Source organism: Chlorocebus sabaeus, chromosome 27 (assembly GCF_047675955.1).
Source record: "Chlorocebus sabaeus isolate Y175 chromosome 27, mChlSab1.0.hap1, whole genome shotgun sequence".
In the NCBI taxonomy this organism is placed as follows: domain Eukaryota; kingdom Metazoa; phylum Chordata; class Mammalia; order Primates; family Cercopithecidae; genus Chlorocebus; species Chlorocebus sabaeus.
Window position 1 is genome coordinate 46,670,113 of NC_132930.1, and position 238,136 is coordinate 46,908,248.

A 238,136-nucleotide genomic window follows, 5' to 3' on the forward strand; every position below is an offset into this window, starting at 1 on the left:
TTACATAGGGCCCAAAGATTGGTTGGACCAGGCATGATGTTTACATAGCATGCAAAGAAGCTGGTCACCCTACCCTCCTCTTTTATTATGCAAATTGGTCTGTACTTGGCAGACACTATGTTGCCTGCTCCTTACTGTGCACATGGTTGGCAAGGAAAGGGAAGATGGAGCCACCGTGCTGGACCTGCCTGGCCCCAGGTAGCCTTTTCTTATTGACACAGCTGCCAGCATTCACCTGTGCAAGCTTCCAGTTTGCTTGTCTATGTCTGCAGCTTGATTTTACAGGCTGCTCTTTGTTAGGAAAAAAAAAAAAATGCGGCCGGGCGCGGTGGCTCAAGCCTGTAATCCCAGCACTTTGGGAGGCCGAGACGGGCGGATCACGAGGTCAGGAGATCGAGACCATCCTGGCTAACACGGTGAAACCCCGTCTCTACTAAAAAATACAAAAAAAACTAGCCGGGCGAGATGGCGGGCGCCTGTAGTCCCAGCTACTCGGGAGGCTGAGGCAGGAGAATGGCGTAAACCCGGGAGGCGGAGCTTGCAGTGAGCTGAGATCCGGCCACTGCACTCCAGCCTGGGCGACAGAGCAAGACTCCGTCTCAAAAAAAAAAAAAAAAAAAAAAAAAAATGCTTGGGGGCTGCTTTTCATTGAAAAGAAAACCTTACCGAGGACTTTCTTACCCTCAGTATCTGCCTAAATAATTTCTTTGTAACTCGTATATCATCATGGGCATGCACCCTCGACCTTGGCAAAATAAACTTCTAAATTAACTGAGACCTTTCTCAAATTTTGGGGGTTCACAGGTGGGAGGATCACTTGAGCCCAGGAGTATGAGGAGCTATAATCATGCCACCACACTCCAGGCCGGGCAACCCTGTTTCTAAAGATTCTTTAAAGTTTTTAAATGTAGTACACTCATGATTCAGTAAAAACCTAAGAAAAGTGTGAGGAAAGACTGAAGAGACACCAACTGAGATTAGTAAGGAAATGCAGAAATGAGGACTTCTTAAAATTGCTATGACCTCATATCCCTTTTCTGAAGAGTAACTTGGCAATGTCTTTCAAAAGATTTAACTGTGCCAATCATTTCATCATACTTAGCATGTAACGCACAGGGCATTACTCTAAAGAAGTATTAAACAACCTTCGAAAGACACAGGAACACAGCTACTCAGGAGGCTGACGCAGGAGAATCACTTGAATCCAGGAGGCAGAGGTTGCAGTGACCCAAGATCGTGCCACTGAACTCCAGCCTGGGTGACAGAATGAATGAGACTCTGTCTCAAAAAAAAAAAAAAAGACACAGGGACAAAGATGTTAAAGCAACATTAATATCAAGAAGATGAGGCCGGGCACAGTGGCTCAGGCCTGTAATCCCAGCATTTTGGGAGGCCAAGTCGGGTGGACCACCTGAGGTCAGGAGTTTGAGACCAGCCTGACCAACATCTCTACTAAAAATAAAAAACTAGCCCGGTGTGGTGGCGCATGCACCTGTAATACCAGCTACTCAGGAGGCTAAGGCAGGAGAATCGCTTGAACCCAGGAGGTAAAGGCTGCAGTGAGCTGAGATCAGGCCACTGCACTCCAACCTGGGCGATGGAGCAAGACTCTGTCTCAAAAAAAAAAAAAAAAAACCCTCAATGTCCAACAATAGAAAGCCGGTAGAAACATTAATACTTCCAAATATTTTAATACTGAAAAGTCATTAAAGTGACTTATTTATGAGGAAGTGGAGAAATTGGAACCTTGGTGCACTGTTGGTATGTTAAAAACTTCAGACAAATTGAATTGAATAGAGTTTAGCTGATCAAGGAAAAAAAAAAAAAACAATTCGCAAATTGTGCAGGTCCCAGAATCACAGCAGATTCAGGGAGACTCCAGAGATGCTGTGTGGTCAGAGCAAATTTATGGACAGAAAAGGGAAAGTGACCACAGAAAGCAGAAGTGAGGTACGGAAACAGCCAGATGAATTCGCCTTCTCTGAACACAGTTTGAGCAGTTTGCTGCCTGTGAGTGGTTGAAGTCTGGCTGCAGGGACTGGCTGAGACACAGCTGTTGTTACAGAAGCCTGCTGCTAAGTTAGGTTTTCAGTCTGCCTACCTACTATGCTAGGTTACGATTTATCTGCAAGGACACAAGTATGGCAGTACAGAAGCCTTCTCAGGCCAGATTTCAGCTGGATTTAACAAGTGGAAATGTAAAATAAGCTGGGTGTGGTGGCTCATGCTTGTAATCCCAACACTGGGAGGCCAATGCGGGTGTATTGCTTAAGCCCAGGAGTTCGAGACCAGCCTGCACAACATGGGGCAACCCCATCTCTACTGAAAATACAAAAATCAGCCCAGTGTGGGTGGGCGCCTGTAGTCCCAGCTACTCCGGAGGCTGAGGCAAGAGAATCGCTGGAACCTGGGAGGTGGAGCTTGCAGTGAGCCAAGATCATACCACTGCACTCCAGCCTGGGTGACAGAGCAAGACCCCATCTCAGAAAGAAAAAAAAAAAATGTAAAATGATGCAGCTAATATGTCAGAGGCATTGGAACCAGAGCAACTCCATCTTGAATGGGGGCAGGGAAAATGAGGCTGAGACCTGCTGGGCCGCATTCCCGGGAGGTTAGGCATTCTTAGTCACAGGATGAGATAGGAGATTGGCACAAGATACAGGTCACAAAGACCTTACTGATAAAACAGGTTGCAGTAAAGAAGCCAGCCAAAGCCCACCAAAACTGAGATGGCAATGAAAGGGAACTCTGGTCGTTCTCACAGCTCATTATAAGCTAATTATAATGCATTCACATGCTAAAAGGCACTCCCACGAGCCCCATGACAGTTTACTGATGCCATGGCAAAGTATAGAAGTTACCCTATATGTTCTTTTTTTTTGAGATGGAGTTTCACTCTTGTCGCCCAGGCTGGAGTGCAGTGGTGCGATCTCAGCTCAAAGCAACCTCTGCCTCCCGGGTTCAAGCAGTTCTCCTGCCTCAGCCTCCCAAGTAGCTGGGATTACAGGTATGCACCACCACGCCCAGCTAATTTTTTATTTGTAGTAGAAATGGGGTTTCTTCATGTTGGTCAGGCTGGTCTCAAACTCCTGACCTCAGGTCATCCACTCACCTCAGCCTCCCAAAGTGCTGGGATTACAGGCGTGAGCCACTGTGCCTGGCCTAGAAGTTACCCTATATGTTCTAAAAAGGGGAGAAACCCTCAGTTCTAGGAATTGCCCACCCTGTTCCCGGAAAACTCATGAATAATCCACTCCTTTGTTTAGCGAATGATTAAGAAATAACCATGAAAATAGCCAACCAGCAGACATCAGGGCTGCAGACATCAGGGCTGCTCTGCCCATGGAGTAGTCAGTCATTCTCTATTCCTTGGCTTTTTTTTTTTTTTTTTTTTTTTTTTTTGAGATGGCATCTCGTTCTGTTGCCCAGGTTTGAGTGCGGTGGCGTGATCTTGGCTCACTGCAAGCTTCACCTTCCGGGTTCACACCATTCTCCTGCCTCAGCCTCCCAAATAGCTGGGACTACAGGCGCCTGCCACTATGCCTGGCTAATTTTGTGTGTGTGTGTGTGTGTGTGTGTGTGTGTGTGTATTTTTAGAGACAGGGTTTCACCGTGTTAGCCAGGATGGTCTCGATCTCCTAACCTCGTGATCTGCCCACCTCGGCCTCCCAAAGTGCTGGGATTACGGGCGTGAGCCACCGCACCCGGTCTATTCCTTGGCTTTCTTAGTAAACTTACTTTCATTTTATTCTGTGGACTCATCCAAATTCTTTCTTGAGCAAGATCCAAGAACCCTCTCTTGGGGTCTGGATCGGGACCCCTTTCCAGTAACATATGTACAATAGAATAGTTTTGGCCTTAAATAGGAAGGAAGTTCTGACACATACTACAACATGGATGAACCTTAGGTCATTATGCTAAGTGAAAAAGCCAGTCAGACGGCCAGGCGCGGTGGCTCACACTTGTAATCCCAGCACTTTGGGAGGCCAATGCAGGCAGATCACGAGGTCAGGAGATGGAGACCATCCTGGTTAACATGGTGAAAAAATACAAAAATTGAGCTGGGCGTGGTGGCAGGCGCCTGTAGTCCCAGCCACTTGGGAGACTGAGGCAGGAGAATGGCGTGAACCTGGGAGGCGGAGCTTGCAGTGAGCCAATATTATGCCACTGCACTCCAGCCTGGGCGACAGAGCGAGACTGCCTCAAAAAAAAAAAAAAAAAAAAAAAGAAAAAGAAAAAGCCAGTCACAAGAGGCAAATACTATCTGATTCCACTGAGACAGGAGACTTAGAGTAGTCAAATTCATAAAATCAGAGGGCAGAATGGGAATTGCCAGGGGCTTGCCAGGGGCTGGGGGAGTTAGTGTTCCACAGAGATACAGCTTCAGCTTTACAAGATGCAAAGAGTTAACTGTGCAAACTGGTTGAATGAATGATAGATGGTGGGGGTGACTGTATGACATTGTTTCTGAACCCTACGCTTAAAAATCATTAAGATGGTACATTTTATGTGTATTTTACTACAGATTTTAAAAGAAAGAAAAGAAAAGGAAATACCTAGTTTCTGGCGAAATTTTTTGCCAAAAGAAAAACCTGATTTTTGGTGAAAACTGCAACAGGGCATTGTAATACGTTTTTGGTGAAAGCAGAAATTGTTCTAAATTTTCAGAAGGGCGGTTTGATCATAGAGGTGTTAAAGCAAACTAAATATGGCCTGAGAAGGACTCTATACTTCCGTATTTGAGTCCTTGTGGATGAACTACAACCTAACTTATAGGTAGACAAGATTGAAACTCTAACTTATGCACCTGTAACAGTAGCTGAGTCTTTGCCACTCCCAGCAGCCATATTTCACTCATACACTGCTGAGAGTTCAAACCAGCTGTTTCTGTACCTCACCTCCAATTTCTGTATGTCACTTCCCTTTTTCTGTCTATAAATTTGTTCTGACCATGAAGCATCCCTGGAGTCTCTCTGAATCTGCTGTGATTCTGGGGACTGCCCAATTCACGAATCATTCGTTGCTTAATTAAACTCCTTTAAATTTAATTCAGCTGAAGTTTTTCTTTTACCATGGTGTCAGAAGTGGGATCCAAAGTAGAGCTTCTAGTGACCCCCGGGGCACTGAGTGAACAAGTAAGATACCTGCTGGACACACTTGTGTCCATTGATCTCTCAGAGCAGCTGGGGATTGTGGGTAAGTTCTCTCTTGGATTTTGGAGATCCACAGATTTGTGTTTTGAGCTTTCTGAGTTTCTTTGAGCAAATTTCTGATCCAACCTGGGTTTGGAAGTTGCCAAAGAAACTGGATGGGTCCAGGAACAGATTTGATCTGGTAATTAACTGGCCTGGATCCAGTTAGAGGCCTCTTACATCTGACTGGGTCAGAAAGAAACTGGTAGAAAATGGTAACATTGCAGGGGGTGTAAAATTTGGTTTTTGAAAATTCGTGGGGATTTTTTTTTTTTTTTTTTTTTTTTGAGACGGAGTCTAGCTCTGTCGCCCAGGCTGGAGTGCAGTGGCGCAATCTCAGCTCACTGCAAGCTCCGCCTCCCAGGTTCACGCCATTCTCCTGCCTCAGCCTCCCAAGTAGCTGGGACTACAGGCGCCCGCCACCGCGCCCGGCTAATTTTTTCTATTTTTTGTAGAGACAGGGTTTCACCATGGTCTCGATCTCCTGACCTTGTGATCCGCCCGCCTCGGCCTCCCAAAGTGCTGGGATTACAGGCGTGAGCCACCGCGCCCGGCCCAAATTCGTGGGGATTTTTGTGTTCTACCCCTTTGTTTCATTTTTCTTGCACACTTAGGTAGGAAAAAAATCATTGGCTAAGTTAATCAAGGGAACCTGAGAGTAAAGCCAATATTTAGTTAAAATGGGTTCCTTAATTTCTGGAAAACTGGGTTCCTTCTGGCTTATACATTAGGCATGCAAAGCAGTGAAAACTTACTAAAGATAACTACAGTGGAACATTCTGAATGAACAACAGTGCACTGACATGCATTTAAGAATGAAGACTCCCAAAAATCAAATCTGCTAACCTTTTAGTTTAGTTACTATCCCAATCCAAAAGAGATAGGCTGCAGCACAAGTCGGCTACTTTGAATAACTAATTGGTTACATTTTGCCTGAGTAAAGCATGGGATTGGGTTAGAGGCCCTCCCCTCAGTAAAGTCCCTCTGGGTTAAAAATGGGTTAAAGATGACAGGGCCCAACCCAGGGCAAGTTTGAGCCTTGCCAGTTTGATATTTGGTGCCCCCATGCAGCCAGTCGGGTGGCAACTTGCTGCTCAAATTTAAAAGTTGAGAGGCTTTTGCCTGTGGTTCAATGAAACAGAAAAAGATCATTTTCCTTTATGATGTGGCTTGGCCTGCAGGGCTATGATATAGAGAGCTGGGTCACTGGGGCTACTCAGAGAAAGGGAACCCTGAAGCCTCGTACACAGCAAAAGGGTAAGAATTTCTTATGAGTCAGATTTCTGACCTCTCTCTCTCTGTGCAAACTGGTTGAATGAATGATTTTTTTTAAAAAAATCACTGTTTATCTCCTCTGTAAAGTTTTCATTATTGGAAAAAAGGATTTTTGAGGCTAATCTCAGGCTGTAGTGAATCTCGTACGCTTTATGTGTCTTCCTGTGTCGTTCTGTCATAAAAAGGGGTACCTTAGGATAGAACATGGGCTTAAAACCCCATAAGCTTGCTCACTGCTCAAGATGGCCTAGCAAGCTGGTCAGTAACGAACTTTGCTGCAGATCCCTGAAACAAACAAAAAAACTAGATGAGGTCTCCATCTTGTTTTAAGCCCTTGGGAGTTTGACCTCGTAACCATGTGGCTGAACTTTCTTTTGGTCTCCACCTTCCAAGTGGAACAGGAATTTTGGGTTCATGTCATAGCTCTACAATCTATCATCAGTAGTTAAAAGCCTTTGCAAGCTGAAAATTAACTACTCTAGACTCTTTCTGGGAAGGGCAATGGAGACTGCCCAGTGCTGTAGCTCAGTGGCGACCTGGGTTTCATTCCTGGCTTAGGGAATCAGTACTTTCTAATTGACATTTTGGGTAACCTTTGCCATTTTTTAATTTTCTCCTGCTCCACAAACTGTCTTGAATGTGCTTTTCTCAGAGAGCCTGGGAGGTTACTTTCAATAAAGTTTAAAAGCCAGGAATATCAGCTGTTTGGCCTGGTGAAAGTTGGGTAATAAACAATTTAAAAGAACTTTTATTAAAGAGCGCTATGGTCAAAAGTCAGCTTAATTAAAAGTAGATATTCTGGCTCTAACAGCCTGGGACTCCTTGGGAAAAACAGGAGGTGCCAGAGACCCCGTTTTGGGAAAAACCTCTGTTTTACTTATGAAACCCTAGAAATTGGAAGTAGATAGATTCCTTTCAAAATCTAAGGCTCTGTTCTGTTTTGCATTGGATTATCTACTGTTTTTACTTTGGGGGTATCAGAAATTACTTCACATAGAGCTTTGGTGTGTAATAACTAGGTAGGAAATATACTTTAGGGATGTCTAATGGCAGTTATGGGGCTGACTCTCTCTTTTTTGGGGGGGATCCAGGATCTGGTATAAAAATGAGACTCTTGGCCAGGCATGGTGGCTCACGCCTGTAATCCCAGCACTTTGGGAGGCCAAGGCGGGCAGATCATGAGGTCAAGAGATCGAGACTATCCTGGCTAACACAGTGAAACACCGTCTCTACTAAAAAATACAAAAAATTAGCCGGGCGTGGTGACGGGTGCCTGTAGTCCCAGCTACTTGGGAGGCTGAGGCAGGAGAATGACCTGAACTCAGGAGGCAGAGGTTGCAGTGAGCCGAGATCGCACCATTGCACTCCAACCTGGGCGACAGAGCCAGACTCTGTCTCAAAAAAAAAAAAAAAAAAAAAAAAATGAGACCCTTAATTTTTGGAGATTTGTTTTGCCTTCCAGCTGTGCCTGGTTATTACATTAGGCCCTAGAAACTGCATGCTTTCCTGGTCCTGTTCTTCCAAGGACTCCATCCTAAAGCCAGCAATCCAATTTAGAAACTTAGAAAGTGGTAAATGAAAAATCTTACAACTACTGGATCTTCTTCTGTCTGTCTGTCTGTCTGTGTAGTTATATATGGGTTGTGTGTTTAATGTTGATATAAAAGAGCTTTAATTGCCAGGCACATTGGCTCATGCCTTTAATCCCAACACTTTGGGAGGCTGAGGTGGTGGATCACCTGAGGTCAGGAGTTCGAGACCAGCCTCGCCAACCGGGTGAAACCCTGTCTCTACAAAAAATACAAAAATTAGCTGGGTGTGGTGGCACATGCCGGTAATCCTGGCTACTTGGGAGGCTAAGGCAGGAGAATCACTTGAACCCGAGAGGTGGAGGTTGCTGTGAGCCAAGATTGTGCCTCTGCACTCAAGCCTGAACGACAGAGTGAGAATCTGTCTCAAAAAAATAAAAATAGCCGAGCACAGTGGCTCAAGCCTGTAATCCCAGCACTTTGGGAGGCCGAGACGGGCGGATCACGAGGTCAGGAGATCGAGACCATCCTGGCTAACACGGTGAAACCCCGTCTCTACTAAAAAGTACAAAAAACTAGCCGGGAGAGGTGGCAGGCGCCTGTAGTCCCAGCTACTCGGGAGGCTGAGGCAGGAGAATGGTGTGAACCTGGGAGGCGGAGCTTGCAGTGAGCTGAGATCCGGCCACTGCACTCCAGCCTGGGCGACAGAGCAAGACTCCGTCTCAAAAAAAAAGTAATAAAATTAAAAAAAATAAAAAATAAAAATAAATTAAAATAAAAATAAAAATAAACAAAAGAGCTCTAATGAATCAGCTTTAAGAAAAATGAGTGCTTAAATCAAATATTTTGAAAGAAAAATAAAAACTGTAATGCCTTTTGGTTCATGTAACTTTAGTAATCTTTGAGAAATAAAAAGTTTTAAAGGTTACTGGTGAAAATAAAGACATTTGGTCTAAATTAGGCAGGTCAGATATTAGGTTTGCTAAATTCTTTTTTTTTTTTTTTTTTTTTGAGATGGTGTTTCACTCTGTTTCCCAGGCTGGAGTGCAATGGCGTGATCTAGGCTCACTGCAACCTCTGCCTCTCGGGGTTCAAGCAATTCTCCTGCCTCAGCCTCCTGAGTAGTTGGTATTATAGGAATGTGCCACCATGCCCAGCTAATTTTTGTATTTTTAGTAGAGATGAGGTTTCACCATGTTGGCCAGGCTGGTCTTGAACTCCTGACCTCGTGATCCCCCCGCCTCAGCCTCTCAAAGTGCTAGGATTACAGGTGTGAGCCACTGCACCCAGCCAGGTTTGCTAAATTGTTTAAGGTCATAAACTGCTTTGACTTTTCTACATTGTTCAAATTATTTTGGAGCATTAGATTATAGATAAGGCCTGGGGAAATATGGAATTAGTCATGTCCCCTAGCTATGCAAAGAAGGTTACAAAGAAAATAAAATGTACATAAGAAAGGATCTTGTATGGTAAATTCTTGCCCTAAAGTAAAATAACTGGTTGTTTAAAAAGGGATATTTAGGACAAGTGAGAAAGTCCAAGCATGCCATAGATGGCCTGTGTAAGCTGTTAAAGGATTTGTGAAATTAATGCACCAAAAGTAAAAGATGCTAAGAGTTATGATTATAACATGTAATTGAAACTACCAAAAAAAATAGTTTTACATACAAGGTGTGTGAGGAGAGTGAAATGTGTTTTTGGTAAAAGATTATAAGAAGGCATGGGAATGTAAATTTTTGCCTATTTTAGAGGGTTAAAGGATTTTTTTAAGTTAGATAAGATAAAGCTAAAAGTTTGAGCAAGTTGTAGAAGGTTTGTAAAAATTAATCTTGTAAAAGAAATTCTGTGTGTGAACATATTGACTAAATTTAAAGGAGTATTATTCATTTTTTCCAGAAATTAAACATTGAAGTAGAAACACAACAGGGTTTTCATTTCTTCTTTTTTTTTTTTTTGAGACAGAGTCTTGCTCTGTCGCCCAGGTTGGAGTGCAGTGGTGCGATCTTGGCTCACTGCAACTTCAGTCTCCTGGGTTTAAGCGATTCTCCTGCCTCAGCCTCTGGAGTAGCTGTGATTATAGGCACTCACCACCACACCCAGCTAATTTTTGTATTTTTAGTACAGACGGGGTTTCATGTTGGCCAGGCTGGTCTTAAACTCCTGACCTCGTGATCTGCCCACCTCCACCTCCCAAAGTGCTGGGATTACAGGCGTGAGTCACCGCACCGGGCCAACAGGGTTTTCTTAAAGCACTGATCTGCTCTTTCACAAAAATTGTAAGGGATTGGCCAGGTGCGGTGGCTCACGCCTATTACCCCAGCACTTTGGGAGGCCAAGGCAAGTGGATCACAAGAGATCAGGAGATCGAGACCATCCTGGCTAAAGCAGTGAAACCCCGGCTCTACGAAAAATACAAAAAAATTAGCCAGGCACGGTGGCAGGAGCCTGTAGTCCCAGCTTCTCAGGAGGCTGAGGCAGGAGAATGGCATGAACCCAGGAGGCGGAGCTTGCAGTGAGCCAAGATGGCACGCTGCATTCCAGCCTGGGCAACAGAGCGAGACTCCGTCAAAACACACACACACACACACACACACACACACACACACACAAATTGTAAGGGATTATAAAAGGTTTATAAGAATCTCACTTCATGGTCAAACTGGTTAAGCATAACATCAAATGTTTTAAACCTTTAATATATCTGAAAGGCTTCCCAAAATCAAATTTCACCTTCAAAATGGTCTTTTCTGACCTCTAACTTTGGGATGCTACAGAGGTCCCCTAAAGCATCCAAAGAAAAGTAAACAGGATAATCTGATATGTTAAGTTACATGGGAAACATTGTCAAAAAATAATGTTTAATTCTCTTCAGGTTACATTTCAGTAAATGATATTAATATATGTTCCAAAATTAAATGGGATTTCTAAAATTCTAATATGCCTGAGTCTATGCTATCAATCATAATTATGGTTATTATGTTAAGTTACTGTAAATCATAGAAATAACCAAATTTCCTTGTCAATTGTGTTTTTAACTATGACGGTTTAAAGTCATTTCCACAGTTAATTGCTTAATGCTGGTGCAGTTTCTGAAAATATCAAAAGTATGGTGTCTTTTAGGAGATTCATAAAAGGATGAAAAGGACCCTAAAAATCACTTTTGGAATACAGGTTTCTAATAACTTTAGAATCATATCATTTGAACTGGGTAAGAATTCCTGGAACTTTAATGAAAAGACTGACTGGTTTATAAAACTGCTAACCAAAGTAGAACAAAAATTAATTGAATACCAAGAAAATAGTTTGCCAGATTTTCATCTTAAATCAGCTGATACTGAAATAGTTCAGATATACAATTTGAATGAAATCCATGGTCTAAGTCAAATTATCTGTGATAACCCAACAGTTATCCATGCAATGCACCTTATTTGGAGAAGCAACTGGTATTCAAGACGACTGAAGTCTAATGTTAATTAAATATGGACTCATGGAGAACCAAGAAGGCCACCTTGTCCTTCCTGAGTCTTAAATATTTTGTTATTAAAAGTTCTGCACTTCATGACTCACCATGGAAAAGATAAAATAATCCAAATTAAATACACTGGTGTGTGGGAGGCAGAAGTTGCAGTGAGCTGAGATTACACCACTGCACTCCAGCCTGGGTGACAGAGAGAGATTCCATCTCAAAAAATAAATAAATAAATAAATAAATAAATAAAGTGTATATGTGTGTGTGTATACTTATATGTATATGTGTATATATGTGTGTGTGTAAGAGATAACTTATCAATTGCTAAAATAGTTTATAACACTGGGCTTTTTTAAACATTTTATGAAGAGATTTCATTCAATCATCATTTTCAACGCATGTTTTCCAGTTGTATAAAAGCTTTCTCATGTTAAGAGGGCTGATGTTTTAATAAAGTAGATTTGTATGCTATAGTATTTTTTTTTTTATGGTTCACTGAGGACAGTCAAACCCTGTGCAATCTAGAACTTGAAGACTAGATCTTCCGAGAACATCAGAGAAAGACTGTCTTTCCCACCCACACTGCAGCAAAACTTCGGGATCTTGAAATTTGGGTTCATAATCTCACAACTGAGAAGGGTCCACTCATACTCCTGGAACTGTACACCCATTGGAATCTTTAAGGTAAAGTTAACCAAGGAAGTCTTTCTCCAGAACATGGCATCCTTGACTGTGAACAGCTTTTGCTAAGATCATGGATCAAGACTTCCACTGTCATGAGACTCTTTTTTTTTTCTTTTTCTTTTTTTGAGATGGGGTCTTGCTCTGTCACCCAGGCTGGAGTGCAGTGGTGTAATCTCAGCTCACTGCAACCTCTGCCTCTTGGGTTCAAGCGATTCTCATGCCTCAGCCTTCTGAGTCGCTGGTATTACAGGTGCCTGCCACCACACCAAGCTAATTTTTGTATTTTTAGTAGAGACAAGTTTTCACCATGTTGACCAGGCTGGTTTTGAACTCCTGACCTCAGGTGATCCGCCCACCTCGGCCTCCCAAAGTGTTGAGATGACAGGCATGAGCCAGCATGCCTGGCCATGAGACTCTGATCTTTGAATATTTGTTGCTTGCTTATGCCTCTGTGAATAATAGAAATGAAAAGAGGATCATTTGTGTGTGCACTTATGGGGTATACCTTCATTTGCGAAGGATTTTGCAGCCAGCCTTATACACGGATAACCTTATACTTTGATATATCAAAGATGAAGGCTCAGTGTAAGTGAGAAACTTTAATGGGACATATGTTGCCTGTAAAATCAGGCAGAAACGGAACACTGGTTCACTCCTGTTAACCCACATCATGGGTTAAAGAGGGCATTGCCAGGAGGGCTTCACTCTTCTAGAAGGGCATCCTTTTTCCATGCTTTTGAGTAAAGAGGCCATAACCAGAAATGTATCTCTCATGATAGGCTGTATAGCAGATTCTACTGTAAAGTCTATAGTTGCACAACAGACTTTCAATTCTCTTGTGAAAGTTATGCTAAATAATAGAATTGACTACACAGAAAAGTTCCTGTGCAGCTGCTGGCACCTGTGGCCTAGGGAGAAATACATCAAGTATTATAGAGATTCAGTTGTAGGAGATTAATGAAAAGACCACTTAGTTAAGCGAGTAGCCTCTTTATCTAGCTCATTGTTTGATTTATTTGATTGTGGGTGGTTTGGTTTATGAGGACCCTGGGTAAGGAGCATACTGCAAACTCTTGGTATTATCCTCCCAGTAGTCATAATAATAGTCTCCCTGGCGCCCTGCATTCTCTCAGAGGTTTTAAATGTCTGCATGCAGCCATCTCTAGAACATCGAATGGTCTCTCTTCAACTGGAATGGCACAAGCTGAAAGAACTGTGTAACCATGAGGACACCATAACCTATGAATGCGTGTTGAGACCACAAACACAAAATCATGGTAACTGAGAGTAGTGCTAAGGCCATAAGTTTTGGTCACACTCTCACCTGTAGGGTCCAGCCCTACTGGTCCTGTGGGTTTTTCTCCTCGTGTGTGGAGACGAGAGATTGTAGAAATAAAGACACGAGACAAAGAGATAGAAGAAAAGACAGCCAGGCCCGGGGGACCACCACCACCTAGACACGGAGACTGGTAATGGCCCCAAATGCCTGGCCACACTGTTATTTACTGGATACAAGGCAAGGGGGCAGGGTAAGGAGTGTGAGCCATCTCCAGTGATAGGTAAGGTCACGCGAGTCACGTGTCCACCGGACAGGGGGCCCTTCCCTGTTTGGTAGCCGAGGCAGAGAGAGAGGGGGGACAGCTTACATCATTATTTCTTCTATGCATTTCAAAGACTTTAGTACTTTCACTAATTCTGCTTCGGCTCTCTAGAAGGTGGAGCCGGGTGTACAGAGCGGAACATGAAAGTGAAACAGGAGCATGACCGCTGAAGCACGGCATCACAGGGAGACGTTCAGGCCTCCAGATGGCTGTGGACGGGCTTGACTGATGTCAGGCCCTACACAAGAGGTGGTGGAGCAGAGTCTTCTGTAACCCCCTGGGGAAAGGGAGACTCCCTTTCCTGGTCTGCTAAGTAACTGTTGCCTTCCCAGGCACCGGCGTTACCGCTAGACCAGAGCTCCCTCTAGTGGCCCTGTCCAGGCGTGACAGAGGGCTCACCCTTGTGTTCTGATCCCTTCTCACTGTGTCCCTTCAGCTCCTACCTCTGTATGGCCTGGTTTGTCCTAGGTTATAATTGTAGAAAAAAGATTATTATAATATTGGAATAAAGAGTAATGCTACAAAGTAATGATTAATAATATCCATATATAATCATATCTATAATGTATTTCTAGTATAACTATTCTTATTCTCTCTATATTTTTTAATTTTACTGGAACAGATTGTGTCCTTGGTCTCGTGCCTTGGCACCTGGGTGGCTTGCTGCCCACACTCACCTAAGTGAGAACCTGGACAAAAAGAGTGAATTTATTAAAATAAAATTATGGGAGGCCATTGTTTAGGACTGAGCTCATGCACTAGGTCCCAACAGACTAAGCCAAACAAAAATGGAGTCACTCATGCTAAATGTGACATAATCAAACTAAGACTTTAAGGAGACACATAGATCCTAACACATTCTCCTATAAACAGGACGTTCCAGCATAAGGAGGTACCCTCAGTCCTTGTTCCTACCTTTGCAAAACTCACTGTTCTACTGTTTCTCAGAGGGTTTCAAAACCAAATAAGTACCTTTACGATGGTGACAGTGATATCAATGACTAAAGTCTTGGTCAATCTCTCAAAATTGAGAAAATGACTAAAAGGGTGGAATTGTTAAAGCAAATTAAATATGGCCTGAGAAGGACTCCATACTTCTCTATTTGAGTCCATGTGGACGAACTGCAACCTAACTTAATAGGTAGACAACATTGAAACCCTAACTTAGGAGTCTGCACCTGTAACAGTACTTGAGTCTTGGCCAATCGCAGCAGCCGTACTTCACTCATTCACTGCTGAGAGTTCAAACAAGGCAAATGCCAAGCTGTAACCAACCAGCTGTTTCTGTACCTCACCTCCGATTTCTGCACATCACTTCCCTTTTTTTGTCTATAAATTTGTTCTGACCACGAGGCATCCCTGGAGTCTCTGAATCTGCCGTGATTCTGGGGGCTTCCCAATTCGTGACTCGTTCATTGCTCAGTTATACTCATTTAAATTTAATCTGGCTGAAGTTTTTCATTTAACAGAGGTATAAAATATGTATTCTTTAAAATGTTCAAACACTGTTTTGAGTGCATATTGTGCTTTATTTGATTAAAAAAAAATTATAACGTGATGTTTACTTTTACCGTGAGATACATAATAAAATCCTAAAACCCCTGCCAATTGAACCGACCCCTTCTTGGTCTAGCAGACCCCACAGAAACCTTAAAAACTGAGTTCCTGGCCAGGCGTGGTGGCTCAAGCCTGTAATCCCAGCACTTTGGGAGGCCGAGACGGGCGGATCACGAGGTCAGAAGATCGAGACCATCCTGGCTAACATGGTGAAACCCCGTCTCTACTAAAAAGTACAAAAAACTAGCCGGGCGAGGTGGCGGGCGCCTGTAGTCCCAGCTACTCGGGAGGCTGAGGCAGGAGAATGGCGTAAACCCGGGAGGCGGGGCTTGCAGTGAGCTGAGATCCGGCCACTGCACTCCAGCCTGGGCTACAGAGCAAGACTCCGTCTCAAAAAAAAAAAAAAAAAAAAAAACTGAGTTCCTGGCCGTGACAGGACAGGAGGTCAGACTCGCCTCAGTATGCCCCTTTCTTAATAACCTTTAACCGGAATGCCTTCCTAAAGAATAAACAGAAACCAGCTCTGGAAAACAAGAAACAGACAACTCATTCTTCCATCGCCTTTAGCCAGTCATCTGAGGCCATGGCTGGACAATGCTTCCCTTCCTGTTAAGATACCACAGACCCTGGAGCGACTGTGGCCGTCTCCAGAGGAGGTGCAGTGAGGGTTCCTGTGTCCTCTGCTTAACCTTTTGACGTCAGAGGGAGGGAAACTCCACCCTCCCATCACGCTAACCCCAACATTTTTTGAACACGTGACCCATGAAGAGGCATGCAGCTAATTGCACACCTGTGTGTTGCTCCTCTCAAAATATTCATAACTCCTCCTACAGCTTATTCAATATGTATATTTAGCCACCCTGAGGATCTACGGGAAAAGCACAGTGTCCTTTTCCTGTAATCTCATTCAAGAATCAACACAGAATACTTCTCTCCACCAACAAGCAAGCAATCAGTTCTGCAGCAGACACCAGCTGGGTGTCCTCCCATTCAAGTCGGACAGCATCTACCTGTAGACAGTGTCTGATCACACAGATCGAGGACTCAGTTCCCACAAGACTGAACCCCACTTCCAATGCCGACTGCAAGCCCCTGGTTATTGTGCCTGTGATTCTGACTGACCGGCTAAACACTGGGGGCTCCCACAGCCCCCTCCTTGGGTTCAATTAATTTGCTAGATCAGCATACAGAACTCAGAGAAACACATTTACTGGTTTATTACAAGGCATATTTTACAGGATACAGATGAACAGCCAGATGAGAAGATGCATAGGGAGCGTTCTGGAAGGGTCCCAAGCACAGGAGCTTTTACCCCCATAGAATGGAGGTGCGCTACCCTCTAGGAACCTCCACGTTACTCAGAAGCTCTCTGAACCCTGTCCTTTTGTGTTTTTACGGAGGCTTCATCACATAGGCATGATTTAATCATTAGCCATTGGTGATCAGCTTAACCATCAGCCCCTCTCCCTTCCCAGAGGTCAAGGGTAGGGCTGAGTCCCAACCTTCTAACCCTGCCTCCTTCTTTCTGGTGACTCCTCCTATCCTGAAACTGTCTAGGAGCCACCAGCCACCAACCACCTCATTAACATACAGAAAAGACATTCATCACTTCGAAGATTCCAAGGATTTAAGGAAATATATGCCAGAAGACTGAATGAAAACCCCATATAATTTCACAATATCATGGATGACTGAAATAAGTAATGAAAGATTAAGCAGGCCAGGCACAGTGGCACACACCTGTAATCCTTTGGGAGGCTGAGATGGGCAGATTACTTAAGGCCAGGAGTTCGAGACCAACCTGGTCAACATGGTGAAACCCCATCTCTACTAAAAAAAAAAAAAAAAAATTAGCCGGTGTGGTGGTGGTGCCTGCAATCCCAGCTACTCGGGAGGCTGAGGCACGAGGATCACTTGAATGCAGGTTGTAGTGAGCTGAGATCATGCCACTGCACTCCAGCCTGGGCAACAGAGCAAGACTCTCAAAAAAAATTTCAAAATTAAGCAGCCAAATGACATGGAAAGAAACAAATTACTGTATTAGTTATATAAATATCAAACGAAATGTCGACAGGGATTGCCTTTGCACGGCAGTTAATATTAAAGATGAAATTTTGTAGTTTTTTTTTTAAACATATTTTTGTATGGAACACTTCACAAATTTGTGTGTCATCCTTGTGCAGGGGCCATACTAATCTTCTCTGTATCATTCCAGTTTTAGTATATTTGCTGCCAAAGCGAGCACTATTCTTCTTAATTTCAAAATTCTCTTCAATACATATATGCTTGTTTATAAACAGAAAAAGAAAAATGAGATGCTTAACATGTTAATCGAACAAGTTACCAACCCGTCCGTGTACAAATCCTGGCCTAGGTTTGCTATTTCTCTCAGTCAAAGCTTTCACTTGGGCATGGGGAAATTTAACTCAGACTAACATAAGCCAAAAAAAGTAAAAAAGAAACAAAAAGGACTTTATTACTTCCATAGCCACCAGCCCAGGATATGATCGATGCCCTCGGCCCTGGCCCCTGCAGTGCTGGTCCTTCCCCATCTGGCTTCCTCCTCAGCCATGTGCTCTGTGCAGGCAAGATGGAGGGAATGCTACTGGACAAGCACCCAAAAGAGGGTACTTGGATCTCGCTCAAGAAAGAATTCGAGGCAAATCCATAAAGGGAAAGCAAGTTTACTAGGAAAGTAAAGGAATAAAGAATGGCTACTCCATGGGCAGAGCAGCCCCGAGGGTTGCTGGCTGCCCATTTTTACGGTTATTTCTTGATTATATGCTAAACAAGCGGTGGATTATTCATGAGATTTCTGGGAAAAGGGTGGGCGATTCCCAGAACTGAGGGTTCCACCCCTTTTTAGAACATATAGGGTAACTTTCAGACCGCAACATCTGAAAGTTGCATCTGTAAACTGTCATGGTGCTGGTGGGAGTGTCTTTTAGCATGTTAATGCATTATAATTAGCATATAATGAGCTGTGAGGATGACCAGAGGTCACTCTCATGCCATCTTGGTTTTGGTGGGTTTCCCGGCTTCTTTACTTACTTCTTTATTTTATTATTTTTTTTGAGACGATGTCTTGCTCTGTTGCCCAGGTCTCGGCTCACTGCAGCCTCCGCCTCCCGGGTTCTCCTGCCTCAGCCTCCCGAGTAGCTGGGACCACAGGCGTCTGTCACCACACCTGGCTAATATTTGTATTTAGAGACGGGGTTCACTATTTTGGCTAGGGTGGTCTCGAACTCCTGGCCTCAAGTGATCCACCCACCTCAGCCTCCCAAAGTGCTGGGATTACAGGCATGAGCCACCGCGCCTGGCCCCGGCTTCTTTCAAACAGTCTGTTTTATCAGCAAGCTCTTTGGGACCTGTATCTTGTGCCCACCTGCTAGCTCATCCTGTGACTCTGAACGCCTAACCTCCTGGGAATGCGGCCCAGCAGGCCTCAGCCTCATTTTACCTAGCCCCCATTCAAGATGGACTCGCTCTGGTTCCAATGCCTCTGACAGGCAGGTGTCCCTAAACTTCGACAACCCCGCGAGGCAGGCCTTTACAGAGGCCCTGTGGCTGGCAAGGAAGCCAGGTCCCCAGCCCCAGCAGAGTCGTCTACACTATCAATCTGCTGTGGACTTTGTCTACACTGATGGAAGAACTCTCCAAAGGACTCAGAGTGGAAATGGGGGCGGGAGTGGAATAACGGTGATTTTTTTTCCTGCAGGTTTTCCTGTATTTCCTACAATGAGCGTGTATTATTTTTCCATGATTACTAGCATAGTTACTGAATGGTGACCATGCATTTGACACTATGCTACATGCTTTACAGACTCGAAACCTGCTCTCAGCATCCCGGGGGCATCGACTCCTACCATCTTCATTCTGCAGCTGAGGACAGTGAGGCACAGAGGAGAGGGGTCCAGAGTCCAGCCGCGGTGACCCGCTTCCAAAAAGCCTTACTCTTTAATGAGTTTTGCCTCAATCAGAAGAAAAGCAAAGCTGTTTCCATTCCCCCAAAGAATAAAGACCCCAAGTCCCCAAGATAACTTCCCCTTCCCTTCCCCTGGTACAAAGAAGGCTCCCAACCTCATGGTGACATCCTCGCTGGTGTTTTCCTCCCAGGACTGGCCTCAGTGCACCTGCTGGAGCCGGCGGTGGGCACGTGCGGAAGCTGATTTTCCTGACACCACGATGCAGGTGAAACCCCTGGAAGCGTGGCCGCCGCTGCTGCTCGCGTGAAAGCGGCCCAGGGCGCGCTCTGTCCCTCAGGCACCCTGGTTCCTCTCCTCCACACAGCTAGCTGTCCGAGGTGTCGCTGTTTGGCTTCAAGTCACCGAGGCCTATCCCCTGACTTCTCACGCAGCAGGCAGCACAAAGATCCCGGCTGCAGGCTCCAGGCAGCCATGACGGCGGTGGAGAAAGGACAGGGGCGAAGGTGAAGGCTCCCGGCTGGGGTCCCCGTCAGCTCCCCCGAACCAGCCCTCACCGTGTCAAACGCTGCGCTGCTCTGCGGAAGCCCCAGCCAGAGCCGAGCCGGGTCGGCCCAACCCCCTACGCACGGTTCAGGAGAAAGGCCGAGTTCCGGGCGGACGTAGCTTCCAGGCCGTCACCATCACCCGCTCAGCGAGGGCCCTCAGCAGAGCCAGCTCTGGGGCCTCAGCCTTCCCTGTCCCTCCTGCTCGCTGCCCGCCCAGCTCCAAAGTCACCCCTGGAAAATCTTTATGCCCGTCCCACGCACACGCACGGGTGCCTCCACGGGGCTTCAGTGCTGGTCCACACGCTTCCGCTACGCCCCGGCGTGGGGGTTCGCCAAGCACACAAAGCCACGTCTCCCCCTCCCAGGTTAGCACTCCGGCTGCCACGTCTCCCCCCGCCCAGGTTAGCACTCCGGCTGCCACGTCTCCCCCCACCCCCCCCGCCGAGGTTAGCGCTCCGGCTGCCACGGCTCTCCCCCCACCCCGGGTTAGCGCTCCGGCTGCCACGGCTCTCCCCCCACCCCGGGTTAGCGCTCCGGCTGCCACGGCTCTCCCCCCACCCCGGGTTAGCGCTCCGGCTGCCACGGCTCTCCCCCCCACCCCGGGTTAGCGCTCCGGCGCCACGGCTCTCCCCCCACCCCGGGTTAGCGCTCCGGCTGCCACGTCTCCCGCCAATTAGCGCTCCGGCTGCCACGGCTCCCGCCAATTAGCGCTCCGGCTGCCACGTCTCCCGCCAATTAGCGCTCCGGCTGCCACGTCTCCAGCCAATTAGCGCTCCGGCTGCCACGTCTCCCGCCAATTAGCGCTCCGGCTGCCACGGCTCCCGCCAATTAGCGCTCCGGCTGCCACGTCTCCCGCCAATTAGCGCTCCGGCTGCCACGTCTCCAGCCAATTAGCGCTCCAGCTGCCACGGCTCCCGCCAATTAGCGCTCCGGCTGCCACGTCTCCCGCCCCTCCCGGATTAGCACTCTGGCTGCCACATCTCCCCCCAGTTAGCACTCGGCTGCCACGTCTCCCCCGCGGGTTAGCACTCCAGCCGAAGAGGAGAGTCACCAGGCACTGCTGTGAGTTATCAACTTGTGCAGTTTCAGCACCCTTAACCTCCACAGGAAGCTCCCAGATTCCTAAGCGCCACTAAAGCCCAGGAGGGCTCATGCCTGACACAGCATCAGCCTCTCGGGAGCCCTGACGTGGACTCCCACGGTGGAGGCTGTCACCGCATGCCAGGCGCACGCTGGGGCCCTGGCCGCCAGGCCCTGACTGCAGGCTCATGGGAGCCGCCCCTTTCAAGGGCAGATAGATACGCTTGGAGAAAATAAACACTGGCCACACACACACAAACCTCAGGAATCTCAATGAGGGGCACAAGGCAACGGGATAGCCATCGGAAGATGCAGGAAATGCCAACGGGCTCCGGCTGTCTGACACCCAGGCCCTGGGGAAAGGGAGGCCCGGCCGCCCCGTCTCTTCCTGGGCCACCACATCCCTGGCTGAGTATTGAGACCGAGTCTGGGGGTGGCACAGGGCAGTGCAGGGCTGGTGGACTCGTCATCCATTCCCAAGCCCCGGCTGGCGTCTCCCTGGGTGCAGGGAAAGCTCGCACCCCAGCACGCAAGGCGCCCACCCCTGGGTGTGTCTGAGGCCTCAGGGGGTACACTTGCGGCTTTTTCTTCAATCCAGCTTTAGTGAAAACACAACTCAGGTATTAGTGTGGAAAGATCTGCACACTCCCAAGGCACGTTTTATTTAGATGTATTTATTACAATTCCAGTTGGGAGGAGACGCCCACACCTGCTCCTTCCTGGCGCCAGGGTCTGCTCTGCGGTCTGCAGGGGGATGCTCAGCATCGCTTGGGTTCCACTTCCTTCTCACTGGGGACCATGGTCAGGCAGCCCTACGACACACAGCGCTGGCCTCAGTCACACGGCTGATGCGAAGGTTTCACTTTCCTTAAGTGTAGACAACCATTTACAAACTTTTTGGGGGGGTGCTAATTTTTTTAATTTTTTTATTTTTTGAGACACAGTCTCGCTCTGTCGCCCAGGCTGGAGTGCAATGGCACAATTTCAGATCACTACAACCTCCACCTCCCGGGTTCAAGCAATTCTCCTGCCTCAGACTCCCAAGTAGCTGGGATTACAGGAACCTGCCACCATGCCTGGCTAATTTTTGTATTTTTAGTAGAGATGGGGTTTCATCATGTGGGCGAAGTTGGTCTTGAACTCCTGACCTCAGGTGATCCACCCTCCTCTGCCTCCCAAAGTGCTGGGATTACAGGTGTGAGCCACCGCGCCCAGCCTATTTTTCATACTGAAAGAAAGATGGATTAGAATGTTAGTGGCCGAGCTCTGAATAAACCCCCTGGGAACACACAGGGTACAAAGTAGGATGGTCCACAAATCCAAGGAGACACACTGCATGGAAAAAAGGCTTGTCTACATTTAATGCTACTACAAAAGGTCTCTCCAAAGGATTCCATTTTTCTTTCGTTTTTTTTTTTTTTTCTTTTTTTGAGATGGACTCTTGCACTGTTCTCCAGGATGGAGAACAGTGGCACGACCTCGGCTCACTGCACCCTCCACCTCCTAGGTTCATGCGATTCTCTTGCCTCAGCCTCCCAAGTAGCTGGGACCACAGGCATGCACCACCACGCCTGGCTAATTTTTGTATTTTTAGTAGAAATGGGGTTTCGCCATGTTGGCCAGGCTGGTCTCAAACTCCTGACCTCAGCCTCGGCCTCCCAAAGTGCTGGGATTACAGGTGTGAGTCACTGCGCCCGGCCAGGATGCCATTTTCAAAAAGGAATCCGCTTTCCCCATGCAGGGGGTAAAGGAGGTGAGAGTCTAAGAGCCAGAGCAGGGAGAGATGCACACGTGGGTGCCACCTGAAGAAGGTTCCACAGGATGCCGATTTCTGAGCCCAGTGTAAAATATTTTGTTATCGACATGGGAGCCTGTTTGTGAACGTTGGAAGGTAATCCTGTTTTGGATCAGAACAATGCAATCTCGGCTCACTGCAACCTCCGCCTCCCAGGTTCAAGCGATTCTCTGCCTCAGCATCCTGACTAGCTGGGACTACAGGTGCCTGCCACCATGCCTGGCTAATTTTTGTATTTTTAGTAGAGTTGGGGTTTCACTTTGTTGGCCAGGCTGGTCTTGAACTCCCGACCTCATGATCCACCCACTTCAGCCTCCCAAAGTGCTGGGATTACAGGCATGAGTCACTGCGCCCAGCCGTCTTATATAATTTTATCTCCCAAATACACAACAGCAACAAACCTCATTGCGAGGATGTTCTCATTGTTCTGGCTGGCCTCTACCTAGCCCCACATGGCTCTCAAACTGTATAAAACTGCTTGTAGGAGCCATTGCAAACAGAAAAAGTGTGATGTTTTCACCTTGGTAGTCAGTATGTTTTTCTTTTCACATACACATACATATATTAGTTTTTAAGTGTTTTTACCCCTCTTCTGAAGAGTCTATAGAAGAAGCCTCTGTTTGGTCTGGAAACAGGGGTATGTATGCTCTTGTCTAGATTCAACGGCAAAGCTTTCTCCCTTTCACTTTTGTTGATGTCTTTGAAACACCCAGATTCGATCATCTGCATGCACAGAAGAGCAGGACAGAGAAGTCTCAGAGAAGCTTCCAGGTCAGTGGGTCTCCCAGCGCCAGCAACTTCTGCCCAGCCACGTGCGGAGCAGCTCCTACCCAGTCCCGTGTGGGGCCCCTTTCCTGGGTTCCTCCTTCCCTGCTTCCTGACTTCTTCTTGGATAAGTAACGTGGTCTCCTCTCCCCTTGTCTCTCAGTGTACCCCCCAAAGTGGGGAACTACCATGGGAACCCTGGCTGCCAGTCAGCCCTGCTTAGGGAGCGGGGCTCAGGGGTGGCAGGCAAGCGCCCATCAGACCCAAAATAGCTACCTCCTGTCCACTTCCTGTCACTGGGACCAGGGACATACCGTGCTTCTGGACAGCTGCTGATATGGTCCTTGGCTTGCCCATGGTCTAGTCCTGTGGTCAAAAGTCTTATACAATCTTTTTTTTTTTTTTTTTTTTTTTGAGACGAAGTCTCATTCTGTCACCCAAGGTGGAGTGCAGTGGCGCAATCTCGGCTCACTGCAACCTCTGCCTCCCAGATTCAAGCGATTCTCCTGCCTCAGCATCCCAACCAGCTGGGACTACGGGTGCCTGCCACTGTGCCCGGCTAATTTTTATGGTTTTAGTAGTCAGGGTTTCACTTTGTTGGACAGGCTGGTTTTGATCTCCTGACCTTGTGATCCGCCCACTTCAGCCTCCCAAAGTGCTGGGATTACAGGCGTGAGCCACCGTGCCCAGCCGTCTTGTATAATTTTATCTCCCAAATACACACACACACACACACACACACACACACCCTTTTCCTGGGTCATTGCTGGAACTAACGTAAAGCTGCTGTGCTACAAGGGCAGTACCTCATTCTGCCAGGGGATGGAGACACACCCTGTAGCAAACTGAGCGTAGAAGTCTTCATCTGCGGTGTCCAGGTAGATCCCTTTCACTGCCGAGAACTGCTCGATATCCAGGACATCCTTACAGTAAACGGCATGAGGCTGTACAGCAAGAACAGAGGCAGCCTCTGAGGTCACTACAGCAATTCTCAGCTCCCTGAGTTCCCAGGAACGAAACGCCCAGCAAACTGACGCATAAACACCGCCATTCTTCCTCTCTCCATTTCTTTGCCAGGCCCCTCCCTCACTTGAGGCATTTTCTAAATCAGAGAATGTGTCCTCTGGAGAGGTGGTTCGCCAGCTTTTAGTGTCACCAATCTTGTGGGTACTGTATCAGGTGTTCTGGCTCTCTCCCTCTCTCTCTCTCTCTCTCTCACACACACACACACACACACACACACACACACACGCCTTCTGAGGGCCATGCCGTTCTCTTTTCCGTAGTGGAAAATGGATTGCAAACAAAGGCCAAGGATGCAGGGCAAATATTAGAAGATGCATACCAGAACCAGAGAAGTGTGAGCAGGGATACAGGCCACCAGCAGTGGGATCCCTTAGTGACAATTCTTGCACCTGCCTCCAACTCTAGGTGCGCTCCCTGCAAAGCGCCTGGAGAAAACCTGAGGAACAGCAGCAGCTCCCACTTCCCGCCCTCCTCCGGGTCCATCGAGTGGTCTCCAAGGCTGCAAGAGGCTCAGCTCCCTGGGTCAGCAGGTCCCTCCTCTGGGACAGGAGCCCAGGCCTGCAGCTCCTATCCTGGCACTGCTATCCTCAGAGACAAAGGGTCAGGCAGGCAGGAGGGAGTGCCAAGGCCCAGGTCTCCACCTGCCGCCAGTACCGTTGTTTGCACTTTCAGGGCAAAGGAACAAAAAGCACGGAAGTCGGCAGCTGTGGGGCCCTCATCTGCTCATGCTGGAGGCACCTGCAGTTCTGAGAACACTCTTCACCCAGGACTTGTGCACTACAGTAAAGCAGTGACGCTCCAAAGGCCACGGTCAGCACTGCTGTTAGAGCAGCTGCTCTTCACTCATTCATCCCCTCAGGGTGGGGAGGTGGAAGGACACTGGCAGGCCCTGCCCCTAGGGGACAGTCCAGAGGAAGGTGTCCCAACAGCACGCTCACAAGGAGGTACAGTGACCACTTCAGGGTCCTCAGTATGGGGCCAGGCCACAGTCCCAGGACCTCATGAGAAGCAGAGTGGGGATACGCGTTCCAGACAAAGGAAGCAGGGGCGGCTCACGGCCGTGGGAAACACAGGAACGAGAGAGAAAGCCAGCCCTGAGACCAGAAAGGGGACACGGGTGGCCAGGCATGGTGGCTCATGCCTGTAATCCCAGCATTTTGGGAGGTCAAGGCAGGGGGACCGGTTGGGGCCAGCAGTTCAAAAGTAGCCTGGGCAACATAGGGAGACCCCCGTCTCTAGGAAAAAATTAAAAATGAGCTGGGTGTCGTGTGCCTGTGATCTCAGCTACTTAGGGGGCTCCACCAGCACTGAGGCTGAAAGTGACACCAGGCAGGGAGCCAGAGCACCGCTGAGGCCTGTGAGGGGCCCAGTGAGTGGCCAAAGGACACTGGGGTGACAGAAGAACCACCAGGTAGGATAGGCACCATGAGCAAAAGCCACACGCTGGCTGTGCCTGGTGATTCTGTATCTGTTGTAACACAAAACAAAAACAAAAAAACAAAAAACGGTTGCAGCTGGACACAGTGGCTCACACCTATCATCTCAGCACTCTGGGAGGCCAAGGTGGAGGACCACTTGAGGCCAGGGTGCAAGACCAGCCTGGGCAACACAGTGAGCTCCCCCATTGCTGTTTTTAAAAAAAGAAAGAGAAAACCCGTGCAGTGTGGATCACTGTTCCCAGGGCCCTGCTTGTCCTGGCAATGCACTTACATCAGGACAGAAAGGGGGCTCCAACATGTTTGCCTCCAGCCTCCTGAAGTTGATGTTCTTGAACACGGGGTGCTGCTTCACCCCAGCCGCTCCCTCGCCCCTGCAGCCCAGCCGCTTGCTTGGATTCTTGGTGAGTAACTGCAAGAGGCAGAAATAGAATCCACTTAAGCCTCTCAATAAAAATGAAAACTCAGAACTCCCCTCCATAATAATAACCAAAGGACTCGGGAGGGCAGAAAGCAGGTGCAGCTAACAAATAATTTCAAAGCATCAACCAAACCTCAGGAACTCAGACTTTACTCATTAAATTATGTGATGCTTCACAGAGGAAGGGGGCTAAGGTTTTGCCTTTGAGCTATCAATAAATAAGGGGTTGGCTATGTTATTCTTTAAGCTTAAAAAATTAATCATAAAAATTTGGGGGCCAGGCACGGTGGCTCAAGCCTGTAATCCCAGCACTTTGGGAGGCCGAGACAGGCGGATCACGAGGTCAGGAGATCGAGACCATCCTGGCTAACACGGTGAAACCCCGTCTCTACTAAAAAATACAAAAAACTAGCCGGGCGAGGTGGCGGGCGCCTGTAGTCCCAGCTACTCGGGAGGCTGAGGCAGGAGAATGGCGTAAACCCAGGAGGCGGAGCTTGCAGTGAGCTGAGATCTGGCCACTGCACTCCAGCCTGGGCGACAGAGCGAGACTCCATCTCAAAAAAAAAAAAAAAAAAAAAAAAAAAAAAAAAAAAAAAAAAAAAAAATTGGGGGATTTTTAGAGGAAACAGAAACTGTTGTGAATTTCAGAAATACCACTAGGGACCTCAGATGAGGCAAACATTGAGCAAACCGAGTTCTAAAAATATATGCTTAATACTTTGGTATTCTAGTGTATTCTTAAAATGACCAGAAAGTATCTCTTTAGAAAGTATTCCTTACATACATGTTTACAATCATCGCAAAGTCAAATAAGCCTTCCTCCACAATTCTTATCAATCAGAAAAAGCAGGGCTGTGCTCAGAAGCAACATATGAAAGACCTGAACCCCTGAAATGTGACCTAGACCCAGGCTTGGGAAACCACAGTCCAGCCACCACAGGCACCAGCTGCCTGGTTTTGTAAACAAGGCTTTATCGGCACCAGCCTTTGGCACTGTATTGGCAGAGCTGAATGGCTGTAATAGAGACCTGCAAAGTCTAAACGCTATTTACCATCTGGCCTTACAGAAAAGTATGCCGATCCCTGGCCAACTCAAAGTCCCAAAGACCAGAAAGCATTCTGGTCTGTGCTTCTGTCTCCCACCTCTCAGCTCCTTGCTGGGCTGTGCCTGCTCCAGGGCTGTGTCTACAAAGCTCTTTGGCTCTCTGACTCCTGCTCAATTCTTCAGGTTTTAGCTTTCTAGCCCTCTTCCCTGCACTAAATTAGGCTCCCCAACTTTTTTTGCTACAGCCTGAGGGCATCCTCCACCTCTCCTTGATGACAAATATTTCATGCTGAGAATGAGTCATTTGAATATACCATTATTACCAGGCTGTCCTGCTAGACTCAAAGCTTCCTGAAGCTGGGGCTGTGTGACTCTTGCCCACTGTGATTCCCCAGCATCTAGCCAGAGCAGGCGCTCAGTAACAGTTGCTCAGTGCGTTTGTTCTTTGCATGCTTTGTTGACTTAAGAGAGATCTGAAGGCTGGGTGCGGTGGCTCACGCCTGTAATCCCAGCACTTTGGGAGGCCGACGCAGGTGGATCATGAGGTCAGGAGATCAAGACCATCCTGGCCAACATGGTGAAACCCCAAGTCTACTAAAAATACAAAAATTAGCCAGGCGTGGTGGCACGTGCCTGTAGTCCCAGCAACTCGAGAGGCTGAGGCAGGAGAATGGTGGGAACCCGGGAGGCGGATGTTGCAGTGAGCTGAGGTCACACCACTGCACTCCAACCTGGGCCAGATCTGTTTCTTGAGAATTCGTCTCAAAGAAACAACAATAAATACATAAATAAAACAGATCTGAAAATTAACTGTAATGCAAACACCATTTCTGCATCTCAGGGACTCCACAGCCCCATGATTTGAGCTTGCTGCCAGCATACTCCACTCCCATTGAGGGCCACGATGGTCTGAATGTGTGTGTCCCCCACAAATCTGTAAGCTGAAACTTAATCCCCAATGCAACAGTATTGACAGGTGGGACCTTTTGGTGGTGGTGAGGTCATAAAGGCTCTGCCCTCTTGAATGGGATTCCTGCCATTAGAAAAGGGGCCCCAGGGAGCTGGTTTGTCCTCTGCCCTGTGAGGGTGCAGTCAGAAGACTCCATCTTTCTTTTTCTTTCTTTCTTTTTTTTTTTTTTTTAAATATAGACGGTGTCTCACTGTGTTACCAGGCTGGTCTCGAGCTCCTTGGCTCAAGTGATCCTCCCACCTCAGCCTCCCAAAGTGCTAAGATTACAGGTATGAGCCAGCATGTCCAGCCAAGGCTCCATCTTTGAAGCAAAGAGCAGTCCTCACCAAGACCCAATCTGCAGGCATCTTGGTCTAGGACTTCCAGCCTCCTGACTGAGAAAATAAACTCCTGCTGTTGATAAATTATTCAGTCTAAGGGATTCTGTCATAGCAGCCCGAAGGGACTAAGACAGATGGCCTGATCAGGCAGCACAGAGCAGAGGAGAGGGGCTTGGTCCAAAAGCTGGGCTCAGGTCCAGCTGCCAGCAATTGCTGTGTGACGTCATTAACCCACAGAACCCATTTTTTTTTTTTTTTGGACAGAGTCTCACTCTGTCTTCCAGGCTGGAGTGCAGTGGCACGATCTCAGCTCACTGCAAGCTCCGCCTCCCGGGTTCATGCCATTCTCCTGCCTCAGCCTCCCGTGTAGCTGGGACTACGGGCGCCCACCACTGTGCCCGGCTAATTTTTTATTTTTGTATTTTTGTATTTTTAGTAGAGACAGGGTTTCACCATGTTAGCCAGGATGGTCTCTATCTCCTGACCTCGTGATCCACCCGCCTCGGCCTCCCAAAGTGCTGGGATTACAGGCGTGAGCCACCGCGCCCGGCCCATTCTGCTTTTTCACAGCAGTCATTTCTGTTTGTTTTAGGCCTAACATTAAACTGTGAGCTCTTAAGGGCAGATTCCATTTCTAGTACATATTTATCCATTCTTGCAGCCCTGTCAGTGTCGTGAGAAGACTCCATTATTTAATAGTCAGCTCTAAGCAGAGTGAGCTAGCCGGGAGAACTCCAGGGTGACCCCTGGCTCCGGGACGAGCCTGTAGCGCCCATGGCTTCATATATGGAAACACAGGAAAAGGACATCAGAATAATTCCTCTCCAGCCACTGCCAGCCCACGTCAGTTACCAGGCACGGCTGCTAGGAATGCCCACACCCAGGCAGGGGCCTATGCCTGGCTGCTTGGTCCTGTGGCCTTCTCTTCTCCAGTGACCTTATCCTCCATCCCCGCAGTGACCCCCAGCCACTCTCTGCCAGTCACACTCCAGACTCTTGGCCAGCAAGAGCTCCCTCCGTGAGCTCCCTGCGTCAGCTCCACTCCAAGCAGCTTCCTCTCTAAGCATCCCTCTAATCTTTCTAACTCTGGCCTGGTGGGGCCTGGACTCCCAGCTTGGACTGCGCTTGGCCCATCCTCTGTTGAACCTGCTGTTCCCTGTGCCCCTTTCCTCGTCCACTGGAGCCAGCGTCAAGCCCGTGGTCTGTCTCTAGTCACTCCTCCGCATGCAGCCCAGCTCCCGGGCCTCTCTCTAGCTGCTGGACCAAACCAGAGCTGGGTGAGTGCAGCTCCCTGCTGGCTCTGAGCCTGCGCCATCCAGGTGTGGCAGGAGCCCAGCACACAACCACAGCCGCTCCCCTCCCTTCAGGTCCACATGGCTCTTGATGCTGTTGAGGAAAACCCTGCTTTCCAGGGCTTCAAGCCTCTCCTCTCCTCACACCCGCCTCCCACCTTTGCTCCCCACTGGGCTGACCATCTGAGAAAAAGCAGCTCTGTTAAGAGACTATTCACAGCCCCACTCACGTCTCCCCAGCTGTGCTGCGCTGGCCACAGACTCTGCCTCCTCTCCGGTCGCTGGAGGAACTGTCCACACGCTCCCTGTGCGCGGGCTGCTGTCCTCCCCATCGCAAGGACTTGGCTCTAGTGAGTACCCCCTTCCCTCCAGCCCACCTTGGGGTCAGCCCAAAGTCTTCTCCACCACCTGCCTTCAGGATCCATCCTGAATCTGACAGTGGTCATCTGCCATCACTTCTCACACCTGCTCTGCCACCACCGAGGTCTGTGTCACCTTTATTCTCACCTGAATAGCTGCAAAGCCCCCAATGGCCTTCCTCCTTCCTGTCCATTCATTTTCTCCCAGCGGCCAGCAAGCCTGGTCCCATCACATTACTCTTCACAGAGCCCTGTGATGGCTTCATGGCCATCAGAGGAAGCAACACTTAAGGCTTGACAATGATGACAATGACAGGTGACAGGTGGTTCTGCATGGCCTGGGCTTGCCGCTCTCTGTCCTGACCCCTCTAACCCCCCTCCTGTTCTTGCCAGCGGCCTGCTCTGTCCAGCAGGCCGACTCCCTTTCTCCCCCAGAGCCTGCCGCCCCTCCAGGCAGTTCCCTGTCCTCCAGAGTGCGGTCCTCCCCACAGCCCACATGTCTATGCATTTGTTCTGTTTCCTGTCAGTTCTCGCTGGGAGGGCGGGGACTTCTGTTTCCTGTCAGTTCTCACTGGGAGGGCGGGGCCTTCTGTTTTACTTGCTGCTGTTTTCCCCAATGCCTAGGATAGTGTCTGGAGAGTACAAGATGCTCAATAAATCCTCGTTGAATGAAAATAAATGAAAAAAAAAATGTGCTAAAAAAATACTGGTTTGAAATAAGTAACAGAGTTTCCCTCACTGATTGAGAGTCTGGGCAGTGAGGGTTGGTAACACAGTCTGGTCCCAGAGGCAGATGGACCCTGACAGCCCCTTGCTCATTCTGGGACCAGGGGCCGGGTCTCCACTGCTTAGGGCTCATCTCCTTCCTGTGACTCGCAGGTGCCACTGTCAGCCTCAGAGGCCCTTAGCACAATTAAGGGAATTGTCCGTCTAGCACCAGGCCCAGAGCCAGGTACACAGCAGGCCCTCAGGTCAGGGTGTCTCCGGGACTACAATCACTGGCCCTCAGGTCAGGGTGTCTCTGGGACTACAATCACTGGCCCTCAGGTCAGGGTGTCTCCGGGACTACAATCACTGGCAGGTGGCTAAACCCTTACCATCTCAAATTACATGAAAGATTGGTTTTAGGCCGGGCACGGTGGCTCAAGCCTGTAATCCCAGCACTTTGGGAGGCCGAGACGGGCGGATCATGAGGTCAGGAGATCGAGACCATCCTGGCTAACACAGTGAAACCCCGTCTCTACTAAAAAATACAAAAAACTAGCCGGGCGAGGTGGCGGGCGCCTGTAGTCCCAGCTACTCGGGAGGCTGAGGCAGGAGAATGGCGCAAACCCGGGAGGCGGAGCTTGCAGTGAACCGAGATCCGGCCACTGCACTCCAGCCTGGGCGACACAGCGAGACTCCGTCTCAAAAAAAAAAAAAAAAAAAAGAAAGATTGGTTTTATGTCTAACTTCATATAAAATTGGTCAATGAAACAAGGCTCGGCTGTTTTCTGAAAGCTGAATTAATAGCCTTGGTACCACTCTTCTCTTTCAATAGCATCGTTTGAGAAATCAAACCACGAATTTTACTCTGTTTTGCTCTAATTGAAACCCAATTAAGTCATTTCCAGATCATGTCTGGAAACTTTTTTCGCTGGCCCTTTTTGTCTGATGAAATCCCAGTGGCAGGAGCATGGGGAAGGAGGCAGGCACACGTGAGCCTCCTGAGCACACATGTCCTGCCTGCTGGGCCAGGAGACAGTAGACGTGAGCCTCCTGAACACATGTGTCCTGCCTGCTGGGCCAGGAGACAGTTGATGTGAGCCTCCTGAGCACGCGTGTCCTGCCTGCTGGGCCAGGAGACAGTTGATGTGAGCCTCCTGAGCACGCATGTCCTCCCTGCTGGGCCGTGGGGGCGGGGGCAGGGGCAGGGCCTGGGAGGTGGGTGGCCAGGGTTTGCTGAAGATGACAGACCAACACTTGTTGTTATAGCTGCCAGTGAAAACAACTAGAATGAGAAGTGCCATTTCCCAGCCTCTACAGAGCCTGACCTACCATCCTGCAGATAGATTTGGCATCCTCTGAAAACTTCTCGGAATACTCCTCAGTATCATTCTTGATTCTTTGATCGATCTCCTCCCGTTTGACTTTTTCTTTGTATTTTTTGAATGGAGAATGTCCCTGAATCATTTCATAGATCAGACAGCCAAGTCCCCACCAATCGGGACTAAACGTATACTTTTCATTATTGACAACTTCAGGTGCTACATAACAAATACAGGAAATGGAAATTAAGTTAAATTTTGATTTTAAATTTTCTTATATTTTCCAATAATACAGTATACATTCAACGTGTGTGACAACATGGACAAACCTTAAAAACATTATGTTAAGGCTGTGCCCGGTGGCTCATACCTATAATCCTAGCATTTTGGGAGGTCGAGGCAGGCAGGTCACCTGAGGTCAGGAGTTCGAGACCAGCCTGGACAACATGGTAAAACCCGTCTCTACTAAAAATACAAAAATTAGCTGGGTGTGGCGGCAGGCACCTGTAGTCCCAGATACTCAGGAAGCTGAGGCAGGAGAATCGCTTGTGCCTGGGAGGTGGACATTGCAGTGAGCCAAGATCGTGCCACTGCACTCTAGCCTAGGCGACAGAGTGAGACTCCGTCTCAAAATAAAAAAAAAAAGTTCTGAAATTAGATAGTGGTCATGGTTGCATGGCTCTGTGAAAATACTAAAATCTGTTGTATTACACACTTCAAACTGATGGACTTTATGACATATGAATTATATCCCAATAAAACTAATATTTTTAAACATTTGTATGATTCATCCAGGATGAGCTGAATTGCCACGGAGTCACATTCACAAGGGAAATGGTGGTCCAGGGAAGGCTCCACCTCCTGAAGGGGCTCCCTCCAGACACACAGAGCCATGCCCAGAGCGCCCCAAGTGTCCTGTTTTGCCATCTATCCCAAGTCAGTGAAAAATCCCAGAAGACGCAGGAGCAGAAAGCCACAAGACCTTGGGGTCTTCCTGCAGGACTCTGCGAGACCCTCGGAGGCCACCCCTGGGGGTTGGCTGGCACTGCCCCTGGATCTTTGGAATAACCAGAGTGGGGTGATTTCCTGAGGCTCTGAGAGGCCGTCATGCACAGAGGAGGACATTGGCAGAGTGAGGAGACCTGCGGTGTCATCTCGATTCTGCCCTCACTTTGTTTGCTGAGTGACCTCAGGACTCACAACCTCTCGGGCCTCACCCCTCATCTGTAAGAAGGTGAGGGCAGCCTACAGGATCCCCAGCAGCCTCAACACTCTGACAGGTTAGATTCAAAACACCACTGTGGCATCTACTAGTGCCCAAACCGAGGCCCTGGTCCCCTCAGGGTGGCTTTCTCTGTGTTCTGAGGCACTCGGGCACCCGGAGAGAAAGGACAAGGATGCTGAAAGCCTCTCACGAACCCATGTAGCCGACTGTTCCAACTCTTCCTCGAGCCATCTGCCCTTCTGGGATCTCCATGGCCAAACCGAGGTCTGAAATCCGGATGTGTCCTGTGTGTTCAAATATGTTATTACACAGGTCACGGGGGCAGTGGTGATACTTTAACAACAATTAAAACGGGAAAAAAGGCCCCTCAGAAACCATGGATGGAAATAATAGTATTTCATACTCTGGAACAGTAAATATAAAATGTTATTTAACTTTTTTCATGTTTAGTAAAATTCCATACAGTGCATTCAGTTTCACTAGTAGCAGGAAAATTTGATTTTTGCCTGGCTATTGATTAGGAAGCTCTTTAATCACAGACAAACCCTTGACAAGACAGAAACACTGGATTTATTATTTTATGTCATACAACTTTCAGATATATCAATAAAAATATAATTAATATTATATAAACACTTTGTCAGAGTACCAGTACTATATACAGGGACAGCTATGCATGAATGATACGGAGTTTTTCTCTTGAGAACAAATGGTAATAGAGTCGGGGAAATAACAAACAAAATTAAGGTACTTAGGGAACTATATTATGTGTTAATGCCTTGTATATAGGAGGATTTAAATATTTGTTGAATTCCTATGGAACTAACAAATTAGGCCAGACATGGTGGCTCACATCTGTAATTCCAGCACTTTGGGAGGCCAAGGTGGGAGGATTACTTGGGTCCCAGATTTTGAGACCAGCCTGGGAAACATGACAAGATCCTGTCTCTACAAAAAAAAGATGTTTTTAAAAATTCGCTGGGTGTGATGGCACATGGCTATGGTCCCATCTACTCTGGAGGCTGAGGCAGGAGGATTGCTTGAGTCCGGAAGGGCGAGGTTGCAGTGAGTCATGATCACACTACTGCAGGGCAAGAGAGAGAACCTGTCTCAAAAAAACTGTAAAGAAAGTAAGAAATTATCGAAAACATTCTGCTGAGTGTGTAGAAAAATAAGCCAGCCCTGGAAGCGGACACTATCTTCAACTTATCTACCACTTATCCTCAGCTTCTAATATAGTACCCAGGCCTAGAGTAGGTGCTCAATAAATATTTACTGGCAAAATGAATGAACAACCAATAAATGTTTGCTAAAAACTAAAAATATGCAACATGCCCTCCAAGGCACTGTAGTCATTTTAAAACAGTCTACATGATGCTTTAGAGAGGAAAGCCGGCCTCTGACTCGGCTGCACGCACATAATACACCACCCCCTGCCCTTGCTGCGTGCCCACCCTGGGAGGTGGGAGAGTACAGGGGTGAGGAGCACAGATCCTGTAGCCAGATGGAGTGGGTCTGAGTCCTGGCTCTGCCATTTACTATCACGTCTCAGTTTCCTCCCCTCGTACAGATGCATTCTTTCAATAATCCAGACTTCATTTTCTTTTCTTTTTTTTTTTTTTTTTTTTTTTTTTTGTAGAGACAGGGTTTGGTCATGTTGCCCAGGCTGGTCTTGAACTCCTGGGCTCAAGTGATCCTCCCACCCTGGCCTCCCAAAGTGCTGGGATTACAGGCATGTGACACTGTGCCTGGCCAGCTTTCATGTATTTTTCATTTAAGTAGAGTGCTAGCATGTTGTGACTTTTTTTTTATTTTTTGGCATCATTGACTTATTTTTCTTATAAAAATGGATTTTTAAACTGAGAAATGCAACTTAAAACTACATTGAAATACCAATTCCCGGCTAACAGACAAAAGCTCCAAAGTTCGAGAACTCGGTCTGCTGGCGAGGCTGTGCGGAAACAGGTGCTCTTGGGCACTGCTGGTGGGAATGCAGACGGGACAACACCCTGGAGGGGAATCTGGCAATATCTGGCAAATTGCATATGAATTCACCCACATCTAGGCCGCTATCAAGGATACATTCAACAAACTAGGAAATAACATGTGCACAAGGCTCTCCATCGCGGCACTAATGGAAACAGCACGAGTGGAGATGACACGCCCACCAGCAAGGGCCGTGCAAACAGGACAGGTGCGCCTGCAGGAGGCCCAGCAGATGGCGGAAGCGCTTCACGAGTGTTGCAGAGCCATCTTTGCCACATATTCAGTGAAATAGCCAAGTGGAGGACAATACGTGTGGTCTACCACTTTATTTAAGAAACAAGTGGGGAACTTGTTTATATAGAATATGTGTATGTCTATACATATACCATATGTAAATGAAGGAATAAAATATGAGTTAAAATAATTACTTGGGGGTGGTCAGGGATGGAGCGATGGAATCTAGACATCTCTCAATACATTCTATTTTGTGGTTTTATCTTTGGAACCACATAAATGTTTTACATAATTATAACATTAAAAAATTAAATTGCTAAAAATTGAAAGCAAAATTAAGAAAACGAACCTAATGGTGTATCCAGCTGGTGGTTTAACCACATAGAAGGGAATGATACTGAGTGACTTTTTTTTTTTTTTTTTTTTGAGACAGAGTCTCACTCTGTCACCCAGGCTGGAGTGCAATGGCATGATTTCAGCTCACTGCAACCTCCACCTCCCAGGTTCAAGCGTTTCTCCTGCCTCAGCCCCTCAAGTAGCTGGGACTACAGGCATGCACTACCACGCCTGCCTAATTTTTGTATTTTTAATAGAGACAGGGTTTCACCATGTTGGCCAGGCTGGTCTTGACCTCCTGACCTCAGGTGATCCACCCTCCTTTGCCTCCCAAAATACTGGGATTACAGGCATGAGCCACTGTGCCCAGCCTCTGAGTGACTTTAAATTAATTTGAGTGAACAACCCGAGAACCAAATAACTTTTGCTAATGACTAAAATAATTGCAAAGAAATCTTTTACTTTTTGTTTGTTTTTGTTGTTGTTTATTTGTTTTTTGAGATGGAGTCTCATTCTATCACCCAGGCTGGAGTGTAGTGGCGCAATCTTGGCTCACTGAAACCTCTGCCTCCCGGGTTCAAGCAATTCTCCTGCCTCAGCCTCCTGAGTAGCTGGGATTAGAGGTGCACTGCCATGCCCGGCTAATTTTTGTATTTTTAGTAGAGATGGGGTTTCACCATGTTGGCCAGGCTGGTCTTGAAATCTTGACCTCAAGTGATCCACCTGACTTGGCCTCCCAAAGTGCTAGGATTACAGGTATGAGCCATCAATTTTTTTTAATTAGCCAGATATGGTGGCCCATGCCTGTATTCCCAGCTACTCACGAGGCTGAGGCAAGGTGGATCACTAGAGCCCTGGAGGTCAAAACTGCAGTGAGGCATGATCACACCATAACAATTAACATATCCTTAATCGCTGCTGGATGTGGTGGTGCATGCCTGAAACTCCAGCTACTCGGGAGGCTGAGGCAGGAGGGTCGCTTAGGCCCAGGAGTTTGAGGTTGTAATTGTGCCACAGTCACACCCGTGAGTAGCTACCGCACCCAGCCTGGGTAGCATAGAGAGACTCTGACCCTAAAAAGAATTTAAAAAAAAGAAAACTATGGTCATCGACATCAGAGGACTGTGGTTCCCGAGAGAAGAGACAGTGAACTGGCCCAGCAACCATCCTGGCGTCTCACCCGGGAGTGCCTTTCTGATAGTGGCACAGGAGGGGAACCTGGGCAGAGCAGGGGTCTTGCTAAGTTAGCTAGGCAGGGGTTAGCACTGGGGAAGGACAGCTCACCTCAAATGTGTGGGGTAAAGTTCTAAAGAAGAGGGAGCTACACAGAAAAATCTCCTAAAAACACAGAAAAAGGTTATCATTGTGCTCCCCTGCCTTGTTTTCACTTCTGACCGTTTCTTATGATTCTCCCTTTATATTTGTTTATGTTTCTGAGCAATCACACATACACACAATTCCGTGCTTTGTTTACACAAAAGGGAGCACACTACACACACGCTCTGCGCCGCACCCTGTTCCAATCAACCACATAGCTTGGAGATCGCTCCATTTTACATTCAAAGCATGTTCTACCTACCCTTGTTAAGTCACTTAACAACTTAATAAGTGAGCAGCTTTGCTTAGCGCTCGCCCCACTCAAGTCACCTCTGGTTAGCAGCACCCCACCAGGAATGAACCACAGGCTAAGCCAGGAGCTACAGACACAATCTTGGACAAGTTTGATTCCTAAATCTTGGTATTGCCTTCAGTAAAATGAGAATTCCAGTACCCTCCTTCCTCACAGGGCGGGGTGTCATACATGAATTAGATAAGCATGAAAGCATCTGGCAGAGGTGTAAAAGGAGACTAGCATTCCAAGTCCCCTGCAACTGCCCTCAGTCTCCGCATGAGACGCCTGTCCTCTTCTTGGCAGGAGCCACTATGACCCTGCCATATGCGCTCTACTAGACTGTAAGACCCTTCTTTGCCAAGAAAACTTACTTGAAAGAAGCTCTCTCCCAGCACTGCTTGCGAGCTATGTGTGAGCACAAGCACGCACCCCAGCAGTCCAACCATCCTTGCATTCTGGGTATGACTGTCCCTTAGAGGAACCAAGGTGGAGTGCGCACCCATGCTGCTGACAAGGAGCCTGCTGAAAAGGGCCACTCCCTCTCCACTATTGCAGGGTCTCCAAGCAGCCATCTGCACCCTGCTCTGTGACACATGCTATGGGACACGAGGACAGCACCAGGGGCAGCATGACAAAGTTTAGAGGGGAATGGAAATAAAAAAGGAATAAAGCAAGAGGTGGGTCAACAGCAAGAAACAAGAGAGAGAAAATGTTCTGACTTTGTGTTTACTTTAGTATGCTTCTAGGCAGGGCACAGTGGCTCATGCCTATAATCCTAGTGCTTTGGGAGGCAAGGCAGGAGGATTGCTTGAGGACAGTAGTTTGAGAACAGCCTGGACAACATAGCATGACCCCTATCTCTACAAAACATGGTGGTGCACACCTGTAGTCCCAGCTCTGCAGAAAGCTGAGGTGGCAGGATTGCTTGTTCCCAGCAGTTCAAGGCTGCAGTGAGCTATGATTACACCACTGCACTCCAGCCTGGGCAACATAGCAAGACTCTGTCTCAAAAAAAAAAAAAAAAAAAAAAAGGCTTCTGAACTCAATCATTACTTGAAAATTATGACCAGCTTTGCTTCTTGCCTAAACACAGGGAAGTGACCAAATTGTCAGTATTTTATCTTTTTAAAATGAACACATACCACAGAGTTTTTCTTTGTTGTTGTTTCCATTCTCTATTAATTATTAAGTCCACTTTATGCATCCAACTTTCTGTATCCAAGTCTCTTAACAAAGTCTACCCGTTAGATGGGAAAGGCTTGCCCACTTACCATGATCATCAAGGAGAATATTCTCAGGCTTTAAGTCTCTACAAGGAAAGAAACAATAACAGAAGGCTCAATGATTCAGAATCTGGCACTGTGATTCCGGAGTACCCAGTGGGAACAACCAGCATGAGCAAGGGCCAGGATGGCAGAAAGCAAAACCACCCTTCATGAGCCATGGAAACTGTCTTTAGCTGTCACATGGCAGGACAAGAATGTTACAAAATTCATCTCAGCAAACAGCTCACATATGACGACAGTATAAAATGAACTGTTTTACATAATTATACAGATCTGAAGACATTTCAGTGATTAAATATGCAGCCCAGTAGTAAGGAAAGCAACTAGTCCTTAATGAACGTGGCTCAATTTCTCTTAACCATTAACATATTTTTAAGAGTTTCAAAAACTGAAAATTCCCCATATTAGAATGCCTCAAGCTGGGTGTGGTGGCATGTACCTGTAGTCCCAGCTACTCAGGGGGCTGAGGTGGGAATGTCACTTGGGCCATCGGTCATTCATTCAACAAATGCCTGGTAATAGCTACTGATGGTGAGTCCTGTGGACACAGCGGTGGATGGGGCAGCCATGGGCAGCCCCCACTGAGTGCAGGTGGGTGAGGCAAGTGGGTACCAGAGGTTAGAGGAGCCAAAGCTTATATGAGAAAATCCAGCTCATCTTAAGACTGAAGCCAAACACGGCAGCTCAGCCGTAGTCACCTGTGAAGTGTGATTTACTCCAGGAGTAACAAAAGAATCCAATCTCCTACGGGTGTGTTCCATGCTCCAATACCACCAGACTCTTACCTCTAAGCAATGGCAACAAGGCTTCCTCAACTCAGGCGACCACCTCTGTGTCTAGAGGACTCACAGCCAGGGCAGCAATCCACCCCTTGCTCAATGCTCAAGGTACAGAGGTGTCAGCCCCACTGCCAAGCCTGGTCTCTGATCCTTGAGAGATATTTATCCCATATTGGCTGTGGGATATAGAAGATAAGGAGAAGCCAAAGGTCCATCAGAACAGGGAGAAGTGAGATCAAGGACTCCCAAGAAGCTCATTGTCTGGCGTGACCATCTGAGCAGACAACATGGGCAGCACCTGGAGGATGTGGGAGAGGGGGCACACCCTCATACCCTCGTGCTATGTGGGCTAACTCTGGACGGATGAGCAGGAGTCTCTCAGAATGACAGGAAGAGGGACTGGGTGGAGAGTGGCACCCACACAGGAACACCTTGTACAAAGGTGCAGTGAGGTGAGGACACCTGAGCAGCTGAAACTCTTGCATGACAAGGGCAGGAGGTGCCCGTGTGGGAGGAACAGGACCCAAGGCTGGAGGGCTCCGTGGGGAGCTGCATCACAAAGGCCATGAAGGCCAGGCTTGCAAGGTGACAAGGGAGACACCATCAGGTCCCACATCAGGCCCCCTTCCCTTGGATATCAAAATCCAAGGGTCCTCAAGTCCCTGATATAAAATGGTGTAGAATTTCCATATAACCTACACACATCCTCCCAATTACTTTAAATCACCTCTAGATTACACATACTACCAGACACAATGTAAATAATATGTAAATTGTTATTACACTATATCGTTTAGGGAATAGGGACAAGAAAAAAGTCTACATGTTCAATACAGATGCAACCATCCTTTTTTTCTGAATATTTTCTCTTTTTTTTCCCCTTTTCACCCTGCTGAGCAGGATGTTCTGACTATTTTCGATTCACAGCTGGTTGAATCTACAACATGGAACCCAGTGGAAGACCGACTATAACTGGTAGATGAACCCACAGAAGGGAGGAAATGAAATTGCCCAGGGAGAGTGACTGAGAAGAGACTCAGAGCCCAGGAACTCCAGCATTTAAGGGATAGGAAGGGATTTTGTGTTTTCCTAAAACTAAATGCATTGATTACACTAAACTATTAAGTTTAATTTTCTTTACTAAATTCTAAGATGCAAAAAAGAAACTACTACTTCAAGACATTAAATCGTTATGTTATATGGCAGGACATAATACATCCTTATCAGAACTATCAAAATACCTAAGAACCTTGGAAACGGGCTCTTCTTATGGTTACATGAGTAGCACTACCTTTGTTTGATCAACCTAACAAGTAAAAAACAAACTTCTACTTCAAAAGGACAATTTATTAGAAACATAAGCTGGGCACGGTGGCTCACGCCTGTAATCCCAGCACTTTGGGAGGCTGAGGCCCGCGGATCACCTGAGGTCAGGAGATCAAGACCAGCCTGGCCAACAGGGTGAGACCCCATCTCTAGTAAAAATACAAAAGATTATCTGGGCAGGCTGGTGGGTGCCGTACTCCCAGCTACTCAGGAGTCTGAGGCAGGAGAATCACTTGAACTGCAGTGAGCCGAGATTGCGCCATTGCACTCCAGCCTAGGTGACAGAGTGAGACTCTGTCTCAAAAGACAAAACAAAAGAACACCCAGGGTCTTCTGACTGGCCATATTCCCAATAGTGTAAGTGATCACCCCTATAAATCACCATCGAGGGGCTCCCTGCTACTCTCCTGCTCAGCCTGGAAGCGGCCAGTGTGAGCCAGGGAAGCCTACGGCTGGGAGAAACTGGCTCCAAGACTTGCAGGCTCCATTAGGTAGCACCGTTCTTACCTGTATACAATTCTTTCCCTCTGTAAATCTTCCAAGCCGCAACACAGCTCTGCAGCATAGAAAACAGCTCTCTGCTCATCAAAGCCGGGATTACCCAGGTTGTAAATGTGAAACTTCAAATCCCCTCCATTCATAATGGTGAGCACCAAGCACAAGGCATCTTTGGTTTCGTAAGCGTAGGCTAAACTAACCTAAAGATAGCAACATCATAAAGACAGAACACGAACTTGCTCTTTCATTGGTGATTTCCTCTATTTGCTAATATGCAAACAATCCATGTTAGGTTTATAATCAGAACATGCGAATACTATTATGTTTCAGAGAAATGTACAGGACACATCACGTGCCTCTTGGACCTTGGCATACTGTAGATTTTACCGCAGCTGTGTAGCCAAAAGAGAGAACTTCCTAAAGCTAAGCGAAAAAGTGGCAAAACTTCACCAAGACACTTGGGCCCATGACTCCTCTGTGTCGTGCTCTCATCACTTGAGCGCTGACAGTCTGTGCTTCCCGGGCAACCACGTTCAGCACATAGGCTATGCCCCACCAGCAGCGCAAGGAAGGTCTCACTGCGCCACCTCCTTCCCACATTTTGTGTAGTCAACCTTTTTAGTTTGAATCCTGCTGGTGGAGTAGTCTCCTACTGTGGTCTTAAGTTGCATTTCTGTATATATGCAAATACAGGGGACATTTTCATGTAATTAATAGCCATTTGGATCCTCTTTTGTGAAATGCCTAGTCTATTTTTTCCCCCATTTTTCTATTGGTTTGTATGTCAATTCACACACACACACACACTCACACACACACACACACACACCCACCCTGCTGGGATTTTGATTGGGGCTGCATTCATTTAATCTATAGATCAATTAGGGGAAACCAGCGCCTTTACAGCATTGGGTCTTCCAATCTGGGAACGTGGTCTCCCCCCATTTATTTAGACCTTCTTTATATTTTTGAGACAGAGTCTTGCTCTGTCGCTCAGGCTGGAGTGCAGTGGTGCCATCTCGGCTCACTGCAACCTCTGTCTCCCAGGTTTCAAGCAATTCTCCTGCCTCAGCCTCCTGAGTAGCTGGGATTACAGGCACCCACCACCACGCCTGGCTAATTTTTGCATTTATAGTAGAGATGCGGTTTCACCATGTTGGCCAGGCTGATCTCAAATTCCTGACCTCAAGTGATCCACCTGCCTCGGCCTCCCAAAGTGCTGGGATCAGGGGCGTGAACCACAGCACCCAGCCTCCTTCTTTAATTTCTTATAATAACATTTTACAGTTCTCAGTGTAGAAGTCTTGAACATTTTTGTCAGTTCTTTGCCTAGAATTGTTTTTTAAGATCAAGGTCTTGCTATGTTGCCCAGGCTAGACTCAAACTCCTGAGCTCAAGTGATCCTCCCATCTCAGTCACCCAAGAAGCTGGGACTACAGGTGCACACCGCTCGCCAGGCCTTTTCTTAGATTTTGATGTTTCTTGAGGCCATTGTAAATGGTATCAGTAACATTTCCATTTTCTAATTGTTAGTGGCTGATTCATATTTAATCACTTGGTTAAATCCTTAATAGGTTATCTAAAAATCCAGGAAGGTCTCCACATACAACGATGTTGTTTGAAAATAATGAGTTTTGGCCGGGCACAGTGGTTCACACCTATAATCCCAGCACTTTGGGAGGCCTAGGTGGGAGGATCACTTGATCCTAGGAGTTCCAGACCAGCCTGGGCAATATAGTGAGACCCCCCATCTCTATCTAAAAATAAATAAATAAATAAAAATTTAAAAAAAGAAAAAGAAAATGATGAGGGTTTTTTTTTCAACCTTTTTTCTTCTTTTCTCTAAACTTAATCCCTTTCACTTTTTCCTTTACCTTATTGCACTGGCCAGAATTTCCAATATCATGTTGAATTGAAATGGTCAGCAGGTATCTAGCCTTATTCCAGATCTCATGGGGAAAAGCTTTTAATATTTTCATATTAAGTATGATTGTGCCAGAGATTTTCTGAAGGAAATTCCTTTCTGTACCTGGTTTGCTTCGGGTTTTTAAGCATGCCTGGGCATTAGCTCCTATCCAAAGCTCTTCCTGCAACCACTGAGATGACCATACGGTTCTTCCCTTGATTCTGGTAATATGATAAATTACATTATTCGATTTTCATTCCTGGAATAAATCCAACTTGGTCACAATGTGTTAAAACAGTAAGAGAGGTAGAGGAGAGGAGGCCCCAGCTGACATGCAATAGACCACAGATTAAACCACAAGGAATTATCACTGGTCCTTGAATTAGTAAGGATCCCTTACTTCCTCTCCTCTTGTGAATATTCATTCAACATCTGCTCAATATATATTAAAATAATATTGAGAATCTTTTACCACGCCAGCCTTGTTGTAGGCAGCGGGAACGCAGTGGTGAGCATGGCCCTGAGGAGCTCTGTCCTAATATCGTGGTGGAGGAGGCCTGGGCAGTCATAGATGACAGATGAACCAATGCAAAGAAACCATCCGACAGAGTGACGGATGACTCGCAGACTGCCTATGGGGAGTGAGACCAAGGGCGACAGGGAAAGGCAGCGATGCTCCAGGCAGAGCGCGGTCAGGCGCCTGGCCTCATGTGGCAGAGGCGGCAGGAGCTAGGTCCCTCAGTGCCTGAAAGGCCAGAGCTGAGTCTCATTTTATTCTCAGAGTGACAGGTGGCCACTGGAGTTTTTAATCTGGAAAGTGGATGACTAATTTAACTTTTCCACAGACTGCCTTGCACTGGTCCGTGGAGAACTGACTGTGGGGGGCGAGGGTGCAGGCAGGGGCAGGGGGCTCCAGGGAGAGGTGTACTGCCATGGGTCAGGGCGCAGCAGGGATGAACGTGCCGCTGTAAGCAGGGAGAAAACACCAATATGGAAGCAGAAAAATGCCTCTAGGTTCCTTGGGAGAGGCCGACAATACAGAAATCAAAGCACTTAAGCAAAAGAAACTGTAACAACTGCATCTGTTCTTTTCATAAAGCTAGACTGTGGATTTCTATGTTCCAAGGTAGTTACACAGGGATTTTTTTTTTTTTTTTTTTTTTGCTTTGTTTTGTTTTTGAGATGGGATCTCACTCTGTCACCAGGATGGAGTGCAGTGGGCAATAATGGCTCACTGCAGCCCGGACCGCCTGGGTTCAAGCGATCCTCCCACCACAGCCTTCTGAGTAGCTGGGACTACAGTCACACACCACCATGGCTAATTTTTTTTTTTTTTTTTTTTTTTTTTGGAGATGGAGTCTCACTCTGTCACCCAGGCTGGAGTACAATGGCGCGATCTGGGCTCACTGCAACCTCTGCCTTCTGAGTTCAAGCAATTCTCCTGTCTCAGCCTCCTAAGTAGCTGGGATTACACGCACCCACCACCACACCCAGCTAATTTTTGTATTTTATTAGAGACAGGGTTTCACCATGTTGGCCAGGCTGGTCTCAAACTCCTCACCTCAGGTGATCTGCAGACCTCGGCCTCCCAAAGTGCTGGGATTACAGGACGTGAGCCACAGTGCCTGGCCTTTTTGAAAAAAATTTTTTGTAGAGGCCAGGCTCGGTGGCTCACGCCTGTAATCCCTAGGATTTTGGGAGGCCAAGGCAGGCGGATCACAAGGTCAGCAGTTTGAGACCAACCTGGCTAACAAAGTGAAACCCAGTCTCTACTAATAATACAAAAAATTAGCTGGGTGTAGTGGTGGGCGCCTGTAATCCCAGCTACTTAGGAGGCTGAGGCAGGAGAATCACTTGAATCTGGGAGCCGGATGTTGCAGTGAGCCAAGATCGCGCCACTGCACTCCAGCCCGGGAGACAGTGCGAGACTCTGTCTCAAAAAAAAAAAAAAAATTTGTAGAGATGGGGTCTCCCTATGTTGCCCAGGCTGGTTTCAAACTCCTGGGTTCAAGTGATCCTCCTACCTTGGCCTCCCAAAGTGCTGAAATGACAGGCATGAGCCACCAAGCCCAGCCAAAAAATATGTTTAAAGCAACTCCCAGATAAGCCCACTGTATTAAAGATTTTCATGTAATTGCAGATGACAGTGACATATCATATACACACTGTGCTATTAAATTCAGGTGCTGGCTGTGAAGGTACACTGTTTGGGAACATCTGTTCCCTGCACAAAGCAGCTGACCTCAGGGCTAAGAAATAAATGGCTTGGAGGAAATAGCTCTAACATGACAAATCATTTTATAAATTCTCGTTCGCACTCTCCCTTCAACCAGTCTTCATACTTCAGTAGCTGCTACAGGACATACATAACTAGGTAGAGAGAAACTGGGTTTGGAGATGAGAACCACACTATACCATGCACACTGTAAAGCCTGGAACTGCTTCCCTGAACTCATAGCAGTCCACCCAATGTTCTGTCCTTCCCAGAAAGGTGGGAAGGTGGGATTTGGGCTTCATACAATTGGGATACACTAGTTGAGGGCCTAGCGGTAAACTTCCCAGAAAAAGGAAAAGACGCAAAACAGATTGAGGCCAGAGGGAGGAGGCCCACATGAGAAGAGGGACTAGAGATCGTGTATCCTCAGCCAGACATGGTGGCTCATGCCTGTAATCCCAACACTTTGGGAAGCTGAGGCAGGTGGATCACTTGAGTCCAGGAGTTCAAGACCAGCCTGAGCAACACAAGGAGATCTCATCTCTCCCTCTCTTTTTTTTTTTTTTTGAGACAGAGTCTCGCTCTGTTGCCCAGGCTGGAGTGCAGTGGTGCAGTCTCAGCTCACTGCAACCTCCGCCTCCCAGGTTCAAGCAATTCTCCTGCCTCAGCATCCCGACAAGCACATGCCACCAGGCCCAGCTAATTCTTTTTGTGTTTTTAGTAGAGACGGGATTTTACCACGTTGGTCAGGCTGGTCTCAAACTCCTGACCTCAGGTGATCCACCCTCCTCGGCCTCCCTAAGTAGTGGGATTACAGGTGTGAGCCACCATGCCTGGCCAGAGATCTCATCTCTAAAAATAAGAATAAAAATAAAAAAATGAAAACCTAGCTGGGCATGGTGGAGTGTGCCTGTGCTCCCAGCTGCTTGGGAAGCTGAGGTGGGAGGATCACTTGGGCCTGGGAGGTCAAGGCTGCAGTGACCCAAGATCGTGCCATTGCACTCCAGCCTGGACCACAGAGCGAGGCCTTGTGTCAGAGAAAAAAGAGACAGAGAAGGTCTCCTCAGGCACAGCCAGGCCAGTGTCCCGGGGGCCAGAGAAACTTGACTGGAGACTGACAGCAAACAGAGATAAGCTCTGGCTGGCTGTGATAAGGGAAATTCACCAAGAAACACAAGGTAACTAATGGACCTGGACGAGCTCCGCAAGCTGGCAGGTGTCAAGAGGGACAGAATGGGAGGCGGGGGACTACAGATTTATAACAAACCAGAAGTTAGAAGCAGTATCACTACTTTCATGTTTTCTACGGTGTGAGTAAGAAAGAAGAGAGCTGTTACTAAAAACAAAACTGTTAGTAAAAAGAGCAAAACCCCACATAAACTCAGAAAACAAGAAATGACTTCCACAGCTTCAATGAGAGTGAGCTGAGCGGCATGTCGGCTGACATAAGTGCTACGAATCACCCAAGGCACAGTGAAGACTAAGAGGAGACACTTACTACGAATCTACTTTGCACTTTCTCCAGAATTCTTTTTTCATTTAGAGCCATAGCTTCACCTTTCCTCTTCTTTATTCTTTTTTTTTGTAGCTTTTTACAGGCATACATTTTTCCTGTGGCTCGCACTTGACAGGCACAAACCTAGTTTAAACAGCAAAGTAAAGGAGGTTTATGTCCACCTGACATTTCTTAGGCCACACAAAGGAAACCTTTGGCTTGACGAGACCCTCACTGGCAGAGACCAGCAGCAGCGCATGAGGAGACCGTTTCAAAGGTGGGCGTTGTCAGTGTGAGTCGGCTCCTCCTCTCAGGGACACGCTGCGTTCTATCAACTCTAAGACAGTGTACAAACGGCACTAGTTGGCGTAGGTGATCATGGTACATCTGTTTAATTTTTAAATGTTCCCATGTCTATTTTACTTTTTGTAAAACTGCAAAAATTTTAAAAGGTAAAACTAAAAAGATTCTTTTTTCAGCTGGGCATGGTGGTTTATGCCTATAATCCCAGCACTTTGGGAGGCCAAGGTAGGCAGATCACCTGAGGTCAGGAGTTCGAAACCAACCTGGCCAACATGGCGAAACCTCGTCTCTACTAAAAATACAAAAAAAAAAAAAAAAAAAATTCACCAGCCATGGTGGTGGGTGCCTGTAATCCCAGCTACTCCGGAGGCTGAGGCAGAAGAATCGCTAGAACCTGGGAGGCAGAGGATGCAGTGAGCCGAGATTGCGCCACTGCACTCCAGCCTGGGTGACAGAGTGAGACTCCGTCTCAGGATTCTCCTGCCTCAGCCTCTGGAGTAGCGGGGATTACAGGTGCCCGCCACCATGCCTGGCTAATTTTTCTTGTATTTTTAGTAGAGACGCCATGTTGGCCAGGCTGGTCTTGAACTCCTGACCTCAGGTGATCCGCTCACTTTGGCCTCCCAAAGTGCTGGGATTAACAGGTGTGAACCACTGTGCCTGGCCTAAAAAGATTCTTGAATTTTTAATTTAAAAAGTCAAGAGTATAAGGAAATATATTTCATATAATTCATAATTTTCATACCTTTATTCTATTACTTCTTAAAGTAGTATTTATGTATTATTTTAACTTTATGTCATGAAAAATTTCCAACATACAAAAGTGGAAAAAATAGTATCATGAGCCTCAGGTTCTGGTCCCCGTGCTGCTGTGTCATCAACATTAGGCTACTGTTTCTTCCAACTCCCATCCATTGCACACCCCACAGGGGACTGCTTTAAAAGCAAACATAAGATATGATATAATTTTATCTACCAATAAAACAATTTTGGTGGTAAAAGAAATATAAAGTTAATTGTGGAAAATATTGGAAGAAGAACAGTGATTAAAAACTCACCTGCAATTCCAAGATAATCACTGTTAATATTTTGTTCTATTTGATTCTAGGTCCACCTTCTTACATGGGTATGCAACCCGTTCCCCACCACCCCAGCCTTTGATGGCAAAACTGGTCTCATATTGTAAAATAGGTAATATTTCTTAACCTCCTTTTAAAAAATCTTATTGTGTGACTATTTTCCTATCATGAAATGTTTTCCTAAAATGTGACTATCGCAAAATGTATTTAATCATTTTCTTACTATTAAGACTTGGCATAAAAATCTCTTCTCTCTTTATCGTTAATTTTTTAAAAATTATTCTAAGTGGAATTGGCAAATCAGAGACAGGGAATGGAAAGCAGACAAGAGTGTCAGGCACTGTGCTAACAGCTGGGGGTGAACACTCACTGGCTTACAGCAGCCTGGCGGGCAGGGCCGATTATTTCCCTGCTAGAGATGAGATCGCCATGGCGGGCCCAAGATCACACTGCTGGAAGTGACACGACAGGACCCTGACCTCGGGTCTGTCCACGTCTGAGTACGTGCTCCTTCCACTACAGTCTGCGGCCTAAAACCATGACAGCAGAGATGTCTACTCAATTCCCTTACCATTGTGCTCACTCAGGACCCTACAAATTAATTTCGGAGGACTTCAAGCATAAGCAAAAGAATTACTGTTGACAAAATAAAACCAACTACGTTTGCTCTCTCAAGACCACTAGAGGAAGTGCTAGCACTTGGAAAAAGCAAATGCACGATTAGAATCTGGATTAAAGGGCACCGAGTCTGTCCCCGCATTAGGGCGAGCAGGGCTCCTTCCGACAGGCATTCAGAGTAGGGGCGGGCTGACTGCTCACTGCCTCTGGGCCTAGACGGAGAGCACACCACCTCCAGAGCAAGTCTGCTGAAAACTGCCACGCTTGATTCGTGCAGCCGGTCATTTGTTTGGGAACCCAAGTAAATCTGTTAAAAAGTAATCTATACAATCATAATTATACTAAGTCTTTCTTGTCTTCTTTTTTATGTATTTATTTATATTAAATATTTAAATAGAGAGGGGGTCTTGCCATGTTGCCTAGGCTGATCTGGAACTTCTGGGCTCAAGCGACCCGCCCACCTTGGCCTCCCAAAGTGCTAGGATTACAGGCGTGAGCCACCGCACTCAGCGCCAGGTCTTTCACAATAGCTAAAATTTGCTAACATGTCCCTGTTGAATCCTATCAGGACTGACATGTTTTATAAACTGACATGTGGCTATAATTAGACTTTCATTCCTTTGTAAACACATGACCTACGTTCCAGAAATGTTTCCTCTGCTCTTTCACAAAATCTGAGCCTTTACTTTTGCAGATCATTAGAGGCAGATTAGCAAGACTCGAAGTGAGAAAATGACTCTCCTGTTCCAGGACATACTCAAACAGAGGGCGGATTTCTTACAGAAATACCTGTCATGGAGGGACTAGAGCAAACATTTGACTGGATTAGGCAAAATATTCTTCATGGTCTCTGGAACTGTAGCAGAGGGACAGTACTGTTACTGAAGTCATGACTATGTTGGCCAATTTCTTGTCATGTCAAGCTGCAGGTGCATAACAGATCTCGGTCGCAGTGTGCTGCCTCCTAGTAGGTCAGCTTTCTAATCAACTTCAAGCCAATACTAGTGGCTTTTGCTTTGAATGTAATATACGAGCAATAATATGAGAGTCACACCCAGGCAGTGTAACCTGCTTCTGAGTTAAACATACAGTGTTAGTTTGGCAATGGCTTGCCTGGCTCTTAGGGGCTTGTAAGTTCTTGAACTCCATATGATCACTCCAGGTAACTAATAAGGTAATTAACATTCTTTTAAATTCCCCAGACCAGAACTGCTGCTGCTCTCCATCCGCCAACTACAGTGGTGTCCATCTAGGAGACCCATCATATTTAAACAACACCCCAGGCCGGGCGCAGTGGCTCACGCCTGTAATCCCAGCACTTTGGGAGGCTGAGGAGGGCGGATCACCTGAGGTCGGGAGTTCAAGACCAGCCTGACCAACATGGAGAAACCCTCCTCTACTAAAAATACAAAAATTAGCCAGGTGTGGTGGCGCATGCCTGCAATCCCAGCGACTCGGGAGGCTGAGGCAGGAGAATCGGTTGAACCCAGGAGGCGGAGGTTGTGGTGAGCTGAGATCACGCCATTGCACTCCAGCCTGGGTAAGAAGAGCAAAACTCCATCTCAAAACAAACAAACAGACAGACAAACAAACAAAAAATCCCTCGTGAGTCTGTGAGTCATTTCCTTAGGATTTTCCCAAATTGACACATTTCCAAACACCTTTTGATGTAGGTATGAGGTACATACATGTCCAAACAGAGCAGGGTTACGTAAGTATATTTAATAATTCACTCTGTACTATGTGAATTTGGGGTCAGTCTTAAATTTACGGAAATTGCCGGGCGCGGTGGCTCAAGCCTGTAATCCCAGCACTTTGGGAGGCCGACACGGGCGGATCACGAGGTCAGGAGATCGAGACCATCCTGGCTAACACGGTGAAACCCCGTCTCTACTAAAAAATACAAAAAAACTAGCCGGGTGAGATGGCGGGCGCCTGTAGTCCCAGCTACTCGGGAGGCTGAGGCAGGAGAATGGCGTAAACCCGGGAGGCGGAGCTTGCAGTGAGCTGAGATCCGGCCACTGCACTCCAGCCTGGGCGACAGAGCAAGACTCCGTCTCAAAAAAAAAAAAAAAAAAAAAAAAAAAATTTACGGAAATAGAATCATGGAAATTCCACAATACAGGAGCAGAATCATCTTTCCATCTGGGCAAAGTGACTGAGCTGGGGCATGAAGCATGGAAACCAGCTTCTTCAGAACTATGAGGTAAAATGTGAAGTCACCAAGAGAAGGGATTCTTCAAAACCTTTTGCTCAAAATTCCATGTGGATTCTCACAGTCGGCTAAGATGATTCCCAAAACGCCCACTAAGGCAACAGTGTACTGGGAGAGTTGATGTGTTACCTGAAGCCGTGTTCTCAGGACCTTGCTGCCCACCCAGCTAGCGGCGCTGCTCTGAACTGGCTCCCATTACTCACCTCTCCAAATCCGCCTTTTCCTAGAACTCTGTAATGTCTAAATGTGTTCTTGGTTACGGGTTGCCTAATCAATGAGAAAAATAAGTTTCAGGTCCACATTGCATTGTTCTTTTAAAACAGAAAAGACAAATCAGCGCTTGTCTTCGCCTCATTTATTGAACCATTCTGCTCAAAGGGGATGCCCAGGACAAAGGGTGTCTGTGCTCAGGGACTGTGGCTCCCTCTAGCAGGACAGCTCTTGACTTGCTCTAAGAGCAATTAATTCATCCTTTTTTTTTTTTTTTTTCTTTTTGAGATGGAGTCTCACTCTGTCGCCAGGGCTGGAGTACAGTGGCACGATCTCAGCTCACTGCAACCTCCCCGCCTCCTGGGTTGAAGCAATTTTCCTACCTCATCCTCCCGAGTAGCTGGGATTACAGGCACCTGCCACCACATCCAGCTAATTTTTTGTATTTTTAGTAGAGACGGGGTTTCACCATGTTTGCCAGGTGAAACTGGCAAACTCCTGACCTTGTGATTCGCCTGCCTCAGCCTCCCAAAGTGCTGGGATTATAGGTGTGAGCCACCACCCAGCCAATTAATCTTAATTAACATTTAAGACACTGAAGCAAAAGGCAGAACAGTCCAATTATCCTTACTAACTGAAGACAGGTCTGAAACCAGCTGACACTAGGAAATGTGTATGTTCATAACTGCCGGTGTAGACTTGGGTAGACCCCTCTCAACCTGTCAGAAAGCAGGTGAGGAAGATGACATATATACATTGTGCCATCCTTTGAAAAAAGAACCTCAAAGATGTTTATACCCAATGCCTCAAAAACAGCATATATAAACAAGAACTGGAAATTCAATTGATCAATAATAATAGTACTAATAATAACACTAGTAGCAGCTAACCCTTTTTTTTTTTTTTTTTTTTTTTTTTGAGACAGAGTCTCACTCTGTCACCCAGGCTGGAGTGCAGTGGAGCCACCTCAGCTCACCACAAGCCTCCACCTCCCGAGTTCAAGCAATTTCTCCTGCCTCAGCCTCCCAAGTAGCTGGGAGTACAGGTGCACGCCACCACGCCTGGCTAATTTTTGTAGTTCTAGTAGAGACGGGTTTCACTATTTTGGCCAGGCTGGTCTCGAACTCCTGACCTCAGGTGATCCACCCGCCTTGGCCTCTCAAAGTGCTAGGATTACAGGCGTGAGCCACTGCACCCGGCCCGCAGCTAACACTTTTTAAGTACTTATTTTGTGCACCAAACATTGTGCTATAAGCGTTGTACACACATTTCCCAGGTGATCCTAGCAATGGTGCAAGGAGGCAGATTCTATAATTACCTCTAATTTACAGAACAAGGACCTGCCACTCATACAGGCTAAGCCACTTACCTGAGGCCACATAAACAGTAAGAGGCTGAGCAGGTTTTAACTGCCAGGTGCCACACACTGCATCCTATTCTATCACCAAAAATCTAAGCTAAGTTTTATTTTCTAGTCACTGAAACAACAGGGATACCTGCCATTTTAAAAAGAGAGAACAGAGTCTATTAAATTAGAAGAAATTGTACAATACTAATACTTATGAAAATTTCTGTATAAAAATATCATATACAACTCAAAATTTCTAATTGTATTTTGACAGATGGAAAAGTCTATGTCAATCAGTATGTATCGTGAGAAATTAACACTTGTTTTATTGAGGTCTCTTTTCTTTTTTTCTTTTTTAGAGATGGGGTCTTGCTACATTGCCCAGATTGGAGTGCAGTGGTTATTCACAGGAATGATCATCTCATACTATAGCCTTCAAGTCTCGGGCTTAAGCAATCCTCCAGCCTCAGCCTCCTGAGTAGCTGGGGCTACAGGCGTGTGCCACTTCAACTGGCTTTTATTGAGTTTAAAATTAGAACATACCTTTCCAGCCATTTCCATTGTAAAAACTGAGAAAAATATGAGCTTTCTTGGTATTCTTCAAATGGTTCCCCTCTTAAGTAGTTATGGGTAACTCTAGAAAAAGATTTTACAAAATTATATACATTTGCTGTATTAAGAAGTAAAAACAAGTATGTTTTAGTGCATTAATAGGCACTGACTATGGGAAAGGCAATCATTACACACAATTCAATAGTTTGAATTTGCAATTATAAAAGTCCACATTAGGTTCTAACGCTGTAAGTGAAAATAGAAGTGAAAAGAATGAATGAAAAGAGCAGTGAAATAGAAGGATGCATTCCCTTCTTGGGAGTGAGGGCGTCAGTTGTTCTGTTGTCAAGCAGCACGCTTCCCATGTGCAAGGCACAGTGGAAGGGTCCCCTGGAGGACAGCACAGAAGTCAAAGCCATGGGCTGCTGCACGTCCTGCTTCAGCCACTCACTGGCTGAGGGACCTGAGCCAACTTACCCAACCTCTATGGCCTCAGTTTCTCCTTCTGTAAAACAGAAATAATAATCATGCCTACTTCATAGGGTTACTGTGAGCAGGTAAATGCATTAATACTTTCAAACATTTATTATTGTTTTGTTATTTTTTGTTGTTGGTGGTGTTTAGAGACAGGGTCTCACTCTGTTGCCCAGGCCAGAGTGCAATGGCACAATCATGGCTCACTGCGGCCTTGAACTCCTGGCCTCAAGCAATCCTCCCTCCTCAGCCCCCCCAAAGCACTGGCACTACAGGTGTGAGCCATGAAGCCTAGCTTTATTATTGTTGTGTTATTACTATTACATGTCTCTTAGTGTACATGTACAAGAAAGAGTTTAGGGTGTGTACATGCCCAGAAGAGGGATGTGAAGAATAAAAGTGTGAAATGAAAGATTGGCCCTTCCTGGCTTCTGTGACATCCCAGATGAAGACAGGAAGAAATCTGATTCTTACCACAATGTCCCAGGATCAGTATCAGAGAGCACAGACCAAGCCTGTCCTGTCTGCTATACCAGAGAAGCAATCAAATGGAGCCATGAAGCCATCTTTTCTTTTTTTTGGTCTGGCTCTGTCACCCAGGCTGGAAGGTAGTGGTGAGGTCACAGTCACTGCAGCCTTGACCTCCCAGGCTCAATTGATCTTCTCACCTCAAGCCTTCTGAATAGCTGGGACTATAGGCATGCACCACTATGCCTGGCTAATTTTTGTATTAGAGACAGGGTTTCACCATGTTGCCTAGGCTGGTCTCGAACTCCTGAGGTCACACAATCTTTCTGCCTTGGCCTCCCAAAGTGCTGGGATTATAGGCATGAGCCATGGTGCCCAGCCAGAGACAACATCTTCTTGCAAAACAGTTCAAATCACAAACACTAGAATACCATTAATGTGAATATCCAACAAGAATAAGTAAAAGATGACTTGAAATTGAAAATATTTACATTTACTCTAATCCATTTACTCTCATCCATTTTCAGAGGAGGGGGCTGAGGGACAGAGGGAAGGGTTCTAGTCCAGTGCCATACACCTGGCTAGGAGAAAGATGGGATGCATGCCATTTATCTGTGGGATGTACAATTGGCCACTGAATTCTCACTAAAGGGATAAGTATCTAACCCAGCTCCTCAGTGTGCAGAGTACCGACACCTCAAGAGAAAGACAGATAGACAGAGAAAGCCTTGTTTTTTATTTTATTTATTTATTTATTTATTTATTTATTTATTTTTGAGACAGAGTCTCACTGTGTTGCCCAGGCTGGAGTGCATTTATTTATTTATTTATTTATTTATTTATTTATTTATTTATTTTTGAGACAGAGTCCCACTGTGTTGCCCAGGGTGTGATCTCAGCTCACTGCTGCCTCTGCTTCCCAGGTTCAGGTGATTCTCGTGCCTCAGCCTCCTGAGTAGCTGGGATTACAGGCACACACCACCATGCCCGGCTAAATTTTGTATTTTTTTGTAGAGATGGGGCTTCTCTATGTTGACCAGGCTGGTCTTGAACTCCTGGCCTCAAGCGATCTGCCTGCCTCAGCCTCCCAACATGCTGGGATTACAGGCATGAGCCACCGAGCCTGGCCTGTTTGTTATTTTCAAGGCAGTCTCATCATTAAAGCATCACGGGTTCCAGCCCCAGCCCCACCATGCTCTGGCTGCACAGGCTTAGGGGTACCACTCCCCTAGGATGCTAGGATACTGGCGCTAAACGATGGGACCCCTTTCAGTGTGCCTCATGTGTACACGGAATTATTACTCTTCATTCACCTCTTTCTAGAGAAAGTAATCATTTTAATGGGTAAAGTACAGTTGACCCTTGGACAATTCGAGTCGAGATGCCAGGAGCCACTTATGCATGTATTTTCTTCCATTCCTGCCACCCCTGAGACAGCAGGACCAGCCCCTCCTCTTCCTCCTTCTCCTCAGCCTCCTCAATGTGAAGATGACGAGGATGAAGACCTTTATGAAGATCTATTTCTACTTTGTGAATAGGAATTATATTTTCTCTTCCTTATGATTATCTTAATAACACTTTCTTTTTTCTAGCATACTTTATTGTAAAAGTATAGCACATAATACACATACCATATAAAATATGTGTTCATCGCTGTTTATGTTATCAGTAAGGCCTCTGGTCAACAGTAGGCTAATAATAGTTAAGCTTTGGGGACAGTCAAAAGTTATACACATATTTTCAACTGCGCAGAGGGTTGGGTGGTATTAGCGTCCCTAATGCCCATGTTGCTCAAGGGTCAACTACACTCCAAGAACTTGTTTTATGCAGAGAAACCTCTTGTAAGCTGTCTGTCTCGGGGTTAGTCACAGACAATATATGCAGGGCTCGGCATGAACCACTTACCTAGCACATTCCTCAAAGACTTTTTTGGAAGGGTTCTCCTCCTTCAGTCCCAATCTACATTCTCTCACAACATCTGGAGGTATTTCTGGTAAAGGGGCTGCCAACTTAATATAGTACAAACCAAATACATAACCATTAGTGATTTCATAACTTACTAGTAAACAGAACCTAATGCCTATTGTAAAAAAATGAAACACAAAGTGTATAAAATGTAAGTCAAAGTGCCACCTGCCCCTCCACGCTAGTCCCACTCTCCAGTGTTCTGCTATTGTCTGCCTCTTTAGATCTTCTCTGATGCACATCAAAACACACACAGGACAGAGGGCCTGACACAATGGCTCACACCTGTAATCCCAGCACTTGGGGAGGCCAAGGTGGGTGGATGGATCACCCGAAGTCAGGAGTTTGAGACCAGCCTGGCCAACATGGTGAAACTCCATCTCTAGTAAAAGTACAAAGTATTAGCCAGGCGTGGGGGCAGATGCCTGTAATCCCAGCTACTCAGGAGGCTAAGGCAGGAGAATGCTTGAACCTGGGAGGCGGAGGTTGCAGTGAGCTGAGATCGTGCCACTGCACTCCAGCCTGGGCAACAAGAGCAAAACTCCATCTCCAAATAAAACAAAACAAAACACACACACACACAGAATGGAAAGCAGGGTCTCAAAGAGGTATCTGCACACCCATGTTCATTGCAGCATAATTCATCGTAGCCCAAAGTGGAAACAACGCAGGTGTCTGTGGATGAATGGATAAATAAAATGTAGTATATACGTAGAGCAGAATATTATTCAGCCTTTTAAAAAAAGGACTTCCTGGGCTCATGCAATCCTCCCACCTCCACCTTCCAAGTAGCTGGGACTACTGGCGCATGCCACCACATCTGGCTAATTTTTTTTTTTTTTTTTTTTTTTTGGAGACAGAGTCTTGCTCTGTCGCCCAGGCTGGAGTGCAGTGGCCGGATCTCAGCTCACTGCAAGCTCCGCCTCCCCGATTTACGCCATTCTCCTGCCTCAGCCTCCAGAGTAGCTGGGACTACAGGCGCCCGCCACCTCGCCCGGCTAGTTTTTTTTTTTTTTTTTGTATTTTTTAGTAGAGACGGGGTTTCAACGTGTTAGCCAGGATGGTCTCGATCTCCTGACCTTGTGATCCGCCCGTCTCGGCCTCCCAAAGTGCTGGGATTACAGGCTTGAGCCACCGCGCCCGGCATGGCTAATTTTTTTGAGATGGAGTCTTGTTCTGTGGCCCAGGCTGGAGTGCAGTGGCACAATCTTGGCTCACTGCAAGCTCCGCCTCCCGGGTTCAAGCGATTCTCCTGCCTCAGCCTCCTGAGCAGCTGGGATTACAGGTGCCCGCCACAACGCCTGGTTAATTTTGAACTGCTGATCTCAAGTGATCCTTTGGAAGGCCTTAGCCTTCCAAAGTGCTGGGATTATAGGTGTGAGCCACTGTGCCCAGCTGTACCTGGCTAATGTTTGTATTTTTTGGACAGCCATGTTGCCTAGGCTGGTCTCGAACTCCTGAGCTTAATCGATCTGCCCACCTCGGCCTACAAAAGTGCCAGGATTACAGGCATGTGCCACTGTGCCCAACCTGGGTCCAGGGTTTAAAGTATGTGCTGACGTTTACAGGAGCTACCCCATTTTCTTGAGTGACTGCACAGTCTTCCGGTGTATGAGTTTATCTGTCCCCAGTTACATCCTAGTTGCCAATTTTCCCACACAAACAGCACCACCATGAATGTGTCTATACACGTGTATTTTTCTATAGGATAGATTCCTAAAAACAGAATCACCAGCTCAAAAAGATGCAAGCATTTTAAACATTCATATTTATTGTGAAACTGCCTTCCAAAACGGCTCCACCGCTCTACATTCCCACTCACAGTGTTCCACGTGCCCAGGCCCCACTCTCTTTAACCCTCATCCAGAGAATTCTGGAAAAAGGAAACACATGACAAAACCACGGTCCAGATTCAGTGAAAAACTACCCACGTCATGCTCAATTGTGCGCCTAATTTGTAACCGAAACAAGAAATGCATTCTAGACTGACTTCTGTGATAGGGCCAAGCGACCAGAGGAAATATGTGTTTATAAATCAGTTATTTCCTAACGTAAGTTGAAAGATAGTAAACAATGAGAAAACTCACGTTTAAAAAAATCAACAGTTATCACAATTAATCATGATTAGTAGCTGCCATTTAAACTATCTGATACATTTGAGGCATTTAAATATCTATGGTCTCGGGCGGGCGTGGTGGCTCATACCTGTAATCCCACTACTTTGGGAGGCCGAGGAGGGTGGATCACCTGAGGTCAGGAGTTCGAGACCAGCCTGACCGACATGATGAACGCTGTCTCTACTAAAAATACAAAAATTAGCTGGGCGTGGTGGCAGGCGCCTGTAATCTCAGCTACTCAGGAGGCTGAGGCAGGGGAATCACTTGAACCCAGGAGGCAGAGGTTGCAGTGAGCCAAGATCACGCCACTGCACTCCAGCCTGGGTAACAAGAATGAAACTCCACCTCAAAAAAAATACACACACACACACACACACATATATCGTCTCATTTAGCCCCACAACAACCACCCTGATAGATGAGGAGAGACTTGGAAAGTCCCTCTCCGGTGCGCCCACATCACCAAGCGGAGAGCTGAGACTGAACCACACACACCCTGCTGGACTCTCCAGTCCTTTCTTTCTATGCAGCAAGGCTGTCATAAGAATAAGATGGGTCTGTTCATTTTCCTATTTAAGAAAAGAAGTTTGGGCCAGGCACTGTGGCTCACGCCTGTAATGCCAGTACTTTGGGAGACTGAGGCTGGCAGATCACGAGGTTAAGAGATCGAGACCATCCTGGCCAACGTGGGGAAACCCTATCTCTACTAAGAATACAAAAAAAAAAAAAAATTAGCTGGGCATGATGGCACGTGCCTGTAAGTCCCAGCTACTCAGGAGGCTGAGGCAGGAGAATCACTTGAACCCAAGAGGCAAAGGTTTGCAGTGAGCCAAGATCGTGCCACTGCACTCCAGCCTCATGACAGAGCAAGACTCTGTCTCCAAAAAAAAAAAAAAAAAAAAAAAAAAAAACAAAGAAAAAAGAAAGAAAAGAAGTTTGTTCATTCACTCATTTGCCCCACAAATCTGCATTGTTCCAGGCACTGGACACAACAGAAATCAAGACAAAATGTTCTCTGAAGACAAAGACAATATTTTAACAGTCTTATTTCCCCTCCAAAGGTCTCAATTTTTCTGAAACTAAATAGCAGGTTGATTCCATTAAGACCATTTAATGATTAACACCAAATAGTGTTCCCATTTTCAGTATCATAGAAAATTTTTATATTAATAGTTATTTATTCCCACACAAAGGAAAAGCAGTGCTTCTAATATCCACGAGAGAGAGGGAGGTAAGCTAAGGTGACCTGAAGTATGGCAAGGCGAGGTATAGAACTACCAGCCTGATGCAGAACTGAGACTTCTGGGGCTTACATTAAGGAACATTCATTGTTTTTCAGAATAAGTAGTTACCAGGGCAAATATACCAAATGACTCAGTGCCTTGCTTTTTCAAATTTTAGGCAGAGGAAATTCTGATGGGAAAGACCACTGGTGGAGAGGGATGGAGGGTGGATTGGGCAGAAATATGCTTGTTTTTCTGTGTTGAAAATTACATTTACTTTCTGATTTTAATAAATTGGGCCAGGCACGGTGGCTCACACCTGTAATCCCAGCACTTTGGGAGGCTGAGGCGGGCGGATCACGAGGTCAGGAGATGGAGACCATCTTGGCTAACACGGTGAGACCCTGCCTCTACTAAAAATACAAAAAAAATTAGCTGGGCATGGTGGCAGGCGCCTGTAGTCCCAGCTACTTAGGAGGCTGAGGCAGGAGAATGGCGTGAACCCAGGAGGCGGGGCTTGCAGTGAGCCGAGATCACGCCACTGCACTCCAGCCTGGGCAACAGAGTCAGACAAGTCTCCAAAAAAAAAAGAAAAAAAAAAATGGGTCATCTTTTTATGGTTGCGTTGTAAGAGTTATTTATATATTCTGGATCCTAGACCCTTACCAGTATTTGATTTACAAATACTTTTCCCCATTCTGTGGGTTATGTTTTCACTTCTTGATAGTGTTCTTTGAAGCATAAAGTTTTAAATTTTGATGAAGTTCAGTTTATTTTTTCTTTTGATGCTTGTGCTTTAGGCGTCATCTCTAAGAAGTCTCTGCCTAATTTCAAGGTATTAAAGACTTACACCTACACTTTCCTCTAAGAGTTGTATAGTTTTAGCTCCTGTATTTAGGTCTTTGATGGATTTGGCATTAATGTTTTGCTTATGGAATGAAGTAGGGGTTCAGTGTCATTCTCTGCATGTGGCTATCCAGTTGTTCCAGTACCATCTGTTGAAAAGACTCTTCTTTCTCCCAGCTGAACTGTCTTGGCATCCTTGTGATAAGGCAATTAATGATTGTTAATGTGTTATGGTTTGAATGTGTGCCCCCAAGTTCGTGTGTTGGTAACTTAGTTCCCGATGCAACAGTGTTGAGAGGTAGGACCTTTACAAAGGTGGTAAGATCATGAGGACTCTGCCCCTCATAAATGGAGTCACGCTGCTGTCTCAGGATTGGTTTTACTATTGCAGCATTGCAGCAGGTTCCTGATAAAAAGCTAAGCTCAACCCCTTTCCCCACCCCTGCCCCGTCTCTCTCAGGCGTGAGCGCACCCTCCTATTCTTCTGCATGGATGATGCAGCGAGAGGGCTCTCGCGAGATTGGACTCCTTGACCTTGGACTTCCGGCTTTCAGAACTGTGAGCAATAAATCTCTGTTCTTTATAAATTACCCAATCTCAGGTATTCTGTTAGAGCAGCACAAACTGGACTAAGACAAAATGCAGGAATTTATGCCTGCACTCTCGATTCCATACCATTGACCGCTATGTCTATCATCATGCCAGGACCATACTGTCTTGATTACTGTAGCTTTGTAGTAAGTTTTGAAATTGAGGAGTGTGAGTCCTCCAACTACACTCCTTTTAAAGAATGCTATAACTATTCCAGGTCCCTTGACTATGTATATGAATTCTAAGATTAGCTTACTTGTCAATTTCTGCAAAAAAAAAAAGGTAGTTAGAATTGTGATAGGGATTATATTGAATCTATAGATCAATTTGGGGAGTACTGCCATCTTAACAATATTGTCTTCTTTTTTTTTTTTTTTTTTTTTTGAGACGGAGTCTCGCTCTGTCGCCCAGGCTGGAGTGCAGTGGCGCAATCTCGGCTCACTGCAAGCTCCGCCTCCCGGGTTCACGCCATTCTCCTGCCTCAGCCTCCCGAGTAGCTGGGACTACAGGCGCCCGCCACTGCGCCCGGTTAATTTTTTTCTATTTTTTAGTAGAGACAGTGTTTCACCATGGTCTCGATCTCCTGACCTTGTGATCCGCCCGCCTCGGCCTCCCAAAGTGCTGGGATTACAGGCGTGAGCCACCGCGCCCGGCCACAATATTGTCTTCTGATCCATGAACACGAGATGTCTTTCCATTTCTTGAAGTCTTCTTTAACTTTTTTCAGTGCTTTCTAGCTTTCAGAGTATAAGTGTTACATTTATGTTGTTACATTCATTCTTAAGTATTTTATTCTTTTTTGATGCTATACAAAGGGAACTGCTTTCTTAATTTCCTTTTTTTTTTTTTTTTTTTGGATTTTAATTGCTAGTATATAGGCATACAATTGAATTTTGTATAGTGATTTAGTATCTCGCAGCCTTACTAGACTCACTTATTAGCTCCAGCAGTCTTTTTCTTTATGTGTGTGTGAATTCCTTATAATTTTCTATATTCAAGATTATGTCATCTGCAAATAGAGTTTTACTTCTTCCTTTACAACTAAATACTTTTTCTTTTCTTTTTTCTTTTTCTTTTCTTTTCTTTCTTTCTTTTTTTTTTTTTTTTTTTTTTTTTGAGACAGAGTCTTGCTCTGTCACCCAGGCAAGAGTGCTATGGCGTGACCTCGGCTCACTACAACCTCCTCCTCTGGGGTTCAAGCAATTTTCCTGCCTCAGCCTCCCAGGCAGCTGGGATTACAGGCACCCACCACCATGACCAGCTAATTTTTGTATTTTTAGTAAAGACAAGGATTCACCATGTTGGCCAGGCTGGTCTCAAACTCCTGACCTCAGGTGATCCACCCGCCTTGGCCTCCCAAAGTGCTGGGATCACAGGCATGAGCCACTGTGCCCGGCCAATACCTTTTATTTCTTTTTCTTGCCTAATTGCCCTGTCTAGAACCTCCAGTACAGTGGAACTTACAGTTGACCCTCCAATTGAACAGAAGTGATGAGGGTGGACAATCTTGTCTTGTTCCTAATCTTGAAGGAAAGCATCTAGTTTTTTCACTTTTTTTTTTTTGAGATGTAGTCTTACTCTGTTACCCAGACTAAAGTGCAGTGGTGCAATCTCAGTTCACTGCAATGTCTGCCTCCTGGGTTAAAGCGATTCTCCTGCCTTAGCTTCCTGAGTAGCTGGGACTACAGGCACACACCACCATGGCTGGCTAATTTTTGTATTTTTAGTAGAGTTGGGGTTTCGCCATGCTGGCCAGGCTGGTCTCAAACTCCTGACCTCGTGATCTGCCCACCTTGGCCTCCCAAAGTGCTGGGATTACAGGCGTGAGCCACCGCGCCCGGCCTAGTCTTTCACATTTAACTATAATGTTGGCTGTGGGTATTTCATAGATATCATTTATCAGGCTGAGCAGCCCATAAACATCTCTCTATTATCAAGTGCTATCATCTGAACATTTGTCCCTCCCCCTCAAAGCTCATGTTGACGTTTAATTGTTATTGTGACCATTAAAAGGCATTTAAGAGGTTCCACTTTCATGGACTAATTTCATTCCTAGTTTGCTCAGTGCTTTTATTATGAAGGAGTGTGGATTTTATCAAATGCTTTTTCTTTTTCTAGTAAGATGATCATGTGGTTTTGAAATCTTTTATTCTATTAATATGGTGTATTAGATTAATTGATTTTCAGATATTAAACCAAATATGTATCCCTAGGGAAAAGCCCACTTGGTTTTGGTTATGATTCTTTTAAACCATAAATTCAAATTTGGCTGAATTTTAATATTTGAGAATCCTGAGAGGAAAACTAAGAAAAAATAACAATGTCTGAGTGACTGGATAAAGAAATGCAAGAATGCACACATGGTCTTGCTTTACTTTCAGGTACTTTGAATATTACGGGTTGTTGAAATTTGAGTAAGTGACCTCAAAGAGTTCCCTTTCTTGAACTCCTGGCATCAAGAGATCCTCCTGTCTTGGCCTCCCAAAGTACTGGGATTACAGGCATGAGCCACCACACCTAGCCTAAGGGTTTCCTTTCTAGTATGTAAAAGAAAAAGAAGTTTATTGTTGTTTTTTGGTTTTTGTTTTTGTTTTGTTTTGTTTTTTTTGAGACAGAGTCTCACTTTGTCACCCAGGCTGGAGTGCAGTGGCATGATCTCGGCTCACTGCAAGCTCCGCCTCCCGAGTTCACGCCATTCTCCTGCCTCAGCCTCCCGAGTAGCTGGGACTACAGGTGCCCGCCACCATGCCCGGCTAATTTTTTGCATTTTTTTTAGTAGAAACAGGGTTTCACCATGTTAGCCAGGATGGTCTCGATCTGACCTCGTGATCTGCCCACCTCGGCCTCCCAAAGTGCTGGGATTACAGGTGTGAGCCACTGCGCCTGGCCTATTGTTGCTGTTTTTAAATAAAAGACAAGAAAAGGAAAAACTACAATAATGATGTGAATCATTGCTTTTCATTTGTTTGTTTTTTGTTTCAGTAAAGCACAAGAGCACGGCCATCAGGTGGGAAGAGGAAGAATGTGGCAGTTTCCCCAGTTGATGGTAAGAAAAGGAAAAAGAAAAAGCTTTCCAGCTATACCATCTTCAGGCAGCCCACAAACATCTCTCTATTACCAAGTGCTATTGTCTGAAGTTTGTCCATCCACCCTAAAGCTCATGATGACATTTAATTGCCATTGTGACAGTACTGGGAGGTGGGACCATTAAGAGGCAATTAAGAGGTTCCACCTTCACAAAGGGACTAATGCCCTTATCTCGTTATCTCTGGAATAGGTTCGCCCTCTCTTGTGTGCACACGCTCAGACATTTGTGCAAGCAATCTCTCTCTCTGCCCTTCCACCATGTGATGATGCAGCACGAAGGCCCTTGCCAGATGCCGGTACTAAGGAGGAAAAAAAAAAAAAAAAAAAAAGCTTTTTATCTGAGGAATATGAGCCCCTTCACATTATAGGAATGTGAGCCCCTTCAAATTATCAGGCCCAGAGCAGTCATGACTCACTCCTCCTTGAGCTAAACAATTACTTCTTGAAGGTACTTACTAGTGGTCTCTAGACTGATGCCATAAATGCCATATACTGGACACCTTAACTCATACTCTCACTCTATAGTTCAACAATGTATAGCCAATCACTGATCATTGCTTTCTCTTAAACCAGTGAGAATTAGGATCCAACAACTTCCTATCAGCTCACTCCTTGTTCCCTTTGCCTTTCAAAACCTGCCAGTAACCAAGGCCAATGGAGCATTCCCAAGGCAACTTGGAAGTGTGTCCCACACAACTGTCTTTAGTTTGGCTCAAGTAAATGCTTTATTTTTTATTTTTATTTTTTGAGAAGTTGTTTCACTTTATTGCCCAGTTTGGAGTGCAGTGGCGTAATTTTGGCTCACTGCAACCTCCACCTCCCAGGTTCAAGCTATTGTCCCACCTCAGCCTCCCGAGTAGCTGGGATTATAAGCATGCACCATCACACTCAGCTAATTTTTGTATTTTTTTTTTTTTTTTTTTTAGTAGAAACGAGGTTTCACCATGTTGGCCAGGCTGGTCTCCAACTCCTAACCTCAGGCCATCGGCCCACCTTGGCCTCCCGAAGTGTTGGGATTATAGGCGTGAGCCACAGCACCTGGCCCAAGTAAACTCTTTAAATTACATTTTGTGTCTCAGCTTCTTCCTTTTAGGCCAACAGCACCTTGAAATGGGCATCCTAGCCTCTAAAACCGTGAGCCAAGAAATTCCTTTTTATTATAAATTGCCCAGTCTCCATGCATGCATATGTTCATTGCAACACTATTCATAATGGCAAAGACATGGAATCAACATAAATGCCCATCAGTGATAAACCGGATAAAGAAAAAATGGGGTACATATACACCATGGAATACTATGCAGCCATAGAAAAGGAGAATGATCATGTTCTTTGCAAGAACATGGATGGAGCTGGAGGCCATTATCCTTAGCAAACTAACACAGGAACAGAAAACCAAATACTACATGTTCTCACTTATAAGTGGGAGCTAAATGATGAGGACACATGGACACATAGAGGGGAATAACACATGATGGGGCCTATTGGAGGATGGAGGATGGGGGGAAGGAGTAGATCAAGAAAAATAACTAATGGGTACTAGGCTTAACACTTAGGTGATGAAATAACCTGTACAACAAACCCCATGATGCAAGTTTACCTATATAACAAACCGACACATGTACCCCTGAACTTAAAAGTTAAAATAAACAAATTAATTAATTAATTACCCAGTCTCTGGCATTCTGTTACAGCAGCACAAAACAGACTAAGGCACCAAGCCACACATGTATAACTTCCCCTTCCTTCCTTTTCCACATTTGCTATATCTACCATGATTCATTTCAAAGTTCTTTCTTTTTTCTTTATTTCTTTCTTCTTGATGCCCTCCCTTGCTATATGGGTATATCTTCAGGAGAGGTGAAGAAAGAAAAGGGAGTTAATAATTAAAAAAAAAAAAAAGACAAAATAACTAGATAAATGGAACCGGGGGTGGTGGCTCACACCTGTAATCCCCAAAGTTTGGGAGGCCGAGGTAGGCAGATCACTTGAGGCCAGGAATTCAAGACCATCCTGGCCGACCTGGTGAAACCCTGTCTGTACTAAAAATACAAAACTTAGCCAAGTGTGGTGATGCACACCTGTAATCCAAGCTACCCAGGTGGCTGAGGCATGTGAATCACTTGAACCTGGGAGGCAGATGTTGCAGTGAGCCAAGATCACGCCACTGCACTCCAGCCTACGTAACAGAGAGGTTCTGTCTCAAAAAAAGAAAAAATAAAAATAAAAATTAGAACTAGATAAATGAAACTTCTACTCATTCTAACTAGTATCCTGGGGGTACCTACAAAATATGCTCATGTTGTAACAGCTGTGTTTGAGAAGAGTCATCTGTAAGGCTGGAGGCTGGGGTAGAAAACTCATTAGGGTCTGAATCATACCTCTGACACCTACTGCCATGTATCTCTGTGCTGCTAGACAGTCCTGCCGGCATCCCTCTGGCACGCTATCTTTGTACAACAAAGCTCCCCGAATTTGATAGCCCTATATCCAGTTGGCTACGCTTCAAATCCAAATATTTTGAACTCATTCTCACCACACTATTCTCTAATTCCATTCTCTACGTGTTCGATTCCTGGTTTGACACTTACTAGGCGTGTAACCTTGGGTAAGTCACTTAGTCACTGATTTTCAGTCTTATCATGTGAAAATAGACTTGAGAATAGTATCTACTCATAGGTTTGTTGTGATAATTACATAATGTATTACATATTAGAGCAGTGACTTTTTTTAACTTTTTTTTTTCTTTTGAGACAGAGTCTCACTTGTTGACCAGGCTGGAGTGCTGTGGCGCGATCTCAGCTCACTGCTACCTTCACCTCCCGGGTTCAAGTGATTCTCGTGCTTCAGCCTCCCTAGTAGCTAGGATTACAGGCGTGTACCACCACACCCGGCTTTTTTATTTTTAGTAGAGAACAGGGTTTCACCATATTGGCCAGGCTTGTGTCTGATTCTTGACCTCAAGTGATCTGCCTGCCTCAGCCTCCCAAAGTGCTGGGGCTACAGGTGTGAGCCACTGCACCCAGCCTAGAGCAGTGTTAATTACATGTTTGCTATCACTGTTGTTCCAGTTCTCCTTCCATCCCTACAATATAGGGCCCTGTCCATAACTGAGAACTTCTAACAGAAGTCACATGAAAGGAAGCAGGTTACAGCTCTAATTTCAGTGACATACTAAACTACAAGAACCAAGTAAGTCAAAAGCATAAAAGCTATGACCCATTAAAGCTTTTAGGGAAAAAAAATGTTATTTTTAGTCCAAGAGAGACTAATAAAATTCTCCAACTCTATATTCTGAAACCTTTAAATACTTTGAATCGATTTTCTTTCTTTTTTCTTTTTTTTTTTTGAGACGTAAGTCTCGCTCTGTCACCCAGGCTGGAGTGCAGTGGCATGATCTCGGATCACTGCAAGCTGTGCCTCCCGGGTTCACGCCATTCTCCTGCCTCAGCCTCCTGAGTAGCTGGGACTACAGGCACCCGCCACTACGCCCAGCTAATTCTTTTTGTATTTTTAGTAGAGACGGGGTTTCACCAGTTAGCCAGGATGGTCTCGATCTCTTGACCTCGTGATCTGCCCACCTCGGCCTCCCAAAGTACTGGGATTACAGGTGTGAGCTACTGTGCCTGGCCACTTCGAATCAATTTTCTAAGAGATCTAATTTTTTTTTCCTAAGGGATCTAATTCCTCATGACATCAAACAAAAATGCAAAAGAGGAACATGTATAATAAATTAAAGTTTTAAGATTAATTAATTAATGTTGGGGGGTGGTTTTGAGACAGGGTCTTACTCTCTTGTCCAGGCTAGAGCGTAGTAGTATGATCCCAGCTCACTGCAGCCTTGACCTTCTGGGCTCAAGCAGTCCTCCCACCTGAGCCTCCCAAGTAGCTGGGAACACAGGTGCACGCCACCATGCTTAGCTTTTTTTTTTTTTTTGTAGAAATGGGGTTTTGCCATGTTGCTCAGGTTGGTCTCGAACTTCTGAGCTCAAGAAATCTGCCTGCCTTGGCCTCCCAAAGTGCTGAGATTACAGGCATGAGCCACTGTGCCAGGCTTTATTTTTTATTTTTTTAAGACAGGGTCTTGCTCTGTCACCCAGGCTAAAATGCAGTGGCGCGACCTTGGCTCACAGTCGCCTCAATCTCCTGGGCTCAAGCAATCCTCCCACCTCAGCCCCCCAAGTAGCTGGGACTACAGATGCACGCCACCATGCCAAGCTAGTTTTTTTTATTTATTTTTTGTAGAGATGGTCTCACTACGTTGGCCAGGTTGGTCTCGAACTCCTGGGCTAAAGAGATCCTCCTTCCTCAGCCTCCCAAAGTGCTGGGATTACAGGCGTCAGCCACCACACCCAGCCAAATTGCAGCTTTTGACAAATGTTACATGTTATCCACCAGAGTAAAAGTGGCTATGCACTCTAATTATTGATTTACAAATCTTCATTCTAAAGAAGAAAACACACCTTATCATTGAAGAATATATCTAAGATTGACAGTCCATAATCACTTCGGTCCTCATCATCAGCAACTTCATAGTCTGCCTGATTGGAGAGATGGAAGAAAAGAAAAAGAGAAGTTAAGCTGGCGCCACACATGTGGTGGTGCATACCTGTAGCTCCAGCCACTCAGGACACTGAGGTTGGGAGGATCACTTGAGTTCAGGAGTTCGAGGCCAACCTGGGCAACATAGCGAGATCCCATCTCTTAAAAAAAGAGAAAGTTAGTTAAGCGTCTTCACTAATAATGTTTCATTACGTTTCAAATTCTTTGGTTTGATATCCTCAGAGCCACAGACCAACTCTACTGATCAAGCGGCTACAGCTCTTCTTTGGGAAAGTCAGGTGTATGAGGGGGAAGAAGTCAGTTTTTTAAAAGAGGTTAATGAAGTTTTAGAGCAATGCTTCCCATAATACTCTGTATATTACACTGCATCCATTAAAGATATCTAAGGGCCGGGCACAGTGGCTCACACCTGTAATCCCAGCACTTTCGGAAGCCGAGGCAGGCAGATCATCTGAGGCTGGGAGGTGGGGACCAGCCTGGCAAACATAGTGAAACCCTGTCTCTACTAAAAATACAAAAATTAGCTGGGTGTGGTGGTGGGCACCTGTAATCCCAGATACTCACGAGGCCGAAGCAGGAAGAATCGCCTGAACCCAGGAGGTGGAGGTTGCAGTGAGCCGCGATCATGCTACTACACTCCAACCTGGGCGACAGAGCGAGACTCAGTCTCAAAAACAAACAAACAAACAAACAAACTTCAGCGCTGGGAGTTCTGGATACTGTGTGGTATGCAATTAACGGAAGAGAAAGCAAGTCTGATCCTGCGACGGTCCTTCACTATGCCAACCGGGCAGGCTATGAGCCCCAATTAGTCAATCAAACACAAATCCAGGTGCTGCTGGGAAGATACTTGCACATGCGATTAAAATCTATAATCAGTTGGCTTCAAGGGAAAGAGAGTATGCCAGATAATCCAGGTGGCTCTCACCTAATCAGTTGAAAGGTGCTAAGAACAGAGACGAATCTTCCTGGAGGAAGAAATTCTGCCTGAGTACAGCAGCTTCAGCCCATTTCTGGAGAGTCCTGCCATGCCCCTCCTGATGCCCTGTCCTACAGATTTCAGACTTTCCTAACCAGACCCCACAATTATGTAAGCCAATTCCTTGCAATAAATCTCTTAATATCTCCTCCTGTGGGTTCTGGTTTTCTGGTTGAATCCTGACTGATACAGATGGCATTCATTCATTTAATGAGCAAGAAATAGGGCAAAGAACCACGCCAGGTGCCATGAGGGCGAAATGAATAAGACACAGTCCCTTCACCTGAGAAGCTCACAGAGCCTGTCATCACCTATCACCAGTATAGTCAAAGCAGTAAGCATGACAAAATGGCACAGACATTTCTGAACCTACATGACTGCCATCGAAAAAACAAAAACATAACCTGTAACCTCAGTCACATAACTGTCACCGCATAACTACAGGTATCACGACAATATCAGAAGACTGCAACCTAAAATAGAGTTTCAACAATGAAGTTTAGCTATTTTAACATAAGGAAGAATAGTAGGTCCCTAAATTCTTTTTTTTTTTTTTTTTTTTTTTTTTGAGACGGAGTCTTGCTCTGTCGCCCAGGCTGGAGTGCAGTGGCCGGATCTCAGCTCACTGCAAGCTCCGCCTCCCGGGTTTATGCCATTCTCCTGCCTCAGCCTCCCGAGTAGCTGGGACTACAGGCGCCCGCCATCTCACCCGGCTAGTTTTTTTTTGTATTTTTTAGTAGAGACGGGGTTTCACCGTGTTAGCCAGGATGGTCTCGATCTCCTGACCTCGTGATCCGCCCGTGTTGGCCTCCCAAAGTGCTGGGATTACAGGCTTGAGCCACCGCGCCCGGCCTAGGTCCCTAAATTCTTAAAATACAGTGGTTTGGCAAACATTACCCACTACATGAAAACCTATACCCTGGGTTCCATCCCCCGAACTGAGTAGGCATGGCCCAGCACGTTGGAACTCTGTCTTCAAAAAGAACTGGCCAGGTGCAGTGGCTCATGCCTATAATCCCAGCATTTTGGGAAGCTGAGGTGGGCAGATCACCTGAGGTCAGGAGTTGGAGACTAGCCTGGCCAACATGCGGAAACCCCGTCTCTGCTAAAAATACAAAAATGAGTTGGGTGTGGTGGCACATGCCTATAGTCCTAGCTACTTCGGAGGCTGAGGCAAGAGAATTGCTTGAATCTGGGAGGCAGAGGTTGCAGTGAGCTGCAATCACGCCACTGCACTCCAGCCTGGAGGACAAGAGCAAACCTCTGTCTCAAAAAAAAAAAAAAAAAAAGGAAGAAGAAGAATCACCTTATTCTAGCAACAGTGCTAGAAAGGAAAGGACTGGGAGAGATCTGGGGGAAGGAAGCAAACAACAAAACAGCCGCAAATGTTTTCCTGAAAAGAATACATTATAAGTAAACATATATACATTTTAAAGTTTTTAAAAAGCTGTGTTAGAGGAAAATCAAATCCAAACTCAATGATGTAAGACATATAATATATGTCTGCATATAATAAGCACTCAATACATATTTGCAGATAACAATTAGGACAGGCCAAAGCAGAGAGAGGAAGGGTCATAACCCTGGTACAAAAGTAAGAGAGCTTTTCTGCTAAATTCCACCAATTTTCGATTGGTCACTTGCTTCTGAATTTCATAGTTTTGAAATTGTAGGCTTGCCAATGGTACCCATAAAGATTTAGAAACATAAAGTTTCTTTACCTATAAGGAAATCACAGTAAATCTCAAACAGGATACATGAGAATGTTGAAAACTTTGTTGAGCACAGTAAATTCCATCCAAAGTGATCATTCTTCTTACACAAACTTTATCCCTTCCATATGCTTCTGGGTTAAAACGTTTTTAAGTTAAGAGCATTGGCCAGTTGAGCGCAGAAAGGACACTTTTCAGGTGGCCAAACGAGCATTATCATCTTACAGCTAGGCGCAGTGGCTCATGCCTGTAATCCCAGGACTTTGGGAGGCCAAGGCAGGCAGATCACAAAGCTGAGGCAGGGGAATTGCTTGGGAGGCAGAGGTTGCAGTGAGCCAAGATCACGCCACTGCACTCCAGCTTGGGCGACAGAGAGCGACTCCATCGCAAAAAAAAATAAAAATAAAAAAAGCATTATCATCTTAATTAGTCTGTCATCTTCACACAATTAAAGCCTCAAGTTTCAAAGTCATTCAATGACTACATGTGATTCTCCAAAACTTGAGATGTAATTCTACATGAAATACCACTTTAGACTAAAGGGATTTCTGTCTTAAGAAGACAGTATGACACCAAGACAACTAGTCCCTCCACTCCTACATCATTGCCCAGGTCTAGTTTTTCCATTTTCCATTTTCTTTTTTTTTTTTTTGAGACAGAGTCTCGCTCTGTCATCCAGGCTGGAGTACAGTGGCACGATCTCGGCTCACTGCAACCTCTGCCTCCTGGTTCAAGTGATTCCCCTGCCTCAGCCTCCCAAGTAGCTGGGACTATAGGCACCTGCCACCACGCCTGGCTAATTTTTTTTATTTTAGTAGAGAAGGGGTTTCACTATGTTGGTCAGATGGTCTTGATCTCCTGACCTCGTGATCCACCCACCTCAGCCTCCCAAAGTGCTGGGATTACAGGTGTGAGCTACCGTGCCCGGCCAGGTTTTACATTTTCAAAAGCACAAGATTGGGGGGTTGCTCAGTATGGAGATAAACTGCTTACCACTGCATCCAAGAATTCAATGTGCCTCTTTAGGGTGGGTTTGGTATCACAGAACTGCCTGAAGAGAAGTCTTCCTATCGGTTGCTTGTCACAAAGACTGTTATATTCCCTTTCTGGGTGAAGAAAAGGGATGAGAAGCAAACAAATATAATCATTACAATCCACCACATGCTGTTCTAAGCCTGTTTTCACTTGATAAAATAAAAGTCAAAAACAGTATTTGCAGTATTATTTTCTTCGTTTTTGTTGTTGTTGTTTTGTTTTGTTTTGTTTTTGTTTTTGAAACAGAGTCTCCTTCCTCTGTTGCCCAGGCTGGAACGCAGTGGTACAATCTCGACTCACTGCAACCTCTACCTCCTGGGTTCAGGTGATTCTCCTGCTTATCTGTTAAGCATCTAATATCTAGAATATATAAAGAAATCTTATAAGAAAGCTTATACCTCAACAACAAAAAGACAATTCAATTTTTAAAACGGATAAAAGATGTGAACAGACATTTCTCTAAAGGTTTACAAATGACCCATAAGCACATGAAAATATGCTCAACATCATTAATCATTAGAGAAATGCAAATCAAAACACAATAAGATACTTCACACCCACTAGGATTAGAGAAAATGAAAAATAAAGAGGAAAATAAAAAGCACTGGGAAGGATGTGAACTGACCACATGGTGGTGGGAATGTAACATGGGGCAGCAGTTTGGAAGAAGAGTCTGGTATTCCTCAAAAAGTTAAACACAGAACTACCATATGATTCTACTTCTTTTTTTTTTTTTTTTTTTTTTTTTTGGTCATCCAGGCTGGAGTGCAGTGGCACAATCGCAGCTTGCTGCAACCTCCCCCTCCCGGGTTCAAGCAATTATCATGCCTCAGCCTCCCAAGTACCTTGGATTACAGGCGCATGCCTCCACGCCCAGGTAATTTTTGTATTTTTAGTAAAGATGTGGTTTCTCTATGTTGGCCAGGCTGGTTTTGAACTCCTGATCCACCTGCTTTGGCTTTGCAAAATGCTGGGATTACAGGCATGAGGCATCGCGCCCGGCCCAATTTTTGTAATTTTAGTAGAAACAGGGTTTCACCATGTTGGCCAGGCTAGTCTCAAACTCCTGACCTCAAGTGATCCGCCTGCCTCGGCCTCCCAAATTGCTGGGATTATAGGTGTGAGCCACTGTGCCCGGCCAACAATTCTGCTTCTGAATACATACACAAAACAAGTAAAAGCAGGGACTCAAACAGATATTTGCACACCAATGTTCCTGGCAACACTATTCACACAGCCAAAAACTTGGAACACCCAGTGTCCATCAACAAATGAACAGATAAGCAAAATGTGGTATATCCATGCAATATCCAACTCAATGCCACTGAACTGTACACTTAAAACAGTAATTTTTGTTATGTATATTTTATCATGATTTTTAAAAGCCTAGTACATGAATTTTCATAGCAGCATTATTCATAATAGGCAAGAGTAGAAAACAACTCAAATGTCTATTAACTGATGAATGGCTAAATAAAATGTGATATATCCATAAAATGGAATATTATCCACCAACAGAAAAAGAATGAAGTACTTTAACAACATTATGCTACGTAAAAGACCACGTAGTATATGATTCCCCTTTATATGAAATGTCCAGAACAGGCAAAGACATAGACAGAAAGTGGATCTGTGGTTGTCTAGCTCTGGAGGGAGCAGGACGGAGTGAGGAGTGGCTACCAATGGGTGTGGCGTTTCTTTTTGGGGTGCTGGAAATGCTGTCAAATTGATTGTGGTGGTTTCACAACTCAATATATTAAAAACAACTGAACTATATACTTTAAATGGATAAGTTGTATGGCATATGAATTATATCTTCAAGACGCAGTTATTTCAAAAACTCGGTGGAGTTAAAACAATGGTGGAGTTAAAACAATGAGGGAAATACTAGCTCCTTTATACCACCAGAAACTAATCTTGATAAATAAAATACTTCATCTTTCTTTAAGAGGAACTACAAGAGTACTAAAGGAAAGATGGATTGGTTTGTAAAAATCATCTTGGAATAAACGTGTCCTTCCTACAGATAACACAAAGTTCAGAATCTAAGAAGGAAAATACTGATACATTTGTCTCTATGAAATATTAAAACCTCTGTATGAAAAAAAGACACTGTACGCCAAAGGGAAAAAAGCAAAATTATAAATATATTCACATTGGATATAAAAGGATAACTCCTTTTATATATAAACAGCTTTTATAAATGAATTAGAAAAGAAAAAGGAGGCTGGGCGCAGTGGCTCATGCCTATAATCTCAGCACTTTGGGAAGAAGAGGCAGGCAGATTACCTGAGGTCAGGGGTTCGAGACCAGCCTGGCCAACATGGGGAAACCCCGTCTCTACTAAAAATACAAAAATTAGCCAGGTGTGGTGGTATGTGCCTGTAGTTCCAGCTACTCCGGAGGCTGAGGCAGGAGAACTGCTTGAACTGGGAGGCGGAAGCTGCAGTGAACTGAGACCTCGCCACTGCACTCTAGCCTGGAGTGCTGAGACTCTGTCTCCAAAAAGAAAAAAAAAAAAAAAAAAGAAAAGAAAGAAAGAAAAGAGAAAGGAAAAATTGAAAAAATCCAGTGGAAATGTTCTACCCCATCCATAAGAAACCATTTTTCAAATAACAGTTTAGTAAATATTAAAAATACTGATAACAACCAGTATTAGCAAAAGCATGGCAAAGAAAGCTTGCTACATACTGTTGGCAGAACGGTAAACTGATACAATCTTTTGGTGGGGGTGATTTAGCAACATCAAAAGTTTAAATGCATGTAGCCTTTGAACTGAAAATTCTATCTTTAAAAAATACGGTTATGACTGCTCTATAGAGATGATTCTACATCTGACTTCTTAGGCTCATGTTAGGACCTGTAGCTAACTCTCATTCTTTATAGTTGCAGAATATTCTGTTATACTGATATACTGTATTTTTATTTGACTAATCCTTTCCTGAAGATCAATAGAAACTTCTTGTCTTTTTTCTTTCTTTCCCTCTTTTTTTCCCCTCCTCGAGACAGGTCTCATTATGTTGCCCAGGTTGGACTCAACCTCTTGGGCTCAAGGGATCCTCCTGCCTCAGTCTCCCAAGTGCTGGGACTACAGGTATTTGCCACCATGCCTGGCCCAATATTTTTTAAAAACATGCATAGAAAACTGTCTGGAAGGCTACTAAACAATACTTAACAGTGTTTCTTCTGGAGACAATAATCGACTGGGTCGTGGGAAGAGGAATTTTTACTTTTTCTTCAGTTATGTATAGAAAAATGAGTATACGTATTACTTTTAAAAAATGTTTTTAATGTGGGTCAGGCACAGTGGCTCAGGCCTGTAATTCCAGTACTTTGGGAGGCCGGTGGGGGCAGATTGCTTGAGCTCAGGAGTTTAAGACCAGTCTGGGCAACATGGTGAGACCCTACCTCTCCAAAAAAAAAAAAAAATAGTTCTCAATGAAAAAAACCAACAGCCAACTTTATAACTGCAGATCAGAAAATCTAAAGGTTTGTTTTTCTTTCCTGAGAGGAGTAATGAAGATATAAGGAGAATTTATCATAAAACGTTTGAAACAAATATGGAATAACGTATTCCGTATTTGTTTTCAATATTCTCAAGAAAGAATAACATCTAACGAATGGTATAATGCCAGATGTACCATTCAGGCATAAGTAGGCACGATTTACTCACCAATGGAATGTCTGAGCTCACTGCACTGGCTGACAGGAGGCAGCGTCAGTATCTCCCTCCATTTTTTACTACGACCACTTTTTTTACCATATCCTCCTGAATTTGGGAGAAAAAGGCAATTTTTTTTAAGTCAGAAATATCTAAGTATAACAACTACTTCCACTAATACATCTTATCATTTCTGTTTGAGCGGTTTGGGTACCTATGATGAGTAAAAATACATGCTTTTAATGATTTGTCTTATCTGGAAAGCTGCTTGATGAAGTATAAAATTCCCAGGTGATGCAATCTGTCACTGGGTCTGCCATTTAGAAGCCACGGTGAGCCTCAGTTTCCAAGTATGTAAACTAGATCTAACATGACATACTGCTCAGGGTTGCTTACAAATATTTATCAAAGAAATATTTACTGAGCATCTACTATGTACCAAACACCTTCAAAGCACTGGGAATACGACAGTAAAAAAAACCAAGTCCCTCCCTCGCATTCTTAGGGAGGGAGTGATATGGTTTGGCTCTGTGTCCCCACCCAAATCTCATCTCAAATTATAATACCCACATGTCGAGGGAGGGACCTGGTGGGAGTCCTGTGACTGGATTGTGGGGACAGATTCCCCATGCTGTTCCCGTGATAATGAGGGAGATATCACCAGATCTGATGGTTTTAAAAGTGGCAGTTTCCCCTGTGCTCTCTCTCTCCTGCCACCATGTAAGACATGCTTTGCTTCCCCTTTGCTTTCTACCATGACTGTAAGTTTCCTGGGGCCTCTCCAGCCATGCAGAACTGTGAGTCAATTAAACCTCTCTGGTTTATAAATTACCCAGTCTCAGGTAGTATCTTCAGAGCAGTGTGAAAATGGACTAATGCGGGGAGAGAGATGCACACATCAGATAATAAGAGATCAGAAAAAAATAGCTAATCGTATAGTGATAAATACGAAATGAAATCACGCAGGGTAAAGGTGGAAGGTGCTGTTTTAACTAAGGTAGGATCAGAGAAGACCTCTCTACCAGGGTCACATTTAGGCAGAGGCTTGAAGGATGTGAGGGACAGAGTCTTGGCAAGTGCTGGGAGAAGAGCATCCCATGGTGAAACAAGAATGGTGGAAAAAGCTACACTAAAATACTCCAGAAAGATTTTTTAAACAAGCACCATTTTTTTCTTTAATGTAACTCAGAGAAATGAGTATCTTCAATCTCAAGCCTTCCGGGCAGCTAAAATTTTACTAAATTTTATCCAGGAGAACATAATGGCTTAGGCTGGGTGACTAAGACTCCATGACCATTTGGAATAATTGGGAAACCAGGGAGAAAGTCACGTTTCCTTGGGAGACGATAAGCTCTGTCTTAAATGCGGTAAGTGTGGAAAATTGTAAGAGAGACATTTGGAAGATGGGTAGACTGGGACGAGCTCAGAAGAGGCTCAGCTAGAGATACAGACTTGATATCTGCAAAAAAGATAAGCATCAAAGATGCAAAAGCTTCTTCCTCAGCCTTAGTTTTGCTCTTCTACTCCCTCGACTCAATATCTCAACTGAGATCATGAGCTCTGGACTCATGTCCCACACCACAAGATGTCCAGAGCACCTGGCGTTCAACATGTTCACCTTAGACTCATTATCTTCCCCCTCAGATCGAGTCCACATTTTTTCTTTTTGTTAATATGTGTTTATTTAATAAACATGTAACAAGCACCTGCCAATGCCAGAGAATATGCTAAGTGCTGCATCAGTGACAGCCATGTCCCATGTCACTGAAGGGTGGGGAAAGGGGAACCTGTTCCTCCTGTCCCTTCACAGAGAACACAGAAACTCATTCCAGAGAAGCAGCAGGCACTGAAAAAAGGCTATCATCTTTGGTTATGGGTTATTTTTTTCAGGGCTATTGCTGGTTCTCCCTTCAGTTGAAGTAAGAACTGTTCTTTGGGATACGCCATTTTTATCTGACCTCTTAAAGGAGTACAGAGCTGAGCTGTCACTTGCCTGATGCAGTATTTTGCCCTCTAGATTCCACAAGTGTACAACAAGCATGATCTACAAGTGCTCCGAGACATGGCTTACGTCTTCAGTGGTGCTTCTGTGCCCAAGCTGCTGAATCATTGAGCAGAGAATAAGTCCCTCTTGGTCATATTCATATTTCACTATCTCCGCTTTCTCTGGGTCCCTGGACTCTCCCAACTTTATACTACTCAAGTAACTAGCAAGAAACATGGCAGCCTGGCTGCTATGTCCTTCCTTTCCTAAGCCTGATACTGTCTGTAGGCTTAGAACCAGTGCTTCCACCTTCTCAGGAGCCAAGCAGCAAGGCAGGCAGGGCCTGGATGAGGTGGTGCTGGCAGCAGTAGCCAGTGCCAGTGTGAGCCAGGAACAGGTGGGAGCCCCACCCCCTTTCAGGTTGGTGGGGCGGGAACCCCACACTACCGGAAGCAGCTGCAGCTGCCCAGCCACAGCTGCTGACCTAGGTATCCCTGTGCTCTCAGGGGCCCAGGAAGCTCCCCTGCTCCTACAGGCCCGGAAGTGCCTGTTCCCACTGACTGGCCTCTCACTGCTCCTGGCACCTACTCTGATTTTGGATCAAAGCTGTGGCTGAGCCCAGGCACCGTCACGACCCAGCCAGGTGTGTGCACGCTAGGGGTGGTGCTGACACACCAGCCACCTGCCGCCTCAGCCCCCTCCAGACTTTGGACACCAATGAGCATGGCAGAGAGGCCAAGGCGTTGCTTAGTTCAGCTCAAGGCAGGTCTGCAGGCACCCCTTGGCACAAACAGCCTGGGCACCGTGAACAAGGGCAGGAAGCAGACAGACTCCTGGGTGGAAAGGGGCAGGGTCCCCAGTGAAACCTCACTTTCAAGCCAGGGATAGACTGAAGCCTGGGGGCTGGGCTGCCAGTTCTGCAGACTGGAGTGAGAACTTACGCTGGTTTTTCTGGGCCCGCCCATGGACCAATCAGCATGCACTTCCTCCCCTCTGAAGCTCATAAAAACTCCCGACTCAGCCAGACTCAGGCAGAAAACAGGACAACCTGCCTGCAGAAAGGTGCTACACACTGTGGGTCTCCTCTCCACTGAGGGCTGTACACTCATCAGGATGACCGGCCTGCAGATAGGAGCTACCTACTCCAGGTCTCCTCTCCTCTGAGGGCTGCACAGATGATGGGATGATCTGCCTGCAGAAAGGAGCTACCCATTTTGGGTCTCCTGAGAGCTGTACTGTCATCTGTCACTCAGCAAAGCACCTCTTCTCCTTGCTTGCCCTCCAGTTGTCTGTGTACCTCATTCTTCCTGGACATGGGACAAGAACTTGGGACCCACTGAATGGCGGGACTGAAAGAGCTGTAACACAAACAGGCTGAAGCACACCTGCCAACTCACCACGTTGTGGGTGATGAAGAGAGAAGAGAGAAGAGTTGTGGCCCCTTGGGGAGCCCAGATTTAGGAGCTCCCCAAGCCAAAGCTGTGACACCCTCTTTGAAGCTCTGTGGTTCCTGGAGCCTCCAAGCTTCTGGGCATCACCATGTTCCCTGGTGCCCACAGTGGAAGCTGCTTGCAGTATGCTTGGTCTAGCCACAGCCACAGCAGGTAGGCAGGGCCCACGCTGGTGCCTGGAGCTGCCCACCCTGCCATAGCTGGCATGCCTGGCCGTGCCCAGTGGCTGGACCCCGCACTCATTTGCTCATGCAACCCTTGCTGCTCTGCACCTGGCTTGCCCTTGGCAGGCATGGGATCTGGACCAGTAGTGAAAGACAAGCACAGCCTGCCAGGCCAAGTGGGCGGAAGGAGCCCAGTGGGCCCAAGCAAAACTCAGGCAAAGCCACCACTGGCCACCGAAGTTTCCAGCTGGTGAAGTGACACCCTGAGGATCCTGTGACAGTGGCACAGCCGCTCAGCCCCAGTGGGTTTGTGTTCATGGGTGTGTGGCACTGATGGTGGGGTAGGGTGGCAACAAGAGGTAGGCTGGATGCATCACCCAGGACTAGCATGTCAGGCAAGAGGTGAGCTGTTCTGCTCCTCACAGATGGGCCCAAGGAAGACAAGGCTTCCAATGAGTCGCCATGCCTTATCTTGGTGGTGTTCTGGGGTATTTGCACATAGAGATCTCAGCATCTAGTAGGCTTGCTGTGGGGTAACTTATATAGAAAGCTACCAGGCCATGAGGAGGATTCAGTATTCCTTCCCTTCCCCTTTAGGGTACGGTTTTCTTTTTTTTTTTAGGGTACGGTTTTCTACATCCACAGAAGATTCCCACTGAAGACTGGTTCCCAGGTTCCCTTCTTGGATGAAGAGGAAAACAAGTCAAGGTGTTAGGCTTTCCTCTTCATCCTGGCTGCTGCCGCCCTCAGCCAGCTCCAGGCAGTGAAGGCCCCAGGGAGGCTGGGTGGCCTTGGCAGCCCCAGTCATCTTTCCATACTGTGAATCCTGGCTAACAAACTAGTTATTCAGAAGACATCTGCTGTCCCTGTCCTGTGTGCCAGGCACTGGAGGGTCAGGCAGCTGGTCATAACAGGATGAAAGCACTCTTGTCAGACCCAAACAAACTTGGAGCAGGGAAGGCACAAAAAAGGGCTCTTGCTTGCATGTCTGAGATAAGAACCATCAGGAGGAGTTTCTAAAATAACCCCACAAGAAATTCTTTCACATCCTTCATGCATCTCATGCTTTTCACGACCTACATTTGGCACATATGCAGATATTTCTGAGACCAGGTTTACCACTAGACTGTTTTTTTTTTTCTTTCTTGAGATAGAGTCTTGCTCTGTCACCCAGGCTAGAATGCAAAATGCAAGGCTCACTGCAGCCTTGACTTCCTGGACTCAAGAGATCCAGCTATCTCAGCCTCCTCAGCAGCTGGGACCACAAGCACGCACTACCACACATGGCTATATATATTTTTTTTTTGGCTGGGTGGAGGACAGAGTTTCACTGTTGTTGCCCAGGCTGGAGTGCAATGGTGTGATCTTGGCTCACCACAACCTCCGCCTACTGGGTTCAAGCGATTCTCCTGGCTCAGCCTCCCGAGTAGCTGGGATTACAGGCATGTGCCACCATGCCCGGCTAATTTTGTATTTTTAGTAGAGACACGGTTTCTCCATGTTGGTCAGGCTGGTCTCGAACTCCAGACCTCAGGTGATTTACCTGCCTTGGCCTCCCAAAGTGCTAGGATTACAGGCATGAACCACTGTGCCTGGCCTAATTTATGTATTTTTAGTAGAGACGGGGTTTCACCATGTTGGCCAGACTGGTCTCGAACTCCTGACCTCAGGTGATCTGCCCGCCTCGGTCTCCCAAAGTACTGGGATTACAGGCATGAGCCACTGTGCCTGGCCACACATGGCTATTTTTTTAAAAAGCTTTTGTAGAGAAGAGATCTTGCCATGTTGTCCAAGCTGGTCTCAGACCCCTGGGCCCAAGTGACCCTCCTGCCTCAGCCTCCCAAACTGCTGGGATTACAAGCATGAGCCACCTTGCCTGGCCTGGTCTGGACATTTTTAGGACTGCAGCAATTGAGATAAGATACTCTTGAAAGAACACCTGCCCCATAGCGGCATCTCCACCACAGAACTGATGCCAAATGCGATTTTGAGCCCCTGGAACCAGTCCTGCCCCACAGCGGCATCTCCACCACAGAACTGATGCTAACTGCAATCTTGAGCCCATGGAACCAGTGAACTCTGTTTTCAAGCAGCTTCTGTGAACCTCTCCCTGTTTGCCAAATAAAAGCTTCCTCTTCCTTTCCCCTTTTCAGGTGCACCTGTGGCTTGCCATGGCTGTGCATCCCAAATTACAATCCTCTTTGTTACTCCCTAATACATTCATTAAATTTGGAGATATTTTTCTCTGGTATCTTTTTTAAGATTGACAATAGAATCGATTAGCTCAATTATAGAATCCTATCAGACCAAGTTTTTAAAAGATTCTTTAAAACTTAGCATATTATCAATTTGCTTAATGTGTGAAGCCACAGTCTATGAGATAACCAAGAACCAAAGAGCTTTTCTACATAAAGGTAATTTTAAAGATGAAAGTTTTTTCCCCCTTTTTCTTCCCACTCAATGTGGATCTTTAGGATAGATTAATACAGCAACTGACTTTTAGGAATTTCTATAAAACCTAGTTTATTCTCAATTTCAGCTGTAAAAAAGAAGGAAAATATTTTATTGTCAAAAGAGATATAGTCAGGACACCAAAGGCTCATGTTACAAAAGAAAAAATAGGCAAAGTGAATTTCATAGCTCATGGAATGGGGGAAAATATCTGCACATTATATATCTGATAAGGGATTAGTAATCAGAATACATAGTGAACTCCTAACACTGCTGCTGGGAAGTGGCGGCCCAACGAGAGACTACATTTCCCAGTCCCCTGCGGGGAGGGGGGCATGTGACTGCGATCTGGACAACAGAATTGGACAGAAGTGTTTATGCCACTTCCACAACTGGCCTGGAAGAATCTGCCACACGGTTCTCCGTGCTCTCATTTCTTTGTTCGGTAGATGGACCGAGATCCGCAGGAGGATCTTGGGAGCCATGCGTTGATGACTCAGAACTTCCGCCAGCCTGGAACCCTGAATGACTGCACGAAGCATAGTCCACTCACCCACTCCCTCCCTGACCACCCTCAACATGGCTTTTACAGACATGAAAAATAAATTATATTCTTACTTTTTCACAAACGAGAGAGATTTTAAGGTTTATCTGTTACAGCAGCAAGTATTAGTTTCACTGATACAGATGTCAGTATCTTGAAGGGAAATGTTAACCTAAAACAAACCTCAGGTAAACAGATGGTCTAGCAGTAGGCCTAGCAGCCGGAGCTCTGTGTCATTCAGTAGCAGCAACACATTTAGTACAGTGTTGTCTGTGATGATAACTCAAGAGGCAGAACACACAGACCAAGTGCTTAGAGAGCCCTACGCTCCAGCAAACAGGTCAAACAGCAGTAGTACGTGCTGTTACTCGTCATACCGAGGAAGGTATTTTGCTGGGGAACGGAGCTCAAGCAAGAATTGCTGGCTTTGTAAGCAGCAATAAAAAAAAAAAAAGTGCAAACAGACCAGAAATTTGGGCCTTTAGAGAGTATGAAAGGCCACCTATTCCTGGACTCCCAGACGTGGAAAACAAGACTGGAAAAGGCTTTGAAAGACGAAAGCACATAGAAACTCAGCTCTGTGCAACAAGCAGATCGGGGTGTGGTTTTCCCACCCAAACTGCTGCCTCAAGACAGCCCCCAATCAATCTGGGGAGAGTAGAGACTTGAAAGAAAGAAAATTCGGTCGGGTGTGGCGGCTCACGCCTGTCATCTCAGCACTCTGGGAGGCCGGGGCGGACCGATCACCTGAGGTCAGCAGTTCAAGACCAGCCTGACTAACACGCAGGAACCCTGTCTCTAGTAAAAATACAAAATTAGCTGGACGTGGTGGCGTGCACCTGTAATCCTAGCTACTCGGGAGGCTGAGGTGGGAGAATCGCTGGAACCTGAGAGGTAGAGGTTGTGGTGAGCTGAGATCATGCCATTGTATTCCAGCCTGGGCATCAAGAGCAAAACTCAAAGGAAGGGAAGGGAAAGGAAGGGAACGGAAGGGAGGGGAGGGGAGGGGAGGGGAGGGATGGGAAAAAAGAAAGTTCAAGTTTGAGAACGTGTCTAGGAAAGAAGGGTGGGTGCAACTATTGGCACATGGAACTGGCTAGAAGCAAACAAATCGTCAAAGGATAAAATTACATCAAATTTCAAGTTGGAATCTAGTTGGCTTTTCTTCGCGATGCTAGAATTGGGCAACACCTCATTCTAAAAAACAGAATGCAGCCTGGGCAACACAGTGAGACCCCCATCTGTACAAAAACAAATTAGACATGGTGGTGTGCACCTGTAGTCCCAGCTACTCAGGAGGCTGAGGTAGGAGGATCACTGGAGCCCAGGAGGTCAAGGCTGCAATGAGCCGTGACTGCGCCACTGCATTTCAGCCTGAGCAACAGACAAGAGCCTGTGAAAGAGAAAGAGAAAAAAAAAAAGGAAGAAGGGAAGGAGGGAGGCATGGAAAGAGAGAGAGAGAAAGAAAGAGAGAGAGAAAGAGAAAGAAAACAGAATGACTGTTTCAATGAGCTGAACAGAGAAGTTTGGTTTTATAGGCAGAAAAGGGCTGAAGCAAGCAGACACAGAGAACAAAAAGCAGACTAGTCCTTTCAAAGTTACTTCCCTTGCTCCTTGCCTCTTGCAAAGGTTAAAGCAGAGGGGACCTCCTTATCATGCTGGCTAAAATTGGCCTGTTTGGGGATTTGGCTACTACATCTCTCTCCTGATCTCTCAGAAGGTCAAACAACTTTCAGCATGGTGACACGGAACTTCAGCATGAGTGACTCCATTGTGGTTTGATTTGTTGGGCCTAGTATAGGAGCTTAGTACAAACCAATGGCTACCTATAAATTTAGCTTAACAAGATCAAAAGCTGACTATGTTTCTTTCTTCTTTTTTTTTTTGAGACAGAGTCTTGCTCTGTCACCCAGCTGGAGTGCAGTGGCGCAATCTTGGCTCACTGCAAGCTCCGCCTCCCAGATTCACACCATTCTCCTGCCTCAGCCTCCCGAGTAGCTGGGACTACAGGTGCCCGCCACCACGCCCGGCTAATTTTTTGTAGTTTTAGTAGAGACGGGGTTTCACCGTGTTAGCCAGGATGGTCTTGATCTCCTGACCTCATGACCTGCCTGCCTCGGCCTCCCGAAGTGCTGGTATTGCAGGTATGAGCCACAGCGCCAGGCCAAAGCCGACTATGTTTCTGAGAGAAGTATGGTGCTGAAGAACTTGGATCCAGGATGAAGACAGCCTTGAACTGCTTGAGCCTTAAAACAACCTTCAAACCCACAAACTCCAATCAGTAGCAGTGGGTCTGCAAAGCTCTGCACTGCTTAAGAAACCTGTGGAGGTGGCCGGGCGCGGTGGCTCAAACCTGTAATCCCAGCACTTTGGGAGGCTGAGACGGGTGGATCACGAGGTCAGGAGATCGAGACCATCCTGGCTAACATGGTGAAACCCCGTCTCTACTAAAAAATACAAAAAAAAACTAGCCGGGCGCAGTGGCTCAAGCCTGTAATCCCAGCACTTTGGGAGGCTGAGACGGGTGGATCACGAGGTCAGGAGATCGAGACCATCCTGGCTAACATGGTGAAACCCCGTCTCTACTAAAAAATACAAAAAAAAACTAGCCGGGCGCAGTGGCTCAAGCCTGTAATCCCAGCACTTTGGGAGGCTGAGACGGGTGGATCACGAGGTCAGGAGATCGAGACCATCCTGGCTAACATGCTGAAACCCCGTCTCTACTAAAAAATACAAAAAAATACTAGCCGGGAGGCTGAGGCAGGAGAATGGCGTGAACCTGGGAGGCGGAGCTTGCAGTGAGCTGAGATCCGGCCACTGCACTCCAGCCTGGGCGACAGAGCGAGACTCCGTCTCAAAAAAAAAAAAAAAAGAAACCTGTGGAGGTTTCATCTGTCTGTCCATCTTAGCTGGCTCAAGAAGGAAAATGTCCTGGGGGTGCAGCCATGGGACACAGTGAACACAGGTGAGGGCATAACTGGGCACTATTCAAGGAATGTTCCCCACCCCCACAGGGCCCTTTCGCTGATGGGCCAGTGTCTACTGAGGGCACCCCGCTCTTCCTTTCCTAAAAGGGAATTTCTGCAATAGTCACCCTGCCTCTGCTTCCCCACGGTATATTAGGTATGAGGAGGGAAGATGATTTGGTTCTTTATGTAGGCTGCTGAATCCTGAGGAGCCACGTCTAGCACTCATGGAGGAAACAGAGCAGAGGTCTTTCTGGTCTTTTTTTTTTTTCCTGAGACAGAGTCTTGCTCTCTCGCCAGGCTGGAGTGCAGTGGTGCGATCTCGGCTCACTGCAACCTCTGCCTCCCAGGTTCAAGTGATTCTCCTGCCTCAGCCTCCCAAGTAGCTGGGACTACAGGTGCGTGCAACCACACCCAGCTAATTTTTGTATTTTTAATAGAGACGGGGTTTCACCATGTTGGCCAGGATGGTCTCCATCTCCTGATCTTGTGGTCTGTCTGCCTCAGCCTTCCAAAGTGCTGGGATTACAGGCATGAGCCACCGCACCTGGCCTCATTCTGGTCTTTGAAGGGAGATTAGGATGCCTGTAAGGGAAGAAGGCTGTGCCTGGATATTTGGTGGCTAGAGGACAGACATGGCCCAGAGAGCCAACTGTCCTATGCTGACTCAAGATGCACTCTCATTACGCAGAGTCGTTGCCAGGAAGTGGCTGCCCAGCTAGTACTTCTGTGGCTCTGCCCCCTTTGCAGTTAAAAGTGGCCATGTGACAGAGCAATGTACAAAACGGGTGTACCGCTTGGGTGACAGGTGCACCAAAATCTCAGAAACCACCACTAAAGAACTTTTCCATGCAAACAAAACACCACCTGTTTCTCCAAAACTATTGGAATAAAAAACAGCCAAAAATGGGTATACCCACTTCCAGGGCTGGACCATAAAGCCCTCCTGTCTGATCCCCCACGTTACCTGAGCTAAGTACTTTCCTCCATGACTGTCAGCTTCTCAGGAGAGATTTATCTGTTTTTATTCATCCCTGTATATCCCTAGAGCCAAGCTTAGTGCCTGGCACACAATAAACCATTTTTGAATGAAAGTGAAGTAACTGGCGCCGTCATCAAGACAGTATAAAGAGGGCACCGAGATATAAAGCCAGGTCTGGCTGGCTCCAAAGCCCATGATCTTAATTGCTATTCATACATTCATTCATTCAACTAGTATTTACTGAATGTCTAATGTGTGCCAGGCACTGTTCTAGGCATGAAAAATACAGCAGTGAACAAAGCAAATAAATCTTCCTCCTCTTACGAAGCTTACATTTTAGGGAGAAAGCCCAGCGAACAAAGTACAAGTAAAATATATAGTATATGAGATAAGAAGAAGTGCTGTGGAGAAAAATAAAGGAAGAAAAAGAAAGAGTAAATGAGGGCCGGGTGTGGTGGTGTGCGTCTACAATCCCAGCTACAGGGGAGGCTTATGAGAGCCGGGTGTGGTGGTGTGCGTCTACAATCCCAGCTACAGGGGAGGCTTCGGTGGGCTCGCTGGAGCCCAGGAGTTCGAGCTGAGCAACATAGCGAGACCCTGTCTCCAAGAAAAAAAGAGGGAATGAGGGAAGGGGTAGTGGTCAGGAAATTCCTCAGGTGAGAGAATAAGCCCTGTAAGACAAATTCTCAAAAGACAGAGGAAACTGTGTGGTGGCAGTGAGAGAGGGTGGATGAGGTTGGGGCGGTGGTCTTTTTTTTTTTTTTTTTTTTTTTTTTTTTTTTTTTTGAGACGGAGTCTTGCTCTGTCGCCCGGGCTGGAGTGCAGTGGACCCATCGCAGCTCACTGCAAGCTCCGCCTCCCGGGTTTACGCCATTCTCCTGCCTCAGCCTCCCGAGTAGCTGGGACTACAGGCGCCCGCCACTTCGCCCGGCTAGTTTTTTGTGTTTTTAGTAGAGACGGGGTTTCACCGTGTTAGCCAGGATGGTCTCGATCTCCTGACCTCATGATCCGCCCATCTCGGCCTCCCAAAGTGCTGGGATTACAGACTTGAGCCACCGCGCCCGGCCGGGGCGGTGGTCTTAAGGCCACTGCAGGGACTACGGCTTTCACTCTGAGTTGTCTGGGAAGCCATGAAGAGAGTTCAGAGGAGGGGCCGACACAATCTGGCTTAAATTTTAATAAGGCTACTCTGGCTGCTGTGCTGAGAACAGGGAAAAGGCAGAAGCTGGCCACAGTGTTCCAGGTGAGATGCTGACGGCTTGAGCCAAGTGATAGCAGTGAAGGTCAGAAAAGGTCGGATTCTGCTGCATTTTGAGGTGAGGGCTGAACACTCTGCCCAAGGATTGAGTGTGGGGGTGTGAGGAAGTGCAGCTACATGAGCATTAACTGAGGTGCAGATGGAAACATCGGGGTGCTGGGGTTGAGTATTCAGGGTCTGGTGCAGGCTCTTTCTGGCACCAGTGACGCTTCCATACAGCGACGTCAGGTAGGCAGGAGCACAGTGAGCTGCAAGTTGAGTGGAGAGGCCCAGCCCGCAGGCATGAACTAGAGAGACGGGAGCCTGTTTCAAGCCATAGTACTGCAAGATCACAAGGGAGCAAGTGTGGATAGAGAAAGCGAGAGGCTCCTGAACAAAGACGGGGGGCATTTGGTACTAAAAGGCCTAGAAGATAAGGGGGGACCAGCCAAGCCATCTGAGGCAAGCAGTGGAACAGGAAAGGTGATGATGCAGAAGAACAGGCTCACGGAAGAAAGCATGACGCACCACACCAGTGCAGCCCACGGGGGCAGCAAGACACGGACCAAGAACTGATCCCTGGGATGTGGCAAGCGTGGCTTTGGTGAGGTGGTGGAGGTGAGAACTCAGCACCCAGCACCTAACTGACCCCACACTTGTTTGAAGAGTCAATAACAAGGCCAGGTGCGGTGGCTCATGCCTGTAATTCCAGCACTTTGTGAGGTCGAGGTGGGCAGATCACTTGGTTTCAGGAGTTTAAGACCAGCCTGGGCAACATGGTGAAACTCTATCCCTACAAAAAATACAAATATTAGCTGGGGATGGCGATAGGCACCTGTAGTCTTAGCTACTTGGGAGGCTGAGGCAGAAGAATTGCTTGAGCCTGGGAGGTGGAGATTGCAGAGAGCCAAGATTGCACCGCTGCACTCCAGCCTGGGTGACAGAGTGAGGCCCTGTCTCAAAATAAATGTTTTTTTAAAGAGTAAATAGCAAACACACACAGCAGTGCACACACTGTGCACCTCTAAACACCTGCCCCTCCCCCCCCGCCACATATGACTAGACCTGGTGGGGCATGGAGCACACACTGCAGCTACAAGAGGTCCCCTGGCTTGGTCTAAGAGACAGACTGTCACAGGTTAAACAGAGAGAGAGGAGAAGGGGGCCCTCCCCGCAGGTTTGGGGCACACATGCTGGTGAATGCTAGCAGCCAGTCTACCTCTCATTCAGCTGTCCTCGGTTCCAAAAGTCTCCACTGCACAGCACAGCGGTCTGGTTCCATGCCCCCGCTGCTTGGCCCGGGCCCGGTCACACTCCCAGGTGGGCCAGCTATGCTGTCAATACTACGTAAAGACAAGCAGGCCAGAAGGTGAAGAACCAGGCAAGAAAAGGCAGAGCACAATGAGTCGTGGGGCCATGGCGAGGTCAACGGTGGTCAGCATGGCCACAGGCATTTCAAAGGAGGACCATCCACAGACACTAAAGTCTGGGCAGCATACTGGGTTGAAAATTGGCAGAGGATTCCTCTAAGTTTTTGAGGTCCCCAAAAGCAGGCAGTAAAGTGGGGCCACAGTGTTTGAAGGCCCAAGGATCCCCTCTACAGGCTGCCTTCATCTGTTTCAAAGGTACTTGTTACAGGCTGAATTCATCCCACCTTAAAAAACATATGTTAGAGTTCTATTCCCCAGTTAGCCCCTAACCCTCAGAAAGTGATCTTATTTGGAGATAGGGTCTTATAAAGAGATAATTAAGCTAAAATTAGGTCATCAGGGTGGGCCCTAATCCAACATGATTGGTATCCTTATAAAAATGGAAAACTGGACACAGAGACGCCCACAGAGAGCACGCCACGTGAAGATGAAGACAGATCAGAATGATGTACCTCCAAGCCAGGGGACACCAGAGACTGCCAGCGAGCCAGCAGAGGCTAGGAGAGAGGCCTGCGACAGATTCTTCCTCACAGCCCACAGAAGGAACCAGCTCCGCTCACAACTTGATCTTGCACTCTGGCCTCCAAGACTGTGAGACAACAAACGTCTGTTGCTGGAGACATCAGGTTTGTATCACTTTGTCACACAGCCCTAGCAAACTCACACAATACCATCCTCCACCTTTCTTCTTCCTGCTATTCCTGCCAAGTTTCTTTTCCTTGCATTTTTGGGCCACTTCTGCTTCAGATGCAGGCATGCCTAGCTTGCTCATTTCCTCATCCTTATTCATTCATTCATTCATCCATCCATCAGCTATTTTATTAAGTACCTACTATAGGCCACAACATTATGCAAATGACCTCAGAGAAGCATTTAAAGGGCTTCATGAGGTGCTGACAGTCCTCTGGCCGATGACGCAAGCAAAGCTGGGCAAAAGGTGCGGAAACAAGCATGAAGAACCACACAGATTATTTTGTTTGAGGTAAAGGTAGCAAAGCACAAAAATGTAATATGAGACTATTAATTTGTATTTTGGAAGTAATTTACATATCAATTAACCACATATTTACTGGAGACTGAATATTGTTACCAAATTAGTCTTTATAACCATGACATAAATGTCAATAAGGGACTTTGCACACATATGTACAAAATGCCGTAAATGTTTCTGTTAAAAAGTACCTCAAGAAGCCCTAATTCTAGAGTTTTTTTTAGGAGCTTTAATAAAGCCAAAATGATTTTCACTGTATCATTTTTCTTTAAGGTAACTATTGCCTAATTTTGGTCAAAATATAAAGCTCAAGAACATTCTTTTTTTTTTTTTTTGAGACAGAGTCTTACTCTGTCACCAGGCTGGAGTGCAGTGGCACGATCTCAGCACACTGCAACCTCCACCTCCCGGGTTCAAGTGATTCTCCCGCCTCAGCCTCCCAAGTAGCTGGGACTACAGGTGCACACCACCACACCTGGCTAATTTTTGTATTTTTAGCAGAGACGGAGTTTCACCATGTTGGCCAGGATGGTCTCGATATCTGGACCTCGTGATCCACCGCCTTGGCCTCCCAAAGTGCTGGGATTACAGGCACGAGCCACCGTGCCTGGCCAAGAATATTCTTTTATGTATCAGTGTATAGATATTTTTGGTCCTAAAGTGGCATAAAGCCACTAAACCCAACATTTGGTTCACTGACCAAGAAATAAAAATCCTGATTTAAACCCATTATAGAAAAGTAGAAAAAAATAAGAAAACCAAACTGACCTGGTTGCTAATAACCTGTCTGATTGATAGCATCCCAAATTAGCTGTACTACAATGATGGTAACAGATGGTAGACATTATTATTTTGGGAGAATGGGGTAACCCTTTGTTGGCAGAGAAATAATTTGGCTGACTACTACATAGATTACTTCAAATATCTGACAGATAAGAAGAAATATTAAGTTTATAACTCTTTCTAGAAAACTTAATCTTACATGTTTTTGAAAATTCTAAGAGGCCGAATATAGTGGTTCACCCTGTAATCCCAGTACTTTGGGAGGCTGAAGTGGGAGGGTAGGATCACTTGAGTCCAGGGGTTCCAGACTAGCCTGGGCAACACCGTGAGACCCCAGCTCTACAAAAAACACAAAATTAGCTGGGCATGGCAGCGCATACCTGTGGTCCCAGCCACTTGGGAGTCTGAGACAAGAGCATTGCTTGGCCCCTGAGTTCAAGGCTTTGAGGCTTCAGTAGCTATGACTGCCCCACCTGCACTCCAGTCTGGGCAACAGAGTGAGACCTTTTTTTTCTTTAAAAAAGAAAATTGGCTGGGCACCGTGGCTCATGCGTGTAAATCCCAGCACTTCGGGAGGCCGAAGCCGGTGGATCACCTGAGGCTAGGAGTTCGAGACCAGCCTGACCAACAGGGAGATACAAAAAAATACAAAATTAGCTAGGCATAGTGGTACATGCCTGTAATCCCAGCTACTTGGGAGGCTGAGGCAGGAGAATCACTTGAACCCAGGAGGCAGAGGTTGCGGTGAGCCGAGATTGTGTCATTGCACTCCAGCCTTGGCAACAAGAGCGAAACTCTGTCTAAAAAAAGAAAGAAAGAAAAGAAAAGAAAATTTGGCCAGGCGCAGTGGCTCACACCTGGAATCCCAACACTTTGGGAGGCCAAGGCGGGTGGATCATCTGAGGTCAAGAGTTTGAGACTAGAAAAAGAGCATTCTTTTAATTTCCTCAGCTGGGGAACTTCAAAGGCAACTTGGAGGATTCTCTGCAATCGCTCCTCTATCCTGTCTTCTACCTTTGGCATCTCTCTGATCTCCTTTCCTCTTTGTTCTCCTAGCTACCCCAGTGGCCCTAGCGCACACGGCCGATGCCTGCTTACTATGCCACGTAAACAGGCCCTTGCAATGGCCCTTTGTTGGTTTCTTCTGCAGTCCCTCCCTTACTTCTCCCCCACGGTGTATGTCTTGCTGCGACTGTCAGTCCAGTTGCCTTGACTCCCCCAGCCATGGATGCAGGGAGGGAGCCAGAGCCAAGCAAGCCAATCGGTGCTGTCTCCCAGGATATGAATCATGAAATTCTCCCAGGCTAAGAATCATGAAATTCACAGGCAAAATCAGATAAATAAAATAAAAAGATATCCGCTGTGTCACAGGAGTGACAGCTGAGACCTGATTATCAGTCAGTAGCTCCCTGTCTAAAACTATCTGAAACTGCAACTACCCATGCCACCTGGGTGCTTCCTACCCCCATCCCTGCTGTAGTTTCCCTTGGCACTCACCACCTGCTAATATGCCACTTATTTATGTGTCTCAAGACTGCCTCCCCTGTAAGAATGTGGTCTCCAGAATGGCAGGAATTTCTGAATATGTTGTTTATTGCTATAGGCACAGCACCTGGAACATTCTGAGCACACATCTGCCAAATGAATGAATGAATGAATGAATGAATGAATGAGTGGGTCTCGGCTCCTGTTCTTTCCACCCTGATTATTAGGTTCTTACTTTGATTCTTTGAGTTACCCGATATCTTCTCCATAAATTTCCTATTTGCTTAAGTTAGCAAAAGTTCTAGGGAGGAAGCCTCAGCAAGAGGCAGCATTAACAGTAACAGGTATATTAACCATGCTGCAGGTGTTAAAGAAACTGCTAAATAACACCGCAGCCTGAAATCAGAACAGAATTGGAATACATAAGACCAAAACCCACATTAAATGCACGTATCACATATTCCCGTCTGCATTTGTGTTTTCAATTTCTCCAAGAGATAAGATGGTGTTTAGTCTCATCAGAAGTATGATGTGAAATAATTTAAGCTTATTTAAAACATACAAGTTATAAGTTGCTTAACAAATAATATTATACAGGGAAAAAATTCCTAAATTAAAAAACAAAAACAAAAACCAAAAAAAACCAGACCAGGCACAGTGGCTCACGCCTGTAATCCCAGTACTTTAGGAGGTCGAGGCGGGCGGATCACCTGTGATCTGGAGTTTGAGACCAGCCTGACCAACATGGAGAAACCCATCTCTACTAAAAATACAAAATTAGCCAGGCGTAATGGTACATGCCTGTAATCCCAGCTACTTGGGAGACTGAGGCAGGAGAATTGCTTGAACCCAGGAGGCGGAGGTTGTGGTGAGCCAAGATTGCGAGATTGCGATTGCACCATTGCACTCCAGCCTGGGCAACAAGAGTGAAACAATGTCAAAAAAAAAAAAATTGTTTTAATATGTATTAACAATATGATCTGTGAACCTATGAATTACATCAAGGAAAAAAACAAAACACCAACAAAAACCCAATATGGGCCGGGTGCAGTGGCTCACGCCTGTAATCCCAGAACTTTGGGAGGCCGAGGTGGAAACACTTGAGGTCAGGAGTTCAAGACCAGCCTGACCAACATGGCAAAAACTTGTCTCTACTAAAAATACAAAAATTAGCCGGGCGTGGTGGCGCTTGCCTATAGTCCCAGCTACTTGGGAGGCTGAGGCAGGAGAATCACTTGAACCCAGGAGACAGAGGTTGCAGTGAGCTGAGATCGCACCACTGCGCTCCAGCCTGGGCAATAGAGTGAGACTCTGTTTCAAAACAGAACGAAACAAAAAAGACCAACCCAATATGATCATTTCACACTTTCGTCATGTCCCTGGCAGAGTGACACACAAACGCTTTCAGTGTAGCATCATCTGCCAACATTCCTGAAAGGAGAAAGGTTCTAACAATCTCGTTTAGACTGTTTTAGTCTGTTCAAGCTGCTCTAACAAAATACTATAAACTGAGTAGCTTATAAATTGCAGAAATTTATTTCTCACAGTTCTGGAAGCTAAGAAGTTCAAGATCAAAACAGATTTGGTGTCTGGTGAGGGCCCAGTTTCTGATTCATAGCCAGCACCTTCTTTCGTGTCCTTCACATGGTGGAAGGAGTGAGGGATGTCTCTCCAGTTTCTTTTATAAAGGCACTAATACCATTCACGAGGGCTCCACTCTCATGACCCAATCACCTTCCAAAGGCCCCACCTCCTAATTCCATCACCTTTGTAGTGAAGATTTCAACATAAGAATTTTGGGGGAACACAAACATTCAGACCATAGCAAGCAAGGACCAGAGAGGGAGGGGGTATGGAGACTGACTGATTCTATTTGAAATAAATCCAGGAAATGACTGGACTCACTAAAAATATTAAATCAACATTGTACTTCTCAGGACCAGAATATAACTCTTGTGCTATGTTCATTCATTTCAAAGGTTAATCTTCTAGTACATGAGCCAGAGAAGTTAAACAAGGAGCTGTCCATGAAGTTATATGTCCAAGAAGACACCTCCTGGTACATCCTGGGAGACACTTGAAAGTAACAAATCCAGTCATCAACTTGGGAAAAAGCCCTAAATTATAACCAACACTCAGCATGTATCCATGTATTTCTAATATTATATATTCAACTTCTCTAACCATTAATCAAGCTGTACATAATGACTCTTTCTGACCACAGGAGCAAATACTCTCACTCAATTGGACAGACCTCATAATCACACTACCACGGAGTTAATATGAGATATTTCAGGGAAAAAATTAAAACTTCCTTTTTTTTCTTCCCCAAGACAGAGTCTCACTCTGTCACCCAGGCTGGAGTGCAGTGACACAATCTCGGCTCACTGCAAGCTCCACCTCCCAGGTTCACGCCATTCTCCTGCCTCAGCCTCCCGTGTAGCTGGGACTACAGGTGCCCGCCACCTCACCCGGCTAATTTTTGTATATTTAGTAGAGACGGGGTTTCACCTTGTTAGCCAGAATGGTCTTGATCTCCTGACCCGGTGATCCGCCTGTCTCGGCCTCCCAGAGTGCTGGGATTACAGTCGTGAGCCACTGCGCCCAGCCAAAACTTTCATTTTTCAAACTATCACTGTGGTCCCAGGCTTTGTGGCAGAATCTGGTTTTATATTATTTAGTATTTATAGAGCACTTACATTTACCTCATTATCTAATCTCTGCTGCATTATAAGGAAGGCGGCTTGGTACATTCCTTTTTGTAAGTTACATGCAGATAGGCAGTGTAAAAAGAAAACTGGTTTAGCGTCAATCTGACTTCCACGAAGGATGATTCTCTTCCATGACCAATTTGGAGTTCAGAGTGAGGGACAAGAGGCACAGTCAAATGCTCCACTGAAAATGGCTGCTGAGAACGCATACTGCTCTTGGACTCCCTGACTGTCTTAAGGGAAAAAGATCCCATTCTCTTCCCACCTACTCTCAGTTCTTCTATTCAAAATAGTGTGAGTTAGTGCACAAAAATACTGAGAAGATGAAGTCTTGGTTTCAGACTTTTTTAAAGAGATGGTCTTGCTGTTTTGCCCAGGCTGGACTCTCCTGGGCCCAAGCAAGCCTTCCACCTTCCAGAGTAGCTGGGACTACAAGCGTAGCCACCACCTTTGGCTCCAGATTGTCCTTTAAGTATGCAGCGCTGGCTGGTGTCACATCTTCAGTCGGCATTTACCCTGTCCTGGAGCACAAAATCCAAGCAGAGTTGCTCCATCACACAAGAAAATAGAGGAAATCGGCCGGGCGCGGTGGCTCAAGCCTGTAATCCCAGCACTTTGGGAGGCCGAGACCGGGGGATCACGTGGTCAGAAGATCGAGACCATCCTGGCTAACAAAGTGAAACCCCGTCTCTACTAAAAAATACAAAAAACTAGCCGGGCGAGGTGGCGGACGCCTGTAGTCCCAGCTACTCAGGAGGCTGAGGCAGGAGAATGGTGTGAACCCGGGAGGCGGAGCTTGCAGTGAGCTGAGATCCGGCCACTGCACTCCAGCCTGGGCGACAGAGCAAGACTCCATCTCAAAAAAAAAAAGAAAAAAGAAAATAGAGGAAATCAGCAATTCCGTAAGAGTGACGGGGTGTGAAGAACTACTGTGGCTGGCACAGGGGGACTTGAGGTCTGAGGCTCTGTCACTAGCTCTCTTGAGAGGCAAGCAAGGGAGACATGAGGTCCGAGAGAGAGGATTGCGGGAGTCTCCCACTGAAGGGTTGGACCAACTGATGCTTTTGCGGTGGGAGGCAGAGGACTAGAGAGACCAGGATGGGTGAAAACAGGAGGATATTTATTTTAAGGTGCGCACCGCCTCAGTGGATTCGCATCCAAAAAGTTGAGCCTTGAACAAAGACTGAGCAGGATTTGTATAAGCAAACTTACAGAAGCAAAACAAAGGCAGTTAATCATATAATTACAGCTCACATAATCTATAGCATAACTGATGACTTGGCATAACTTGTGGCCTTGCATAGCTGGTGGCCTTGTAGCTGCGATGAAAGAAAAAAACAAAAACTGGCTAAATACAGACATTCGTCCTTTTTTTTTTTTTTTTTTTTTTTTTTTTTTAACTTCACCCCTGCTCCGAAAGGGGGGTGTCTGGACCCTATTCCTTTGGTTTTGACTTCTGGAACAGCGTTATCTTATAACTGTCCTTGAAGTGAGCTTGCTAAGCAAAAGAAAACTTGTTGTGTTTTTCTTTTTAACCCCTGCCTTGCCACATTCTGGACCTTGGCTTTTACTTTTCTTGGAGTGAATGAATGCAGTACTTACTATTTTTAAATTTCTGCCTCACTTTAATAATGATAAAAGGCTGAATTTTTGCCAACTTGTTCATTTGTCACCATGTCGTGCCAACACTTGACACACCACAAAGCCTCAGATCAAACCTCAAAACCAAGCAGTTATGTTAAAAATAACATTGCCTTACAATCACTATCTGAAGGTTCTCACCCAGAGTAGTTCCCAGGCTGCTCTTCTTTGTCCCCCTTAAGACCATAAAGACGCCGTTCTTTTTTGGTGGGACAGGTTGTCCAACACGAGCAGGACACTGCCTGCCCCATCCTGAAGCAACACTGTCACCGAGGTCACACCGAGAGGACAGCACAAGGACACAGGGCAACACTAAGAAGAGCAAAGCGCAGACTTCTCTCATTTGGGCCAGGAGATGCGAGATCGGGACCTGGCCACGGCAGCCTGACCACACTGCACAGACCCCGGCTCTGGCTCCGTGCAGATCTGGGTTCCCCCAATGGGAGGTGTTGGGGCTCTCCAGGGAAATCGCGGTTCTCCGGGGATGTCAGGTTCCTTCAGGGGGGCCAGGGTTCTCCGGGAGGGGTCGGGGGCGCCTGCCGCACACCCACCTTGACGCGCTTTCAGCAGCAGCGAGTTGGCCATGATGTTCTCGAGCTCCATGTTCTGGCGCCGCCGCCGCCGCCGCCGCCGTCGCCGGCGGCGGATTCTGCGAGACCGATGAGACTGAGGAGGAAGAGACTGAGAAGGCGGAACAGGTCCGCGCATAGCTCTCCGGGCGCCACCCACTCCTCCCTCGAGCCCCGGACACGATCCCGGGGGGCTGCCCCGCCGCCGCCGCCACCACTGCCACCAGGGGCGCCGCCGCCACCACCACTGCCACCAGGGGCGCCGCCGCCGCCGCCTTCGCCGGCCCTCACCAGCAGGGGAGCGGTCGGGGCGACGGGAGGGGGCAGCCCGACCGCGGCGGGTCCCAGCTGTCACCGCTGCCGCGCTATCGCCCCGGTTCTTCTCGGCCCCATCACCCTCGCCTCGCGCGCGCAGCTCCCTCCTCAGTGCCTGGTCCCCGGGCAGCCCCGAGTCAATGCCGTGGCCCACTTCGGACAGGGGCTCACTGGCAGGGGTGCCACTGCCGCCGCCACCCGCGACCGGCACCCGGGCGGGCTGGGCGCTAACGGCTTAGCTGAAGAGGCAGCGCCCCTCGCCGCCGCGCCCGGGGCACTACAGCTCCCAGAAGGCCCTGCGCCAAGAGTACACGGCGAGCCGCGGCGCGTGGCCTGCTGGGAGTTGTAGTCGCTGAGCCTGTCGGCGAGTGAGCCCAGCGGAAGCCTGCGGCCGCCGTGTTTACCTCTCGCGAGCTCGGAGGTGATGCGCTGTTCTCGCGAGATGAGGCCAGGAGGCGGTTCCGCTGCCCGGCACGTGTCTCGGGGTAGTGCGCGCGGCGTCTTTCTTCGGGTCTCGGCGCCTTGGGCGCAGCGGGGCGGGCGCCATGGGGAAGGCCAAGAAGGTCGGGGCGCGAAGGAAGACCTCCGGGGCGCCGGCGGGAGCGCGAGGGGGCCCGGCGAAGGCCAACTCCAATCCATTCGAGGTGAAAGTCAACAGGCAGAAGTTCCAGATCCTGGGCCGGAAGACGCGCCACGACGTAGGGCTGCCCGGGGTGTCTCGCGCGCGGGCCCTCAGGAAGGTAAGCGGGGGGCGCAGGGGGAGCCGGACGGCAGGATCTGGGCCCCATGCTGCTCTCGGACCGGCTGCGTCCTCCGTGCGTCGGTTTCCTCGTTAAGCGGCGGAGGCCGTGAGTTTATAGTCCGAAAGCCTCTGCTGTTCTCTGAGCTGGAGTGACCTAGAAACTCGCCCTCCTGAAGACCCTGCACTCGTGTTATTTCGGTGACTCTTCCAACCGGGTCAGGAGGAGTCGGTCACTTCGGGCGGCGCCCTGGACAGCTGCTTGTTAACCCTTCTGCGTTTACTTTGAGCTCCTGCGGTTTAGGGACAGTGGGTAGGGGCTGTGTGGGATGCTCCGTTTGATGTTTGATCGGCTCTCCCTTGAAGCGCGTGACCTTGTTCCTTGGGAAGTAACTCTGTGGAAACTCATTGCTTCCTAGTTTTTTTAATATAATTTTTTTTTTTTTAATTTTCACTAAGGAACATGCATTAGTGGGTTGGTGAAAAAATTAAGGCACAGATAGGACAAGTGAATTTCCTAAGGTCACACAACTGGTAAGGGCTGGGCATGCATTCACATTTCAATGTCTATAGAGCCTTCCTGCTACCCCGAGCGCTTCTGTTTGACCTCCCTTCTAGGTTCTGGGAGGTAAAGGTAAATAAAACTTGCCCCTGCCTTCATGAGCTCCTGCTCTCTATTCCATCACAGTGTGCAAGCTGGATGGTATTTAAATCAAATCAAATATCCTTACTGCACGAAGACGACAGCGTGTATAATAGGCAGGATAGGCTTACAGCTGACTTGTAAGAAAGAGTCCCTCATTACACACCCCAGGGCAGGGGTGGGAGAATAAGGTAGTGTGGTCCCTAGAATAGACACATTTGTCTTCACCACTGAAGCCTCAGTTTTCTCATTTCTAAAGTAGAGATAATATACATCCTACCCCTTGTGATGGTTTATGAGAATTAAGTAAGATAGCACATAGAGCACATAGCAAGTGTTCTCTAAATACTGTTATTCTTAGCCTTCTTGGCTTGTTGTTCGAGCCCCGCACAGTCCAACTGTTTTCCTTGCTTCACCTCTTGCAACTCAGTTTGTCCAAAAGGTCTGCCTTACCTCCCAAAGTCTCTAAAGGGCGGGCTCAGGTTCACCACCCAAGCTACGTAGCCCAAATAGGACAGGTTGCTCAAACTTCTGGTATTGAGCAGATCCACCTCCCTGCTCTGTGCTGAAGGCCTGGGACGGCGACGAGAATTGCTGCTCCTTTTTGGACCTCCAATGCTTGGCCCATGGTAGAAACAAATATTTGAAGAAATCAAAAGTGGAACCTGAGTGCCTTAGGAGATCACAGTCAGGAGAAAGTGTAGCAGGAAAGTCCGAAAATTCTTCCTACAGGGAGTTACAGTCAAGTTTCGCAAAGGGAGTGAGCTGTTCATGGTCCCAGGGTGGGCAGAGGACACAGATGCAAAGGCACATTGTCCCGGTGTGGTGAGGCACTTGCAGCTGTCTGAGGGACAGCAGGTCGTCCAGTTGACTCTGAGCTTGATAACACCTGTGGGGGCATGTGAGGCCGGCGTAGGAGGCCTGGCTCTTTTGGTGTGGGCTGGTCCCTTAGAAGTAAGTGGGCTGTCTCAGTTGGCTTCTCCCCTCTGGTGGGTTGTAGCACTCTGAGGCACTCAAGTCTGGCAGGAAGAGGGCAGCCCCCAGGTGCCAGTCTCAGGACATTGCTTTATAGCTGTGCCTCAGTTTCCTTATTTCTGAAATAATTTATAAAATAAGTTATATGAATGTAGTTGTTAATCAGTAACTATGTTATTAATGTAGTTACTGGTCCCTTACAGTTGGTCAGGCCTTGTGCCAAGCGGTTTACATTTAATCCTCACCCTTATGAGGGGGAAATACTGTTATTATCCCTATTTTATGCCATAAATTCTGTATGATGTCACAACATCTATATAGTTTAAGAAAGAAAGAGAATCAGAATAATGTAGAATAACTCATATTACCTATTTATAGCCTAAGGGCTCTTCTTCACTAAGATTTACCCATAGAATCATATTCCAGATAATGAGAACTAATGTTTTTAGAGGCCAGATGGCTGATGCCTGCCCCATCTACCTCTTTCCTGCTAGAAGCCAGTGACACTCCCTCCTTCTGCAGGAACAGGCCTCAGAAGTCTTCTTAGTGTAGGCTGGGTTCAGTGGCTCGCGCCTGTAATCCTAGCACTTTGGGAGGCCAAGGCAGGTGGATTGTCTAAGCTCAGGAGTTTGAAACCAGCCTGGTCAACACCGTGAAACCCTGTCTCTACTAAAAATACAAAAAAATTAGCCGGGAGTGGCGGCATGCCCCTGTAATCACAGCTACTTGGGAGGCTGAGGCAGGAGAATTGCTTCAACCCAGGAGGCAGAGGTTGCAGTGAGCCGAGATTGCGCCACTGCACTCAAGCCTGGATGACAGAGCGAGACTCCATCTACAAAAAATATGTATATATCAGTGTAGCATGTAAGCAGCCTCTGTCCATACAGACTTCATCAAGCAGTACAGGCCAGCACATGTAATGTGCTCCCATATGATTGCCAGCTAGACCTTGTGATTTAAATAGTGAGATATTTTACTTTTTTTTTTTTTTTTTTGAGACAGAGTCTCGCTCTGTCACCCAGGCTGGAGTGCAGTGGCGCAGTCTCAGCTCACTGCAAGCTCTGCTTCCCGGGTTCACACCATTCTCCTGCCTCAGCCTCCCGAGTAGCTGCGACTACAGGCACCCGCCACCACGCCCAGCTAATTTTTTTGTATTTTTAGTAGAGACGGGGTTTCACCGTGTTAGCCAGGATGGTCTCGATCTCCTGACCTCGTGATCCACCTGCCTCAGCCTCCCAAAGTGCTGGGATTCCAGGTGTGAGCCACCACGCCCAACCTGTTTTAAATTTTTACTCTGCAGATAAAGAATGGTGAAGGTGACCAGGTGTGGTGGCTCATGTCTGTAATCCCAGCACTTTGGAAGGCCGAGGCGGGTGGATCATCTGAGGTCAGGAGTTCAAGACCAGCCTGGCCAACATGGTGAAACCCCGTCTCTACTAAAAAGTACAAAAATTACCCTGGTGTGGTGGCAGGCGCCTTAGTCCCAGCTACTTGGGAGGCAGAGGCAGGAGAATCGTTTGAACCCGGGAGGTGGAGGTTGCAGTGAGCCGAGATAAAGCCATTGCGCTCGAACCTGGGGAACAAGAGTGAGACTTCTCTTAAAAAAAAAAAAAAAAAAAAAAAGAATGGTGAAGGTTCAGAGAGCTTAACCTGATCAGTACTGTGTATGGTTCACTATCAGCACCCAGCAGGATCTCGCTCTGGAATGACTCCTAACAGAAGTGGAGAAAATGGAGCGACGGCGATGGAGCCCTCTGGTCGGTCTGAAGACACTCACTGTCTTTAGACTCTGGTTCGGGAAATTGTACCCAAGGGGTTTTTTTGTTTGTTTTTTTTTTTTTTGAGACGAAGTCTCACTGTGTCGCCCAGGCTGGAGTGCAGTGGCGCAGTCTCAGTTCACTGCAAGCTCCGCTTCACGGGTTCACGCCATTCTCCTGCCTCAGCCTCCCGAGTAGCTGGGACTACAGGCGCCCGCCACCACGCCCAGCTAATTTTTTTGTATTTTTAGTAGAGACGGGGTTTCACCGTGTTAGCCAGGATGGTCTCGATCTCCTGACCTCGTGATGCGCCTGCCTCAGCCTCCCAGAGTGCTGGGATTACGGATGTGAGCCACCACGCCTGGCCCCAAAGGTGTTTCTAACAAACATTGTTTAGCACTGCCACGGTAGGAAGTTACTAGGGATTAATCATTCAGCATGTCTCAGTTGAAAGAAACATTCTTGAAGAAAATGACGAAAATTGCCTTTGGAAGTATTTATTGAACTAATGGATGGTTTCCTACTCTTCAGGCAGCAGAGGGGTTTTTCATGCATTTTAAATGTAATAATAGCACTTTCACATTTCAAAGTGGGATAAGAGAAATGGTTTTTTTTACATCCTTTTCTCCTGTCCACATGATGAATACTGCGGTTGACCTCTCCAGATGGAATGTGCTGTAAATGGGAAGGAGGGCCACGGTGTGCTTCTGTCCCTGCTGGAGCATCTTCTGCTCTTGCCCAGCTGCTTCTTAACCCCTTCCACTCTCCTTTCCTCCTCTTCCAGCTCCTGGTTTTGACCTTAAATGTGGGTTTCTTAGCCTTTAAGTTCATTTCCGACCCTGGGGAAGTGACCTATGTCTGGAGCAAAATCTGGCCTGTCCCCTCCTGAAACAGAACTTGGAACCAGAGTCCAGTGACCAGGTCACCACATGCTCCCTCCCTCCTGCCCCACGCTCACATTCTTTCAAAGTGACTTCACAAATTAGAGGAATCCCTGAAGAAGAAAAGGAACACTTAAGTCTGGGGTTAGATCAGAGGTTTCGAGTGTCTGCCGAGGCACCAATTTGTGGTGGGTTTGTAAAACCACTGAATTGGATCATTCCAAGGGCCTTCCATTGCGTCAAGATTTTGCCTTCGTGCCATTTCCTTTCGGAATTGCTGTGCAAACACCACTGTAATGGCAGTTCCTTAGCAAACAGAAGTTCTGCAGCAGAAAAGAGTTTGCAGTGTGGCCATCTCGGGTTGCAGAGGCCACTCATTCCTCACTCACCTCTGTCCTCTCTCTGCTTTAGGGAATTCAACCTCCAGACAGCCAACTTTGAATACTATTAAACTTGGTCTTTTTTTGTTGCTGCTGGGAAAATAACCGAATTATTTGATACTTGCTCTCTGTATTTAAAATATTGCTCCTCTTGGTTTTCCAAAGGTGAAGCCCCTAAACTATGACCTCGCTAACTTGTTTATGGCCTTGTGTCTAGTGTGAACCCACAACTGTACATTTCTTAGGAGTACCTCTGATGGGAAATAGTACCCTCCTCCATGATGGAAAGAGTCTAAACCCATTTCCACTTTTCCAGATGATTCTGGCGTAAAATGCACACATCCTTAAACCTTAAGGCGGCTGTTATGGCTGAGGGAGCTGTTCATGCCTTGAGCTTGGCTAGTGTGCTTTTGTTTACCCTTCCTTTTGGCACCGATAGACTCTAAAGAGGAAAAGAAAGTGATCACCCCGTTATCACTGAGAGTTGTTTGCTCTTCTCAGAATTCTGTCACTAGTAGAGAAAGCCTATCATGGATGAAAGCAGCTTGTGTGTGAACTTTGACATCACTGCATAGCCCTGAACTTTAAATTATGCACTGTTCTGATGTCCCCTGTAGTGGAAATCACAAGAGTTTTTTGTGAGATTGTTTTCTGACCTGTTTTCCAGCGTACACAGACTCTACTAAAGGAGTACAAAGAAAGGGATAAGTCCAATGTATTCAGAGATAAACGCTTCGGAGAATACAACAGCAGCATGAGCCCCGAGGAGAAGATGATGAAGAGGTTTGCTCTGGAACAGCAGGTATGGAAAGAAACTGGAGGAGGGTTTTTGCTGTACATTGCACAGGGAAGTCAAGCCCAAGGAGAAGGCTGATTCTACACGTTCTGCCTGTTCCTGGGCACTTGGAAGGTCCAGGGGATAGCCCTTGATTCCTGTGCCTTATCTGGCAAGGCCAAAGGAGAAGCAGCTTCTTCTGCACATGTTAGCTGAATGGATAAATCCCTTAACTCCACTACATGGCAGCAGTGTGCACAGGAGTTCTCAGCTGAGCTGCTGCCTTCAGCTCCATTGGGTGGAGAGCAAGTGGCCTGAGCAGCATTGTTAGAGTGGAAACTGGGCCCTGGGCTTATTTAAGAATTGCCCTCCATGAGGCCGGGCATGGTGGTTCGCGCCTGTAATCCCAGCACTTTGGGAGGCTGAGGCAGGTGGATCACGAGGTCAGGAGATCAAGACCATCCTGGCCAACATGATGAAACCCCGTCTCTACTAAAAATACAAAAATTAGCCAGGCATGGTGGCACATGCCTATAATCGCAGCTACTCAGGAGGCTGAGGCAGGAGAATTGCTTGAACCAGGGAGTCAGAGGTTGCAGTGAGCCCAATTCACACCACTGCACTCCAGCCTAGGTGACAGAGCGAGACTCCGTCTCAAAAAAAAAAAAAAGAATTCCCCTCCATGAGTTCCGTTTCTGTCTAAATCATGAATCATTGCTTAGTTGACCCAGAATACTCTTTAAGCCTGCTTAGGATTCATTGTCATATTTCAAATATAATGGAAATATATCTTTCTCTCTCTCTTTTTTTTTTTTTTTTTTGCTGTGAAATGGAAGTGGTAATTTTAGGAAACCTTTTTTTTCTCTTCTGTCAGCGACATCATGAGAAAAAAAGCATCTACAATCTAAATGAAGATGAAGAATTGACTCATTATGGACAGTCTTTGGCAGACATCGAGAAGCATAATGACATTGTGGACAGTGACAGCGATGCTGAGGATCGAGGAGCGTTGTCTGGTGAGGCTGGGGTGCCTTGCACGGGCCTGTGGGCATGGAGCCAGGGAGAGTCTGTTCCTCGTTGGACCTTCTGCTCTTAGAGACTAGAGAAAGTTATTGCATGAAAGTTTTACTGATCATTAACCTCTCCGCAAGTTTCGCAGGTGACGGTTTTTATGTTTTTTTTTTTTTTAAAGAAAAAAAAAGCTGTGGGGAGAACCCACGTCACTGACTTCAGGTGGCTCACTGAATGCACTACTTTGCTCACCCTACTTTATCAATCCCAGCCTAATATTTGTACAGTGGTGTTGATGGAGTTCCTTTAGCCTGTACCTACTGTGGAATTATGTGGAATTATACAGTTTGAGGAAAATCATATTGAGCCTCGTATCTGAGGATAACAACATGAAACATAAATTTTGGCCTTAAATTTGGCCTTAAATAATGTTAACAGAGTCTAAGATTCAGTTCAGGACTGTCTTGAACCCTGTGTATAAGGTTGCAGTCATGACATCAATTACTTGACATTTCTTGTAAGTTAGAGTAGGTTCCATTTTCGGTGTCTTCAGAACAAAGGTGTACAAATCTAAAACTGACTCTCAAAGCTGTGTCTTGTTAGTGTGTGAAAGTTAAGGCGTTAAAGCCTGGGGCTGCCTTCTGATGTTTGGCTAATCCAAGGGGCAGAAGGCTTAGGAGTTAGGGCGGCAAGCATGTGGTGCAGAACCTGCCATCTGCGGCACACCAGGAGGAGACCCTGCCACTGCTTGGCTTCACAGGCGTGAAGAGAATGGCCAGTTATTTTAACCTCCGTGCCTTTCTCTTTGCTCTTTTCATTGTTCAAGACTTCTTGTGGACCCTTAGCTGTAAAACGCGTTCCCTGGGGAGATCCTAATTCCCTGAGAGTGGAGGTAACTGCCTTGGTGTGAGCTGGGCGAGTGGCATTCCCCTTATTGCCAGGAGGCGCTGTGGTGTGCCCATGACTTGAGGAGGCAACGTGGTGCACCGGGGACTAGAAGAGGCGCCGGGGACTAGAGGAGGCGCCGTGGTGCGCCGTGGGCTAGAGGAGGCGCCCTGGTGCCCCGTGGGCTAGAGGAGGTGCCGTGGTGTGCCTGTGACTAGGGGAGGCGCCGTGGTGTGCCCGTGACTAGGGGAGGCGCCGTGGTGCGCCGTGGGCTAGAGGAGGCGCCGTGGTGCTCCCGTGACTAGGGGAGGCGCTGTGGTGCGCAGCTGACTAGGGGAGGCGCCGTGGTGCTCCCGTGACTAGGGGAGGCGCTGTGGTGCGCAGCTGACTAGGGGAGGCGCTGTGGTGCTCCCGTGACTAGGGGAGGCGCTGTGGTGCGCAGCTGACTAGGGGAGGCGCCGTGGTGCTCCCGTGACTAGGGGAGGCGCTGTGGTGCGCAGCTGACTAGGGGAGGCGCTGTGGTGCGCAGCTGACTAGGGGAGGCGCTGTGGTGCGCAGCTGACTAGGGGAGGCGCTGTGGTGCTCCCGTGACTAGGGGAGGCGCTGTGGTGCGCAGCTGACCAGGGGATGCGCCGGTGACTAGGGTAGGCGCTGTGGTGCGCAGCTGACTAGGGGAGGCGCTGTGGTGCTCCCGTGACTAGGGGAGGCGCTGTGGTGCGCAGCTGACTAGGGGATGCGCCCGTGACTAGGGGAGGCGCTGTGGTGCGCCCCTGACTAGGGGAGGCGCTGTGGTGCGCCCGTGACTAGGGGAGGCGCTGTGGTGCGCCCGTGACTAGGGGAGGCGCTGTGGTGCGCCCCTGGTTGGGGAGGCGCGGCGCTGTGGTGCGCCCGTGACTAGGGGAGGCGCTGTGGTGCGCCCCTGGTTGGGGAGGCGCGGCGCTGTGGTGCGCCCCTGGTTGGGGAGGCGCGGCGCTGTGGTGCGCCCGTGACTAGGGGAGGCGCTGTGGTGCGCCCCTGGTTGGGGAGGCGCGGCGCTGTGGTGCGCCCGTGGTTGGGGAGGCGCTGTGGTGCACCGCTGACTAGAGCAGAAGTGGGACTGAGTTTCTCCGAGTAACAGGTCCTGGGAATTCAGCTATTCATTCCTGATTTCCTATCCTTTGATTTTGATTATGAGCTCACCAAAACCCAGGTAATTTTTGTAAAAGAAAAGCCTCTTACATGTGAAAATAAATACACTGAATTTGTCATGAGGAGACAAATTCTGTTTTGTTCAACTGTCACAGGGTCTGTTCTCTTAGATTAGGAGAATTTCATCTTAAAAACCATCCTGTGAGCACTTTACCGCTGCGGAAGCTGAGACTAAGGACCAGAGTTGGTGGTACTTGCTCAGGCTTCGTAACCAGAGGGGGCGGGGCTTCAATTCCCAGGTAGCCTGACTCCTAAATTGTAGCTGCTGTGTGCTGTTTTACACTGAATACAGACATTTCACCTACTGTAAATATACTGTTTGGACTTCAAAATAAATAGATACATAAAAAATCTTTCTAACCAAATCCTAATACAAACTCATTAAGGGAGGATTTCCTTTTTTTTTTAATAATCCTTTTCTGAATCTTTTATATAATTAATACAAGCTTATTAGTTGGCATTTTGCAAATCTTTTAAGAAACTATTATGATGGTACATGTATGCAGCCATAAAAAAGAATGAGATCATGTCTTTTGTGGGAATGTGGATGTAACTGGAGGCCATCCATCATCCTTAGCAAACTAACTCAGGAACAGAAAACCAAATACCACACTTTCTCACTTGTAAGTGGGGGCTAAATGATGAGAACTCTTGAACACAAAGAAGGAAACAGCAGGCATGGGGATCTAGAGAGGGAGGGAAAGGAGCAGAGAAGATCACCGTTGGACTTAGTACCTGGGTGATGAAATGATCTGTACAACAAACCCCCATGACACGAGTTTACCTGTGTAACAAACCTTCATATGTACCCCCAAACCTAAAATAAAAGTTTAAAAAAAAAAAAAAGAAAATAGCGTGATCGACCTTGGATTACTAGGGTACTAAATAGTGTTTTCTGATATGCTTAGTTTTCCAGGAAGGAAATCATTAGTTTCTGGAAATCAGGAATCATTCATTCATTCACTTACCAATACTGGTTTATGTGCCAGGCACTGTTCTCGGTTCCAGAGAAATGGCAGTGTCAAAACAGAAAGCCATGCCCTCCTTCAGCTCACATTTTATGGGGAGACCCAAACATTAAACAAATATGTCACCAAATTATGCTGTCTGATCAAAGGTGGAAGTGCTGTGGAGGAAAAAGCAGGAAACAGCAGCACATGCCATTGAGGCGTCTTGTTCAGCCTCACTGGAGTGTGGTAGCATGACCACGGCTCACTGCAGCCTTGGCTTCCTGGGCTCAAGCAATCCTACCATCTCAGCCTCCAGAGTAGCTGGGACTACAGGTGTGCGCTACCATGCCTGACCAAGATTTTGGCTTTTACTTGAGAAAAGGAGTCTGGGTGTTGGAGCCAAGGAATCGCATAGTGTGACAAGACAAAGCCAGTGGAATTTCCCAGCAAACTGGATACAGGTGTGGGAGACAGGCATCAAGGACGACTCCAGGGGTGTGTGGCCTAAGCACCTGGGAAGATAGAATTGCCATTTGTTGTGATGAGAAGACTGGGATAGATGGGTTTGGGGGAGTTTGAAATGCCCGCTAGCCATCCACGGTGCAGTGCTGGAGGTGCAGTCGAGTTCAGGGAGAATGCAGGCTGGAGACGGGCACTGGATGCTGTCAGCACAGAGACTGACTGAGGCTGCCAAGGGAATACGAGTAGTTAGAGGACAGACAGCAGGAACTGCGACCTGAAGAGTTGGAGAAGAGGAGACAGTGAGGCCCTGGCGGCAGGGTTGGACTAGAAGCCAAAAAGAGAAAGCTTTTCTAGAATGAGTGGTGAATGTGTTGAGCACTGCTGGTAGAGAGAGGAAGACTGAGAACTGACCCATCACTCAGGCAAGACTGCGTTTCAGAGGAGACGCAGGGGAGAGTCAGAGAGGGATGAAGAGAAAGGAGAGAGGGGGTTGAGAAGGGAGTGGAGGTGGGGAGCCCAGGCAGGCACCAGGCTAGGGCCCTGCTGGTCAGGGAGTTGCTGGCATGCTGGAGGCCCAAGCTGGAGAAACCATCTTAACATTTGTTTCGGTTATGATGTGGGCCTTTGGATATATCATTTCCCATCTGAGCCTCTTTTTCATTTGAGAAATTGGATTTTTAAAGGTTTATTTTATTCCAAATGTGATGTTTCCTACAATGTTTAATTTCTCTTCTGCCCTAGTGAGTAGGGCAGCCTGAAGATTGGTGGCCCTGGTAGATGATTCCTGCTCCTCCCTTAGCTCGGGCTTTGGAGTCTCTAGGCCCTGCCCAGGGAGCTGGGAGGGACACAGACTGTGCCACTGATCCTAGGCGACACCCCCACCAAGACCCTGGAGCCAGCTTGCTCTGGGCTTGCCAGTCTTCACTAGAACCAGCACCATCAAAAATAGGTGCTCGGTGTTTCCAGCCACTTGGGTTATAGCCAGTTGGGAGTGTAATGGGTCTGGGTTTTCTCAGAGTGGCTTACCTTGGGTATGTCTCAAGTGCCATTGTGCCTGTGGTCTCAGGCCAGGCTGTTGCGTGTGAGCATTTTTTTCTCAAATATGGAATTTTCCAGAGCACTGTGGGGGAAGCGCTGGCAGAGTGCTAAGGAAACGCTTCCCACGCCAGGGCTGTGCTTCACTGGGGTTTCTGCCTTTCGCTCCCCCCTGGGGCTGGGCTTCACTGGGGTTTTCTGCCTTTCACTCCACGCCAGGGCTGGGCTTCACTGGGGTTTCTGCCTTTCGCCCCAGCTGAGCTGACTGCTGCCCACTTCGGAGGCGGCGGCGGGCTCCTGCACAAGAAGACTCAGCAGGAAGGCGAGGAGCAGGGGAAAGCCAAGTCCCGGAAGGAGCTGATTGAAGAGCTCATTGCCAAGTCTAAACAAGAGAAGGTGGGTTAGCCAGTGTTCTTGACCATCTTCTCCATGGTAAGACAGGCTCACCAAGATGTGTTTGAGCTTTTTTTCCCTGTACATTTTTAGGCTGTGTTTAATATTTTATATGAGTTTAATAAAAGCATTTATTTTGAATAGGAATTTTAAAAATCACATAAAGCATATACCTCTGACAGGTTTTGGTTCTTTTGCCTTTTTTTGGTTTAAGTTTTGTTTTATTTTGAGATGTGGTCTCTGTTGCCCGGGCTGGAGTACAGTGTCACGATCAAAGCTCACTGTGGCCTCTAACTCCTGGGCTCAAGGATCAAGTGATCCTCCCACCTCAGCTCCCCTAGCAGCTAGGGGGCACCACCATGTCCAGCTAATTATTGTTTTATGTTTTGTGGAGATGGGGATCATGCTGTGTCGACCAGGCTGGTCTCAAACTCCTGGCCTCAAGCAGTTCTCCCACCTTGGCCTAGTTGGAAAGCACAGGGTGAGCCACCGCACCTGGCACGGATGGGTTTTTTGTTGTTGCTGGTTTTAATATCTGGCATGTACCCAAAAAATCACTTTTTTTTTCATTTGCCGTGAACTGCTCAGAGTATCTAAGTTAATGGTTTATGGCGGGAAATGATTGCCGTCTGAGGAGATTTTGTAGCTTGGCATTTAAAACACTAATTTCTCCTGGCCTCTTTTCTCTGTTGAAACGTTTGGTGCCGACTGAGTGGTCACCGTGCGTGTCCTTGGCGCTGACATTGGGCCTCTGGGTTGAAGTCCAATGGTAATGATATGTGGTGTGTGTCTGTTATTTTTTCCCCAGAGGGAGAGACAAGCTCAACGAGAAGATGCCCTCGAGCTCACAGAGAAGCTAGACCAAGACTGGAAAGAAATTCAGACTCTCCTGTCCCACAAAACTCCCAAGTCAGAGAACAGAGATAAAAAGGAGAAACCCAAGGTGGGAGCCAAGTGACTGAAAGAAACTTTTCACTTACTGAACCTGGCTGACTGTCCAGAGAAAGTCTGTTTCCTTCAGGACAAGTCTCTGTTGAACATTGATACTGAATTAGCTGCTGTGTGTAATCTTGGGGTGGAAGTAGATTCAGTTACTTGAGTCTGTATTCCAAGTGAATTCAACTGAAGAAAGGGGTGTTTCTGGATGGAAGAAGTACTTCAGGGTGGACACATCAGAACAGGTGTCTGAACTTCCCTGTGGCGCATTTGTCTGTTGATACATAATACATACACTTAATATACATTTACTTACTTTTTCCTCTATAAACAGTGCTTGTTTCCTACTGCATTCTCTTTAGTCTAAACTGTTGGAAAATGCATTTGTTTAAGAAACTGGGTTCTCAGAGAAATCTAGATTTTGCCAGATTAGTGTCATGTGGTCATCTGTACATCTTTGTGAGTCACCCTTGCTATTACTGTTACTTTACTTAATTTGCCATGTTCAGGGCATAATGCCTGGATAAGTAGTGTTTTTATTGTTGTTTGAGACTGAGTCTCGCTGTGTCACCCAGGCTGGAGTGTAGTGGTGCAATCTTGGCTCACTGCAACCTCCACCTCCCGGGTTCAAGCGATTCTCTTGCCTCAGCCTCCCAAAGTGCTGAGATTACAGGCATGAGCCACTGTGCCCAGCCTGTTTTTGTTAAGAGAAGAATTTTTCTAGGGGTAAACAAATTCTTTGTGACCAAATATCCACTGATTTTGCAATCTTGAAGGCTGATGAGAACAGTTTTCTCTCTCGAAGAAAAGATGTAGATGTGGCTTAACTACTTCAATAACATTATCCAGCCATTACTAGAATGTGCCAGGAAGCTAGATATTTTCTTTTTGTAAAATAAGAAATAAATATATTTTTTAAATGAAAAATTTCTTCTTTCTGCCTTAGCCCGATGCATATGACATGATGGTTCGTGAACTTGGCTTTGAAATGAAGGCGCAGCCCTCTAACCGGATGAAGACGGAGGCAGAATTGGCAAAGGAAGAGCAGGAGCGCCTCAAGAAGCTGGAGGTAGGGTGGCAGCACCTCAGGAGCAGGGCTGTGCTGCTGTCCATCCACAGCCCCTTCTGCTCCATTTTGCACGATGGGCTGAAGAGAATACTCTGTTTGATCAGTGGAATATTTTAGTCCATTTAAAGTTTATATTTATTCATGATTACCTTTTTTTTTCTTTTTTGTTGAGACGGAGTTTCACTCTGTCCCCCAAGCTGGAGTGCAGTGGCGCAATCTCGGCTCACTGCAAGCTCCGCCTCCCGGGTTCACACCATTCTCCTGCCTCAGCCTCCTGAGTAGCTGGGACCACAGGCACGTGCCACCACACCTGGCTAATTTTTTTGTATTTTTAGTAGAGATGGGGTTTCACCATGTTAGCCAGGATAGTCTCAATCTTCTGAACTCGTAATCTGCCCGCCTTGGCCTCCCAAAGTGCTGGGATTACAGGCGTGAGCCACCGCACCCGACATGAATAACTTTTTATTTCTGATTATAAAAGCAAAAACAAAATAAAATGCAAATAATACCCAAATACAGCAAATTAAAAGTGGACTTTTTATTTATTTTTTTTGAGACAGAGTTTCACTCTGTTGCCGAGGCTGGAGTGTCGTAGTGTGATCTTGGCTCACTACAACCTCCGCCTCCCAGGTTCAAGCAATTGACCTACCTCAGCCTCCTGAGTACCTGGCGTTACAGCTGCCCCCACCACGCCCAGCTAATTTTTGTATTTTTAGTAGAGATGGGATTTCACTATGTTGGCCAGGCTGGTCTCAAACTCCTGACCTCAAGCAATCCACCCATCTTGGCCTCCCAAAGTGCTGAGATTACAGGCATGAGCCACTGTGCCCAGCCAAAAATGGACATTCCTTAATAATTACTCTATCCCAAAACATCTACTAACAATGTAATGAGTATATTATCTTGTAAGCTTTTTTTTTTAAATGCAGTTTTAAAAAATTCATTGCGTTAAAACAAAAACGAAGTAAAGACACTTCTACAGCTGGCTGAGTTTTTTCGTTTGTTTTTTGTTGTTGTTTGTTTTGTTTTCCAAGGCAGAGTCTTGCTCTTGTCACCCGGGCTGGAGTACAGTGGCACGATCTCGGCTCGCTGCAACTTCTGCCTCCCAGGTTCAAGCAATTCTCCTGCCTCAGCCTCCCAAGTAGCTGGGATTACAGGCACCTGCCACCACACCCGGCTAATTTTTGTATTTTTAGTAGAGACAGGGTTTCACCATGTTGGCCAGGCTGGTCTTGAACTCCAGACCTCAGGTGATCCACCCACCTTGGCCTCCCAAAGTTCTGGGATTACAGGCGTGAGCCACTGTACCCAACCACATTTGTTTTTTTTTTTTAAACAAGGTCTCTGTTGCCGTGACTGGAGTGTAGTGGCACGATCACAGCTCACTGCAGCCTCAACCTCCCAGGCTCAGGCAGTCCTTCTGCCTCTGCCTTGCAGGTGACCACAGACTCACACCACTATGCCCAGCTAATTTTTTTTTTTTTTTTTTTTTGAGATAGAGTCTCACTCTGTCGCCCAGCTAGAGTACAGTGGCACAATCTTGGCTCACTGCAAACTCCACCTCCTGGGTTCAAGTGATTCTTCTGCCTCAGCCTCCTGAGTACCTGGGATTACAGGCGCCCGACACCATGCCCGGCTAATTTTTGTATCTTTAGTAGAGACAGGATTTTGCCGTGTTGGCCAGGTGGTCTTGAACTCCTGACCTCAGGTGATCCACTTACTTCAGCTTCCCAAAGTGCTAGGATTACAGGTGTGAGCCACTGCGCCTGGCCCCAGCTGATTTTTAAAAATGGTTTGTATAGATGAGCATCTCCTTATGTTGCCTCGGCTGTTCTCAAACTCCTGGGCTCAGCTGATCCTCCCACCGCGGCCTCCCACAGTGCTGGGGTTACAGGCATGAGCTGCCATCACACCTGGCTCAGCTGGCTGTTTTCACGTAACCACATCACTAGCTTCTTCCCATGTCCAGTATGTGGTCAAATAGTGGAGGCCCTGGAGCTGCTTGTTCTTGGCGTCCTGGCTCCTCTTCTCTCGGTGCAGGGGGTGATGAGTTCCAGTCGGGGCTGACCAGCAGAATTTTGCTATGAAGACCTCAGAATAATAGGCTTGCCTGGTGACTGGAGAGTGTTGGCCACAAAGTTTGAACCGCTGATTTTGTTAAATGAGGAAGGTACTGCTTAGCAAGTATTTGCATGCCTGATTGAAAACTGCAGGCAGAAAGCAAGCTGGATGCACCAGCCTCACAGCTGGGAGGACCGTAGGCCCAGCCCGCTGCCCAGGGCAGGACTGCACGCCTCCTCACCAAGTGTTGGAGGAGTGTGCCCTAAGACATCTCATTTCTTCCTGCTCAGGCTGAGAGGCTTCGAAGAATGCTTGGAAAGGATGAGGATGAAAATGTGAAGAAACCAAAACATGTATCAGCAGATGATCTGAATGATGGCTTCGTGCTAGATAAAGATGACAGGCGTTTGCTTTCCTACAAAGTAAGATATTTGCCTTCATTTTCTCTCTTTTTTTCCTAATTTAAAAACATTTTTTGGTATTCATTTTAGGAATTTATTACAGTTGGGAATTTTAAATCTTTTTAACCAGTTTCTCTAAAGTTCTTTATCTGGGTGTTTATGGTATATCAAGTATCAAAACTTTAGACAGGAGGCTTTAATAATAGTGTGTGCATTGGCTTGCTCATGCTCTGTCTCTCTCTGTCTCTCTCTCTCTCTCTCTCTCTCTCTCTCTCTCTCTCTGTCAAAGGAACACAGATAAAACCGATTACTTGGTTAACATCAACTACTTCTGTTAATAACGGCATGATTCTGTCTACATGACCTCAGCATACTATCGAGGGAGCTAACTCAAGGCTAGAGTTGTGAATTTTCTCTGAGTGATGTCATTGAGTTTCTGTGACTGGTGTAGTTTTTAATTCACGAACTTTATAAATTGATACCCTTTTCTCGTTTTAAGAGTGTATCAATCAGGGTCCAGGGAAGCAAAATAGGCAGGACAGGTTTCAAGCAGAAGAGGTCCACACCGGAAAATGGATACTGATAAAAACACTAGGTTACCTGCAGGAGCAGAAGGTGCAGCCCTCCCAAACCAGTGGTGGGTGCTGTAGAGACACTCCCAGTGCTCAAGCCCACGGCCACTGAACACCTTCCAAATCCTGATCCCATGCTGCTCCCTGGCAGAACCTGAACCTGGCCCAGCATCCTGCAGCAGGGTTCGCTGGGAACTTGTAGCTCCTATGGCTCAAATAGCCTAGCAGCAGGTGGTGGGCAGGAGGCCTAATGCCAGTGGGCAAATGGAGCATACAGGTTTGTGTTCCTTGCAACCACATAGGAAGCACTGATGTGTGCTGCCTCTTGATGTGGCTGCGAGATGGTCCAGTGGTTGTCTCAGCCTGTCCTGATGCCCTGTGGTTTCCACGCTCTTGGTAGGATGGAAAGATGAATGTCGAGGAAGATGGCCAGGAAGAGCAAAGCAAGGAAGACAGTGACCCTGAGAGCAACGAGGAAGAAGGTGACAGTTCAGGCAGGGAGGACACAGAGGAGAATGATAGTCCAGATAGCCACTCGGACCTGGAATCCAACGTAGAGAGCGAGGAAGAAAACGAGAAGCCAGCAAAAGAGCAGCGGCAGACTCCTGGGAGAGGGCCGACGAGCGGCAAGGAAAGAGCTGGAGAAGCTGCCGGAGACGAGCTGCCCTACACGTTCGCAGGTGGGCAAGTGCGTGGGTTTCCTCAGGTTCTCGGATAACCTTTATGACCTGGCCATAGCTGTGTGTGTTCGTCTCCCGCCCAGGAGGTGCATTTGTGGAGTGGGGACCAAGGATGCCCTTGGGAGTGCGTGGACATACCCCGTGTCTGCTGATCCAGGTCTTAGAGCGAGTGGTCATGTTAGTTTGTCACTATGGTTCTGTGGGCCGGCCCCAGATGGGCCAGACGCATCTCTCTGTAGTGGTGCCTTCACCTCCCTTGTAGCATACGGTCAGCCTCTTGTGGCGGACCAGAGAGGCAGGGCTGGGGAGGTGAGTAAGCATCTGTGAGAAGGCTTCCATGTTCCCACCTGGGCCTCCTGCTTGGCCACGTAACATTTTAGATGGAATATACAGTGTTGTTTTGTCTAGTATCTGGAGAAAAACTGTCTAGGCCAGGTGCGTGGCTGACGCCTGTGATCCCAACAGTTTGGGAGGCCAAGGTGGGTGGGTCACTTGAGCCTTGGAATTTGAGACCAGCCTGGGCAACATTGCAAAACCTCGTCTCTGCCAAAAATATTAAAAATAAGCCTGGTGCAGTGGCTTGTGCCTGTGTTCCCAGCTACTCAAGAGGCTGTGGTGGGAGGATCACTTGAGCCTGGGAGGCTGAGGTTGCAGTGAGCCGCGATCACACCACTGCACTCCAGCCTGGGTGACAGAGCAGGACCCTGTCTCAAAAAAAAGAAGAAAATGGTCGGGTTCTAGTAAGCAATGCCGAATTGTCCTGTGCCTGCAGGATGCTTCCAGAGGAGAAGCTAGTGGTGAAGCTGGCCTCTGTGATGTGCCCTCTGGTGGCAAGAGTCTCATGAGCTGACACTGCTTGGCTCGTAGTGGCTCCTTCCAGGTCTTTCTGAAGTGGTCTGGGCACTAAACCCAGTGCCCTGCCACCGAGATGCTCCAAAACTGTGGGTGTTTTAGCAAATTCCTAATAGAGGAAAGGTGGGAGGGCATTTCCTTATTAGCCTGTTCCCAGGTGCATGATCGCTCCTGACAGCCCAGGTCAGGATGGCTGATACCCCTCCAGATGTGCCAGAGCAAAAGCTGGTGGGTTTGTTGTGATTGTGAAGTAGAACAGTTATATGAAATTACCTCTATGTTAGCAGACATGTAAGTAATTCTCATTTTAAATGTTAAATGTGGGCCAGGTACGGTGGCTCATGCCTGTAATCCCAGCACTTTGGGAGGCCAAGGTAGGCAGATCACCTGAGGTCAGGAGCTTGAGACCAGCCTCGCCAACATGGTGAAGCCCTCTCTCTACTAAAAATACAAAAATTAGCCAGGCATGGTGGCAAGTGCCTGTAGTCCCAGCTACTCAGGAGGCTGGGGCAGGAGAATGGCTTGAACCCAGGAGGCAGAAGTTTCAGTGAGCTGAGATCGCACCACTGCACTCCAGCCTGGGCAACAGAGCTGGAAAAAAAAAAAATAATATATATATATATATATGTTAAATGTGCAGTATGTTTTGTGTTTTTGATAGCCCCTGAATCCTATGAGGAACTAAGATCTCTATTGTTAGGAAGATCGATGGAAGAGCAGCTTTTGGTGGTGGAGAGAATTCAGAAGTGCAACCACCCAAGTCTCGCAGAAGGAAACAAAGAAAAATTAGAAGTACGTGGATTGAGTGTGTGTGGAGTCCTGGGAGTGTCGGCACAGCCCCGTATATGAATGCCAGAATTGTGTGAAGTTGTGCAACGGCCACGTGTGCCTCAGGCCAGATGGGGCCAGCCTATCACCTGGTTACCTATGATGATGGCTGGGAACACTTGGTATGGCACAGGCAGAGTCCTCCCTTGGCTTTGGCTCCTCTCTAAGCCTCGTGCCAGAGCCAGCCAGAGGCAGGCATGGGGACCTTCACCTTCATGTTACAGGGGAGGACACTAAGGTTCACAAAGCCACAGTGGCAGAGCCAGACTGCTGTCAGATAGGTGGCTGTGATTGTGCCCTTTCCTCTCAGTGAGAGGTGCATGTTCCGTGTGGAGGGCGCCGTGCTGTGTGTGCTCCTCATGTTGCTTTCCTAGTGATGTGTTTGCTGTTCTACAGAAGGATGCACCTGACCCTTAGCTTTCCCCCCTCTACACTTTCTAGTGCTTAGCAAGTTCTAGCAGTGTCTTTGCTTGCATGTTAGAAGGCTGCTCATGTCTGTATCCCTGGGCTCCCCTGCCCCACCTGGTTGTCACCAGAATGCAGCTGGTCTGGAAGCTGTGTGCCTGTGGCTTTGTTCTTGGTGCTGAGCACTGAGCTTTATCTCCCAATTCATGTTCCTGCAGAAACTGTTTGGCTTTCTTTTGGAGTACGTTGGCGATTTAGCTACAGATGACCCACCAGACCTCAGAGTAATTGATAAATTGGTTGTGTAAGTAAAAAACGTGTGTTATCCGGGATGTGGGGCTGAGCAGAACAATTTTTCTCCCATTTAGAGTCATAAAAACACATTCCAGAGTTACTAAGGTAGGTGGCATGGTGGCGTCAGCATGCCAGGTGGACGGGTGGTCACCCAGGGTTTGTGAGTGTCACAGCACAAGCCCGCATCTCACACATGCCGCTCCAGCCACCGTAGAGCTGGGACTGACTTTTAACCACAAACAAGTTGATTTTGAAACAAGTGAACCCCTTTAGATTTGTGGCTGGGATGGGGTGGCTCATTGTAAGTTTCAAGCTTTGGGTGATTGAGAGATATTTGGAAAGCATGGTAGACACCCCGCCCCTCGCCCCTCAGTGAAACCCAGGTGGGCGGTTCTGCATGCCAGGGAGTGTGTCCCTCTTGTCTGCACGGGGCCTTCCAGGGCGAGTTCCCGCCCTCGCTGCACTCTAAGTCTGTGTGTCCGTGACCCACTCGGTGGCTCCTGGCCCCCGGGGCTGGTGGCAGGAAGAATGCCAGAGGGGCAGAGTTATCAGTTGAGAGTGTTGGTGTCGTATCCGTGAGAGCACACACCAGCTACCTGCCCTGTGCTGCACAGAGCTCTCCACGTCATCTGCGTACATGGAGACACTATCAAAGAAGTACCTGTCGTGAGGAATAAAGAGTTACTATGGAAAGTGCCTTGGAGCTCTCTGCTGCAGCTGCCACACAGAGCGGTGCCCCCAACAACGCTGTTACCACAAGATCAAGCTGTTTCTCCCACCACCTCCAGTCCATGTTATGGCCGAGTTTTTAGGAAATGGCAGAAGTGAGTGTAGACTGTTAAGAATACTGTTAGAAAAAGCAGATTCATCCAGTTCTTACTTGCTCAGTCAACAGGTGATTTCATAGGAAAATGGCTTGCAGGGTTTTTGTGTTACTTATCTAAAGTCATTCTCTCCTGACTTACATTTCTGCTGAACAGGCACTTATATAATCTTTGCCAGATGTTTCCTGAATCTGCAAGTGACGCTGTCAAATTTGTTCTCCGAGATGCCATGCATGAGATGGAAGAAATGATTGAGACCAAAGGCCGGGCAACATTGCCAGGGTTGGACGTGGTAAGCAGAGTTCAGTTTAGGCACTGCCCCTGCCATGGAGGTTCTGATGGTATCACAGAAGGCCGATGATGGGTACGATGCTCTTGGCCGCGCCCTGTCCTCCAGGGTGATCTGGAGCGAGAGCTGCAGGGCAGCGAGCCTGGGAGGGGAGGGCGCTCCTCCACTAGCCACGGACTAACGTGTGGGTCGTACAAGGAGATTCTGGTTTGATTCCACGTGAATGGTGCCATATTTGATCCAGTGACAGAAATGTTGGAAGGCAAATAGAACCACAATATTTTCCATAAGGGCCAAAGCCTATGGACTGGTTTTAATTGGTCTCGGTTTCTGTGTTGTTCAAAGGTTGGGAGACATTTGAACACTAAGATTTTTAACAATTTTATAACAGCCTCATGCTGTATTTTCAGCTTTAGTAACTTTAAGGAAATACTTGCTGAGATATGCTCTTTATTGCCTGGTGTTTGTGTTGAAATGGATTCACAATAGTTAGCGGAAGCTTAAAATTGTAGGTAGGACTTAGGTTAATGATTTTAATCCACTCCCCAAAACGGGATTTGAGCCCGTGTCTGTAACCATTGCTGACTGCTTCGGCGAAGCCTTCACGGGCCTCAGCACAGTGTCCTCACTGTACGTTTAGCTGTTTGACTCACGGTGGTTGGATGCCTGTTCTGTGACAGAGGCCAGAACTCTGGGCCAAGGAGATGCACCCTCTGCTCCCCAGAGCCTGTTCTTGGCTGCGGAGTGTTTGTGGGGAGGGCATATGGATGGACTTCATTTACTTTCTTTAACCTGTATGGTAACACTTTCTTTCCAGCTCATTTATTTGAAAATCACTAGCTTGCTGTTTCCAACTTCCGACTTCTGGCACCCGGTGGTGACCCCTGCCCTCGTGTGCCTGAGTCAGCTGCTCACCAAGGTGCGTCCTCTCCACACACGGCAGGGGCTGGCCTGCTGCACCACGGGTGGCCAGAGCCACAGCCCCTCGGGGGCTATTTAAGGGCCGCAGAGACTGAGCACTGGGGTTAGGCATAAGAAGGCCCATCTAAATGAGCCCTAGCTCGAGCAGCCCGAGATGTGGGTGGGAGTGGGAGAGCCTGGTTTGGCACCTCAAGGTTACAGATGGTGGGACCCCAGAAAACAACCTTTCGAGTTAGTGGTGAAGTTATCCAGTGTGAAGATAAGGGCTTTTGTTCCATTTTTGGCTTAAAAAGTTCAAACTGTTCCTTTTTCTTTATTAGGCATGTGATTGGTACATGCTTACTGCAGTAATCAATCGTACGCTCAGTATGGGTGGAAGGAACTTTATAAATGGTACAGCTCTGGCTGGGCGCAGTGGCTCATGCCTGTAATCCCAACACTTTGGGAGGCCGAGGCGGGCGGATTGCCTGAGGGCAGGAGTTCAAGACCAGCCTGGCCAGCATGGTGAAACCCCGTCTCTACTAAAAATACAAAAATTAGCTGGGTTTGGTGCCACATGCCTATAATCCCAGCTACTCCGGAGACTGAGGCAGGAGAATCACTGGAACCCGGGAGGCGGAGGTTGCAGTGAGCTGAGATTGTGCCATTGCACTCCAGCCTGGGCAACAGGAGTGAAACTCTGTCTCAGGGGAAAAAAAATCACTAATGCTCTTTATGTTTTTGTCATCTCACTTGATCCTCTCAACACTGCCATAAGGTGCAGGGGTTCCCTCTGTACCCGTGAAGCTCAGTGGGGTGTGTGGTTCAGGGAAGCCCGGTGGTTGGCCTAGCATGGCATGACATCGTCCCAGGACAGTAACCCCCCAAATATTCCTTTCCAGTGCCCCGTCCTGTCCCTCCAGGATGTGGTGAAGGGCCTGTTCGTGTGCTGCCTGTTCCTGGAGTATGTGGCTTTGTCCCAGAGGTTTATACCTGAGCTTATTAATTTTCTTCTTGGGATTCTTTACATAGCAACTCCAAACAAAGCAAGCCAAGGTGAGTTGATTTGAAGAAGCTTCCTACCAATATTTTATACTTTAGAGTTTTTTAAAGTAGTTTATACTCATTGTAGAAGGTTTAGAATATGGAAAAGTAGAGGAAACATACAAACCTGCCACCCGCCGTCCTGAGTAGCACCCTCTTTCCCTGTGTGTGAGCGTGTGCACGCCACGTGGGGAAAAGCAGCGCCACCGGTGACCTGTGCTGTCCAGTGTGGTCTCCATTGGCCAGAGTCTGAACTGAGACATGCCCTACGTGTGACACATGCCCAGGTGGCGAAGACTTAGTGCCAGAAATATTAAAATATCTTAATTTTTTGGATTATGTGTTAAAATCACAAATATTTTGGTATTTGGGGTTAGATAAGATCTATTGTTAAAATCAATTTTACCTTTTTACTTTTTCTCACATGACAACAAGGCAGTGTGAAAGTTCTCGTGTGGCTCACACAGGCATCGCTGCTGTGTTGCTTCTGTAACGCTCTGAACTCGGGAGGGAGGGCGGCAAGAGCAGCGCTGGGATGAGGAGCAGTCTGCCCACTGCCTGCCCTCCTGGGCCCTCACCCCAGCCCCTGTGCTCCTCCCCCTTCCCCTGATGCCAACTCTGCTCCCGGATGCTTCCTCAGCACTTGCTGCTTCCCTTTGCGGGGGCGAAGAGCCGCGCAGCCTCTGTCCTGAGCTCTTCCGTGTCTGTGGATGCCTCTCCCAGCCTGACCAGAGGTTGGACCTCAAGGCTAAGACCCCTGCCCTCTATTTCCAGTTCACTGTGCAGTGCCAAGCGCCTGCATGTCGAGGGGACTGACCTGAGGAGCAGGTGCTCTGGCATCATTCACACTGCCAGCAGAGTCCCTTCCAAGAGGGATCTGGCCATTCCTCCGGTTCAGTGCTCCCATTCTGCCACCCCCTGGCTCCCGAGGCTCCTGTCTGTCAGGCTTGGTGCTGGGCGCCAGAGGGGCATGGCTGCCTACATGCTCCCTGCCTCAGGGAGAGCCACCTGCAGATTGCTGCAGTCCCGCGTGTGAAGGGCTGTGACGGAACAGGCTGGGCACGGGTGGAGTCAAGGAGGGGGCGTGCATCTCGGCTTTGGGGGAGTGTGGGACGGGGCTTGACCCACCACCTTCCCCTCTCTCTTGGCCTGGCACCTCCGCCCCACTGTGCCTGTCTCCATCCCTCCCCCTACAGCCACGCCCTCAGCCTGGATTGCCCTTCTCTGTGGATTGACTCCTGCATGTCCTACAGGCCTTTGCTGACATCTGCCCCCTCAGGCCTCTCCCGCCCTGCACCGTCACCCCTGACTGACCCTGCTGTCTGCCCCCTGCCCCTCTGCTTTCCTTTCTCGTGTTCTGTCTGGTCCATTTGCTCCTCGGGGTGCTGTTCGCTGCCTGTCTCCCAACAGGGGCAGGGACTTCAGTCTGTTCCTGGATGTGGCCTGAGTGCCTCATCAGCCCCATGTGGTGCCTAGTAGGTCCCAGGACGTCTGTTGCAAGCAGGCCTCCCAGGCAGGATCAGGCACTTGGCTCTCACCGCACCCCCTGCCAGAGCTTTCCCCCTTCCCCTGAGGTGTCCCTGCCCACACTGAAACCCTCAGTGTCTGGCACAACCCAGAAACATAAAAATCAGTGTGTGTCTGTTAGAGAGTGAACTTCCACAGGCTTGGTGCTGCAGAGCCTGCTGGGAGCCCAGTAACGTTCAGGCCATCTCTGTCCTGTCGCACTCGGAATTCAGGTTCCACTCTGGTGCACCCTTTCAGAGCACTTGGGAAGAACTCGGAACTGCTTGTGGTGTCTGATAGAGAGGATGTGGCCACGTGGCAGCAGAGCAGCCTCTCCCTCCGCTGGGCGAGTGGACTGAGGGCCCTGACTTCAACAGAGGCCAATCACATCCGGTATGTGAGGGGACCCCACTTTGGGGCCTGTGCCCTACGCGTCCCCAGAGGCAGGAGGAGCCACTCGTGCTTTCTGATGGGCTGTTAGTGAACTTGCTGCCCGGCCGTTTGGCTTGATGGAGGGTGAAAGCCTTTCTGAGGCATGGTGCCCCTTTTTTTTCCATTTTCAAAATACATTTGTTTGATTTCACAAATCATAATTTGGAGCCAATAATGGAGCCACCCCATCCCAGCTGGCGCTGCGTTTCCCACAGCCTGCCCTCCTGCATTAGGCCTGGCCCTGAGCCTACCTTGCCCATGGGTGTGTGGGCCCAACCCTGGCCAGCTAAGGTGACCACATTGAATTTGTCAGCCTAGTGGAAGTGGGGAAGTTCATTTTTGCCATGTTACTGGTTTTGTCAGTGACAAATAGAACAAGTTGGACCTCTTCTTGCCTCCTGCCCTCACAGACTGTCCTGCCTGGCCGTGGGCCTGACCCTGCTGAAGCGCTGTGTGCCCATGTACGGGTCCCTGCCATCCTTCCACGCCATCATGGGGCCTCTCCGAGCCCTCCTCACAGATCACCTGGCGGACTGCAGCCACCCCCAGGAGCTCCAGGTGAGGCTTCCTGGCCACTCGGGTGCTTTACCTGGGCTCAGACATGTCCTTGAGCTGGGGCCAAGCTGGTGGCATTTGGTCATTTGAGGCTGCAGCTCTAAGTCAACACCATCTGCAAAATCACAAACATGAAAGGAAGTGAAATCCTAAAACTGGGCAGTGACAGGGAGCAGAGCTGGGCTGGAGTAGAGCACATGCTGCATCTCAGGCGGTAGCTGGGAACTGTCGCCTTGTGTGCCACCTCCAAGAGGCCGCACGGAGGGTGCACCAACGCCCGGGGGTCAGCCCCTGCTAGTCCTGGACAGTCAGCTCTGAACTGCGCCCTACAGTCCTGATGGGTTTTCCGAGGGTGGTCTTACCATCCTGCACAAGGTGACAGGAAGCCCCAATGGACAGTCTCAGGTGGACCCAAGAATGAGTCTTCGATGCCGGGCACATCCTGTCCTCTGTGGGCCGCTCGAAATTCACTTACAGCCTATCCGCCTCCCTCCCTTTCACCCTGACCCTGACAGGCTGTACCCTGCATCCACTTCCTGCTTGACATGGCTGTGGCTTGTGCCTTTCATCCTGCCCCAACCCCGTCCCTCAGCCCGCACCAGCGCAGGATGCTGCTAGAGCCGAAGGCATCAATGCCATGTCCACAGCTGCCCCTACATGGGTGCCCCGCACCACTAGCACAGCCCTGGCAGCCTTGCCTCGTGCCCTTCCCTCATGCGCTCCGGCCTTCTCGCAGGCCTGGCTCCGTCTCGGGAGTTGTTCTCTGTACCTGGAACTCCTCACAGCCGTGCTGCTCGCACCCATGCCCTTGGGAAGCCAGGCCTTCCCTGGCCCACACTGCGCCATGCTCCCTGTGTCTTGTCTGCGGTGCGGACCCCCAGGCACGTTACACCATCCTTGTCTCTGCCCCACTAGGATGAGAGTTCCATGAGGACAACTCGGCCCGTCCCTGGCCAGGTCCCTGGAGCATAGAGCAGACAAGCCAGCTATCACAGACTCCCATCGCCTCATCAAAGGCTGATGAGGAGGAGACATTAGCTCTGCCCCTTATCCTGTACCCACTTTCTGCTGATGTGGCCGTGGGTTGTGCCTTTCATTTAAAAAACTTTGGGTTGGCTGGCTAAGGGGCACAACAGGCCTTGTGGTCTTCATAGACTGAGCCAGTCAGGCCCTTGAGTTTAGTCTCCATGGAGACATGGCATTCAGGCACTCGAAGGTTACATCCAGATGGGCCCAGGAGTGGCTGTGTCTGTGGGGGCAGGCAGCCAGGGTTCCAGGACACACCTGTGCAAGAGAAAGCGGGTAGGACCAACGTCAGGGAACTGGCTTTCGGAAGATTGCTCAGAAGCCACCAGCCAACTCTTCTGGAAGCCAAGGTCTTGGCGAAAGTGGGCCTTAACCATCTGTTGGTTCTGTTGGCTTGAAAATAAGGTCAAACTGCCAAGACTGGTAGAAACCCTGCCCCACCTGGCACCAAGCGTCAGTCTGTACACCTGGGTTCTAGCGTGCACGCGGCCCCCCATGGCAGAAGGGGGTTCTCCTGTGAGCCTTCTCACGAAGCAGGTGGCTCATGGCCTTTCGTGCCAAGTTTGTCTGGGAAAGGGGTTCTGTGGACGTTTCTGGCTATGAGGAGCACAGACTATCATGACCTCCAAGTCCCCTCCTTTCAGAGTGCTCTCCGGGGCCAGCACACAGTGAGAAGCGCAGGCTATCATGACCTCCAAGTCCGCTCCTTTCAGAGTGCTCTCCGGGGCCAGCACGGGCCCCTCCCTCTTCAGCAAGACAGTGGCTTTACTTTGTTTTGGCTGTGCCAGACCTTGAGCAGCCATAGCCTTGGCTTCCCCTCCACCAGTGGGCACACAGCAAGGGCACCGTCCTGCTGCGGGGAGCTCGCAGTACTGTCCTCAGCTGCCTGGACACCGCAGCACATGTGCGTGGAGCGCAGGTCGCAGCAGGCGAGTCATCACAGCGTTGGGGATTGCGTGTTTTTCAGGAGCTGTGTCAGAGCACACTGACTGAAATGGAAAGCCAGAAGCAGCTCTGCCGCCCGCTGACCTGTGAGAAGAGCAAGCCTGTCCCACTGAAGCTGTTCACACCCCGGCTGGTCAAAGTGTGGGTGTTGGCAGCATCTCCCCAGGGGGCCGGGACTGTGGGCTCAGTGGGAGGTGACAGGGGGTGTCTGCCAGTTCTACAGTTGAGCAGATGACTACGGAGCGAAGCCACACTCCCGAGCAGGCTCTGGCCGAGAGGTGGGGACAGATTCTTGCTTCCTTAACAGTGGCTTTTTGATTGTAGCCTCGAGTTTGGAAGAAAACAAGGCAGTAGTAAGGAGGAACAGGAAAGGAAGAGGCTGATCCACAAACACAAGCGTGAATTTAAAGGGGCTGTTCGAGAAATCCGCAAGGACAATCAGTTCTTGGCGAGGATGCAACTCTCAGAAATAATGGAACGGTGAGGGGGACGTGTGTGTGTGACATGATCGTGATGTGACTCAGCTTGGGTGCTGTGTGGCCCTGGGCAGAGCACCGGGCACCTGGCATCCCACAGCCTTGGCTCTGGCTAGGGGCTGGAGCCAGGCAGGTTCGCTTCCCCTCTGCTTGAGCTGAGCGTGGCCACGGTGGCTAATGTTCTGATGTGGGGGAGAGAGGGCAAGACGCTCTACAAGAACTAATCCAAAAATGGGCTTTTCGCTTTTGTTTCTTTCAGGGATGCAGAAAGAAAACGGAAAGTAAAGCAGCTTTTTAACAGCCTGGCTACACAAGAAGGCGAATGGAAGGCTCTGAAGAGGAAAAAGTTCAAAAAATAAATTACATTTTATAAATTAGGCAAGGAAATACTGGACATTACCTCACATCTGCAATTCCAACCCTCTGGGAGGCCAAGGCAGAAGGATTGCTTCAGCTCAGGAGTTCAAGACCAGCCAGGGGGAGGACCCTGTCTCTACAAAAAGAAATTTTTAAATTAGCCAAGTGTGGTGGCACGTACCTGTAGTTCCAGCTACTCGGGAGGCTGAAGCAGGACTGCTTGAGCTGAGTCCAAGGTTACAGTGAGTCGTGATCGAGCTGCTACACTCCAGCCTGGGCAACTGTGCAAGACCCTGTGGCTTAAAAAAAAAAATAGATCTTGTTTTTTTTTTTGTTTTGTTTTGTTTGTTTTTTTTGAGACAGGAGTTTTGCTCTTGTTGCCCAGGCTGGAGTGCAGTGGCGCAACCTCCACCTTCTAGGTTCCAGCGATTCTCCGGCTTCAGCCTCCCCAGTAGCTGGGATTATAGGCATGTGCCACCATGCCCAGCTAATTTTGTATTTTTAGTAGAGATGGGGTTTCTCCATGTTGGTCAGGCTGGTGTCGAACTCCCAACCTCAGGTGATCCACCCGCCTTGGCCCCCCAAAGTCCTGTGATTACAGGTGTGAGCCACAGCACCCAGCCAAAAAAGTAATTTTTATTAAAGTAGTAATGCTGTAATGTTGGTGTGATTCCAACCTCCAACCACCCCCCTACCCCCCGCAGTTTTGTTCCTGTTAAAACACCTCCTGATGAAATAAAATGAATTCTGAAATGCACCTCGGATCGGGAATGGTCTGCGTGGTGTCAGCTGCGACTGGTTCACTGCGTCTGGACAAGCCTCAGTTCGTGCTGCCAGGGTTGGCACTGGGGAATCTGGCCAGTGTAATTTGTCAACCACGGACATTTGCTATCATGTGTAGAATTTATACTGTTGTTATGCAAATTATATTTTCTATTATAAATGAAACAAGTTTGCAAATAGTTTAGAAATCAGAGAAGGGAAACGTCACCCCCAGTCCCCCTGCTGGAACAGCCATGGTTGGCCTTGCCTTGCTTACGTCCTTCAGTGGATGCTTCTGGGTGCTGGGGTCTTCCATTCAGGACACTGCACTGTGGGAGGTGGGAGAAGACTGGGTTGCATCTGTGCCAACCTGCGATACAGTTTCAGGTGAGAATCAGAAGATGCGCATGTTATGGATGAGACAGCTTTTTAAAGTGCTTTTACCCTGCACTAACCAAAAAGGAAGTCGGCCCTCAGGTTTACTGGACCCAGGAGGGACTGTGAGCTGTAAGGAGTAATGACCCCCCTTGAGCTTGACAAGCTGGCCAGGGAGCCACATCCCAAATGCCACGGCCACTTCCTCACAGTGCATGGTTTGTTGGACCTGCGACCTTGCGGAGGGAGGCGCTGAAGTAGGAGTTTCCCTGTACCAATATGGTATGCTGTCTTACAGGCGGAGGCATTCCCCAGTGGACTATGGAGCTTGTGTCCTTAGCCAGCATCCCAGGAAAGCAGCCCAGGGTCAAGTTCACACCACATGAGATCACACGGACCAGCCCTGCCCAGGCTGCCCTAGTATGTGCATGAAGCATCGCTGAGGTCACACATCCAGCCACAGTGACCATGGTGAGATTTAACCAGACCAGGACTGGGGAAGTGAGGAAGGTGACAAGGACCCAGTTCCGGCTTCTAATGAGGTGTGGGATCTTGAGGCAAGGAAGAAGGTGCTGCAGAGAATGAGTCTGGCTTTGTTCTTGTTGGGAGGTGTTGAGGCCACGGCTGGAGCACAGCATGAGCCATCCTCAGTGTGAAAGGCAGTTACTGCTGTGGTTGGGCTGCCTGGTAGGCCTGGAGCTAATGAGCCAGCCTCCCCCCGCAAAGTGGAAGACAGACAGCGCTGGTGGCAGCGGGACTGAAGCCAGCAGCTTGAAGATGAGGCTCACGTCCTGACAGGGGCATGTATCTTAACCAGCCTCCCCAGATGGCTCCGAGACATGTCTGGCAGGTGCAAGGATCCACAAATCTAGAAGGGTCTGGGCTTGTCACATCCACCAACTAGGCTGGCTGGCTGGCTTTGTCACCGTGTAGGCCCAGGATGCTGTTACCAACGGCTGCAGGATTTCACCCACTGACAAATTTTCTCTGCCACACGGCTACTGCCACTTTAATTCACCAAGCCAAGCCCTTGCACTCAGGACCCTGGCCCAACTGTCCAAGCAAAGAGGAAAAGAAAACAGGACAGAAAAAAATGCGGGACCAGACCAGGCACCTGGCTCTCCGTTGAGGCCTCGCTATCCAATCCAGGACAGAAGGTGCCGGCAGCAAGCTCATACGCCCTAGCCGTGTCATGTCATCGAAGAGGGCGTGTGATCCAGCTGGAAGGGTGGATAAAGATGTTAACTGTCCAATGGGTTCACCTTCCCTGTTACCTAGACAGCCAATTTATCAAGAAAGGGCATTTGCAATAGAGAAGAAGTAATTCACACAGAGCTAGCTGTGCAGGAGACTGGAGTTTTATTACTCAGTCTCCCTCCCTGAGGATTTGGGGATTGGAGTTTTTAAAGATAAGTTGGTGGGTGGGGGCAGCCAGTGAGTCAGGAGTACTGATTGGTCCGGTCAGAGATGAAATCACAGGGAGTCGAAGCTGTTCTCTTGCACTGAGTCAGTTCCTGGGTGCCACAAGATCATGTAAGCCTGGGTGGTGCCAGCTGATCCATCAAGTACTGATCTGAGGCTTTACAATAGTGATGTGATCGCCAGGAGCAGTTTGGGGAGGGTCAGAATCCTGTAGCCTCCAGCTGCATGACTCCTCAACCACAGTTTCTAATCTTGTGGCTAATCTTTTAGTCCCACAAAAGCAGTCTAGTCCCCAGGAAAGGTTTCTTTTGGGAAAGGGCTATTATTTTTGTTTTAAACTAAGTTCCCCCCAAAGTTCAGCCTACGCCCAGGAATAAACAAGGAGCGCATGGAGGTTAGAAGATGGAGCTGGTTATCTCTCACTGTTACAAGTTTGCAGCGGCAGTTTCATAGGGATGCCTGTCCTCTGAGGAAAAAGCTAATAACAGGTTGTCTTTTTGACTGCAGGTGGAAAAACGCATCTATTAGGCAGAGGTGGGGCTTTGTTCTTACCCACAATTGGAAGTTCTGTGTGGAGTAAAGGCAGTGTGTGCGCCACCTGATTCCTTTCCCCATGTGTATCTGGTTGGGGTCGGCCACAAGAGATCCGCACGTATTTTAGAAGGTGGGAGGGGAGGTGGGAGCTGGCTGTAGGCCGGGCGTTGGCGCGGTTCCTTGAATGTGCTGGCCCCGGGGCACGGCACGGGCAGCAGCCAGGCCCAAAGCTGCTCCTGTCTAAAGCTCCTCCCGCCCAGGGGTCCGTTTCCTCCAGCGCTGGGTCAGGTGCTTCTGCGCCCGGCAAGAGCGACAGCTCCTCCCTGACCCAGGGAACGGGGTTGCAGGCCCAGGCGGCCAAAAAGGTGCCAACCGGGTCCTGTGGCTTTCAGTTGTCTCTGCCCACCCAATTCACACCATCTTTCCCCCTCAGCCGCCTGTCCTGGGACTTCAGGCTCTGCACCAAACGCAACAAAAGTAGCTGCACAGAGACAGCGGGGTCGGCTCACGCGGCCACAGTAGAATGGCTGTGCTGCTGCCCCAGGCCCGCGACCACCGCTGTGTGTGGCAGGAGTCATCCCGCCGGCGTGGGGTCCCGAAGCCCGCGGTCCTTCCACGCGGAAGGCCAGGCCCGCACGGCGCAGAGACTGGGGGACGGGCTGCGCGACGCTCGCCTGAGGCCCCGCACACGTGTACACCTCAGGCCCATGGGTCCGCTCCGCGGGGCAGGCGTCGTGGGCCCAGGGAGGCCAGGCCGGGAGTCTCGGCCTCCGGGTTACGTGGGGGCGGGCCCCACAGCTCCTCCGGTCCGGTCAGGGTGCTGCTAACCCACGGCCGAGCAGTGAGCCGCACGACAGGCGAGAACCCGGCCACGGCCTCCGGCCGGAAGACAACGTCCCCAGATGTCCGTCACTTCCGGAGCTTGGCGTGACCGGGCGTGGCCGTCCCGCCCCTGGCGGCGTGCCTGGCGCCGTGTTCCGCGTCCGTGCGACCGTCTGTTCCGAGCGCGCAGCCGCGGCAGGTGCGGGGCGGGACCGGGGGCGCGCGGGGTGGAGGGCGCGCGGGGTAGGGGGCGCGCGGCGTGGGGGGCGTAAGGAGCGTGCGGGGTGGGGGGCGTAGGGGGAACGCAGGGTGGGAGCGGGACAGGAGACGGGGCGTGGGGGAGGAGGCAGGACCCGGGGGCGCGCGGGGTGGGGGCGGGACCGGGGCGCACGCGGGATGGCGGGGTGGGAGGCGCGCGGGGTTGAGGGCGCTCCCGCGTCTGGTGTGCAGGTCATGGCCCCCGCCAGGGAGGCCGAGTCCGGACCAGGGGCCCGGATCTCGGCGCGCGGGTTGGGGTTAGGGTCCGGGTCCCCCGCGGCTTCGAGTTTCCTCTCTCGCTCTGTTACGCGGGCGTGGGAGGCGCGGCCGTGGGGCGGGGTGGGGCCGGGTCCCTGGGGACCGTTGCCTTTGTGGCTACGATTTCTTGGCAACCCCGGAAGCCTGCGTTTCCTGATGCCTGGGTCGTGGCAGGGGCATCGCGCAGGCCAGAATGGCCCCTGCGTCTGTAGGCCGGAGCCTCTGCCATCAGCCCCTTTAGTGTGCTCGCCAACTGTCGGGTGTGGGGGTATGGCAGGCCCTGGAGGACCCGGTTTCCCCGCTCACCCAACCCCCCACACCCCAGCCAGGCCAGGTCAGAGCAGCCCACCATGGGACGGGGAGGGGGTGGAGGCTGCACCCCGCGCCCACCCATCCACCAGCAGCCACCAGAGCGCCGCGTGGTCACCGTTGTCTTCCTTGGCCTCCTGCTGGACCTCCTGGCCTTCACGCTGCTGCTGCCCCTGCTGCCCGGGCTGTTGGAGAGCCACGACCGTGCCCACGTGAGTCCTTGCCCTGCGGCCACAGTGCCCCCCGCCCCCCAGGCCCATCGGACCTCCCCAGCCCTTATCGTGCCTCCTCATCCCCTAGGACCCCCTCTATGGCTCCTGGCAGGGTGGGGTGAACTGGTTTGCCACCGCCATTGGGATGCCAGTGGAGAAGAGATACAACAGTGTCCTGTTCGGAGGTATGGCTGGCTCTGTGCCCCTGGCGGGCTCTCTACGGTCCTATCTTTGGTGGACATGGTTCAGCCCAGGCCCCTCCCCAATTATTAGTCCTTCCCTTCCCACTCTCTGGGCTGGCATCTGTCTGGTGCCCTTGCCCACACGTCCTGGCTCCTGGGCATGATCCCTTACCTCTGCGTGTCAGGTTCATCCCCTGTCTCATCTCTCCACTGGGGCCTCCTGGGCTCAAGGGCCATGGCCTGTGAGTGTGGGGCCCAGCATGACTGGACCCTCAGGACAGGGCTGGACATTGGCCTTGAGGGCCCTGAGACCACAGCCCCATGATGGTGACATCTGTCTCTCAGGTCTCATTGGCTCAGCCTTCTCTGTCCTGCAGTTTCTGTGTGCGCCACTCACTGGGGCCACCTCTGACTGCTTGGGGAGGCGCCCGGTGATGCTGCTGTGCTTGGTATGTCCCTGGGGCTGGGTGCCCATCGGGAAGCCGCCTCCCACCCAGCCAGCAGCCCCATGGGGTTAGGTGGGGAGAGGGAGGTGGCTGTGGGCCACTTATGGCCACTTGTTGGCCCTCATCGCATCCTGGAGAGGGTTCTCTGGGGGACCAGTGGCTCCTGTTGCAAAGCCAGGCTTTCGAGGAGGTGCTCCTGGCCCCTAGGGAGGCATTGAGAACACAGTGGCCCTCAGATGCTTCGAAATAGGGCAGGGTTGAGGGGCGTTGCCTGGGTTACCAAGTCCTACTCTGAGCCACTCCTGGCTGTAGTGACCGCCCCTGCCCCTTGGCCCCTGCCCCTGGGCAGATGGGTGTGGCCACCTCATATGCAGTCTGGGCCACCTCTCGGAGCTTTGCGGCCTTCCTGGCCTCCAGGCTGATTGGGGGCATCAGCAAAGGGAACGTCAGCCTCTCCACGGCCATCGTTGCTGACCTGGGCTCGCCTCTGGCCCGCAGCCAAGGCATGGTAAGTGCACGGGCTGGGCCTTTGGGGTCCGGGTGTGGACTTCTGGGCCTGGGTCTCCCTGTGCAGCTCAGGTGGCCTTTTCTCTAGGCGGTCATTGGGGTGGCCTTCTCACTGGGCTTCACCCTGGGCCCTATGCTTGGAGCCTCCCTGCCCCTGGAAATGGCACCCTGGTTTGCCCTGCTCTTCGCAGCCTCCGACTTGCTGTTCATCTTCTGCTTCCTGCCGGAGACGCTGCCCCTGGAGAAACGGGTAGGGCTGCGGTACGGGACCCACAGGCCCAGGGGCTGGGGACTTGGTTCCGTAGCGCTGTAAAATGCCCCTGTGTGCCAGCCCCAGGTGCGAGGGAGGCTGGGCCGCCCTCTTGGTGTTAGGGCTCTTGAGGCCACAGTCCGCGGGTTGCCAGGCCAGCAGCTGCTCCTGCAGGCTCTCCAATCCCATCCCCACAGGCGCCATCTGTCCCCCCGGGATTCCGTGACGTCCGGTCCCGTCCCCACAGGCGCCGTCTGTCTCCCTGGGGTTCCGTGATCTCCAATCCTGTCCCCACAGGCGCCGTCTGTCTCCCCGGGGCTCCGTGATGCGGCCGATCTGCTCAGCCCCCTGGCCCTGCTGCGCTTCTCGGCCGTCGCTCGTGGCCAGGACCCACCCACTGGAGACAGTAAGGACTCGACCCACCCAAGTGTGGAGCCTGCTCTCCCTTGCGCGTCCCCAGGCGGAGCCCTTCCCTGCTGTGGTCGCCTTCTCAGCGCCCTCCACCTCTCCCCAGGGCTCAGCAGCCTGCGCCGCCTGGGCCTCGTCTACTTCCTCTACCTCTTCCTGTTCTCGGGCCTGGAGTACACGCTGAGCTTCCTCACACACCAGCGCTTCCAGTTTAGCAGGTGGATCCTCATCTGGGGACAGCCTGCTGTCTCCCTGAATGCCCCTGCTTCAGGGATGACCCCTCCTAACCCCCATCCCCAGGAAGCCTTGGCAGCCACTCTCGCCCTGGCCCTGCCCCGGGGTGGCCCTGCCCCGGGTGACCCTGCACTAACGCGCCTGCTCCCAGCCTGCAGCAGGGGAAGATGTTTTTCCTCATCGGCCTCACCATGGCCACCATCCAGGGTGCCTATGCCCGGCGGATCCACCCTGGTGGGGAAGTTGCTGCCGTGAAGCGGGTAGGGGGCTCCCTCCGAAGCGGGTGGCAGGCAGTCCCCTGAGCCCTGTGGGGCACGGGCTGTGCTGAGGCTGCCGTGCCCACCTGCAGGCCCTCCTACTGCTGGTGCCTGCCTTCCTCCTCATCGGCTGGAGCCATTCTCTGCCCATGCTGGGCCTGGGGCTGCTGCTGTACTCCTTTGGTGAGTGGCCCTACCCTGGCAGGGGATCTGATGGGCAGCAGGGGCTGGGTGATGCGCCCTCCCCTGGGCTGATGGGAGCCGCCTCAATGTCCCCCACCAGCCGCCGCCGTTGTGGTGCCCTGCCTGTCCTCCGTGGTCGCTGGCTATGGTAAGACCCTTCCCTCAGCCAAAGCCACCTGAGCCGGAGAAGGGCAGTGGCCCCTGACTACGCCTCTCCCCACAGGCTCACCAGGGCAGAAGGGCACGGTCATGGGTACACTGCGCAGCCTAGGCGCTCTGGCCAGGGCCGCGGGGCCCCTGGTGGCTGCTTCAGGTGAGGGCACGGGATTGTGCTGGGGCAGGCTGGGGGCTGGGCACCTGCTCTCACCTCCCCAGTGCCAGCCCCCTTGGAGCCTGGGTGACGCTGCCGTCTCTCCGCAGTGTACTGGCTGGCCGGGGCCCAGGCCTGCTTCACCACGTGGTCCGGGCTCTTTTTGCTCCCCTTCCTCCTCCTACAGAAGCTGAATTACTCGGCACAGACGCTCAAGGCTGAGTAGCTGAGCCACTGTGCCCAGGCTGTGGGCACCAGGCAGAGTGGGAGCCTGGGTCAGAGCCCTGCCCCCTGCCTGACCCCCCTCCTTCCCAGTCCAGGGAGACCCTGTGGGTGGGAGCCAGCCCCCCAGCAGGAAGCCCAGGCAGCTCCTGCAGACTCATTCCTATTAATGACTCCAAGCGGCAGCAGCACTCCAAGGCTGTCAGGGTTTCTGTTTGTTTTCTAAACTATGCACCAGGTTTCTGATGATGAAATAAAGCACCTGTTTTATACCAAATGCCTTTCTCCATACATAACCGGGCCTCTGCCCACACCAGGAGAGGCAGCTAGAGCTGAATGAATGGTTCCACTGACCAGAAGGGTCTAAGGCTCTTCGAGACCCTCAGTTTCCCCCTCTGCAGTGGCAGCCTGGGGACTCAGGCCCCTCCAAGGCTGGGGTCAGCCCTGGCCAGGTGGTATCTGGCAGTGTGTCCGGCACCCTGGCAGGGTATCCCCCGCACAGAGCCCTCCCCATCAGACATGAGCACACAGTGACGGTGAGACTGGGACCGTGGGGACAAGGACAGGCCAGCAGCTCCCTGGACACCCTGAGTTCCCGTGGGGAAGGACAACAGGAGTGCCGGGTGGAACGTCCTCCCGCACCCATGGCTGCAGATGACGTTTTATCAAGACGTGAACATTTGGAGGTCTCCTTTCGGCACACAGACAAACTTGGGAACAAAAAAATTAAAATATAAAACTGCTTCTCAGATTTAGACAAAGAAATTGCTGAAAGAATTTTATTTGTGAGTAAAACATGTTACACTGGAGAAAGGACATTCAGGACCTGTCCTCCCAAGTCGGTGTCCATATATGCAACTATATTTCATGTTGTAATACAAAGGATTAAACTACAAAAGTGAAAATTAAGTCATTGCATATGTGGGGTAAAGGAAGGGATAAAAGGGGAAAAAGGAAGAGTCCAGGGTTAAGGACTTTTCATTCTGCCTTGGCAACAAAACGACACAGAAGAGAGGCAGCACGCTTGCCCGCGTAGCAGGCCCTGCGGCTCAGAGGAAGCTCGAAGCAGCAGGCAGTGCCATGCAGCAGCCTGGCTCTCGCTCGGCCGGCCAATCGGTGGAAGCCGAGGTGGCTCGGCCCATCATGCCCAGATCTGAGCCCACACCTGGCACCAGCTCTGTCAGGGGCCTGTTGGGCCCACACAAGCTTGCCTGCACCTAGTCAGGCTGGTACTAGGCAGCTCCTGAAATGGGTCACCCTCCAGTTCCTGCTCAGCAGCTCTGAGCCCTTTTCCAGCCTCTTCCAGGGAAGTGAAAACAACAGTATTAGCCAAGGAGCGCACGTCTCAGGCTCCCTCAGTGACGGCCATGTCGAGGGGCCCTGGGGCTACTCTCCACCTCGAGTTACCTTTTATCACAACTAGGGCATCTTTCTGGCTGAGTTAACGGAGAGAACAGATCCCCTGAAACCTCCCCCAAGTAAGTGAAAAGTGCTCTACTGTGGGGTCTGGAAAGAAAAAAGCAGAAAGCCTGTTCATGTTCACAGTCAAAAAATATAAGCTAAATTGTAAACCTACTCAAAGAAAATTCTAGAAAGGACTCTTCCCCTCCTGATACACCTTCCCTATGACAGGAATCCAGAGACCCAAGTGAAAAAACTGAGCTCCTGAATCTGGTTGTGGTCGAGGGATCATCGGTCAGACATGCATAGCATCGCGTTGGGTGCACACAGGCCCATCTGCCGCTGGCGTTTCCTGCCCAGCATCTGGCCCAGACCTGCCTCTTCAAGGCCGCTGGTGGGCACGAGTGTTTTCACGGGACCAAGGCTTTGTCTTAAGTGAGATCACTGAGCAGAGGGAATGCCACATGGAACCAGGAGTCTGAGTCCGTCACCTGAGACCTTAGGGTGGAGGGGAAGCCGAGCAGAAACAGAATGTGCTGATTTCACAACAGGAAGGATGGCAGGAAAGGTCAAGGCTCAGGAGGGTGACACCTGCGGCCAAAGCTGCAGAAGCCTCCAGTACCTTCCAGCTAGGACCATGACTTAGTGCCTCCCCGCTGTGGGAGAGCACGTCTCCCCAGAAGCTGAGGCTGAGAGGACAAGAGGCGGGGGGGTGGGGCTGCTGCGCACACGCGGGGTCAGCCCAGGGCTACACAAGGCTGCTCACGTGCGGGGACCCCTAGCTAGTGGAGGGCTTGGCTTTTTGCATTCCATTACACAAGGACAGGGCACGGACGCAGTCGGGGACTCTGGCGGAGCCAGGGTCGCTCCGGACAGGACAGTGTTAGCGCAGGGCCTTCAGGAGTCACTCTTCTTCTTGCTCTTCTTCAGAAAGGACGGGGTACGGAACTTCTTCTTCTTTTTGGACGGGGACTTGCCTGGAGACCCATCGCTGCCAGGGTCCGCGGCGGGCCCCTCCTCGGCAGCTGAGGGGGCAGCCTCTTCAGCCACCGGGGCTGGGTCTGGGGCTGGCTCGGGGCTGGCCTCAGTAGGGGCCTCAGTGGGGCTTGGGGGTCTCTGGGCTTCCTCCTCCTTCTCTAACACAGGGAAGCCGAGTGCTTCTGAAGGCTCATCAGGGGACAGATCGGGGAGAGTTGGCTTAAAGGTGGCAGCATCACTGTCATCTCCAGTAGCTGGCTCCGGCACAAGGTCTAGTGGGTGAGGTGAGAGACGGGGTTAAGGGTTCCTGCCCAGATCTCAAAGGGCAGCTTGAGATGGGGGCACCCCACACAGGAAACTGCCATTTCATTTTACTCTACGGATTTTTACCAAGACAAGAAACTTAAAATATGGTCTACTCTACTGTACGGCTGGATGGAGCTAATATCACAAAACACAGGCTTGGTCTCGGGGTAGCTTTTAGCTCCTTCTTGTGGGCAGTGTGCTGACACCACCAGACTCAGCCCCAGGCTTGGGTCCCCCCACCAGAAAGACAGACTGCAGCACAAGCTGAGGACAGCTAAAGGAGCCACGTCCCGCTTTCATTATGTGAAGAGAAGTCTGCCCTGTCACCCTAAGGGCATGTATTCATAGTCATGAAATTAAGTCTAAATTTGGGTCCACAACACCTGGTCTCCCCCAAAACAGCCAGTAGAAAATTGTGCGTAACTCCCACAGCACGTGTTATGTCAACATCCAAAAGAACAAAGCCGTTTAGGATGGAAGTTAATTAAAAGGAAAAAGACAGCCTTTAAGGCAAGGAGCGGGGGCAAAAACTCCCAACCAGCATCAGGAGTGGCCCTCTGTGAAGGAGCACGTCGGCCCTGAGGACGCGGCCTGGGGGCGCCTTCCTTCCACACTTACCCGGGCACCCGCTTTGTCCATTCCATTCGTAAACAGCCTACAACGTTACCAGCAACTGACAGGTTAGACACCACAAGCTGTTTAGTGTTTAAAAATCAAGCCACACATCAGGGCCAGGGGAGTCAGCTGAGTGGTTAGGAGCAGCACCGGAGGCCCAGGCCCCAAACCCTCAAGGCTTTACCTTTGGGAAGCTGGAAGCGCCCCCACCCCGCCGGCTGCCCCAGGCTAATTCCAGGCCAGGCTTCTTGAGGGCCAGGAGAGGGCTGTGGGCACACAGGCGCCGCTCCCTGTGAGGAGGTGGGGCCCGCTCTGCTGGGCACGGTGCGGTTGATGCTAGGACAGAGGCTGCCCCAGGATGCTCGCTCTGGAGAGCTGCCATCCTCTGAGCCAACATCACACTGGCTTTAAAAGGGTCTAATATCCGCTCCTCTGCCCACCTTCCTTGGACCAGCTTCAGCAAAGCTCTAAGGCAATCCGACCCCACACAGCAGGTGGCAGAACCCCAGCCTGTCTGAACCGAGGCTGCACTTAACGTCTGATCCAATGTGGTAAAACCCTCCCACCAAGCAATCCAAAGAGACCCTCGAAGGCCGGAGGTAAGAACCTCTGAGGCCCAGAGTGCTCCAGTGGCACCTAGGTGCGTAGAGGCCCTGAGGGAGGCACCCGCTGCCACTCAAGGCAGCACAGTGCTCAGGTGACTGAGCCACTTCCAGGAAGGCCTCCAAGGGACTGGGTACAAAAAAGGGGGGGGGCTTCTGTTTTTATTTTAAATAAACAGAAAACAAAACTTAATAAACAACAAAGAAGCAGGAGAATGAGGCGAAGCACAGGGCACCGGTGCAGAGCGGAGGCAGCGCGGTACTTACTAGGGTAACAGGTACTCTCTAGCGCATCCGTCTCCTGTTTGTGACGCAGCCACAGGAAGAAAAAAGCACAAGGAGAGAATCTATGCATTCAGTCACAGCCATCAGGTTACAGAAGAAGAAAGGCAGGGCCATGGGCTTCACGAGAGACACGGATGTACGAGACCGAGGGACAGACACCCGGGATCACACACCACAGACACACGGTGGCTGAGAGGCAGCCGGCGTGTGGCTCACACAGCGGAGAGCACCTCCGGAGGTGGCATCTGCATGACAACACGGCACAAGGAGTGGGCGAGCAATGGGCAACGCAGACACCAACAACCACGGTGGGTTCCGACCCCCGAGGCCAGCCTTCCTACTTGGTCACAGCTCACATACAAATCTGTTTTGCCTGGAGTTACCCAGGACAGAACCAATATAGGAGAAAAGAGGTGTCACGTCTTGGCGTTGATGCAAGCACACACTTCTCTGTTGGTGTTAACACAACTCCCGCCACATTCCGCCACAGCGCGCACGAGCCGTGCACCCTCCCACAGCGGCGGCCACTGCCACCCAGAGCTCACCTTCCTCCAGCTTGATGGGAGTGCTGGGAGGTGGGTGGGGGACCGCAGGCTGGTCTGGAGGACTCTTTTCTTTCTGTTCTCTAGCCTCGTCCAGATTCTCTGCAGAGAAACAACAAGGATATGGTAGGAGCTGTGGACGCCATGAGCCTTCACCCGCCTCTGTGGCAGATGGGGCAGCCTGCTCGGCCGCCCTCTGAGAAGGCAGGGCTCTCAACCCTTTCCCTGTTCCTCTCCGAGAGCGGATAAAGGAAGCTGTGACCCGGGTGTTGACTGATGTGAATTTCAGAGAAACATAAACAACTTCAGATACAAAATTCATTTCTATTCTTATTCCAAAGAGAATCTGCCAGAGCTGGCTCTGTGATGGACTCAAATGGTGTGCCCTGGCCTGTCCCCTGCTGTCCTGTGCGAGTAGGCGGCCCCTCCCTCCCAGCCTTCTCCCTGCTAAGCAGGTGGCAGAGGGTCCTGAGCCCACTCACCACCTCAAGGGGCATCACATGAGCAATTATTTTGGTTTTAATTCTGTGGTAGGGCATTTTATCCCAATTTAAACTTGGCAACTGTAATGCATATTTTTATTTTATAAAGTGAAAAATGCTAATAAGAACCAGAGGAATAAATGCAGGAACTAGCATCCTGGATATAGAAAAGGATTCCAAGTCTACTTCTCGTTTGAGGGAAAATATGGATCAACACTATGCTAATTCCTTCCATGTCTGTCTTTATTTCAGAAGTTTAGATTAATAACTTTGAATCAGCAGACTGTATTTTGAACAAGCAGCTGTCATTACCCTTCTGAGCTCCCAGGGCCTCTGCTCCCATCCTAACAGCTGGCTCACCTCCCCAAGTACCATGTTGGCAGCTACCTTCCAGAAGCCAGGCGCCCATAAAAAGGCCGCCACACCACCTATCTGAGTGAGCATACAGCCTCAACCAGGAAAAGGTGCTGACCTCGGGCAGCCAGCCTGCATTTTACCTGTGGCACACACTCCCCTCAGCCCACGCCAAGGGCCGGATCAGACCTCCTGTGGGTTCTCCTGCTAGCAGCTCTGTGATCACAGAGCATGGCCAGAGCCGTCCCCATCCACACTCAGCTGCCATCACAGCCCTGCGGAAGGAGCCTCACACCGGGGGGTGGGGGGACTCCAGGTGTCTTGTTTGACTGAAAAACAATCCAGGTTACTCAGATACCAGGAGACCCCAAAGGGCAGACGCGTCTCTGTGTACATGTGCACAGAAACTAGGATTAGGCCACAGGACCCACAGCTCACGCTGACTACCTCTACTTCCTGCTCTAAGGCAGGTAATTACAGCAATGGCTCAAAGCTTCACTGGAGGGAGACAACCAGCAGCAGGGCCCGGTGTGTGTGAAGGCCTGAACAGTAAATAGCGGTGTAACACTGAAAAACAATTCAGCAACTCAAATTTCAGTAACAACAACGTAATACAGTGGCTGGTCTAGAACAAGACAAAAACCGGTTAAGAGGTCCTCTGAGGAGGAGTGCCTAGTTCCCAGGATGACTACAGCCCAGGAGGGCAACAGTCAGTCCCACACACCGAGGTGGCTCCAGCAAGGCTGACCCCAGAGGACTGAGAAGCACATGAGGTTTCAGTAAAAACCTGAGTTGAAGCTAATGGCCCTGAGGATGCTGGCGGGGGCCCCGTGCCCCTGGTTCTTCCTGGTGCCAGCACCAAGGTTGCTTAGAGCCTAGTGGACAAGAGAGCTGGCAGCAGGGAGCTTGGAGGAAAAGCAGCTGATCCCCACGAGCCCTCAAGGAAGAGGCATTGGAGACCTGCTTCTCTCATTAGTTCTCAACATTTCCTTTTCAAAGCTGACATCTGAAACCACTTGCTCCATGAGGGTCTGAAACGAGCCGCTTATTTTTATTCATTGTAAGACTGCCCCATCTTTGACTGCCTTTGTCAGTGAGCCACCAAGAGAAGTGCAGGCTGCACCAGCCACTCCTGACGGGACCTGGGCACATGCCAGGGCAGTCAGCATGTTCACCCTCAGGCCTGTGACCACACCTGCACAGGAGACCCTCAAGGCTTATGGAGAAAGAGAATTTCTGTCAGAAACCCCAAGCCCTACACATAAGAACCGCAAGGACATTCAGAGCATCCCCCTGCACAGAGGCCGGGGCTGACTGCTGTGATCAAAGACGCAGAAAGAATTGTGAAGAAAGAATTGTGAAGAAAGCAATGCGCTTTTGTCCAAATCAGGGCTCAGCCATGCACAACCTCGTTCTTGGGAGCCGCCCTGTCTGAGCCCCCTATTCCTCTGCTCTAACTGGGGAAAAATGACCAATCTCGCAGGGTTACTTTGGGAATGAGATGAGATGTATGCACGACAGCACTGGGCATGTGCCCAGCACGATGGCTCAGCAATGATGAGTGTTAAGAATCAAACCAAGTAAAGGAGGTCTCTCCCCAGTGATGCTTCAACAGACAGAAACACCATGTTCGTAAAAGAGACAAACATCGGGGTGACTGTCAACATGGCCAAAGGAACAGCTCCGGTCTGCAGCTCCCTGCAAGATCAACCCAGAAGATGGGTGATTTCTGCACTTCCAACTGAGGTACCTGGCTCATCTCACTGGGACTAGTTAGACCGTGGGTGCAGCCCACGGAGGGCGAGCCAAAGCAGGGTAGGGTGTTGCTCACCCGGGAAGTGCAAGGAGTCAGGGAACTCCCTCCTGTAGCCAAGGGAAGCCATGAGGGACTGTGCCTTGAGAAATGGTGCATTCCGGCTCAGATACTATGCTTTTCCCACGGTCTTCACAATCCACAGACCAGGAAATTCCCTTGGCTGCCTACGCCACCAGGGCCCTGGGTTTCAAGCACAAAACTGGTCACCCATTTGGGCAGATGCTGAGCTAGCTGCAGGAGTTCTTTTTTAATACCCCAGTGGCGCCTGGAATGCCAGCAAGACAGAACCCTTCACTCCCCTGGAAAGGGGGCTGAAGTCAGGGAGCCAAGTAGTCTTGCTCAGCAGATCCCACCCCCATGGAGCCCAGCAAGCTAAGATCCACTGGCTTGAAATTCTTGCTGCCAGCACAGCAGTCTGAAGTCCACTTGGGATGCTGGAGCTTGGTGGGGGGAGGAGCGTCCACCATTACTGAGGCTTGAGTAGGCCATTTTCCCCTCACAGTGTAAACAAAGCTGCCAGGAAATCTGAACTGGGTGGAGCCCACCGCAGCTCCTCAAAGCCACTATAGCCAGACTGCCTCTCTAGATTCCTCCTCTCTGGGCAGGGCATCTCTGAAAGAAAGGCAGCAGCCCCAGTCAGGGGCTTATAGATAAAACTCCCATCTCCCTGGGACAGAGCACCTGGGGGAAGGGGCAGCTGTGGACACAGCTTCAGCAGAGTTAAGTTACTGCCTGCTGGCTCTGAAGAGAACAGCGGATCTCCCAGCACAGTGCTCAAGCTCTGCTAAGGGAGAGACACTGCCTCCTCAGGAGACACCTCCCAGCAGGGGTCAACAGACAACACCTCATACAGGAGAGCTCTGGCTGGCATCTGGCAGGTGCCCCTCTGGGACGAAGCTTCCAGAAGAAGGGACAGGCAGCAATCTTTGCTGTTCTGCAGCCTCTGCTGGTGATACCCAGGCAAACAGGGTCTGGAGTCCACCTCCAGCAAACTCCAGCAGACCTGCAGCAGAAGGGACTGATAGAAGGAAAACTAACAGAAAGGAATAGCATCAACATCAACAAAAAGGACGTTCACACGAAAACGCCATCTGAAGGTCACCAACATCAAAGATCAAACGTAGATAAATCTACAAAGATAAGGAAAAACCAGCACAAAAAGGCTGAAAATTTCAAAAACCAGAACACCTCTTCTCCTCCAAAGGATCACAACTCCTTGCCAGCAAGGGAACAAAACTGGACAGAGAATGAGTTTGATGAATTGACGGAAGTAGGCTTCAGAAGGTGGGTAAATAACAAACTCCTCCGAGCTAAAGGGGCATGTTCTAACCCAATGCAAGGACGCTAAGAACCTTGAAAAAAGGTTAGAGGAATTGCTAAGTAGAATAACACTTTAGAGAAGAACATAAATGACCTGATGGAGCTGAAAAACACAGCATGAGAACTTCATGAAACATACACAAGTAGTAATAGCCGAATAAATCAAGCAGAAGAAAGGATATCAGAGATTGAAGATCAACTTAATGAATAAAATGTAAAGACAAGATTAAAGAAAAAAGAATGAAAAGAAATGAACAAAGCCTCCAAGAAATATAGGACTATGTGAAAAGACCAAAGCTACGTTTGATTGGTGTGCCTGAAAATGACAGGCAGAATGGAACCAAGTTGGAAAACACTCTTCAGGATATTATCCAGGAGAACTTCCCCAACCTAGCAAGATAGGCCAACATTCAAATTCAGGAAACAGGGAGACAACCACAAAGATACTCCTCAAGAAGAGCAACCCCAAGACACATAATCATCAGATTCACCCAAGGTTGAAATGAAGGAAAAAATTTTAAGGGCAGTCAGAGAGAAAGGTCGGGTTACCCACAAAGGGAAGCCCATCAGACTAACACCAGATCTCTCTGCAGAAACCCTACAAGCCAGAAGAGAGTGGGGGCCAATATTCAACATTCTAAAAAGAATTTTCAACCCAGAACCTGATATCCAGCCAAACTAAGCTTCATAAGTGAAGGAGAAATAAACTCCTTTACAGACAAGCAAATGCTGAGAGATTTTGTCACCATCAGGCCTGCCTTACAAGAGCTCCTGAAGCAAGCACTAAATATGGAAAGCAAAAACCGGTTCCACCCACCGCAAAAGTATACCAAATTGTAAAGACCATCAACACTATGAAGAAACTGCATCAACTAATGGGCAAAATAACCAGCTAGCATCATAATGACAGGATCAAATTCACACATAACAATATTAACCTTAATATGTGAACGGGCTAAATGCCCCAATTAAAAGACACAGACTGGCAAATTGGATAGTCAAGACCCATCAGTGTGCTGTATTCAGGAGACCTGTCTCACATGTGAAGACACACATAGGCTCAAAATAAAGGGATAGAAGAATATTTACTAAGCAAAAGGAAAGCAAAAAAAAAAAAAAAAAAAAAGGCAGGAGTTGCAATTCTAGTCTCTAATAAAACAGACTTTAAGCCAACAAAAATTTAAGAAGACAAAGAAGGGCATTACCTAATGGTAAAGGGATCAATGTAACAAGAAGAGCTAACTATCCTAAATATACATGCAAGCAATACAGGAGCACCCAGATTCATAAAGCAAGTTCTTAGAGACCTACAAAGAGACTCAGACTCCCACACAATAATAATAGGAAATTTTAACACCCCACTGTCAATATTAGATCGACAAGACAGAAAATTAACAAGGATATTCAGGACTTGAACTCAGCTCTGGACCAAGCAGACCTAATAGACATCTACAGAACTCTCCCCCGCAAATCAACAGAATATACATTCTTCTCAGCACCACATTGCACTTATTCTAAAACTGACCACATAATTGGAAGTAAAACACTCCTCAGCAAATGTAAAAGAACAGAATTTATAACAAACTGTCTCTCAGACCACAGAGCAATCAAATTAGAACTCAGGATTAAGAAACTCACTCAAAACTGCATAACTACATGGAAACTGAACAGCCTGCTCCTGAATGACTACTGGGTAAATAACAAAATTCAGGCAGAAATAAATAAGTTATTTGAAAACAATGAGAAAAAAGACACAGCGTACCAGAATCTCTGGGACACAGCTAAAGCAGTGTTCAGAGGGAAATTTATAGCACTAAATGCCCACAGAAGAAAGCAGGAAAGATCTAAAATCGACACCCTAACATCATAATTAAAAGAACTAGAGAAGAGCAAACAAATTCAAAAGCTAGCAGAAGATAAGAAATGACTAAGATCAGAGCAGAACCAAAGGAGAGAGACACAAAAAAAGCCTTCAAAAAAATCAGTGAATCCAGGAGCTGGTTTTTTGAAAAGATTGATAATTAGCCAGACTAATAAAGAAGAAAAGAGAGAAGAATCAAATAGACACAATAAAGAGAAGAATCAAATAGACACAAAAAATGATAAAAGGGAGATCACCACCGATCCCACAGAAATACAAACTACCATCAGAGAATACTATAAACAGCTCTACACAAATAAACTAGAAAATCTAGAAGAAATGGATAAATTCCTGGATACATACACCCTCCCAAGACTGAACCAGGAGGAAGTCAAATCCCTGAACAGACCAGTAATGAGCTCTGAAATTGAGGTAGTAATAAATAGCCTACCAACCAAAAAAAGCCCAGGACCAGAAAGATTAACAGCCAAATTCTACCAGAGGTACAAAAAGGAGCTGGTAGGTACCATTCCTTCTGAAACTATTCCAGACAACAGAAAAAGAGGGACTCCTCCCTAACTCATTTTATGAGGCCAGCATCATCCTTATACCAAAACCTGGCAGAGATACAACAAAAAAAGAAAATTTCAGGCCAATATCCTTGATGAACATCAATGCGAAAATCCTCAATAAAATACTGGCAAACCGAATCCAGCAGCACATCAAAAAGCTTATCCACCACAATCAAGTTGGCTTCATCCCTGGGATGCAAGGCTGGTTCAACATACACAATCAGCCAGGTGCAGTGGCTCACGCCTGTAATCCCAGCACTTTGGGAGGCCAAGGCAGGTGGATCATGAGGTCAGGAGATCGAGACCATCTTGGCCAACACAGTGAAACCCCGTCTCTAATAAAAATACAAAAATTAGCTGGGTGTGGTGGCATGCGTCTGTAGTCTCAAGTACTCAGGAGGCTGAGGCTTGAATCAGGAGGCAGAGGTTACAGTGAGCCAAGATTGCACCACTTCACTCCAGCTTGGGTAACAGAGGGAGACTCTGTCTCAGGAAAAAAAAAAAAAAAATCAACAAATAACAAAAACACCATATGCAAATCAATAAACATAATCCATCGTATAAACAGAACGACAAAAACCACATGATTATCTCAACAGATGCAGAAAAAGCCTTCAATAAAATTCAACATCCCCTCATGCTAAAAACTCTCAATAAACTAGGTATTAGCTATTTCTGACAAACCCACAGCCAATATCGTACTGAATGGGCAAAGGCTGGAAGCATTCCCTTTAAAAACTGGCACAGGACACGGATGCCCTCTCTCACCACTCCTATTCAACATAGTATTAGAAGTTCTGGCCAGGGCAATCAGGCAAGAGAAAGAAATAAAGCGTATTCAAATAGGAAAACAGGAAGTCAAATTGTCTCTGTTTGCAGATGACATGATTGTATATTTAGAAAACCCCATCATCTCAGCCCAAAATCTCCTTAAGCTGATAAGCAACTTCAGCAAAGTCTTAGGATACAAAATCAATGTGCAAAAATCACAAGCATTCCTATACACCAATAATTGACAAAGAGCCAAATCATGAGTGAACTCCCATTCACAATTGTTACAAAGAGAATAAAATACCTGGGAATACAACTTACAAGGGATGTGAAGGACCTCTTCAAGGAGAACTACAAACCACTGCTCAAGGAAATAAGAGAACACACAAACAAATAGAAAAACATTCCATGCCCATGGATACGAAGAATCAATATTGTGAAAATGGCCTTACTACCCAAAGTGATTCATAGATTCAATGCTATGCCCATCCAGCTACCACTGACTTTCTTCACAGAATTAGAAAAAACTACTTTAAATTTCATATGGAACCAAAAAACAGCGTGTATGGCCAAGACAATCCTAAGCAAAAAGAACAAAGCTGTAGGCATCACACTACCTGACTTAAAACTATACTACAAGGCTACAGTAACCAAAACAGCATGGTACTGGTACCAAAACAGATATATAGACCAATAGAACAGAACAGAGACCTCAGAAATAACGTCACACCTCTACAACCATCTGATCTTTGACAAACTGGACAAAAACAAGCAATGGGAAAAGGATTCCCTATTAAACAAATGGTGTTAAGAAAACTGGCTAGCCATATGCAGAAAAGTGAAACTGGACACCTTCCTTACATCTTATACAAAAATTAACTCAAGATGGGTTAAACATAAGACCTAAAACCATAAAAACCCTAGATGAAAACCTAGGCAATACCATTCAGGACACAGGCAGGGGCAAAGACTTCATGACTAAAACACCAAAAGCAATGGCAACAAAAGCCTAAATTGACAAATGGGATCTAATTAAACTAAAGAGCTTCTGCACACCAGAAGAAACTATCATCAGAGTGAAAAGGGAACCTACAGAATGGGAGAAAATTTTTGCAATCTATCCATCTGACAAAGGGCTGATATCCAGGATCTACAAGGAACTTAAACAAAGTTACAAGAAAAAAACAACCCCATCAAAAAGCGGGTGAAGGATTAAACAGATGCTTCTCAAAAGAAGACATTTATGTGGCCAACAAACATAGAAATAAAAGCTCATCATCACTAGTCATTAGAGAAATGCAAATCAAAACCACAACGAGATACCATCTCACACCAGTTACAATGGCGATCGTTAAAAAGTCAGGAAACAACAGAAGCTGGAGAGGATGTGGAGAAACAGGAATGCTTTTACACTGTTGGTGGGAGTGTAAATTAGTTCAACCATTGTGGAAGACAGTGTGGTGATTCCTCAAGGATCTAGAACCAGAAATACCATTTGACCCAGCAATCCCGTTATTGGGTATATACCCAAAGGATTATAAACATTCTACTATAAAGACATACGCACACATGTGTGTACTGCACCACTATGCACGATACCAAAGACTTGGAACCAACCCAAATGCCCATCAATGATAGACTGGATAAAGAAAATGTGGCACATACACACCAAGGAATACTATGCAGTCATAAAAAAGGATGAGTTCATGTCCTTTGCAGGGACATGGATGAAGCTAGAAACCATTATTCTTAGCAAACACAGGAACAGAAAACCAAACACCACATGTTCTCACTCAAAAGTGGGAGTTGAACAATGAGAACACATGGACACAGGGAAGGGAACATTACACACCAGGGCCCGCCAGGGGTGTGGGGCTAGGGGAAGGATAGCATTAGGAGAAATACCAAATGTAGATGATGGGTTGATGGGTGCAGCAAACCACCATGGCACGTGTATACCTATGTAACAAACCTGCACGTTCTGTATATGTATCCCAAAACTTAAAATATAATTAATTTAAAAAGAGAGAGAGAAAGACAAATGTCTCTTAAAAATGATATTCAGGGCTGGGCATGGTGGCTCATGCCTGTAATCCCAGCACTTTGGGAGGCCGAGGCAGGTGGATCACAAGTTCAAGATATTGAGACCATCCTGGCCAACATGGTGAAACCCCGTCTCTACTAAAAATACAAAAATGAGCTGGGCGTGGTGGCGCACAGCCTGTAGTCCCAGCTAGTCGGAAGGCTGAGGCAGGAGAATCGCTTGAACCTGGGAGGCAGAAGTTGCAATGAGCCGAGATCGTGCCACTGCACTCCAGCCTGGTGACAGTGAGACTTCATCTCAAAAAGAATAATAATCATATTCATGCTGGCTTTCCCGCTAACTGATCCAAATGAATGAATTCTTTTGTCAGTGTTCTGGTCACTCCATACGGACAGAAACCCCCTGGGAGAAGGACCAATGCCTTCCAGCCTGGAGCTCTGTGGGCTGCCCCTCACTCCTGCTGTCTCCTCTCGCCCCCACCTTCATCACAGCTGTTGGATGGGACCACAGCAGGACATCTTCAGGGTCCGCCCTGTTTTGGCAGAGGGGCCCTGGTGTATCTTAGTACGGCACGCAGACACTTGTGAGTGGCCACCACTAGTCCTCCACATTGTCATTTACACGTCTCCCTCCTAGCCAGGGCCACTCACAAGTGTGCCTAACCTGGCAATTTTTTTTTTTTTTTTTTTTCAAATTGAGATGGGAGTTTCTCTCTTGTTGCCCAGGCTGGAGTGCAACGGCGTGATCTCAACTCACTGCAACCTCCGCCTCCCGGGTTCACACCATTCTCCTGACTCAGCCTCCCGAGTAGCAGCTGGGATTACAGGCATGCGCCACCACACCCGGCTAATTTTGTATTTTTAGTAGAGATGGGGTTTCTCCATGTTTGTCAGGCTGGTCTCGAACTCCTGACCTCAGGTGATCCACCTGCCTCAGTCTCCCAAAGTGCTGGGATTAAAGGCGTGAGCCACCACGCCCGGCCTGCAATTTCTTCCATTCTGGCCTGAGTGACTAGGTTGGAAATGAGTACTGGATAAAGTTCTGGTTTGACTTTGATGCATGTGACTATTCTTTTTTTTTTTTTTTGAGACGGAGTCTGGCTCTGTTGCCCAGGCTGGAGTGCAGTGGCCGGATCTCAGCTCACTGCAAGCCCTGCCTCCTGGGTTTACGCCATTCTCCTGCCTCAGCCTCCCGAGTAGCTGGGAGTACAGGCGCCCGCCACCTTGCCCAGCTAATTTTTTTTGTATTTTAGTAGAGACGGGGTTTCACCATGTTAGCCAGGATGGTCTCGATCTCCTGACCTCGTGATCCGCCCGTCTCGGCCTCCCAAAGTGCTGGGATTACAGGCTTGAGCCACCACGCCCGGCTGCATGTGACTATTCTTATCACCACCCACAGCCAGCACCTGGACTACAGAAAAGTTCCCAGGGCACTTTCACCTTCTGGAGTGGCAGTGCCCAGGACCACAAGCACTTACCTTCAGAGCCCTTCTGCTTCCGCTCCACCTCCCTGCGGTACTCCTCCAGCTCTCGGTCTGTGAGCGTGGTGAATGGGTTGGGGCCCGTGGTGCTCACAATGACGTGGGGCTGGTACTCCTTCTCAATGATTGCCTTGGAGGCCGTCACCAGCTCTCCCTGTGGATGAAAGGCATGTCTGGTCTGCAGGAGCCCAGTCCAGTGGGGACTCTCCCTCCTCCCAGGCAGGCTACAGGCAGGGCGGGGACAGGAGGCTTTCCAGGAGCAGACACCCCTGAGACTGCACTGCCATGGGCCCGAGGCCTAAGCTGAGCTGCAGCCTTCAGTGGTAGATATGGAAACACAGGTCAGTGCCACGATGAACAGACATTAACCGCAGAAGAAATCCTACAGAGCCTTCCAGGTTTCAGAAGCAAAAGCCCAATGCAGACTCACGAGCACAGAGCACCTCAGGGAGGGTGCCCACTACTCCTCTCTGTCGAACAGAAGGGGAAAAGGCCCTTTCCTGTTACTGTTTAAAAGTCAGTAACTTTTCCTCATGACATCAGAAACTGTCACAAGCTACAACAGTCAGCATAAGGCATGCTCAGAGCTTTGCTTATATTCTAAGAGCCCAGGTAAGTTCTGTTCTTTTGACTATGGTTAGTTTATAACTAGTTCCTGGAATTTATCCCAAAACATTCAGAGATAACAAAATGTCCCAAGACACCAGTGTTTAGCTGAGGAATTTGGAAAACTGAACATTTGTACCAAAGAAAAAAAGAAGAAAGCAAAGCGAAGCACAAAGGCGGCTCACAGATCACACCAATCTTAAAGCAGGAGGGAGCCTGAGGCCAACACAGTGGGCCGGGTGGGTGTCAGGGGGCGAGGTCCACTCACAGCCACCTGCCCCAGCACAGTGCTGTGCCCACAGTGCAGCCTGATTGGGCCAGGGGCAGGAAAATGTCCCCCAATTCCCTGGAGCTCTTTTCTCTCTTTTTTTTTTTTTGAGACGGAGTCTCGCACTGTTGCCCAGGCTGGAGTGCAGTGGCACAATCTCGGCTCATGGTAAGCTCTAGCTCCCGGGTTCACATCATTCTCCTGCTTCAGCCTCCCGAGTAGCTGGGACTACAGGCGCCCACCGCCACGCCCAGCTACCCTGGAGCTCACTTCTAAGACAGTTACCCAGCGCTTACACACATGCACATGACTGAATGACAGCTTCCAAAACCAAACAAAAACAGGAGAATCCACAATTCTTTGAATGCCAGGCCTGGTCCTTTAGTGTTCCTCTCAGTGAGGGGTGAACACCAGAGATAAAGAGTGTCCTAACAGGGCTGACTTGGGAAATTCAACTCACCCGGGCCGACCGCTCCTCAAGCAGAGGCGGGGGAGCCTGGACTGACTCGGATGGGCTGAGGGGTTACCAACTAGCATGCTGCATACCCGGTGCTGACTAGTGACACAGAGCCCAGAGCCCCGGGAGGGACAGATGGACTGCTGGAATAGGCAACCTTTGCCCGGGAGCCTGGAGACTCTCGACAGTCAACAGGTCAAGGGGAACCCTCTTCTGAACCAGGTCTGACTCAAGGCCTATTGACTTTTCGTTAAGAAGCTGCCCTACCGGCCGGGCGCGGTGGCTCAAGCCTGTAATCCCAGCACTTAGGGAGGCCGAGACGGGCGGATCACGAGGTCAGGAGATCGAGACCATCCTGGCTAACACGGTGAAACCCCGTCTCTACTAAAAATACAAAAAACTAGCCGGGCGAGGTGGCGGGCGCCTGTAGTCCCAGCTACTCGGGAGGCTGAGGCAGGAGAATGGCGTGAACCCGGGAGGCGGAGCTTGCAGTGAGCTGAGATCCGGCCACTGCACTCCAGCCCGGGCTACAGAGCAAGACTCCGTCTCAAAAAAAAAAAAAAAAAAAAGAAGCTGCCCTACCTCACCAAGACAGGAAACTGAGTCCTGTCTGCCATGTGTTAGCTCTGTGGCCTGAGCCAAGTCTTTCCCTGACCAGAGGCCCGCCTCACTATCTGAAGGAGGACCGGCTGGGCTGTCCACTGCTAAGAGCCCTCACACGATGGCGCCCTAGAGACAGTATCCCAGCAAAGGCAGTTTGGCCGGCTGCACCTGCATCCTGATATCACTGCCAATGAAATGAGAAGGTGACACAAGAGAAATGCTTAAGTTCATTTCAATCAAATGGTTAAAATCAGTAAAGGAATCAAATATCAAGAATCAACTATCAGGCCAGGCACAGTGGCTCACACCTGTAATCCCAGCACTTTGGGAACCTGAGGCGGGTAGATCACCTGAGGTCAGGAGTTCAAGACCACCCTGGCCAACACAGCGAAAACCCGTCTCTACTAAAAATACAAAAAAATTAACCAGGCGTGGTGGTGGGCACCTGTAATCCCAGTTACTGGGGAGTCTGAGGCAAAAGTATCACTTGAACACGGGAGGCAGAGGTTGAGGTGAGCCGAGATTGCGCCACTGCACTCCAACCTGGGCGAGAGAGCAAGACTCCGTCTCAAACAAACAAACAAGAAGAATCGACTATCAGCCAGGCACCACAGCACATGCCTATAATCCCAGCAGTTTGGGAGGCCAAGACAGAAGAATTGCTTGAGCCCAGGAGTTCAAGATCAGCCTGGGTAACATAGTGAGACCTCGTCTCTACAAAAAATTTAAAAATTAGCCAGGTGTGGTGGCATGCACCTGTAGTCCAGCTACTGAGGAGGCTGAGGTAGGAAGATTCCTTTGGCCTGAGAGGTAGAGGCTGCAGTGAGCCATGATTGCACCACTGCACTCCAGGCTGGGCCACAGAGTAAGATGCTGTCTCAAAATAAAAATAAAAATCCACTGGCACAGAGACACCAAAGCCCTTGTTCCCAATTTCGATGCCCCAAAGGACAAGCGGAGCTCTCTCATACTGAGAGAGCTGAAGCCGGAGGCACAGCACAGCAGGTCCCTGCCTCCAGTGGTGGAGAGCGCCCTCCTCCAAAGACCACAGCTAAGGGCCAAGCTGCTGTCAAGACCAGTTATGGGAACAGAGAATCACATTCCTCTGCAAGAAAGGACACAGAGCAATGACTGAGATGCAGAGAAACATACGCCACTCGTGGACAACCCAGGCAGGAAACAGGATGTACCTAGCTTCCCCTCCTGCCACTCCCCTCACCTCCCTGTCACCTGACAAGGCTCTAAGGCAAAACACAGGCCCAGTAACACTTTCCGTACTTGACTGAGGCAGCCTGGGTGGAACAACAGCTCTGCCTGAGGTTGTGCAAACTGCGCTAGCGGCTGACCTCTCTGACCATCAGTTTTTCATCTACAAGCAGGGCCGACTTGCATCTGGACTGGCATTCCCAGTGCTGGACCATGCACAGGTTAGGTGCTCAACACAGGTCAGTGAGAGAATCCGAGGGCTGATCTTACTGCCCCTCTGCATTTCTACCACACAGCATGAAGGGTGGCAGGGAATACAGCCCCCCGTGAGGTGCACATGGGAACACAGAGTCCTTCCCTGGGCTGAACAGCTTGCAGTGTAGACACACATCTTCATCTCTAATCCTTCATTTCACTTAAAATTGAATCCAGAAGGCAGCCAAAATTATCTCAGGTTATGCCGGATGAGGTGGCTCACACCCTAAAATCCCAGCATTTTGGGAGACTGAGTCAGGTGGACTGCTTGAGCTCAGGAGTTTGAGACCAGCCTGGGCAACATGGCCAAACCCAGTCTCTACAAAAAAATACAAAAATTAGCCAGGTGTGGTGATGTGCACCTGTAGTCTCAGCTACTCAGGAGGCTGAGGTGGGAGGAGGGAGGATTGCTTGAGCCTGCGAAGCAGAGGTTGCGGTGAGCCAAGATAGCCCAACCACACTCCAGCCTGGACAACAGAGTGAGACCCTGTCTCAAAAAATACATATATATGTATATGTATTTCAGGTTACATGTTATGACACCCAAAGGAAAGTCAACACAGCCTTCGGCTGGGCTTAGAACTCCTGTTTGAACTCTGACTCACTGTCCCGTCTTCTGTCAGAAGGCAACACTTGCACTGTGTGAATGGCCATTGCCAGTGAGGGAGAAATGGAAGGCAAAGGAAAGTCCTTTCCAGAAAATCCCCAGCTCCCTAAGTCCCAAATACCCGTTCCTCAGGTTCTCAGATGGGAAGTAGGCATCTACGTGCTCGCCGCACTGGGGAGGGGAGTGTGTAGGACACAGTCCTCCTTGCTTGGTCAAGGAAAAATTCAACTTCTTAACATGCAGCGCCATGTTCCAAGAGGAGCAAGACTGTCTGTGCTTTGAGGTTCACATGAAAGGAAGTGGAACAACCGCCCCGTAAAGGACTCCCATGGAGCCCAAAGCACATTCTCACCAAAAAGAGGGTATTTTAGCCAGTGTGGGATAAAGACCAAGGGTGCAAAAGTGAACTTCAGATACAAGAAGGCAGAGAAAACACAAAGCTGGAACAAGGATTTATGTCCAGGGGTCAACCTCTCTTCCTATGGGGTCAGTGTACAGTGGTATTCTCTGCTAATTACACCTGGATGCAGCACTCGCAGCGAGCATGGTGTTCAGAAGGTAGAGACCCTACCTCTGTCGTTCAGGAAACACCCAGGTGACTGTGACACACACCCACATCTGAATATCACTGGGACAGAGCACATAAAGCTGTAACTGGTGGTTGAACACGGCGACCCAGGCTGCTTTCTGGAGAGCCCTAACAAGGTCCTCAGTGCTGCCCTCATGTGGGTTCTACACAGGCCAGCTGGGCTCATGGCCTGCACAGCCCTCACACACCTGAGAAAAAGAATAACTGACAAGACCGCAACAAAGTGCCAAAAGATGAAAAACAAGCAACAGGCAGAGTCATCTTTCTCCCCTGCTATGAGAAGTTCTTCCAAGAATGGCAGCCGGAAGTATGCTCTAAGCACAGGGAAAAACAGGACCTGTGGAATTAATAAGTAAATATGCAAAATAATGTTATTAGCAGGGATTGGACAGGAATACAGAATCTTTGCTACAAACCCGCTTCTATATGGGAACTGGAACACCACTGAAGTGACATGTGCATCTCAATGAAGGTGTGTCAAGTGAAAGAGACAGTTCTGGAAATTTCCTTTGACAAGAATATAAACATGCCTCTCAGCTAAGACTCAACCATGCGGTCAGGCACTTTCTGCCCAGGGCACCAGCTCCTGCACACTAGCAGCCTAATGCTTAGGGAAGGTTTCCTTCTATGAGGGTAGGTTCAGACAGATCTTCCACCTACTGCACATACTAGATACGCAGGCACAGAGGGAAATTACGATGTGGGGTTTCAAACTCTCCTAAGTCTTTCTGCTCTGTGGCATTTAAAAATGTTATTTAGGGTTTATTTTTGAGGTAAATAAATACATTTTATCAACAAGGGCTGACAAAGACTGTCTGAATTCCCATTCCTCTGAAATGACATCTTTCAATGATATGACCTCCAGTGGCTACATTCATGACATTTACAGTCAAAGCTGAACCAGTGAGGGTGGAAGGGCACTCAGGAGTGGCCGCTGCCAACAGCAACAGACTGCCCAGAAGAGCCTGTCTGCAGTCAGCATCGTGGAGAAGGCAAAGTCCCGTGCGGAACTGCGGAAATGCACCACATCGCTCAGACTGGCCATTTCTCAGCAACAACTTCGAATGCTGGAGATCATCATCACACCTCATACCAAATGTTTTAATTAAAGAATTGAGCAGGTAGAACAGAACCTTCTGTACAATCTCACAAACAGTTTAAAGAGCCATTTGAAGCTACTTCAGTAACTAAGACAATGCCTGAAGAGAGGAGACAGGGAGGGGGGAGGGGAAGGGAGCAAGGCGCATAGACAGGTAGTGAGGACAGGGCAGTGAGTACCTTTCTAAAAGAGAGAGATTTAGCGGGACTAAAGGTCTGCTCTGTAAGCTCGAGCCCTTCGATAGTTTCCGTACAGTCAGAGAGAGGTGCATCCTGAAACAGTAAACTGAGTCACCAGAGCACACCAGGCCCAGCCTGTGAAATATCAGCTGAGAGCACAGGATGGAGCTGGCTAAGAGCATGCAGCAGGGACAGCTGTCAACAGTAAATGTGGTGGTGATGATGGCGGGACGTGCAGACACTGAACACGAAACCAGGACCACGGCTGGCCAAATCCAACAATCGTCTACCCCTGCAGAGTCAGGTGTTAAAGCATTAGGTGGCATATTAGTTTTCAGAGATAACTACTTACACAATTATCTTCAATTATCTTCAATGCCACAAGGTAGAGTCATTTTGTAGAAATGTGTGTGAATGTGCACCACATTTACAGGCACCCAGCCCTCTGCAACCCAAGCAGCACTTTGTTGCAGACAGCAATATGTACCAAACAAGAGTCCCTTAAACCCGCCCTCTCCTAGCACCTTACACAGAATGCTGCTGAACCCGGGCCAAATCTAAGCCCCAAAGCTGGTAGTGTATGTGCCACCCTCATATATGCATGCATTACAAGGGGCGGGACCAGACGGGTGGACACAGCCCTCAGCATGCTCGCTCCATCTAGAACTCAAGGAAAAGTGCCTGGACTATTTCTCATCATGAAGGTTTTAACAAAGGTAACTGGTTGCCTAGAATACTTACCTCATAAAGTCACTCTCTCAATTTCAGAATAACTTTGGAGAAGGCGGTCACACAGCCACCACCCACTAATGTCAGAGACACTCTGGGCTCTCACCTGGACGAGGCTCCTGTCCATCACTACACCACACAAAACCTGGGACTGAGGGCCAGCCGTCTTAATGTCCTGTAAATTCTGCTCTCGGATCTGAGGATAGGAAGGAGAGGCACATATCAGCGGTCCTGAGCAGCCATGCTGCCTGGGAGCCATGCTGCTGTGCACTTGGGCCCCAGCCACATGGAAGCTACACTTCAGCTCTCCCCATGCCCTACGCAGGCAGGACGGCCCCATGTGTTCTGAGTGAGCACCATGGCTGCTTAGTGGGGTGTTGGTCTGCAGGGATGGAGGCTATTCCCAGCTCCCCACATCTTTCAGATGCTTGAGCAGGGCACCTATCTCTCACTGTCATTAACTTGGTGTCATTAACACTCTCTGCATGTCCGTTGTCTAGTGATGTGAGCACTGGCAGGGCTCCTGCTCTGATAAACCAAATGCCACTCACAAGTCTTTGAACGAACCCTGAAAATCAGGGACAGGAGTCTGCTCTTGTTAAGAACAGGTTTTGCAGCTTCCAGTTCTGACCTGTGAGCGAACATCAGTTCACGAATCAACAGGGCCCAAACAAAATGTCTGCTGCTCATACTTCACACTGATGGTAGAACAGCAGCAGTGGGAAGAGATGGCTTCAGTTACAACAGTGGCAACAACAGCAGATGTCCTCTGCTAGAAGCAAGCACACCCCCCCCCCCACCAAAGCAGTTGGCATCCCTTCCAATCCCACACCCAAGCCCCCACTGAGTGCCGACGCAGGACACACCTTGTTCCTCATCTCCTGGACCTCTTTTGGGTTAGTGTTCAATGGAACAAACAGGTTAGGGACAGCAGAGGTGGAAGTTCTATGTCCATCCTCTTTAGTCCACTGTAATATCAAGAACAGTTGAAAAGTCAGAATTATGACAACAATAAGTGACACAGCATCCAATCTATCCAGTTTATCTCACATCTGGTCATGCACTGAACATCACAGAGAGGAATGAACCAATGACCACATCTTCTGGGTCACTCAGCAGAGTCGCCATGGGAGCAGGATGCAGCCACATGAAGACCAGTTAATAGTGGAAGTCAAAGTCATGACTGATGGAAAAGGACCATCTGGAAAGCCCAGCTGAATCTGGGTCACAAGGTAGGCTGACGACACAGCTGAGCCCCATAACCCTGGGACCAGCAGGGGAGGCCCCTCAGAGGCCATTGGTTCACCGCTCTGAAAATCATCCAACACCAAAGCCAACTGGAAGCATGAGATGACAGGGTCATGAAAAGCAATGTGATGCTGCCACCCGGGGGTAGGGAGAAGCCTGCACCGTGAGGCAAGAGCGGGCATCACCAAAGTTTTGTGTTAAAATAAATGACAGCATCAGAACGCACTGTCTGCGTAACTATTTCAACCCAAGAAAATTACTGTATGGACACTTACACAGTAGCTACCTGGAAGAAGAGTTTGGTGATGTCGAATATTTTATATAACTTAATATTTTTGAGTGTTACAAAAATATCCCAAACAAACTTGAAGCACTTCATGAGTCCTTAATATTTAAAGGCTGTTTTAGTATCAGTGCATCTCGTCAGCATGCTCAGTCTTCCACTCATAATTTTTTTTTGGATCTCCAATCAAATGTGAGATTTTTCATCAAATTCTAAGGCATGAGTAGGCACTGCACATTAAAACAAGCCCATCTTCGAGAGCAAATGTTATGCCTTTCAGAATACTTTCGAGAGGCAGTAAGATAGCCATAAACCATACAACTTTAAAAAAAGCAACAAAACCGTCAAATGCTGAGCCACTGCGAGGAGTGTGGAATGGGCATGGAGCTGTGGGTACTCACTGATGGTTATCTTCTCAGATAAAAACAACTCCAGCGTTTTATTAAAAATAATTTTCAGTCAAAACATTCAAACAGCAACCTCAGAAACTCGAACACATTTGAAAAAGTAACAACAGTCATTATAAATGAAAAGATACCAACCTGGGAGCACTGCATGGAATCTGTATCCCTCCAGAACAATAAGAAACAAATTTAAATGCGGAGCAAGGCCTCCCCTTGGATGTACACATTGACTAAGAGGCCTAAAGTGACTTCGTTCTTTTGCAAGCTAATGGTAAATAAAGCTCGCGCTGCTGCCTGAACACTTGGGGAAATTCCTCATGACAACTCAGCATTATGCTTCACATCAGCCACAGAAAGGTGTTTTGGGTTTTTTTTTTTAATAAGGCCCACTTCCTTTAACAAGTGAAAGAACTAAAAAATAAACAAATGAAAGAAAAGGGGAAGACAGGAAGGGGGGGAAAGGAGACAAGGAGGGAGGAGAGAAGAGGAGAGACGCACTCCCACGCTCGGAGCCCCACGGCCACACAGGGTCCCTGCCCAGGTGCCATGGCCGCTCAGGAGCACAGAGGCTTCTCACCAACTGCATCAGGAAAACACCAGGACCACCTGGGGAAGATACAACTTTTTTCTTTAAATAAATCTATAAAGTAAAGCACTGTTAGAAGGCGAAAAGAAAGCCCCGCTTTATGTATTTGGTTGCCCAGGTTTTAGGAGCATCGAATCTAACTTCAACTGAACTCCTAATGAACTAGTCATGCATAGATGAGTCTGCTTCAGCCTCTGTCTCCTCCATTCCAGGGGCTTCTGTAAATGGGCCTCTTCTACAGTTTAAAGCAGAGCTGGGGCCGGGCGCGGTGGCTCAAGCCTGTAATCCCAGCACTTTGGGAGGCCGAGACGGGCGGATCACGAGGTCAGGAGATCGAGACCATCCTGGCTAACACGATGAAACCCCGTCTCTACTAAAAAAATACAAAAAACTAGCCGGGCGATGTGGCGGACGCCTGTAGTCCCAGCTACTCGGGAGGCTGAGGCGGGAGAATGGCGTGAACCCGGGAGGCGGAGCTTGCAGTGAGCTGAGATCCGGCCACTGCACTCCAGCCTGGGCGACAGAGCAAGACTCCGTCTCAAAAAAAAAAAAAAATAAAAAATAAAAAAAAAAAATAAAGCAGAGCTGGGTGGACTGTTAGAGGTAGGTTACGGGAGGAGTAAAGACCGATCTTCAGAGGAGGTCTCAGCACCACAACATGGGAGCACCTCTCAGGGCAAACGTAACTGAGCGGCATTACCGCTGAAACGAAGCACCCTTGCAGCGTCTGTCGCTGGTGCCTGCAGATGGCCTGCGCTGCACTTGGGTCATGCCGCACCCAGCAGGAGTCAGAAGATGACTCACTACTATGGCCGTCTACTCACATGCAACAGTCCATGCAGAGGGCAGCTGGGGGTGTGCATTCGGAGGCTTTGGGATAGAAAGCAGGGGAGTAACACTAAGGGCAGGGGACAAGGGTCAGCAGAGAACACGCCAGGGAGTCACGAGGGAAAACTGCTTAAGAAAACACTGAAGACTTAAAGAAGAAACTTTAGTGACTTGAAACCACTAGAGTCCACAACACTAAAATATCAGGTTTAGGACTACAGTGTCTTTTTGTGCATGAAATATTAAGAGTCCCTGAATACAATTTGAATTAAATCAGAAGAGCTCCTATTTGTAGGTTAATACACATACACTATTTTGTATTTCTGCTATATACGGAGATACACGGGAACTACTGCGGAGTCACATTACATCTTAAGCAGTTTCAAGCAGATAGTATTACCCGGATTTGAGTAATGCATTCAGTGGACTTAGGTTCAGACTACAAGAAAGTGAATAAGGAAGGTTCGCTTTACACCTGGGTCAGAAAGGCTGGATTCCCAAAGCCTCCGAAGCCCCAGCTACCCAACTTGCTCTACGTCATCTAACTATGAACAGTAAGGTAGGCACAGACCAAGCAGTTGGTAATACAGCTTGGCACGCAGACACCGGACGAGAGAGACTGCAGCAAGGGTTTCACGTGATCGTGTGTAATGTTCGTCCACACCTTAGTCTTCGACTTGGGACTGCTTCCATTCTGCCCCTCCTCGGAAGCTTCATCGCCCCGGCCAGAGTTCAGCCATCTTGTCTTCTCCCGCTGCTGCTTCTGAAAACTGTGTCTGAGAGGGGAGCAAGTGCCCGAATCACCATCACTAGCAAAGGAGTAACCTGTGACACTAGCAGGAACCTCCACATCGCTGTATTTTTTAGACTTCTCTCTCAGAGCAGGGTATCGATAAGGGTAGCCAGTTCTGTAGCCCTAGGGTCCAAGGAGAGTGAAAGACAGTCAATATTCCAGATCTCAAAACAGGGTTTCACTTTGGAAAATCATGGAAATATCCACAAAAGTTGAACACATGCATACCCTTATGACTCAGCAATTCCACTCCTAATTTTATACCCAACAGAAGCAAACGTGTTCACCAAAACGCCAGGTACTAAAATGTGAAGAGCAACCCTACTCCTCGTAAACCACAGTTGGAAACAACCCGAAAGTCCATCCATATAGGAGATGGATAGTGTACTGTCTTCATAAGATGGCCTAGAGAGACACAATGTGCTCTAAACCAACCACATGGATGACTCTCCTGAAGGCAAAGCTGAGTGAGAGAGACCAATCTGCAAAGAACATAGACCATGTAACTCCATTCATTAAAAGTGCAGAAGATGCAGGCCGGGCGCGGTGGCTCAAGCCTGTAATCCCAGCACTTTGGGAGGCTGAGACGGGCGGATCACGAGGTCAGGAGATTGAGACCATCCTGGCTAACAAGGTGAAACCCCGTCTCTACTTAAAAATAACAAAAAAACAAGCCGGACGAGGTGGCGGGCGCCTGTAGTCCCAGCTACTCGGGAGGCTGAGGCAGGAGAATGGCCTGAACCCGGGAGGCAGAGCTTGCAGTGAGCTGAGATCCGGCCACTGCACTCCAGCCTGGGCGAAAGAGCAAGACTCCATCTCAAAACAAACAAACAAACAAACAAACAAACAAAGTGCAGAAGATGCAAAACAACCTTTGTTTTGGTTGTCCTGGGAGACAGGACAGTTGTCACCCCTGGGATGGGACAAGTGAACTAAAGGAGGTGCTGGGGGTGTTCTGAGGTGCTGCTACCGTTGCTTTTATTGACTGCTGGTTATACAGAGGGTTCAGTTTTTAAAAATTAACAAACTGAACACTTGCGGTAGGTGCACTCTCTTGCTTACATATTTCAGCAAAAAATTAAAGTTGAACACCCAAACAGGGCTTATGTGCTGCCAGCTCCTGTGCAGGTTATATTCATCAACCTACTTAATAGATTTTTACCTCTTAAGTTACAGTTTAAATACTGTGATAATCTTTAGGTAAGTAAGGTAAATAAGTATACTCATGACAACTGGTTCTCAGCAAAATTACTTTACATCTGAATACAACAACATTCAAATTCACCTCCAGCTCTGCCTCATAACCATGTGCTCTGTGGTAAAAGACGGCCCCACTTACTTCACGCCTCTACTGGACCAACTCGTCTGCAGAGTCCTCCCACAGACAGCATCTCTAAGGGCAAGGACGGTGTCCTCTGCATGTCTCCTGGCCAGTGCTTAGCACTTGTTAAGTGTGACAGACAGACTTCATAGTGGCCCCAGGCCCCCAGCTCCTATAATCCCCTCCCACCTTGAGCATGGGTGAGATGTCTGACTTGCTTCTAAGTAGTGGAATTCACAAAAGGTGATGACGGGCTGTATCACAGAAGAGTGTAGCACCTGTCTTATAACAGTCTCTGTCTCCACTGCTGGATCTGAAGAAGCAAAGCTGCCAAGAATGCTTCAGCCCTAAGAAAAGGAATTCTGTCCCCAGTCTAGAAGAGCCTGGATGTGGATCCTCTGAGTCAAGTCTCATGATGAGAACCAGCCCTAGCCAACACCCTGAAGGCAGCCTTTATGAGACCCTAGGTTGAGTTCGCTGTGCCTGGACTCCTGCCCCACAGAAGCTGGGAAATAAATGGCTGCTGCTCAAAGCCGCCAGGTCTATAGTGATTTGTTGCACAGCACAGACAGGTAATACAGGGGATGCCGAAGAGCTGTCTGCCAAACAACCTGACAGATTCGCACCTGAACCAAGTCACTCACAGCATCTTCACAATACATCACAAGAGAATTAGGACTTGGAAGGACTACATGGGGCCAGACATACAAGAAACTTCAGTGGCCTGTGCCCTGCTGGCTGTGCTACTCTAGAAACATACCTCTCAATTCAGAATTCTCTCTCCCCTCTGCTCTTTTTGGGGGGCCACCTTCATTACTAATCACTCTTTCAATATATTTTTTAAATTATTTTTAATTTAATTTTTTTTTCAAGACAGAGTCTTACTCTGTTGCCCAGGCTGGAGTGCAGTGGCGCCATCTTGGCTCACTGCAACCTCCACCTCCCGGGTTCAAGCAATTCTCCTGCCTCAGCCTCCCGAGTCGCTGGGATTACAGACACGTGCTACCACACCCAGCTAATTTTTTGCATTTTTAGAAGAGATGGAGTTTCACTGTGTTAGCTAGGACGGTCTCGATCTCCTGACCTCATGAGCTGCCTGCCCCGGCCTCCCAAAGTGCTGGGATTACAGACATGAGCCACCATGCCCAGTCCCCCATAATTTTATTTATTTATTTAATTTTTTCTTTTGAGATGGAGTCTTTTGAGATGGAGTCTCACTCTGTCACCCAGGTTGGAGTGTTGTGGCTCAACCTTGGCTCATTGCAACCTCTGCCTCCCGAGTTCAAGCGATTCTTCTACCTCAGCCTCCTGAGTAGCTGGGATTACAGACACCCTCTACCACACCTGGCTAATTTTTGTAAAGAAGGGGTTTCACCATGTTGGCCAGGCTGGTCTTGAACTCCTGGCCTGAGGTGATCCGCCTGCCTTGACATCCCAAAGTGCTGGGATGACAGGCATGAGCCACCATGCCTGGCCTACGTTTTTTTAAAAAGGTAATAACAATCACTAATGGAGTTGTTTTGGGTTTTATTTTCATAATTATCCTCAGAAAGATAAGGTAAATGTCTGTACTGGCAATTTTCCCATTTCTGAGCATGCTTTGTTGAGGAATAATAAAAGATAATGACTCTGCCATAAAGACTATCTGCAAAAAAAACATAGTTCCTATTAATTCAAGTTTCCTCTTGCTTAAAAGGAGCCAGGACTCAGTAATCGCCATAACTTCAGAATAAACCACCCAGGACTCATCAATATCATTTTTTCCTGACACCATATGGATTTTTCTTTATTCTTCCCCTTTAAACGCTGTTAAACCAAAATCAGAAGTAATACTCAGACCTCAGAACTACTATCTGGCTTGTAGTTAAAAACATGGATTTGGGTCAGGCATGGTAGTTTGCACCCATAATCCCAGCACTTTGGGAGGCTGAGGTGGGAGGACTGCTTGAGCCCAGGAGTTCAACACCAGCCTAGGCAAGATCATGAGATCCTGTCTCTACCAAAAAAAGAAAGAAAGAAAGAAATATATATGGATTTGCTCCTTCTTTGAGAAACTGAAATTCTATCTTGACTTTCTTTTGCGGGGGGAACAATTTAGCATTTTTTTCTAACTGTAGAAGTTGAAATAAAATATATCTCTCTTTTTGAAATTTTTTTATTTTTTGTGGAGAGGAGTCTCGCTATGTTGCCCCGGCTGGTCTTAAGCTCCTGGTCTCCCATCTCAGTCTCCTGAAGTGCTGGGATCACAGGCGTGAGCCACTGTGCTCAGCTGCAATATATATTATAGTGTGGAAATTGGCAACTATTCTCTACTTAGTTATTAGCAAACAACATACATGCCAATCCCAATGCTAAATTAAAACATGGACTATGATTAGTGATTCCTGTCTAGTTTATTTCTCATAAATTATGTGGCCTTCTAATATTAAAACAATCTGTACACATTAAGGACACTGAATAAACATTCATCATGCTTTTTGTAATGAATGTTTTACTTATTAATCATTCATCCTTCTCTTCCTTCCCTACCAAATCAGAGTTTCTGCCCGATTTTGACCTTCCCCTCTAGGATGTGCTTTCAGCGCAGTCTCTGGTGGCTGCCGTACATTCTGAACCCCTCTCTCCCCTTCCTTACACTGACTTTAAGTAGAAGAGCAGCGAAATGTTGCTGTATTTACCAGGAGGCAGGGGCTGTGTGACTGGGCCAACCCCAGCCCTCCTCACCTTGTACAGCCATGCTGAATGACCTGGCTCCTGACACACACCTGGGCCATGGCTGCCCCGCTCTCAAGCTTTCTCCAGCTGTGAGTTCCTGCAGCTTCACTACCCTGGCTGGCCACCCAACTCTAAGTGCTTCTTCAGCCTTCTTCGTGAGTTCTTGCTCCTCTTCCTACTTCCTTGACCAATCAGCACCCACCTCTGCCTGCAAGCTCTCATCATGCCTATGACTGCACAGATCACAGGGGCAGGGCTTATTTGGGATTCATTTGTGCATCTCTCTTATTAGGTCATAAACTCCTGAGGGCAAGAACTGTGTCCCATTCATGACTCAATAGTAGACAGTCAATTAATGTAATCAATCTTACTGATTATATGAACTTTGAAAAGTTACGCTAGACTCTGCCTTCTCTGTTCCTCTGTCACCGATTGAGTCTACTCCACTGATTAACTCTTGCGCCCAGGCAGAAAACCCTCAGTTTTTCCCTTCTAGCGGACAATATTCATCACGAGTGCAAAGAATTTCAGTAAGAACATTTAACATAGCCTGAATCACACCTATGAATTCTCTTTATTCCAAACCTTCAGGACAGTTAAACTTCCTGCCTCCTGAAGCCACCCATCTCATCTGTGATCTGTGATCCTGTCCAGTACTGGCTGGCAGCATACAAGGACACTGGCCCCTCTGAGGCCTTCTTTCCCCACACTGACATGTCCTCACATCTACACCTCTTGAGGTCACGTGGTGTTAGGATGGACCACTGTGACCCCCATCTAAGAGGTCTGATGTGCAGCATGGAAGGGATCTGCTCCAGAGCCCTGTGTCTGATGATGTGGCTGCAGGACTAAGACCCCAAGGGCAGTGTTCTAATACAGCTCTAGGAACTGAGTAACGATCCTGACAAAGTCAAGATGAACCTGAAAGGTGCACCGTACGGTGCATGTTCCCATCTCCCCACTCCCATTGTCTGCAGCTGTGCTGTGGCCTCTTCATGCTGTCATCCTTTTTTTTTTCCCCAGGCTTTCAAACTCAGGCTAAGATCCTACCTATTCTTTGAGATCATTTCCAAGGGCTACCTTCCACATAAAATTTTCTCTCCAGTCCTTGCAAAAGAATGAAATTCTTCACAGCAACCCTATAACACAGAACACATCCTGCGTGTCCTCCTATCACAGTGTGGGCTCACTTTCCTTGTGTGCTGGAGGCCCCATGGGCCTGCCCTCTGGACCATGCCGGGTTCTGTCCCTGCAATAAGCAGCTCAGGAGCTCCCACACTGTGGACGGGGAGTGGATACCCATGTAACACAGTCATCAGGCCCCAAACAGCCAGGACCTGCTGTTAAGGCAAAAGCCTAAGTACCTGACTGACCTATTTCAAAAGCGCCACCTTTCTCGCTTGCTTGTGGGACGGCGGGGACTGAGCTGATGCAGCTGGTCATCCAGCAGCCTATGCATTCTCTGTGCTCTTGTCCCCACTGAGTCCAAACACAAAGGTTATCTTTAAAAAATAAAACAATAGGCCGGGCGCGGTGGCTCACGCCTGTAATCCCAGCACTTTGGGAGGCTGAGGCGGGCGGATCATGAGGTCAGGAGATCCAAAACCATCCTGGCTAACACGGTGAAACCCCGTCTCTACTAAAAATACAAAAAATTAGCCAGGCATGGTGGTGGGCAGCTGTAGTCCCAGCTACTCGGCAGGCTGAGGCAGGAGAATGGCGTGAACCTGAGAGGCGGAGCTTGCAGTGAGCCGAGATCACGCCACTGCACTCCAGCCTGGGCGACAGAGCAAGACTCTGTCTCAAAAAAAAAAAAAAAAAAAAAAAAAAAACAATACCAGGAACCCTTCACCTCTATATTTTATTGTAATTTACTGCTTCTTCATGACTTTGAGGGTGAAAATATTCAGATACTGCATAAAGACAGCAATCTCACTTGCTACAAGAACACCAACACTGGTGCTTTTAGACATAAGGTTTATCATCAAGTAGTGGCACCACTCTTACCAGATTATCAAGCATCCGCATGAGGGCTTCAAATTCCTGCTCACCAATCTGCCACTTGGGAAGCGATCCAGTGCCTTCTCCTACAGGAGACCCTGGGGAACGGGACTTGGCTTTGTACTTCTCAGGATTCAGCAGGACTAAGTTGTCTGGTCCTCCTGCACTGGCCAGAGTTCGAACCTTTTCCAAAACACACACAGCATGGCTTGAGTTCCTTACTGAGATCAAGAGGGTCAGATGACTTGAATAAAAATGCAGATTTCAAAAGAAACCAAATCTCTAGAGTGTAAGAATAGAAAATGTAGAATGCATAGTGATAGACTGATCACAAGCTTACTTTCAGATGTATTTCTTTAGCATGACAAAAATATTGGGCACCAAAGTTGGCAGAGAAATGAGAAAACACAGCACCTTTCAGGATCCTACAAAGGACTTGGGACCTCACTACGCCACAGACATAAGTCAAGAAGCAAAGGGGAGAACATGAACTAAGGGCTGACAGAGCAGAGGGGAACTCACAGCTGTAAGCTGCAGGCAACTCTCTGAGTCTCTACTTCTTTATGCCTGCTTTTTCAAAGAGGACTGTGGGGGGGTCACATGACATCACGTACGAGATGACACACGCTAAGCACCTGATGCCAGGCCTGGTACACACCAGTACTCCATAAACGGTGGTGACTGACACATTTGAAAATTTAAAAATTAGAAATGAAAAGTCCAGTAATCCTTTGCCAACTTCAATCGGTGAAACAGCATTTCTCCTGATCAAGTCCCAAATCCATGAGCTTATCTTTGGCAAAGAGATTGCTCAAAGACTCCTCTCCTACTCGATAAGTATCAAAAAAATCTATGTGAACCCCAGACACATCTAAATAAACTGCAGAGTGATTGGAATGGCTGTCCCCTACCTGGATCTCACAGGCAACCACAAGGTTATGGATGTAATAGAAGGCCTCCTCAACGCTCTCTCCAACTGACACGAGCCCATGGTTCCGGAGAATAAGAACCTGAGGGGAAGCAGGAATGCTCTATGGAGCTGGACAAGAAGACTGGTCCTTTGCTTTATTCTTCTTTCTGCTGTACTTTAAATACCAGATTAGACGCCTACTGACCTTGCTTTTAGGCCCCAGATTTTTCTGAATTAAAACTTTTTCCTCTTCATCAACCAGAATGCCATGGTAGTCATGATAAGCCACTTCTCCAAGGGAAAGTGCCTCCGGGGAGATTGGCAAGAGGCCACATTTCATCGCAGAGACCTAGAGACCAAATGGTCGCCATGAAGAAGGAAAAGCTGGGGTTACACAATGACCAGTGATATGGTAAATGCTGTCCTCGCAGAAATAAAATAGGAAGGGAAGTGTTTTTGTTCTCTTCTTGAAAACAAATCAATCTATGAACTTAAGACAAACTTGACTTCCAGTGCTAACAATTCACACTTAAAAACAAAATTATCCTTAAACTAGGAGAGCTTCAAAAGAAAATCCACATCTTTCTAGACTTTTTCCCACTGATTATAAGTGCTGTGTAAACCTAGATTTAATTATACAATGAGCACTGCATCTAGTGCAAGGAGCAGACCACAGACTCCTCTGAGGACTCAGTACATTTCAAAAAGAAGGCTTCCCGTCAGGTATGGTGGCTCACACCTGTAATCTCAACATTCAAGAGGCTACGGCAGGTGGATTACTTGAGCCCGGAAGTTCGAGGTCAGCCTGGGCAACAAAGGGAGACCCCCGCCTCTACAAATAATATTTTTAAATTAGCCAGATGTGATGGCATGCATCTGTAGTCAAGAGGCTACTCAAGAGGCTGAAGCAGGAGGAATCCTGAACGCAGGAATTCAAAGCCAGCCTGGGCAACATATGAGACCCTCATCTCTTAAAAAAAAAAAAAAAAAAAAGGAGGAGGAGGTTTCCCAAGTGCTCTAAGTTTTGTGTACTTTTTATCTTAAGTTGTAGATAACATTAAAACACCTAAGAATTAGATGAAAGCAAATTTATACAAGTTTGTATATATATAATTATATATATACAATTTTTATATAATTTCTCTACATGTATTTAAGTAAAACTGACTCTCAAAGAGAAAAATCTAAGTGTTCATAGAGTCTTTAAGTTTCCTAAAATTCCCCAGAGTGGCCTCAGAATATGCCATTTTTGAAGGTCTTCTAAAGACAAGACCTATACACAGCAACATTATGACCCTAAAGTAACAGGCTCCAAAGATTCAAAAACTATCTTTAGGTACAACAATTCCATACAGAAAAGTTCATCTAAAAAGACAATACCACATTTAACTCCTTCCATAGTATCAGCTCTCATACAAGAAATTTCCTTACCAAGCAAAATTATTTTGATAATTTTAAAAACAGGCTGGGCGCAGTGGCTCGTGCCCATAAACCCAGTAATTTGGGAGCCAAGGCGGGCAGATCACTTGAAGCCAGGAGTTCAAGACCAGCCTGCTCAACATAGTGAAACCCCATCTCTACCAAAAAATACAAACATTAGCCAGGTGAAGTGGCACGTGCCTGTAGTCCCAGCTACTCAGGAGACTGAGGTGGGAGAATCGTTTAGAACCCAGGAGGTGGAAGTTGCAGTAAGCCAAGATCGTGTCACTGCACTCCAGACTGGGAGACAGAGTGAGATCCTGTCTCAAAAAAACAAACAAAAACACATTACATGATAGCTGTTCATAACCATACTGTCAAAAGTACCTTTAATACTTCTTAAAAATCCATAAACATTTTAGTGGTTGGAGTGACATGCATTCTTCCAGGAAAAAAAAATCACATCATTCACACAATGATGTATCTATTAAACCACGATGTTGACATAAGAACCTTATGTTCAGAGTGAAACAAACCAGAGGTAATATTCATCCAAATAATCCAACACACATGACATTAAAACATCAAGATCAGGTTGGGCGTGGTGGTTCACGCCTCTAATCCCAGCACTTTGGGAGGCCAAGGTGGGCAGATCACTTGAGGTCTGGAGTTCGAGACCAGCCTGGTCAACATGATGAAACCCCATCTTGACTAAAACTACAAAAATTAGCCAGGCGTGGTGGTGTGCACCTGTAGTCCCAGCTACTTGGGAGGCTGAAGCAAGAGAATTGCTTGAACCCGAGGGGCAGAGGTTCCAGTGAGCTGAGAGTGCGCCACTGCACTTCAGCCTGCGTGACAGAGCAAGACTCCATCTCCAAAAAAAAACCCAAGATCAATTAAAATATAGCATTACTGAATCAATAAGGTCATCTGTTGTACAATAAACCCCAAAAGTTCTTACACAGAATTGGTGATAAAAAGCATATTTCTCAAGTACTGTGCTTTCACATGACATTGAGCAGATAGCCTGCATGTGCACTTTCACACGGAGGGGTCTGGGGCTTTGTCAGGGTGGCCTGTTCATACCAGAAGGGGGAGGGGAGGGTTCCTGAGCAGCTTGGAAGCCAAGCCTCGTAACAGCCTGCACTGCCTGTGTCTCTTCCCCCAGCTGCTCCTTTTCTTCTCCCCATCACAATCCAGCCTGGGTCCTGCTGGATGGCTGTGGGGAGCTGGACAGGTTGGTTTCTAGGCTTCAACCTCTCCCTTTCCCCAGCTCATCCTCACAGACTGTCCTCATGTTCAAGTTTCTTGCACCCCAAAAACCCTTCCCTGAGCCCACAGCACCCTGAACCCACCACCCCAGCTTGCCCTCTCCTTCTTTTCCCATTCTTGTTCTCGAATGAGGTGCCTGATTACTGCTGTCATTTTGCACTTCCCCACAGTCTTTGACACCCTGAAATCTTACCTCTCCCTCAAGTCTCTATAACTTTGTTTTGTTTACTGTTATTTTACTTTTTTGAGACAAGGTCTTACTGTCACTCAGGTTAGAGTTCAGTGGCACAATCATAGCTCACTGAAACCTCAACCTCCTTGGTTCAAAATCTTCCCACCTCAGCCTCCCAAGTAGCTGGGAGTACAGGCATGCATCACACCTGGTTAATTTTTTAATTTTTTTTGTACAGATGGGGTCTCACTATGTTGCCCAGGCTGGTCTCCAACTCCTGGGCTCAGCAATCCTCTCACCTCAGCATCCCAAAGCCATGTGATTACAGGCATGAGCCACCACGCCCAGCCATAATTTTCTAATTGTTAAATCTAATAGGCATTTTCAGACTTATTACATGTTTTTCAAAATTAAATGGGATATACGGATCCCTTACAAAGAAAAAACAATTATTTTAAGAAAGTCACACTTAGTGATAAACCATTATTTTATATTCAACAAAATTAGTTTTACTGACTATAAACAAGGAAGGGCAAGTCAGAGGAAATGTGCAGTGCCTTTCACTAAGCAGCTTTAAAACTTGAGATGCTACCAGGGCAGCCACTCACCGCAGCCCCTGCTGGGGTATGAATGTGCACAACACACTTCACATCCGGGCGTGCAGCATAAATTGCAGAGTGTAAGGTGAAACCAGCTTGATTTACTCCCAGATTAGTGCTTCCACGATCTACTACATCTCCTTGCAGATTGATCTTAACCTGAAAATAAAAAAACAAAACATTTAAATACCAAAAGGACTTCATTTTTCTTTCTTTTTTTTTTTGATATGGTCTGGCTCTGTCACCCAGGCTGGAGTGCAGTGGTGCAACCTCGGCTTACTGCATCCTCCACCTCCCAGGTTCAAACAATTCTCCCACCTCAGCCTCCCAGGTAGCTGGGACTACAGGTGCGCACCACCATGCCCAGCTAATTTTTGTATTTTTTTGTAGAGTTGGGGTATTGTCATGTTGGCCAGACTGGTCTCGAACTTCTGGACTCAAGTAATCCACCCGCATTGACCTCCCAAAGTACTGGAATTACAGGTGTGAGCCAATGTACCCCACCGCAAGAGGACTTCAAATTACCCTAACTAGAAACTATTGAAACCCAAGGTTACAATATTAGTAACTTCTCTCAAAGGTTTTTCTGTAACTGAACACATCACATAAAACACAGGCTCTTTCTTGTTTCTTGGGTTTTATATATTTAGCTGATCTGAAGATGTCAAATGACCTAATATGACCTGCACATACAAGCTGCCAAAGAGAAGGACATTCTTACCAAACTGGATGCAGTCACTTCACTGTAAAGAAGCCCAAAAGGTACAATGAGGAAGTGTTCCTGCTCAGAGTTCACTCTGGTCTGTGGGGAAAATGACTGAATTAGCTCAAAGATCCAAGTGAAATTATTTGCATCTCTTTCAGGCTACAAACTCATAGGTTTGTTTAGAGTGAGCTATGCAGGGAAGTGTTCATGCACAATGCCTGTCACGAAGCTAAGGTGTACTGGAAGCTTTCCATTATTCTATTGTACTAATTTATCACATATATAAAGTGCTTCTTGCTCACATTCATGATAACTGACTTTATACAGGAAAAAAAACAGTTCCACACTAGCCTTCTGACAGGTCAATACATTACTGCTGGGTTACTCTACTGCACTTTCTAGTGGCTACCAGTGTCAAAGACAAAAAGGTCTCACCCTCAGGGATGTAACAATGAAAACCAAAACTAACATTTTTTTTTGGAGACAGGGTCTCACTCTGTTGCCCAGGCTGGAGTGCAGTGGCGTGATCATGGCTCACTGCAACTTCTGCCTCCCAGGATCAAGTGATCCTCCCACCTCAGCCTCCCGAGTAGCTGGGACTACAAGTACACAACACCATGACCAGCTAATTTTTGTATTTTGTATAGAGACAGGGTTTTGCCACGCTGGCCAGGCTGGTCTCAAAAACTCCTGGGCTCAATTGATCCACCTGCCTTGGCCTCTCAAAGTGCTGGGATTATAGGCATGAGCCCCTGTGCCTGGCCAAAACTTACTTTTAAAAAGTCAAACAGAATGTCCTTTTCTTTTCTCCTTGCTGCAGTAGGCATTGACAAAATGAATTTTTTTTTTTCTTTTTTTTTTGAGACCGAGTCTGGCTCTGTGGCCCAGGCTGGAGTGCAGTGGCGCGATCTCAGCTCACTGCAAGTTCCGCCTCCCGGGTTCACGCCATTCTGCTGCCTCAGCCTCCTAGGTAGCTGGGACTACAGGCGCCTGCCACCACGCCCGGCTAATTTTTTGTATTTTTAGTAAAGATGGGGTTTCACCTCGTTAGCCAGGATGGTCTCGATCTCCTGACCTCATGATCCGCCTGTCTCGGCCTCCCAAAGTGCTGGGATTACAGGCTTGAGCCACCGCACCCGGCCGACAAAATGAATTTTTAAAAATATTTAACAACTAGGCTGGGCACTGTGGCTCAAGCCTGTAATCCCAGCGCTTTGGGAGGCGAAGACAGGTGGATTACTTGAGGCCAGGAGTTTGGGACCAGCCTGGTCAACATGGCAAAACCCTGTCTCTACTAAAAAAATATATACAACTTAGCCGCGTGTGGTGGCAGATGCCTGCAGTCCTAGCCAGTCAAGTGGCTGAGGCACGAGAATCACTTGGAACCCAAGAAGCAGAGGTTGCAGTGAGTCATAATCGTGCCACTGCACCCTAGCCTGGGTGACAGATAAGACCCTATGTCAATAAAATAAAATAAAATAAAATAATTAAAACCAACCTGTAGGATGTTGAACAATCATAAAAATCACAATGACAGGAATCTCTTCCTTACTGCTGGAGCCGTTTTGTTTTTTTTGGTTTTTTTTTTGAGATGGGGTCTCACTCTCTTGCCCAGGCTGTAATGCAGTGGCACAATCACACTCACTGCAGCCTCAACCTCCTGGCTCAAGCGATTCACACATCTCAGCCTCCTGAATAGCTGGGACTACAGGCACAAGTCATTAAGCCTGGCTATTTTTTAAATTTTTATTTTGGTAGAGATGGGGTCTCACTTAGTTGCCCAGGCTGGTCTTGAACTCCTGAGCTCAAGCAATCCTCCTGCCTCAGCCTCTCAAAATGCTAGGATTAGAGGTGTGAGCCACTGTGCCCAGCATAATCCATTTTTTAAGTCTCTACAACACCACATCCTCATTGCCTTCATTGGTTTGCCTCTTCATACAGTATGTTTTTCTTCCACAGTAATTCAGATTTGGTTTACACTATGCATTAAGCATATGCTAGACACTAGGAATACAGCAGTAAAAAAGAAGAGACCTGCCCTCAAAAATATTCAATCTAGTTTTTATAATGATTTTGGTATAGGCTCAAAAGGCTTCCTAAAGATTAAGTTCAAACACATTTACTACTGGGTTAAGGAACCCAGATCCTAACTAGGGTCAGATAGGTGAAGCTGAGTGTTTGTTGAAAAGGACTTAAGGTGTTTAGTCCAGCTTCCTAACCCACATAGTGATCTCTTCTGTAGTGGCCCAAATCGAAGCACACCCAGGGTCTGCTTGTTCTAGTTTCAGTGATGGGGATGCTCACTCCAGCCTCCCTCATTTCTTCATTCAAGAAAGAAATGGCCACCTACTCAATGAGAGCCCACCATGTCATGGGTGCTGAAGCAGTGACAAACAGCTGCTGGACAGACGTAAGGATTAAAACATTCTTTCTAGCACTGAGAAGAAATCTGTTTTCCTGTGTTTGTCACCACTGCCTCTAGTATATAACAAAGTCTAACCCCCTTCTACAATCTAATTTTCAGGCATCTGAATCTATCCTGTCTCCCTTTATATGATCTTTAGGCTAAACTCACCTGATTGCCTTAGTAGAGCATAATAGGGTTAAGAGCACAAAATCCAAAGTCAGATTAAGATTTAGGTTCAAATCCTAGCTCTGCCAAGAACTGGCTATGGTGTTTTGGGCACCCTGTTTTCCTCATGACTAAGTGGGGATGAAAAGAGCCTATGTCGATAATAAAGCTTGCAATAAATGGCATCTCCCCATTATTACCATCATTAGTGGTAGTGGGAGCAGCAACAGTAAATCATTGCTGGGGTCATTTACATGGAGAGTGAACTACAACACTCAGTCTCTATAAATCTCTATGACCCACTTCTTTGCAAAGCTGAGTCAGCCTTGCTTTCTATTTCCTAAAGTCAGCTCCTTTACCCTTTTTTTTGTTTTTTTGTTTTTGAGACAAAGCTCATTCTGTCGCCTGGAGTGCAGGGGCATGTTATCAGCTCACTGCAACCTTTGCCTCCTGGGTTCAAGTGATTCTCCTGCCTCAGCCTCTGAGTAGCTGGGATTACAGGCACACCATGCCCAGCTAATTTCTGTATTTTTAGTAGAGACAGGGTTTCACCACGTCGGCAAGGCTGGTCTCAAACTCATGGCCTCAAGTGATGTGCCCACTTTTTCTGGCCTCCAAAAATGCTGGGATTACAGGCATGAGCCACTGTGCCCGGTCTCCTTTATCTTAAAAAGCATGCGGACTTTTTTCTTTTTTCTTTTTTTTTAAATAGAGACAGGGTTTCACTATGTTGCCCAAGTTGGTCCCAAACTTTTGAGCTCAAATGATCCTCCTGCCTTGGCCTCCCAAAGTGCTGGGATTACACGCAGGAGTCACTGCACCTGGCCCATGCTGACCTTTTAAACTATTTAACACAAAAGTAAGCAGCTGTCTTAATTCCTAAGTTCAGTCAAAACAAAACATAAAACAAGGGATCTGTGTATATACTGGTTGGAATGAAGAAAAATAAGGATGAAAATAAGAAAAGATTAAGTTTCAGATTTTTTTTTTTTTTTGCTTATTTTAAAAGCCTTTATTTTGAAAACACACATACAAGGGTATTTAGAAGACATAAGACAATGTAAGTGTAAGTCAAACATCCATGTATCTATCAATTAGCTTAAGAAATACAGTAATTCTAGTGGCCAGGCACGGTGGCTCACGCCTGTAATCCCAGCACTTTGGGAGACCGAGAAGGGTGGATCACGTGGTCAGGAGATGGAGACCATCCTGGCTAAAACGGTGAAACCCTGTCTCTACTACAAATACAAAAAAAATTAGCCGGGTGTGGTGGCGGGCGCCTATACTCCCAGCTACTCAGGAGGTTGAGGCAGGAGAATGGTGTGAACCTGGAAGACAGAGCTTGCAGAGAGCCGAGATCGCGCCACTGCACTCCAGCCTGGGCGACAGAACAAGACTCCGTCTCAAAAAAAAAAAAGAAAAAGAAAGAAATAAAATAATTCTAGTTATCTCTGAAGTTGTTTCTCTTCCCTCATAACCCAAAAGTAACCACTATTCAGAATTATGTAGTAAGCATTCCCTTTTTTCTTTACAGTTTTCCCAGTCATCCCTAAGCAATTTATTAATTTTTACCTGCTTATTAACTTTACATAATTGAAATCATACTATGTTTTTCACTGACTTTTTTCTCAACATTATTTTTGTGATTCCTCCAGATTATGACCAACATGACTGTAATTTATTTTCACTGCTGTATAGTATCCACTCAATGAATACACTAAAATTTATGAATCTATTCTTCCATAAGTGCGTGTGGTTTCAGTCTTTGCTATTAAAAACTATGCTGCCATAAACATTCTTGCGCCTGTCTCCTACTGTACATATTCAAGTTTCTCTAGCATAATAAACTAGGAGGTAACACCAAGTTATTTTCCAAAGAGCCTAATTGAAGATACAGTCCTCCAGTACTAAGTACATGATAGTTCTGTGCGTCTACAACCATCTTTTTTAAAAATTAAAATCTGATGTCTGGGACCAGGTGCAGTGGCTGACGCCTGTAATCCCAGCGCTTTGGGAGGCCGAGGCAGGCAGATCACGAGGTCAGAAGTTCGAGACTAGCCTGCCCAATATGGTGAAACCCTGTCCCTACTAAAAATACAAAAATTAGTGGGGTGTGGTGGCACGTGCCTGTAGTGCCAGCTACTCGGGAAACTGAGGCAGGAGAATCGCCTGAACCCGGGAGGTGGTGGCTACAGGGAGCAGAGATCATGCCACTGACTCCAGCCTGTGTGACAGAATGAGACTCTGTCTCAAAAAAAAAAAAAAAAAAAATCTGGTATCTATGACATTTGTGATATGAATTTATAATTTCCTGGTTACTAAATGATTTCAGTAACTTTTCATATTTTTACAAGGCATTCTTATCTCCCCTTCTGTGAAACTCCTTTCTTGCCTTTTGTCCATTTTATACTGGTTTGTCTTTTTCTTACTGACAGTTATCTATTCCAGACATAATTTCTTTTATTTATTTATTTTTTTGAGACGGAGTCTCGCTCTGTCACCCAGGCTGGAGTCAGTGGCATGATCTCTGCTCCCTGTAGCCACCACCTCCCGGGTTCAGGTGATTCTCCTGCCTCAGTTTCCCGAGTAGCTGGCACTACAGGCACGTGCCACCACACCCCACTAATTTTTGTATTTTTAGTAGGGACAGGGTTTCACCATATTGGGCAGGCTAGTCTCGAACTTCTGACCTCGTGATCTGCCTGCCTCTAGCTGGGATTACAGGCATGCGCCACCATGCCTGGTTAATTTTGTATTTTTAGCAGAGATGGAGTTTCACATGTTGGCCAAATTAGTCTCAAACTCCTGGCCTCAAGTGATGTGCCCAACTTGGTCTCCCAAAGTGCAGAGATTATAGGCGTGAGCCACTGCACCCAGCCCCAGATACTAACTTCTGTTGGCTACATGTGGGACAAACCTTCCAGGTTGCAGCCTTTATTATTACTGTCTTTATGGTATCTTTTATCTTTTTTTTTTTTTTGAGACAGGGTCTCACTCTGCCGCCCAGGCTGGAGTGCAGTGGCACAATCTCAGCTCGCTACAACCTCTGTCTCTAGGGTTCAAGCAATTCTGCTGTCTCAGCCTCCCCAGCAGCTGGGACTACAGGCACGCCACCATGCCTGACTAATTTTTTTTGTATTTTTTGGTAGAGTTAGGTTTTCATCATGTTGGCCAGGCTGGTTTCGAACTCCTAACGTCATGTGATCCACCCACCTCAGCCTCCCAAAATGCTGAGATTACAGGCGTGAGCCACCACGCCTGGCCTATGGTATCTTTTAATAAGGAAAAATTTTGTTTACTTTAAATGTAGACAAATTTAACCATCTTTCCTTTTATAAGTGATTTTTGCATCACAAGACATCTTTCCTTAGGCCAGAGGTTCAAGGCCAGTGATTTTCCACCTGTATTAGTCCTAAAATTGTTAAAGTATTACGTTTCACATTTAATCTTTAATTCACTGGGATTGCTTTGTGATTATGTATAGTATAGAAGTCTCATATAATTATTTCCACTTGTGACTTTTCTACCCAAGCGTCCCCACACCCATCATTGCCAAGTCTGTCCCCTACTCCGCTGAGCTGCAATGCCAACACCAGCATTTCTGTTTCAATGCATGCAATTCGGTCCCACTGATCCATCTGCATCTTCCTTTGCCCAAAGGACACTGTATTAATTACCACCACTTTATATTAAGTTTGACATCTGGTAGGAAAAATCTCCTTGCCAAGCTGTTCTTCAGGAGTGTCTTAGCTATTTTTTTTTTCCCAAGACGGAGTCTTACTCTGTTGCCCAGGCTGGAATACAGTGGCACGATCTTGGCTCACTGCAAGCTCCGCCTCCCAGATTCACACCATTCTGCTGCCTCAGCCTCCCAAGCAGCTGGGACTACAGGCGCCCGCCACCACGCCTAATTTTTTGTATTTTTAGTAGAGACAGGGTTTCACTGAGTTAGCGAGCATGGTCTCGATCTCCTGACCTCGTGATCCACCCGCCTCGGCCTCCCAAAGTGCTGGGATTACAGGCGTGAGCCACCGCACCCGGCCGAGTGTCTTAGCTATTCTTGGCCTTCTGCTCTTCCATCTTAATTTTAGAAGCATGCCATCAGGTTCCACATTTAAAAAATATTAAGAGCTGTTTTTTTGGTCAGTCATTATATATATGCACATATTTCATATAGTTGTAAACAGTATACATTTCATATTTTCTCATTTCTAATACCTTTCATGTCTCACTTGTTCTACATAATTTTCTAATTGTTTTTCATAGTATACAACATTTTCTCAAATTGATACTGAATAACTGAGCCATCTCCTATCTACTGCTGAATACTTAAGGACTCTTAAAATATTTCATTATTGGCTGGGTGCAGTGGCTCACGCCTATAACCCTAGCACTTTGGGAGGCCAAGGTGGGTGGATCACTTGAGGTCAGGAGTTCAAAACCAGCTTGGCCAACATGGTGAAATGCTGTCTCTAGTAAAAATACAAAAAAATTAGCCGGGTGTGGTGGCAGGTGCCTGTAATCCCTGCTACTTGGGAGCCCGAGACAGGAGAACTGCTTGAACCCGGGAGGCGGAGGTTGCAGTGAGCCGAGATCATGCCACAGCACTCCAGCCTGGGCCACAGAGTGAGACTCTGCCTAAAATAATAATAATAATAATTTCATTATTACAAATAATGCTGGGCTGGGCACAGTAGCTCACTCCTGTAATCCCAGCACTTCGGGAGGCCGAGGCAGGCAGATCACTTGAGGCCAGGAGTTTGAGACCAGCCTGGCCAACATGGCGAAACCCCGTCTCTACTAAAAACACAGAAATTAGCCAGTGGCATGGTGGTGCACACCTGCGCATGGTGGCACATACCTGTTCCAGCTACTTGGGAGGCTGAGGCAGGAGGATCACTTGAACCGAGGCAGTGGAGGCTGCAGTGCGCTGAGATTCCACCACTGCACTCCAGCCTGGGCGACAGAGAAACCCTGTCTCACAAACAGTAATAATAATGCTGGAATTAATATAATCATGCTTCCTTCTTTACTTATTTTAAGACTTATTTCCAACTGTAAGCTTAACAGATCTAGTAATACATATTTTAATTTTAAAGACTTAAAACATTCAATTCTCTGAATCTAAAGCAAAAAGGAGAAAGTGCAAAATTACAAACATCAAGTAAAAATAGAGAAGGACATTTTGAAGTCAGTTTCCTCTGCAGTGGTCCCTTCCCGTCAGACCAGCACTGCTCTCCGTATGTGTGTCTCTTCCCACACATGTACTGCCCCTTCTCTGTGTATGAAGAATGAGACTCTCCTGTTGCAGACCAACGCAGTACCCAATTCAGTACCTCCAGAGGAGACCACTATCACGTCCCTGAAGCACAGGGCACTGGTCACAAAGGTGGGTCCAGACCATCACCTCGGAGCTTAGCATTCTCTGGAATCCAGAATGGAGTTGACCGAGCACCAGCCACGTTCTGCGGGTATGAAGCCTTGACAGTATTCCACTGACATCAGGATGGACAGGCCAAGCCATCAGCTAAGAGCCACCAAGAGAGGAAGCCCAGTACACTGTGCTAACTGGGCCACCCTGTCTTGTCCCCCTCACCCCAGTCCCCACAAACACTTCTCCAAATCCAATGCAATCTTAAAACAAAGATCTGCTTCAGACAATCATCTCCAAACTTCTAACACCTACTAGCAAATTTAAATCCCTTTAGCAGAAAATCCCTATGACCTTCTTTAAAGGGCAGAATGACCTGCTGTCACTTTTTGTTGATACTATTAGTATTTGCTTTTCTGTTAAGCGTCTGTACCATACCTAGATTGTAAACAAGAAATGGATGCCATAATAGTAAAAATAAACCAACACCTTTCTTCCTTAAAGATTCTCTAGTTCTAGTTTATAAGACATAGGAAACATTTTAGGTAACTTGCATTTCTTTTTACTTGGTATTAAGCCCCATGGAGATAATTTACAGAAGAGCAAACACTTACGTTTTAATTTTGCCAATTCTTAAACAATTAAAGGAGGAGAAAACAAACAATTTGACCAATTCAAACTTATTTAATCAGCATTCAAAATAGGACTAGGCAAACATTTTAAAACTTGCAAAGAATGTGAAGCTGTTATTACAGCTAGCGATTACATTTCCTACCACAGCTGTAACATTTTCATGGCACTAATCTTCAGGCAACCATTTAGCATTAAATCTCCACTAGAGCATTCTGTCAAGTAGAATTAGATGACAGGGGCCAGCAATTTCCCTATAGCTACCAGGAAGGGAGCTGGCATTTGTGCTAGGCTAACTGGACCCACTGATCAAATGTCAAAAGGTCCCAGCGAGCTCTTGTTCACAATCTTACTGAGGTCACTTCAGTTAAGCAGGGGGTTTCATTCAGTTTTTCACCTGACATAGGTTTACTGCATGCCTACTCTGTGCCATGCGCCCTGGGGCCACAGCAGAGACCACAACAGAGGCTCTCCCTATGGAATTCATATTCCTGTGGGCAGAGAGGGACAGTTACAGCTAAACATACAGAATGGATGTAACTGCTACAGGGGAATAAAAAGCAGCAGTGACATTCCACACAGAGTCAATGTGCTGCACACAAGAGCACGACATGGTAAGGCTTGCATTTTGAAAAGTTCATTTAAGCGGAAACAAGAACAGATGGATGGAAGCCAACTCAGTCTCTCTGGCAGAGACCAATATCAAGTCCCAGAGGCACAACACACTAACCACAAGGTGAGCTCCAGACCATCACCTCAGAAGGCTTAGCATTCCTCTGAGTCCAGAATGGAGCTTAACAAAGCACCGCTGGTTATGAGTCAACGGGTGGAAAAACCTATGTGCGTGTGAGTACGGAGGAAATGCTTCAGCAAACTCAACAGCGCACACACTGCTTGCCTCGAGAGATGCAAGTATTGGTGGAATTAGGCATCTGCATAAGGCACACTTGATACAAACAGCAGGCACTGTATTAACAACTTAAAATATCCTTTAAAAGAAGTGACATGAAAAAAAATAGAAGACTGGAACAAGTGTCAAAACCAAAGGAAGGAAGCAGTTCAAAGGAAGAAGCTATCTCTACAAACGAGTGAAGGAACAGAAGAACCCTGGCAATGCACTGGGAATCTAAGAAGGCAGGAAAGGTGGAATTCCAAGCCAGGGGAGCAAAGTCTGGCCACAGGCAGAAGGCAGGACATTGTAACAGGTGGTCAAGAGTACAGAATGGCTACAAATGTCAGTAAGGGTACCCACTTTTTCTGTGACATGATGGGGTCATTTGGTGGAAGAAAGAGGTCAGGAGTCTCAAAGATAGTGGAGAAGGCTTGAATATTAGTAAGGCTGGAAGAGAGATGAGTTCTGGTTGCCAGGCTGTCATGGGTCCATTTGAGATTTGGGTGATCTATGGAGAAAGGCAATGGGCTCTGCTAGGAGGGCTTCCACAGCAGGATTTGGCTACTCAGAAGCTGGGAGGGATAGTACAGGATTGGCAGAGTATTACTGAAATGAGGGACCAGGAAATACAAGATGGACAAACTAGGCAGTGAACAACAGGCTAATGGATTGGGATGAAGAAGTGTTGTCCACTGATAAAACCCCAGTTAGAACAGCACTTGGTCCAGAGAAAGCAGATACCCAAAATGAAGGAAAAGAGATCCTAATAATGTTGAAAAATAGTTAAAACTGGAGTAGCTGAAGAAATAAGTTTGAGAGATGGAAGGCTTTGGTCAGACTAAGAAAGAAAACATCATCATTCTTAGGTTTTTAAGCATAAAAATAATTTTAGAAACTGTGTATAATCTGGTAAACACTTAGTAGTTTTATTAGGTTAGCATGCAAGAAAGAAATTTTCAAGAACTGCTGTTCCTGTAACTTTTAACCCAAACTGCCTGATTCTCAGGTTATTAGACTCTGTAGTCAGGAATCAGAAGAGGTATTCCAAGACTTATTGAAGCTCAGCCTGCTTTCCTCTTCTCCTAAATGGAAAGAGGTGGTGCCAGACATAAAATATTTCATTTATCTTTCAGTTACTACCCCATTGAATACTCACTGTGATATGATTGTAGATAAGCTGAGACCACCCAAAGAGATCTGCTAGTCTATAAAACGCTGCCAATTTACACCGCAACAACTTCTCTCCTTTGTCATATGCAATTGAATCAGATCCTCTAAGATCGTTCACAGGAGTCACCATACCAAGACCTGAAATACAGAAAAACAAAACTCAGCCAGGTGCCGTGGTATAGTCTGTAGTCCTAGTTACTCAGGCTAAGGCAGGAGGATCACCTGAAGCCATGAGTTTGAGGCTGTAGTGCTTATGTTTGCAGCTGTGAATAGCCAAGGCAACAAAGCGAGACTTATCAAAAAGCCTCAAAGATTAACATTTCTTATCAAATGTAAATCAAATACTAATGGTTCTGAGATATTTATCTTCCACATTAGGCAATAAAGTCTTGACAACTTCAAAGACACTTTCATAATGACTGTTTTCCAATACTAACACAATTAAGTTAGAAATCAATAACAAAAAGATAGCCAAATTTGTGGGGTGCAGTAAAGAGTGCTTAAAAGGAAATTTACAGCATTAAACGTATACATTAGAGAAAAGTGTTTTTAAGGCTTTTTGATTAAAGCAAAAGTTGAATCTTTGAGAAGATTAAAAATAAAATAAAAATAATAAAATAAGATAAACCTCTAGCCAGACTTAACGAAAGACAGGAGATAGAAATAACCAATACGGGCCGGGAGCAGTGGCTCATGCTTGTAATCCCAGCACTTTGGGAGGCCGAGGCGGATGGATCACGAGGTCAGGAGATCGAGACCATCCTGGCTAACACAGTGAAACACCGTCTCTACTAAAAATAAATACAAAAAATTAGGCAGGCATTGTGGCGGGCACCTGTACTCCCAGCTACTCGGGAGGCTGAGGCAGGAGAATGGTGTGAACCCGGGAGGTGGAGCTTGCAGTGAGCCGAGATCGCGCCACTGCACTCCAGCCTGGGCGACACAGCGAGACTCCGTCTCAAAAAAAAAAGAAAAAAAGAAAAGAGAAAAATTAACCAGGCGTGGAGGATCCCTTAAGCCCAGGAGTTCAAAGTTGTAGTGAGCTGTGATCGTGCCACTGTACTCCAGCATGGGTGAAAGAGCAAGACCTTATCTCTAAATAAATAAATAAATACACAAAACAAACAAAAAAAATACCAATAAACATAATTCACCATATCAAACTAAAGAAGAAAGACTAGGTGATCATTTTAACAGAGAGAAAAGAAGCATTTCACAAAATTCAACATCCATTTAGAAGGAAAGTTCTCAACAAATCCAGATAATAACTGCAGTGATGTGAAACACACTGACTGTTTAAACCATAAATTCAAATGATACTAAAAAAAAACCTAATTGTTCATCACTGAAGGATGACTGGAAACCAACTCATTATTTTGGAAAGGGATCCTGCCTTTCCTACACAAACTGTACCACCAGGTAACCGAAAGAACTGAAGGGAAGTTTCTCCTGACAGAATATTCTTGCTAATTAATACAGAAGAAATAGGCCAGGTGTGGTAGCTCATGTCCATAATCCCAGCACTCAAGGAGACTGAGGCGAGTGGATCACTTGCGATCAGGAGTTTGAGACCAGCCTGGTTAACATGGCGAAACCAGTCTCTGCTACAATACAAAAATTAGCCAGGAGTGGTGGTGCGCGCCTGTAATCTCAGCTACTCGGGAGGCTGAGGCAGGATAATAGCTTGAACCTGGGAGGTGGTGGTTTGCAGGGAGCTGAGATCGCACCACTGCACTCCAGCCTGGGAGACAGAGCAAGACGCCATCTCAAAAACAACAACAAAATAAACGGAATCCACATGAAAACTTTACTGGTGGTGGCCATGTGATTTCAGGATGGAGGCTTCAGCTATGGATTAAACGTGATTCTTAATATTCTACAGACATTAATTACAATATATACCAGATCTGGTGAATGCTATTAAACTTCTAAGAATACCACAGAGGAGACAGGTAAAGAGCAAATGTCAGCAGATCTAACAGAAACCAGTACTTTATTTTGGGCACTCGGATTTGACTATCCAACCAGACCCATCTGAGACTAATCCTGTACAATACACGGTGGCTCAGATTAGTTGATGCTTTGTCATGTTAAACATTTACAAACTCGATCGCCATGGCAAAGCTCCATTCTGGCACAGCTGACCATTCTTTGCTCACATTCACCCATCCAGTATTTTTCCTCTGGCTTTTCTTTTAGAATTTCTCTTTCTCACTAGCTGGGACGCAGCAGTGAAGAATGCCAGGTAAGAAATGCTGGCCAGGCAAAACCGACAAGCCACTCCACAAGCATTATTTCTGATTAGTTTATTTTAATCTACATAGGGGCTGGGAAGACACATAAAAAGTCATCTGCCTCAGAAATAACAGTCTCACTGGCTAAGAAAAGAGGAGTCTGCAACATTCAAGACGATTTCAGAATTCCAGCCTATCTTTTACTATGACTAACGAAAACACATTAATTTTCAAAATACTCAACTCTGTCATGTTACACAGTTATATGCCCATTTATTTCACATGAGCAAGCTTCAGGAAATTTTACCTGAAAACTACAGAACATATATCAAAAATCAAGAATTACTCACTCATGTTTAAGGCAGCCATCCCTCCTTGCGGAGCTGCTGGGTAGACATTTGGTACATTTGTGGTCATAAAATCTGCAATCTGCTGTAATGCCAATAGGCCTGTGGGGTTCTTCCCCTTCTTAAATTGCTCCTGTATCATTGATTCCAATTCTTCACAGAAAGCCTAGTAAAAAATATTAAAACACTGAGACACCACTTGTTTTCTGTTCCTTGGGCAGAGGGTCAGGAGTAGCTATCACATAGACCAATTTTTTGTTTTCATCCAGTGCTGGAAAGGCAAATGGATATTCTCACACATTACTGCTGGGAATATAAACTGGTATATTCTTTTCTAGAAAGAGTTTAATACAATAAAAGCTTAAAACTCTGAACAGGAATTCTACTCTTAGGAATCTATTTTAAGGAAACATTCAAGGAAATGCTCAAAGACTGATTAATTTGGATGTTCATTCCAGCATTATTGATAAAAGGGAAAAACATCCTACATTTCAATCAACAGAGGACTGATAAAACACACTGGGAATGCTATGCATGCATTCAACATGGAAAGCTAAAAAAACTTAAACGGCATAAAATTGCTCTTGATATATGTTTGAGTGACAATGTTATCAAGCAGTATAACCACTCCATATTACAGCAAATACATACCTAAAGATAGAAAAAATTTAAAAGTAAATGCATTGGCTGGGCGCAGTGGCTCATGCCTGGAATCCCAGCCCTTTGGGAGGCGAAGGCAGGTAGATCACCTGAGGTCAGGAGTTCAAGACCAGCCTGGACAACATGGTGAAACCCCATCTCTACTAAAAATACAAAAATTTAGCCAGGTCTGGTGGTGGGCACCTGTAATCCCAGCTACTTGGGAAGCTGAGAAAAGAGAATTGCTTGAACCCAGGAGGCAGAGGTTGCAGTGAGCTGAGATTGCGCCACTGCACTCCAGTCTAGGCGACAGAGCACCACTTTGTCTCAAAAAAAAACCAAAAAGTAAATACATCAAAATGTTCATTGTAATCCTTTTAGTCATAGAATTATTAGTAATTTTTCATATTCTACTTTATCCTTTGCAATACTTTCTTCAAAATACTTTTCAAATCAGTTTTAAATGTGGAAAAAAAAACCTAAATATCCATCCTTTATCAAATAATACTAAATCAGGCACAAAAAAAAAGTGCAATTGGATTGATGGTGATTTTAATAGAAAATCACTATTATAACAACACAGACAATTTATATTCCCTACCTGCACTAAAATAATTTTTTCACATACCCTGTAAAGAAATAAATATCAGCCAGGCGCGGTGGCTCACGCCTGCCTGCCTGTAATCCCAGCACTTTGGGAGGCTGAGGCAGGCAGATCACAAGGTCAGGACATCCAGACCACCCTGGCTAACATGGTGAAACCCCGTCTCTACAAAAAATACAAAAAATTAGCTGGGCATGGTGGCAGGCGCCTGTAGTCCTAGCTACTTGGGAGGCTGAGGCAGAAGAATGGCATGAACCCAGAAGGCAGAGCTTGCAGTGAGCCGAGATCAGGCCACGGCACTCCAGCCTGAGGGACAGAGTGAGACTGTGTCTCAAAAAAAAAAAAAAAAAAAGAGGCCGGGTGCGGTGGCTCATGCCTGTAATCCCAGCACTTTGGGAGGCCGAGGCGGGCAGATCACGAGGTGAGGAGATCGAGACCATCCCGGCTAACACGGTGAAACTCTGTCTCTACTAAAAATACAAAAAATTAGCCAGGCGTGGTGGCGGGCACCTGTAGTCCCAGCTACTCGGGAGGCTGAGGCAGGAGAATGGCGTGAACCCGGGAGGTGGAGATTGCAGTGAGCTGAGATCGCACCACTGCACTCCAGCCTGGGCGACAGAGTGAGACTCCATCTCAAAAAAAAAAAAAAGTCTTGTCAAACAATGATAAATGTTATCCAATATGAACATGTAAATTCACTGGATGTTAATCCACATCAAATTTACTTCTAGTTTGTCACTGTTTGAGCTGAAAACATAATGCAGGAAATTGCCAAGAGACAATCTAAGAGCACCTATCACTTGGGGGAAGCACACAACAAATCCACGTACTGCTGTTAATTAAGGGTCCAATAGAATGTGTCAAGAGTCCTCTGAGGACCCCCTATTTACCAAACCATGACAAGTAATGTCACAGATCATATTTTGTAGTCATCCATGAGGAAGGGAAAAGCTGAGAGGTACTCTGACTGCAAGCAAAAAAATAAAGAAAAAAAGCAAAACATGGTGATTATTTAGCCATCTTTGTTATCAAAGCACAATGCAATGAGAGAGAAAGAGAGAGAAAGGGAGATATGTGCAAATAAAGATAGGCCGGGCACAGCGGCTTCCACCTGTAATCCCAGTACTTTGAGAGGCCAAGGGAGGCAGATCACTTGAGGTTAGGAGTTTGAGGCCAGGCTGGCCAACATGGTGAAACCTCGTCTCTACTAAAAATACAAAAAGCCAGGCATGAAAGCTCGTGCCTATAATCATAGCTACTTGGGAGGCTGAGGCAGGAGAACCACTTGAACCCAGGAGGAGGAGGTTGTGGTGCACTGGGTATGGTGGTGCACACTTGTAATCCCAGCTACTCAGGAGGCTGAGGCAGGAGAATCATTTGAACTCTGGAGGTGGAGGCTGCAGTGAGCCCAGATCGCGCCACTGCACTCCAGCCTGGGAGACAGAGCGAGACTCCGTCTCAAAAAAAAAAAAAAAAAAAAAAAAAAAAAATCAATAAATTTCTGCCAAATGACACTCCCTGATACGAAGGGGCATAGTGAGAACAAAACAGAAGAAGGGACAAAAAAGGATGAAGCATACACAAAGGCAGCAGCATCAACATGAGAAAATTATGCAGATACAACTACTTGACTGAAAGGTGCAATCTGGAAAACACTCAGTTGGGCATGACTATGACTCAAAATGCTGACTCTAACTAAAGGTATGAATCAATAAGCAGGTACTGTTAAGGCCTACTATATACCCAGGACTGAGCTAGGGTTTTTTTGGTTTCTTTTTGAGACAGTCTCACTGTCGCCCAGGCTGGAGTGCAGTGGCACAATCTCTGCTCACTGCAACCTCTGCCTCCCCGGTTCAAGCAATTCTCCTGCCTCAGCTGTCTGAGTAGCTGGGATTACAGGCATGTGCCACCATGCCAGGCTAATTTTTATATTTTTATTTATTTATTTATTTACTTATTGAGACGGAGTCTCACTCAGTGGCCCAGGCTGGAGTGCAGTGGCACAATCTCGGCTCACTGCAAGCTCCGTCTCCTGGGTTCACATCATTCTACTGCCTCAGCCTCCCGAGTCGCTGGGACTACAGGCATCCGCCACCACGCCTGGCTAATTTCTTTTTTTGCATTTTTGGTAGACGCAGGGTTTGACCGTGTTAGCCAGGATGGTCTTGATCTCCTGACCTCGTGATCCGCCTGTCTTGGCCTCCCAAAGTGCTGGGATTACAGGCACGAGCCACCGCGCCTGGCCAATTTCCGTATTTTTAATGGAGACAGGGTTTCACCATGATGGCCAGCCTGGTCTTGAACTCCTGACCTCAAGTGATCCATCCACCTCAGCCTCCCAAAGTGCTGGGATTACAAGCATGAGCCAATGCACCCAACCTAAGCTAGGTATTTTTTAAATTGCAATTTAAAAATTGCCCCAATATATAAAGACCCTCTGGAAAAGTCGCAAGAGTAAAAAGGAGAAATTAACACTTCCTATCCTTTACGACACTGAAGATTTTTCATTTATGTTGTCTGATAACATGAACTAAACTGAATTATTTCAACAACTATATACATATACTCAAGGCACTGATTTCCTGTGATAAGATCAATGAACTATGCCACTTATACAAGAGGGCATAAGACCTGAAGTATGAGAAAAGGAAAGATGACATTTGGTCAGAGAAAAGACTTCTCTTCTTACAGGGCTTTGCAGAATCATGGACACCCTCTTCTTTTGCTCCATCATGTTGAAGTCTTGGCGAAGGTCTGGTGCCATGTTCCTCTCCCTCAAGTACTCTGGGTTGTTCTCATCCACCCGGTCGAAGTACCTCTCCTTGTGAGGGGCTGTAGTCGGGGGTGGTGAGGTCACCACCGCAGCACGAGAATCACCATTCATTGTACAATCTTTCTAGGTTCCTACAGAATCAAAATAAAAGAAATTATTGTTTTCAAATCAATGTCTAACAGTGTTTCATGATGAGCACATGAGCTTGGTAAACACAATCTTCAACAGGAGGATGCAATGACCAAGTGACAGTGGAAACCATGACCTGTGAGGCTTCTTTGTGGCCTCAGAGGCACATGGCTGATCAACCACCTCCCACTAACCAATGGTGTGTTTTGTCCTAGCCATTGTTCCAAAGAAGAGAACAAGAGAACAATCTAACAAAGCAATTAAGTCCTCTGAAAAATCCAAAAAGAACTAAACAGTAAACTTTTGACCACGTGATTCTTTACAGACATGATCTGTCCCATACAGACAAGATCCGTAGTTTATTTATTTATTTATTTATTTATTTTTATTTTTTGAGACGGAGTCTTGCTCTGTCGCCCTGGCTGGAGTGTAGTGGCCGGATCTCAGCTCACTGCAAGCTCCGCCTTCCGGGTTTACGCCATTCTCCTGCCTCAGCCTCCTGAGTAGCTGGGACTACAGGCGCCCGCCACCTCGCCCGGCTAGTTTTTTGTATTTTTTTAGTAGAGACGGGGTTTCACCGTATTAGCCAGGATGGTCTTGATCTCCTGACCTCGTGATCCGCCCATCTCGGCCTCCCAGAGTGCTGGGATTACAGGCTTGAGCCACCGCACCCGGCCAAGATCCGCAGTTTATTCCAAAAGAATTTGATTTCTGATTTTTTTTCCCCATAAGGTACTAGCAGTGCTTTTGCAAAGGATCCCCCAAACAGATCAACAGAAGAGAAGCCGCTCACACACAATTCACATAATGGTAAATGTTCCTCCCTAACAGCTCCTTTCTGGTTAAAAAACCAATGGCAGGTACTGGCAATGTCAAGAGGCTCAGTTTGTTAATAACCTAACATGCCAAGATGACTCAAATTTAAAATTATGTGAATATGGCTACTGACGTTACATTCTTTTCTCGGGGGTAGGGGAACAGGGTCTTGTTCTGCCACCAAGGCTGGAGGGCAATGGCCCAGTCACAGCTCATTGCAACCTCAACCTCCCAGGCTCAAGTGATGCTTCCACCTCGGCCTCCCAAGCAGCTGGGACTACCAGCGTGCACCGTCATGCCTGGCTAATTAAAAAAAAAAATTTTTGTAGAGATGGGGGTATCCCTGTGTTGCACAGACTGGTCTCAAACTCCTGGCCTCAAGCAATCCTCTCACCTTGGCCTTCCAAAGTGCTGGGATTACAGACATGAGCCACCACACCCTGTTAGCTTTCAAAGGTGCATATGAACCACCTGGAAATTAAATTAGCACACAAATTAAGATTCATTAGGTCTGGAGTGGGGCCTGAAATTCTGCATGGCTCATCAATTCCCAAGTGATACCAATGCTGCTGACCTTGAACCACACTTTGGACAGCAAGCCTATAGAGTAGAGCTTGTTATGCAAAAAAGATATTTTTATTGTGGAACCAACAACCAAAGAATCAGCTGAAGAAATTAGCTTTTATTTTTTTTAAAAAAAAAGATCAATTTGATATTTCTGTTCTAAATGTGAAAGATAAAAATATCATGCTTAAAGTGGCAGTATTTCTTTTTGTCCTTTTTTAAATTTATTATTTTTTTGAGACAGTCTCACTCTGTTGCTCAGGCTGGAGTGCAATGGCATGATCTCGGCTCACTGCAACCTCTGCCTCCTAGGTTCAAGGGATTCTCTCCTGCCTCAGCCTCCCGAGTAGCTATGATTACAGGCGCGTGCCACCACACCTGGGTAAATTTTCGTATTTTTAGTAGAGACGGAGTTTCGCCATGTTGGCCAGGCTGGTCTCGAACTCCTGACCTCAGGTGATCCGCCCGCCTAGGCCTTCCAAAGTGCTGGGATTACAGGCATGAGCCACCGCGCCCAACCACTACTTCAAGAACTTAAAGGCAAAACATAAAAACAACTGGGAACTAAACATGAAAACAAAATAAATGAACTAATGACCTCAGTGGAATCTTTTTCCTCTTTGTTTTTGAGACAGAGCCTCATTCTGCCACCCAGGCTGGAATGCAGTGGTGCAATCATAGCTCCCTACAGCCTGGAACTTCTGGGCTCAAGCGATCCTACTGCCTCAGCCTCCTGAATAGCTGAGACTACAGGCCCACGTCGCCAAACCTGGCTACTTTTTTTCAGTTCTTTGGTAGAGGTGAGGTCTCACTATGTTGCCCGGGCTGGTCTCAAACTCCTGGGCTCAAGTGATCCTCCTGCCTCGGACTTCCACAGTGCTGGGATTACAGGCATGAGCCCAGCCTAAGTGGACTCTCTGAAACTTACTCTTCTCTATTTATATCCTTTAAATTGTTTAATTTAATCTGGCTACTCAATCCATTTATTGTAAACCTTCCAAAAGAATGACCAAAGAACAAAACAATAAGTTATCTGGCAATATTTCATTAGATGTAATTGAAGCTGAACATTCTGAGCCAATAATAAAAATGTTCTGCTTCAGTGTTTCAAAAAAAAAGACCAAAGAAAATCATTGAGTCCCAAATTGTAAGCCATTTTCATCGGTAAATAAGGATATGAGGGTATATTTTAGAGGTAACTATAGCTATTTCCGGGTTCCCAGAAGATATTGAAAGACAGGAATCTTTGTAAGAACAACATATTTGAGATAAGGCAGGTATTACTTTCCCCTAGTTACAAATTGCTGGAATGGGATAAGATAAAGACTGCACACCAGGTATATACATGCTCCATTCCAATAAGGAAGTCTATAAACTTAAATCAAAATCAAAGTATACACATTCTGAGCCCAATAATCAAGATTAAGCACAATTCTACTTTGAAGTACAAACCTGTCCTTCATTTTTATAAATTATGGCTTCAGGTTTCATCAACTTCATTGTCAAGTAAAATCTCTACAAAGAAATTATTATTTGCTGGGCACAGTGGCACATGTCTGTAATCCTGACACTTTGGGAGGCCAAGGCAAGTGGATGCCTGAGCTCAGGAGATTGAGACTAGCCTGGGCAACATGGTGAAACCCCGTTTCCATTAAAAATACAAAAATTAGCTGGGCGTGGGGGCGCACGCCTGTAATCTCAGCTACTCAGGAGGCTGAGGTACAATAATTACTTGAACCCAGGAGGCAAAGGTTGCCATGAGCTGAGTCGTACTGCTGCATTCCAGCCCAGACAACAGTGTAAGACTCCGTCTTTAAAAAAAAAAAAAAAAATTAATCAAAAAGTTAGAGAGAGAAAGGGAAAAACATGCAAAAAACAAACTTTTGGAACATGTTTCATAGTATCTTAAAATAAATTTAAACTAATAAAATAAAATAATTTTAAAAGTAGGAACAGGTCAGGTGTGGTGGCTCATGCCTTGTAATCCCAGCACTTTGAGAAGCTGAGGCGGGAGGATCACTTGAGCCCAGGAGTTCAAAACTGCCTAGCTTACATAGTAAGGACTGCATCTCAACAAAAACATCAAAAAAATTAGCCAGGAGTGATGGCACACACCTGTAGTCCCAGCTACTCAGGAGGCTGAGGAGAGAGGATCACTTGAGCTGGGAGGTCAAGGTTGCAGAGAGCTATGAAGGCACCACTAAACTCCAGCCTGGGTGACAGAGCAAGACACAGTCTCAAATAAATAAATGTAACATAAACATTAAAATCTGCTCAATACAGTATCATGTAACTATAGAGACTCTTTAGCATAATACAGATAAAAGAGTATAAAACATATTAAGGTGAAAACTATATTTCTTATTCTATTATGTAATGCTATAATTATACACTGGCAAGATGATATAATGGCAAATAAGTTGGAATAAATTTGAGTAAGTTGATTAAAGTACGGATGAATGTTTATCTCAGTATTCTATAATGTTGCTTTAATTTTACTTATGTAATACATTTTAAGGTTTCACCATCAACAATATATTGATAGCTAAATTAACGAAATCTTTGGGAACAATATTTTCAAATAAACACAGACAACAGAAAAAAAAAGTCTGGATGAACTATGACAAATAAGTATGACCTGCCCAAGTGACATCTGCTTCCTCCACATCTCCCATCCCCCAAGATGTCACTCAAATCCAAGTCGTCATCACTCACCTCCCTGGACACTCAACAGCCTCCTAATTGGTTTCTCTACTTCCAGCCTCTTAACAACCCCCACAGCAATCCATTCTCTAAAACTTGGCCCTAGAGAGTTTTAATGTAAGTCAGGTAAGTCAGATCACGTCACTCACTCCTCTGCTTAAAATCTGAAAACTAATATGTGGACCTTAGTAGGATCTTAACTGAAACAAACTGTAAAATAAAAATCTAAAAGTGACATTTGAGACAACTAGAAATTTGAACACTAGCTAGATTTTGATGGCATTAAGAAATTAGTTTTACATTTTAGGTGTAGTATTATTATATTAGACACAGAAATGTTTCTGGATAAAATGACATCTGCAATGCTCCTAAGACGTATGTGGGGGGAGGGGAAATGAAGTTACACAAGACTAGCCATGAGCTGATCACTGACGCTGGATGAAGGTTAGTGCAAGACTCATCACACCGTGCTGTCTACTTCGTTTGTGTTTGAAACGCTCCATGATTCTTCTTGCCCTCAGAAGAAAGCACCTCCAGACCTTACATGAGCTGGTCTCTGCCTGCCTTCAGATGAAGACATTTCAGCATGCTTTTTCAGACTGATACTACTGAGATCAGGATGAACAGCTATCATAAGATTAACATCCCTTTTTTAAAAATTTATTTCCATTTTTATTTAATGTTTCCAAATACAAAAAGTCAAGACACTTACACCAACTATCTTAAATGACATAAAAGCAACTCAATGTGTTTAACAATCATTTTCCCCCTTCAGTTCTGCTGCTTTTGGTATGCTCGATAGGTAAAGTGGATGGCATGTGCCTGGTTAGAAAATGTCATCTGTTGGCCAGGCACGGTGGCTCACACCTGTAATCCCAGCACTTTGGGAGGCCAAGGAGGGGGATCACGAGGTCAGAAGATCGAGACCATCCTGGCTAACACGGTGAAACCCCATCTCTACTAAAAATACAAAAAAATAGCCGGGCCTGGTGGTAGGCACAGGTAGTCCCAGCTACTTGGGAGGCTGAGGTGGGAGAACAGCGTGAACCCAGGAGGCGGAGATTGCAGTAAGCCAAGATCGCACCACTGCACTCCAGCCTGGGCGACAGAGTTAGACTCACGCAGAAAGAAAAGAAAAAAAAGAAAGAAAGAGAAAGAGGAAGAGGAAGAAGAAGAGAAGAGATGAGAAGAAAGGAAAGAAAGAAAGAAAATGTCATCTGTTTACAAAAAACAGCATGCAGCACAGTTCCTATTTTGTCTGCAGTCACTTCACAAACTACTTATTTTGATTTTTGTTTAGGAGGCACATGGAACTGAAAATTTTAGCTGCCCAATTTTATTCAACTACCCCACAAAAAAACACAAATGACAATCCTAACACTCTTCAATCTTTGGAGGGTTGAGATAGTAGACATTATTTGTTATCTTTAGTAGATTCAACTATTTAGCCTGAAAATGTTAACTTTTTCTCTTAACAGAGATAAATCTCCTTAGGGCCTTTCCTCTAATTTTGCTAGACTGGGTTCCAGGTGCCTAGTGAAGAACCCCTCATGTGATATTTGAAGTGTGAAAACTGTAAAGTACCCTGTTGCATTACACAAATTCTTGCTAGCTGGACAGACTAAGGACAGTTGGTTTGCTAAATGGCATTGAAGAAAATCCTGACGGAACAGCACTATTTAGTCCAAATAACATCCCTTTTCTAATGTCCCAGAAAACACCACTCTGCCTAGTACATTATTTACTGACCCAGAAATAACAAAGTACGGTATGCTGGAATACTTTTCTTAGCAGACGTACTGCAGCCCCAGGATGATCCATCCTTATTAATGTGTAACTAAACCTCAGGTCAGAAACCAGACAAATGTTTGCTTCTCTAAAATATATAATGAGGGAATTCTGAAACTTTTGGACAGATTCAATTATTTATTGGCATCTCCCTTCTGGCACAGACATCTTTGCTAATGGTAACTATTCCCAGTATTCACATGATTTACTTTTGAGTCCCTAAAGCTGGAACATGAAAACCTAAGGCTGAAACAAGGAAGAAGAGAGCCATTAAAGCAAGCCTCTGTGAAAAATGCCTGCTAGAGAACCCAAAGGATCTTGTCCATTAGAATGCTCTTTGATTGTCAGCTAATAATGAAACACTGCTCCGTGGGGAAAGAGTCAGGAGATAATGAAAGTGGTATCCCCTGCTAGTGTCCTTGGCCACCTGGCACCCAACTCCAGAGAGCCTTTGGAATTGTCAATAGGAGACCAAGAAGAGGGGTGATCTCTACAGTATCTTCACTTTTTTCTAACTCCTGACACACAATATACTTGCACTGGAGACATTTTCCACGTTACATGCAAGGCACCAGAGATTAAAAAATACAAAGAGTAGGAGATGACAGACAAAATTCTCTTAGTGCATGACAGCACTCTATTTACAGTATATCAGTAGGGGAAAAGTGTCCATGTGTGGGAGGTAGAAAGAACTGAGAGACGATGTTATGAGTTGAATTGTGTCCACTCTCCAAAATTCACAGGTTGAAGCCCTAACCCCCAGTTCCACAGAACATGCCCTTATTTGGAAACAGGGTTGCTACAGATATAATTCATTAAGATGGGGTCCACAAGGCAGACCTAATCCAAAATGACTTATGTCCTTATAAAACGGAAAATGTGGACAAAGAGACACACACAGGGAGAACTAAGTGTAGATGAAGGCAGAGGTTGAGGCAGTGCTTCCTCAAGCCAAGGAATGCCAATGACTGCCGACTACCGAGCTAGAGAGAGGATGGGGCCCATTCTCCCTCAGCCTCGGGAGGAACCAGCCCTGCCCACACCCTGATCTTAGACTTCCAGCCTCCAGAACTGTGAGATGACACATGACTGTTGTTTAAGCCCCTGGTCTGTGGCACTTTGTTACAGCAGCCCTGGGAAACTCATACAGAGGGGCTGTCAGGAAAGCTTCACAGAGATGATTTCAGAGGTAAAACATGTGTCTGCCAGGTGGCTTGGGGAAGGCAGCAGTCACCTGGTGAATAAACACCTGCTGAGCTTTAGGGAGTAGCACAGAAGAGACAGCAGAGTGAGTGCAGTCAACCTTCCTCTGATTTTACACACAGTGCCTGGCACCCAGCAGGTGTTCCACACATTTTTAATGGCCTAATTTAACTATTCTCTCTATTCTAAACCTTTTAGCCCCCACTCATTCTCAATATCCAACTCAAATGCTTCCTGCTCTATGAAGGTTCCCCACGCCCAAAGCCTGGCACCTGGCCTCCTGTGTGTCAACACACACCATTCCCACCTCTCCCATGGCCACTTTCAAACAGGACCAAATCATATGCAGATAAATTATCCGGGTACATGCTTGCTCCATCACTGGTCTGTGGGCCTGTGAAATACAGGACAATACATTTTTAACTCATGTTTGTACAAGGGCCCTGGGGGAGTGTTTTATACACAGCAGGGGCTCAAATGATACTCTGTTTATTCCTGAAGTAAGGTATTTGCTACGAGGAACATCTAACTTTCCTGGGACAAAAGGCTCCAAGAGGTCTGCATCCAAAATGAAACGGCATCGTCAAGAAATAGGCAGTGAAACAGAAGGTGGAGACTTCGCTGGAAAGAGTAGCGAGATTGTAAGCAGACTTGGGGGCTCCAACACTGATGACTAAATCCAGGCAGAGGGCTGGGAACAGCGTAGCAGTTAGCACACACCCTGGCCAGCACCCTGAGCAGAAGAGACATGGACACCCTGGCCAGAAATTCATTACAAACACTTGGAAACCTGCAATATTGGAACGCTGCAGCACCAGCCAACGCAAAGGAAATCCCTGTTATCTACTGGCAGGAGGGAGCCCAACATCTGGCACTATCTCCCAAATCAAACAGCACAAATGTAGTAAGTTCTAACCCTGCACTGCTTACAGTACTAGCCTAATGACGCGGTTCTCCACTACCCTAAAAGAGAACACCTACCTTATGTTGAAGGTTCTTCTTCACAGCTTTAGGCTGACTGAATGTGCCCTGTTTGGGACCTCAGAGCTCAGTAAAAGCCTTTAATTACTCTGATCGGATCATTTCTATTCCTGTGTCTCCGGATGTCCTCTTGCAGAAGAAGCTGCTCAAAACATACCTTTCAAATAATCACAGCTGAAGTTATCACTGTTTACTATGTGTGTATTAACTCATTTTTTCTGCAGATAAGGCATGACACAGTTAAACTGCCAGTAATGGGGTTGCTGGAGTCTGAACTCGGGCTGCCTGGCTCCAGAGCTCCTCCTCCTCCCTCCACTTCACATTCTGACAATCAGGATGTCTCAGAACAGCTCCAATTAGAAACAAAAGCAAAACATAAAACTGAACTACAGCAAAGTGTCCCAGCCTACTCAAGTGGGTCCTCTTGCTTCCTCACTCTTTAATGATGAATGGTTAGTTAACGGCTTCCCAGCCTAAATCGTCCACGTTTTATTAAGTCTTTTATACAATATATAGCTGGTGTTTTTCTTTTAACTACAGCATTAATTAATCCTATGGTATATTATGAGAGATATTCCAGTTACTTGCTTAAGGTTGAGAAGGCAGTAAGAGGAGAAGCAAGAATTTGAAATTAAGACTGTGGTTTGGAGACTGCACTCTTAATTGCTTCTCATTAAACTGTGTTCTTGTTGCTGACAACAGGACTCTCCACAGTCCAAGGGTCAGTACTGAGCCAAAAATCAGAGGTTGGTTTCACTCACTCCTGTAAAACTTCAACATATATGGAGTTACCTCACCTGTAAAGTAAAAACAGCTCCCCTCCCAAACTCCAGACCTAATTTTTCCCAAACCCAGTTGAGGAAAATGCAGCTAGAAAATGCGAGGGATCCAGACAAGTGACCATGAATTGTATAAGGACACTATAAAGACCACTGCAGAGAACAATGTTCTCACACACACTAATTAATTCCAACCACCCTGACAAGATTCCTCCACGTGCAGATCAAAGACTGACTCAGTGTTTTTGTGGGTTTTCTTTCTTTTCCAGACTGGGTCTTGCTCTGTCATCCAGGCTGGAGTGCAGCGGTGTGACCTGGGCTCACTACAACCTCCGTCTCCTGGGCTCAAGTGATCCTCCCATCTCAGCCTCCTGAGTAGCTTGGGACTACAGAGGTGTGCCACCATGCCCAGATAATTATTGTATTTTTTGTAGAGATGGGGTTTCGCCAAGTTTCCCAGGCTGGTCTTGAACTCCTGGGCTCAAGCAATCCACCCACCTTGGCTTCCCAAAGTATTGGGATTACAGGTGTGCCTGGCTCACAGTTTTAAGTTCCAGAGGTCTCACAATAAATAAATAGCTGGCTTTTTCAAAACCTAAATCCAAGACTACTCACTCTCAATGCCAAGCTCATCTACTGCATTGCAGCACAGAAAATCAAAATGTAAACACGGGAAGAGCTAGCAGGCATACTGGGGTTCTTCTGTCTAGTTCAGCACTACCTCCCCACCATTTAGCACAGAACAGGCCTCAGTAAATATTTGGTAAATGAATGAATGATAAAAAAACAAAATCATTCTGTATTACTAATTTTCACAAAATTTGTTTTCATTCCCCCCAAAAATACCATTTAAAATAACCTCCAGGCTAGGCACAGAGGCTCACGCCTGTCATCCCAGCACTCTGGGAGGCCAAGGCGGACAGATCACCTGAGGTCAGGACTTCGAGACCAGCCTGGCCAACATGGTGAAACCCCATCTCTACTAAAAATACAAACAAAAAAAAATTAACTGAGCGCGATGGTGCGTGCCTATAGTCCCCGCTATTCCGGAGGCTGAGGCAGGAGAACTGCTTGAACCTGAGAGGCGAAGGTTTGCAGCAAGCCAAGATCGTGCTACTGCACTCCAGCCTGGGGGACAGAGGGAGACTGTCTCAAAAAAAATGAAATGAAATAAATAAAATAAAACATCCAGAATCTTCAGATGGCCCATGAACAAATATCAATCAGTATACTCTTAAATAAGTTTTTTCAAGAAGAAATTCCACAAAGCAGACTGCAGTTAAGATTTCAGGAGAGGAATCTAGGAGAAATAATTTTATATATCTGCTATCTCGCAATTGAGCAAATAACACAACCCAGGAGAGACTCTGCTGTAGTTACTATACTAATTCACATATTCCGAGCTACATGTCCTGAACAATCACACGTGGGAAAAAGCAGAACTCGACTTACCTTCTGGCAATGTCAGCTGCTTTCTCTATTTTTGCTCCCTCATTATACTGTTACTGTCCTTCAATTAATATGATATTTTAATTTTTTAACTATACTTTTGTTGAAGTGATTAAATCTTTCAAAATCTTTTTATTGAAACAAGATTTTTTTCTGAATTTCACTCTGTGAGAGTGGTTTGCTAAATAATGGTTTGAGTTGGATTTTATTTTTCTAGCAGGAAGGGGAAGGTGGGGGAAGTTTGGCAGGACTGCAGATAAAGGAGATTAAAAAACTGACCACAAAAAAACAGGCAGTTTTGACAGAATTCAATAATCAACAACTAAAGTTCCTAGTTCCTAGTTGTGAAGTAGCTGGTTTATCTGGAAGACAAATGATAAAAGAAAGCTTTGAAAATTATAGCAAGGGCTCATAAACTGAGAACACCACAATGGGTAAGTGTACTGAGAAAAATATATTTATTCTGTACACGCAAAGGCTGAAACATGAGATACTTCATTAACTCTGAAACTTCTGAAGATGGTGCCAGGTTCTCCTTTTAGAGCTAGGCAGGAAGCATTTAAAATCACAAAAGTAAGCCTAAGACGACTTGCCAAAGGTATGTTCATTGAAAATTAATTATGTCAGCTGATGGAGACTTGAAAGTCTTTATGCTATCAAGTAATTATGAGTACACAAAATATTAGATGGTCTAGTCTTCACAAAAACAAGGAAATACTGTCAGGCAGAAAAAAAAAAAAAAAAACAAGAGAAAATAGTGTGTGTATGGTACCTTTTGTGGGGCGAAGGAAGAGAATAGGAAAAAATTCACATTTGCTTGTATTTGCATAAAGAAATGCAGGAAGAATATACAAGAAACTTACAATGGCGATTTACTAGTAAGGAAGAAGAGAGAGCTGGGTGGATGGGGACAGAGATGACCAGGAGATTCTTTATTGTTCATAGATACACACACACACACATTTTTAAAGATTAATTTATAAAAGGTAAATTTACAAAATAATAAAATTTGAAAAATGAAACAAGTGAGGCACAATGGGGCCCAGGATTTAAAGTCCAGCCAGGCAACAAAGCAAGAGCCCATCTCTTAAAAATCCAAAAACTCAAACCATTAAGAACGTAAATAAAATAATAAGCATCACTGAGAGCAAAGGCCCCCATTCCCTGCTGGCATCAGCTCCCACCCCACCTCCTGGAGAGGAGACTCCACAGGGAGCCGGGGGCCTGACCAGAAAGGGGAAGGAAGTGCAAACACCTAAGAGTGCTTATGAGTGTAGGGCCTCCTGGCAGGAAGGCACACAGAGCAGGACTCCAAAAATCTCCTGGGCTTGGAATCTCAGATGCATTCGAACAAATAAAATAATAAGCATCACTGTGGGTATAAAATGAACAGAGGACACTGTTGGAACATTGTATTTTCAGCAGCATAATGATACCAAACATTTGTTTAAAGTTTTATATTTTACAATGTAAATTCTTTTTTTTTTTTTTTGAGACGGAGTCTCGCTCTGTGGCCCAAGGTGGAGCAATGGCACACACGATCTTGGCTCACGGCAAGCTCTGCCTCCCGGGTTCAAGCAATCCACCTGTCTCAGCCTCCCGAATAGCTGGGACTACAGGCACACGCCGCCACGCTCAGCTAATTTTTTGCATTTTAGTAGAGACGGAGTTTCACCATGTTGCCCAGGCTGTTCTCGAACTCCTGAACTCAGGCAATCTGTCTGCCTCGGCCTCCCAAAGAGATAGGATTATAGGCGTGAGCCACCACGCTCAGCCATAAATTTTGTTATTTAAGTGTTGTAGCAGGATAGGCTTATCCTGATCTCACAGGTCATAAAATGTAGGTCCTCGGAGATTGTGTCTTACCTTAAGGTAGAGATAGTAAGTTAACCAAACTCTCTAGTTGACAGTGTATGGGGGTTAAATGTGCCCCACATGGTCTCCAAAATGATTCTGTTCATATCAGAACAGAATCTTTTCTTTCTTGCTTATCTTTTCTCTGGAACTCAGTATTTCAATCTATAAACAGGCTGTAGCAGCCAGGCACAGTGACTCATGCCTGTACTCAAAGTTACTTGGGAGGCTGAGGCAGGAGGATCACTTCAGCCCAGGAGTTTGAGATCAGCCTGGGCAACACAGTGAGACCCTATGTCTTAGAAAACAAAAAACAAAACAAAAAAAAAAAAAAAAACAAGGTGTAGTAATGCCATGAGTGATACTGTAAAATCAAAAATGCTGTCTGGAAAGCATTTAGAGTGTTTGGTAGACAGCAGACACTCACTGTAGGGTGGCTAAGATTACTGAACAAACCTAAGAACCAAGTATCCTGGCTTCCAAGACTATGAACTTTCCACAGCACCAAATTGCTTCTTGCAATGATTTTTACTGTCAGTGACAACTGAAAATTTCTGATCCCTGTCATAACACTTGGTTTCCAAAATATATTAAATACTGTTTCTCATATATGTAATTTGCTTCTAATGTTTACTACCACTTTCCTATATTAACATTCAAATAATTTCTGAAGTCTTTAAAAATTCCAAGTAAAGCCTGGTACAGTGGTTCACAACTGTAATCCCAGCACCTTGGGAGGCAGAGGTGGGCAGATCGCTTCAGCCCAGGGTTTGAGACTAGTCTGGGCAATATGGCAGAACCCTATCTCTACAAACACAAACAAACAAAATACAAAAATTAGCTGGGCGTGGCGGCATGCACCTGTAGTCCCAGCTACTCGGGAGGCTGAGGTGAGAGAATCACTGGAGCCCAGTAGAGGCTGTAGTGGGCCACGATCATGCCACTGCACTCTAGCCTGGGTGATAGAGTGAAGCTCTGTCTCAAATAAATTAAAATAATAACATGAAAATTCCAAGTGATATTTGGAAGGGAAAATCATGAAAAGTCTTAATAGCCACAAATGGCAAAAAAAAAAAAAAAGGCCAAACATAAATTTAAACAAAGGAAAATTATGATTCAAATTGCATACATATGTATTAGTTCTTACTTATATGGCACCAAAATGGAGTCATTTCAATAGGCATGACAGTACAGAGGTAGAGGGGAGAAGCCACACTTTAGAAGTCTCTATAGTTGGGTCATGGAGAGAAGTGGCAGATTCCATGCAACTTTTCAAATGCAATGGAGCAGAGTCAAAGGATGACAATCACTGTCATGGAGTCGGCACTCAGTCACCAAGCATCTACCAAGCACCAACTGTGAGGCTGCTATAGACCAGGCACTGCTCAGCAATCCAGATTCCTGGGGGACATCAATGAACAAAACAAAGATTTCTTACATTCCTGCAGGGAGGCCAGGCAGTAAACATGATACCTAAGTAAATCACACAGTCTGTTAGAAGGCGACAAGTGCTATGGGCAGGGAACTGGGAGTCCAGTGGCTGGGGAGGTGAGTCACATCATTAAGTAGGAAGAGCAGAGGAAAGCTCTCAGAGAAAGGGACAGCTGAGGAAGGACTCAGACAAACAGGTGGTGAGAGCGCCGGGCCAGGTGGCCATATATCCATATATCCGGAAAGGCATTCCAGGCAGAGAGAAAGCTAGAGCCAAAACCCCAGGTAAGAACTGGCTTTTGTCTGGGAATGGGAGAGGGGAATAAAGCTGTCTGTTTACCATCTCCTTTCTTTGAGCATCGAGATATTCAGTCACATTTTGGTAAATAAGCAAAGATAAAAAGAGGCTAAGAGTTGAGCATCCTGTTTAATTTTACATACAAAACTAGTGTCAGGGGTAGGATTTGAATCCACAGCTCCTAAAACCCTGGTTTGAACCTCTGAGACCCACTCCTCAGTGACGCTGGTTTCAATTCCTTCTGACCGCATTCACTTTACTAGCTCTCAGCAACATCTGGCACAGCTGCTCCCACTTTCAGGAATCACTGTCCTCTTCTGGTTTTCAGACATCAGTTTCTGGTTTTCCTCCTACCTCTCCGCTACTGCTGTGAGTCCCCCTTGCTGTTCTACCTCTTTTATCCGACTTCTACCTGCTGGGGTGCCCAGTACCCTGAGCTGCTTCTCTTCCCTAGCTATCCCATTGCCTTAAGCCAGGGGTGTCCAATCTTTTGGCTTCCCTGGGCCACACTGGAAGAAGAACTGTCTCGGGCCACACATAAAATACACTAATGATAGTTGATGAACTTAAATCTCACAGTGTTTTAAGAAAGTTTACAAATTTGTGTTAGGCTGCATTCAAAGCTGTCCTGGGCCACACGTGGGCCACAGGTTGGACAAGTTTGCCTTAAAGGATTACACTGATCCAGGCCCATCCTTGGCTCTAAACACCACCTCCACCAGTGGTTCTCAGCCCTCGTCATACATTACAGTGACCTAGATAGCTTTAAAACAAACCATGGCTAGACCCAAACCCAGACCCACAGAATCTGAATCTCTAGGAATGGAGCCTGGGCATCAGCATTTTTAAAGGTGAGTCAAATGTGCACTCAAGAGTTGAGAACCACTGATTTACATACACTAACGGACCCCAAATTTTTATCTCTAGCCCTAAACTCTTCCGAATCCAAACTTGCATGTCCAAATGCCGACAAAACATCTATTTGAATATTTAAAGTCCACTCAAACCTAACTTATTCAAAATAAGACTCAATCTCTAGTCTTGTCTCTCTGCTTCTAAACTTGTAAACTCTTAATAATTCATTCTCCATAAAGGTATTACTATATTTAAATGTCACACCCTACTTAATTTGGGAGTGGTAGTTCATGCCTCTAATCCCAGCACTTTGGGAGGCCAAGAGTTCAATGGCTTCCCACAGCCCCTAGAATAAAATCTGCACTCTTGACCCCAACATGCAAGGGCCTTCCCAGTTTGGCCCCCAGCCCCCATGCTCCCTTGCTCACCATCTCCCAGACACACCAGTCTCCCTTCTGTCCTCAAACACCCCCAGTCCCTTCCTGCCTCAGTCTTTGTACTTGCTGTACTCTCTGCCTAGAACAAATAATTTATTCCAGCTACTTTGAATGCTTTAGTCCGTATCAGTTTGGCTGCTGGTCAAATTTCACCTCTAAATTTTGAAGTCTGCTTCCCTGCCCACCCTATTTAGAATAGTCCCCACTCCCAGCTCTCTCAAATTACCCTGGACTTTTTGTGTTTTCTTACCCTTCAAAGCACTTATCACTATCAGGGCACAGACTCTGGAGCTAGACTGCCTGAGTTCAAACTCCAGCTCAGTCACTTACCGACTCTGTAACCTTGGCAAGATTTCTTAACTTCTCTGGTGGAAGTTTCCACATTTGAATTATGAGTTTAATAACAGGTTAATGCATGCAAAATGCTTAGAGTAAGTGGCTGACAAATAGTAAGTACTTAAGTGTTAACTCTTAGTATTACTGTCAGAAATAAACTATCTCCCCTAGTATAATAAAACTCCCAAGAGGACAAGAAACTTGTCTATCTCATTCACTACTGTATTCACAGAGCTGTCACCGTAATAGTCTCTCAATTAATACATATTAAAGAACAAATACATTTCCAGATCTAACATTTTGGACTAACAATGCTAATCTAAGTTTGGTTTCTAAAGGCATATGACTAAGAAAAACCTTTGCTTTGCTTCATTCAATCACAACTGACGTCCCACTGAAGAGACCCTTGGGGTACAGCAGCAAACTAAAACACTCCAAATTTCACTCACAAGTTCGCCACTCACAAGGAAATTCTAGACTGCAAATGGACAATCTGCATATCAAATGGGGCTTTGTATCTCTGAATTAAGAAGGTCTTATGTTTCCAAGAATTACGTCAATTCCCAAAGTTGATAAAGCAAAAGTAACTACTATGTCTGCCTCTTGATGGCTAGATTTGGAGACTAAAGCTCACACAAACAACTCCCAGAGGTAGGACAATAAGAAAAGAAAGAAAAGGAGATTTCTAGACCTCAGGGAAGTTGTAACTAAGTGAGCCTGCTACTACAGTGAAACCCCATAAAGACTGCAGGAAGACTCAGCTAAGTCAGGAAGCACAGGTTGACTGGACACATCAGTATAGAAAACTCTACGTAAGATTTTATAAGGAAGCAAAAAACCAACACTATAATCTAATTAAACACGTAAGGAGGGATTAACAGTACTAACCTGAGAATGTTTCTCCTGAAAAAAAAAAAAAAAAAAAAAAACCACAAAGGAACAATATCAGGGGAATCGTTTAATAATTATAAAACAGTAAGATGGATAAGTATGTCATCATAAAGTGATCTTATGAATAACGCAGCTGCTGAATGAAATGGTAGTAAACAATGTGTCTAAAGTGGTAACTGCATGAAAGGTAAGCCTGACACTGGAAAGGAAAACTTACAGTAAAGAAAACCTCCAAAATGGGCGAGGATTAAATAAAAAGTTTCACTTCGTTCTTGGCTTACATACTCTGAAAAGGAAGCAGAGGCTATCACTAAAATTTCTCTGTTTTGGTAGATGGGAAATGTCTGCTTTGTTTTGGCTTTTTTCAGACAGGGTCTCAATGCTGCTGAGGCTGGAGTATAGAAATGTCTACTTTATTTGACACTTCTCTCAGTATGTGAGCATGAATTTTTTTATATGCTTATTTACATTTAAAATTTCCCATAGTCTATTATTTCCTTTGTCCACATATCTGTTGAGATCTTCATGTATTTATTTCTACACACACATCTGAAAAAAAAATGGTACAGGTATTGACCCTTTTATCACATTTATCATTCTCAGACTATTATCTTCTATAATTTTATCAATAAGAAAATATTTTAACATTTTGCATATTTAGGTCAACAAACCTTTTCCTTTGTGATTTCTTCTGCTTTTAAAAAGAAAGTTATTATTCCTTCCCAAGCACACATCTAATAAAATGTTCCAAGAAAATGTTAAGGCGTTATCTCTGATAAACATTTTATTTTGCTTTGTCTCCACAGTGCCTCTATAATTTTAAACATTTCTTTTTAATCCACCTGGGATTTATTTTGATGAATGGTATGTTTTCTAGCTATCACATCATCAACAATCCCTTCTCCCCACAGACAAAGAGGCGCAGGGTCCAAAGAGGCAGGTTTCAACTCTGTACCAGCAACGCCCTACTATCACTTCATAGGCTTATTGTCTTCTGTACGTCAGTTTCCACATTTGTAATAAAATACACTCGGTCATACATTCCCAGGTTGTTGGGGCAATTAGAACTAATAAATGTAAAATGCCTAGCACAACGTCTGGCACACAGATCTCCCATAATAGTAAATATGTTTATTATTCATTGTTTGTTGAGCCATGGTCTCACTACACGGACAAGATTGGTCTCAAACTCCTGGCTTCAAGTGATCCTCTGACCTCAGCTTCTCAAACTGCTAGCAATACAGGCATGAGCCACTGCCTGGCCTTGGGTGTGGTTTTGAAAATGACTCTGAGTGAAGCAACTAAAGATAAATCAACCATCTGTCTAACTGAACAAATGTGAGTGAACTGTAATGCACCCTATCCTGTTTATATTTCCACAGTATGTCTAGTATCGCTGGTGCAGAAGAGAACCTGGTTTGGGTCTTTATCAAAATTCCATTAGCCTCGCAACGCTGATTAATAAATGTGCTCAATTCCTATCTATGGTTTGTAACTCTAAGGCCAGACGACCCAGGTTCTGATCCCAGTTCACTAAACTACGTAACCTTAGGCACATTTCTTCATGTCTCTCTATTTCAGTTTCTTCATCTGTAAAAGGAGAATCATTACCTACTTCCTTGGTTTAAGATTAAATGAGTTAACTTATGTCAAGTGTTTAGTACAAGGTACATAGTAAACAGTAAGTGGTAGCTATCACTATTATTATTAGCAGTAGCAGCAACAGCATTATCTTTAAAGACTGACTGAATCTCTCTAAAAAGGACACCAGAACATCATTCTGTAATGGACAATAATTAACGGTCTTTCCTGGTATTTGCAGGGGGACACATATCTCTACCACATAGTAGAGTTCCCTCTTAGAGGCTGTATCACTGCTGCGTATGGTCATTTTTTTAATCCAACTGCCAGACTGCAAGCTTACTGAAGGCAAGAGCGATTACAATGCTTTACTTCCAATATTCCTAACATAATGCTCTGAACACAGATCTTAAATAAATGATTATTAAATTATTATATTATAATTTTAAAAAAAGCAATGAGACAGAACCTTAGAAGCATGTATTTTCTGCCCCAGAAGGAACTTTAGAAGTCACCCAGTCATTTTACAGATGCTAAAATCGAGTTCCAGAACAAAGTAATGATTTTACCAAAGTCTTGTATGCAGGCCACACTGGAGTCAGTTCCCCTGTATCATGGAAAACACCAACAACACACCTCACTCGCTCCCCGGGCTGTTAAACCATGCACTTTGGAACCAACCTCACACTGAATACACCTTTTGTATGTTTTAAACTAGTTCCCAATCACTATTTCCATTTGGAGACCTCAACTAACACAAATACTTGAAAATCCCTACCACGCAGATTTTCTTTGTGAGACAGGGTCTCGCTGTGTCGCCCAGGTTGGAGTGCAGTGGTACAATCTCAGCTCACTGCAACCTCTGCCTCCTGGGCTCAAGCGATCCTCCCACCTCAGCCTCCTGAGTAGCTGGGACCACAAGTGCGCCCCATCATGCCCAGCTAATTTTTGTATTTTATGTAGAGACGGGGTTTCGATTTGCCCACATTGGTCTCAAACTCCGGGGCTCAAGTGATCCTCTAGCTTCAGCCTCTTGAGTAGCTGAGACTCAGACTACAGGAGCACCACCATGCCTGCTAATTTTTAGAATAAAAAAAAAAACTTTAAATTGAATTTTTAGGTCAAAAAATGAATAACAGCTTAGATACAAAGAGGAATCTGTGAACTAAAACATAGCTTTGAAAACATTACCCTGGCCGGGCGCGGTGGCTCACGCCTGTAATCCCAGCACTTTGGGAGGCTGAGGCAGGCGGATCACGAGGTCAGGAGATTGAGACCATCCTGGTTAACACTGTGAAACCCTGTCTCCACTAAAAATACAAAAAAATTAGCCAGGCGTGGTGGCGGGCGCCTGCAGGCCCAGCGGCTCGGGAGGCTGAGACAGGAAAATGGCGTGAATCCGGGGGGCGGAGCTTGCAGTGAGCCAAGATCGAGTAACTGCGCTCCAGCCTGGGTGACAGAGCAAGACTCCATCTCAAAGAAAAAAAGAAAAAATTACCCAGAAACCAGTACAAGGAGAAAAAGAGATACAAAATATGAAAAAAGAGATAAATAACAGAATAAGGGCCAGGCGCGGTGGCTCATGCCTGTAATCCCAGCACTTTGGGAGGCTGAGACAGGTGGATCACGAGGTCAGGAGTTCGAGACCATCCTGGCTAACATGGTGAAACCCTGTCTCTACTAAAAATACAAAAAATTAGCCGGGCGTGGTAGCACGCACCTGTAGTCCCAGCTACTCAGGAGGCTGAGACAGAAGAATTGCTTGAACCCGGGAGGTGAAGGTTGCAGTGGCCTGAGATCCCACCACTGCACTCCAGCCTGGGCAACAAAGCAAGACTCCATCTCAAAAAAAATAAAATATAAAAAACAACAGAATAAGAAAGTTGGCTGGGTGTGATGGCCCAAACCTGTAATTCCAGCACTTTGGGAGGCTGAGGTGGGCGGATCACCTGAGGTCAGGAGTTTGAGACCAGACTGGCTGACATTGTGAAACTCCGTCTCTATTAAAAATACAAAAATTAGCCAGATGTGGTAGTGCACACCTGTACTCCCAGGGACTTGGGAGTCTGAGATGGGAAAATCACTTGAACTCAGGAGGAGGAGGTCGCAGTGAGCGGAGTTCATGCCAGAGCACTCCAGCCTGGGCAACAGAGCAAGACTCCATCTCAGGGGAAAAAAAAAAAAAACAGTCTAGGAACCATTTACTTGAGTTACATGCAGAAATAATAAATAGGGAAGGGTAAATATTCCAAGAGAAAATGGCTGACAACTTCCCACAGCTGAAAGACATGAATCTACAAAAACCAAACAAAATAAATAAAGACAAATTCATACCTTACACACATTGTAATGAATATGCGGAATAGCCAAGGCCAAAATAAAAGAAACTTCTAACAGAAGCCAGAAGGAAAAAAGACAGATCACCTACAAGGGAATAACAAACTGACTACTGCCAAACTTGCCAACAGAAATAACTTTCAATCTGGATTTCTATATCAAGTAAAATTATCTTTCAAGAACTTAGGTGAAGGTTGGGAGTGGTGGCTCATGCCTGTAATCCTAGCACTTTGGAAGGCTGAGGTGGGAGGATACTTGAGCCCAGGAATTCAAGACCAGCCTGGGCAACATAATAGTGAGATCTGTCTCTATTTTTTTTTTTTTTTTAAAGAACTTGTGTGAAATAATTTCCAAGTAGCTAGGATTACAGGCATGCACCACCGCCCAATGGTGGCTCACGCTTGTAATCCTAACACTGGGAGACTGAGGCAGGCAGATCACTTGAGTCCCGGAGTTTGAGACTAGCCTAAGCAACACAGCAAAACCCAGTTTCAAAAAAAAAATACAAAAATTAGCTGGGCACGGTGGCATGTGCCTGTAGTCCTAGCTACTTGAGGGCCGAGGTGGGAGGATGACTAGAGTCCAGAAGGTCAAGGCTGCAGTGAGCTGTGATTGCATCACTGCACTGAGGCCTGGGTGAAAGAGTGAGAACCTGTCTCAAAAAAAAGAAAAGAAAAAAATTTGTGCCCTCCAGCCTGTGTGTCAGAGGAAGACTGTGTCTTTTAAAAAAAAAAAAATTGGGAGGCCAAGGCGGGTGGATCACGAGGTCAGGAGATTGAGACCATCCTGGCTACCACAGTGAAACCCCATCTCTACTAATAATACAAAAAACTAGCCGGGCGTGGTGGCGGGCGCCTGTAGTCCCAGCTACTTGGGAGGCTAAGGCAGGAGAATGGCGTGAACCCGGGAGGCGGAGGCTGCAGTGAGCTGAGATCAGGCCACTGCATTCCAGCCTGGGCAACAAAGCGAGACTCCCTCTCAAAAAAAAAAAGCCTGGACTAAAACACTGAACAGCAGCAGCATGCAGCATGTAACTTAAGAGCGGAGTAATTGGAATGAAAGAACTTTCATGCCTTTGCTGTATCTAGGAAAGCGACAGAATATTAGTTTTAGACTTCATTAAATATGCATAGCAAAATTTCAAGGGCAATCACTAAAAGAATATTAAGAGTATGTCATTTCCAAACCAAAAGATGGAAGAATAAAAAAAAAAAAAAAAAAAAAACCCCAGTTGTTTAAAAAGGCAAGCATGGGAAGAAAAAAAAGAAACAGAACACAAAACCTAAGATGATAAAGAAAGTACAAATTTATCAGAATCATGATAATATAAATGTACTAAATTATCCAGTTAAAAGACAGAAATTACAGGTAACTTATAAGAGACACTCTTTTAGTAAGCTGAGTAACAGTCCCCAAGTTAACAGGTCCAAATAATGCCTAGAACCTGTAAATATTAATTGTATCTGTAGTCTTTGCCATATAAAGTATTTCTGGATTGTGAGACTATCCTGGATTACCTGGGTGGGCCCTGAATGTAATCACCAGTATCCTTATAAAATTGAGGTGGGGGACATTTAACCACACAGAAGACAAGAAAGCAATCTGACCCGGGTCACAAAGATTGGAGTGATGCAACCACAGCCAAGGAACATGGCAGCCATGAGAAGCTGGAACAGGCGAGGAACAGATTCTCCCATACCACCTCCAAAGGAAGAACGCACAGCCCTAGCGACACCTTGATTTTGGTCCAGTGATACTGTTTTCAAACTTCTGGCCTCCAGAACTATGAGAGAATAATTTCTGTTGTTTTAAAGCACCACGTACGTGGTAACTTGTTACAGGAGCCATAAAAAAACTCATATACCCATGAAACAGAACACAGTCTGAAAATAAATGGACAAAAATACAAACACCAGGCAAACACCAACCAAAACAAAGCTGGAGTAACTATATTAATATCAGACAATGAAGACCAAGAAAATAAAAGCATTTATTCAGAATGGAAAAGGTCACAAACCTAAGTACGATTCAACAGGAAGATGAAAAGTATAAGGTTATACACACCTAATAAAATACTGTCAACATATATGAACCAAAAATAGCTAGAACTCACAGAGAAATTGACAAATCTACCATAATGAGATTACCATAATAATCTACCACATTGCTCAAATCAGTAACAGTAAATAGGAAATATGCGCAATGCAAGCAACAAGTTAGATTAGAGATATATAGAACTTTGCACCTCCCTGCTTTCTCACACAAATTAAATACATGTTCTTTCTTGCTTGCTTGCTTGTTTTTTTAAGATGGAGTCTTCTGTCGCCCAGGCTGGAATGCAGTGGCATGATCTTGGCTCACTGCAGCCTCCGCCTCCTGGGTTCAAGCAATGCTCCTGCCTCAGCCTCCCTAGTAGCTGGTATTGTATGTGTGTGCCATCACGCCAGGCTAATTTTTTCGTATTTTTAGTACAGATGCAGTTCACCATGTTGGCCAAGCTGGTCTCCAACTCCTGATCTCAGGTGATCCACCCACCTCTGCCTCCCAAAGTGCTGGGATTACAGGCATGAGCCACTGTATCCAGCCCATATTCTTTAGAAAACAAGGAATGTTTATAAACATTCATGTCATATCTGGCAATAAAGAAAATCACAACAAATTTCAGGGAATCAGCAGCACACAAGCCATTTCTCTGGGTGCAATGCAATTAAAACACAGTAACGGCCAGGCGCGGTGGCTCACGCCTGTAATCCCAGCACTCTGGGAGGCCGAGGCAGGTCAATCACCTGAGGTCAGGAGTTCGAGACCGCCCTGGCCAATGTGGTGAAACCCCGTCTCTACAAAAAATACAAAAACTAGCCAGGTGTGGTGGCGGGCACCTGTAATCCCAGCTACTTGGGAGGTTAAGGCAGGAGAATCGCTTGAACCTGGGAGGTGAAGGTTGCGGTGAGCCAAGATTGCACCACTGCACTCCAGTCTGGGCGACAAGGGCAAAACTCAGTCTCAAAGAAAAAAACACAACATAATAACAGAAGAGTTTCTTAAAACCATATATTTAGAAATTTAAAGGTACATTTTAAAATAATTTATGGGTCAAACAAGAAATCATAATGAAAATTTAAACATACATTATTTAGTAATAAAAATATTACAGTTGTAAACTATTGGCTTCACTAAAGAGATGCTTCTAGAGAGCTATATAGCCTTAAACACTTATATTAGAAAAAGATGCCAGTGGCTCACACCTATAATCCCAGCACTTTGGGAGGCTAAGGTGGGCAGATCACCTGAGGTCAGGTGTTTGAGTCCAGCCTGGCCAACATGGTGAAACCCTATCTCTATTAAAATTACAAAAATTAGCTGGGTGTGATGGGCTCCTATAATCCCAGGTACTGGGGAGGCTGAGGTGGGAGAATTGCTTGAAACCGGGAGACAGAGGTTGCCGGGAGTCAAGATCGTGCCACTGCACTCCAGCCTGGGCAGCACAGTGAGAACCTGTCTCAAACAAAAAAAAAAAAAAAAAAAAGTGACCAACTTCTAAAAAGTTACAAAAAGAACAGAGTAAACCCCAATCTAGCAACCTGTACATTCATTATGCTTTAAACACTGTATGTAATTTGTATTCTTAAAACAACTCTGATGGTTAGATTACACCTATTTCCACAGCTACAAATGTGCTGGTTATCTGAGTTTAAAAGCACCTTCAGGCCCGCCTGGGCAACATAGCAAGGCCTCGTCTCTACATAAAAAAATTTTTTTTTGGCCGGGCGCGGTGGCTCAAGCCTGTAATCCCAGCACTTTGGGAGGCCGAGACGGGCGGATCACGAGGTCAGGAGATCGAGACCATCCTGGCTAACACGGTGAAACCCCGTCTCTACTAAAAATACAAGAAAATTAGCCGGGCGAGGTGGCGGGCGCCTGTAGTCCCAGCGACTCGGGAGGCTGAGGCAGGAGAATGGCGTGAACCCGGGGGGGCGGAGCTTGCAGTGAGCCGAGATCGCGCCACTGCACTCCAGCCTGGGGCACAGAGCAAGACTCCGTCTCAAAAAAAAAAAAAAAAAAAAAAATTTTTTTTGTTAGCTGGGTGTGGTAGAGTGGGTCTGTAGGCCCAGCTGCTCAGGAAGCTGGGTGGGAGGACTGCTTGGGCCCACAAGATCAAGGCTGCAGTGAGAGCCAAGATCGCACCACTGCACTTCAGCCTGGGTGACAGAGCAAGACTCTGTCTCCAAAAAAATAAAATAAAAATTTCCTGTTTTACAAAACAATCAAACACCTAGTACAGAAAACAGAAGACACTGAATGCTGCAGACACCCTAGGTCAGCGACATTGCTGGTGATTCTGTTGTCAAAGCATGTGTGCTTCAGTCCCTGGAGACGATGCTCAGAAAAAAACTGAAATGGAGTATCTGCGAAACCCCATCGCTACAAAAATCAGCTGGGTGTGGTGTGTGCACCTGCAGTCCCAAGTACCCAGGAGGCTGGGGCACAAGAATCACTTGAACCCGGGAGGCAGAGGTGCAGTGAGTCAAGATCGCACCACTGTACTCCAGCCTGGGCAAAAAAGTGAAACTCTCTCTCAAAAAAAATAAAATAAAATAAACTAAGAAGAAGAAAGAAAAGAACAAAAAATGAGTATCTGGATGGTGGGTGTCATCTATTTCCCCTAAAGACTGGTCAATCAACATCACATCCCTTCCTACTGAAGTAGACAGACACTCAAATGAAAAGGGAGTTCATTCTATGAGACTAAAGACCATTCCTAACCTTGCTTCCTGCCTAAAGCCCTATGCAACAGTAACTTGATTAATGGTATCATCTGGCAACAAGGTTGGCCTCTTAAGAAAATCTTAGAAAGCATGGTTTAACCACAAAGTTCCTACTAAACTGCAAACATACTCAGCTGTATCAGACAAAAAAATACCTCTACATAGGCTTTATTTTGAGAGAGAGGGAAAGAGAGACCAAAAAAAAAAAAAGAGCTACAGGGCTCTCTATTGCATCTTCTGTGTCTTTCCTTCTTAAAGCCTGATCCTCCATCCTATATGTTCTGGAAAAGAAGGAAAGAAAGCACACTGACAGAATCCTCACATATTGTAAGCACTGTAAGTTTGCTTATCACAGCCTCACACCTCCAGTTAGATATGACTGTTACTATTATTACTCTTATTTCTACAGATGAGAAAAATTAGTTCAGAGAATTTCACCATTTTGATCCAGGGCCACACATTTTGAGTGGCAACATTTTTTTAAATCACCCAGCTGTGGTAGTATGCACCAGCAGTCCTAGCTATTCCGGAGGCTGAGGTGGGGAAGATTACTTGAGCCCAAGAGTTCCAGGTTACAGTCAGCTATGATTACACCACTGTTCCCCAACCTGAACAACAGAGCAAGGCTCTGCCTCTAAATGAAGTATACAGAGTTCAGCAGTTTTTAGTGTATTCAGAGTTGTGTAATCATCACAATCTAACTTTATAACATTTTCGACACCCAAAAAGAAACCCCATACACATTAGCAGTCATTCCTCATTCCCACTCCACTCTCCTCAGCTGGAGCCCCAGTCAACCCCCAATCTACTTTCTGCCTGCATAGATTTGCCTACTGGGGGTCAGGTACAGTAGTTCACACCTGTAATCCCAGCACTTTGGGAGGCCCAGGCAGGTGGGTCACTTGAGGTCAGGAGTTCAAGACCAGCCTGGGCAATGTGGTGAAACCCCATCTCTACTAAAAATATAAAAATCAGTCGGGCGTGGTGGCACACACCTGTTCCCAGCTACTCGAGAGGCTGAGGCAGGAGAATTGCTTGAGTTTGGGAGGTGGAGGTTGCTGTGAGCCAAGACTGCACCACTGCACTCCAGCCTGGGCAACAGAATGAGATTCAGTCTCACAAAAAACAAAACAAAACAAAAAGATTTGCCTATGAGAGACATTTCACATAAGTAAAATCATAAAGCATGTGGTCTCTTGTGTCTGGCTTATTTCAGTTAGCATATTTTCAGAGTTCATCCATGTTGTACCAAGTATGAGTGCTTCAATCCTTTTTATTGCCAAATACTATTCCATCATATGAACAGACCACATTTTGTTGATCCACTCATCAGCTGATGGACATCTGGGGTATTTCACTTTTTGTCTATTAAACATAGCGCTGCTCTGAACATTCACACACAAGCTTTTGTATGGACATATGTTTTCACTGGGCCTTTGCATTCTCAAAGTGTTTTCACAACATTCTCTCCTTCATGTATTACACAGCTACTTAATTTTCCGATGGAGAAAACTGAGGCTTGGGGCAGCTAAGTGACTTTCGCACCCACTCGACTACCCTCAGCAAACCGTAGTAAACCCATAGTGAAGAGCCAGTGCTCCTTTCGTAACACCACACTGCCTAATGTGTTAATGGCTCTGTCTCCTTGAAACAAATTTCAAGCAACAGTGTGCGGATAAGGGAAAACATTTGTTAGGTAATGAGCTCCCTAAATCATTCTCAATAAGTTAATTCACAAAGAAAATTTAAATTAAGCCCTTCAGAGTAAGAGAAGAAGTGTTTGGGATGGGGTATTCTAAAAGTCCCTCCCAAATGATGACTTTCTCCTCCCCATGCAAACAGCCGAAGCTGCTATTCCAGGCTGCAGAGGCACACATGTAGTTACATCTACTGTGCCCCATTCCTGAGGGATGCCCTTTCCAGCAAAATCTGAGATGTACCTGTGGGCTCTGTCCCCTAACACCAGCCCCAGATGCCAGACTCCCCGGCCCCAAGGCCTAGACGCAAAGCTCATTTGTTCTAACACAGATAACAGTATTTTGGAGGCATATATTGCTCAGATCAATTGTATGAACCCTCTTTCCCAACCTCATGAAGCAGTGTCTAGGGGTTATAATATTTCTGGTAATAAAGTTCAGAAAAAAAGAATAATTATATTAATAAGTCATTTGCTGACAGCTTAGTAGGCACCTTTTGGCATTTACTTCATTTAATCCTCACAATAACCATGTAAAATAGGCACTATTGTCACTTTAGTGTCCATACTTCATTATGTGGAGAAAATACGCAGTTGGTAGGAGTATAAACTGATACAACTTCTTAGGAGGATAATCTGGAAACATCTACGGAAAGTAAAAGTGCAATTACTCTTTGACACAGCAATCTCACTTCTGAGAATGTATCTATAGATATATTTCATAGGTGCCCAAAGATGGAAATGTAAGAATATTAATTGGGGCCAGGAGGGTAATTTGGAAATGTCTATGCAAATGAAAAGTGCAATTATCCTTCAACATAGCAATTTCACTTCAGAGAATGTATTTATAGATGTCCCTCATAAATGCTCAATACGGAGATGTAATATTAATTGGAGCACTGCTTATAACAGTAAAAACCTGAAGGCTGGGTGCGGTGGCTCAAGTCTGTAATCCCAGCACTTTTGGAGGCAAAGACGGGAGAATCACGAGTTCAAGAGATCGAGACCATCCTAGCTAACACGTGGAAACCCTGTCTCTACTAAAAAATACAAAAAACTAGCCGGGCGAGGTGGCGGGTGTCTGTAGTCCCAGCTACTGTAGTCCCAGCTACTCGGGAGGCTGAGGCAGGAGAATGGCATAAACCCGGGAGGCGGAGCTTGCAGTGAGCTGAGATCCGGCCACTGCACTCCAGCCTGGGCGACAGAGCGAGACTCTGTCTCAAAAAACAAAAAAAAACCCTGGAAAAAGGTCAAGTGCAGTGGCTCACGTCTGTTAGCCTAGCATATTCAGAGGCTGAGGCAGGAGGATCACTTGAGGCCAGGAATTCAACATCAGCCTGAGCAACACAGCAAGACCCTATCTCAAAAAAAAAAAAAAAACAGCCAAGCCTGTTGGCATGAACCTGTACAGTCCTACCTACTTCTGAGTCAGAGGTGGGAGAATGGTTTAAGCCCAGGAGTTCAAGGCTGCAGCAAACTATGATCACATCACTATATTCCAGTCTGGGTGACAGAGCAAGAGTCTGTCTCAAACAAAAAAAAAAATTAATTAAACATATACTCAACACACTTAAGCTAACAGTTACCAAAAACAGTGTTACACGCTAGTTGTAACAACTGTTTAAAAAGGTACTTCTAGAAAAATTAAGCTCAAAAGGCAAACTGTATTAAATGTGCTTCCCTTCATTCCTTTAAACTCAAGGTTCCTCAATGCACAAAGGCCAGAATAAGCATTAACAATTAAACAACTCTGTTAAAGTTTAATATTACGCTATGTTAAGATTCCTTTTTTGGGGGCCAGAGTCTCACTCTGTCCCAGGCTAGAGTGCAATGGCATGATCTCAACTCACTGCAACCGCCACCTCCTGGGTTCGAGCGATTCTCCCGCCTCAGCCTCTTGAGTAGCTGGGATTAGAGGCACCCACCACCAGGCCTGGCTAATTTTCATATTTTTAGTAGAGACAGGGTTTCACCATGCTGGCCAGGCTGGTCTCGAACTCCTGATCTCAAGTGATCCGCCTGCCGTGGCCTCCCAAAGTGCTAGGATTAAGGAATGAGCCATGGCGCCCAGTCTTGCCTCCCACTGTGTTCAAAGTCATCCCTCTGCTCACTGAGATAGATGCGTATCTGGTTGCCTCCTTTGGAAAGGCTTATCAGAAACTCAAAAGAATGCAACCATTTGTCTCTCACCTACTCGTGACCTGGAAGCTCCCTCCCTGCTTCAAGTTGTCCCCGTCTTTCTGGACTGAACCAATGTACTTCTTGCATATATTGACTGATGTCTCATGTCTCTTTAAAATGTATAAAACCAAGCTGTGCCTGACCACCTTGGGCACATGTCATCAGGACTTCTGCAGGCTGTGTCACAGGCACACATTCTCAACCTTGGCAAAATAAACTTTCTAAATTAACTGAAACCGGTCTCAAATTTTTGGGGTTCACATGTCCATCTTGTTCTGAGACTGAAATGTGTGGGTTCAAACAGTGAGCAAGTAGAACCAAAATGTTTGGCTTAGAAGAAAAGTAGATACAGGCACATAAAATTGATAAGGCTGAGTAGAATCCTAGTCTTACTTTTTTATTTTTTTTTGAGATGGAGTTTCACTCTTGTTGCCCAGGCTGGAGTGCAATGGCACTGCAACCTCCGCCTCCTAGGTTCAAGAGATTCTCCTGCCTCAGCCTCCCTAGTAGTTGGGATTACAGGCACGCACCACCATGCCCAGCTATTTTTTTGTATTTTTAGTAGAGATGGGGTTCCACCATGTTAGCCAGGATGGTCTTGATCTCCTGACCTCGTGATCTGCCCGCCTCAGCCTCCCAAAGTGCTGGGATTACAGACCTGAGCCTCCAAGCTCAGCCCCTGTTTTTTTTTCGTTTTGTTTTTTTTTTAAAGAGACAGAGTAGTGCAGTGAAGTGATCATGGCTCACTGCAGCCTCGACCTCCCAGGCTCACAGGTTCATACCATCTTAGCCTCAGGAGCAGCTAAGATTACAGGCCCACCCTAGCATGCCCAGCTTCATTGGCTACTTTTGAAGGAATGTTAGCGAACCAATTCATTATGTGAAACCTAGTAAATAATGCAGAAGAATTAAGAATTTATCCTCCCTTTTCTATAAGAGGTATACAGTACTTCAAGATAACCAAATAGTGGAGGCATGAAAAATTCTCTTTATAAAAATATTCTATTTAATAAAAGAAGTTAGAGAATTCAAATATCAACAATTTCAGTGCTTACTGAAATGACTGTAGGCACTGACAATCAAGGGCTGCAAACAAAGACTACTAATCTTTTCTGCCTACTAACCTACGAAGTTTTCTTGACAAAAATAAAGCTGAATTTGATCACACCTTTAGACCTAACGACCAGTTTTCAGTATTGTTAAAACTACGCCACAGAGTAAAATCGAGATTGTGCATAACTCCACATGACAAACTACCAGGTTTCATCAACAAATAAATTACAGGAGAAAACTAAATATGGAGGGGGAAACTACCATAAAACTAGTCACACTGTATGGATAGCATGTGGATCCAGATTGAAATTGTTAAAAAAAAAAAAAAAAAAAAAAAAAGACAATTCTGAAAATTTTAACACTGGCTGGATATTTGCAAGTATTAAGGAATTACTCATTTTCTGTGATAATGGTACTCATGTTTACCTTTTTTTTATGTCTTTAAGATATACATATTGAACTATTTAACGGTTAAATGATATCTAGGACTGCGGGGATACGATGAAGCAAGATTGACTGTTGAAACTGGATGAGAAAAGGGGTTTATATTATTTTCTCTCTACATATGTGTATATGTGAAGAGGTAAACATGGAAGGAAAGAAAGGAAGGGCAGTCAACCTAACTCTAAGTTTCAAGTAATAAATAAATACTTTATCTTTAAAAGCATTTCAGTATTTACTTTTCTTATTCAAGTCAAAGACTATAAGAAAGAACTAAAAATTAATAATCATGTAAAGAAACAGTTTTTATGGCAAAATCAGTAACACAAAACTGAACACCAAACAAAACCTTCTCAGTATATCAGATAACATCAAAAGAATTAAGGGGAAAAAATGATCAGCTTGTACGAAGTATAGTTTAGAAGGAAAACTATCTCACAATTCGGGGACTGGCTAGAGTTTAGACTCACATCAGTGAGTCTCCGAAACTTTAAAACCTAAAGACATCACAAGTAGTAAACTAACAAATCATACCAGCTTGTCCATACCATTGTAAACCACATCGAAACTCTGAAAAGCAGTTTTGATGCCAAAATCATCCACTTCTTTAAAAGACAACTTTACTATTCTAGTTTTCCCCACTGTCAAAATCAAAGGGGTGTATTAAAATTTTAACATAGGCCAAGCGCGGTGGCTCACGCCTGGAATTCCAGCACTTTGGGAGGCTGAGGCGGAGAGATCACAAGGTCAAGAGATCGAGACCATCCTGACCAACAGGGTGAAACCCTGTCTCTACTAAAAATACAAAAACTAGCTGGGAGTGGTGGCCCGCACCTGTAGTCCCAGATACTCAGGAGGCTGAGACAGAAGAATCTCTTGAACTCGGGAGGTGGAGGTTGCAGTGAGCCGAGATCGCACCTCTGCACTCTAGCCTGGCGACAGAGTGAGACTCCGCCTCAAACAAACAAAAAAAAAAGTTATCATCACTGGCCCTTGTCCATTCAAGACTCCAAAGTTTACAAATCAACTTTCATACAATTCATACCCTCTGCCTGAAATGCCCTCTTCTCTCTGGTGCCTGCTGAACTCCTATCCATCCACTCCAAGCTTGTTTTCAGTAGGTTCCTCTACTTATAGACACAGTCTACCTATCAGCATTCTATTTCCTATCCCCATTAATATCTCAATTTTTCACACAAAAAAATCATAACTTACTAGTAATGCATACAGCTATCAGCTATGTTTTTGGTCTTTGGAGATATGATCACTGCTTTCTGGATTCTAGGCACAAATTATGCTCAAACCAACAACAGTTTCAGGCGAACCAAAATATGTTTTTCAAAGTGGGTATGCATAAAGTGAATGCAAATTACCTCCCAACTATCTTGAGCCATTACAAGAACAAAGATAAAAGTCACTGTAATAGGGAAAGGCCCTCTGACATCTCCCAAAAACGAAAATAAAAGATTAAGAAAAAAGAAAAGAGGAGGAGGACAAAGGTGACCCACAGCCCCATCGCTGATAAAGTTCCAGGATTATCTCCTGAGCTTCCGTCGGCAGATACGGCTTTTCCCTTTTGGCAGAAGCCGTCGTTTTTAAATACGAGAGCCGACAGGCAGTACCCAAACAGGCGTCCGTACACAAACCTTGGAGCCACCAGCGCTGCGGACCGAGGAAACGGTCTCCCAAGCCCAAGCAGGATGCTGACCAGCCTCCGGCCAGGGTCCTCCTCCTCCGCCCCGACCCCTGCAGCCCACCAGCCGGCCAGGAACGACCGGCCAGGAAGAAGCCTCGTCCCCGGGGTCCTATCACGCTGACAGATCGGCGGCGCCCTCGCTCCCAGGCTCGGCCCAGGCCGACTGCCCCTGCGGGGACCCCTCCAAGACGCCCTCGGCGCCGAAGCGGCCTCCCCGCCCCCCGCGCTGCCAGGGCCGCTGCAGGCCTCGCGGTCCCCGCCCGCCGCAACCGCGGCCCAGTTCGCCGCGCCCCAGCCGCCGCCTCAGCCCGAACCGGGCACCCGCCGCCCCCGCCCCCGCTCCCGCTCGCGAACCTCACCTCAGAAGCGAATCGTGGGCAGCAACGCGGGATTCCGGGGTGCCACTGCGGCCACCGCCCGTCGGCTCCGACTCCGGCTCCGCCCCCGGCCCCTGGCCCACAGCCGCGGCCCGCCCGGCCTCTCCGCCCCTCAGCCCCTCCGCTCGCCCCCACCTCCCGAGCTGGGTGCGGCCTGCGGCGCTGCAGCCCAACAACGCGCCGCCCCATAGGCCGAGCCGCGCGGCACTGCCGAGCAACATACCCTGCGATTGGCGGGACCCATGAGGGGCGGGTCCCCTGCGGGCGGGGCGATTGGACCCGCCAGACCCGCCTCGGCGCGACCCCGCCGGGGCTGCGGAGGCCCAGGGCCCCGCACGGAGTGCACTAGGCTAGCAGCTTTGGGCGCCACGTCATGGCTTCACGATGGCTCGGTCGGCTGCGGCGAGCCCCAGCCGAGTCCGCTGGACACGGTTTCATTGTGACTGACTTCGGCCGGACGGGCTGTCGGAGTCCAGGGACCCTGCCCCCCGGTGCCCACCCCGCGCACTCCCCCAGCAGACGGGCCCTGCCCCGCGTGGCCCCGCCTTGTGCGGCCCCCAGGCCGAGTTTAGGGGCCCGGGTGGGGTCGAGGCAGTAGGGCCTGTGGGCCCCGATAAGGCTCCACAGAGGACAACTGCCTGGCACCCGGGCCTGGCCTGTGGGTGCTGAGGGGACGAGCGAGCACCAGCACCTCCGCACAACCAGGGAGTTGAGCCTGCAGGGCTTTGGCGGGACCAGCCTCAGACCAGCACCTTCCCACACACTGTCCTGCTGGCGCATCTGACACCCAAAAACACCAACAAGACAAATGGGCATGGCTGGTTGTCCTCTTGACACCCATAGAAAGCTGAGATCCAGAGCTGGGCAGTGGCAGAAGAGTGTGGAATCCAGACCTCCCTGCCGAGCAGGAGCCTCTGTGACATTGCCCCACAAGGGTCAGGGATACCGTCTGGATGGGAGTCAGCGACCCTTGTTCTAACCATTTCTTTTGGACGTTGGCTTTTCCAAGATGACTTTTCTGACAAGATCACAATTCTGTCTCACTCACTTCTGCTGCCCATCGTCAATCACTAGGGAAACACAAATCAAAACCATTGTGGGATACCACTTAACAGTCATTAGGATGGCAGTTGAGGAAGCGGAGAGCCAAGTTGGGCGCAGTGGCTTCAGCCTAAAATCCCAGTACTTAGGGAGGCAGACAGGAGGATAGCCTGAGCCCAGGAGTTGGCAGACTTGACTATGTTACCTGGGGGTCCTTGCTCCCAGAGGTCCCAAGATGGTGGTGGACCACTTCCAAGATGGTGGTGTGTCCGGAATTGGTGGGTTCTTGGTCTCGCTGACTTCAAGAATGAAGCCACGGACCCTCGCAGTGAGTGTCACGGTTCTTAAAGATGGTGTGTCCGGTGTCTGTTCCTTCAGATGTTCAGATGTGTCTGCAGTTTCTTCCTTCTGGTGGGTTCGTAGTCTCACTGAGTTCAGGAGTGAAGCTGCAGACCTTTGCGGTGAGTGTCACAGCTCTTAAAGTTGGCACATCTGGAGTTGTCCGTTCCTTCTGGTGGGTTCCTGGTCTCGCTGGCTTTAGGAGTGAAGCTGCAGACCTTCGCAGTATTACAGCTCATATAGGTGGCATGGACGCAAAAAGTGAGCAGCAGCAAGATTTATTGCAAAGGGCAAAAGAACAAAGCTTCCCCAACATGGAAGGGGACCTGAGGGGGGGTTGCCACTGCTGGCCCGGACATCCTGCTCTTATTCCCTTATCTGACCCCACCCACATCCTGCTGATTGCTCCATTTTACAGAGAGCTGATCAGTCTATTTTACAGAGAGCTGATTGGTCCATTTTACAGAGAGCTGTTGGTCCGTTTTACAGAGAGTTGATTGGTCCATTTTGACAGCATGCTGATTGGTGCGTTTACAATCCCTGAGCTAGACACGGAGTGCTGATTGGTGTGATTACAGTCCTTTAGCTAGACACAGTGCTAGACAGAAAGGCTTTCCAAGTCCCCACTAGGTTAGCTAGACACAGAGTACTGATTGGTGTATTTACAAACCTTGAGCTAGACACAGAGTACTGATTGGTGTATTTACAAACCCTGAGCTAGACACAGAGTGCTGCTTGGTGCGTTTGCAATCCTTTAGCTAGACACAGAGAGCTAGACAGAAAAGTTCTCCAAGTACCCCCCCAGGTTAGCTAGTTACAGAGTACTGATTGGTGTATTTACAAACCTTGAGCTAGACACAGGGTACTGATTGGTGTATTTACAAACCTTAAGCTAGACACAGGGTGCTGATTGGTGTATTTACAATCCCTGAGCTAGACATAAAGGTTCTCCAAGTCCCCACTAGACTCAGGAGCCCAGCTGGCTTCACCTAGTGGATCCTGCACCTGGGCTGCAGGTGGAGCTGCCCACCAGTCCCGTGCCGTGTGCCCACACTTCTCAGCCCTTGGGAGGTTGATGGGACTGGGCCCATGGCACAGGGGGCAGCACTCGTTGGGGAGGCTCCGGCCGCATAGGAGCCCACAGCGGGGATGGGGAGGCCTGGGCATGGCGGGCTGCAGGTCCCAAGCCCTGCCCTGCGGGGAGGCAGCTGAGGCCCTGCGAGAATTCGAGCACAGTGCCAGCGGGCCGGCACTGCTGGGGGGTATGATGCACCCTCTGCAGCTGCTGGCCTGGGTGCTAAACCCCTCACTGCCTGGGGCCGGCAGCACTGGCCAGCGGCTCCAAGTGCAGGGCCCACCGAGCCCACGTCCACCTAGAACTTGTGCTGGCCTATGCTATGTGCAACCCCGGTTCCTGGCTGCACCTCTCCCTCCACACCTCCCTGCAAGCAGAGGGAGCTGGCTCCGACCTTGGCCAGCCCAGAGAGGGGCTCCCACAGTGCCATGGGGGGCTGAAGGGCTCCTCAAGTGCCACCAGAGTGGATGCCAAGGCCGAGGAGGTGCTGAGAGCGAGGGCTTTTAACATGTTGTCACCTCTCAGTGGCAAGCCTCATGTTCTCTGACCTGGGTTCTTGGCCTCACAGATTCCAAGGAATGGAATCTGGGGCTATGTGGTGAGTATTATAGCTCTATTAGAAGCCGTGGGTCACAGAAGAGAACCGTGGAACCCAATGACTAGTGTTCAGCTCGATTAGGAAGAACCCAGGCACTTAGCCGTGCAGGAACAATGGCAAGCCTTTAGCCTGATTGGGAGTGGCAAGGGGCGCCTTGCTGGATCAGGAGCACAGCGGACACCCTGCTGGATCCGGAGGGATAGAAGTCAGCGGTGGGTCTGCGATGGCGGCAAACAGCAGTGGTGGACGGCGAGCGAAAGCTCAGCTCAGGCCGTAACAAAACATGGACCAGAAGAGTGCAGTTGCAAGATTTAATAGAGTGAAATAGAGTGAAAACAGACCTCCCATATCAGGGGAGGGGACCCAAAGAGGGTTGCCATTGCTGGCTCGAATGCCTGGGTTTATATCCTGATCCTTGTCCCTCCCGCTGTGCTCTCAGTCAATAGATGATTGGCTATTTCTTTACCTCCTGTTTTTGCCTAATTAGCATTTTAGTGAGCTGATTGGTCGGGTGTGGGCTAAGTTGCAAGCCCTGTGTTTAATGGTGGATGCGGTCACCTTCCCAGCTAGGCTTAGGGATTCTTAGTTGGCCTAGGAAATCCAGCTAGTCCTGTCTCTTAGTCCCCCTTCTCGACAGGAAAACTCAAGTGCTGTTGGGGAGGTTGGCCAAAGACTGTTATAACTGCTTCCTGCTGAATTGGGGTATAGTAGGGGTTGTGCAGTTGAGATTTCCTCGGGAGGGGTGCCTTCGATGTCATTAACATCGGAGCACGGGCTAGCAGGCTGGTCCAGGGGTCCGCGGTAGATCTTAGTCATGGACTGCATCTGGGGCTCCATTTGAAGAACTATTTGTAGTTATACAGCTTCGATTCTGGAAGAGACAAACTTAACAAGGAGGTTAAAGATACAGGGATTTAAATGTATGGCCTGCAGTGCAGGGAATTATTTCTTTGGCACACTTTACAGGCCCCCACTATCTGCTTGATACTTTTGAAAAGGCCTGGTCCAGTAAATGATTTGGCCATCTGACGGGTGCTATCAATGCCTAAGTCAAAGTTTTGGTGAAGGGTTTTAAGTAATTTCCATTGGTTAGCTGCAGGCAAAAGTATTTTTCCTTCTTCGATGGCTAGCCATCCTGAGGGGAGGAAACTATGTCCTCATGAGGTTCCCTATTCTATTTCTTTGTCTGAGTACTGGGGCTTGGGTTAGGGCCTTCTTTAGGGCCCAGAAAGTCGCTTCTGCTTCAGGTGTCCATGTTATTAAATGGGTATTGGCTTTCTGAGTTTCCTTAATTAGCGTATATAATGGTCTGGCTATTTCACCGTACCTGGGAATCCATATTCAGCAGAAACCTGTTATGCCAAGGAACCCTCTTAGTTGCTGTAGGGTTTTGGGATGAAGATAAGCCATATAGGCTGGATATATTCCTCACTGAGGGTCGTGGTGCCTTTGGATAATTTTAGCCCTAAGTATTTGGGTTAGAAACCTTGTAGCCACAGGTAGTGAGGAAATTTAAGAGCGCCTGGGTGGCTTGATGGCACAAGGTTTCTGAACAGGTGGCTAAAAGTAAATCATCCACATACCGAAGGACAAGAGTGCTCAGGTATGAGAACTGGCTCAAGTCTTGGGCTAATGCCTGGCCAAATAGATGGGGGTTATCCCTGAACCCTTAGGGTAAAACAGTCCAGGTGAGTTGAGACCTTGGGTATGAAGGATCTTCAAAGGCAAACAAGAATTGAGAGTCAGGATGTACAGGGATGCAGAAAAAGGCACCCTTAAGGTCCAGGACTGTAAACCACTCTGCTTCCTCTGGTATTTGGGAAAGCAGAGTGTAAGGGTTAGGTATAGCTGGGTATAGAGGAACAGCCTCATTGATAATCCTGAGATCTTACACTAACCTCCACTGTCCGTTGGGTTTCTGTACTCCTAAAATTGGAGTATTGCAGGGGCTACTGCATGGTTTTACTAGGCCTTGGGCTTTTAGATCCTTAACAATCCTTTGGAGTCCTTGTTGGGCCTCGGGTCTGAGGAGGTACTGTCTTTGGTAGGGAAAGGAGGCGGAATCCTTTAGTTTAACTTGAGCAGGAAGGGCATTGTTTGCTCATGCATATTGTCCTTCTGTTGCCCAGACTTCAGGATTAATTCCTTCCTCAAGCAGGGGACAACAAACGGGTGTTCCTTCTCCTTTTGGACCATTTGGGTTGAAGGGGGGTCCTTATTCGTTGGGGAAGGAGTCAGGGGGATGCTGAGGTAGGGAGGTAGACTCTGAGGGCTTCCTGTAGGGCATAAATCACACTTTTTACATAATTGCGAGTTGTCTCTTAATGAAAAGAAAGTTTGTACATATGGCACTTCACTCCATTTGCCTTCTTTTCTACAAAAGCAGTCTAGCTGTAAGATGGTGTTATAATTCATACTTCCCTCAGGAGGCTAGGTTTCTCCCCCTTGAAGAGGATATCGTGGCCAGGCGGTACTGCAGAAGATGATGTCGTTTCTTTCTTAGCATCTGAAGGTCAAATTGATCCTAATCCTCCAGAATACATCTGAGGGGCGTTTTTGCCTTGCGGGGGAAACGTTTCCCATCTGAAAATAGAACATAGGGACGCCAGCACCCCTAGTCATTTTCCGATGAGCATTAGTCCTAGAGCGTCCTCTAAGAGCCTAAAGCTTATTCCTTTCCAGGGTGCATAACCACCCATGGAGCTCTGCTTATCGGATTAGTTACACTCACCGATGTAGCAGTCCTGCACCTGTTTTCCCGCCTCTTTTGACCACAAAGAAAGGGATCTGGGCTGCTGGATTCTAGTGGTCCTTTACCAGCATGCCCAATATTGCCTGTGCGCTCAGGGGTGAGTCCTAGAGCTGGCCTGGGCTCCTGAGAATTTCACAACAACCCAGCTGCCCCATCAAAATGCATTCCTATAAACAACAGTTCTTATGCAAATTCGTTTCAGAGAGGGTGTAGCTAACCTTTTGAGTCAGGATTGAGACAGTCTTTTGATTCTGTACTTTAAGGCTTGACTGAGTGCAAACAGCTCGCAAGTTTGAGGAGACCAATTACTAGGCAATTTTCTAACTCTGCTTCCATAGGAGTCTCCATATCAATTACTGAATACCCATTGGGTTTTTTTCTCAATCACCTGGGAGGAACCATCTATCATCCTGTCCTGAAGGGAGTTCCTCCTAGATCTGGTCAGACCTTGTATGGTAATTAAGATTTAAATCCCCTGTTAGGCAATCTGCTCGGTTAAGGATTTTTGATAGGAAAGCTCCGGGTTGTCAGTGGCCTCAGTGTTTTCAGGCTACGCCCTTGTTTACACTGACAACAAGGTAGTATTGGAGTGTTATAGGGTCACAGAGAAGACCTTCAATAATTAGTTACGATTTTAAATTTACCCTGGCTTTTAAAGGAATAGGGCACACTTTTTTACTATTTCTTTTTCTTTCTTTTTCTCTTTGACTCCCTCTTTGTCTCTCCCTCCGTCTCTCTCTCTCCCTCCATCTCTCTCGCTCTCTCCCTCCATCTCTCTCTCAGCCATTACAAACTTGGGGCCCTGGCAAGGGTGGTGGGGAACAGGTCCTACATAACTGCCCATGTCGAGAGCTGTATACCTAAATCGGGAGGGACACCAGGGATAAGACTCCCTGGGTTTATAGCCTAGATGCCTAAGGACACAGCCTAGAGCTTCCTTAGATCCCTTTGGAGATACAACTTGCTAGAGGAAATGAAAGTCTGAACCATTAGTACCTAGGAGGCAGGCATGAGAGGAAGTAGCTTCAGAAGTAAGGAGAATTTGGGGGCTATACTTTCAAGAAAGTCGTGGTCGGGACCTAGGAAGTATGGGTCAGAAGGAAAGGTAAGGGCACACGCATGGGTGACTGTTGAGTAGAGACTTCTGGCTGCGCTATGATCTCAACCGGCTACTGCCAGGAGTTCCGGACGACAGCTTTCTGCCTTTAGTCGGCCTTCGGCTTCCCCAAGGAAACTGAAACCGGAAGCTTGTTCCAGGCAGACCAACATCCCCAACCCAGAAGGGTTGGGGGTTGTTAGAAAGCCCTTCCCCAGATAGCCTCACACCTGAGTCTTAAGTCTGGCGACCACGCTAATCGTTTTTAACTGGCCGACAGGTGCCACGTATTTTCCTCCAATTCTAAGAAAGGATAGGACAGAATAGCAAGCGAAAGTGGTCCAATATTACTCACTGCTTTGGAGGTCCCTTCGTGGTCGCCAAAATGGTGGCGGGCCTTGTGTTCTCTGACCTGGGGTTCTTGGCTTCACAGATTCCAAGGAATGGAATCTTGGGCCACGTGGTGAGTGTTATAGCTCTATTAGAAGCCGTGGGTCGCAGAAGAGAACCGTGGAACCCAGGGACTAGTGTTCAGCTCGATTAGGAGGAACCCAGGCACTTAGCCGTGCAGGAACAATGGCAAGCCTTTAGCCTGATTGGGAGTGGCAAGGGGCGCCTTGCTGGATCAGGAGCACAGCGGACACCCTGCTGGATCCGGAGGGATAGAAGTCAGCGGTGGGTCTGCGATGGCGGCAAACAGCAGTGGTGGATGGAGAGCGAAATTCGCTCAGCTCGAGCGGTAACAAAACAGGGACCAGGAGAGTGTAGTTGCAAGATTTAATAGAGTGAAATAGAGTGAAAACAGACCTCCCATACAAGGGGAGGGGACCCAAAGGGGCTTGCCATTGCCAGCTTGAATGCCTGGGTTTACATTCTGATCCTTGTCCCTCCCGCTGTGCTCTCAGGCAATAGATGATTGGCTATTTCTTTACCTCCTGTTTTTGCCTAATTAGCATTTTAGTGAGCTCTCTGATTGGTCGGGTGTAGGCTAAATTGCAAGCCCCATGTTTGAAGGTGGATGAGATCACCTTCCCAGCTAGGCTTAGGGATTCCTAGTCGGCCTAGCAAATCCAGCTAGTCCTTTCTCTCAACTAGACGACATAAGGAGACCCTGTTCTCTACAAAAATGAGAAGAAGAGGCCGGGCACTGTGGCTCACGCCTGTAATCCCAGCACTTTGGGAGGCCGAGGCGGGTGGATCACGAGGTCAGGAGATCGAGACCATCCTGGCTACACAGGTGAAACCTTGTCTCTACTAAAAACAAAAATAAAAAAAAAAATTAGCCGGGTGTAGTGGCGGGTGCCTGTAGTCCCAGCTACTCCGGACGCTGAGGCAGGAGAATGGCGTGAACCCGGGTGGTGGAGGTTGCAGTGAGCGGAGACCGCGCCCTGCACTCAAGCCTGGGCGACCGAGCCAGACTCCGTCTCAAAAAAAAAAAAAAAGGGGGAAGAAGAAAAAAAAAGTTTCAAGGGGGGAGGGGAAGGAGGAAGAAGAGGAAAAAAAGAAAATAAGAAAATAAGTGTTGGCAAAGATGCAGAGAAATTGGAACCTTTTCTGCATTGCTGAAGGGAATGTAAAATGGTGTCGCTGCTGTGGAAAACCGTAGAATGGTTCCTCAAAAAATTAAACATAATTACCACATAATCCAGCAATTCCACTTCTGGATATATATGCAAAAGAAAAGAAAACAGCTATTTGTACCATGTCCATAGCAGCATTATGCAGAGAAGGAAATTCTATTTATTGGGGTTTTGGGATTTTTTTCTTTTTTTTAAGACAGGGTCTCACTCCGTCACCCATGCTGGAGTGCAGTATTGCAACCATGGCTCACTGCAGTCTTGACCTCCTAGGCTCAAGGGATCCTCTTGCCTCAGCCTCCCAAGTAGCTGGGACTACCAGCACATGCCACCATGCCTGGCTAATTTTTGTTATTTTTTGAGATGGGATCTCACTATGTTGCCAGGGCTGGTCTCAAACTCCTAGGCTCAAGCAATCTTCCCAAATCCAAACTCAGCCTCCCAAAGTGCTGGGATTACAGGCATAAGCCCATAAACCATGATGCCTGGCCAAAAGGAAGGAAATTCTGACGCATGCTACAACATGGATGAACACTGAAGACATGCTATGTGAAATACGCCAGTCACAAAAAGATAAATGTATGATTCCACTTGTATGAGGTGCCTAAAGTAGTCAAATTCAGAGAGACAGGAGGTAGAATGGTGGTTGCAAAGGGCTGGAGGAATGGGGATTTAATGTTTAATGAGTATAGAGTTTAAGCTTGGGGTGATGAAAAAGTTCTAGAGATGGATGGTGGTGATGACTGAACAGTAATATGAATATTTGCAAAGTCACAGAACTGTACACTTTAAAATAATTAATATGATAAACTTTATAATATGAACATTTTACCATAATAAAACAGTTTTAAAGCTATTAAAATGTTCCTTCCTTTTCCAACTACAAAAAAGAAAAAAGGTCCAGGCACGGTGGCTCTTGCCTGTAATCCTAGCAATTTGGGAGGCCAAGGCGGGAGGATTGCCTGAGCTCAGGAGTTAAGAGATCAGCCTGGGCAACATGGCAAAACACCATCTCTACTAAAAATACAAGAAATTAGCCAGGAGTGGTGGCGGACACCCTGTAATTCCAGCTACTCAGGAAGCTGAGGCACAAGAATTGCTTGAACCCAGGAGATGGAGGTTGCAATGAGCCAAGATGGCACCACTGCACTCGAGCCTGGGTGACAGAGAAAGACTCTTCTCCAAAAAAAAAAAAAGAAATACTGTCTTGGGTGAGAGTTTTAAAACATATTGAGTTAGAATTATATATATACAACAATAATATCAAGTAATGAGGGGGACACATGAAAGTCACCTGAGGTCCTTAGGTTGTCCAGGAGGAGGATAAAAATATTTGTTAGTTAACTCTAGACTTCAGTAAGAATAGAGAGTGTTTAACTGTCTAACTAGGAGAAGCGGGGACACGAAATGATTTGTTTTAAGTTGCTCAATCCCAAAGAAGGGGAAAAGGAGAGAAAAGGGAGGAAAAAAACACAAACACAAGTGAGACAATATGTAGCATAAAATAAGATGGTAGATTTAATTACATTAAATACACAACGGACAAAATGCTCCAGTTAAAAGACAAGGTGTGTTTTATATGCTATTAACAAACAAAACAATGAAATTAAAAATACACAATTTACAATAGACTAAAAGAAACATAAAATATTTACAAATCAAACTTAAGATGAGCAAGACCACAACGGACAAAATTATAAAATCCTATTGGCAAACCTTAAGGAAGACCCACATGGATAGAGAGGTAGACCATGTTCATGGATCAGAAAACTCAATATTGTAAAGATGTCAATTTTCCCAGAACTGACTGATAGCTATAATAAATTCCCAAATTATCAAGTGCATCATTGTTGGAATTGACAAGCTGATTTTAAAATTTATATGGGAGAAAAACCTTACATGAAAATACAAAGAGCCAGAATACTCAAGACACTCTCAAAGAAGAAGAATAAGGTGGAAAGGACTTACTTTATCAGATGTCAATACATAATTGATAATAATGAAGACAGCTTGATATTGGCACAAGAACAGATAGACTAATGGAACAGAGGAAAGAATCCAGCAACAGATCTACATATACGTGGACATATGACAGAGGTGGCATTGCAGATGGGCACAGAAAGTCAGATTATAAATAATAATAGGATAGGTGTGTAACCCTATGGAGAGAAAAAAATGAAAGTGAATCCTTACCTCACACCATATGCGAGAAAACAAATCCAGATGAATTAAAGGCCTAAATATAAAATTAAAATTTATAAGGATTTCAGAATATAATCTAAGAGACTATCTTCGTGACCTTGGAGTGGAAAGAATTTCAGTGTTTTTTTTGTTTGTTTTTGAGATAGGGTCTCACTCTGTCTCACAGGCTGGAGTGCAGTGGCACAATCACAGCTCACTGCAGCCTTGACCTCCTGGGCTCAAGCAATCCTCTCACCCCTGCCACCCGAGTAGCTTGGACTACAGGCACGCACCACCATGCCCAGCTAATTTTTGTATTTTTTGTAGAGATGGTGTTTCACCATGTTGCCCAGGTTGGTCTCAAACTCCTGAGCTCAAGTGATCCTCCTGCCTCTGCCCCCAAAGTGCCGGGATTACAGGTGTGAGCCACTGTACCCAGCCTGGAAAGGATTTCTTAAGTCACAAAAAGCACTAACCAAAATGAAAACACTGATCAGTTAAACTGCATTAAAAATAAGAACTGGCAGGCACAGTGTCTCATGCCTGTACTTCCAGCACTTTAGGAGGTCAAGATGGGAGGCTCATTAAGCCCAGGAATTTGAGACCAGCTGGGGCATAGTAAGATCCTATCTCTAAAAAAAAAAAAAAATTAGCTGGGCATGGTGGTGTGTGATTGTAGTTCTGGCTCTTCGGGAGGCTGAGGTGGGAGGACTGTTTAAGCCCAGGAATTGAGGCTGCAATAAGCCATGATTGTGCCGTAACACTCTAGCCTGGGTGACAAAGCAAGACTTTGTCTCAAAAAACTCCAAAAAAACAAAAAAGGACATCATAAAGAGTCAAGGCAGAGTTAGAGAAGATATTTGCAATACACATTATGGATAATATCAAGACTATATAAAGAATTATTAGAAAATAATTAATAAGAAAAAATCTGGTAGCTCACGCCTATAATCCCAACTTTGGGAGGCTGAGGCCAGCAGATCACTTGAGCTCAGGAGTTTGAGAGCAGCCTGGGTAACATGATGAAACCCATCTCTACTTAAAAATACAAAAAATTAGCTGGGATTGGTGGTGTGGGCCTGTGGTCCCAGCTACTTGAGAGGCTGAGGTGAGAGAATCACCTAAGCCTGACTCAAGGCTGCAGTGAGCTGAGATCCCACCACTGCACTCCAGCCAGGGCGACAGAGTAAGACCCTGTCTCAAAAAAATAAATAAATAAAAATAAAAAAGAAGAAAAGAAAAAGACAAACAACATGTTAAAAAATGGGCAAAAGATGATAGACATCAGATGATGGAGACAAAATCAAAATGGTTAATAAAAACATAAAAATATGCTCAATCTCCTTAGTAATTAGCTAAATGCAAATTAAGGCCATAACTACACCCCACCATATTGGCAAAAGTGAAATGTCTGAAGAGGATGGGAAGGCAAGGGAATTCTGTTTTACTGCTGGTGGGCATGTAAACTAGAACAATATTTAGAAAGATCCTCATACCCTAGAACCCAGAAGTCATACTCCAGAAGTACAAACCCTAGAAAAATTTGTGCACCATTTGCAAAAAACACACGTGCATCAGAGACATAGACAAAATTGTTACTAGAAGCATTGTGTGTAATTACCCCAAACTAGAAACAAACCAACTGTCCAGCTACCGCAGACATGCCCAATCTTTCGGCTTCCATGGACCTCACTGGAAGAACTATCTTGGGCCACGCATAAAATACACTAACACTAACTATAGCTGATGAGCTAAAAAAAACAAAACAAAACAAAACAAACAAAAAAAAGCAACAAAAATTTTATAATGTTTTAAGAAAGTTTACAAATTTGTGTCGGGCCACATTAAAAGGCATCCTGGGGGCTGCATGCACTGGACAAGCTTGACTGACAGTAAAATGAATCTGTGAACTATGATATAGCCAATGGAAGTTTTTAGCAATGAACATGCACAAACTATACTACACACAGCAACCTAAATAAATCTCACAGACATAATAATGAGCCAAAGAAGTCAGCTGCCAGAAGTTGCATCTGTATGATTCAAGGGGATAAAGCACAGAAACGGGAAAATACTGCAATGGCTGCATAATTGGGTGTTGAAGACTTTTTAGAAAAACAAGAACATAAGACTCACATAAGCCAGGGCGGAGAGGCCGGAAGTGACACTGTGAGGGGAGGGCATTTGGGTGCTGGCAAAACTATTTCCTGACGGAGGTTGCACAGATGCTCACTTCCTAACCGTGTGTGAGGTTGTGCATTTATGTTTTATTCACTTTTCTGTATGTTGTTTTATTCTGCAGCAAATGAATGAAAAAGGGAGTCTGCCTCAGGTCTGAGCCCCTCAGAGCGTGGCCACGGATGAAGCTGACGGTAACGCAAGGGCAGCTGTCCAGCAGCCTGGAATGCCTGCACAGTTTCCTAGGGGTCCAAAGGAGGGTAGATGGGTAGGGGTCTGCTCTGTGCCCATCCAATCTCCCTCCAGTGAGAATGGCTGGAAGATGGCTTAAAAGGGATCACCACTTACACACTTCTGAGGTGGCGGGGGTTGTCTGTCAAGCATCTTCATGGGGTCACTGCCCCCTCTTCCTCAAGGACAGGCGTCCTCCTGGCACCGCCCCCTCGGGAGGCAGTCTATTTAGGAGGAGGGAACAGGGCGTGCAGGCGGAGATAGGGCAGGGTGTGTGTGCGAGGTGCCCGGCGAGGGGCTTGATACTGCTGGGTCACAGTCAAAGACAAAGGCTGTGGTCCTTCCCCCATTCCCCTCCTCTAGAGATGAGCACAGCCCTCCCATGTTCCTGGTGTGACCCTGGTGTCCTAGGCCATCCGTCCAGGGCCTGGATCACCCTCAAAAGCCTCTTCCCTGCTGAGCTTCAATCTGCCTTTCTATGAAATGGCCCCAGTAAGCCCTGCCTGCCTCAGGGCACTGAGCCGCAGGCCCCAGGCCCCCCTCTCTCCCGACACCCACCCTCGCCCATCCTGAGCTGCAGGAAGCACCTCCCTGGGGCTGCACTGAGCCCCAACCAGCAGGGGAGCTCCGCACAGTGTAGCCCAGAAGCAGCAGTGGGAACCGAGGCTTCTGGTTCTAAAAACATCTTTCAAGGCTGGGCGCAGTGGCTCACACCTGTAATCCCAGCACTTGGGAGGCAGAGGTGGGCAGATCAGTTGAGGTCAGGAGTTCAAGACCAGCCTGGCCAACATGGTGAAACCCCGGTTCCACTAAACATACAAAAATTTGGCAGGCACCTGTAATCCCAGCTACATGGGAGGGTGAGGCGGGAGAACTGATTGAGGCGGGAGAACTGATTGAACCCAGGAGACAGAGCTCGCAGTGAGCTGAGATCGCACCAATGCACTCTAACCTGAGACAGAGTGAGACTGTCTCAAAAAAAAAAAAAAATCTTTTCACAATAAAAATCTTTATTAACGGAAGGCACGGGGCTCACCACAGTCCTTCGGATGGAACCACAGTAAGAGAAGCATGTTTCGTCCTGGGCTCGGGGTGCTTCCCAAAGCCACTGGGGCCATTTTCCCAAACCCCAAAACTGAGCCCACCTGAAGTCATCTTGAAGGTAGGCAAGTCAGTGAGTCCTCTTGAAGCCTAGGTTTCCCTACCTAAAAAATGAGGAAGCAGGACGGTCCCCAGGGCAGGGCCTAGGCCTCCTGCCAGCCCACCCTCACAGACCCAGAGGGCAAAGCAGGGTGAGGCGGGGCAGTTTCACTCCCCAGTGCTGTGGCCCCCTTGGCTGAGTGAAAGCACCCCCAGAGCCCTAACCCTAGCCCTGGGAGCCAGGCAGAGACCCCCACAATGACCATCAGAGGCCATGAGGGGTGGCAGGGAGCCAGGCAGGAGCCAGGGTCTAGGCTCCGAGCAGCGAAGGATGGATAGGGTCACATGCCAGTTAGTGGCAGAGGTGGGATTTGAACTCACGCCTCTGTGAGACTTGGTTCTCTCACCTACAAAATGGGTCTAATAGCAGCTGCTTCTCCAAGCAAATGATGTCAAGTACCCAGCTCGGCACCTCACAGATGTGCTCGGTAAATGGTAACTCCAACCCTACCCTTATATGTGGACTCGAACATTTACGGCAAGTCTCAGGAGGTCGTGGGAACCCCTCACGGCTCCTTCCTCGTGCTGGAGGACCATGGCCTGCCCCCTACCCCACCCCAACACTCTTACAACTGAGGCCCTAGGCCTAGAGCCGCTCACACAGAGGTGGACAGCTATGCCAGCAGGTGCAGAGTCTGGAAGGCGAGACTGGGCCAGGGTCCCAGCTGGGCTCCGGGTAGCCACAGGCCTTAGCTGTCCAGTTGGCCAGAGGGTCCTATCACGTGGCTCTGGGCCCCAGGACGCTTTAGCCACTTAGCCGGCTCCAGGTGGCCGTGTAAGATAAAGCAAAGGTGTCCCGGAGTGCACCACTAGCTCAGCACTCCGGGCACCAGGCTGGAAACCGTAACTCTCACCCAATCCCCCATTTAAACATTTTACAGGAAGTGGCCGGGCACAGTGGCTCACACCTGTAATCGCAGCACTTTGGGAGGCCGAAGTGGGCGGATCACCTGAGGTCAGTTCGAAACCAGCCTGGCCAACATGATGAAACCCCATCTCTACTAAAAATACAAAAAATTAGCCAGGCGTAGTGGCGGGCACCTAGAATCCCAGCTAATCGGGAGACTGAGGCGGGAAAATTGCTTGAACCAGGGAGGCAGAGGTGGCAGTGAGCCGAGATCATACCACTGCACTCCAGCCTGGGTGACAGGGTGAGACTACATCTCAGAAACAAAAAAAAAAAATGACAAAATAAAATTTTACAGAAAGAGAAACTATGGCCACAGTGGGGAGTGGCATGACTCACTAAGCGAGTTCAGGTCAGACAGGGCAAAGAATTCTGACCACAGGGAGGAGGAATGGCTGGTTTTCCAGAGACAGATCAGAACAACAGAAGCTCCCTGCGCCCCAGCCTTGGCTGTGGTGCACCGACCTCTCACCCCAGGCAGGCTGAAGAGGAAGCCCCTGCAGAGGTGGCCTTGGACACCTGGTTCCTGGAAGCAGCTGGCTGCCGTCATCAGCAGGGCCTGCAGTTCCACCATACCCTATGGCCCCCTAGGGCCACAGCCTCCCACATCCGCTAACCAGCCTCATCACTTGTTTCCGCCAGCAAACCACAGGTCCCAGAACACACCCCAGGGAAGGGGGCCGCAGGACCTTCTCCCCTAGTCAGTCACTGTCAGTGGCACAAGTGCGGACCTCAGTTTAGGTTTCCCTGACATAAAGTGCTAAGAAAAATCACAAGGATCCTAGGGTCCCTGCCAGCCCCGACCTCCCCCGAGTCTGTTTCATTAAAAATCCAACCTGGAAGGGCCGGGCGTGGTGGCTCAGGCTTGTAATCCCAGCACTTTGAGAGGCCAAGGTGGGCAGATCACGAGGTCAGGAGATCAAGACCATCCTGACTAACATGGTGAAACCCTGTCTCTACTAAAAATACAAAAAATTAGCCGGACATGGTGGCAGGCGCCTCTGGTCCCAGCTACTCTGGAGGCTGAGGCAGGAGAATGGCGTGAACCCGGGAGGCGGAGCTTGCAGTGAGCCGATATCGCGCCACTGCACTCCAGCCTGGGAGACAGAGCAAGATTCCGTCTCAAAAAAAAAAATATCCAGCCTGGAAGGTGTGCCAGGGAGAGTGACCCGCTGGAACTCCACAGCAGAAAGTAAGGGGACCAATTGGGGCTGGGCCTGACTCAAGTATTGCCTAGAGGACTTGGGCATCTGGGTACCACCGTCCCTACCCACCCTTGGCCTGCTTAGGGTCCACTGTTCCCATCCCATCATAGCTGTCACTTCTTCCAAAAAGTATTCCTGAAACCCCCAGTCCCTGCACAC

At 47.0% G+C, this 238,136-nt stretch overlaps 4 protein-coding genes, 1 long non-coding RNA gene and 1 other non-coding gene across 39 annotated transcripts; 2 read left to right on the forward strand and 4 right to left on the reverse strand.

Annotated features, from left to right (window-relative positions):
- Positions 1-17,445: 17,445 nt before the first annotated feature.
- On the reverse strand, positions 17,446-17,548 carry LOC119618836 (U6 spliceosomal RNA). The gene has a single exon (XR_005235201.1). It is a non-coding gene; the product is annotated as a U6 spliceosomal RNA (small nuclear RNA).
- Positions 17,549-21,473: 3,925 nt separating this feature from the next.
- On the reverse strand, positions 21,474-98,190 carry GRK4 (G protein-coupled receptor kinase 4). 20 transcript variants are annotated; one of them, XM_037983160.2, is made up of 17 exons: positions 97,939-98,049; positions 97,630-97,744; positions 76,271-76,366; positions 72,556-72,668; positions 68,772-68,849; positions 56,385-56,488; positions 53,529-53,621; positions 51,631-51,694; positions 47,216-47,356; positions 41,606-41,796; positions 38,979-39,016; positions 33,734-33,823; positions 32,325-32,533; positions 26,155-26,292; positions 24,225-24,362; positions 23,239-23,376; positions 21,475-21,670 (listed from the first exon to the last, which is right to left on the reverse strand). In XM_037983160.2, the coding sequence occupies exons 2-17, from the start codon at positions 97,679-97,681 to the stop codon at positions 21,617-21,619; spliced, it is 1,737 nt and encodes a 578-aa protein (XP_037839088.1). In that variant the 5' UTR covers positions 97,682-97,744; positions 97,939-98,049; the 3' UTR covers positions 21,475-21,616. The 20 variants fall into 20 exon arrangements, with proteins under 20 accessions (XP_037839084.1, XP_037839087.1, XP_037839085.1 ...); XM_037983161.2 differs by having other exon boundaries at positions 97,630-97,759; positions 97,939-98,045; XM_073012563.1 differs by lacking the exons at positions 97,630-97,744; positions 97,939-98,049 and adding exons at positions 89,257-89,380; positions 89,920-90,020.
- Positions 98,191-98,419: 229 nt separating this feature from the next.
- On the forward strand, positions 98,420-127,245 carry NOP14 (NOP14 nucleolar protein). Its single transcript, XM_008018064.3, has 18 exons — positions 98,420-98,702; positions 104,005-104,139; positions 104,987-105,128; positions 109,900-110,039; positions 110,845-110,979; positions 111,919-112,041; positions 114,393-114,524; positions 115,476-115,755; positions 117,269-117,399; positions 118,059-118,144; positions 119,115-119,250; positions 120,065-120,166; positions 121,050-121,203; positions 122,931-123,090; positions 123,540-123,687; positions 125,678-125,796; positions 125,980-126,135; positions 126,391-127,245. The coding sequence occupies exons 1-18, from the start codon at positions 98,508-98,510 to the stop codon at positions 126,488-126,490; spliced, it is 2,574 nt and encodes an 857-aa protein (XP_008016255.3). The 5' UTR covers positions 98,420-98,507; the 3' UTR covers positions 126,491-127,245.
- LOC140710572 (uncharacterized) lies at positions 126,808-130,639 on the reverse strand. The gene is made up of 2 exons (XR_012091648.1): positions 127,706-130,639; positions 126,808-127,620 (listed from the first exon to the last, which is right to left on the reverse strand). It is a non-coding gene; the product is annotated as an uncharacterized lncRNA (long non-coding RNA).
- MFSD10 (major facilitator superfamily domain containing 10) lies at positions 130,498-134,716 on the forward strand. Of its 6 annotated transcripts, none has more exons than XM_037983185.2 (13): positions 130,506-130,602; positions 131,249-131,440; positions 131,529-131,625; positions 131,968-132,071; positions 132,418-132,576; positions 132,664-132,825; positions 133,123-133,231; positions 133,340-133,451; positions 133,619-133,727; positions 133,817-133,907; positions 134,008-134,055; positions 134,131-134,220; positions 134,328-134,716. In XM_037983185.2, exons 2-13 carry the CDS (start codon positions 131,270-131,272, stop codon positions 134,441-134,443), a joined length of 1,368 nt encoding a protein of 455 aa, XP_037839113.1. In that variant the 5' UTR covers positions 130,506-130,602; positions 131,249-131,269; the 3' UTR covers positions 134,444-134,716. The 6 variants fall into 6 exon arrangements, with proteins under 6 accessions (XP_037839112.1, XP_037839113.1, XP_008016270.3 ...); XM_008018079.3 differs by having other exon boundaries at positions 130,509-130,602; positions 131,245-131,440; XM_037983184.2 differs by having other exon boundaries at positions 130,498-130,602; positions 134,131-134,716.
- A 474-nt stretch (positions 134,717-135,190) lies between these two features.
- On the reverse strand, positions 135,191-223,273 carry ADD1 (adducin 1). 10 transcript variants are annotated; one of them, XM_008018078.3, is made up of 16 exons: positions 221,580-221,762; positions 188,872-189,086; positions 184,943-185,105; positions 182,345-182,496; positions 171,739-171,819; positions 171,027-171,176; positions 167,761-167,904; positions 167,557-167,655; positions 166,652-166,828; positions 160,480-160,731; positions 157,333-157,434; positions 156,573-156,662; positions 149,866-150,022; positions 139,172-139,270; positions 138,609-138,642; positions 135,191-137,090 (listed from the first exon to the last, which is right to left on the reverse strand). In XM_008018078.3, coding segments are annotated over exons 2-16 (1,896 nt in total). In that variant the 5' UTR covers positions 189,067-189,086; positions 221,580-221,762; the 3' UTR covers positions 135,191-137,089. The 10 variants fall into 10 exon arrangements, with proteins under 10 accessions (XP_008016269.1, XP_008016266.1, XP_008016257.1 ...); XM_008018075.3 differs by having other exon boundaries at positions 160,387-160,731; XM_008018066.3 differs by lacking the exon at positions 138,609-138,642 and adding an exon at positions 155,738-155,830 and having other exon boundaries at positions 160,387-160,731; positions 221,580-221,706.
- Between the last annotated feature and the right edge of the window lie 14,863 nt (positions 223,274-238,136).

Coding starts and splice junctions, on each gene's coding strand:
- GRK4 (XM_037983156.2), bottom strand. CDS start 97,786: ATGCGCGGACCTGTTCCGCCTTCTCAGTCTCTTCCTCCTCAGTCTCAT. Junction 24,363..26,154: donor AGCCCCCTTTCTGTCCTGAT/GTAAGTGCATTG, acceptor CTTGCTGTACAG/CCTCATGCCGTTTACTGTAA. Junction 21,671..23,238: donor ATAGACTCTTCAGAAGAGGG/GTAAAAACACTT, acceptor TGTGTGTCGTAG/GGCTGCCTGACCATGGTCCC.
- NOP14 (XM_008018064.3), top strand. CDS start 98,508: ATGGGGAAGGCCAAGAAGGTCGGGGCGCGAAGGAAGACCTCCGGGGCG. Junction 112,042..114,392: donor AGCGCCTCAAGAAGCTGGAG/GTAGGGTGGCAG, acceptor CTTCCTGCTCAG/GCTGAGAGGCTTCGAAGAAT. Junction 118,145..119,114: donor GTAATTGATAAATTGGTTGT/GTAAGTAAAAAA, acceptor TCTGCTGAACAG/GCACTTATATAATCTTTGCC.
- MFSD10 (XM_037983184.2), top strand. CDS start 131,270: ATGGGACGGGGAGGGGGTGGAGGCTGCACCCCGCGCCCACCCATCCAC. Junction 131,441..131,528: donor AGAGCCACGACCGTGCCCAC/GTGAGTCCTTGC, acceptor CTCATCCCCTAG/GACCCCCTCTATGGCTCCTG. Junction 132,577..132,663: donor TGGCCCGCAGCCAAGGCATG/GTAAGTGCACGG, acceptor CCTTTTCTCTAG/GCGGTCATTGGGGTGGCCTT.
- ADD1 (XM_008018066.3), bottom strand. CDS start 189,066: ATGAATGGTGATTCTCGTGCTGCGGTGGTGACCTCACCACCCCCGACT. Junction 171,820..182,344: donor TTATCTACAATCATATCACA/GTGAGTATTCAA, acceptor TTTTCCCCACAG/ACCAGAGTGAACTCTGAGCA. Junction 156,663..157,332: donor TCCAGGAGATGAGGAACAAG/GTGTGTCCTGCG, acceptor TCCTATCCTCAG/ATCCGAGAGCAGAATTTACA.